At 39.5% G+C, this 288,358-nt stretch overlaps 2 protein-coding genes and 1 long non-coding RNA gene across 6 annotated transcripts; 1 reads left to right on the top strand and 2 right to left on the bottom strand.

Annotated features, from left to right (window-relative positions):
• Nucleotides 1–94,675: 94,675 nt before the first annotated feature.
• ARHGEF7 (Rho guanine nucleotide exchange factor 7) lies at nucleotides 94,676–212,038 on the bottom strand (the record flags this gene model as incomplete). 3 transcript variants are annotated; one of them, XM_083854879.1, is made up of 21 exons in its annotated part: nucleotides 94,676–97,810; nucleotides 100,967–101,021; nucleotides 101,644–101,743; nucleotides 114,317–114,406; nucleotides 117,202–117,295; nucleotides 118,282–118,506; nucleotides 119,164–119,303; nucleotides 120,660–120,738; nucleotides 123,200–123,286; nucleotides 125,110–125,256; nucleotides 126,454–126,513; nucleotides 127,391–127,529; nucleotides 137,045–137,167; nucleotides 143,155–143,250; nucleotides 143,531–143,625; nucleotides 149,444–149,532; nucleotides 158,605–158,806; nucleotides 161,260–161,390; nucleotides 165,653–165,737; nucleotides 196,814–196,900; nucleotides 211,874–212,038. In XM_083854879.1, the coding sequence occupies 21 exons, from the start codon at nucleotides 212,036–212,038 to the stop codon at nucleotides 97,688–97,690; spliced, it is 2,412 nt and encodes an 803-aa protein (XP_083711005.1). In that variant the 3' UTR covers nucleotides 94,676–97,687. The 3 variants fall into 3 exon arrangements, with proteins under 3 accessions (XP_083711005.1, XP_083711007.1, XP_083711006.1); XM_083854881.1 differs by lacking the exon at nucleotides 211,874–212,038 and adding an exon at nucleotides 196,989–197,057; XM_083854880.1 differs by lacking the exons at nucleotides 196,814–196,900; nucleotides 211,874–212,038 and adding an exon at nucleotides 167,893–167,953.
• Nucleotides 212,039–243,132: 31,094 nt separating this feature from the next.
• LOC310922484 lies at nucleotides 243,133–249,917 on the bottom strand. The gene is made up of 3 exons (XR_014592440.1): nucleotides 249,848–249,917; nucleotides 246,477–246,569; nucleotides 243,133–244,185 (listed from the first exon to the last, which is right to left on the bottom strand). It is a non-coding gene; the product is annotated as an uncharacterized lncRNA (long non-coding RNA).
• Nucleotides 249,393–286,007, top strand: ANKRD10 (ankyrin repeat domain 10). 2 transcript variants are annotated; one of them, XM_083883057.1, is made up of 6 exons: nucleotides 249,393–249,688; nucleotides 255,502–255,654; nucleotides 263,750–263,841; nucleotides 277,875–278,110; nucleotides 281,339–281,434; nucleotides 284,325–286,007. In XM_083883057.1, exons 1-6 carry the CDS (start codon nucleotides 249,488–249,490, stop codon nucleotides 284,807–284,809), a joined length of 1,263 nt encoding a protein of 420 aa, XP_083739183.1. In that variant the 5' UTR covers nucleotides 249,393–249,487; the 3' UTR covers nucleotides 284,810–286,007. The 2 variants fall into 2 exon arrangements, with proteins under 2 accessions (XP_083739183.1, XP_083739184.1); XM_083883058.1 differs by having other exon boundaries at nucleotides 284,343–286,006.
• Nucleotides 286,008–288,358: the final 2,351 nt, after the last annotated feature.

Raw genomic sequence — 288,358 nt, 5'->3', positions numbered from 1 at the left:
TCTCAATGCAAAAAGAAAAGGATGCAAGGGTTGAAAGAACAATTAAAAGATAAGGACAGAAAATTGTCCAGTAAGTTCATTGCAACAGCTAATTGCAGCTGTTTTAAGGTAGCCTTTTCAATTCTACTAGTAACAGTACTTCTTTTTCAAGTCATATGAATGCAACAATGCTTAATTGTTTTCTCTTGGTCTCAGGGATAGTGGATTAGGTCATTATGTAGGTATATTCTATCTTTATTTCATTCATATTTATAGTCATAAATCATACTTTCACAAAGTGTGCATTTAGAGCAAGAATCTGATTTGATCACTGAAACTTCCACTTTCTTTGCCTCCTTTTTAAAAAGACAAAATTATGATGGTTGGGTAGGCTTCTAACACCCTTTTTTCCTTTGTTTTGCTAAGAAAGTAGTTAGATCACAAGAACAATTTTTAAATTATTACTTGAATAATGCATTTCTGAAGATGTCTTCCTGAATCTGAAGAGAGCCTGAAACACCAGTTCAGAGATGCAGGTTACCTCATTCACTGCAAGGATTGATAACTCTGTCACTAATCACAGAGCTGTGTCTGTCACTGTTGTTAATTACATCACCACTAATCAAGGCTTAAAAACAGAAGCACTGTCAGCACTGGTGCACAATTCTCAGGGACACAAGAATCTAACCAAGCAGAAACAGTTGTAAAGTTCAAAGGAACAAGCTTTGGAGACCCTAACACTTAGAATTATGGTGATTTACCTCAGAAAACAACATCTCACACTAGAACACAACATAAGTAAGATATATTGGCAGAGGCAGTAAACCTCGGACTGGGAAGGGAAATCTTTTACCATTGAAATTCATGGCAAAACATTGATGTGGACAGAACCAGTGTTTCATACCATTCTCTTCTCTTGGCCAAAGTAGTAACACATGAGACATACTGAAAAGAATAACTCTCAATCCAAAAAGGAGCTGGTATATGGCAACTCTATATTCTTTTTCTCATTTTCCTGATGTATTTATTTTGTTAATTAGATTAAATACATTGCTAATACCAATACAATGAAAATAGCATCTAGAAATTGTTTGCTGCTTAGACATAGAGTAAAAACTTCCAAACTAAAGAGGGTATTATATTTATTATATTATATATTTATAATATGTATAATATATATTATCTTAATTTGGTATTATATTATCAGAGATGTTTCTGATGGGAAAAAAAAGAAAAAATTAAATGAAATGAAATGGAATGAAATATGAAATTAAATTAAATTAAATTTGCCTCATCATGGGCTTCTCCTATCAGAATTTTTCTCTCTTTCTCTTTTTATTTTTCTTTTATTCTTTTTCTTTCTAGTCCTTTTATTGTTTTCTTCCCATGAGCTTGTTCAATTTTTTAAGTAGATTTCTTCTATTTTTTCTTTAGTGAACACCTCAATGAAGAGGGCAAGATGAGCAATGAGATCGATCTTGGATGGTCAGTAGATAGGACATGGGCCAAACAAACATTGGTCAGACTCCTACAGCAAAATGCTGCATTCATAATGTTTAATACACCCTCTGAGGAACTCTTCAGTGTTATCCTCATTGATGAAAGTTTGTGAGAAAGAACTGGGAGTAACCCTGGATGTTTCCAAGTTTCAGCTTTGAATACAAGGATTAGGACAGTTTGAGTTCTGAATGGGCACCCTGAAAATACAGTATAAACATAAAAACAAGGTGTATAAGTCTGTGGCAATTGCCTGGTCTGAAGTGAGTAAGGAAAACTGAAAAAAATTATCAAACAATATTAACCACTGAAGCACTGTTGACCATGCTTTGAATAAATGGAGGAAGCTACCCACTCCATTGGGAATTTAGGGCTAGATGGGTATTTATCAGAATCTTCTAAAGTTTGCCTCTAATGTTGGTGGCTGGATAATGATTAACCTTTTTTTTTTTTTTTTTTTTTTTTTTTTAAGCCTGTCATCAGTACCTCTCCTACCCCAAATTTTCTATGGAAGCAATGGAGACCAAACATAGCTGATTGTGAACTTGGAAAAAATGTGTAAAGAGGTTTTGATTGTAAGTGTCAAGAGTGAAAATTATAGCTGTCTGCTCCTGGAAACTGAGTGCTTTGACACAGAGGAATAGCTGAGTGAGTATGCAACCTCAGCTGTACCTTCCCTATTCAAGGCTCTATCATCTTTCCAGAACCTTCTGCCATAAAGAACAGCACTGCTTCTTGGAGGGGAATATTTTGTATGAAGTTACACAGCACATGGAGTTTTCTGTTCAACCTGATAACTGATGTGAGTCAGAACCTACATATTCCTGGGCAATTAATTTTGTTGCCTTATATGGGGTCTGTCCATCCCAAATTGCACTCCTAAAAAAGAAATTCAATTAGTAGTAAGCTTACCTATCACTTACCAGCTGACCATGTAAATAGCCTGCAAAATAGTAAAAAAGGCAGATAGTAATCAAATGGGATAATAGCTCAGGGAAAAAAAAAATATGCTATTAGCCCTGCTGGACTCCACACGGCGAACAGCCCTTTCCACTCTTAAAACCAGGAACAGATCTGCTGCACAGCAAGAAATCAGCTGGATTTGGCAGCATGTGTCAAGGCAGGGAGGGAGTGAACCTGCTCTTGTGAGACAAAGGGCTACACTCTGCGAGATAAACAACATTAAGGCAGCATGATCAAAAATATTTAAAAATAACCATATTAAAGAAATTCAGAGGGGAAGAAAATGTTCAAACAACCAAAGTGGAATCTCACTGAAAAATAAAATAAAATACTCCTGCCATACTCATGCCAAAACATTGAATCTGCTACCTTGGAGTCACACTTCGTGTTCTTCTTCCTGCTGTTTGAAGGAAGCCAATATATAAAGCAAGGGACAAAAATATAACCTTTGCCTGTTCAGCCCAGGTTGGTACTGGAAGCTGGGAAGCAGGGTGTGGATAACCACTACTAACCACATATCCTTACTTCTGGGAAAGTGCCAAGGAAGAGGACAGAGGTTCTAAAGAAAAACAAGTCCATTATTTTGCTACTGTGAGCCCTTTTCAACTATGAAACAACAGGCTAACAATTTGCATTATTATAAGCCAGCCTGAGATTCCTTGTGCTAGCCCATTTTCCTGTTCACCATGAGGAGTCTCATCACGAAATGCTGGGGCTGGAGTCAATGGAAGAGTTGGCTGCACAAAAAAAAAATGTCCTTCAGCATGTCCTTTAATGCACCTTTGTCTTGCATGCCCACCTCATCTCTAAAACAGAGGAACATGACTTATTCACTGTCTGATCCACAGCTGCATTAATGGCTGTGTGGCAGCTGGAGATCCTCAGGTAGTCTGGCACAGACATCACAAGAAGGATGATTCAAAGGAATGGGCTGTCTGCATCTCTTGGTGCCAAGGGAAATGGCCTAGCTGCAGGTAGCAGGTCTCCACACAATCATTAAATCAACAGTTGATTTCTAGTAAAGCAGAGTATTTACTAGTGTTAATGTCCTGATGTTAAAGTCCCAGTGCAATAAAATGTTTGATGTGTTTAACGGAACACTAAGGTATAGTGCTATATACACTATACAGACTCTTTTCCTGACAGATTTGTTTTACTTATCTATGTCTTACATTTACAGTTTTTCAAAGCTCACATATGTGGGATCTAAAACGTTTGAATTTTACTTCCTTGGTGTGGAAATGGTCTGTATTTAAATCTACTAATTCCTAGTGCCACTGAAAAATATGCACTCAGTTTATCTGCTTACACACAGCTTGAAGCAACTCAGCAATAAAAGACTACTTTAAACACCTGAAATAGTATTTTCTGAGGTGCTGAGTGCCCAAATATCCAATAGTTGCTGCAGAAGTTCAAAGCTACAGAAAAACTACCTCCTTATTTTTCTGTCTGATGTAAACAGGTTGAAGAAAGGAAGGAAGGAAGAGGGAATATAGAGTTCGCAATTAGTTTACAATTAGTTCGCTGTTTCAGAGCAGATAGTGCTCTTGGAGGCTGGACAAAGGCTGGGAAACAGTGGCTGATAGAAGGATAAGCAAGAGCAGACACCAAGAGCAAACATGGAAGAAAACATGCCACCTGTATAATTTCTCTGTCAGAACAGTGGCACATCTCTCACTATATACACATGTCACTTAATAAGCACACTGACTGTGTCACCAAAGCATTTCAGGTACAGATGAGAAAGACAGAGCTTTAGCTGTGTAGAAGGAGTTCAGAAAACCAGCAAAGCCTTCCAATATTTCAGAAGATATCCAGGAACAAACCGTTTACTAGACCTTGTGCTCACTACCTGGAATAAGTTCTTTGTTACCAGAAGCTGTAAGGACACTGCTTCCAGCTTGCTGCTTTTATGCTCTCTAGGTTTTACCATAGATATCTTTTGACTTGTTTCAGTGCAGGACAATGCAGGCAACTGCATTGGTCTTCTCTATCAAATTAAATATTTATGTATGCTTATGTCTAATGCAGAGCACCATTATGCTGATAGGTTAATCAAAAGAAAGAGCAAAGTATAGGGAAAGTACACTCTGTAAATATCAAACTTGAATGAAAAATTAAGAATGATAAGTAAAACAGGGATGAATTTATCATCCTATTTCAGTCTCTGACTGACTCTCTCTCCTCCACTTCTTTGTTTGCCTTGTCTTTAAAAGATGAACAACCATAATTTAATAGACTTACAGGAGACACGTCAGTACAAGGTTTACAGTGACAATCCTGAAAAACACTCATAAAGTATTTTTAAAAGTTTTAATAAAAAACAATTGGAAAAAAATAATGGCACAAGCCATTTTTTAACATAATTTTTTTACTGATTTTTTTACATAAAGTACTGAACTGAATATACTCAAACAGGTCCTCAGGGTGGTGCCAGCCACATGCAAACTACTCTGGCCCTGCCTTTTCTGGGCCAGACATCTCATTAAATTTCATTGCTTGGCATTCGTGCTTCTTCAGATTATAGTAGGTAAGCTTACAGGCCTGAGGCCCACCTATTTTCTGAAGTGTCCTCTTCCACATCAGTCACATTTTTTACTTAGGTATTTTTTCCTCTCTCTTTCTTGAAAATTTCCAGGCAAGAAAACGACAAGCACAACTTTATACAAAGATGTCATTATCTTCTTGTGATACCTTTCAGCCATCAGGTCAGTCTGAATTCGTGTTTGTTACAAATAAGAATCTGTAGCACTCTGACATGGAGGGGTAAACTTCTGTCCAATTACCTCACAGTTCTGTTCTCTGTGTTTTGTGCCCCAAGGTACCATTACAGCTCTTCCTGAAGTGAAGGCCAGTAGAGCATTATCTTATCACCAAAGGTTAACTCAGTGTTACTAAGTGTCAACTTGTGCTGACACCTGAACAGCTGCTGTACAGAGAGAGTATTCACCACGATTAAGTGTTTGCAGTCATTTATGGCCCAGGTACTTGGTGAGGAAGACAACATTTCCAGCTGCCTACATTCCAGTTTCTCTTCCATCTGTTAGCCATATACTGTCAAAGGTGCAAAGTAGACCATCAACAAAAGAAGTAAGAAAATAAAAGCTCCTGTCATTCACCCAAGGAGCAAACATCTGTTAACCAACTGATCCAAAAGGTAAAGCACTCCTAATTTTGTAACATTCAAGAAAATAGAAGAAATCAAAACAGGTACAGCCATGTAAACCTGCTTTCAAAACGGGATGATATTATGCGTTCGTCCCTCAGTGGGGTGGCAGCTCACATCAGTGTAACACCAGGTGGGTATGCACACTGCTCAACATGCAATCATAGTCTGCTTTCAGCACCTAATTACCTGACTGAGGCCCTCAGACCTCATTCACAAGTTCCACCAGTCCCTAGCCAAGGCTCTCTTTCCCTGACAAAAACAGCTTATTTGGCCCTCTCCTCCAGACAACTCAAAATCTCTTCTTTAGTTGTGAATTGATGCCACCACTCTCCAGACAGTGTCATGCATCCACCATGAGCTAACTCCTTGTCTTCAAGAGCACCACAGCTTTCCCAGTGATAATCAGCTGACCCCTGCTGTCAGCCTGAGTCCTGATAGAGAAGAGTCACGACAAGGAGGTGCCCAGCTCTCCTCTCCTCACAACGAAGGCAACACCAGGTTGTGCAAGGAGGGGCACACAATAAGCACAACAGACGTTTTGCATTAAATGATCCATACCTGTGCCATCTGACAAAATATTTTTGTCTGTATTGCAAGACTAGCTGATAAAGGCAGAATTGAATTATTAACAGTTCATGGAAAAACAGCACGGAAGTTCTGAGAAGCCAGGAAAAAAAAAAAACAAAACAAGCAAATACATTACAGTTTGTAAGTGCTTTCACAACATATTTTGTTTGAATCAACTGCACATTCATCCAGAAACTGAAATCCCTCCTCCAGGCTGAATGGGGCCTGTTACAGCTCCAGCAGTGAGAACCAGGGATCCCTGTAGAGCAGCCCCAGCCCCAGCCCAGTGGTGAGAGCTGAGGATTAGCAGTGAGTCCCAATGCAGGCAAGGAGCATCCACTCTGACAGCTCTGACAGGTATAAAAGGCATTCTGGACAAATAGACTGTGAAGGTGCATTTTGTTTGAAGGTGTATTCCTTTTTCCAGTCCTTCTTAGGATTTGTCTCCCTTGCTGTCCCCTCAAAGCCCTTGCTTTTGCAAGTGGAGTAGGGATGTGTAGCCCTCACCAGCAACATCCATGGGAGTTAGTACAGAGTAGATGATTCACTGTAAACTAATGCTTTTGCATACCACATACAATCTCTCCTGTGCAAATAAGCAGTTTAAATGTCATCCTTATTACTTCACCAAGTTGTTTATTGTGGACACAACAGTGTGAAAATGGTGCACTGAGACTTAATTTTTAGATTTTACACTTAGGAAAAGCAAAAATTACAGTCACTCATATGTGGTATTCTGTGTGAGACCACTTACCTACATCTCCATGTATCTGGAAAAGATACTATTTGTAAGTATATGACTCAGAAGCCCCTCTTGGGGCTCCAATATTTCACAGAATCAATATAGGTCAGATTGGAAGGCATCACAGTGGGTCATCTGGTCCAACTTCTCTGTTCAAGAAGGGTCATACCAGAGCACAGGGCACAGGATGGTGTCCAGAAAGTTCTTGAATATTTCCAGTGAGGGAGACTCCACAACCTCCCTGGGCAATCTGTTCCAAGCCATGGTCACCCACACAAGAAAGAAGTGATTCACATTTTAGAAACCCCCATGCATGGAAGCAAAGAGACTTTGTATGTTTTATATAATTAGTCTTAATGATTAGTTTGACTTCAGGTACATGCAGAGAATACACGTTATTTGGGAAACTGTTGTAAATGAAAAAAAAAAAAAATCAAAAGCGACGTAACATTTTGCTGCTATCAAGCTTGTGCCCTTGAGCATTAGTGTTGTGAGTTTTGAAGGACTCCATACAAAGAGAATGAAAAGCACTTGTAACACTATTAAGGAAATGTTCATATACATGTCTAGGAATGAAAGAAAAGAAAGGTGGTAAAATCATAAAACAGGTCATAAGGATAAATTAGTGTATTCTCCAAAGACCCTGAAGTAAAGAGAGAGAAAGAAGCCAAGCAGCCTCATTGTCAGAAGAGCATTTACATCCTGCAGACATCCATTCTGTCCTGTGTGGGAAATCCATGTGCACAGCTCTCCACTCCATTGCTGATTGCTACCCTGTCTATCCCACTCACTTCACAGGGCAGCAAAAGTGAACTGACCTCATGTGACAACCAAGTCAAACGTCTGGCTTAGTTTCCTGAATAAGCACATCCACTTGCAATGCTCCAAAAGCTGATATTGAAGAATACAAAACTGCATGCACAAATTCCACTGCTTATGCAGTTATGTAGGTTTTTGACTGAGTTTCTGGAGAAATTGGGGTTTTTTGAGGAGAATGTTTTTTGTCACTGTTGGGTTGGATTTGTTTTTCTTTTTATACCTCCAGAGGCTTGATTACAAATTCAAATTCAGGCATCATAGTTGCAATCAGTATTTCATAATACCCCAACTTCGTGGGTAGCTTAGCTGGCCATTTTTCCAGTCCCTTTATCTATTTAATGGCCCAGATGTCAGAACAATGGAACATGTTAAATATTGACACTGGGGGAGCATAAAGAAAATTAATATTGCTTTTGTTTATTTTTATTTACTAGTAAATGCTTGTTTTGGTGAGTTACTCTAAATACTCTGCAATGTTATGGAATGTTTTTTTCTAAAATTAACTGCTATTCACAGGTTAAACCAAATTCAGATGTCACAGGAATTAACCATTTTACATTTTAACAGTTGGATTACCTTATTAATCCCATTAATTATGTCTAGTCTCGTGTCAGCTGCATTGTGTGACAGATATTTGCTCAGCTGAACAGCATGTATTGCTTCTGTTTGCAGTGATCCTACCTCTACCAGTCTGTTTTTATTTACAGATACTTCTATTCTCACTTGCCTGGCTTTATCCCCATTGCTAACATCCCAGAAATCATGATACAGCATGTCTAACTATAGCAGCTGCTGCACATCAAGGCACAGCCCAGTAATTCTGCAAGCAACTCAGTGTCCTTAGAGCATATTTTATTGAACAATTCATCTAGGGGTGAAACCTGCATTTTCACCATCTCACACCACTATTTACAATCTGAAAATACAGTTGAAACTAAGCTGCTTCTTTGGAGAACACAATGAACAAAGAATATAAATATTTTGAATAGAGTTTAAGCTATTTCAAGGTTTTGAAATAGCTGGTACAATTAATTCTGGTTTTAAGACAAAGTGCAAGAACACAAGGCTATTTTTTGCCCTCTAATGTCAATCCTGTTTCTGTGGGACAAGCCACCCAACTTTTTAGCATAATTTTCTCATAGGAACATTTAATAAATGTTTATTTAATTCTTTTAGAGCTCCAGAAGACAGAAAAATGAAGGTGGACAATGCACTACTGTTTGCTTTCCACTCATGATTTATTATATTAACAGATACAGAGACAATGACTATGTGATGTCCTATTATAAAGGTGGCTGATGACATACTTTTATTGAGATTTCTTCAGAAATACAGATAACATGAAAGTAGCTCTTGGCTCACTATGGTTTATTTCAGCTTATCATAGGAAGATACCTTTTCAATGGTGTCACTGAATAAGGACCTTTTGGGACAACTAAAGCCCACCTTTCTGAGATTAAAGTCTCCTAAACCATAGAATAAATCCAACTCAACCCAGCAAGGCTGAACGAACCTGCTAAATGGTTTTGTTTACAGAGCATGGGCACCTCCTCTCCAGAGACACTGCAGGGGGAGGGAGCCTAGCATGGAGGTGCTTTGAAGACCATCATTGCTTCAAGTCTATATTGCAATAAGGGCATTTTCAGCTTAAGACTGTAAAGCAACATTTTAGTTTTAGCCTCAGGCCTCCTTACTGACTTGACTTTGTTTTGTCAACCCAACATGTAATCTAAGAAATCCAGTCCAGCTACACTGCCAATTTGTGCTGATTTAGCCACCCTGGAGGTAAGCACTCCCAGGAGGCTCAGGAGGTGTGAGAATGTTGAAAGGCTGATGGTGAGAGTCTCGTTGTTTCCCTGCTGCCCCTGAGAGTGGGATCAGCTGAGCCTGAAGGACTTCCAGCACCACAGAGGACTGACCAAAAACCTTGTAGCCCTCATCTACTGGAGCTCTGCACCATAGGAAGCACCTTGAACACTGAAACCCTAAGGCCTGCAGGTGCTCCTCACACCCGTTTCTCTTTTAAATAACTTCTCTCAAACTAACCTGTCCTGTCAAACTTTCTGGTTTCAAAGAATAAGGCATTTTTCCCCCATGAAAAGCTTTTTTGACACTTTATCTTTGCAGCACTCAGGAGTGAATATTAAGCTCAGCACCCTCTGGCCTTGAACATCTTCCACATCTCCGACATCCAAGGGTATCACTGCACAGGTTCCTGGTTGTGTAACAGGAAGCAGAAAAAAGGAGTAGCTATTGGTTTCTAGCTCAATAATGGAATTTGGCACAATTCACAAAGATTGCAAACCACAGAGCACTGCTGTTTGACAGTGCATGATGCCTAGTTTATTTATATCTTATTTCAAACAAAGACAAGTAAACATGCACTGTACACCAGAGCACAGTGGAACTAAAGGCACAATAGATGCAGGAGTGCATAATAAATACTCCATTAAAGACAAAAAACCAAAAAAGCCCCATGTTAAAATAATGTTCAAACAGCTTACTCAAGCATTCAGAGATCAGAAAATACACACCATAGGGCTGTTTATACAGTCAAAAGATGCTGTCAGCAGCTACAGCTGTAGCTCCATAGGTTTCCCCAGACACCTCTCCTGCCAGGACTGATGGGTGCAGAAGGAGATCACCCAGATGTCCTTCAGCACAGGTGATGCTGTGTGGGCAGGCACCCCAGTCACTCTGCACACACTGAGCCCAGCACAGACCTGCTGGCAGCTGGAGGCAGCTGCAGAAGGGCAGTACATGGTTGTGCTGCGTCCAGGTGTGATCAAAGGTTACAGCTGAGGTCCCTAAAACAGAATTAGACACAGTCTTTCCACGTGACAGAACACAATGTCTTTGAGCCCCAACAGACTTTTTTTTTTTTTTTTTTTTTTTTTTTTTTTTTTTTTTTTCTTGAGTTAACCTTTTATGTCAAGGAAATCATATTAAGAAAAAAGACAGTGAACATTTGCTTTTGAGGAGAAAGGAGGAGCAAGTTCAAGTGACATGCACTTTGGGATGATGGTTTATATCAGCTGAAATTTGCAACTGTGAGATATTCATCCACTGCATTTTTTCCTGCTTTCAATGTGACTGAGACGGTCATCATTCCAGCTGGAATTATTTAAGCAGAAGTCATACCCTAATGCATCAAGAATGAATCATTTATCTAATTATCTGTACTTGTCTCTGCTCCCATTTAGTTTTGCATATTGAAAAAGATAAGCAATAAACATGATCTATTTTTTCTCCCATTTACACTTTTAAATATTAGCTTTTAATAAGAATTCATAGAAAGAAACCACATTATAGCAACTAAAAATGTTGAGCATAGTGCTGTTCTTTGCTATTACACAATTTAAAATAATACACTGCTTCTGATTTGCATTCTGTATCTCATTGCTTCCACCAGATTTTTCTAAAGGGAAAAAGTTGACACAAAAAGCACTGGGGCAAGAGCAACTGGAATTAAACACGGAAAATCCCTCCCTCTGTTAAAGTAAAATGGCCTAACACTAGCTCTGTGCCAAAGTTGAGATGAGAAGTAAAAAATTAGGCAAGGCTCCTATCTAGAAGTCCAGACTAAGTCTGATAACGAAAATTTAAAAAATATGTTAGGAAATGGTGATAAAAGCAGGATGAAGGGATCAGGTGGGATGAAAAGCTAGCTGAGAAATAGGCATTAAAGAAGAAAAAGCCATAAATTGGAGGTTGAGGATATAGAATTTTATTCCAGAATAAGAAACAAGCAATTACAGGGATTCAGGAGATGAACAACTTTGATTTAGACACAGGACTGTGAGTCTTTAATGTCTGTGACCATGATCTTTCAGAATAAAAGTGAAGAAAAAAAAGAACATCGTTTAAAAACACATTTTGTGGCTCAGGGAGCATTTTATCCTCAGTTGAGGATGGAGCAATTTAACCAAGGCCCTGTGCTCAGAGGATCTTGAGGGACAAACTGCCTGGGGGTCAACACCTTCTGGGCTCTCTGTTCTCACCGTCCGTGGCTGTGTCACACTGGCTGTGTCACACTGGCTGTGTCACACTGGCTGTGTCACATGGCTGGAGCGGAGTCCCGGGCTGAGCACAGAGTGCTCAGGGCCACGCCAAGCAAACTTATTACTATTTTACTCAAAGTTTGCCATTTCCATACTCGCGTCCTCAGCAAAACCTCCAGGTGTGGACTTGTGCATGAGCGAAACTCCCTGAGCCAGGGCCCCCAGCTCCCCGCCCCTGCTCTCCCCATGCTGCCAGCACCGGCTCCCAGCCGGGCCAGGGGGGTTTCCAAATTCCCGGAATTTCCTGGTGACCCTCCCGTCCTGCGACGGGCGGCAGCGCTGGAGCGCCCCGAGCCCGCAGAGTCCGCACAGCCCACAGCCCGCAGAGCCCGCAGAGCCCGCAGAGCCCGCACAGCCCAGAGCCCGCAGTGCCCAGAGCCCGCAGAGTCCGCACAGCCCAGAGCCCGCACAGCCCAGAGCCCGCAGTGCCCAGAGCCCGCACAGCCCGCACAGCCCGCAGAGCCCGCACAGCCCAGAGCCCGCACAGCCCGCACAGCCCGCACAGCCCGCACAGCCCAGAGCCCGCACAGCCCAGAGCCCGCACAGCCCGCACAGCCCGCACAGCCCGCAGAGCCCGCAGTGCCCAGAGCCCGCACAGCCCAGAGCCCGCAGAGCCCGCACAGCCCAGAGCCCGCACAGCCCGCACAGCCCGCACAGCCCGCACAGCCCAGAGCCCGCACAGCCCGCACAGCCCGCAGCCCGCAGAGCCCGCACAGCCCGCACAGCCCGCACAGCCCAGAGCCCGCACAGCCCGCACAGCCCGCACAGCCCGCACAGCCCAGAGCCCGCACAGCCCGCACAGCCCGCAGTGCCCAGAGCCCGCACAGCCCGCAGAGCCCGCAGAGCCCGCACAGCCCAGAGCCCGCACAGCCCCGAGCCCGCACAGCCCGCACAGCCCAGAGCCCGCACAGCCCGCACAGCCCGCAGAGCCCAGAGCCCGCACAGCCCGCACAGCCCGCACAGCCCGCACAGCCCAGAGCCCGCACAGCCCAGAGCCCGCACAGCCCGCACAGCCCGCACAGCCCAGAGCCCGCACAGCCCGCACAGCCCGCAGTGCCCAGAGCCCGCACAGCCCGCAGAGCCCGCAGAGCCCGCACAGCCCAGAGCCCGCACAGCCCCGAGCCCGCACAGCCCGCACAGCCCAGAGCCCGCACAGCCCGCACAGCCCGCAGAGCCCAGAGCCCGCACAGCCCGCACAGCCCGCACAGCCCGCACAGCCCGCACAGCCCAGAGCCCGCACAGCCCAGAGCCCGCACAGCCCGCACAGCCCGCAGAGCCCAGAGCCCGCACAGCCCGCACAGCCCGCACAGCCCGCACAGCCCGCACAGCCCAGAGCCCGCACAGCCCAGAGCCCGCACAGCCCGCACAGCCCGCACAGCCCAGAGCCCGCACAGCCCGCACAGCCCGCACAGCCCGCACAGCCCAGAGCCCGCACAGCCCGCATAGCCCGCACAGCCCGCACAGCCCGCAGCCAGCCCGGCCACTTTTCCAGAGGGATGCTGGCGACATCTGGTGGCGCCGGGAGGGACGCCCAAGGCCGGCTGGAGCGGGAGCGGGATGGCCGGGGAGACACGGGATGAGATAGGACAGGAGGAGGTGGGTGCCTCAGCCCCACCCCAGCCGCCGCCCACCCCCACAGTGAATCGAGGGGGAGAAAAGTAAAGTTCGTGGGCTGAGGTAGGAACAGTTTTAATAGTTGAAGCAAAGTAAGATATTATAATAACAAAAATAATAACGGTAATTAAAAGGAGAGAGAGGAATAAAACCCAAGACAGATAAGTGATGCACAGTACAGTTGCTCACCATCCACTGACTGATGCCCAGCCCATCCCTCAGCAGCGCCTCTCAACCCACTTGCTGCTCCATTTAACACTGAGCATGACATTCTGTGGTATGGAATATCCTGTTGGTCAGTTCAGGTCACCCTCCTGGCCATGCTCCCTCACATCTTCTTCTGCACCTGCTTCTTGGCAGAGCATGAGACACTGAAAAGTCCCTGACTTAGGGCAAGCACTTCTCAGCAACAACTCATCAGTGTGTTGGTTCATCAACATTACCCTCATCCTGAATCCAAAACACATCACTGTACCAGCTCCTGAGGAGAAAAATATTTACAGCATGCCAGCCAAAACCATGGTGGACGATGAGACAAAAAACATCCTTGGCCTAAATAGAACTAGGTGGCTCCAAGCAAGTTCAGCATCGTAGGGAACTCCAAAGGTCAGATAACAAGGACAATCTTACTGTCAGGGTGGTTGGAACTAGATGATCTTTAAGGTCATTCCATTCTATGACTCAATAACTACCTACCCCTTTGCAGTATTTGTGCTGTTCTTGTAATGCAGCCACAGCAAATAAGAGGTCTGAACCCAGGTGTGAGTTCCTCTCTGACAGGCTGTGTCCCATCATGTCAAGATACAAAACATTTTTCGGTGTAGAAAGAACATACCTTAAAAAATACTCGTGATTTTACTGAAATGTAAATTGCACACAAACAAGGTGTTAAAGTATATATCAAACATAGCAAGCTGATAAGAGTTTAAGACTTTCATGGGAACATCATTCTGCTTCCAAAACAAAGCAAAAGAGTAAACAATTTGTAGGCATCCTGAAGGAATAGCTATTAGTCAATTTCCCAGTTGGAGTTTCAGCATACTTTTTTACAGTTTAAATGCTATGTCTGATTGATTCTCATGCCGCAAAGGAAACCCCAGACAAAACTGATGAGTTTTACAATTTTAACCAGCGAAATTCATAAGACTCTTGTGCCAGACTCTAGATTACATCTAGTTTTCGAGGAGAAGTTGTGAATGCCCCATCCCTGGAGGTGTTCAAGGCCAGGTTGGATAAGGCTCTGAGCAACCTGCTCTAGTGAAAGGTGAAGGTCCCTGTCCATGGCTGGGGGTTGGAACAAGATGATCCTTAAGGTCCTTTCAATCCAAATCATTCTATGATTCTATGATATCAGTACATTGACTGGTATGAAATCATAAATACTTTCTCCCCAAAACTGATAGCCATTGGAGGTCACTAAGATCCCCAGTGCACACATCTTTCGAACATGAACTAGGTCTGGTGAATCCTTCCTCATCTGGATTCATAACATGGGCCAGCTGACCTTCCAAGGTCATGTTGAGGAAAACGGAAATTTTACGCAAACAAATTTCTCAGTTCTGCCTCCTGTTAAAAGCACTGTCAGAATCCCCACACATCAACAGCTAGGAGCTTTTCTACCTTAGAGGCCTTAGAGGAACTTTCAGAAGAGCTGTAGTTACTAAATAATCACTCATATCCATACATAACTTAGATTTGAACATCATAAATGTTCCACTAAACCTCTAGCCACTTGGACACTATAATTGAACCTCATGTCCATAGAACAGCTGAAAATCAGAAGCATTTTGAGGTTACCCTTCCTGGTACATTAAGCACCTCCACTTGAAACTGGAACCATCGCATGCAAAATATAGAGAAGATATATATATATATATATATATAAAAAAAATTGGGCCTTTGCTTCTTTGAATGTAGGAGAGGGGATTCTTGTTCAGGGCCGCTTAGGACCTACCTGAAATAGGTATTCCCAGAGAATTCTTTTGTTTAGGTTTCCTCCATAGATCAATGTACCAAATGTGTATTGCTTTCCAGGAATCACAGACATTACAAAGAGAGGAAAGTACAGTTGGAAACTTGGGAATGACAGAATTGATGTGTTTCCACTTTTCAAAGAAGGCAACAATGAGTCAGCCCTAGATAATCACTGAAGCCTTGACTCCAGCGTGCTGTGAATAATCCACAGTAAGAAATCAAGGAGTTGGGAATGCTTTTCTCTATAGTGGTAGGTGCGTTGCTAAGAGTGGGGGTGAAGGAGAGAACTCGACAAGGACTCTCTTGCGTCTCAGTGAGTCTTGACTGTTGGAGTGGCCTATTGACACTGCTGGCAGCTGATACAGATTGAAGTACTTTGTGAGCCACTCTGCCTTGCCTGACTGGGACTTCAGCTCTACTCAGCACTGCTAAGGCAGCAGCAAGAGTGTGATGTCTAGTTTTGGTCACAGCACTTCAAGAAAGATGGGAGCCAAATGAAGGGAGTCCAGAGAGGTAATAAGAATGAAGAGAAGTGTAGAAAATGTAACCTGAGGTAACAACTTTCCTTAGAAAATAGAAAACAGAAAATACAGTCCATGAACTGTCGTCAAAAATGTAAGCAGTTACTGCAAATAGAGAATATATCCTTTGAGGTAGGAAAAGCCAGAACAGATTTAAAGTGAATCAAGGGTACACTACATTATCCTCAGGGTACAGAGCAGTTACGCCTTCTGGTTTAAGTTGGGCATGAATCATTGCACTGCTTAAATAAAATCTCAGTATTTTATTCGTAATTATCTTATGTGCATTTTTTCTCTACCCCTTGGAAAAATAAAACATATAGTCAAAATACTGCCAACTAGATCAATGTTTACCAGTACCTTATTTTCTGTACACCTCCATTTACAGCATTCCTATCTATTTCATACAGTTGTTGTGAGACCTACTCAAACACCTGCTAAGCTATTTGAAAAGTGTAAGTGTGTGAATAGCATAATTTTATTACTACATAATGATATTGTGTATATTTATTAATAGCATATCTCAACATATGTTTAATAGTGTTTTTTTATATATTATTAACAGAACGAATAAAAAATGAGAAAAATGAGGCCCCAAACTGTGACCCTGCTTTCATCAGAAATTTTTCATATTTTAGTCATCTATAATTACACAAAGCTGACAGAAAGGTTATTTGGATTGTATTCTAATAATTGAGGAAAGAGACAGGGTCAGTAGAGTCATGCAGGCATGTCAACAGACCAACATCAATAACCTACTTTTCCAAAAGAGAAACGTAGTCCATAAAACATAAAAGAAAAGCATTTAAAAATTTAAAAGCTTTTCCAAATACAGAAAGTCCATATTATGACAGCAGCTAGCCACTCCAGGATGGCACATTACCAAAGCATGAAAGCAATGCTGAGGTGACTGAAGTCACTCTGCCTTTAGTCTTGTTTCTCCCAGCACACCAAGGCACACATTAATGGCTTAATGTGTTATTGCCTAATTAAATGATTAAATGCCTTCCATGTAAAAGACAATCAGTTAAGTGGTAGGTTCTGGCATGCCTCACCCTGAAAACACATTAAAAGCACTTGCCATCTGAAAAGAAAAGAGATGAGGCCACAAACATTTGGGTCTACACTACACAAAATGAATCCAGTAAAAAGTGTCAAAATTTAATGGCAGTGATAGTGAGTGCACAAAATCAAGAACTTGCTTTCAAACTGTCAGAAGGAAATGAGGAAACGAAAAAGAAAAAAGCCTGGATTCATACGTAAACCAGGTGGCAAATGCCTTCTAAATTTCTTGCAGGCAGTATCTGTGGTGTTTTGTGGAAATGTATAACACAGAGGTAAAACCTGATCTTTGTACCAGGCATTTCAATGTGCACATTTTCAATAAAAAAATCATTGCTGTTTGTGGTTTGACTACACCTGCTGCACAAAACATAAAAAATACACCATAGATATACCTTAGTGAAATTGTCTTGCACTTTAAGGGTGGATTAGCATCATCTAGAGATTGCTAAGGCTAAGAAAACTGCATTATCTCCCCTTTTAAGTCCAGAAAACCTAAACTCAATCCACACCACAGAAGATTACTGACTGAGGTATTGCTTAAGACTGGGCTTAATCACAAAGAAGAGGGGCTAAATGACCCAGTTCATCACCTGGTTCTCCTAACTTCCACAATTCTAGTATTTCAGTGGCAAAACGGAGATGAGACTGCTTAAAGCAGAGCACAGCCCTAACTCTTGTCAACTGTAGAGAAAACCACTCAGTTGCTGTGTTTGCCCCACTGGAAACTTCAAAAAATTACATGCAGTGCTAAAAGAGAAGTCAGAGGAACCCTTGAACCTGATCCACCAGAAGTCACAGAAGCAGCAGAAACCCAGCCAGTAGCAAATATTTTTCTTGGAAGCAAAGCTGAAAAGAGACAGTGCCCAAGGTAACAGTACATGTGTTCAGGTTAAACATTCAAAGCATATGCAGACTTTATTCCAGAGTTTTTTCTAAAGACAATAGCTTGAGGATGACATTGACTTTAGATAGAAAATGCTGTAACAACCACCTGAGGTCCCTGGTCTCTGTACAGTTGGCAATGTATGGTTGTGGATGTCCCAGAAGCCAGGAGGCTGAGCAGCAGAATGCCAGGCAGCAGCACCACAAAGAAAAGTGCATTTCTGTCAGGAAGCTGAGCTTCACAGCAAAAAATTGCCTACTGTGCTTTTAAAGACAAGACCACAAGGCATTTCTGCCTACCTGGACATAGCAAACTCACAGTTTGGCTGTAAGAAACAGGATGCCTGTGTTCAGTTGCTCCCTCACGCAGAGGAAGCTCAGTGTGTCACACCTCAAGAGGAGCTCCTGACTGGAGATAGGTCTGGAACCAGAGACCCTTCTCTCCATCTAACCTCATTTCACTAACAAAGCTACACAGCTATATCGTGGTTGCTTTGCGTTCTTGTTCTATTTTGTAGAATAACATGTCAGGGAAGATGGGTTGTTGCTCAATGAGCAGAGGAGCATTACAAATTCCTAAGCCACTGCCACACAGGCACTCACATCCCAGCACCCCATTATGTCACAGAAAGGCTTGGGTGGGAAGGGATCTTAGAAGTCATTGATTACCAACCCCCCTATCTTGCTCTAGGGCAGGTTACTCAAAGCCCCATACAACCTGGCCTTGAACACCTTCAGGGATGGGGGCATCCACAACAGTATCTCAAATGTCAGGTTTTGGGTGTTTGATGTGAAGAAACACTTATATTAAAGATTCTGTAGCTGTAGATTGTTCTTTAAAGCTCTAACATATAACAGCTACTTTTGAACAGTTTCAGTTATGATTGCTATGAACTATAGCCTAAAGTTTCACTCAGAGTAGTGAGGGCCAGGAATATGTGCTGTGTTATACTCCTGAAAGGCATGTTACCATCTGAGCATGACAGGAACACCCTAATATGACTTACCTTCACTGATTATGATCATGAGTGAATGCTGCTAAATTTGGCAAGTGTAAGTAATTTTGGAGGCAATATATATGTAAAGAATTGATTGTCAGTCTTCGTATTCTCGTTGAGTTTAAAATATTGAAACAATGGTTTGCTCTCTCAATGAGCTGCTGAGTTTACAGGGAAGGTAAAATATATGCGCTTACCTGAGAAGGTCACATTTTCATGAAAGAAAAAAGAATGGGAGAAATTTAAAGGAAGTAGAGGGTTTTTTTCCATTTCCCTGATCCCTTTCTTTAAAATCAGATATCCCCAAAGCATTCATAATAGATTTTTGTCTGGTCTGTTTTCAAAACCCTAGACTGCATTATCTTCTCCCAGAACAGTCACATGTGCTAGTATGTGTTTATATTTATTATAAGAAAAATTTTTGCACTTGTCTACCTTGAAGTTTGATGCAGTTTAAATTCACAATTTCTTATCCTGTTAGTACAGCATGTAGAAAATAGTTTCTCCTGGTTTTACAACTTTTTCATCTGTTTGAAGACCGGTTCCCCTTTCCATTCGTTGTAGATTAAATAATTCCAAATTCTGCAAGGTTTAGTCATAAAAGTTTATTCTGTAATTACTGGGCTAAAGGTTTTTCAATTAACTTCTTTAGTTTTGATGCCTCCCTACCAGTTTATCAAGTATTTCAGCAAGCCTTCTTCACACCAAGTGGAGCAAATGACTACTTCACAGTATGCAAATAATTCCCATCACTTTCTCCTTCCACTAGATCTCTATGCTGTGGGCCAGCAGAACCAGCATTATCTTCTAGTCCTTTTTTACCATGCTTCTCATCCTTACTTAGCCTGTTGTTTCCAAATGTAGGGTTTTACCACTTTTTATCTCTACCTTCCTCTAGTATCCTGTATTTCATGACACCAAATTTCATCCTGTTCATGATTTCCTTTGGGGTTTTTTTTGTCTAGAGCACTTTTCCAATTCATTAAAATAATTTTGAATTGACACTGTCCTTCCTTATTCTGAGCATCTTTTCCAGCTTAACACTGCTTGCAAACACTAACACACCACTTCCATCACTATTGAAAATCCTGAGTGGTCCCAGCCCAGGAGACATTGTGAATACAAAGGCTGCCAGCAAGTCAGTAGCTGGAGAATTAAAATGTCCTTATGCTTTCCCACAGACATTAAGAAATGGAGGGCCTTTTGCTTTGGTCATCCAAGTTCACAATCATGATTTGTCAATCCACAAGGTTCAACAATGTTCCTATTTGCAATTTGATATTTGTTCAGCTTATCAAATTTCAGTTCTTCTTGTAAGGATTGCAGAACTAGTCCTTATGCTGGATGGATTGGCTCCTTTTTCACTGACTCACCCAACCAGCAGACTATTTTTCAGAATTATTAAAAATATAATCTTCTTAGCTGACCTCCAGCAGAAAACAAAAACAGAGCTCTGCTTCCATAAAAGCATTTCTAAGACATTACATCATATTCCGGCCTCTCATTGGTTTAGTACCACTTAGCTTTGTCCCTGGCATAATATTTAAACTAGATGTCTGGGCAACAGGCCCTTTAGAACTGCAAGTCAACCCTAATAAACTTGGACTAGTGATACAAAACAAATTGAGTCTGACTGCTGTAATGCATGCTGTTGGCATAATTTCGTTCAGGGCAATCAGAAGTCTAGTGGATTGGTCAAGGTCATTGCTATGACGATGCTCCCTTCCTTCATGCCCCTGCTGTTTAAGTGATGAGTGCTTAGATAATGAATCAGATTAAATATCTTGATGACACTTTTGATTATGCTCCCTCCTCAGAAAGGTCATCAGATTTTGGCTGGTGGTTGGCAATCAGCTTTGGAAAGGCAACAAATTTCAGAGACACAAACGTCCCTTTTTTGTAATGCAGTGACCTAAACAACAGCAACATACACCCTTGGGGGCAGAAGGCTTGATTATTGTAATTCCGTCCTAGCAGGACCTTCCCAGTGTCTGCAGCTTGCAGGGGGTTCAGAAATGTGTATGTGCACTGGAGTAAGCATTGCAACCTTACTCAGAACCGCAATTTCCTACAGCAGTACTTGCACCTCAGTCAATGGAGCTGCTCCCCAGTCACTTCTCAGTAGCAGAGTTTGGGATGCAAAATCTTACAGTAGAAAGCTGTCCCTGTTCCCACATATTCTTCTGTTACTTCTCCAGGACCTGACACCCATACAAGGACCCAGGATGTGAGTGTACATGTGGCTGGGTTATGTGGCAGAAGTACAACCACTTGGTTCAGGAGGGTCGTGGTGAAAAGATGCTGCCACCCGTTTGTGCAGCTCCTCTGAGCCACTGCCAGCTGAAGCAGCACAGCTCCACAGCCTCTCCCAGCCTCGGCACCCACGGTGTCACAGTGAACTGTGTGCCCTGGTACTGGTAATGCACGTGCCACAGGGCACACAATGAAAAAACCCACTGGTTCAGGGTGCAGCCAGTGTGATGAGTGAATGCAGCCACAGCTAGAAAAAACGCCTCGTGTTTGGGTACTGTTTCACTCTAAGCAACATCTTCAACATCTCATCACTAGATGGCGGCGACCTTCACAAATTTCTAATCAATGAGCGCTTTATTCTCAAAAGTGCTTGCGAAATCCTCGCTTTCTCTCTTTCAAAACCACTAGAACTGCTTTCTCTTCTACAAAACAGTTTTCTGCAGAATGCCTTTGCAAACAACGAAGTAGGTCTGGTTTTCAGTACAGGTATTCTGAAAAATAAAAGTATGTTTCACTAAAACTGCGTTATGCCTTTGAAATAAACCTATCTCACTGAACAGAGAACAAACATCCTGTTCTGAGCTTACATCTGATTTCTGTTTTTATACTCAAGTATGTGTGGAGAGAATGCTTGTAGTCTTCATCTAGATCTGTCCTTTATGCAGTTCACCTATGTTATTTTCATGGGACTATCCCATCAGAGAACATTCTGTGAAGTCATCCCTTTTCATTCAAGTTACCATTAATTTTTCTGTTTACAAAAGCTGTTTACAAAAGTAATTTCACTCAATGTATAGGGAAAAACACAAATCACAAAGCACACCTATGTAACAGGTCTTCCACATCTCAGAAAGTCCTTTGGCCCTATATAACACATCTACCAAGTACCACACTTGTGATATTCACTCCCTTGGCCCATTTTCACATTCCCTCCTTCCCCCTCTTGCAAGTCATGGGAGTATTATTATTTATGTCCCGCACCAAAAGCCTGCATTGCCACTGGCATTTCACTGATATATCATACATGGGAACCTGGGGCTGAGAAGCAGCTCAGCCTGCAGAAGCTCAGAATTTGACGCCCCTCAGCACACATGATCTGAAGTACCTATCTGGAAGATGCATGCATCCCAATAGCAGGCTTGTACTGCAAGTCCTCCATCCCATCATCTGACCTAGCATAGAAAAGGCACACCCACTTCATGAGGAAGCAGTCATGAGCCTCAGGAACTGAGTAACAACTGCTGGGCATTTTGCATTTTTCATTGCTGTGCTGAAGCTGGGGCACGGTGACACAGAACAAATCTCCTCAAGTGACAAAGGAACTGAGCAGACTCCCAGCTTTAATCACTATTGAAATCATATCAGATCTGGAGCCAATTCAAAGTTTAGCTCTGGGATACCAACTTAATGACATCAGCAAGGGTGCAAAGGTAGTTTACTCTGGTCCTGAATTCAGAGCAGAAAGAAAACCTGCTTAGAAGAAAATCGACCTAACTGCATGTCAGTTCAGAACAGATCTTACAGCGCTGAGCACAAGGTATGCATTGGAAATATATGGTAAGATCTAAACCTAAGACTAATAAACTGAAAGAAATCATGTTTGTTAAAATAAATATCTTCTATTGCTGAGATTTATTTTTTGGCATATAATTACACAAAATATACATAATAAAAGTAAAGGTTAAGCTTTTCAAAAGTAATTCCTTTCACTGCATACATAGAGTCCTGTAACATCACAGCTATTCAATGTTTAATTAAATTATAGGGAAAAATCTATCTAATCCTTACTATCATATTTTGTACTTTAAGGATAGATTTCTTTCATTGGTGTTTGTGACAAAACCAAATTTGAAGCTTAAGACTGAGACTTCTGAGACGCCTCCTCAAAGTTTGTCACCTAAGAAGCCACTTCAACTTGAATGTCTACATAAGATCAGTTACAAACACTTATATATATATATATATGAGAGACCTTTGCAAGTCAGAGGACAGGCTCATCCATGGATGGCTGATTACGTGGGCATAGCCCAGGAACACATGGAGTAAAGACCACAAAATAAAGCAAGTATGCAGTGATCCTTCTTCCCCAGTGTCCATCAGCTGATCTAACACAGATGTGGCAACTGATGGCCCATGGGCACAGCTCACATTCGGTCAGAGGGAGAGATTGCCATTGTCTTCCTAACATTTCAGTCTCTGGAATTTTACAAGGTAGTGTAATATGATATTTCATATCTCAGTTTGTGAGGCTTTCCTCTCTCTTTCCACTTCACTGTTAGAGAAGAGAATGTCTAGTCTGGGAACACAGTCCCCTTGTTTGATGGTGGAATAAATTTCCTTCTGAGAACTCTGTTTTCATCTTTTTATTAACTACAGAGACTCTTTATACAAGCATCTCTCTGAGGAGCCTGATTTTGGAAGAACTTGCTTAAGTCCTTTTTAATAGTGCATTTTGCCTTCAATCTCTGTAAATAAGCAGGCAAAATTTATGCATTCTCTTGTACTTTAAAGAAAAACATAATGAATTTCAAGGGAAAATATTTACTTACACTGAGCAGAGAAAAAAGATGAGAATGATACCTGCAACCTTCCTGTAAGATATGATTGTTGCTCTTCCAGAACTGCAGCAATGTTCAAAATATATTTATTAGGAGCAGCCCAAAGTAAATAGATTTGAGTTTATCAGAAGTATTTCAGTTGCTCAGGCTATCATTATATCAGACCAAACCCTATGAGACCAATTGGAGGGCCAAGGTTTCGTCCCAATACTTCCCCAACTGCCAAGAATCACTTGTCTCAAAAATGCCACAAGTTGTGATAGTCAGAAAGTGAGACACCTATCCTTGCAGCTTGTTCCAACCCATGTAGTACTTCAGACTGAAGAATAATCTCAAAGACAAACACTTTTATAATTGAAAAAATCTACTGATTTGTATTTTAAAGTGCAAAGAGAATTTTCCTTCCTAAAAACCTAATATTGCTCAATTTTGCTCTGTTTAAAAAAAATTTCAGCATCTATATTTTATACTCTTCAGACTGAACTGCTTGACTCAAGACTTGAGTCTATGTATATAAAGAGTATGTTGGAGATGTTGAGGAGAAGGTGAGATGAGAAGCCATCACTCAGCCTGCTGCAGAAGACATGTTTTTGCCACACAGTTGTTTGATCATCCAGTAAGATACAGAATAGAGTCCTAGTGTACCACCAGCATTCCTTGGAAAATATGAGTCACAAAGGATTGATTTAAAAGTCTAGACTGAACCCACAAATGGACCACTGTAGCCCACTTTCACTTTGTTTGGGACTCAAACACTAGCAAGATCTACAGCTTTGGAGGGTCAACATCCTGTCCTGGTTTAGGGCAAATTTGAGAGGAAACCTCTGAATGGGACTCCTCTGGAAAAGCAAACCTCCCCCAACTGGTCCAGGAAAAAACTTCCTCAGAGAAAAGTAGAAAAAAAAAATTATTTAGCAAACAAAGTACCCACAAACACAAACATTGAATAATATGAAACAATGAAACCTTTTGTTGCTCTGAAGTGAGATGGTAAATTCAGAAAGTCCTTGCTGTGGGCGTAGCTCGGCTCTCCCAGTCTCTTATCAGCCCCTCTGGAGGTCCAGGCCCCGCTGGGCGCAGGTGCCAGCTCTTGGTGCTCCTCTGGGTTTTTCAGTCTGGAGCAGGTTTGAAAGGTCCCAAGGAAAAAGAAAAAAATAATCCAGGAGCTTCTCTGCTTCAGCTAGCTAAAACTAACTAAAAGCAAAGAGATCTCTGTCCCACAGTCTGTCTGAACCTCAGACAAACACACAGTCCAGAGAAGGAACGCAGAGGAGTGAATGCCGTTTTCAAAACAAACGCCATCCTTCTTTCTCCCCCTTCACTCCCAGAAACAGTCTTAAAGGTACAGAACTTAGCATACAGCATAAACAGAACAGATGACTGGGGACACAAACATCATAAAGTCACCCTAGGAAACATCATGTAAAGTTCTGCTCCCAGAAACAATAAGAAGCACAGCCATGCTGAATATACATTTCAACACAGCTTATACCCAAGCATAACCTGAGTACTTTTGAAATTAACATTATAATCTTAATCTTATGATATTATCAAGAACGTATACTAAAATTGGAGCAATACAGAGAATATTAGCAGAATATTAGAAGATTTTCTACGCGAAAGGAAGTTGTAGGCAGGTAGGGATCGGCCTCTTCTCCTAGGCAACCAGTGACAGGATAAGAGAATATAGTTTCAAACTGGTCTAGAGGTGGTTCAGGTTGGACATCAGGAAGAATCTGTTCACAGAAACATTTGAAGGGACTGTCCAGGGAGATAATGAAGTTGCCATCCTTGGTGGTGTGCAGGAAACAACTGGAGATAGCACTTAGTGCCATGGTCTAATTGACAAGGTGGTGATTGCTCAAGGCGTTGGACTCAATGATCTTAGAGCTTGTTTCCAACCTAGTAATTCTGTGTTTCTGTGAAATTATTACATATCCTAAAATAATCCAAAACTATTATCTTTTTGGATCAGAGTATAGGCTTCAAAATTTCTCTGACTTCCTCACACACTTAAATTCCTAAAGCTCCACTCTGAAAAAGATACTGACATAACTCAGTCAAAAGCACTGCATAGCACAGCCCACAGGTTTCCCAAGGTCTGATTGCAATACCAGCCTCAGCCAAGGATGACAATGTTCCAATTTCTATTTATAATTCATAAATTATAAATGGATGCCATCCCCACAACGATAAAATTGATGACTCAAAGACTGAGTCAAATACACAGTACCTCTATTGCTTTAGAAAAAGGAAACTCTCCAGTCAAATCAGAAAGAGATGGCATCATGGGACATGGAAAATTCTTCTGCAAGAGTCAACTCTCTTTGCTTTTCAAACCAGCTGTCAAGTGACCTTCTGGTGAAACAGACTTAACAAGATCAAATCTCCCCTTTGTTTACACATACAGTGTTCCCTGGAAACATGATGCAAACAGAATGTTTGGTTTTCAAGTAAGACTGCAAAACTCAAAACATTTGGTAATCTTTTTGTAAAAGCTTCTTCTTTGAGTTTCTCTCACAGAACTTTATTCCTTGGGTTAGTAACAACATCTCAGATTAAAACTCAACTTTTCTAAGTTACAGTATCGCCAATATATTTCTCAGTTCTATTTTATAGGAAGTTTGCATTTGCTTTCAGCAATATAGGTTCACAAGAGAACATCAGTACTTTCAAGAGTGAAGACTCGGAAGACTGTTGAAAAAAATTCTACCTAAATTAAGGTAAGTATGAAAGCAAAATATTGAGAAAAGAAAAGCTTGATTAAATTAATTTCCTTTCATATTTTTTGTAGAAAACTGAAATATTAATCTTTTTATGGATTATTCCCTGTTTAGTGAAAGTACCTGTGTGGTTTTAGCCTCCCATCTGTAACTGCAACTTAATGTACATTACAATCTGTCATGATTTATGGCTCTGGTCTTGAGAAAGAAACTCCATGATGCAGCAAAATATTATCTCTTAACAGGAACTCAGCCTATGGGAAATAATGACACCAGGAAATAATGGAGGATATGCTGGAGCTACTGTGAGTAGCTGTGAGGTATAGTATGGGACTTTTCCACACAAATTTTTCAGCATTCAGTTCTAAGTCTTGTCATGGAAGATGTCCTCTTGCTACCTTCACTGCTGCTGTAAGAGACTTAAGGATCACAATTGCCTCAAACACTGCCAAGGCCACAGAAGGAACTTGCCATAAGATAAGCCATCACAGCCGGAACTTGAGATAAGAAATAACTGGGACATAAACTTGAGACCAAAAAAATCACTGAGACATGAATTCCTGTTTTCTTTGACTAAACTGTTCGGGTGCCACTGCAAATTCAAGATGTTTATTTTCATCTGTTGTCGTCATAACACTTGAAGTCACCAAGAATACCCAGTTCGCATTATGAAGTTAAAATAAAACCAGATAATCTGTTCTTACTATATCAAATCCCAGTGTGAAAGCTTTAAATCCCTCTATATAGTTACTTGTTTTGTCCAAATAGATGCTGATATCCCATACCTTGTAATTGACAATAACTTACTCAAAAATTTTACCAGGTACATGATGTGAATGAAAAAATCTTGTTACTTTAATGGCAAATTGAACCTGTGCTGAAAAGCTGCTTTGGGCAGTAATACGAGATTTTAGTTCATTTCTTTGGCAAAATAAAATGCAAAACAAAGAGAGGAGAAAGGGGAAACTGGGAAGAATCCATTGGTAAACCCAAAGTAAAAACAAAACAAAACAAAAAACCCAGAATTTTCAACTTTTGATTTGTATGAAAACTCTTGAAATATTTTTTAATATATGCAGAGAGAAAGCTTCTAGAAACATAGTAGCAAACATGATCCCCCAACTATAATCCCCATTTACCCCTCCGGTTACTCATTTAATATTCAACTTTAAAACAAAGACAGGAAAGAAGTTCAAAGGCCTTAGAGTAAATTCCATCTATTCCTTTTTTTTACCCTGAGTTTTTTTTTTTTAAGTTGTGCCTATGCATACAGCTTTTACCATATACTTTTTTCTTGCTTTTAAAATGTCGTGCTGGTCAAATGCAGCAGAAATTAAAACCATGTGAATTTGCCTCAGATGTAATTTGAATTCTGTCATGCTGGAGGACTTAAAACTTTGCAAGTATGAAATTATAAAACATAAATTCATATGTTTTCATGTCATGCCATGAATGCCTATACTGGCATATCAAGACATCTATCCTCTAGAAATATCCATACTGAAGTATTGGAAAAGTAAATGCAGGTTAACAAGTAATCAAAGATATGGATGATGCAGGGCACTGGGTTCCTTCAGATTGTTAGGTCACGCAGGAAAACAGAAGGTGAGTCAGAAGAACTTTCCACAATGCATCTGTCATGTTTCTTCAGAAACATATCCAAAATTCCTTCAAGTATACTTAGTCACACCAAAGCATTTCTAGAGAACACAAGTAGTTTAAGAGAAAGGCAATAAGTTTTAGCTTTGTATGTTTGAAGGCACATTTTTAACCAATCTCCATTATTTACTATTTCTTCAGTACTGGGCTGCATCACATTCATCCATGTCCCCTTGATTGGGAGCCGGTTATCCCCATTTTTGCAAATCTCTAGCACAAAAGCTAGGGATATCTTCTTCCCCATTCCAACAAAACTGAAACCCGGGGACTTAGCCTAAATAGCATTTGGGGATCTGGCACTAAGTATTCTAACAAGATCACACTGGGTGCTCGGAAAGAACAACTAAATCTAACCACGGGATCTCCCCTCTGTGAGTGCTACAGTACAGGGCCTGAATTTGAGTCTGCTCCAGCATAAAGCTGGATAACTGCTATTGCATCAGCAGCTGTCCAGTATGAAATTCCTGGGAAGGGTAAAGAAGATCTTATTCCCTCTCTCAACACACGCAGGATAGCTTCACAAGAACAGTTGTAACTACCCTAAATGCACTGACACATCATAAAAAAATATTCTGTACATCTATAACATAAACAATCCATACAAGAGTTCAAAATAAAAGCAAATCTGTTCATTAAAGACACAGGTAAGAGAATTTTCAGCCTAACCAATCCTTCTTGTTGCACCATTCTTAGACATTTTGAAAACCAAACAGGCCTACTTTATAGTAGGATTCCTTTGAGTCCTAGAACAGCATGAAATGAAAAACAGTTTCATGTGTGATTCTAGAATAATACCATTGCAATAATTACTACTACTAAACTCCAAGAAGTGATCTCTAACATGTCCTTGGTCCACACCAAGAGAAAAAACCCAACCAACATAAATAAAGTCCTGGATTTGGAACATGTATTTTCTCACACAGGCCTCTGGTACTCCAAGCACTGCTAGAACCAGTCTGTGAGCATCATGACTGACTGTTTAGCTTCCATTCCCGAAAATTTCAGGCACAGAAACCGCGTGACTGCAAACAAGCTGTATTCTCATCCCTTCGACTACTTTGCCCATCCAAATGCTCACGGAGGCCCTGGTCGACCTTTAACAATTACATGACATTTTCTAATTGTCTGCCAATTCCATATGTAAAAACCTAGCCACCATCCATTTTCTGAGCATTTATTGATGATCTACTTTCACTAACAAGGATCAGCTAATCTCTCATTCCCATCATACCAACCTACTGAGAGCCGTGAGGGAAGCCGAGAGCTCCTGCCCTTCTTGGAATCATTGTCAGCATCTGCTGCAGCCCAAGCACACTGTCCCTTTCTGCTTCTCACCTTCGGCAGTGCTAAGCAAGAAAAAATCTGTCACTTGTAAAATGGATTAGAGATAAGTATGTGTTTATGTAAATTTCAGGGAAAAGTCTTTAGAAGTAATTGCTTGAAGTGATTGGGAATGCTGATGGAATTAGACTGTTGTTGCGATTTTTTTCTGTTTTACAACAGGGAAAACCTTGAGTAGCTGGGCTTAGTACAATATTTTGCATATCAAATAGGTACCAAAGTGCTAGCACTAAAACATTCTGCAGTCCAACCAAGCAGACATCTTTCCATGAAATATGAAGAAACAAACTTAACCTGAGCAAAACAAAGGCTTCTTCATCTTTCTGAAGTCCTTCTTAACACAAAATACTGACAAATTTAGAGCATGCAAGTTCCTCTAAAAATTTCACTGCATGTAAATACCAGATGTCAACTTTCTACAGCACTAAAAGGTTACTACAGCATTCAGATTTTCATGAGTGGACAGAAATGTCACAATTGTGCCTGCAACTACATGCTGAGTGTAGCCAGACTAAGAGCTCTGCGTTCTCATTGTTTGGTTTGGTCCAATCAGAGTTGACACTTTCAGTAAGGATAAACAAAACAGCTCTATAACTGTTCTCATACTTTGTTGATCAATAGTTTTCTCTTACTGCATTGCAGCAGTCCAATTATTCTCTTGGTGTCTGTCTCTCCCAGTACATTTTGGATGTCTCTAGCTACTTATATCTCATTTTCTTCCTTTGGCATTTCTGATGGTATCTTCACTTACTAATGCTATCCTTTTATAACCTCCTTTAAAATGAGATTCAGCCTGAATTGTGTGTTCCCTTCTGTATGTCAGGGCAGAGTTTTCATTGTCTGAGTTTTTCAATGAATCTCCTTCTTTTTTGTCTCTCCATCTCTGCCCACCACAACCATTTTTTTATTCTTTTGTCTATAGCTATTCGGTTTTATTTGTGTTTTTTAGAAATCCTGACTCTGCCACAATGTTCTAACTGCTTCCTTTTTATTACAGCTTCCTCTGTAACACCTTTCCTTTATCTTACTTGTTTTGCACTGGTATACTCAAAAAATATTTGGAGTTAACTTGTTTTTTTTCTTTGAGCTAATCTTTTAATCATCTAAGTGCATTGAGCTTTTTAGGATTTTTTTTTTTCTTTCCCTTTACTGAGCTCATGACAAAACCTGGGCTGCTCATTTGCCTTATAGGTAGAAAGAATTTTATTCCCCCCAGCTTGCATCTCAGTTCACACTACTGGGACAAACTGTGGTTCAAAGGCCATTTTTCCAGGCATAGGTACTTAGACACTTCTAAATCCTGAGTATATTACTTATCATTGCTGGACAAAATACCATGCAGACTGTCAGTCCTTTAAGGGCCTACCTTGTTTCTTGATGTTTGTTGTGCAAGGGCTGTAAATGTGCACCCTGGTGGGGTGGTAAGGTCAGTGGGTCCACATATGGCATTTTTTATGAATCATGCAAGTCATACAGGCTTTTGCTTCTGCTTGGAAGAAGTGGTCCTCAGAGGAGCCTGTATCTGCTGAACAATACTGAGAACAGACAGAGAGAGACTAATGTGGTCCAACAAAGACCTGCTCTGTATTATACCTTAAGCAAGTAAGTGCAAACAGATGTTTCTGGATTGTCACTACCTGGAAAGGATGTGCCGCTCGGGGAACTCAGACATTCAAAGGTTTCTTCAGACATTGACCAGATATAGCACTGGGTGGTTCACTGCTGGATTCATTCATCTGGTTATCCTTGCCTTGGAAAGGACACACAGCCTCAGTTGTGAACTTCCCATGTCAAGCAGCGCTAACAGCTTCTGAATCCACCTGTCCAACTCTGTCATTGCTTAGCAACCACCTTGCCCTCAAGAACAGCAGGAGCTGGGAGGACAGAGATAATGCCACTGCTACTAGAACTTACTTTTGCCCATAAACTCTCTTTTTGTCTCCTAACTGTTCCTCTGTTCCTGTTCCTCTACCAAGTATTTATATTGCCATTATTATCTGCTCCAGCACAGAAATGCACACTTTAGTCCCAAGTTCTTTGTCTTGCAGACTGTTGAAGCTGATTCAAATGCTGTCAATGGCATAAATAGCACACTAGTCCATGTCAAAGATGCCTATTATGTTGGAGCTTCTTTTGCATTCAAGAAGTCCTAGATGGTTTTGATTCTGAAAGCATCTTCCTTCAGTGTATCATAATACTAATAATAATAATAATAATTACACAACCCCTCTACATCCAGAGACAAGATGTTTTGCTTTTCCTAACAAATTTACTGTTTTGTGACACTCATTGATATGTCATGTCATCTTCGCTACTTGAGATATGTTCCTCAGAGTCATTGTAACTGTTTTTCCCTGCGCACAATATTCCAGTGTCATTATGGGGCACAGTCACAGAAATTGAAGAATGTTATTGCATGGTACAGGAAACAGTTTAAATGGGAATTTCCTCCTCTGGAAGGCCACACTTTTACACAAAGCCAGTAGAAATACTCTTTACAGAAACTGCAGAAAACTAATGACAAAATAAACCATATGGATCAAGCTTCGAAGAGTAATCTTGAAAGGCATGGGTTTTCAGAGAGGAAAGTAAGGTATGTGTTATTTGGAAGTCAGATGTTTCAACTATTAGTTATGGTCAGAAAATCTCAGTCAGTAATTTCATACTTTCAAGATTTTCCAGCTGCTTATTTGCATGTTTTTGTGGGGTTTTTTCCCCAGTTCATTTTAATACATGCTACCAAAAAAAAAAAAATCCTGTATGAGTCAGGAAACATAATTTCAATGAAAGTCTAAAAAGATCATCCAAAAAAATCCCACAGAGTGCAAGAGCAAGGATTTTGAAACACTACTGGAGCTACCTCCATATCCATCTCCCTTTCCAGGAAAACTAGCAAAGTATGAGGCTCTTAAATGCAGAATTATATTTTTCCCTATAGCTATTTATTTGCATATAAGATACGCATCTGCAATTTTTGATGGAGTTGTGAATGAAAGTGCCCAACCTAAATCTCAACAGTTGTTAAAATGGGTGACTAATTTGCACTCAGCCAATTTGTTGTAAAGAAACAAATTTTAAAACAAATGCACTTCGGATGTAGCACAGCAAATGGCTTTACCCAGCTCTCTGTAAGAATAGTCTTAAACCTTTTCTAGCAGAGTACTAAATACAGTGGTTTTCCATTTTAAGCAAAAGCAAAAATTCACACAAGTTATTGTTGTAAAACAGTGAAGTTTTTGCATATCTCACAAGTTTCAAAGGATAAAAAAAATCCACCTTAGCAAGATATGTATATGCTAGATAGCCTACCTAAAGTAATCCAACTCAGTGTAATTGTAATATGAAAATAGAGAAAATGAACACCATGAAAAAGTAGTGATGTGAAGTTCCACAGTGATTGAGAATTTGATTCCCACAGAAATTGAGATGGGAGCAGAAAAAGCTCAGGCATCCTGAGCTTTTTCTCACAATGCAGTCCACGGGGAGAAGGAGACAGCAACTTCACTAAATCTTCAAAACTGTGAATAAAAGCATCACAACATAAATGAGGCTTTGATTATAGAGTCACTTAAGAATCTTTGTAAATGTTACATGGGGCTCAAGATTTTTTTTTTTTTCAGGTTAACACTGAGGCACATTCCACTGACTGGTGACATAACCACAGTGCACAGTAATGTTTAATGACCTGGTTGAGAGCATTCATAGAATGCAATAATAATTAAACTTCACTGCATTCTTCTTCCTTAATTATTAACCTGTAACATTTTACAGCAGTGGGAAAGATTTAACACTCCTGTCATTCAAAGATACAAAGATTTCCATGTTTCCTTTGGGTTTTAATGAACTGTCAAACATAATTCTGAAAACAAAGCTAATGACCACTTAAAAATTCTCCCCAAAATTCAGTGCAAGATATTTTGCATTTCAAACAGGTAGCTTTTAAGTATCTATGCACAGTTGCTCCATTTCATTTATGCCCACCGGCCTCTGCAATGTTTAAAAGACCACCTGTAATCAGGTATTTGAAAGACAAGGTTTTGAACATCAAGTAATTTGCCCTATGTTTTGGCATCTGTTTGATCCCACTGTACTTGCAAATGAAGAAAAGCACTCACTGAAAAGCACATGCAAAAAGGAGCCTCAGTGCATAAGGCTGAAGTTATGTAGATCCTTAGATTTGTCCACCCAAGACCTACTTCCCGGTTTTGAACACCTGCTCTCTGGGGAAGGCTCATTTTTCAAACAGGAAGTTTCGCAGCTGCCTAAAACTTCACCTCCAGAAGGAAACACATGTGTAAGGGGGCTGGGCAAGGCGGTGCTTGCACATCATCAGCTTCCATGACAAACCTACATACTTTTTGTGTACCTCTGAGTTGGGTCCATGCCTGTCACTCACCCCAGTCTCCTGAAGGTGCCATGATGATGGCAGGTGGGCTGCTCACCAGTAAAAAAGCCCGTAACAACACATAGGTGTGGAGAAGACTGAAAACCAGCACAGTTTGTAGCCAGCTGGCAAAGGTACAATGTGACAGCTCAGGAAGAGAGGCCCCAGTTAATTTGGGAAAGGCCAACAGCAGAAATTCCTGCTAAGGGTTTACCCTGAGGGTGCTGGGGAAAGATGTTCCCTGAGAGCAGCAGTGTCTAAATGTAGGTACAAAGATAAATGTACTGTTCTGCTTTGCTTGTCCAAACTGGATAAACGCAAGATCTACCTCTAAAAAGCTGGGTATTTGTATGAAGGATGATCCATGAGACACTCAATTTGGAAAGCACTGCTACTGCATGGAATTCCTGTGCCCTAAAATTGAGGAGGCATACAGAAGATGAGCTCTCTGTAAGTGATCCCCTTAGCTCCTTCTACAGCTGATGGACAGAGACAGGTTTCTCTAGAAAATTATTACTTTCATCCCAAATCTAACAGGTGAAGTAAACTACTTTCTTAGCAAGCCCATTTGTCCACAACAGATGCAAGAAGTTCTAGGCAATTAGCTCAAACGTAGATCTCTAAAGTGGAGTGAGATGAACTCCACACATCATTATCTACAAAAGCAATCCTGTCTATAATTACCAATAATCTATCATCACAAATCTTACCTGTTTTGCTTTGTTTTTCTAAAAAGAAATGCAGTGTATTTAGAGCCCAGAAGGCAACTAGACAGCATTTAAATGAGCAGGTCTTCCCCAAAAGAAGTATTTAATTCAGTCTCTGATGTTCATGCATTTCTCTCATGCTGTATTTTGCCACAAAAAAAAAAAAAATGCAGAAAAAGAGAACAATCTGTGTTATGCAATGCCATCTGAAACCCCTGACCTCACTCCTCTTCCTGTACAATTCAAAAGCCAAAGGAAGAAGAACAAAAAGCTCCCACCAAAGCTCCAGCAAAAAACATTTTCTCATCATGTTGCTATGGCCTTTCAGAGTGACTGACACTTCTTTAGAGAGCTGTGCAGAGAAGCAAGAACATATCTGGTCCTACATCACCTCAGGCTCAGCACTGTTTTCCATTTCAAGTAACTATCAAATTGAGTGCACTTGAACTAATTTCCCACTTCCAAATACTGGTAATAAAAGGAAACCTACCCTGCCTCATTTTCTACATGCAGAAAATAAAAGAAGACCACCTGCACCCAGAACAGTCTTCACAGAAAGGGACAAGGGTGTCAAAGGCCTCAGTATGCTTCCAAATACTTATTAATGATACAATATCAAAATACATGTTTTACAGGCAAGTGAAAAAAAGGAATTTTATTCTGTGGTGTGGATAAGAGATCAATCAGATACATGCCTTTGACTGGCACTGCACTGAAAGGCAAAGTTTGACTGGAAAAGCAGATGTGGTGATTTCTGGCAGTGCCATTAGGGTGAATCTTTTTCTCTCTGCCATAAATCAGTAGTAAATAACACACTGTTGTTCTGGAAACGTAGTTCAGAAAAGCAGTTCAGAAAATAATTTCTTTACTACCATAAATGAAAGCAACATGAGACATGTACAGCTTAGTAGAATTGATTAGTTAAATTGTAGTATGTGGTACTGACATCTCAGTCAACATTAAATTACTTCTGAAAATAAGATTAGACTCTCAAATCTTTTAATGGACTTTAGTTATTTTGAACAAATTACTCAGCCCTTCTTGAGTTCATAGAATCAAAACTGAAGTTCATTTTGGATTCAAAAAGGAAATGGACCCCTAAAGGCACCATTACAAAAAAAAAAAAAAACCACTGTTGACCACAAAGAATAATCAACTAAAAGATGAAGGAGCACAAGTAGGGGTACTGTGTTTTCTGTAAATTCTGTAAAGTAAAATTGCCTGGCAGAGAGAGTTTAGAACTGCATTTATTTTTATATTTTTGGAAGGATTATGGACCAAGTACAGAAGTAGCTTCATTAGAAAGTTGTCCTACAACTAAAACACTGAAAATCATGGAATGGTCTTATATTGCAGTATTATAGCATGATATTAGTTTTTGAAGAAAAGTGAAGGAATGTTTTTTGAAAGAACATACAATTCTTTTGTTTATCTAATGTGTTCTAGATTTGTGGAACCAGAGGAGGAATAACATCTCCCAACAACATTTTTTTCATTCAGAGCACACACAAGAAGGTTGGGCAGGAAACATCACCACGTCATAACACACTGCCTAGCTGTGAATGTGAGTAATAGCAGCTTTCCATTAAGACTGTTGTATTGTATAATAAAATATTCAAATTGTTGCCAGTGATGCTTACTTTCCCTCAAGTACGGTAGCAGAGCGCAACCAAACAAAACCAAATGTTGACATAAATGACAGCCCTCTAGCACCCTGAAATTAATTTTAGCGAAAAAAATGATTCATTTTTCATAATGCTTCCAAAGTCATAGATCCCACAAAAGGTGGCTGGGCAAGAGTGACAAGGAAAAATACTTTTGCAAAAGAGCTTTTGCCTATTTCCCCATCCAACAGGTAGATGTTTCACCATGATGACAGGGAGAATTGCTATGATGATGACTTGAGAAGTGCCTTTTATTTGTGGGTCTCTCAGATCAGTCCTCCATCTTCAAAAAGTTATCATGGGAGGCATAAGGTGCATGTCCTAAGAGAGAGGGCTGGCTGGCTGCAAGGAGCCCTAGAAAAATCTCATCCAGCCTCTGTCTCTCTCTCTCTGCCCTAGAGGGACATACTCCCCTCTTGGAACTCCATTAACTTTTTGAAGGGACGTATGAGGAACAAGTAGAGCCTGCACAAAGGCTGGATGTATGGGAGGTGCAGGCACAGAATAGAATTCTGTGATTGTTTAGGTTTGAAAAGACCTCTAAGATCATAAAGGCCAACTGTTAACCCAGCACATTTACCTCCAAACCACATCCACATGTTTTTCAAACACTTCCAGAGATGGGGATTCCACCACTTTGTTTGTCATCCTGTTTTGATGTCCAATTATCCTTTCAATGAAGAAATCTTTCCTATTATCTAATCTAAGCCTCCACACGCTGTAGAGATACTCGTGTTCTTCCTGATGGTCTGCTTCCTGTGTAACTGCACACTGAGCAGAGGACTGCTTAATATACCGCAGAGCAATGTGGGTTATGGTACCTTTGCAGGGATGTAAGGAGCAACCCATGATCCCTGATTTCATCAGGAATAACCAGTGATGATTGACAACCACAACTTTCAAACCACCATCCCTCCGGAATGCACCACACTTTTGCCACGTCCTACAGAACACTGATTTTACTTATTGCAAACTATTTGGTCTTTGCTAAGTTGAAAGGACCAAATAACAAAGTCATAGCTAAATGAATTTGATATACTTAGTGAACCCAAATCGAAGCTGTGACAGTCTTGTTCTCTGCCCAATATTTGTGAAGAAGCAAAGGACTGTTCATTATGAAATATATGCTCTACTTAAGAAGATTATTTCTTTCCAGTAAGTGCTATTGTTTTTTTAAACTCATCCATTATAAGTGAGCAACCAAAAAAAAAGCTTATACATCATTACAATGGAACTTGTTCTCTTACTCCTTAAAATAAAAGTGGTATATTCAAGTGTTGATAGCATGTGAATTCTGTTGTAACTGAGTAAACAAAATGTGAATGATTGAAGATCCTTTGGATCTGCAGCCTTCTCAAGACAGAGAAATAGATTGTCATAAATATGCCCATGGAATAATATGAAAGGCTTCTTTAGTCAATGTGCATTCAGCAGGAATATTGCACTCATGTTATTTTCATTTTATTAATTTTAATATGGAAATCAGAGTTTCATTACAGTGCAACAAGAAATACATGATAATATAAAATTTCAAAGCACACAAATAAAATTATGCCTTACCAGCTTTCATTTCCCCACAGCATTCTGCAAATAATACAAACAGAAGTTTTGTTTCAGGATCGGTGTGGCATAACCAATTTTGCTCAGGCAGAGAGCCAAGAAAACACAAGTTCTAATCCCTACCCTCAGCTCTCACTTCAGCAAGGCACTTATGTCCCTATGTAACTTTGAGAAAAAGCAGTGTAGTTGCAGTCAATGAGCCTATTTCACCATTCATGCATTTTCCAAGTACTCAGCTGAGGTGTTAAGCTCCTTTCTGCCATTTTTTTTCACCTATAATGGGAGACATGCTCAACTATGGCACAGTGTTGCTGTAAGGTTCCTCATCTGTATTTCTGATTAATTGATGCAGCTCAAGTACCATGGCACACTAGCATTTTGAAGTCTTTAATATGTTTCTTTTTTTAAATATACATTCCATTTTATGAAGATACTATCTCCTGATTTTAAGCAGTGCTAAGCACCTCTCTTTTTGTTACTGCAAGAGTACAAGCTAATTTTCTTTGCAGCCCACCAGTATTTGGTAAACACACCTGAGTTCTGCTTTAGTCCTTCTGCCACTTTGTACACGTCATCGCTACCCTCCTCCTTGGGTTTTGTTTGAGGGATTGCCTGTTTATGAAGATAAAGCATCATTTTAAATGTGGACCAAGCTTGCCTTCACTGTGTCTCTACAGCTTTACATTTGATGATTATCTGCACCTTCAAGTCTCTGTCTCCTGCTTTGCACTAGTTTTTGTCCTGGTTCCAAGAATTTCCTCCTTTCTGCACATGATATCACCTCAGGCCTTTTTAAAGTTATTCACATCCCTACTATTAGAACCAACCTTCAAATTCATCATCCCAACTGCTGTGATCCACTCTTCCAGGTCCCTTGCTGGAGTGGTGGATCACCTAGCAACAGGCTCTTACAGTAAGACCAGCACCCCATGGAGTACCCTAGCACACCTCTGATCCTTGCCTTAGCCCTGACAGTAATGCCACAGTACACACATCCTTTTCTTGCTTCTTTTTTGGAAAGAAGTATTTCCCCACTTTTCCAAGCTGTCCTAAATGTGCTTATTGGCTTTTAGTCTCTCAGTACTTCTGACATTCTCTTAAAAAACAACAAATTTTCTGACATCAACAAGGCAAAATATGAGCTGAAGTCTTTGTTCTTCTGTGAAATTCATTATCCTATGCTCTCCTGCACTCCAGCTTAATTTTCCTGTTTCTTCCTGTCTTTCTCTTACATGCAGTTCACTTGTTTACTGAGATAAGGTCTGTCTTCTTGCTTGCTCATGACTACAGCAGCATCCACAACATAAATCCAAATTGCCATATCTCCAATTAGGCCTGTGAAAAGTCAACCACAATTGGTTGAGTCCAAATCACATGCTCAACCTTTCTGTCCTTTCCCAAGGGGACATCCTCCATTGGAAACTCCCACAAAATCAGCAGCTACCCATGCCATGTTTTACTAATGTCCCAACACCTCGTGGTTCAGTATTTTACACGCACTGAGGAGTATCAGCAGGTTATTCCTCAGTACCTTTAGGACATAGTTTTGTGTACTTGGCTGCTGTGTATATTTTATTTTTATAAAACACCGCGATTTTCAAAAAACTTAACATATGTAACAAGATGCAAAAACCTGTAATATTTGAGAAGCAAGGCTGAAACTGATTTAAACATATTCTAATGATGACTTATTTTCAAAATATTGCTTTTCACCATATGACTGTAAATTATGTAGCTGCATATTCCAGTTTTGCACCAGAAGTGACAAAACACCGTCAGTAGATTCAATACCTGTTTCCCATATAAATACTGAAGTTGTTTCACAGTTTCCCAGCAGGATAGTCTTAGGGAACATCTTCTTGGGGGTCATTTTCTTCCAGACATCTGTCCTCATTATTGCAGCTAGACCCCTACATATGTTCTGGTGAATCCAAAATTGGGTTTGATGCACCTATGTTAGATATAGCCTAACATTTAATTGCAAGTACTTAGACTTAATTTAAAAAATTAAAACTGACTGTAGCCTTACGATACTGACAGCACGAGATCTTGGAGGGTGCTTTCAGTGGGGTTTTAGTGGCCAGCTGAATATTCTGCTATATTGTGATACATATCTATGTAACTCCATCAATTTCCTGGAAGTTTCACTAATACAAAATCAGCACAGGAAAACAAAAATTAAAATCACCTGTTTCTCTATCACAGAGAGGAGCCTGAAATAACACAGAAGATGCAACTGCTACACATTGACATGGCCTGCATTCATGCCTTGTTATGTATAAACAGAGAAAGACAACCAGCTTTCTACTGTAACACACTTTCCAGTACAAAGTCACTACATTTGCTTCATTACAATACTTCCACCTAACACTAATAAGCATCTGTGCGTAAGTTTGCATGGTCTATGCATCTGGAGCAGCAATAGAGCACAAGAGCCTTTAAAGAAGTGCTTTCTGAAAATAATTCAGCCACTGGGAGGTAGTGGACCAGTGATTTGGGATCACTGTTTTTTCTATAAATAAGATAATATTCACACCCTGCACTGCATTAAGGGCTGCATGTGGTCTGCAGGTAACAGAAGGGGATCCTCCCCCCAGTTCACACTGGTGAAATATGTGTGATGTGCTGGCTGCAGTGCTGGGCTCCTTGGTGCAAGAATGACATAGACTTACTCAGGTGAATACAGAAAAAGGCCAGAAAGATGATGAAGGGCTTGAATCATCTATTATATGAGGAGAGCCTAAGCACAGCCCCATATCAGCTGTTTCCTCAGATATAAGTCACAGCATTTCAGCTACAGAAAGATTTCTAAGTTTTCTTATCTCAGACCAACCTTAGTACTGCATTGCTAAACAACATCCTCTCAGATAAACACAAACACCAGAAATTGAAAGGAGACAAAACCCCACTACAGATCTAAACAATCCTTGCAAACTTAATTTTTCCCACTGTGAAGCTGGGCATGGGACAGAAATGAACCATAAATGTTTAAGTGTTACAATATCAAGTTGCCTTCCTACTGGTCCTCCGTGAGGCTGAACTTTATTCCTAGTTTGGTGTTCTCTCCTAGCCTATCTGAAAAATAGGTCTGTTGGCATCATGCTCACATATATTAGTCCAACACTCTCTCAGGTACAAAACTTTTAACTACATAGAGTTACTGTCCTGGCCCTTTTACACCCTGAATCCCCATTTTACCACCCATCTGCCATCTGTCTGAAGACCCTGCACAAAGACCTGATAACCAAACTGGCTTTCAGACAGTCCTCAACAGCAAACATTCAACTCAAAAGTTACTGAAGCACACAGAAAGGGACTCATGTCAAGCCTTCAAAGCATATAGGATTTAGTGTATTGAATAACATAGCATCCAAGCTCTTCCAGTTCTGGGAACAAGGATGGCATCTCAGCATAACCCTACATCTTTAGGTTTATATTCGATGCCTCAGAAACAGAATAAAACTGCTTGCATTTTATTTTTTCCTGTTTTTCCATACATTTCACTCCTGTGCAATAGATAACCTCCAAAACTGAATTCTAGTCAATCACTATCTCTCTGACAAGTCTACCAGGGAAGGAGAGAACAAAGCAGAAAATAAAGTGAGGTCATAGATGCCTCCAAAAAATTACACTTGAAAACTTGGGAGTGGAGAGGACTTTTCACACTTCATGAAGGAATAAGGCAGACAATACCACAGACCCTTAGTTCAACCCGAGAGCAAGTGAAACATTCTTCTAACACTGCAAAAAAACTGCGAAAAGCTAAAAGGCGCAGAAGTTAATGGAGATTAACACCAGGGGAACACCTTTACATTAAAACACATTCCATCAGACCTCATTCTTCAACACTACACAGGGGTTTCAAGCTTCTTTTCTTACTGAAACCATCCTATATGACACTTCACAAGCCCTAAAATCAGTTGTCTAACCACAGACAAATGCAGTACCTGCCGAGGTACAAGCAGTTGGAGGCAGAGGGACCTGCAGAGCTCTGTCTTCTCACACACATCAGCACCTGACTGGACGGCCTCAGCAGCACAGTGGCACTGGTTTTAACAAATCCTTATGTAAATGATATTAAAACTGTATTTCATAGTGTTCCACGAAAGTTCTGTACTGGATGCACAAGTTGCTATTCATCAACTTTCATGTATTGGCTATTATTAATTAGATTATAATAACAACGATATTATTAAGCTATCATTGTTAGATCATGTGGCTTATGTTGTTTAATCTTACACTGACCTGATGAAAATCAGCCTATTTCAGGAATATTCCTGTTGTCACTTGTAACACACCTTCAGTCACAAGCCACAGGTATTTGTTTCTAAGTGCTTCTGGGTTTTGTAATGCATATTTTGTTGAGAAATGCTTGCAAAGTTAGCCCCCTGAGACCAACCTATGTGGAAACATGGCAATACTACTTAGCTTCAATGTACAGAGGAAAAACAATGGATAGCTACACCTCGTTAAGGTATGCTCAGAATGAAGATGATGTAAGTCATTTGCCCAAATCTGCTTTTTTTCCTGAGTAGAGGGTCAGCACAATATCCAATCTCAGTCAAGAGCAAGCAAGGAGACACATATGTTTTTGCCCCTTAGCTGTTTGTGTCAAGTATTTTTGATTAGAGAAATATACAAGGTCATTGCAAAAAAAAAAAAAAAAAAAAAAAAAAAAAAATTAAAAAAAAACCACAACACCAACAAATCCTCATTAATCAGTTAAGAGAGATGAGCCGATTTTATTCCTCAATGAAGCAAAATGAAGTTACTGGCATAACATGAAACCTCCCCAACAATGTGAGTTCATCCTCATCTGTATTTAATACTTCACAGTTTTTAGGGAATAAAAATACTAAGAAGGGAAAATAAGCATGTGAGGAAGACATAACTTTCCTGTTGCTTCTATGGGCCATATGATGTGCCTGCTGGGCAGCTTGACAGAAATCCAAAGATGTTTCTGATTCTCGGACACGTTTTTTTGAAAAACCTGATTAAAGAAGCTTTTGGAGGCTATTGACTTAGAGATTTTCCCCAATTTATTAATTTATGATGATTAATAATAATAATAATAATAATGTAACATCACAATAAAGTTTTTCTACAGATAACCCATTTGGTTGCTTTGTTCACTGAATGATGATTTAAAGATCATGTTTCTCATCTGAACTCACTTCTATGTGCCAGCAGATCTAGCAGATGCCTCTTCTGAAACATACTTAGAGCCTACTTAAAGTGCTAAATTGAACTTCAGGCCTAACAGTGTCTTAATATGAACCCAAAGCAGGCACACTTTAAATGTAACTGCAACGAAACAAGGGCCTTTCTATCAGGTCAGCAAGCAAAACATTCTGCACCTGGTACCTCACAGACTCACAGCTCGGTACAAGTCAGGAGCCAGCATTTGCAGAGCTCCATCCTACATCAGAGTATGAGTCAGTAGCATGGAAAAGCTCTCTTCTTGCTATCAATGAACAGCTGAAGGCACTTTAGAAACTCATGCCCACAAACATATCAAAAGCTCGAGATGCTCTGCCAATGTGACTGCAGAGCCCCAAATCACAGCATCTTCCTAGCAGGTTAGAGATGATAGCATGAATTCAGACCGGTACTAGATTTTCAACAGCTTAAGGGCCTAGAAAGACCTAGCAGGATTTAAAGGAAATTAAAACAATGCAGAAATTTATCTATTCCTTTGCTAAAAAGCAGAGAAGGTAGAAGATCAAAAGAAGGATCATCTCTGTGGAGCTTAAAGGACCCCAACACTCTCTTGCCAGCAGGTAACAAAGCCAGCAACAGAAAAGAGCAAGGAAAAAGGAGAAAATTGTCCTGGTTAAGAGGGGTGATTGTTTCCTTTTCAATCAAGTCCTGCATGCTTGCCTGCTTTCCCTTTCTTCACAGTGGAAGTCAGACAGAAAACACTCATTTCTTTCCCTTCTTCTTCCTCAATATTAAAATTAGATAAGCCCTGACAGCATTTTCTTCTCTTCCTTTAAGGATCCAGCACAAACTAAAACAAGGAAAGCCCTGAGTGAGGAGGGTGCCAGTGAGGAGGGGAGCCCACTGTAGTGTTCTGCAAGGCTACATTTGCATCAGCCTCCCAGGGAGTGCTAATTCCTGTGCAGCCTACCAGTGTCCTGTACCCAGATGATGCAATGCCACTGCTGCACAAGGTCAGCATCCACCTGACAAGCTACCAAAAAGAATTGGCAAGCCCTCATTGCTGCTTTTGACAATCAGCTTCAATGGAGCATAAGACATTAGCCCATCATCTACTGAGAGAAGCATTATTGTATAAAGCTAGTAGATATTTCACTCTCTTGCAGAATGAAAATTGTGGGAAGCATTATGTCCCCTGGACACTCAGAAAAGACATGCAGTTGTCAGATAAAGAATCACTACAGCATGTGACTGCTGCTAGAGCTTAGTAACTGAACAAATATCTTTCTATCTTTAGGTTTGTACATTATATCCAGTCTGGAATGAGAGCAGCTGTAAATTATTGCCACCTATGTTTGTGCCATGTGCTATCCCTTAGGAACAGTTAGTCTCAAAGCATTTCTATTTGTCAACATTACCCAGAAAAATAGTCACTCGTGACTTTCTTAAGTTGAAAAAGGAAAAGAGCTCATACGCTTTAGATCACATGTATTTTTATGACACAAAAGATACAGCTGGATCCACCTTTCCAAACAAGTCTAATGTTGTCTTCAGAGGATTTTATAGTGTCAGTTTTGCACAGCAACAGCCACTCTCTCCCAGCTACATGGAAAATGAATACAATTATTCGATCACAGAGTTGACACATTCCCTTCCTGTGTTATAAAGCTCAAACAATATCTCATGTTCTATTCAGTGGTATTTTAAAAATTCCTTATCCCTTTCAGTGCTGGATCCATGCCACAAACTATGCAGTGAAGTTACTGACTTCCTGCTCAAGCCTGTACTCCCCACCACGTCTTGTTCATATGATGAATTACATAACCAAGAGTTCTTTGCTGGAGCACATCTGACCAGGTAAAGACAGCCTTTAAAAACACACAGCACATCCACAGGATGTGTGTAATGCCCATGAAAAGACATGTCCCCAAAAACGTGACAGGGAAGTTTGCAGAAGTTCACAGAGTGTATAGCTTTGCCAGTTTCTGCAGTGGCTTTTGGATGGGACTTTCTACAGCCTTTCATCAGCATGTGTGTCCTTTGATTCAGGTCCTCTGCACACAGCAACATCCCTACTTTCACAGAGGCCATTCTTTTAAAAGCATGGACTCTTGCAGCTTAAAGACTCTTTGCTTCTTTGAACAGGACTTTTTCCTTTTGCTATGCTGCCATCCAAGGCAGCATTTACACACACAAAAGCTTGATCTCTAGGGACAACAAAACTCAGTGTTCCAAAATATGAGCTCCCTTATTACATGAAAAACTTTGGTCTTATCTTTATAAATAACTAAATGTTCATTTTTTCAAAGCTATCATTCAACATTGAGAGGAATACTGAAAGAGGATCAATGCCCTCTTTCCCCTACTCACACAGCGTGAGGTACAAATACCTAACTGGACAGAATTTTTATAAGATGATGCACTGGTGTTATTCTGGAGTGGGTTGACATCAAAAAATTGAGTCCCAAACAGTTTTTTGGGAGGATAAAAATTCAGACACATCCAAAGCTGAATGTTTATCTACCTAGTACCACAAAAAAAATCTGGTCTGTTCTCGATTAGATTAGTGTTGAGACACTGAGATAGCATCTTCAACAAAATGTGCTTTCAAGTGTCAAAAGACAAAAACTGGTCACCCAGAATTGAACCTGAAATGGCAGGATTCCCACTAGGTTAGAGATCTGTATCAGCTGGACCTTTTCCTATATCAATTCAACACAGTCCTTTTATACTCTAGCCCCAAGACTGACAAGGATGCTGGCCATCAATGTCAAAGTCTCTGATGCACATCTCAGACTTGAGTAACTCAACTCCCACATTCTTATTCTGTTAGACTAACCAGAGTATTACCTGATTTTAAGTGCTGAAATGCTTTATTAAATTAACAGGCAGTAGAGTCTCATTTAAAATGCTATTCTGGTTTGGAGACCCATTGAAACTATTCAATTCACTTTAAAAACTCATTACAGTAGATATTCTTATGAACTGACAAATTATTTTAATGATTTCAGTACAGTTATGTCAGCTTATGAAGTCAAGTGTTAATCAGTAGTCCATTATTCATCTTACATATTTGCAACTCAGCCTAATAAAACGACTGGAGAGTCCAATGTCATTTTATCCTTTAACATTTATGGGCATGTTTACATTGATTTTGTAAAAAATTGTCAGTTAAAGTAACATAATGCCACATTTCCAATATGGTTTAAATGCAACATTTTCACAATTCCAATATGGTTAAAAACTTCCATGAAAGACCTTGATGAAAGATTAAGACCAGCTCCAAAGAGACACTGGAGATGAGCTCTCAAACAGATAAATCAAGACACATTTTGCTAGCTGCTATGAGATATGAAGTATTTGATGTACTTTATAAATGCTTTGCAGCTGGATGTTCCATTTCCTAGGGAGACTGTAATGACATTTTTGTAACACTCTCTAAGTTTTGTGTCTTTGCTGATTGGTAGAAGTATAAACTGTGCTCTTTCTTCAGTGTAAGCAGTGTTTGGGAAAAGGCTGTATGAGGATGGCTGCTTAATGCTTCAGATGTGCTACAAGCCTAGACCACAAAAATGAGAACCCATAACAGTTCTAATGATAAGTACCCTTAAAGTTTTTCCTTTTCTATGGTACTGTGTAGTGGACACACCAATTACTTCTTGCTCCTGTTCTTCTGAAATGGCTGGTATCTCTTTGGCTTCAGTGTGGCAGTGGGAACATAATTTTTTATAGATGACCTTAACCCTCGCAAACATGGATCGTTTAAGGAGCAAAAGAGAAAGGCTGTTCGACTTCAATGTTTTTACATTTGACAAAAAAGAGACCTGAAAAGCTTTTGCAAAGCTAGCATTTTACTCTATGTGCACACCTGATTTCCCAGTGTTTCCCATCACTTGCGCATCTGATTTCAAATTAGTTACAGATATTTAAGTGATTGAACACTCTGGGGAAATTAGGACCAGTACTTTGATCAATGATAAGCTAAAATTAAGAGAAGATTAAATTGTTTTTAGAGAGGTCAGAAAACCAGTGGAAAAAAATTAGCCATATATGGATAAAGAAAAAAATATTGTCATCACGAAGGCACAAGTAAATTTTTAAAAGAAATTGACTGTTTCATGCTTTGTGGTAGTCTTCTCCAGATTCCTAAGGACTCCCAGTTTATATCTCCTCCTCTATGTACAGACTCAATATACCCAATATGCATTGGTCTGATTTTGCAGCATGTATTCTTTTTGGCCAGTGGTATCAGAGATGATGCTAGAAATGTTCAGAGAAAACATTTCATCAGGAATTTACTTCCTTAAACATCTGATTCTTCACAGCTGTGCAGAGTGACTTAAAACTCCCTACAGTTGCAGCGGGTGCTTTTTGTACATTTATACCACTATTATTGTGTGCTAGTCTGCGAGCCCAGAAACCTGTGCCCAGCCACCATTTCCTCCTCCTCCAATTTCATAATCTAACCTGGAGTATGCCCAGGCCTTTGAACTGTAACCCAGCTGCCATGCCAGCCTCCTTTTTTTTACCTATTTTCCTGAAATCACCCCAGAAACAGCAACATGCTAGACAGTGGAGAGTTAGGATCCTGGTTTCCCATTTGTAACAGCAAATTGGAGAATTTTGCTTCAGCTCAGTGTTTAGTTGATTTTCCTCTGCTTTTCCAGCCCATTTTGAACCACTAAAAGCTATTGAAGTGGAATCCCTCCTTTCTTTCAACTTCTCATGCCCATTAGGTAACCTCACTGCCAGCAAAAAAATTATATTTATTAACTTATTTGTACTGTATTTCAGAGCCTTAAAGCAGAAGGATGGTGCTCCAACTATTTTTAAGAACAGTTTGGATAAAATGAGCTGAATTACACTGTAAAATAACCCTACCCTCAGGCCATCACACTAAGAAAAGTTGAAGAACCAGCTCCCCTCATAAAGCAGAAAATTCCTATTTCAAAGCAGAACATTGGTGTTGAAATAGCTACATTAAGAAAGCACCACAGACATTAGAGATCAGCTCTTTTTTTCTGGCTCCATTTCCATAACGAGGAAGTAAGAGTGTGTTTACAACAGGTGACAATGCAAAGCCTGAGCACTAGAAGGCAAAACCTTGTTTACAGAGCTCTTCCTGGATGTCTTAATAAAAATACTCGAAGCTTTTCATTTTATATGCACCACGTGGATTCAAGGACATCGATAAGGCAGAGTGCATTGAAAGCTGAGAACACAATAAACATTGAAGTCTGCTAACCTTACACCTAACCTGAAAATAAAAAGACACCCATAAAATAGCTCTCAGTTTTCAAGGATTGAAGTAGACAGACATGAAAGTATCGAAACTTCAGGCTGCTCCCAATTTTCATCTCTGCAATTTACATAAAGAAATACAACATTATACTTAAGTCTACACAGTTTAAGCAAACATAACAATCAGAAGAGCAAAAGCAGGATGGTCTATGAAACAGCACTCTACAGACATTCATCCACCTAATATGGGTCTCACTTTGTGACCTTCATTATCATAATCATTGATAAAAATTCTTTAACATATTTTTCATCTTAAGTATTATTTCTATACATTTTAAAGTCTATATCAGATAAGCCTGGTGTCAAAGCTATTCTACCACCAGATTTCTAATATGAATAAATTATCCAGATATGCCTTTACTGAAGATCTTTTTTTAAAAAACAACTACATGCAAATCCAGCCAAGGTGACCACAAACTACTTGAAAAAACAAGGCTGGAAAATTTAAATACATTAAGTACAAAGACAGTGAATATGTAAAAATATGTTTATATTTAATTCACTCAGTTTACCTTCTTGTGTAAAAGGTCAGGGCTTTTTTTCCCAGTGGTAGGGTGCATTCAGTAGTTAGGATATGCCAAACCTGAATATATTAATTTTTATTTCAAGACAAGGTTTGATGGCCTTCAATTATGCTATTGTTTGCAATGGTTGGAACTTGCTTTTTATTGCAAAACAATTACTATCATTTGCCTTGTATCTCTAGGGGAAATCATACTCAGTAAAGAATTTAGGTTCCAGCATCAGCAGAAACCTAAAATTTCAAGACAAATGTACAGAGCATCATCCAACCAACTGTGTCAACACGGGAGAACTTTGTGTGTTATAAGTAGCCTGTAACTTATGACTGCATAGACTGCAAATGTGTTCCTTTATAAACTTAGAAATGCTAATTGCAATTGGAAATACGTGCTTTTGTGAGTTTCAGCAGTACATAAGGTTAACATTGATAAACATCTTATTTATTTATATTATAGTCTAAAATAGGCATAATGAAATTAGTTTGGAGGTCTTACAGTGTTTCTCTTTTAGGTAATTATTTCTTATTCATAACACGGTTAAATAACAGATTATACCTGGGCATGAGATGCATTAGCAGTTCCCTCATGGGAAGCTTGTACTTTCTTTAGTGTACAGCTGTCCCACTCTGGTGCTATCAGTGTGGTAAATGTCTGATGCTAATGAAATTTAAAGACGTTGTTTGTTTTCATAGACGTCTGTGCTCACACCAGAACTTCGTTAGAGCACCTCATACCTAAATGAAGCATCCTTTCTGCATGAAACCCAGAACAAACCATACATTTCCATGACAAAGGTGAACCCAACATCGGAAACATTAGGAAAGATACTCCACTTCAAACACATGCACTAAATCTTATTCCAATATGGCAAGAGAAGGAAAATTCTTTCTAAAGCTGTAGACAAAGTGGATTCCTTGGCAAACTTGTTATACCTATTGGATGTATTTGGTACTAGGACAACAGCACTGTCCAACTACAACTGAAATGTTTCCTCCTAAAGAAAACTGATAGTGCAACGTACCAGAACTTGCAATTAAAAAGCTAATATCACCACCACATGTCAGTTTCCCAATGAAACAAATGCCAAAACCACATTGCTAGATAGTTTATTTTTCACCAAAACAAAAAGGTTGGTTCTGTTGAATAGACTCTCTGTTCTCATATTAGTAAGTACCAACAGATGCTCTTTTATATGCTAACATACATCCCATTCAAATGCACTTGAAAATTTAGTTATATTATCATTCTTTTAAACACAAGCAATATTATTTATCTCAATTCAACTTTAAATGTAATATAAAGCAAATTTTCCCATTGTGAAGAAAACTGGAATTGAATGCATGCTACATTTTGTCTAACCAGCATTTACTCACAATTTTTGATTTTAAAGATTTTTCTCTAGACAGAGTTAACCCAATGAGCAACAACAATATAAATACTTGCAATGTGCACAAATATTATTCCAGCTGCAGCAGTAAAACATATACCAGTCTTAAAACACTTTGAGAAATAAAACACTGTATTTCTGGGAGCCAAACACAGAGGTATGTTAAGTGAATAATAAAAACACATTTGTGTGTACTAATTGGATAATGACATATATTGCTTTGACTGTCAGTTACCACTGTGCCTTTAAAAGTTCCTTTTGTTAAGCATGTAATTTCACTGTTAAAAATGAATAAAAACCTCTGCAACTACTTCAAGACAGCCTTGCATACAGATACAGTGTCAATGTTACTTTGAAAATAATCCCCATTGTAAGACTTTGCACTTTACATTAATTTACTTTTATCTGCCTTGGATATGTTCTGGTTTGGCGAGGGGTGGGGCGGTTTCTTAAACTTTTCTAAACCCTTGGGTAAGTTATAAGGAGAACAATACATCTGGTATTAATCCATTCCTTATTACAGTTAAAAAGAGTGTGGCTTGCAGAGCCTGGGTTACAATCCCTTCCTCTGGAAGAAAGCTCTTTGCAAAGCTGCCCCCGACTTGCCACCAAGACACGCTGAGTCCTCCAGTCCTCCCTGCCACCAAAATCCACAAGTAATGGCACAGTTTTGACCAGCTATCGTGCCTCACCCTGCACCCCCCTGGGCACTCTGGGCTTTAGTATTAGTTCTGTAATCCAGGCAGGAAGACTAGTCAAAATTCAGCTAAATCTCTAAGCAATCTCTCACCCCAGCGTTGGTGAGGCTGATCAAGTCCGCATCTTACACGTAAACAGACTCCAAATCAGCATTTCTGCATGTCTGCGTCTGCATGCAAATTTGTCACCACTCAGAGCTCAACACTATCAAAGCTATCAACAATTTAAAAGCATTAACTGATGGAGAAGAGCGAGAAGGAGGTAATTTCAGGTACTCAGACTGAAGTTTACCCTCCACTCCTCAGAAGCTGAGGCGAAGACAGAGTCACTACCAGCAGGACATGCTCCCAGAGTTTTCTGCCAGCCCCTTGCCTTTGCTCACACAGCCCGTCTGGGGAGCAACCTCCATCCACACCAAGACCTTGAGCATCGAGTCACAAAACACAGACGTGACAGCGAGGTACGCCAATTCCGCAAGAACCAGTGCCGAACCAAACCTCCAAAGTCTCGCCCGGCTACGCAGAAACAAACCCCGCTGAACCCCGAAGCAACATTTCCAAGAGCACCTCAGAGAGCACTTGGAAAGAAACCCTCACTCTTTGCCCCACGCGTCTTCCTCCAGCCCCCGCTCGGCTCCAGGGCGACCGAGCTGAGCCCACGCCATCCTCCCAGGGGCTGGGAGCCTGTTTCCCCAACAGCAGCGCTTGGAAAATTCCCAGCCAAGTTGTCCCGGCGCTCGCCTTTGCTTACCCTGAGGAGAGAGAGGGCAGGCGGGCGGGCTGCCTCCCGCGCTCCGCGGCGCGCACAGCCATGGAGAGCAGGCAACTCTTCAGTGATAATCAGCGCTGAGAGGCTGCTCCCGTGAATAGTGTACATCCTGTAGCAGCAGGCTCTGTTTCTAGCAGCTGGCAGCAGCTTTCGCAGGAGCAGTGATGAGCACAGCTTGAGATCTTCCACAATTAACCAAATATTGTATAGCGGCAACAAATCAACAACTAAAACCCTGCTCGCAAATAAAAGCAAAGTACAATTTCAGATGGGAGCTGAAAGCTTAAGTCACCGAATGCTACATCTCTTCTTCAAGATTATTCCAGCAAGCTCCTTCTGCTATTTTTACTGTACCATAATGCACTAGGTCTGGCTTTTACCCTATTGAAAGAACATGAATATATTATTATCCACACAAAAGAGCAGGTTATTGTTTATGAATTACCAGCCTTCCCAGCAACAAAGGCTATTTTCATAAGAAAACTCAATTTCATTTTAGCTCCAATTTGATTACCAGCTGAAGAAAAGCAGCCCTGCGCCTAAACCTCAAAGGATTTTTATTCATACCATTGAATGGGCTTTATTGCTTCCTTTTCAAAACTGATGTAGAAAGCTTTTAGAGTAAAACATTGACAAAAAATTATTGCGCTGCTATTTTGTGCAATAACAGAGCTGAAGAGGGGCAATGATTTCTCAGTCATCCTTCACTGTACTTCAGAACAGTAAAGGCTGGAATTAATGACAGACCATAGAGAGGAGCTAAGCCAAGGTCTCACAATGCATGTCAAATCTAAATGATCACTATACATTGAAAAGACCCAAAAAAGCCTGCAGCTGATTGATTCATGGCTTTCACAAGAAAGACAGGCTTGAAGAGTTTATTGCACCACAATTTACTCTGAATTATCATAAAAATGAATGTAGAGGCTGAATGTCACCCCGGCACACTCCAAAAACACACATCCAGGGACAAAGTTCACCCAGGAATTATAGCAGTGCTGTTCATGCTACTATAGTTAAGGGTCTGTCACTTTTCTCCTATTATAGGGGGTTTTAGCTCAGCTGTAAAGCTGTGCTCCAGAATAAAACTTGGCACAAAGATCTCATTTTGAGGGAATATAATTTTTTTAAACAAATTTTTAAAAAAACAAACCTTCCTGGCTGTTTTTAAGTTAAACATTTCTAAAAGCTGCTTGCTAATTTCTGAGGCTTTTAACGAATTGTATAACTCCAAATTTGGTTTAGGAATTGAATGATTTTTCTTTCTTCAAGAAATAAAAATTTAGCTGTCAGACCATAAAGGGTATAAATTTGTTTTGCTGTATTGGACAGAAAGATTTTTTAAATTATTTATTTTTTTTAAAATGTTTTGTAGGACATGTATGATAGAAAAGTAGAATTGAACTGCTAGTGCACGGACTTTGTCAGAGACACCTGGATGCCACATTAGGAAAGCAGCCTCTGTACTACTACAATTTGAATTGGCTCAGTCACTAAATTAAGAAGTCTCCACAAAAATTCACATACAGCAGCCTGGAATTACTCTCAAATGCAGCGAATTTAAGGCTACTAATTCTGAGACAATTTCTCTCTCTTTTCATAGCTACAGTAAAAATGCAATTAATTCATTTTCATCTTTCAATGATTTGACATCAACTTTTGAAAAGCTAAAGTGGAAAATAAACTGTAGTTGCTATCATAGAGCCCATTTGGGGCTCTTTGTTTAACACAGAAACTTTGAAAAAAACAACCAACTCTATTAGTTTTACAAGTAAACCAACAAGTCTCAGCTCATGCTGTGTTTATACCTTTTGCTTCATTGTGCATTTTTAAACATTACCTGTCCTGACCAGAGATGTACATTTCAGACACCCCTCTTAATCTCATATAGATTTCAGGGGGAAAGAAAAGGTTATCTTCAGGTTTTGGTGGAATCCAAACCTGGAATTTCAGAATAATCTGAACTTCCTTTCTGGTTCTCCTTCAGAATGGGCACAGCTCACACCGAAAAGCTGAAAGGGTTCAGTTCTGGCTAAAGGCAGATGCTACTCCTGAGGTTCATCTCTATGTCCAAAAGGGGTTTGGTTCTTGATGCTCACTTCAGTGGGTCAGACTTTCTGTACTGGGATGGTCTGGCTGCAAAAGTCCTTTGTGAATTGCAATTAAGATTTAAAAAAAAACCTGTTCTTTTACATTTTATTATGGAGTATTCGCACTGAAAAATATCTGGAGAGTTTATAAAAGCCAGGAAGCCTGACAACCCGTCTTTCAGTGCCAGAAAGAAAGAGCATCTACATAAAAAGAACTGATTTTTCATTAAACACTGCAGTTTGGGTCTTTTACAGCTATTTCTGACAGTCGGGTAGCTCCTACGAAATTCAGTGTACACATAGACCACTGTCAGCTCACAGGAGCTGAGTACAAAGGAGTGTTTCAAAATTCCAACATACAGCTTGCTACACAGTCTCATAGGACTCAGATCTTCAAGCATTTTCATTATTTTATTTTTTTAACTGTGTTTGAAACTTTTCTAAACAGTTGGTGGCAATGGTTATGCATTTCCTCGAGACACAGCCAAACTCTGGCAAATTTATGTGGAAACTGGAAAATTTTGCAACCCAAACCAAGGAAAAAAAAAATTTTTAAGAAATAATAAAAAGGGAAGAAAAAAGAGAATGGCATAGACCACAGACCATGAACAATTACTCAAACACTTTTCAAATTCAAGAAGTTCTAATTCCACAGTAGTTTAATACCCATAAAACATCGAGAATGTTGTATACTTGTGTAGGTATGTCTGAGTAAAGACAGGATGGCTAAAACCACTTACATTCTGAAAAATAGTATTTTTTTAGGGAAGTATACTGTAACTAGTAAAAACTATATGTCCACATAGAGCAAGTCCAATTCCTATTCACAAGCCTTGCTGGCACATCAAGGCAGTAAGAGCACCTGGTACAATACCACTGCCCAGGCACACAATTTTTAGCCACAAATCAGTTATTCTTGGCACCATTTCTGAGTAAAATACTACTGAAGATCAGGAGAGTATTGAGCACTAAAAGAGATCTCATACTATTGTGTATTTAAATGTGTGTGCACACACCATGCAGACTATAAAAGTGGTCTCCATATATAAATGCACACAAAATCTAGCTGGTTTTACAGTGCTCTCATAAATCATGTGTAACCATTATATGCAGTCACGCACATGTGCACATTTTTGTTTACAGCGGATGCTTTCTGAAAATATCTATTGTCTCATATCCCAGATTTTTTAAACATAGAGGATCTCACAGACTAGGGAAGTCTTACAAATAGACAATATTTTAATATATTGCTGCTCCCTGAAAGGCTTAGCTGACAGTGGGTTTGAACCCTTCTGATAATCCATGGCTGCACCCTATCTCTTTTCCCGCTCATTAACACTTACTGTCTTCCTTTGGGACAGGTAGTTCTCAGGGCAGGTGTAAAAAGTCATTCACACAAGGCACCCTGCACACCAGCAGCAAACAACCTTCTGTCTCCTTGGTAAACCCCCACTGCGGGAATGCAGGAATGCCTGGCATGGTGCTACACCAGCAGACAGTTCCTGTGTAAGAGACTGGGGGTGGAAACCCGTGATAGTTTTCAATCCTTTAACACACACAAGAGGCTGATGCTGTGGAGCTGGGAGATGTCTTTGAATGCTATGGTCATGAATGTGCATTAAGCACTCTGCCAGGACAACAGTAACTAGGGAAATAGTCACAGGATTTGTCCACACTATTTCATTAGAGCACTACACAGGAAAAACCAAAGGAAGCTGCCAAGCCACCAGTTAAGTACAAGAGTTTATTTAAAGCAAATGGACTTGCCTCTATCAGGTCTTCATCATTAATCTTTCCACAAGAATGATGATACAGATTTATCCCTCCCATGCCTTCATCCTTGGACAAAATATGATCAAGATACCCTTGGGCACACAGAAGAGCAATACCAACACAGGATTTCTCACAGACTTTACTTTGCTCCAGGTATCTTCCTGATCTTTAATATTTCCACAAGCCTTTGCCATAGACCTTTCAGTGTTTCAAAGAATCAGAGAACTGATTGTGTTGGAAAGGATCACTTGAAGATCATCTAGTTCCAACACCCCTGCCATGGTCAGGGGCACCTTCCACCAGACCAGTGTGCTCCTCATCAGATCTAACTTCAGCAGCAGCCTTAAATTTTGTCCCATCACATCCTCCCCCACAGGTAAAGGCTGTGCTTTGACTCTCCCTGTAAGTCTTGATCCTCCTGTTCCCTACACCTCCACTGACTTAAGTGATTCCAGTGAGAGTGGGGTGTGCTGGCACAGGAGACACAGGGAATAAGTGTCTCTGGGTGCAAAGCTAGCATGTAAAATCTGCCCTTAACTTGAAATAAAACAGCTACAGGGTCTGAGCTGTTAGAATGTGACTAGTAAATTCACTACTTGGCCAATACTGTGAAGCTATTGCTTTGCAAAAGGAGGTGACATAGTCCATTTTAAACTGTTTGAACAAGCCAGTACTAGGCAGTCCCTAACATTTTAGAGACAGGCTCACTGTTTCATCATTGCCTTACAAGTGTGGGTCAAAGCACTGTCAGTCATCCATCTGCTCTCCCAGATCCCAGTTCAGCCTGAACTTGGATGCTAAGTTACACACAGTAGACCAAACAGGCCTTTTACAAGGTGTAGGGGGAGGGATAGGCACTGCAGAACTTCAAACTACAAGTTGCTCTTTTGATATTATCTCCAATTCAACTAGAATCAGATAAATGTAATTCACATTAATTAATTTATTGAATTTTTTTTTTATTATTCACACCTTTTTCTTTTTGTCTGTTCTCTAGGAAATGCCTTAGACTTACTACTAAATTAAAAGTAAACATCCTCTCAATTTTCATAATTCTACCATAGGCAAACCTTCCAGCAGCCTTTTAGCCAGCACAGCTGCTTGCTTTTTCACCAGTTTGGGAATCCTAAGTAGAGATCATGCCTCTAAGTCCATGAAGAGGGAAGTCGGTACCAACTGGCTAACAGCATTACTATTGTGCAAGTGAGGAGACAAATAAGGGTTCACCAGCACCGGTTTTTTTTTCCCTCTCCGAAAAGAAGGGGCATTTTGATGGGATCTTTGGAAAAAGAGCTAAAAGGTACCTTGTCATTGCTGTTTGCATGATTGCAGGAGGTGGGAAAACTGCTGATGGACTCAGAGTCCATAATATCAAACAGAAACTGCTCTCTGGTGTGGGGAGTAAACAGCCCAAAACAATACCATGGATGTGTGAGCAAGTGAAGATAAGGTTTTATAGTCAGTCAGTCCTATTGACTGGTATGCCTGGACATCAAGTCTTTAATTTCATTCGTGTTTTCATAAGTATTCCTAGAGACTCTGATTTTCAGCTGGAAACCAGATCAGAGTTTGTTCCTGGTGGGAGGTAACCAGTTTTTCAGTTAGAGTGGGACAGGGAAGTGTTGAGCCACTATGCCATTTATTAACACAGAGACGGTCAGAACCTAAACCACGTGAACCTAAACCCCAGCTTAAGTATTTGTAAGGATACAGGAAATTGTCTGCTCCATGGCAGAAATCCTTTCTCCCTTACCAGAAAAGTATTTACTTTAGAAAAATAAATAGTATTTATTAAAAATGCTATTTAAACTCAGAAAGCAAAACTCTCAGAAAGCAAAAAGAGGTAGCTGGAAGAAAAACCCACGCAAAGTAATGTAAAAAGAATGTAAAGAAAGAGTAGCTGTTGGTGGGAGGAATATTCAAGGACAGCAAAGGAAAAAAGTGAGCTCAGTTCAAAGAGAGGTTATGATAAATGACTGCCTGAAGTACACTTAAATGGAAGAAGACAATTCAGAGACACCAAAGAGACAAACACTGAGGACAACAATCCTTAAGGTATAGTCAGGAATTGCAGCTAGGTGGTTGAGAATAGTTCCAAACAGAAGCAGCCGTTTTAGGGCAGTCCTGCATTTCTGACATAAAAGGACTGCCAAAGAAAATAATCCTCAATAAATAGTCTTGTTTGTGACAGAAGGAAATTACATCTTGCTTATCTGCTTCTTTTCTTCACTGTGTATAAACATACTGAGAACAGGTTTATTTGAAAAAATGTACTCATTGTGGCAGCAGCCCACTCTTTTATCTTTCTTTTTTTCTTTCTTACCTTGGGAAGAACAGAACCAGGAATATATTTTCTACCAATATTTCAAAATAAAAGATAGTTCTCTAAACATCACAGATATGGTTTGTGACAGGATGCAGTGATGTCTGGTGCAGTGCCACTGGAAGGAATTAAATTTGTTTGCAGTGGAGGGGTCTTTTTTGAAAATTAATGAGAATTGAAAAGAAATGGAGAAGAAGGCTGATAGCAAAGGTTGAGGAAAACACAAAGGGTCTATTGGACAGCACTTCTATTCTTCTCTGTATAGTGCATTAAGTGCATTACAGTAAAAATGAAGGAAATTTCTTTCCTTCTCTTTAAAGTCCAACATTATTGAACTTGAAACCTTTAACTGTGAGCAAAGCTGTGGCTTTTCTTTGATACAATTCTGCTATTGATTTCTTCATGCATTTCATTCAAATGATTCTGACAGTTTAAAAAAAAATACATTACCTTGATGAAAGATACAATTTTTCTCATGGAGAAAGGCATTCAAGTAGGTATGTGTGATGTACCAGACATATGAATCTTAAGTGATGCTCCCAAGCACCAAAAAAAAAAAAAAAAAAAAAAAAAAAAAAAAAAAAAAACACCATTTCAAAGAATGGTGATCCAGTTCTTCTCATTGCACACACACAGGTATCACAGCAGCATCTTTGGCAAACACAATCACTTCTTCTCTTCTACTGCTTTTCACTATCCTAAATCCCTCTCTGGTCTGTTGACCTCTCTTCTATTGTGTTTCTCTTTTTCATTCAGCATTTGGTCATTGTCACATTGCATCAGCTTCCTCTTTATGCAAATTTTGTTGTTTTATCCTTAATAATGGAGAAAGGTGTATTTTTAATGTGTCTTAATATCCTAGCACCAGCTGCTTTTTTATCACCCTATAACCACCCTCTTCATTTCCTATCACAGTCATCCCATTTGCACATGTGCTCATTTGAAAAACACTAAACCTTTAGCATGTTCTAAAAAGGCTTCTCTTTCTTGCAGACAGGAACTATATGAAGCTCACAGACATGAAGGACAAAAAAAAAATCCTCTAGTCCAGCCTTGTGCAGCATGGCACTATAAAATTGTTTTTCTATGTGTTACTTAAAGCTCAAAAGCCTTTCTTGTGCTGGAATGTATGCCTGAATACTGAGCTAGAATTTGTTCAATGAAGGGCATTGCTGCCCTTGATAAATTATAACAATGGTTAATTTTCTATACTGTTAGAGTTTCCTTCATCATACTCTTACTTTTAGGCTGAATTTGTCTTTCAGCCACTGTAAAGAGAAAGATTCTATTCAAGTCTCTGCAGCAAGAACGTGTCCTGATTTTGTTCCTATTCTGAAGGCAAATACATCTGAACTAGCAGTGCTGCTCACTCTTTTTTCCGTACTACACACATCCCCAGCACACTTGAACAAGTCACTTGTCCTCCCAGCCCAGCAGCTGGCCAGATGTAGGCCTCAAGCAGGCTGGTAGGAATGTGGTGTGGCATTGGCAAGACCCAACTTTTCAAAGGAGGAACTGGAATTTTCACTTTTGCAAAGCTGCCTCCATGAAGATGACACAGCAAGGGAATCCCTTTGTGACCTTAGCCAGCTCATTAATCCTCTTCTGTGGAGCAATTTAAGAAATCCTACATGTCCAGATCACAAGAACCTTAAACTTACTATGATGCTCCCAAGGAGAATAAAGTTTGAATATTTTCCTAAAAATTGTAAATCAAGTTATAAATCTCCTTGTCTATATTTGGGGGAAAGAGCAGCTGTTTGGATAAATAGCACTCTGCTGGGGGTCTGGAGCAAAAATTTCCATTTCTATTCTGAGATGTGCACATTTTCTGGTATAGATGTTCTTCATAATTGTATTTCTAGAGAAAATGCCTTGGGCCTGTCCCACTATGCATACAAAGCAAGGCCTATGGTACCTAGAGTCTGTGCAATGGGTGCCTGAGGAGAGACTGGAACACGGCAGATGGAGAACAGACCAACCAGACAACTGCATAGACCTAGAGTTCCGACTTCCCTAGCTGCAGTGCAGAGAGGTAGAAATCCAAGACTTTCCACTGCTTCCTGCTGCACAGAAAAGTGTTACAAGTTAGGTTAAGTGATAAAAGTTCCCACAAAGCAACAGAGGGAGAGACAGTAGAAGGCAGGGATCCTGACTGAAGGATTCCCAAGTCATGGACGCTGTATCCAGGCCCCTCTCAAGTGGACCCAGCAGATCCACCAACCCAGGTGCCCAGACATGGAGTCCATGGGATGAGTCCATCAGGAAGAGCTCTCCATGTCACCCTTCTGACTGAGGGAGGTGCTGCCAGGGCATGGAGCTTATGGAGTACAGAGAAGAAGCACTTTGGGATTAACAAGGATTTATTATGAGATGCTTAGGATAGAAAAACAATGGTGGAGAAAGAAGGCGTCTAGGTGATTTGAGGAAGGAACAAATACGGGTAGGTAGATGAAAAAAGATGTACATGCAGATGAAAAGGGCTGGATACATGTAAATAAGGATCTGGTTGGCACATTTGTCTGTCCATGCCTTTTGCCTGATAAATACAGTCTGTTTTTTTCCCTAATTAAACTCGGAGAAAGGAGTTTTTCCTGGGTGCAGGGTCTCTGCTTTCTGTGTGTATGTGTGTGATGGGGTCTGAGTGCAGCAATCAGAGGTGACCTCGGGTTGCAGGCCATCCATATGTCCATGGTGGACACTGAGTGTGGGTGGGCTGGTGAGTGTGTGAACATGAGCAGAGATACCTGCAGGTACAGGAAGTATGAACCAGGTGTCTGTCTGTCTGTCTGTCTGTCTGTCTGTCTGTCTGTCTGTCTGTAAGGGTGAGACCACAGGAGGAGCAGGTTATAGGTGGGGCCTGTGGGGTCCCACCAGCTTCCAGAGTTGGTGGGGTCTAGGAGTGAGACCCACTTTATGTGTGTCTGTAAGGGTGACACCACGTATGGTGGTGTCTGTGGGCCCAGAGGAGAACCAGCCAGCTCATGGTGTAGGGGAGGGAATGATGTGGTCTTTGCCAGCAACTACATAGGAGGTCTCAAACATCCAGGGGCCAGCAGCTGGGAGACTGGGATCCAAGGGCCATCCATGAGGCAGACTGAATGTCTGAGCCCAGCCACTGGAGTGGTCCATCCTGTATGGGAAGGAATGCTCTCACTAGAGACCTCCTGGTACTGCCCAGGGATGAGCAGGCTGAGGCTGTCACTGCTGCCTGTGTTTGTGTGAGTGCTCCGTGTGTCTGTCTGTGACCTGTGTGGCCAGCCATGTATATACAGATGTGGTGTATATGTGTCCTCCATGTGTCTGTGCCTCCTGGGAGTACATTTCCAGCCTCACTACTGGGATGAGCTGTGGGCACATAGCTGCAGCATCCTCACGTCCCCTGGGCTGCTGGATATGGCATATTTGCTCTAACAGTCTATATTATCAAACCATTTTGGATTTTTCCTTCATACAAATGTAAAGTACATAGCAGGGTAGGACTGTAACCCAAGGACAGATGTCACAGAAGGAAAGTGAAAGTTGAAAGTACAGACTTTGTCAGCAGTGACAGTCAGACAGAGAACTACTCAAACTGTAGTAGTCAAAGTTCACCAGATTTTTATCCTGTTATTCTACTATCCATCAATTTCTGTGTGAATATTTAGAAGCAAGAAAGAAAAAGAATCAAAATCTTCAGTTCATACCTTGGAATGTTCATACCTCCAGAACGAGATGTGGGTGACTTTGCTCCATTTCAACACTTCCTATTCCAAGGTGAGAAACCACGGACTGTGCATAGAAGATACCCCTCTTGAAGGCTCTTCTTGTAAACTCTGTAATACTTTCCCAACTCACCTCCATATCTTGCTCAAGAATCAACACTCTGAGTGGAAACATTGTCATCTGTCAGTCAGGAAAACTGAAGTTACAATCAGATGCCCAATGTAGAATTACGTATTTCTTTGTATTGAGTTTGTGTGGCCAGGTTTCAGTAGAGAGGACTACAGGGGCGATTTGCCTGAGAAGATGCTTCCCCCATGTCCGATGTAGGCAGTTCCAGCTGGCTCCAAGAGACCTGCCACTGACTAAGGCTGAGTCCATCTGTGATGGTGGTAGCACCTCAGGAGTAACAGATTTAAGGAGGTAAAAAAGTTACTGCACAATAGCAGTTGCAGATAGAGCAAGGAGTGAAAAAACATGTGAGAGCAACAGCCCTGCAGACACCCAGGTAAGTGCATGTCCCGGTTTGGGAAGACAGGTATCTGCCAGGGAAAGCTGAAGTTTCCCTTGGAATGGAGAATGTAAATCACTCCCCTTTTTCCAATTATAAATTTGCAGTTAGAGGCTTTTAGGCAAAGGTTTGGGGATAGAAATAGCAGTTATTTACTAGTATGTGTAACAAAGCAAACAAAAACAACAACTACAGCATCAATAACAAAACAGTACCAAGAACCTTGAGGGCTTTACTTCACAAAAACCCAGGGCAGTTTAGTCTCGGTGCCCCTGCAGGATCCCCAGAGCACCGGGATGTAAACAGTGGGAAAGTCCCGAGGATGTCCCGGCAGGGCAGGGGGTGCAGGGTCGCACTGCAGCAAATAGGGCAGTGCCGAAGAAGCCACGATGGCAGAGCAGGGCTGGCCCAGCTCCAGCAGGGCAGGCAGGGGAGCTCAGAAATTCCAAGGCAGGGGAGCAGATGATGGTAGATTTCCCAGGCCCGGGGTCTCTGGTGACAGCGAGCTCCTCTCGCAGCGAGCAGCAATCCAGACGTTCTCTGTCCCCGAACGCGGAAAAAAACCCCAGAAAGCCAAGCTGCCTCAAGCTCTGTCCTTTACCTGCCCCCAAAACTCTGCCTTATCTCCCCCTCCGAGCTTTGGCCACCTCTTTGTTTTGGTCAAGTACTCTTAAGTATCCAACACTTGGTCTCCTCGGTAACTTACGGGGAATTCTTTAGAGTAAAAAAGGAACAAACTAACCCCCAAGAGTGGAGGAGGAGGTGGCAGTGCCCCTGGCAGGGCAGAGGCTCCCCTGCAGCCCCTGGTGCAGACCCCCTGCACTCCAGGGAGGGACAGTGGGGCAGGAGCTATAGAACAAACTGACTGCAGCCCCCATTTCCCCGCTAGCCGAGCCACTGAGGGAGTATGAGGAGGAGATGACTGTTAAGTGATCTCTCCCTGTCCTTACCTCAACCCATGAATCTTTCATTTTACTTTCTCCTCCCTGTCCAGCTAAGGAAGGAGAGATAGAGAGGCTTTGGTGGGAACTTGGCATCAAAACACACCATTTATGCACATTTCATAAGTCCAGGGTCACTGTGTTAGAGGAAGTCAGCTTTCGCTCTTGCTGTCATAGGCCCATGGAAAAATAAACTCAGAACTACCTTAAAAAATATTACAATAAATTGTTCTTGCACCACAATGCTTACAGCTTTTGCTCACTGCTTTTGACAGTGCTGAGATTACTCAGTATTATTGCAGCGTTATTTCAGTGACACTCTTTAGACCTAAGAAGACAAAAGAACATAAAATCCCCAAACTGATCAGGGCAAAAATCAGTTCAGAATAATATCCTGTTTCTGATGCTGGCCAAGAGCTGGAAATATTTGTCCCCAGTATATCCTCCCCATCTCTTTGAGAAGCACGAGGGTTTCCCAAGGCAAGCATCACAGTCAAGTTAGTTCATGCAATAATCCAGCAACAGACCTATTCTTGAACTTCTCCACATCTTTTTAATTTTTTTAAATTATTTTACTGCATCCTGTGACACATTAGATGATTTAATTACACACCATGTTCATTTTAAAGACAGGATGTTGAGTTAGCTATGTGTTCCAAGCCCTTTTCTTGTGAAAAATAATGAGTAATAATTGCCTTGTCATCTTTCTAGATCATCTGCAAATTTACAGTCTTCCATTCCAAATCAGTTGGAGATGACTGTCTTTAAACATTTCCTACAGAAAACCTAGAAGGCTTGGAGAAGCCCTGAAGTTGGACTTGGACATCTGCTTTAAACTTACAAAAATTAAGGAAGATTAATCCTATTTTTTACTGCCATGGAAGATATTGCCTGACTATGGCTACTATTTGAACACTCATTAATTTTTATGATTTTGTTGAATTGCATCCAACTAATGAATCCCCTTGTTTTTTTAAGAGCATTGAAAATTAACATAAAGTCTAATACCTACAAGCTGCTATGCATTGTGTTCACCACATAATTAATATACTGGGTCTACAAATTTATGCATTCAATACAGAATTAAGAGCTTTTTTAAAAACATGACCTTTTTTTCATACCTATCATAGCAGAAAATACTGTATAAAAACCCCTCTCACACACATAACCCTCTATTCTGCATTATGGAGACAGAATCATGGAATGGGTCAGGTTGGAAGGGACCACAGTGGGTTATCTGCTCCAACCTCCCTGCTCAAGCAGTGCCACACTAGAGCACATTGCATAGGATGATGTCCAGATGGTTCTTGAATATCTCCAATGAGGGACAACCCACAACCTTTCTGGACAATCTATTCCCAGTAAAAAAGTTATTCCTCATGTTCAGGGGGAGCTTTCTGTGCCTCGGTTTGTGCCCATTGCCTCTTGTCCCGTTGCTTGGCACCCCTGAACAGAGCCTGGTCCATCCTCTGACACTCCCTTCAGATACTGACAGACATTGAAGCCTCACTGCTAGCTTACAGTGTAGGTAATCCTTGATGGAAACTCAAAGATTAAATTTCCTTTGTCATTCTTTAAAAAATACAGAAAATACCATGCTAGAGCTACTGCTGATGAGGACTCCTGTGACTATTTAAATAAGAGGAATGTGTAGGCTTCATGTTGTCTTTGTTCAGTATAAGTTTTCCTACAGTCAGCAACAATTCATAAATAGGTGGATTTCACTGTAGAGCTGTGGCACATGTTTTTAGTGGAAGTTCTGTACATATAGTTTCTGCTTCATTAGAATGCCCAGTGTAGGGTACCTGGCCCCTGAAGTGTCAGCCAGAATGCCTTTTTCAGCACCACAGTTCCTTTTAGAGCCACAGGCTGAGCTGGGAGCCCCCAGGCAGTGACCTTTACTGCTCCAAACCAGCCAGCCCCTCAAGGCAGAATTCCTGTGGATTTTCTCAGGGGACTGAGTTGTCTGAATATGTGTTGCACAGTTCCTTGAAGACCAAGTTCTTCAAAGGCAAGTACAGGTGCTGATAGACCTTCAGCCACATTAGGCGTCATCTAACCACACATCTGCTCAAACCAGAAGCCTTCAATAAAACTTGGAACTCAAGCTGGGAGCACCGTATAAGCCTCCAGGCTGAACGGGCTACTAGAAGGAAGGAGCTGGGGGTGCAATGTTATCCTTCATTGCCTTAGATCTTCCTGCACTTCAGTTTTTCCCCAGGTGCTCTACTTAATCTGGTGCTTAGCTGCATGGCTATCCCAGAAAATTCAGGATTTGGGGGTGAATTTGCATCACAGAAGAGATAGGCCATCACTAACAGTCTATAAGAAACAAGGAGACATTCTTCTGGGTGTAGAAACTCAGACTGATTAAACTCATCTGGGAAAACAAAATTTGTAATAAAAGCATTGAGACTGGTAGGAATGGAGAATGAATGGGCATATCTGGGTGTGGAGGGGAAGGAAGGAAAAGAAAGGAAAACTAGAAGCAGAGCTGTAAGAGTGGCAGGTGTCAATAGGACCCAGATATGCAAGTTCCCAGCATCCAGACACACCTTCACAGAACACCCAGGCAGAGGAAGCACCTAGACTTAAACAGAGGACAGTGTGCATTATGAGGAGATGACAGAAAGGTAAAGGACAACTGGAATGTTCAGACACAAACATAACGAGCTAAAAGGGAACAAGTATTAATGAGTTACACAAATGGGTCAGGATGTCTCAAAAGAGCACTGTTGCAGTCAGCTCCTTAAAGGCACATCTTGGTGACCTCAGCTTGTCAACCAAGTGCTGAAGAGCCCAGGAGGTCCAGGGAGTGGAAGATAACTGGCACCCGTCATTCTCCTGCTCTAGCCAGGCCCTCTGGACATGCAGCTCAGGACTTGTGAATAGGGAGATATGAGTAGAATAAGCTATTTTTAAAATACATATTTTAAAAAAGGTTCATGTTGGGCTTTGTTATTGTATCTTCTGGGTTCTGGAGACACCAACACAACCTTTGGATTGGACTTCAGTTTCTTTCCCCCATGGTAGCTCTGAAAGTACTGAAGACCCTTTAGTACCTTTGCATCTGCACGTCAGCCCACAGTCTTCCTAGGCAAATAGTAAAGTGAGAGGTAAAACCACTCACAAAGCCAGCCTGTCTCATGAGGGGAAGCATATCTCTCATGGAGGCACAAATCATAGAAATTATTCTTGGCTGACAAAAACACAGCTATCAAGTCCTCCATTTTGGAGATCAATTGCTCAGAGTCTGATAGTTATTCAGAGTATTCACAGTTGATCTGCCAACTGCTAATGAATTTAGAGGGGCTGGATACTTCATATTTGGGAGGAGATGAAATGATTTTTGGTCATCAAGGGTTCACTTTCTTCAAGGTTAAACTCAGTCACTGTTGCTCTAATGGAGACAAAGCACTGGGAGCAGTGCCACTGCTCTGTAGCTGCTGACTGCACTCAGTTCCTTCTCTGCAGTTCCCCATGAGCAAATGAAGTGCATTTGTGTACCTAGGCTGTATTTCAGCTGAGAAGTGCTACATGCACAGGCTAATGGGAAAATAGTCCCCGAACCTTCAAGTATATTACCTGTGGTAAATTAATCATTTAATGTAGGTATACATTTATGTAATATTTGCCCAAGAGTTGCTCTGGAATTCTCCTTGAATAATACACAATTAGATTTAAATGTTTTCCTCAATTTTCCTTTCATGAGCGTATTTTCCAAATTTTCTCTGATAATTCATTCCATAGCTGCATTTCAACTGGTTTGTAAAATTTTACTAACTCACAAAGATATAATTTGCATAGAAATGAAATACAGACAGAAATGCTGAAGAAAAAAGGAGGTTTAAACTAAGTATAGCATCACAAACAATTTCTTTCATAGGTGCTTTCCAGTGCAGTTGGAAACAGTCATTTAAAAGAATACTATGAAAGAACATGCTGTACCAAGAAATGGTATATTATAAACCCAATTCAAACAGCCACATCTAAATTCCACATTCATATGAATTGAATGATTGACTGATTATTACTGGCATTTATTTCACAGAAAGAGAGCGGCTTAATAAAAGTGAATTATTCAGTCAATGGTGTGCTATGATGGATAAAGAGGTGAAAATCACAAACATTTAAATCCAAAAAAAGGCAGAAGGCAAAGCAAGTACTGAAAAGAAGGGAAGAGAATTCATTGCTAAGTGATCATGTCTTTTAGGCTACCCTATTGACAGTCTACTCTAGCAACCAGGCTCAGAAAACATGGGAAACTGTGCCTGGGACAGAATTTACAGATGACTCTTGGGTAAAGAAGGAGGAGCTGCTCATTATTTTTCTTTCCGCTTATTGCGTATTGCTCCCATTGGTCTTTACTTACTCGCAAGATAGGCCTTTGTTGATTAAATCTTGCATAGGCTTCCTAAAAGCAAATCAAATTAGAACAAATGTTGGTCTTATAGGGAGCCAACACGTGCATTAGCATTTTTACCACATCTGTCAAAGGCAACCTTCAAACAGAGCCTTAAAACCACTTTTACCCATGTGCAAAGTTCTCTCTCACCTAACAGGTTGAATCCAGAACTTGAGCTATGCTCTTCTAGTGGCCTCAGAGCATGATCCCTCACTGCTGGTCCTGATGATGCACAAAGCCTGTAGGGAGTTAAGCTGCCTTTCACCCAGACTACATCTTCATGTCACCTGGTGTTCACATAAGAAGAGGCTGACAGTCACAGCCATTCTCTTTCTCCCAGAAAATGAGTTAAAGCCCTTGGCAATCACCTTTCCCATCAATTCCTCCTTTCCCATGGTTTCAGCAGCAACCTAAGTGCTGAAATTCAAGTTCCTGCAAAAACCCATCACCCCTCTTCAGCTTCTACCTGTGCTCCTGCCCATGCCCCTGTGAGGCCCAGAAATGAAGCACACAAGACTATGAGGGGACAAGATTTTAAGCAAATAAGTGCTCTCCCAGCCACTCTTTGCTAGCTTACCTCCTCACAATACTGTTTCACAACAGCCAAAATTGTGTTCTGCAACGGCATTGCAGGAGCTTCTTCTGGGGGCCTCCTATCCTGACATATATGCACATTACCCTTTTGTGCTTTAAAAAAAACCAACAAAAACAACCAAACTTTAAATATTTGTCACAAGTTGGCCACAGAGATAAATAGAAGAGGCAAAGCATCATATTGACTTTAAAAACAACCTGGTAAAAGCAGAAGATGAGGAACTGAAAGATTTGGGCCACAAGTGCATGGTGTTCTATCATCCACCAAGGAAGAAACTCAGCTCAATTGCTGAGAAACATCTGTGTAGCATTGATCACACACTGCTTTACTTCAACATATCTTTAAAGCACAAGGAAAACAACCCACTTCCATCTGGGGAAAAAAAATCGACTTCTTATTTTGAACTGAATGAATTTTTATTTTGAACCTGAGTTTTTCAGTTATGAAGAAATCCTTGTATACATATAGGACAGTTTCTGAACAACAATCACTGATCTCTTCCCAGGCCACAGATTATACCTAAACTATGCTGACAGGTCAGAGTAATTGAATAACCTGAAAAAATGCAGTTCACATAAGTCCAGGAGTTTGCACAACTCTCAGAATTTTCCTTAAAGCAGGATGGAGAAAATGTACTCTACCTTGTTACTCCAGTGGTTTCTCACACAATGCTCACTCAAAGGGGATTTGGAGAGCCATTTACCTGAACAGTGCTTTATAAATCCTCCCTAAGAATGGCATCTTGCAAGTATAACATTCCGTTTCTCCTCAGGAGATTTGGTTTAATGCCAAAACAGAGATTCTAAAATTACATAAGTGAGTAAAAACCAGTATTCACCTTTATATTTCCAGTTTCTCAGCCTTTATTTTTGAAATATAAACCACCTTATCAAATATTTGGATTTTTGTTTTTTGAATATCTTGTAGAACATTTCTTATTGTGAGTGAATGGAGCTGGGAGGGGTGAGGATGGCAGAAACTGATGCTATTGGCAAAATTCTGCTCAGATTTGGGCTCTTAGCACTAATAGTCCCCAGTACTAAAAGAGATTCTTTTATGTATATTGTAAAAACAAACCTAGCAAAGAAGTCCTGAAATGCATTGCTAGGTATGTGAATCTTTTAAATAGTCCATTCTTTCAACATTTTCTGGATGCATGCCAAGTAATTGGAGTTAAAAAATAATTTAATTATGCTATTTTTTTTCAATATCAGCCTTTGCACTAGACCAAAAGGTTGGACCAGATGATCTTTTGAGGTCTCTTCCTACATAAGCTAGTCTATGATTCTGTGAAGTGGTCATTGTGTACTGAAATCTCTTGCTTAATGGATATTGATTTGGAAATAATTTTCCTCTGTAAGTCTCCTTTTGGGTGAAAACCAAAATTTGGTGTCCATTTGATTCCTCACTGGAATAGCAGATGTATGTCCCATCTCCCCATTCTCTCTCTGCAGAGAAGCAGTGTTCAAACTATCTGTATTATTCTCATTATGCTATCAGGTACAGGATGATATTTTATATTTGCTTTTTGTGATAGCAAGTGGCCAAAAAAAAAAAAAAAAGTAAAGAGCAATCCCATGGGGGTTCTTATTAACCATAACTAACAGGTGTGTGAACACAGACACACTATTGCAGTCTCTTACAAGTTTTCTATAAAGAATCTGATGCTTTCATTATAGAGAAAACACACCTCACTCCTCTGTCTCATGGTCATACTGTGAAGCTGGAGTTAACCAAAAATAGCAATGAAAAAGATTTATCATAATCTCTTCATTCAGAAAGAACATAAGATCTCAGATGGACCTGGAACACAACCAGAGGAAGTGAGGTTTGGGCAGAAGCTGGCCCATGCAGCTCATGCAGCCTTATAGAGAAAATGATGTTGCAACTGCTGTAGATAAAGCAATGATTGACTCTACCCAGGCTCTAAGAGGAATGTTACTGCACACTGTGTTTTCCCATCTACCTCCATTGGCCCTTGTAGCTCACCACACTTACTTATACAAGACTCCTTTTGCAAGTAAAGCCCCTGTAACTGTACTGCTATTACAGGACCTAAAGAAACAAAAAATTTGTTTATGGTTTGTTTCCACAGATTCAGAAGTATAGCAGCTTCTCTGTCATTTAAATCTGTAGCAACAACTTTGAAAAAAAGGCATAGCCAAGGCTATGGTGTTCCATACAGCATGGATAAATGGAAGCACGCACTGGATGCATTTTTGCCCAATAAATATTCTTAAGCCTTGTGTAACTTAAAATCATTCAGAATCTCTAAAAGTAGCATGTTTTTGTTCATGTTCTTCTCATGTGCTTCTTTTTTTACAGCATAGCTTCATCCTATTCAATGGTAGATGAGTGAAAACAAAGAAAGAAACATACCTGGCAGCTTCAAAATGATAAATTCCTATCAATATATTTTTTCAGATTACATCATAAGAAATTAGATTTTCTTTTCTAACAGTGACCCACTGCAAAAGAGTTATTTAACAGATCTTTAAAACTACTCACCCCTAGGAATTAAAAGCCATGCCAGAAACAGGTACTACAGGAATGATAAGCCAACAATATTTTAGAAAAAAAGCAGGAAACACTAGAAAAACAGGGAACATCTGAAGCTTTTACAGGGCAGCAGCGAAAATACAAACTCCTTCAGAAAACAGTCAAGTAGTGAGAAACCTGCAATAGAGAGGCTGAAGGACACCCACAGGAACTCTTAACAGCAAGGGAAAACCCAGTCCTTCTCAACATCTGGTTTAAAACTCCAGGATGGAGTGGACAAAGGCTGCTTCTGCTCCTAGACTAGCTCTGGCCATTGCCATCACCCCATGTGGAGATAAAAAAGCAGCACACTGATAGTGGGTAAGGCAGGAGCACTTTGCTGTCAGCTACTGGGTTTTGTTGGCCTTTTAGAGCAAATAGGCAGGAAAGAGGGTGAAATAGTCCTTTTACATTTTTCATTGCAACGTATCCCACGAAAGTGAGAAATGCAATAGGACAAAAGAAATGGGAGCATATATACATGGGAAGCAAGGGTAGTTCTGAAGATTAGGGATTTGGGACAAGGGATAAAAAGGAGAATATTTGTACCCACTAAGCAAGGAAAAGTGTGGAAGAATGAGAATATGAGATCAGGAGAGCCTGGATGGACAAGGTACGATCAAAGTTGCCACAGAAGAGAGTAAGAGAAGAGCACATGCTGCCCCTGCATGAGGCTGAGGAATCTTACCACACTCTTGTGGTCAGCACCATCTTTCTGATCATTTTAAGGCATTGAGAAATTAAATAAAGAGAAATAAAGCTTTCTAAAAGAAAAAGAACAACAGATGAAGAGTAGTCATAGAGTTAACACAATTACTTTAGATAAACTGAAACCTGGATGTTTGTGCAGATGGAGGCAAGCCTTGCTGCTCATGGTCTAGGAATCACATGATGAAGTATATTCAGGTACATTTTTGCATCTTTTTTTCTTCAAAGTTGTTCCAGATTTTACTGAGGTGTTCACAACTTTTCATAACACTTGACTCAGCAGGTTTTTAAGATCTATTCCTCTCTGACTAAAGACAGATCCTGAGAAATTATGACAGACAGATTCTCAGGACAGATCCTGAGAAATTATTAGCCTTCTCTGACCACTCAAAACCATCAGGAATAAATGAAGCAATATCTGTTTCCAAAAATGACACCAGTGCATCCTGCTAATGACAAAGCAAGAAGCAACAGCCACAGATTCCTGAGAGAGTGGATGTTTCAGTACATGAAATGGTCCAATTTTAAACATGTGATACCCTGCATAGCTAAGGGTCTCTTCACTCCCTCACCCACATTTTCCAGATAGACAAGTTTGGCATGTTCCACACTGGGGATTTCTCTCTGGCATCCATTCTGTAACACTCCACACCTGGGCTGCCCCTTAATTGATAATGTAATTATCAGCATAGTCATATTACTTCACACTAAGCATTTTCAACCATTTATCACAATGTTGATCTTTATTTTAAATATAAATCAGGCAATCATTTATGTCTTTTATGTTCTTTGTATTTATTCAAGAATATTTAACTGTAGACAAAAGGTGACTTATTCATTATTCATCCTGAACAAGGCAAGTATGGCAATTTGAAAAGCCTGACATTTGAGCTTTTTGCCAACACTAGCAAAATTATATCCTTCCCATTGTAAATCAATGAAGTAGAATCATTGTGCACAAAAGAATTAAATTGCCTTGTCACTTTAATAAGGCCACCTTATATACAACCTTCAGCCAATGCCATTGTGCAGAAAAAGGGTGCATCCTTTGCCTCAGCTGTCTCAGATCTCAGTAGGCTTTCCAATTAAATGAACATCCTCTTAGTCTTTCACTCCACTCCACTCTTTCTCTTTTTTGAGAGGCAATGTCAGAATGTCATAGGCATAACTTGCTATCAGTGGCATGCACACATCAATGTGAATTAACTTCCTCCAACTCCTGCTTTCTTTTGGCAGCCTTTTTAACTTGTTTGTCAATTCCAAAATGATGGAACTCCAAGAAAGGGGATTTTTTTTGTTGATGTTTACTGAGCTTGGATAAAAGCTGCAAATAGCTATCTGCAAAGCAAAAAACTATACAAATGTGAAGATCCTTTTCAGGCAATGTAGATAATGTAAAATGGTAAAAGAAACAACATGTCCAATCAGGCAGAACACAAGTGGCATATGCCAGAAAGAGATCAACTTTGTATGTTCTCACTTCACAGACTAGGACCCTATTATTACAATCAGACATGATTTTTCCCATCTAACACCCCTTGGACACATTTTACCCTGAGAGTAGAAACCCTTAACCAGCCATTTCCAGGCTTTTGAACCACTATCCAGAACAGCTATTTCATAATTCAACAACGGACGGCTGCCTATAATAGTCGTATGCCTGCCTGCCCTTCCTTTCAATCATAGCACATAGAGGTTGAAAGAGTAACTTCAGCCTGGATTTTTCTCAGAATCAGAGAACTGAAAACAATTGAACAAAGCCATGCACGCCAGCAGCAACGTGAGTGAATCCTAATATTTCAAAACATACCTAAAAGTCTGCAGCTTTGCAATTGTTTTGGAGTCTCAATATTTTGTCCTGTTTTGATAGTTAACTGATAGGTGCATGGTAAAGAAAAAGAACATGCAAGTATAGAAGCAGTGATGATATTCTTGATGTTGTTAACATTTTAGATTTAGTCAGAAAATGTTAATAACAAATGACCTTTTTTCTGAAGGGTATTTTAAGGAGAACAAGCAATTTTCTGTAATGTGGTTACCATAGTGATTTGCCCTCTAAAAAGACCAGAGGAAAAAAAGATGTACATCTGTAATCAACCAGCCACTGCAACAACAAATGGTCTGACAATGCAACACTTTAATTCAAGCTGGAAGGATACTTGGTTTGAAGTTAAGTATAAAAGAAATTATTTATGGATGCAAAATAGGTCCTTTAATAACTATTACAGAACATTTGTGATGATTCAGAAGGGATTTTCCTTGAAAAACTACATTGGTGCACAATAGATAATTTTTTCTTTAGAAACAACATTATCTGTACCGTATTGAGCCACTCAGTAGAAAAGCTCAGCAAGCGACTGGAGGTGGTAAATAGGGACCTCTGCCTCCTTCACTCTCTGTCTCTTCCTTTCCTGGAGCATACCTGGAAAAGAGGCAGTTAAAAGAACTGCTACAGTTCAAAACATTTCTGCAACTAGAATAGAAACTGATACCATAAACATTTTCAACCTACCTGTCCTGGTAATGTTGGTATATTTAAGAACAAGAATTTCAAATTACCCTTTAACATATAAATTGACATTCAGAGCATTAAATTAGAGTTCTAAAACTTCAACCATCTTTCTAATTCTCTTCACTGCTTCTTGGCACTGAGCAAAGACCATGAATATGTCCGTTTCCACGCTGAAGTTCTCTGGAAACCTCATGGGACAAGCCTGCCCTTACCCAGAGAAGACCTTGGCATGGCAAGATGTTGCAGCCTGAAATCATGTTATGTCCAGAACAATCCCTCATTTTTTAACCTTCAAGGCTTGGAACATGTCTAAATAACCCCAGCACTGCAGTACCAAGTATCAAGTGACTTTTTCTTTTTCTTTAAGGCATTTTAAACCAAACTGTAAAAGCTGAAGAACAAACCTCTTTTAATACTTAACAATACAGCACAGAATAATAAATGCAGCATGGCACATTCAATGGCATACAGTTCACATTTATGGATAGAAGTTGGCTAGCTCTCAGCTGAGATGTCCCAAAGCAAGGGGATGGGACCAGTTCTCACCTGGAAGTGAACCCAGCTCTTTCCTTTGATGTTGTAGACATTTCTTGGGATAGTCTTCAGTCAGAATACTTCTCCACAATCAGTCTAGAGGCAGGTTCTTCTAATTTGGTCTGGAACACCTACAAGTACCATGCCAAAATCTCCACTGGCAACTTTCAGCTTTTTCTATAATCAAGGCAGACAGGCATGTGCACAGAGCATTTTTATCTGACTAAAATTAGTCAGATATACAGAAATACAGTCAGGTTATAAAGCTTCCCTATGCAGCCACAAAGGAGAAAAGCATAGAGGAACAACAGCATTCAGAGGCTGGACTGGACACAGCACTTCAGGTGAGGCTTCACCAGTGCTGAGTAGAAGGGAAGGATCATCTCTGAACACCTGTTGGAAACATTCATCCTACTGCAGCCCAAGATGCCACAGAGCCTCCTTGAGGTGAGGGCATGTTCCCAGCTCAGGGCCCCAGGTTCTTGCTGCAGAGCTGCTCCCCAGCTGAGCTGCCCTGGCACTGCTAATGGGGCTCCTCCTCCCCAGGAGCAGGATTTTGCTCTTCTCCTCATTGAACTTCATGAGGTTTTTGTCAACCCATTTCTCCAGCCTGTGGAGGTCCCTCTGAGTGCCTATCAGACACTCTTCCCAGTTGGATGTCATCTGCAAATTTGCTGGAGGTGCACTCTGTCCCCTCATTATGGCGTTAAACAGGGTCAGAGCCAGGACTGGCTCCTGGGATACACTGCTGGCTACTGGTCTTCACGTAGACTTCATACCACTGAGCACCACTCTCTGAGCCCAGACACTCAGCTGGTTGCCAATCTGCTTTACTGTCTGCACACCCAGCCCACACCCCATCAGCATTTCATTGAAGGGAGTATCAAAAGCCTTACTGAAGTTTAGGTAGACAATATTTGCTTCTTTCTGCTCAGTTACCAAGCGAGTCATTTCACCATTTATCAGATTGGTAAATCCATGCTAACTACTCCAAATTATTTCCTGGTATTACATGCACCTGGAAATGGCTCCCAGGATCTTTCCTTTTCCTTCACAGAGATCAAGGTGAGGCCAATAAGCTTCCAGTTTCCTGGGCCCTTCTTGAAGAAATGAGGGACTTTTTGCTTTTCTCCAGTCCTCAGGCACCTCTCCCAGTCACCATTATCATTCAAAGATAATAGACTGTGGTCTCTCAATGATGATTGGCAGCTTCCCCAGAACTCATGGGGTGCATCCCAAGTGTATCAGGCCCCATGGATTTATGTAGGTCTGGTTTGCTTAAGTTCTCTCATCTGTTTTTTTCCTACCAAAGGTAAGCCTTTCTTGCTCCAAACTTTCCCACTGTTCTCTGGGTCCCCATATTTCTGAAGGAGGATCTTACTATTAAAAAGTATCCACTCAGTACCAGTGGAAGAGACTATTCTTGAACCAGAAGGAAGCAATCCTCCAATATCAACCAAGTCTCCTGAACCCATTTTATCTCCAGAACTACCTCCCATAGGATCGTTCCAAACATATCCCTGAAGAAGCCGAATTCTGCCCTTCTGAAGTCTGTGCTTATTGTCTGGCTTTTTGACTTGTTCCCTCTTCTAAGGATCCTGAAGTCCACTTTTTTCATTTTTCTGAAAAAGATGCTTCATCTGCTTCCTTCTGATCAGGCAGTGTGCAGCAGACACCCACTGCAACACCACCCACTAACCCTGACCCTGTAAGTGCTAGGCTGGCTCCTCATCCTTTCCTAGGCAGAGCTCCATGCAGTCCTGCTGTCCTCTCTCACAAATGCTGTCTCTCTCCTTGTCTTCCTAGTCTGCCCCTCTACAGAGCCTGTATCCCTCCACTGCAGCACTCCAGGAGCGTGAGCTACCCCACCATATCTCTGTGCAAGTGCACACAGACCTCAAACGCCTGCAGTTTGTTCCCCTGCTGTACATCACTGCACAGGCACTTCAGAGAGGCACCCAAGTGCACTGACAGCCCAGAAGAGGTAAGAGCTTTGCCCACCATGCTGTCCTGTGGGCACTTCTTTATTCATGTGCATACCTTTCTGTCCTCTTTTGTTGTTTGCAGGGTCTGTCTTGACAGTATCACCCTGCAACTTTTACTTGCCAACTACCACTTCACTGGAATATGGCCATCACCTCCCACTCCTGTTATTCCTTCATAAAGTGCTTCATACCATGTTAGTCAACTTGTTGGTTATGATGCATTTTCCCCCTTGGTCAGGTGAATCATCTCTCTTCTTAGATCTCAAATAAGTCCCACTGTCATAAAACCCTCTGTTGTAGGTACCAGCTGCAGAACAGGAATTCACATTGTCTAGATCTGAGCTGGTCCCCGCCTTTAGGGAATCAAGGACAACCAGGTAACTCCTCATCTTTATTGCAAATGTGTTGCTAGAAAAGCCCCTCCTTTTATGGATTCTCTCTACACTAGGGAAATTAAATACATGCTCTTACTACTGCTGATTCCATACTTTCAATCTTGAAGAGGTCTGCTTGGGCTTATTCATCTAGGTAACAAATTACCTCATCCTGCTGTGATGTGACCCTACAGATAAGCATTCTGTGCAAATACTGGGCAACACCTAGTTTAGGAACATAAGGAATTGAAAATCCTCTCTGATTTCTAGTGATAATAAATATTCGTGCCTTTGGACCTACAGACAAGAGTTTCTATGTTGTTATCTCATCACATCTTTAAGGCATGTGGGTTTTCTAAGGATATAAAACAAAAAAAACCCTGAAATTCACCAGACAGGCAGGCTGTGTGAATAACATGGCCATTATCTCATGAATACAATCCAGTGTTTTAAAAGCAATCACATTGTTTTCTTTTTCAATTAATTGTCTTTAAAAACAACAATTTATTTAGATAATTTTTTTAAGTCTCTATGTATCATTTAACCAGGCATTAATGACCAGTTTATAATCAGAGTATATCATGCTGCCAGTGGTCCCATATTAGTTTGACTTTGATTTGATACTGCTCTAAATTTCTCTGGATAATTTGGTTATTTCAAGATCAAAATATGTTTGATGAAAGTGTATCACTGGAATGATTGCTAAAGTCTGCCTCTATTAAATGAATATTAATTATGGATTTATGATGAGCCACAAAACAAGTCCCAGGTGTTTTTTTAAAATTCCCAGAGAAAGTATTTTAACCAAAATGCTACATTTTTCATAGGAGCTCTTCATACAAGATTGCAAACAATATGTTATAGGCATCTTTGGGCAGAAACTGAAAAGGAAGGTGACTTTAAAAACAAAAACCTCTGTCATGAAGGACAAAGTTGAAATCAATCAATCAATCAATCCAGGTGAAGTAAGTTCTTTAGACTCCTACTGGAGGGCCAAGAAACTCTCTCTAGAAATGCTGGAAGTTACAACATTTGCTACATCTTACCTTGCATCCATCCCATAGTGACCCTCAATTCTTCCTGTCATTGTAGAAATAATTGTTACTACCCATGGAGCAGAGGGAGGCTGTTGTTAATAAGTGGAAGCCTAAAGCATAGGAGGAAAACAGTGGTAATTATTGCCTGTGGACCTTAATCACCATACAATGCAGCAAAAATTACAGAGTGGAGAAGCCAAATTTGTTGTCATTGGTTTAAGTTGTGTAACAGGAAGAAATACTTCAGCCATTGTTGAGCCACAAGCAAACATCACAACACTCAGCCTTTCCATAGCCCTGCACCTCACAACCCCCAAGACCAATAGAAGATATTATAAATAAATTCACAGCCTCTTTCCCCAATGTCCCCATCTTGGAATTCTCAAAAACCTTTGCTGAAACAAGTATCTATTTGGCTCCAAATTTTCATAAATAATAATTTTAAAAATCTCTGCATTTATAAGTACTAAAGGTCCATAAAGAAGGTATGTTTTACCACAGGACCAAAATCACTAAAAAAATTCCCTCACAAATCCCAGAGAGCACACTGAAATAGGATCACTTTGAAGTGGTGACCAGTACCTTACAGACAAATGATTTTTATGAATGAATGAGGGAAACCAGAATCTCCTCAGTAGGTTTTATCGGTGTCAGGAATATTCCAGGACCTATGCAGATGGCAGTCAGTGTGACTACTATCATTGAGATGAAATGGGTTTTCTGAGTGGCCTCCAGCAGGACAGAGATTCCCCACAGGTCCTCTAAGACATCTGCATGAGGCTGAAGATGTCTTGTTGCCCTGGCACACCGGATTTGTCAAGATATGCTTATATTTCATTTAGGTACCTTGAATGAGTTCCACTATCAGCAGAGTAATGGGATCCCAGAGCGAGGTTCAGCTCACATCCTAAAGCAAGCATCAGATGGATGGTTCTCTAGGCTCCACAGACTACAGTGACTTGCTGTCAGGAGAGCTTAGACACCTAGCACACACACAAAGGTGCCCACATTTAGATGTCTTAATTGCAGCTGAGCTGCAGAGTCAGGGCAGGATCCAGCTGGTTGAGCAGCTCAAGCCTGTCCAAAAGGGCACAAACCATTTCTCTCAAACTCTCCCTACAGTGGAATAAACTCATAACCTGTCCATCATCTTTTTTCCATGGCTGAAGGGAGTGAGTTGCATTGAATGACCATCCAAACTTATAGGACAGGATACTCAAAGCAGCCTGGTTGCGCCTCACCACACAGTTTATTCACACACCCTATCTTCATTTGGTATTCCCTGGGCCAGCAGCACAGACATTTCTGGGGATTAAAAAAAAAAAAAAAGAAAAGAAAAAAGTTCAATATCTGTGAAAGCTCCTATAAGCTTGAAATCAAGTTATATATGGTACTAATTCAATTTTGGCAAAGGCAATAGAATTACATTCTCTTTATAGAGTAAAAGCACTTGCCTGCTGTATACATAAATAGGATGAAGACACCCGGGACAAGTATTATCAAGCTGGCAAGCACTTTCACATATGCTGAAAAACAATTACACTTTGTCATCTACAACTCCTCCACATTATTTCTCCCTTCTCCTTTAAATAATGATGGCAGCAGCCTGCACATTACCTACAGGAGTGGCATGGACAACACACACTTAGTGGTGTGATTAATATTACGTATCACTGGAATAGTTTTCCTCTTCCAACATGTGGCACCTGTTCACAAGTTTGAGACACTTGTAGGGTACTATTGGAATAGATATGGGTGATTTAGACCCTCAGCTGGGACTTCCTTTTAATTTCCTTTCAATGAAGAGGCTGGTCTCCCCCCTTGATTTATAAAAAGGGAATTATTTTGAGTAGAAGATTAGGTGACTGATTCCTTTGAGATTGACACAGAAAAAAAAGTGTAGAAAAATCTTGATTTAGGATCTTACAAGATTTCTTCCTTTTTTCCTTCAATCTGAAAGATAATTCTACCTTTGGAATCCTCCACAAAATCGTACTTCTTAGCCTTGCTCATTGAGGAAAAAAGTAATGAGAAGATTATGCTTAAAGGTAAGATGCCAAATAAAAGAGCCCCTATATGTATCATTACAGGTGCTGTTAATATTGTTATCTTAACTGCCGTGACATTTTAAAAAAACCCAGTTTTTAAAAGGAGTTTGACTGCTGAAACACTGGCAAAATCACAAAGGCACCTTTAAACAGATTTCCTTTGCCATGAAGGAATCAAGTCTCTGAATATCTTTGTACTGGCACGTAAATGAACTTACATGAAATAGGAGGCATTTCAGTGCTCTATTTACCCAGCCAAGGCAAAGGGTCAAGGGATTTCTATCCCTGCTTTACAGACTCACTGGCATCAGGACAGGGAAAGTTTGAACCCTGTGTCCCCACCAGCCAGCAGATCCCTCCTGGGATTACCACTCAGTGAAGGAGAAAAGCAGCACTGCATCCTCCCTGCACAGACCCGCACTTCTCTACAAACCCATCCTGAAGCACTGTGATGTTTGTTTAGGGGTCATTTGAATCAAGCATTGCAAAATGTCATGTATTTTACCTTCTTTTGGCCAAAACAATTAAAGTAATTCAGTCAGGATGTGAAACTCTGAGCAGCCCCAATGAAGCAGCACTTTTTTGGCAAAGAGATTTGTATGAAAAACAATACCCTTTTCTGTGCACAACTGTTCTTTCAGCAAAGCCTCATACTGAGTCTGAGCTAAAGGTGCCCTAGGCCAGAAGAAACAATACCACACACCATCTTCCCTGCACTCAGCATGAACCTGCTACTTCAGCAGTGAGTAAATTGAAATAAATCAGGAAATGCAGAGAAAGAAATGCTAATTTACTTAACAAGTGAAATAACCCAGGTCACAGGAAAGGGTGCTGAAGGACATGCATACACTTATGTGTGTGTTTTGCACTTGTTTCACAAAGAGAAAGAAATTAGGAGGAGAAAAAAATAAAATGAGGGGCACATTGGTTCTGGTAAGCTCATTAATGCTGTGATCATAGCCTGGGTTGGAAGGGACCATAAAGATAATTTACTTCCAATCCCATTGTATGGGCAGGGACATTTTTCTGAAAATGAAAACATGCTTGTGCAGCTCATTTTGGTGTTCCTTGAATACCCTAAATTGTAAGTCAGAAACCTTTTACTTCAGTTGGAAATTAAAATCTGTTGAGCAAAGATGAGCTCCTCTCTTGCAAGACTCTCCAGGCTGAAGAGTTATAGATCAGTAATTTTCCCCTTTTTCAGTTTCATTCTATCCCATTATCCACTTTCATACAGATACTGTCTTCATTATTTTTTTTTAATTCTTTTCCTTTCTCTGACTTTACACCTTTTGTATTTCTATTCTTCATTAATATTTGTCCAACCTTCTTACAGAATATGCTGAGTTGGAAGGGAGACATCAGGATCATTGACTCCAACTCCCAGCCCTGCACAACACCATCCCTATGAGTCACATCCTGTGCCTGAGAGCATTGTCCAAACACTTCTTTAGCTCTGTCAGATTTGGTGCTGTAACCACTTCCCTGGGGAGCCCTTTTCAGCACCCAAAAACCCTCTGGGTGAAAAACCTTTTCCTGATATCCAACCTGAACCTCCCTTGATACAATTTCAGGCCATTCATTGGATCTTGTCACTGGTCGCCAGAGAGAAGAGATCAGTGTCTGCTCCTGAACTTCCCCTCACCAGGAATGTGTAACTGCAGTGAGGTCTCCCCTCAGTCTCCTCTTCTCTTGGCTGAACAGACCAAGTGACCTCAGCTGCTCCTCACACGGCTTCTCCTCAAGGCCCTTCATTGTCTTCATGGCCCTTCTTTGGACACTCTCTAACAGTTCAGTATCTCTCTTATATTGTGGCACCCAAACCTGTCCCCAGCACTGGAGGTGAGGCCGCCCCAGTGCAGAGCAGAGGGGACAATCCCCTCCCTTGCCCTGCTGGCCATGCTGGGCCTGATGTCCCCAGGACAGGGTTGGCTCTCCTGGCTGCCAGGGCACTGCTGGCTCATGTTCAACTTGCCATCAGCCAGGACCCCCAGGTCCCTTTCCTGCCATTGCTTTCCAGCATCTCATTCCCCAGTCTGTACATCCAGGGCTGCCTCATCCCAAATGCACAAGCCAGCACTTTCCCTTGTTGTACTTCATACAGTGGGTGATTGCCCAATCCTCTAATTTGTTGAGGTCTCTCTGCATGGCCTCCCTGCCTTCAAGAGAGAGCAGTTCCTCTCAGTTTTTTATCATCTGTGAACGTGCTCAGTATCCCTGGAAGTCCTCTGTCCAATTCTTGCACTGATCCAGTTAACTTTCTCCTGTTCAGTCAGTCCAGGTAGACTTCTTATATGGAAACCAGATATTTTCAACAAGATCTTTAACAACACAGTATTTAAAGAATCACAGAATTGCATAAATACAGAACTTAGATGTTCATAACCAGGAAAAGATAAAGGAAAATTGTCTATCCTACTTCTCTCTGAAGGTGCTCTTTTGCAGGTTTCTTTCTCCTTTGTGGAGAAAACATGCCTGCTCTACATTTTTGTGGACCTCTTCAATAATTTTTCTGAGTAAACTTATTTCTGCCCCTTTACTCATAAAGATTTTGTTCTCTTCTCTAACATGTCTCCTTGTCCTGTGGCTCTATGACAGGAAGCTGAAACCAGCCCTCTGAAATGCAATTGCAAGTCAATTTATGAACACCAGCTTACATTTTGGACACAACTGAAACACTGACCAGTCCTTAGCTGCCTCCAAACAGGCAGATTTCTCAACAATTAACTTACATACCCTGTCCCAGACATTTTTATAATGAACCTTTAATTTTTTTTTTTTTGTTGGAATCTGGGTATTATTCCTGCAAATTCTCCTCCCACATTAGCCACAGTTGATGAAGTTCTCTTGGTTCATTTAGTATGAACAATGGGGTGCCAGTCATCAGAGGAGGATGCAGGGGCAAAAGGGCATCAATAACTCAAAATGACAACAGAAAGACTGTGGCAAGCTTCATGGGCACAGGTCCATCTCTTTCTGCTTGAGACATGAGCACCACAAAGTTGGTCCATGAAAAGACATTAGTCCCAAAATTAGAAGCAAAGTCTGACATCTGAACAATGTTAGTTTTCAGAAAATAATTTCACCCACAAAAGGAGCAGTCTGTGCTTACATACACCTTTCCTGGAACTTTTTGATGCTGTATTTCACAAGGACGGAGTTCAAAAATAGAAAACAAAAAAAGAAGAGAGGAAAACAAGGCAGTGGATTTAACATTAGCTTTTCATTTAACTTCACTGCAAGTGGCTGCATTACCTTCATAATCACTGAAAGTGAAATCTGTAATGCTTGTGTAGAATAATTTAAAGTTTGAAGCAAACAAAATAAAGGTAGAATTGACTATTCATAACAACATAGTCTTCAAGTCATAATAGACTTCAGTGGAAGACTCTTGCTGATGCCAGTCTGAATAGTCCAGCAGAACACAAGAAAGACTGAATACAATAGAAATGTTGAGATTCGATTTGTAATATATAATTATTTCATATTTTACTGTATTATAAGTTTAAATTATCCACATCAGAGGTTTTAGAATTTCAAGTCTGTGTAATAGAATGGAATTTTTTACTCCCATTCTGAAAGGAAAGGAGGAAGATAATGAATGCGTACTGCAGAAGAAGAATAAAGAAAAGTACAGCTCTGTGACTGACCAATTTCAATATATTTACAAGTAGTTCAACATTTTAAACAAATCTTTTTATAATATAAAGTGGAAATGGAATTGTAAAATCACTACAACTAGGTAAAAAACTAAAACTAGGAGAAATCTATGTGCTGGCACATTGAGGCACTCACACAGGACACTGCCTACAACAGGAAAGAACACACTGGACCCACATCAGGGGACACCTCCCAGATGCAAAGCTAATATTAATGGAACATGAACCATAACAGATCAAATTTTTAAAAGGATTTTGTTTCAACATAAGGCCTTTGGAGCTGCACTTTTGGAGGTGTCTGTGGTCCAGAACCATAGTCATGACCTGCAAACCTGCCTCCCTGTAACCACCGAGAAGAAAGGGACAGTCCATTCCCAATTAGCTCTGTCCCAGTTTAAAAATTACATGTATATTATGGAAGTAAAGGCATTGTAGTGCACCATCTCAGAGTACTTTGTGCTGCAGCACACAATGTGGCTGTGGTATAGGGGTACATACCCTGATTCTCAACACGAGGCAGCCAAGAGAGCGTCACATTGCCATTTGAGCCGGGACCAACGCCAGCTGCACTGCAGCCTTACAGATGTGCCCAGTCTATCTGGACCCTGCTGTTCTGAGTAAAGTTCCTTCAGCAGCAAGAGCAGTTCAATCCCACTGGGTTCTCTGGTGAGTTTTTCATCCTTGAGGGTTTTTGAGACCTGACTGGACAAAGTTTTGAGCAATCAGGTTGGACCTCAGAGCTGTCCCTGCTCTGAGCAGGAGGCTGGACTAAAGACCTTTCAAGGTCCCTTCTAGCCTGAATGTTTTTAATAATGTACCTAGCCTGTAACAAAGGCTGTATTGCTTTAGCTGATCCTACCTACCATCAGTGCTCAGGTGGAGATGATGATCTAGTCAAGTTCAGGCTTGTTCCTCTCTGCTACCATCAAATTTCTAATCCAGATACAGGCTATGAGCTTTGAAATGTAGTAACTGTGGCAAATGTGAGCAAGGGTCCACCTCTTTTTTTTTTTTTTTTAAGTAAGCTCCTGGGAACTCAGCCTAACTCTGGGTCATATGTGATACGGGTTTAATGCCTGTCTTCCCAGAGTCAAATTCTGATTAAGCAAGAAAGCTAAGGCAAAAAAAAAACCAAACCAAGGATGAAAAGACCAGCTTGACCAGCTTGTTCAGTCTTTTTCTTGGCCAAAGGGGAAATTTTCTGAAGAAATAATAGGATTCAGATACTTAAATATCCTTGAGCTGAAACAGGAGCCATAATCTGGAAGGAGGTTTTTCGTTTTCAATATGGGTTCAGTTTTCTACGCCTCACTACTAACACTAGATAGTGGTTCCAAATCCCATTTCCAACTCAGAATAGAACTTCCCAGTAGTTTTCGATATGACTTGTTGGGCTGCAGCAATCCTTGGTGATAGCTGAAGTAAAAAATTAGGGTCAACTTTTTAGGGAAAATGAGAGCTGTGGTGATAGAAACTACCACAAAATACCACAGATCTACCAATTGATGAGGACCAACAAAAGAATTTTCTATTGAAAATGGACAATGGACATGCAGAAGGCTGGATCCAGCCAGATGCAGTTTCTAGAAGCATCTGAAGTATTTGAAAGCTGTACTTGGTTTGACTAGAATCTAGTTCTTTTTCTCCATAGTAGTTGGTGTGGTAGTGCTATGTTTAGATTTATGATGAAAACAGTGTTACACCCTGTTACACCTGAGCAGGGCTAGCACAGTGTTAGGGCCTTTTCTGCCTCTCATCCCACCCCGAAGGAGCTGGCAGGGGACACAGCCAAGCCAGCTGACCCCAAGTGACAAGAGGGATATCCCACAGCATATGGTGTAGTGTTCAGCATGTAAAGCTGGAGTGAGAAGGAGGGAGGGGCAGGGGGGCATTCGGAGGGATGGTCTTTGTCTGCTGGTCAGCATTAGGGGTTGTGCAGCCTGGCTTTCCTGGAGATGTCTGAACACCTGCCTGCCCACAGGAGGTGGTGGATGAATTCTCTGTTCTGCTTTGCTGGTGTGTACAGATGTTGCTTTGCCTGTTAAACTGTCTCTATCCCAGCCCACGAGTTTCTCACTTTTACCCCCCTGATCCTCTCCCCAGCCCCAGCGAGGGAGGGAGGGAGGGAGAGTGAGCGGCTGCCGGGGCTGGAATTCCGCCACAGGGAGGCGGGCACAGAGCAATGAAGAGAACACCACAGCAACAGGAAGAGAGAGGTCCTGAGAGAAGGGATTGCTCGGGAGGATTTTAGGCAGGGTTGTGTTTTAAGCCCTCCTTTTCCCTGGCGGCAGGAGGAGCGCGCCCCCGCGGCTCCGCAGGGAGAACCCGCCCGCGGCATCCCCGGGGCAGCCTGGCCTCGCCTTCCCGGGAGGGGCAAAATATACATGGAGGAAACCCCAGTGACAAAAGCGGAGCGCGTTGTTTCCTCAGCCCAGCGTGCTGAAGACACGCCGATGTAGCCCAGCAGGTGGGATTTTGCCAGACTTGCAGGAAGATGTACGGGAAGAGGTCTCCCTGGACTTCGGAGTTTCTTAGTGCCTTCTGCACCTAATTCGAAGGCACGAGTACAGTACAGCACATGATGTTGCTCTGCTGCTCCTGACCGTGGAATTCCTCCAAGTCCTACTGCCCTCGGGTCGAGCACAGAAAACCTTATTAATAGCAGCTTGTTCTCCTTCCCTTGGGGACTCATATTGAGCTCCCAAGATATTTCTTTCTTCTACTTGTACTCTGTGAGCTGTCCTTAATTTACATCTTCTTCGTGGGCTTCTTCTCTTCCCACCACTGCTCCTTATCCTTGTGTAGTGAAACAAATTCCTGCACTGGTTGGTGAACAGCTGCACTTGCAGTCACCCCTTCACTGCAGGCATTCACAGAGCCCGGGTGTGTTGCATTTTAGAGAATGCAGGTATCCAGGTAGCCAAGAGCAGTATCCAGGAGGTCTAGGAAGTTCATCCAGGCTCAGTGCTCCCAAGCATCAAAATAAAACACACGTTTCATTGTCTCCTTCAGACACAAATAGCATGACATTAGGATAAATACATATGAAAGAAGAGGGGCTAGCAGACCTCCAACTTCCCCAGCCTGTATCCCTACAGCATGGCTTTTGTTAGGATTGTGCTTTTTCCAAAGATAATACAATATATATGACAAGCTTATGTGGACCTGGTTTTCTTTTTCTACTAATTTGTCCTCATTGAAAATGCATCATATGGGATTATTCACCAAACCACAAAATCTCCTCATGATGCAATGTCCCACCTAGTGAACAAATATAAATTAGACTTTGCTGAAATGTTCTGCAAACCTTATCATTCCATCATATTTCAAAATCTTGTCAATTACGCCAGATTTCAGAAGCACTCAGCTTTTGCAAAAACTCTTTCTTTTTTGCTCTTCTGATGAGTACAGGATTGAAGTGCACCATTGCACTTCTGGATCCAGTTTACTGCTTTGCCACAGTTTAAAGTAGTGGCATGACTCATTTAAAATACATACCATTTTGTGGTGAAGCACTATAATATTGACTGTTTATATTTCAGAATTATCTCTCATCCAGTGTGGCTTTTTCTAGCCCTGAAGATAGGTTGTGTATTCTCCTGGGGTCTCACATAATGGAAGTACAGGATTTGCTTTTTGCATTTTAAGCATGCAAACCCAAAGTAAATATTTCATCCAAAGCAGTTTGCTTCCTATACCACAACTTACAAAGTAACAACTTGTCCCATCTATCACTATTTCAAAGCCAAATGCTCAGAAATTACTTACTTTGAGGCATTTCCAAAGCCTGGCAGGAAGGGAAGGTCACAGGATTGTTAGTCATTGTATTCCAGGTATGTTTTAATACCCCAAATTTGGCAGAGGTGAGGGAAATACTTACCTGCACAACAGTATCAGCTACAGCAAATGGCTGGATTCAGTCCCTCAAATATTCCCTTCTTACAGTTTTCACCTGTATATGTATCACTTCAGAAAACAGTACCTCACAAAACAGGGGCCGAAGAAGAGATCTGTCATGCAGGAGGGGTTTTATTTTTTGTTGTACACAACTTTTCATTTACTTCTTAGCTTAATGTGGACAGTCATGTTGATTTCATATCCATTTAATCTGATTAATTTAATTTTTTTTTTTTTCTGTGAACAACTGTAGAAGACATCCAGACAATGCTCTACAATTACTGCTCCAGGACAGCATCTAAGCAGCCAGTTATGAGTTTGGTTCAAACCAGGGGCTTTCGTGGAGAGATGAAATAGAGGCAGGTTCAGAAAGAGATATGATGAGGGTTGGCTGGAGAACAGCCCTTGCAGAGGCATTGAGCTGGATAAAAAGGTTTGTCCAGGACCACATGAGCCAGCACAAAATGCATGGAGTCAAGAGCCAGCAATCAGAGGGAGAAAGAGTTTGATGGAAGCGACAGATGCTGAGCCATGAGCAGGAGGGACAGAGACAAGAGGGTGCAAGTCTGTGACAAATTCCTAGAGTGGGGTTTGTAAGTTTAATTTTGCTCTACTCTTTTTTGTTCAAATTGCAGACTGTTTCTGTAAGTCAGTGGATTTCCCTCAATGAATATGCCACAAAATTTAATATATTTTTTCCTTCAAATATCCATGGTATTACTTCTCTCTGAATAGGGGGACAGAAGTCCAGTAACAACATTCCAAAATTGTTGGGCAGCTCTTCTTAAAAGAGAATTTGGCAACTAAACAAGAAAAGTGTTACTGGCTTCAGAAAGAGGATGTTAGCAAAACTGCAAACATCCACATAACCTGTTAGCTGTTCACAGGCACAGCCTCCAGCAGCTGGCAGGCTTCAGCTGTACTGGGGAGCAGCCACTCCCACACAGACACCCACATCCCAGCGCCCCATAAAAACATAGAGGCTTAGGTTAGAAGGGATCCTAGGGATCATCTGGTTCCGAGCCCTTGCTATAGAAAGGGACACTTTCTGCTAGACCAGATTGCTCAGAACCCCATCCAACCTGGCCTTGAACACTTCCAGGGATGGGGTTTCCACAGCTTCTCTGGGCAACCTGCTCCAGTGTCTCATAGAGGTGTCTGACATTGCCCTGCTCCATCATGTTATTTTCAGTTGTTTCAAGACTGAAAAGTAATTACTTGAATACAAGTCTGTATACAGGTTTTTATTTCACTTTCCCAAGGTGCCTGCAAAAGCCACAAAATCTGGCAAAAAATGGCCAAGTCCTCTGCTTTCCATACTCCATCCAAATCTGAATGATTTCTGAACCTCCTGACAGAGGTTCCTTGTCATGTCAAAACCATGTTTGACAAAGGGAATGGTTCTTTAATTTTCCACAAACCAACACTCATTAGACCCAAAAGCCACTATAAATTATTATCTTTGAATCAAGATTAAGAAAAGATTCTACCTTATTAAGGCAGATTACAGAGCACTTCCAAATGCTGCAAGACACAGTCAAGGCAAGACACAGAACAGATGTTACAGGAGCATGTTTTTGCCTATGAACCAAGTAATAGCTCACTGAGTAGTTTAACATATTACAATGTGCACAGTCACTGCCTGCACAATGCATGAGTGCACAGAATAAATTAATCTCTGCTTACTGGAAAAGCTTCCCTGTAGACAGAGATCCAGATCTCCCCTGTGGAGATCTTGCCTGAACACAGACAGAGTCTGCAGTCAATGATGACGTGTGACTTAGAGGGAAAGGCCAAGCCTGGAAGCTGAAGGGAAGCTGTGAGGAATCACACTAACAAAATGTGCTTCTTCATAGCAGTCTGCTGACTTTGTTTGCAAAGCTATGAAGAGGAGTTTCTGGAAAGCCATGGGTTCAGTTGGAAACTGAGAAAAGGCACAAAGGATTCTAATGTGGTTGAGAAAAGACAAAGTGTTCAGTAGCTTAAAGTTTAGGGGTAGAAGCTTTTCTTGCTGCTCAGGACCTCCATCTCACCCTTCTTTCCCCACAATGTGGGCTGATGCTCAGTGAGGTCATGTGGTTTTCCACATAGCATCATAGTTGTCAACACATGGACATGAGAGGCATAATATAGAAGAGAACACTAGCAGGAAAAAGCAGAAAGAGGAGCTCATGTTTTGTGCACAAAAACCCTCCAAAATTTCCACCTCATCTGGGCCAATGTCTGTGGGTTGCATAGTGTTTTCAGTCCTGCTTCCCTGTCAAAGAAAGCCTGTCACTCTAACCTCTTCCAATAGTCAGAGTTTTCAGTAATGCCAAGCAACAGCTTGTCTGCCACTCTCCACTCAAGTTTTTACACTCTGTTCTTTACAGTGTGCACAGCACAAAGGACATGCTGCCTTGCTGAAGGAGCACATCAGTACTTCCCCTATCAGAATCATGAGACAAGGACATTTTCACTGTGGTTTTCTTATATCACAAGTCAGCCCCATGTCACAGTTCCCTGTTTCCTTTGTCATGTCCCCCACCATAGTGCACCTTTGCACAAGGCTGCCTACTTTACCTGTATGCAAACCCACTTCTACCATGCTTTTTGTTTGGAGTGCAGCTCAAAGCATGACTTGTTCCCACAGGGTGGCTGAACTAGCCTTTAAAATTCTCTGCTGAGAAGAATCCTTGTGGCACACACCACATCAGGTTGTGCACATGAATCCAGCCTTACACGTATAATGATTGAGGTAGAAATTACTTATCCTCCTGCCATACACCGGTGCCTCTGCATTTACACAGATGCATCTAAGCTCTTTATCTACAGACTTGTAGAACACAGAACTCTTCATGTGAAGCATTTCATGGTGGATGTTGATAAAATCCGATTCTCTTAATGAGCAGGAAGTCATTCAGAATAACCGGAGAATTATATGCTTATTATTTTAGTCCAGTGTTGCCCTACTTGTGGGAAATACATTGAAACACATTGAAATGTTACATTATTTCTTGCATTGAAGTGTTATTTCACTCCCTAATAGAACCCAGGTCATTCAAATTGTTTTAAGGTCACATCTAAACAGATTCCAAAATACCAGCACCCTAAATGGGAAGGGGGAGATGGGGAGCAGGACGAAGCTCCCATAATCCAAGGCAGACCTGCTACACCATTTAGTCACACAAGTCTATGGGGCTGAATGAGATTCACCTGAGCATACTGGGGGAACTGATGGAAGTCCTCACTGAGGCACGTTCCATCATTTCACAGTCACAGATGGGCCAAGATTTGAAAGTTCCACCAGTGGGCCATCTAGTCCAACATCCCTGCTGTGGGTGTTGTTTACCTGGACTTTAGTAAAGCTTTTGAAACTGTCTCCTGCAGCATTTTCCTGGAGAAACTGGCTGCCCATGGCACAGATGAGTGCACTACTCAAGGGGTAATAAACTGGCTGGATGGCCAGGCCCAGAGAATGATGGGTGAACAGAGTTACATCCAACAGCTGGATGGCCACAAGTCGTATTAATAGCTCAGCATTGGGGCAAGTTGTGTTTAATATCTTCAGCACTCTAAATGACAAGATCAAGTGCACCTTCGGTCAGTTTGCAACCACTACCAGGTTGGGCAGGAGTGTTGATCTGCTGAAGGGCAGGAAGGCTCTGCAGAGATCTGGACAGGTTGGTTTGATGGGTTGAGGCCAAGGGTGTGAGGCTCAACAAGACCAAATGTCAGGTCCTGCCTTTGAGTCACAACAACCCCAGGAAGAGGGGCAGAGAGGCTGAAAAGCTGCCTGGAAGAAAAGGACTGGGAGGGGCTGGTCAACAGCAGCTGAACATGAGCCAGCAGTGCCCAGGTGGCCAATGGCATCCTGGCCTGTATCAGCAATAGTGTGGCCAGAAGGACCAGGGAAGGGATTGTCCCTCTGTACTTGGTACTGGTGAGGCCTCACCTCAAATCCTGTGTCCAGTTCTGGTCCCTCACTACAAGACATTGAGGTGCTGGGGCATGTCCAGAGAAGGGCAACGGATCTGGTGAAGGGTCTGGAGAATGAATCACAGGAGTGATTGCAGGAACTGGAACTGTTTAGACTGGTAAAGGTGTCTCAGGGGGGACCTGACAAGTAAAGATGACACAGACAACAGAACATGCAGCCAGGTCTCAATGCAGTGGCAGAAATCCTGCTGAAAATCTGGTGGTCATGGCAAGGCAGGGACACTTTCTTGAATCTGTATTTTCAAATGCTTATCTTCAAACACAGGGAAGTTACCATGCTCCCTTAATGCACAGCTCTTTGCCCTTCCCAGCACTGTTAATAGTCCTATATCATAAGTTCCCAGCAGTGATGAAATTGAGTGCAGTGGATGGAGCATGCATTGCATCAGCTCAGTGTTTTCTCAATTCAGTCTCAGAATGAAGATTTTATGTGTTAGATTTTGTAGCAATAGATTTTTCTCAATTCCTGTGAAATTCTGACAGTTATAGAGCAAGGCCAGAGATTTAAAGGAGTTAGTGATCACAGAAAAAATCCTTTTTCTGCCTGACAATAAACCTGATCCTGTGTTACCTCAACACTGCATTATGCTGAAAGAGCCCTTGTGATGCTCAATGTATAGATGCTATAATAAGTCATCTGTGCTGTGGGGAAGTAAAAAAAAAAAACCCACACAAATCCCATGGGCATAGCTTGGTCAAATGCTACATGAACACTTTCAACTCTGTACAACCTCTAGTACTACAGGACAAAAGATATTTAATAAACTGCATTTCCTGGAACTTGAAAAGCCACTCCAAAATATACAAAAAGCTGACTCCGTTTGGTTATAAAAGCATAAAAAGTAGAAATATTAACAAATTCAGGGAAAGTAGTCGTTTCTGACATAGCAGAAGCTAACACAGTCCCCTGCTGGAAAAATAATGCAAAAACATGCTATTTCTGCATTGTGCATCTGTCTACTGCAAACACACAGCTATCATAGCCTGCTTCACTGACAAGAGGTAGCTAGCAACACACTAAGAAAAATATTAATTGTTTGTAGAATCTCACCAGGCCTACTACATATGACAGCAGAATGGACATTAGGAAAAGGTTTGTCCTGGTTTCAACTGGGACAGAGTTCATTTTCTTCTTACTAGTTGGTACAGGACTAAGTTTAGGATTCAGCAAAATGCACTTCCTGGCCCAGGCTGGTTGGCACTGCCATGCTATTGGAAAGTCAGCAGATGTACCTGCAGGTGTGCACATCCACACAAACAGGGGATGGGGTGCATTCAAGACAGTGGATGGGGAAAAGAATACCCCAGAAGTGAGCTCTGTCATGCATAAAGGAGAGCCTGTGCATGTTCAACAGAGAAAGGGAATGAGATCAGTCAGAATGTGCAGGAACTAATGGGAACACCTGAGCAAATTTAGGACTGTGAAGACCTGCACCAAGTAATTGGTACCACAGTTGTAACTAGTCATAGTAACTTGCAGAACTGTAGCTCTCATTTCTAAATCACAAGATTTAGATTTAAGCCTGGACAGTGGCTTTAAGGCAGCCACTCAAATTATTGAGAGCTCAGGACATTAATTTAGTTCCAACTCCAGGCTCATCTCCCCTTCCAAGACGCTCTTTGACTCGTGTATTAAAGAGAAAGCTCAAGTGCTGACCACACAAGGTAAAATATGACAAGCCTTCATCCCTTTTCCAGATGATGAAGCATGTCTTGCAGAGCAAATTCATCTCAAATTTCATCTCAGCATTCCTCCAAAGTGCAAACTCCCTTTTTCTGGGACCCTTCAGCATCAACACTGTGAGACTTAAGGAGTATAGGAGTATCTATAGATACACACACACATTAACCCACACCACCCAACTATTGTAGGTCTCTCACTCCCATAATCAAGGGTTACCATGGTCCTTCTTTTCCCTTCTCAACGACTATCACAGCAAGCAAAGGTGTCCACTGAAAGTAGCTAACAGCATTCTGCACCTGAATTTCTGAGCCTGGTAGGTGCAGCAGGTCCAACAAGATCATCCCTTGAACAAGCAGGACACGGCTAAGTATCAGACAAAGTGGTAGTGCCTTGAGAAACACCCGTTTTAGAGTGCAGCAGTGAGGGAAAAGTGCAACAAAAAGTCTTGTGAACGCCCAGGTTGTAGGAGGGGAAGAAGGTGCCAGAGGTGCTGGAGAAGGCTCCCCTGCAGCCTGTGGAGAACATCACAGTGAAGCAGGTTTTCCCCTAAAGCCCATGGAGGACTCCACACTGCAGCAGATGCACTGAGGGAATCTGCAGCCCACAGTGAGCTCGGCTCATTAGCAGGAACTGTAGCCCAGGATGAACCCACCTTGGAGCACATCTATCCTCGAAGGACTGCCAGCTGTGGAGAAGACCAACAGTGGAGCAGGGAATAGCAAGAAGGAGCAGGCAAGAGGAATTGGTATAGAGAGACCAGAATCCCCATTCCCACACTCCTGCACTGTTTGGTGGGGGAGGGGGAAGACAGGGGCAGCAGAAATGGAAGAGTCAAGTTCAGCCTAAGACGTGGGGTAAGGGAAAAGTTTTTCTGTTTGCTAACAATAAGAAATCAGTGGTTTTTATCTCGATGCACAAGCTTTTCCATCTTATTCCTTCTCCCATCTCCTGCTGAGGGAGAGAAGTAAGAGAGCAGTTGTGTGAGGGTCTGGCAGCCAGCAATGGTCAGCCCACCACAATAAAAAACATTCAAAAAGAAAAATCCCCAAAACGCTTCAGGTGACAAGGAAATGACCATTTCAAACTGCAAAATACCCATCTTTATAGTGATGAACCCAGAGAAAAGTTGGAAAGTGAGACTTCTGAGAATAATTATAAACTGCTACAACTGAAGTCCTCTGCTCTAAGTATATCTCCTTGCTGAACTAAGCTGGAATAAATACATCATTTCACACATCCAAGATGTTACTAATCCCTTCAAATGCCTTGTCCAAAGACTGAAACCATTTTTTCAAACAAACGGATCTCTGCACTTTTCCTTAACCCATCTCACCATCTGGCATAAAGCCACAGTGATGATTCTGCTGCCATAAAAATCATCCCTCTCTCCTATTTCAGGCAGCACCAACCACAAAAAGTCTCTGTGACACACACATCACTAATTTCTATTCAGATAAATCATGCATATTTTACTCAACTGATGCAGTTTCTAGTGTTTCTTGCTTTCTTTCCTTTCACTATTTTCTGTCTTTGATCACCTCCATTTCTTACATTACTTGATCAGGTCAGACTGTCAAAGAAAGTGAACATTTCTCAATGTCAGACAGTTAAGATCCTCCTTCTCACCCCTCTCAACAACCCTTGCTTTGTTTAGTTGTTGGTTGTTTTTTTTTTTTTCCCAGGCATCAATTTACTATCATAAAAGACCATGAAAAAGTTCTTTCAAGACAGTATAGCAGCTACTAAATTGGAGAGGTGGTTATTTATATGAAAGGCAAAAAAATTAAAGCAATTTCCCTTCTTTATCTCATAGCCCACATATTAGATGAAATGTAAGACTTCATATGGTAGGGGAAAAAATTCATGGTTTAATTACAATGTAGCATAAACACTTTAGTAGTGGATACCAGGATATTATTGTGACATCTAAACTAGAGTTCTCCACAGACATTGTAAACAGATACTCTAAATTCCCTAAATGATTTGCATTAAAAAGGTTTATACAAAAGCAATCAGTTATTCAATCTTTAGGATGTCATGACATGGTGAGACAAACACACATACATCAGTAAGTACAGAGAAATGTTATGCTACATTTTGGACAGTTCAGAACTGAAAGTGCTTCACATCTATAGGATAAGAAATGGCTTCATCTCCTCATCCCTAAATGATGAGAGCAAACAAACAACCCTTTAATAGGTTAAATAAACAGTGCCCCATTTATCCATGCTTATTTAAAGTTTCCAACAATTCAAAGGTCCATGGCGACATTTACAATCTATATACACTGTAACAAATTGTCAATGAAAACAAGTTCAGGTACTTCTTGGTTCCCAAAAGTTAGAATCTGCTCTCTGCACTAGAGACAAAAGCTACTTACAACATTAGGTCAATTTTCGGGTCTTTTTTGTTTGTTTGTTTGGTTTTTTTTGGGTTTGTTTTGTTTTTCTCCTCCTGCATGTGTGTTTGTGTAAAAATTAGTACTCCCAATCCACTTTGAATAAAAATAAGTCCCTAAGTCCTGGTCATATTTAGCAACGGTTTCCTTCCAGTGTTTAAGGCATGTTCATTAGATGTCAATGTAGGGGTACTGTCAGAAATTTTAATATCACAGGTACTAAGAGTCAGCAGATTTACATAGCAACACCACTCTTTACAGTATCATGTAAAACAAATTGTTATGATGGAAGTTGTTCCTGAGTTAAAATTTGCTAAACACTGCAAAGGTTAATGTTTTCCTTTTATACTTCTTCCTCTGGAATGTCCTTTCACATATGCTCAACTGAAAATTAAAAATCACTCTGAAAATACCCTGGATGCCAGAACATGAAAATGTTAACAAAATTCTAATTATATTGGCTTTCCCAAGTCTAAATTTGGCCATGATAGTATGCATTTTCAGGAGTTAGTATCACTTAGTTTTTAGCAAGGATATTTTCTAAATGCGAAGATAAATATAATGTTAAGCCACAAATTTTGTGCAACTGCAAACATCAAGGAAAGATTTTGGTATCAAGAATTAACAAATTTTAAGTTCTGTGAATACATGTAACTCTGTAAATGTAGATGCTTTTCATTTTCTCCTCCTTTAGAATTAAAGGAAAACATTTTTGAATTGCAGGGACACAAGATACCTACAAATATATTCAGCTTTCTAAAAGAGACAACTTGTCTACTCAGGTTATGAAGCATTCATTTGCACAGAATTGTTTCTCAAGTATGTAATCATTGACAGAATTTCCTATTTAAAAAAAGCCATTTTTGACTGAAAAAAGTGGGTAGCTTTAAAAGTAGATTTTTCATTAGATTCAAAATGTGCATGACAATTCCTATGACCCAAATCATCCTGGCTCTAACTCACTAAAGTTCATACAAACATTTGCTTAAGTCTGAGCATTACATTTAGCAGGAGTTAAAGGGCACTAGAAAATCAGAATCACAAAAGGTGTGACTCAAGTCTGTGCTATACCTGCACTTCTGACTCAGCTGAACACAAACCCCTCAGAAAGCTGCACTGTCTGGAGTTGAATCCAAAGTTTGATGGAATCCAGGAAAACAATGAGCTTTAATGGGATTAGTATTTTAAGTGCTCCATCTGAAGCTCACTGTTTGCAGTGATGTATCATCTGTCTTAAATACAAGAAACTGCAGTGATTGCACCTATCAGACTAGGGAATTAATGTTCCTTTATGTATTTTAAAATCAGTCAGCAGTGCAAATTATGAATTACAGTACGATTAAAAAAATTTACTTCCACATTTCTTTCCATTTAAATCCTAGTAGGACAGAAATCAGCAACATGCAAAGAAAACAGGGTGGGAAAGGAATGACTGCTTCCACAGTATGGGAACTCCAGAGAGTCTTTAGTGGTATAAAAACAATGCTCTGAATTAATTTTGGCCTAGCCCATGTGTCTTACGCACAAAGGTTAGCTAAAATTTAACTGCTGTGACCATAAAATATAAATAGCAACAATTTATTCACAAAAATCTGGATTAGATTGATCTTTTCCTTTAACAAACTGCATGATCTGTTATCAGCCAGCTGTATGTTTAAGCACAACAATAGAAAATGTAGTACATAAACATCTAAAAATCACAGTCATAAAAAGCAGGCAAGTACATCAGTCTTTTCGTGGCCAAAGCACAATAGATTAGTCTATCAAACAAGTGTATGTGAATGTAATTGTGGACTTTAGATTTGTTAAAAATTGTATCGACTGTCAATAAACAATTTCCTGTCTTTTAATACTGTTCTTAGCAACTGTAAACTGTTTAAAGTGTCAGGTAACAGTAAAGGATTTAAATATAGTGGTAAATAGGAAAAATAGGGGTTTAAATTTGCATGTGTGGTGAGTGGGTAATTTGGAACTAATTCATAATTATCCACAAGGAACTCTGACCTTTCTTAGGTAAGACAGTACTGCCATCATTTCTAACACTTGTGACCATTATAATAACACAAGAAAAAAAACCCCAACATATCAGCCCTGATACATCAATCACATATGCATTCTAAATTACAGCTATTTACATGAAAAATATATATTTAATTAAAAAGCCACTGAAAAACATGGACTTTTAGTCAGGTGCTGCACTTTCTGCAAAATGAGGTAATTTGGATGCAAACAAATTAAGTTGAGTAGAGTTCAGGATCCACAGTCTCCATGCTTAAAGTATAGATTGCTTCAGTAAATGGCTTGACTCTTTCTGTATGTTCAGAGCAAGAAATCACTAGATCCAGTTAAATCCTGTTTTATAGTGCTCTTGATGCAACACTGACTAATGTCAGAAGGCTTTCCAGCTCAGTTTTACAACTGGTCTTTCAATAGAAAGAAGAAAGGGGAAAAAAAAGTGGTTATAAGTTGGTTTCATCCCAAGATGGATCATTCATATTCTTTAAAACTTTTCTAACAAGCTTCTCCAAGTCCTTGCGAGCTCTTTGTTCCTCTTCTAATGACTTCTTCATCTTTTTGTTATCCTGTTTAACAGAGACAGAGATATTACTGGCTTGTTTGGGGGGCTTTTAACAGATCTGACTACACATATACTGTCAATTACAAACTCTGAAGGCTCTTCTCAGTAAAACCAATATTAGTTGTTCAAAAGCAAAGCTTCTATTAAGTCTTTACAAGTTACACACAGTTATTTCACACAGTGCAACAAAAGCTACCAAATGGAAACTGAGCTACTTCCTATTTGTACTTAGGGGGCCTTTATACAGCAAGTGCTAGTAACAGATGGCCACTAATCTTGAATTCTTCTGCTCAAATCTGATCAATGAGGAGTAGAATATATTTGTTGCTAATGGAAAAAGGAAATGGAGCAGTAAGCAGACAAAATACCCCCTGTATGTATACCCTCCTGTGATTTTAACTGGTTTCAATCTCCAAAAAGCTTCTTAAAACTTTATGCAATTTAACTTGGTTCATTAGGAATGTAAGTAGTTGAAAGGAGTATCCTGAAAACCATTACGTTCTCTTAAGTCTTTTGTTACTAAATTTTAAACTAGATTGATGACTACCAGCAATCTAAGAGAAGTCTGAATTTCAAGGAACACCATCTCTCCACATGTATATTAACAAGTGAGTTTGCACTGTTTAGTGCCATCAGGCAATATTGAAATAAATGAACAGGACCATAAGGATGACAGGGACCAATCCACAGGAATGCTTACACTATTTAATGCTGTACAGGTCAAAGTGATGCTGGCAACAGTAGTGAAGCAACCAGAAGGTAAAATAACATTGAAATAAGACCTCAAGACAAGTCTAATGATGTTTAACAAACACAGGCCTTCAGTCCATGGGTCCAATTGGACTCCCATTAGCTGTCCTTTATACACATTTTAGAAATAGGATGGGATCATAAAATCACAGAATCTTGAGTTGATTGGAAGGGACTCATCAAGATCATTAAGTCCATCTCCTGAGCTTGCACAGGACACCCCAAGAGTCAAACCATGTGCCTGAGAGCAATGTACAAACGCTTCTTGAATCCAGACATGCTTTGTGCTGTGACCTGGGGTGCTGAGCTCCCTGAGGAGCCTGTTCCAGTGCCCAATTACCCCCTGAGTGAAAAACCTTTTCCTAATATCCAACCTAAACCTCCCCTGACTCAGCTTTATCCTGTTTCCTCAAGTCCTGACATTGGTCGCCAGAGGAGATTGGCACCTGCTCCTCCTCTTCCTCTCACGAGGAAGTTGTAAACCACAATGAGGTCTCCCCTCAGCCTCCTCTTCTCCAGGCTGAACAAACCAGGTAATCTCAGCCCATATGGCTTCCCCTCAAGGCCCTTCACCATTTTGCTGCCCTCCTTTGGATGCTTTCCAATACTTCAATGTCTTTCTTTTATTGTGCCACCCAAACCTGCCCCCAGCACTGGAGGTGAGGCCGCCCCCGTGCGGACAGAGAGGGGGACAGAGCAGAGGGGACAATCCCCTCCCTTGCCCTGCTGGCCATGCTGGGCCTGATGTCCTCAGGACAGGGTTGGCCCTCCTGGCTGCCAGGGCACTGCTGGCTCATGTTCAACTTGCCATCGACCAGGACCCCCAGGTCCCTTTCCTGCCACTGCTTTGCAGCTTCTTGTTCCCTAATCTATACGCACCACCATGGTCTGTCACCTCTTTAACTCCATTCCCTCCTCAAGTCTGTTGAGAAACTCAGAGAAAGCTCATTATTTTATGCTGGAACAGATTTAAGTTATTGAGTCTGCCAATTCAGGACCAGTTCAAGTGTATTGCCTGAACAACAGCTATAAATGGATGCTGCTATAGGAAGGATCCCACTTTGCAGTGGTGTCTACACCAACCAGGACACTGTGTACTCCCAGAGAGCCTATATCCAAAAAGCCCTTGCTAGCTCAGAGGTTATTTCTGCCACTTCTCTGGTTGGCAGCACACAGCAGTGGACCAATAAATGCTTTTAAGGTGAGCTTCCTGAATTCTTGATACATAAGAAAATGAAATCAGGCTTTAACATGTCTTGGCTTGAAAGATGTATGATTCTGAAGAACATCTATTTGGAAAGGCACCAAAAAAGAGCTGTTGCGTGAAGCTCAGGAGAAGGTGACTTTTTATTTAAGGGTCATGGAGCTGTGCCAAGCCTCAGTGAGGCACATTTATTCTTTGTACAAAAAGGAGGAGGCCACAGCAGTATTAGTGGCTATTATTGCTGCTTTTATTATATGAACTGTAGTTTTTAAAAGACTGCCAAATTCAGATCTAACCTGGGATACTCATTCTTTATATGCTGAACACAGCAAAATTTAAGTATGCAACGAATTAACTGTCCTGTTTCAAGGAATATGCAGGACATCATTAGAAATACTAGGTATGCTTACAGATGGCGAAAAAAAAATCACATTTATAGCCCCAGACCTGAAGAAATTTGAATACAAATCCTTTTTACATTAACACAAGAAATTTTATCTAACTCCCAGAGTCAGACTGGTAAGCAAATTCGTACCTTGCATAGTGAAGAAAATCCAATGCTTCTTTTCACCTATACATTAAGCAAGGAATACGTGCAGCACCACTAACATGGTTAAAACAAACTACATCCTCATAAGATTATATTTTTATTTATTCATGGTGGATATTTAGAACAAGTGACAAAAAAGCACCCAGAGCTATGGCGAAGCCCTCATTTTAAAAAAGCCATGTGATAGGCACTGAAAAGGACTTTTGTCTCTGGAAATGAGTGGTTTTAAGAGCTGATACGTAAGAGGTGTTCTGGTTACTTTAAGATTGTATCATTTTAGAACTATAAATATCTGGTCCCATTTAGGCCTTTATTAGCATTTATGAGCAACTACGATTTCTCCATCTCTGTAAGTTTACTTTGCTGGTGACACAGCAAAACTGAATTTGCTTAACTTCCATCATTTTAGAAGCTGCAACATCCAAAAACAGCTTAATAATTCACTCCAGAGAAGCAGTCCTCAATGCTATTCTCAAAAGACCAATGACAGCAGCAGGGAATGCTTTTTGGCAAATGATATTTTATTTTTAAAAGTAAATCTAGCCCAAAATTCAAGTTCATGACTGTCAAAGGGAACTTGCAAGCCATATTTAGTTTTATAACAAGCCTTCCATCTTTTCTTTCTCCATGTTGTTATAAATGTAGAAGTTACCAACCTGTCTTAACTCCTGTACTTCATCCTTTAATGCATATACTGTGTCAACAAGGCTTCTAAAATGAAAAAAGAGGATCATCTGTAACAAGTTTTCAGAAATACACATCTAAATCTATTATTAGACAAAACAGTTTAATGAAATGTAATTAAATAAAAAACACCCCACACCCAATAGCTAATTTCAAACCTGTGTTAAAAAAACTGCTGTTTCTAATCCTGATTTATATTCAGTAAGGCAAGGACTTGTTACCAGCTTCTGTGACAAGAAACACCTCTCAAGCACTTATAGACCTCTACTGGTTTCTGTATTACAGCTTTCTACAACAGAACTGTAGTTTCGTTTCCAACATACAGTTTACCAAAAAAGTAGAACAATGCCACATGCTAACTAGAGGGATGACATGTATTTAATACTGAAATCTGACAGCACTTGGAAAAATTATTTATAAGTGAGGTACACCACTTCTTGGCATGGGTGGAATAGGTTTCACAGCATATACAAAGAAACCAGACATTAAATGAAGGCCAACTGCACTCTGAGGATTGGCAGCATACTCCAAACAGCTCGATTCCAAATGCAAACATTCCATACACACCCTACTGTAATGGGAGACAGAAGGAGGAAGAAGAGTGCAAAGTTTACTACTTTAATTCATCATTCATTAAATGTTTTCTTACTTCTCTTCTATAACAGTCTGACCATTACTTTTAGTTTCTTCTACAATAATTTTTTCTTCTTCTGGAAGCAGGACTTGAGGAGCTGATTCTTTACGGGAACCTGTTGTAAAAATAAATTATGAAATGAGCAACTCCCAAATACCACTGGAGCATTTTAAAGATTATTCTTTCATTCACTGCATGATACACCCTCATGACCAAGGTATACCACTTTCCATTTCCCCCTTCCCTTTACACATGAGTTGCTGACATATTTTTTACTTTTGAAACCACAGCCTTACAATAAAGATTGTCTGACATTCCTATCCCCACTGGTGACATAACTCCCGAGTCATTGACAGGGATGTTACACTGTTCAAGGAACAGTGCACTATTTAACCACCAGTAAAAGCTGTGCAAATTCCTTACAGCAGACTGAGAAAGACATATCTGTATTTAAGTAACAGCGATTTAAGTGTCAAGGACAGATTCTGATCCCACACTGATACAAAGTCAAGATATAATCCTGCTCTAAACCCATTACTCTGTCAGTAAGAAGAATAGTGGTATCAAATGACACAGCAATTAAAGAAAAAGTAAAAACCCTTTTCCCCAAAACACTGTAACCACCACACTGTGTGCGCACACATATACATGCAAATACTCTTACAGATTGCCTTTTAGTCCTATAATACATTCCTACCAAATGACACACACTCTTTGTATTTAATAAATGTTTTAAAAAGCACTTCATGGTTTGATGATAAAAACTCAAAACATTCCAACATCTTCAGAACTTTTTCCACACATTACAATTTATAACATCAAGATAAAACATACAAAAAATAGTTCTAACTAGAAAAGCTAAAACTCAGAAATGTGCATCCACCATAAGTAAGTATTCTATAAACATTATTCAATTAGGCTGCAACAAATTACAAGGTTGGGTTTTAAGAAGGTCTGTAAATAAATTGGTGTCTAAGCATTTGTTCAGAATTCAAACACTGCAGATAAAGCATTGAAGTTCACACATTTTTAACTAAGACATCACTTTTAACAGACAAGGTACACCTGCCCACCAATTCACTGTAGTGAACTTTCATTAATCAGGAATTTCTCAAGTCTCACACAGTTTGAACTGATAACTTGATACCACAGAGCACATGCCTGTCCAGAGAAATTAGTTGCTGAACAGTTCCTTTGTACTAACAGTGCTTTTTTTTTATGGTTCATGGTAAAATACATAATATAAACAAGTAAATAAAAATGTTGAATAAATCACACTTATTACAAAATACTAACTTCCCAAACAGCTGCAGTCTTGAGTTCTGAACAATGAGCTTGTAAGGATCCTATTTTAGCTGTACATGTTTAGCTATTTAAACTATTTTAGCAAACAATGACAAATGTCTTTAATGAAGAAAAGTTTCCTTAAGCTTACAGTAAAGATCTAATGTATCATTTTGTGATTGTCAAAAGTATACAGAATAAAGAGAACAGTAGATTTGAGAAAGAATCTTGTCCTTGAAAGCTGTAAATTCTTCTTACGGAGCGAAGAAATCTTTTAAGGGTTAATACACTTCCACTTATTTTCCAGGAGGAACAACCTATAAAACAAACACATCCAAATTCTGTAGGGAGCTCAAGGACCCTTCCCTATTTGAGCTGTCAATCTCTAACTGTAAAAAGCTCTCTTATGTTTATTTCAGTTAATTGCTTACTGCTCCGCTTTATTAGCCTTGCAGCTAACACAGAACTGAATTAAATGTTTTATTAGGAATTAGTCGGCAGCAGCTGCTACCCGATCACTGCATTTTGGGTCTTTGTACTGATGTGGAACACACCTCAGCCCAGCACAGGCCAAGGGAGACACTGACCAAGGGGAGAGAACTGCCACACATTTCTTACCCATTACTCCCTTCACCCAAATGGAGTACACATTATCTTTCTCTTTGTACAGAGCTGCCTCCAACTGTCTGCCTGGGCAGGATAACATGGGTCCTTACAAAGCACAAATAGCATGGAGGAGACAACTTGACAAAAACGTCCCAGCTGTTCAGTTAAACACAAACATGCATGTGAAGCAGATGTCTACAGCAGCACATCCTGAAGAATGTACAGCAGAGCACAGCACACAACACTGCAGAGACACACAAAGCAGTTCAACAACATTATACACACAAGGAGACCTCACGCTACACAAACACACACAGTGGAAAACTGCTGCTGTGAACACTGACAGTATACTGTCCTGTGCCACAGGACAGTAACTGTGGAACACAAGTTTCACTCTTGCCTTCACTGCTCCAATACCCTTGGTCATACAAACTCTTATTTGTATATCAGAAATCTTGCTGCACTTACGGTTTGTACTTATGCAAAAACCACCACACTTTATCCTTGAACATGGCTTGGGTTTTGTGGGCTTTGGAGGGTTTTTCTTTATTGTAGGTTTTTTTTTTCCTAAACTCCACAAGCACTTGCTGAGTATCAAAGGCACAAACACACAGCACATCTATACTGCCACAAAGGATCCAGTTATCAAATGAGTACATTCACAGTAATATCAGACATGAGGTGTCAAGTTCTAAAGGCAAAAGGAAGCTATTTCAAAATCCTGCTTTTCTTCACCATTTATGCCAGCAGCTATTCTTTTTTTAAGGTGCCTTTTTTTGCAATTACACATCTGAAAGTAACTTCAAGCAGAGTCATCACTGGCACTCAGCAACACTCCCTAAATTCCACCTTGAACTTTCATCAAGTTCTTTATGCCTACCCTCTGTGTAACTATTTCCCTCTGCAAAAACTGTAGCTTTAGGACATGGAGAGAGGGTTGTGTTACAGTACAGTGGGCACTTCCCACTGAATTAATGCTGAAAGGACTGTCTAGGAAATTCATTCAGCTCAGATAATCCTAAACACCTTTGAGACATACCTCACATTTTCAGGAAATAGGGTGGAAGAATCAAATTACTTTAGTTTGCTGTATCTGTTATTGCTCAATCCTAAGCATCCAAGTTTCACACTGAATTTTATTACAAGACACTATTCCAAGTCAAAAAGGCCAAATAACTATATTTAAATTGACCTCAAACAACTGCCTAATCCATCTTGAGACAACATAACCACAAGTACTAGTCAGTTAGTTTGTTGGGGTTTTTCATGTGGGGATTTGTTGTTGGTTTTTGGTTTAGTTTTTTTTGTTTGTTTGTGGTTTTTTTTTTTTTTGTTTTGTTTTTGTTTGTTTGTTTTTTTGTTTTTGTTTGTTTGTTTTGGTTTTTTTAAGATGGACACCCTGCACCCTAAGCTACAAAAACAGTTTCATTTGATTGATTTTGAGGGGGTTTTTGGAGGGGGTGAGTATTGAGGGAAGTAAGGCAGATTAGAGAACAAAGTGGGTTTGACAAACCCAAACAATTACTTCAAAATCAGCAAACAAATATTAAGGCCAAGTAAGTTGATTCTCAACAGCGAACTCTTAAATTCAGGGTCTTGGAAGAATGATCCCACTGTTTAGAAGTCTGTTGAATAATTAAGGTAAACAACTGACCACTACAATCAAGATTCAACTAAGTTTACACAAATTAAATTCCATGAAAAAAGTACAGGTATCTATTCAATATCAATACCTCTCAGCCCTAGAGAGGAGAATAAAGATTTGCAATACCTTTTACTAAGTTACAGGTTTAGCAAATTTAGCTTCCAGAGTAAAGCCAGTAACAATACAGCCCATCTGACATTCAGACCAGGGCTACAGGCCTTAGCAGTATCCCCTATATAATGTGGTAGAACACCTGAAATACAATAATAGGCCTGTAAGGAAACCCAGCTTTTTGGTTTCAGTGTCTGACCCCCTTTCCAGCTAAATCAATCAGTCAATCAATCAAAAACAAGGAAGCAGTTCTGAGCATTTCTAGAAGTAAGGAAAGCTGAAACCTGTTTGGGTATTTACATGGTTGAAAGACTTCATAACAAAAGTTCACTTCATACCTGCGTAAAACAGGTAGAATATCACTCCTAGCCCCGGAAGATGGCCTTAACACCAAACCAGGAAGATACTGTAGCAGAAACTGAATGTCACAGAGGTACCCACTGATGTCTGTTTGCAATCCTAACTCACAATCTCAGCCTTTATTCACTATCCCCCCAAAAGAAGCATGACATGTTACAAAATGGTTGACACAGAGTCAACCCCCCTGCCATGGGCAGAGACACCTTCCCCTAGACCAGGTTGCTCAAAGCCTCATCCAAACAGGCCTTGAGCACTCCCAGGGATGGGGCATCCACAGTTTCTCTGGGAACCATGCTATTTTTATACAGCACCATCCTGGCTCCTGACAGAAGGCAGACTTCAGAAAGAGTTATACTGGTAAAGTCTGATCCTTTGTTTTGAATCATTTAGCAGACAAGTACGAAGGGAGTTCAGAAGTTTGGCAGGAGGGAAGTAAGAAAAGGGGGATGAAATTCAGAAACCTTTCCAGTTTAACTGGATATTAAATCTCTGCCTATGTTCAAAGACCTTGTCTGTCCAGGACCATTTAAGCCAAGAGTAAAATGGAGGTGGGTTTTCACATCACCTGCTAACGTAGCTCATTTCAGGGCATCAGTTAAAAGACAGCTCTCCCTAGTCAACGAAGAGCAGCTTACTCCAGCTGGTGAATGGGAGGAGAAGGGTCATAGTCATAGAAGACTATGAGTGTCCTAATTTAGGGTATGGAAGTCAGATGTGTGGGGGTGGTGGTAATTTCAAGAAGTGCACAGCATTATCTGAGGCCATTATCTAAGCAAAGACTCTGTCACATAACTTTTAAGTATTGCTGGTTTTTTCATACCTTTACTGTGATTAGGTCAGGTAAAGAGGGAAACGAGGCAGGGATAAAGATCAAAAATTCAAAACATCACTTGTAAATATACAATTCTGTTTTTCACCAACTTTAAAGCTAAGAAGCTCTCAAATTAAATTTACTTTCAATGACTGTAAATGAGTTGCAGTGAAAGGAGTGCGACTTGCCACGGAAAAACAAGTACTTGTATACCCAACTGTTTAGATCTACCATTAACCACCAGCATGTACAGACACGTACATTTCCTAGTGAAGAAAATGTTATACAAAAAAATTACTTGTCATTTTAAATAGTCAGTGTTTCACTGCATTTGTTATATTAAAGATGTTAAAGCAGATGAGCAGACCTGCCAAATTAACCTTCTCCTTCTTAATAAATTTTTCATGAGGTCCTAATACAAAGAATTCTAAAAATGCTGCTCCCAGACTCTGCATGTGTTGAGATTAAAAATTGGAAAACCTGTGCTACAGATCTGCCAAAATCAAAAGGGCATCCGTTACTATCTTTGCAAAGGAAACACAAATCAGAACCCAAATGTCAGCTAAACTAGTTCACTGTATAAAATACATCATTATTTGCAAACTCTCAGGAATAATAAAAAGTTGGGCATGAAGTTGTTTTGTCCTTTTTAACTAATAGAGATACACAAATAGGAATAAAACCCCACGTGACTCAGATGACTGATTTAGGCAGTTTGCAGCAATATGTTTAGATGAGTAAAACAGAAACAAATAAAGTGGACTGAAATATAACTTCATATGTAAGTGTTAGTCATGTAAAAACAGAATGAATAGTTGCAAAAGACAGATACACCATCTGAAGACATGGGAGATATCAAAGACAACATTTGGAAAGAGCTACTCCACTAAACTGCCTGTATTTAGCTAACCAGTACAAAAACTTCCAAGAAGACGGCTGCAGGACTAGAGTTGCTACAATCATAGCAAAACAAAGTTACAACCTTTTAATAGAGAGGGGTGATTATTTAATTTATTCTGATGTAAAGATTCTAGCATGTATGTTAGCTTATTGATTTGTTTAAATTCACTCATATGTAAGCATCTTTTAAGTAGAAGCATTAAAGATAACTCTTGCTTTAAAAAGAAAAATGTTGTAATATTAAATCATGAAAACACATAAGATTATATACACCTTAGTATATTCATAAAATTTCTCTCTGGCAATAGGACCTGCAGAAGTAGGTTTTAGATTGTTCCAATAACTCAGCCCATGCTTTTACTGAGAATATATCAATCAAAAACAAGAAAAAAAAAATTAACCCCAAAACAACAAAAAACCCCCAAACACCTGAAAGGAAGAAAATAAAATCAATTAAATAGGAGAGGAAGGCAACAGAAAAATAATCTATAGGTGGAAATGTCTCTGAAATTAATTTTAACAAAAAAGAGTATATAGAAGAATACATACTTCACATTACATTGAGTTTCCTGTAGATGTCAACTACATTAAACAAAGATTACACACTTATGTCAAAAACGGTCTTTCACATCAGCATTTGATTCCTCTGGGAAGAAGGGAGAAAGAGAAAGGAGGCATAGGGAGAAGAGGATGTGTTAAGTTACAAGTTCTGCTGTCCTTTTCCCCTGTGTAATAATTAAATATTAAAGTCACAGTCTAGCAAATGCAAAATTTATTTCAACTGTACATAACAGACGTCCTTTTCATATAAAACAAAACACTTAATTGATATATGCAACCACAAACAATATGCATACTGTACAGTACAATGAAACATTCAGATATACATCCATTTTGCATTTTCCAAAGGCAGTCACCTACTAAAGATGGCTTCTCCCATTCACAAATGAAGTGCACAATATATATTAATCTTTCTATGTTTTACGTCACTATATACACATTACTGTGTTTTGGCAAGGTTACGCAAAACACCCAATCAATATTGGTTGGCTTCAGTTAATGGTAAGTACTAATTTATATGGAAATACCGCATGAGCCGTGAGAAGAGGGCCTGACAATGGCTTGAACCTACCTTCTGATTCAGGTTCTCCATCCTTCCAGTGTATTTGTAACTGTACACATACAATTTACAGAATTGCATAAACATAAGGTACTGTTATTACCATGACTAAAGTTCCACAAAAATAGAAACACTGAACCTTTGGACTGAATACCACCATTTCCACATTTGCCTTTTTTTGTTTGTTTGTTTGTTTCAAGCATTTTGCATTAATACTCCTGATTAGTTCACAATAGTTTACAGCCTGTAACATTGAAGACATAGAATGGTTTTAAATGTGCTGTGATGTTAATATGAGAATACACAATATGAGAGATCCTAATTATGATAATACTTAATGACTTAAATGCTACAATAATTAATGGTGGTAAACTGTCAAAGCTTTGGTGCATAGAAAGTCAAAATCTTCGGATCTGGATAACAAAACTTTCTGTGTGATAAGGAAAGTTCAAGTGCAACAACTGTATTACAAACTCATATTTACACTATATAACATGAAACAGACATAAAGGAATTATTTATCCAGTGCAGAAAACATTATTCAACTAGAACACCACAGAGCATAAGAAACAGGGCAAAAAACAATCCATACTTTTTATATATGTTTAAAAAAAAACAAAACAAAACAAAAAAAAAAACTGACTGAAAAGAAGAAGGGAGTGAAGTGGGTTACAAATGTGCTGTGAAATGATATGGAGCACATATACTTATTTCTCTAAGCAAGACTCCTCCATTTGCAAAAGGTTCAACATACACAAGTTCCTGGTCATTACATTAATATATGACCAGCAGTAAAATGTACCCCTGGAAACCCTCCTTGGTAAGCACTACTGCTTTTGTTAGTCACATTACAGAATGCCAACAACAGTGAGAGGGGATAAAGCAGGGGATCAAACAAGACAATGTAAATTGAAAACATGAACTGCCTTGAAACATCTTCTCCACACTGACCACCTTCTGGAATCATGCATGTCTAGCAATTGCAATTTTCTGATTAGATAACCTGCAGAAACGTATTGATTACCTTTTAAACAGTGTGATCAAGTTCCCAGGCTGCAGTCAAATTTCATCATGATTACTCTGAACTTGTTCACACAGTAGTACCTGAACACTGGATAACATGCTTATGTGAAAAGTGATAAGGGTGCTGCACTTGGGAACCCTGGCAAAACTGAAAACTGTTTCTGTCCTTTCATCGCTTTCACCACACTTTTCCCTAATGCTTACAGAGATTTGGAAAACATGCCATTTTTGTTTTGATGCCAATTACGTTAGCAACAAGACAGAACACACACACACAGTTCACCCCAGCAGTGCCCCAGGTGCAGGTTTGAGACCTTCAGCTGTGCACAGCATGTCACAGTTCTCTGAAAATGCCAACATGACTGTAAGTGAGGAGCTGCTGCTGAAAACAAACCTGCTTATGAGAGAAGTTACAAGACACAATAAAATCTGTCACAGACATGCTCCAAACAGTACAACCCAAAAGCCAAGCATTCTATTATTCAGAACTTCAAACAAGCCAATTTGATCACAGTTGTACCTAGAGTTTCAGATGCTGAACACTGGAGCCTCCATCAGGGGAATCATTTTCATCTCGTCTTTTCAAGAAGAATGGTCAATTGAGAGTTGACAGCTGACAGTATTTTAACAGGCAAGTAAACATCTAAACCCTGCTTTCTGCCACACTACTGCATACAGTAAAGTGACAGTATGACCACAGGCAACATGAGAGTACCAAAACACTGCATGTAATGAGCATGGACTGCCAGGTTTTCATGACAATTGCCGGACTGGGGTGGGGAAAGAGCAGTGAGGTCCTTCATATAAACATTTTAAGCAATGAGCAAAAGACAGCAGTATAAAACCAGAAATTTTTATGGATTAGCAAATGCTCTTCCAAAACAAATAGGCCAGATACGTGAATATCTGAATGATTTTACAGCTCTTGTACTGCTTATTTTTAAGCTGCATTTCACTTACTCTATCAGCTATATATTTTGTTAATAATACGTAGAAAATTCAACCCCTACCACTAAGGTATTTCCATATAGCTGGCACTCAGCTCTCAAACCAGTATGGTTTCAGTACAAAATATAAAAATGTGCTTTTCCAAAATTAAAAAAAAAAAAAAAAAAGAAAAGAAAGGACCTGTTGCTACACTGACCAAGTCAAAAGAAAAAAAAGACCATTCAGAGCTACAAATTAACATCTATCAGTTAAAAAAACCCTCAAGAAGTATCATCCTTAACAGGATATACACTTTTTAGAATGACTTATTTGTATGTGTACTGAATTGACAATAGAGCCTTCCACCAGGTATAACTGAAGTTTCAGGAGCTCCCTCAAAAGTTGTTAAAATTTCACATTAAAGAGACAAGGAACAGCAAGAAAACATCTAAGAAAAGCAGGCTGTGATACAACAAGCATTTGTTAAGAAAAAGCTCAGAAGTGCATTAGTTCTGGTGAGAGATATATGAGCAACAGCTCTTACGAGATGTAGACCCCATTCTGTAACTATGGGCTGTCCATATACTGTCATAGTCAGAGTCTTCTGAGAGGTCTGAAGGCTCCAAACGAGAAAGACTACTGCGACGACCCAAGGAGTCTAGACTTGATTGGTCATCATCAGCCAAGACGTGATTATGCATCAGGTCAGTGCCTTGCCATGCTAAGGATGTATAGGTGAAATGAAATGGTGGATGTGGATAGGCAGAGGTGAGATGAGGAGGAGAACGTAAGGAATAGCCACAACCAAACACATGAAATAAAAGCAAAAAGGTGATGGGAAGAGAAGGAAAAGAGAAAATATTGTTAAAAAGGCACCAAAGTTGGGTTTTTAATTTTTTTTTTCTCAAATTTGTTTGGGGTTTAGGTATAAATTACACTCAGCACATAATAATGTTTGAATGGTTACAATACAATTTTGAAGTGTTTTTTAAGTTTCTAGGCAGTCTCAGAATTTTGAGTAACAAAATATTGTTTGAAAGTAGAATTTTTTGAAGAGGAAGTCAGGTTCTTTTAAAACACAGAGTCAGTTCTGGTCTGGGGAGGATTTGACTGGGCACAGAGCAGTAAACAAACACAGTAAGCCAGCATGATCCAGCACCAATGTGAAAAGCAACAGCCCCTTCCCCATCACATATCTGCACCTCATCCTTTCCCTCCCTTGCAATGACACAGTCTTTTGTACAGCTGCTTCATGAGCCAAGCCAGGAAACAGCTTCAGATGAAAAAAATCTTTTGTAGGGTTAGTTTTTTCAAGCAGATAATTTTCCCACCAGCTCACGACACAGCCAACAGAAGTGCTTGTGTCACCACCATGAAGAGGAAAATGAAGGGGGAAAAAGAAAAGCAAAGGTTCTCATGCAGAGCAGGGCTGCTGATTACTAAATCAGCAGCAACATCTTGCACCTATTGAAGGACATTGTCAAAGTACATTTTTTTTCTGTGCCCATACCCCTTGTTATTTGTTAAGCCATGTGGTAAATTAACTCACAGAAAAAAAGGGCCAAGAATCTAACAGTGATGTGGCCCATTCTGACCCCTCACACACCTCCTAAACACCTGAGTCTATCCCTATAATTAAATACTTTTAGATCTCTAGGGTAGTTGGTCAAACATAGTAAGGACAGTTTTTTTTATTTTTCAAGGCCTGGCAGTATCCAAGGACCGAAGCCATATAAGTGGCCATATTGTGAGCCACCACACATATGATACTGCAGAGGATTTTAAGTCTTCATTTGAAGCAGAAATGCAAAATTAGCTCAGTGTTCAAAAAACATGAGAGAGTCAGACTCTGCTCTTTCATTTCCATCTATCTATCCAAATTAAATCCCACTTACTTCCCACCCAAACAACTGATAAAAAACTGCTCTGCTACCTCTAATGCCACACCTTACCAGTTTGCACTGGTGTCATAGTTCTGCTGCACTGACACTGCCAAAAGCAGTAGATTAAGGTGCAGGTAGGGGAATTGCCCAGTGAGGGCTGTGAGGGGCTGGCAGAATATTAACAGGGAGGTAAGAATGGAGTATGTAAGAAACCACCATACTTCACAGGTGACAGGCAACTCTCTCATTCTATTATTCTACTCTGACTACTGCTCCAACAGAAGCAATTCCAGCCTTATTGGTTTCTTCTCCATTTCCAATTCCAGTTTACAAATGGACCTTCTGAAACCTAGTCTTAGGTGACAACACTATGCTTTCCAAACAAAGCAGCTGTGTGCCTAATCGTTAAAAATTGTTTTCTTGCTGCAATTAAGAGCAAATACAAGCTGCTGACCTCTGATGTATGCAATGATACCCACAGCACTATGTATATTTCTTAAATATACATAGACAGGAAAAATAGGCAAGCAAAAAAAAATTGTATCCACTTCAGATCTGCACACACACACACTACTGTGCAAGTGCAAATGTTTTCCCAAGCATTTCTTGTCACGTTATCTTTGGAAATAACAGATCACAGCTGAGGTGTTTAAACGGCAATCATCTCATTTGATTTTGTTTGGAACAACAGTATATCTTCAGAACTTTGAACTCATTCATTCCCTTTATCCAATTTAGCACAGTACTGTAATGACTGCAGGGCTATAAAAAAAGATTAGTAATTATAAAAAAATAACAGTAGTAGCTGATTTCATGATCTTGGAGATCTACGGTTCATTAAGACAAAAATTAAAATTAAGGCTTTTTTTGTTACTTGAGAAGTTTTTACAGTCTAATATAACTGCCATATTCCCATTGTAATTACACAGGAATACAAAGTAGCTGTGTATTTTTCAAGTTGGCAATAGCAAATGAACATGTATCAGGAAAATTCAAGAGCTAAATCTGCAATTGGATTTTAAGACTTCAACTGTCAGCATGAAGTGCTTTCGCTTGGAAGCAAAATGGGCCTAGAGCACTATAGGCAATAGTAAGAGTGATTAATATTGCAAAATTTAAATAGTTTTAGTGGACAAGAAATTATCATGTCCAGTCTTCTAGTTTCAGCAAAACCAGCCAAGTACTTCACAAGATCATTATACTGTGTTCCAAGGATCTCCAAATTAAATTTTTATTCAACAGTGCAAAAAGGAACAAACGCAACAGCATTTTCTCCTTCCTTGTGTAAATGGAACACATGCTGGTGGACTCCCCTGCTTTGAGCAATGTTTTACTTACAATACAGAGGAACTCCACATGGCAACCTTGATTTGGATTAAATGAAGTAGGACCCCAGAGGCACGTTACAGGTTTTCAATATGCTAGATATTGATCTGAGAAACTAAAAATGGCTTTAAGCAACACACATCTGAGAACAATTTCTCCTGAAATTATGAGACGGGATTAAAATTTGTAATTAATACTAAAAACAACTAGTGGCAATAAGATTAAAGAAATTTTTATAGGTCTAGGTTACTTTTCCATGGAGAAAGTCTTGGTTGAACAGAACACAACAAAAATACAGTCCTCCAAAACTATGATGACTTCTTCGTTCCTCCTACTTACCAGCTTCTTGAAATTTATCCAAAAGCATACTGATAGCAGTTATTTCAGTTCAGACACCTTTTATTCATTGGTGAAGCTTTAGTACAATTTTAAACCATGACAAGGAGTCACATTTGGGGTTTTGTTGTTTTGGATTGTTTCAAAATACTGAAAAAATGATAGTCTCTAATCATGGTCCTTGGCATCCCATACATAAACACCTGGCATTGATGTTAAACCAGAAACAGATTATTATTTGCAGGTCCAACTTGCTATTTGCAAAGGCCTGGGAATATATAGCACTCTCTTCTGTAAACTATCTCATTTATGTTTTAGTTAGGCATTTCTATACATTTAAGTACCTTCTAACTTACTTGAATTTAATGTTTGACGTGTTTTGGCACTTGTGCAATATGCTTCAATGACTTTAAGAATTTGAGCATCTTCTTCTAAAGCAGCTGTACCTAGAATCAATGAGAAAAATAGAATTTTAAACATGGGCATATTTCTTAATATAGAAAAGCCTTTGTAAATCAGTACAGTTCAATTGAGTCCAAAGTTCAGCCTAATCAATCCTTTAAAATTCTTTTAATCATACCATTTTAAAAATCAAACTTAAATGAACAAAAATAACAGTCCAAAAAGACAAATACTATTTTGAAAGGCTTAGAAAAAATTCAATTCAGAATAACCACCCACACATTCAAGAAATTTTGAGCATCTGATGTTGTACAGAATGTGTTTTGAAGTGCAAGGACTCTCATTCTAAAGCAGTCATTTTACAAAAACCCAAGTTATTATATAAACACACAATTCAATATGGATACTATTCCATTATTTAATCAAAGAAATCGAGAAACAGAATACTAATTCACAGAAAACATCTTGAAAACTTTTTGCATTTGTGCATATATATATGTGTGTATATATAAAAACCCAGATTTACCCCTTTCAACAGCACACAGTTGAAAATAAAACTCAGAATTTACAGCATAACTTCAACATGCAGAAGGAAAGATCCCACTATCATGTACATATATCTGTGAAAAGTGACTACTCCAAACTACTCAGACTTCAAGGCAGAAACAGCACTACTGAACAAATTTAACTATTTGAGCTTAACATGGCAACATTTTTCAAAAGGTAAAGCTCCACAGCCAATCTCACTGGGGGACTCAGTAAAAATACTGTCAAATTGTTCACTCGCAAGAGAGTAAAATTCCAATCAGAAATCCAGAGGTGTCTCTACCATTATTAGTTTAGATGAAACCAGAAGTCTATGTGCAAGGCAAGACAATTTGTTGTTTTAAAAGCATTTTTCCTCTTTGCCCCCACAACATAATTAGGTTTGAAGATTTCGTGCTGCATGAATCTGAACAACCTTCAACATCAAAATGCAGTTGTATTATTTGCCAGCCAATGCATCCTGTTGGGTCTTGTGATTTATTATCACCAGAACAAAGACAACTTTCCAAACATTTGTTGGGACACGCTTGTTACTGCAGAAATTGTCTTGACCCAATATAATTTTCCTACAGTTTAAGAGATGCAGGAACTCCAAAGTATGGGTTATCCCTCTTTCAAGGCAGGAAAAATAATTGGATTTTTTAGTTAGAAAGCAGCATCATATTATTACAGCAGCAGAACAAATACTACAGTTCTGAAATAGCATTTTGAGGGCACTCAGTTGAAACAGTTTTTTGTCTGTTGAAATGCTCATTTGACACAGCAGTTCTCAAAACATAGCCCATAAATCCTCTGGATTCCTGACAAGGGAAGTAACAAAACCCAGACCTCTCTATCAATATGCTTTAAGTCTGATGCCAGTGGGAAACTTTTACAGCTCCACAAAATAGTTGAGAAAGTTGAAGGAACACTAATAGAAGCTTCTAATTACTAGTTAGGGAAGATGAATATCAAGAATCTCTAAGAAACACTCTTTGACTAAAAGCTACAAAAAATATCTTTCAATAAAAGTTATTGAATCAGGAGTAGAACAACTTATTTGCAAGCCACAGACTCCTTCCTTTCCCCAACTAAGAACCCATAACTCCTCCCAGTGTGTTCTTTAACAACTGCTAAACCTGCAAGTTGACAACTTCATCATCGTCATTACAACTACTGAATCTCCATTCTCCAACATCTCAAATGATACAGCACTACAGCACTTTCATTTTCCTAAACAGATGCCTCCCTGTAAGGATAAAACATCCTGAACTACAACATCCACCTGCACATCCATGAACAAATAATCATTCTATACACTAGCTTAACCTTTGCCACATGAAATTCACAGAACTCCTCAGACAAACCAAGAGTACCTGGAGGAAAAGTTTTTTCTCTCCAACTCTATATAAGCCTGTGAGAGACAACTGCCACAATAACACACTTCATGCACTGAACACTCATGGCACAGACTATCTTAAAAAGCCCATGAGCAAAGGACAGACACAGAGAAGCAAAAGCTCCAGAAAAAATCTGCCCAGTAAACCACTATATCTTTTACTGATACAATAATCGGATTATTCATTCACACAAATTTCTAAGGAAGAATTACAGCAATACTGACAACTAAGTGAATACTGTGTTTACTTGATAACATTTAATGCTCCCTCTACTTCAAATTATCCCAACATCCAGATTTTGACCTCTCTCTTTCTGTACATTAATCAGTCTCTCTCATATCAGCATTTTTCTACAGACTTCACACAGTCTAAATATCTGCAATTTATTTAGATACAGACATGAGCAAATGATTTTATTTACAGGAGATAAGAGAAGACTGTTGGATCCTAGAAGGAGTGATTGTGGAAGCAACTTGTCTTCAAATCAGCAGCAATAACCAGCTTTCCAACACCAAGGACAGAAGCTCCTACCAAGACCAACTTAAGAACATAGCTACAAAGTATTCTGCAAGATTGGTTCAATATCTTCACCTTGTTATTTACAGCACTAAAAGAGCTTTACCTCACTGAACTTCACATAGCGCTGTAACCTCCCTTCCTTCTGTAACAAAGAGAAATAGGCACTTCACAAGCAGACATCCACTGTAGCAAGCAGTAAAGCTCTACAAAGCAACTAGTGCCATCATAGCACAAGATGAATACAACAAACCATCCTCTGAAGATACCTACCCCTCTCCCCTGACATGAGAGAGGAAACCAGGTGACTTACACTGTACATCTAACTCTTAAAGAATTTAAACTGATGTTAATTCTACTCTTTGTATTATGCAGATATTTGTTCAAGTCTCTCTTACTTTTTCTCAGTGCAAACTCTTCATCTGATGGCTTCCGCTCTGGCTTGCGTTTGGGAAGCAGCTTTTTCATAGTTTTAGGGCTTTTACTGAGATCCTGTATAGGAAAAAAAAAAGAGTAGAGCTTCCAGATAGTATTTCAAGGATTTAACTTTTAAGACGCATACAGGAATTACTTTTAACAGCACCAAAATTCAGTTCACTAATATTTATTGCCATGTTCAATTTGCCTGAATTGGCTGATTTCCTCTCTAGTCTTCTTCCAACTATACACTCAGCCAAGTATTTTATCTGTTCCATTAACAGAAATATACATAAAACCTGCTGCAAAGGCATTCAGCTTGTTTGAGAGCTAGTGAAGAGTGAAAGGAAGAGGCATGAACACATTAATAGGTCTTTCCCCTGAACAGTTGAAGAGACAACCCATTTCATTTGTCTACTGGGAAGCAAGAAAAAAGGACCTAACAAGGAAGCTTGGCAGGTACCATACTCTTCAAAGCCAAAATTAGTAAAAGTTCAGGTCTATTTTTACAGAGGTCTACAGGAAAAAAAAAACCCCAAGAAAAACACAATAAACAAACAAAAATCACAAACAACAAACCCAGCAGCATTTCTGCTCAAAATGTGGTCATGATCATTTACAGGAAAAATACTAAGTTTCAGGAACAAAAGGAATATGCTTGTCTACCCTTTACCTGAAGGATACAATACATCTTCTGTGAAAATACAAAACAAGAAATTAAAAAGGTGACTGAGCAGGACCTACCAAAGATGATCATGACAGGTTTTGATTGTTATTGTATGCTAAACAGTATAAAGATGATTGAAATTTTAATACATTGGAGAATTTAGTGGCCTACCCATGAAAGCATAGAAGGATTTTAAGTTAAATTACAAATGCTCTTCTAGCAGCTAAGCCTCAATACAAATCTTGCACTGCAGATCAACTCTCACTTTTTCCCAGTTGTTTAGGAGATTGACAAAATTAAAGGAAAGTCAGATACACAGCCACCACAAAAAAAATTTACAACTTCCTACAGAAGGCCTGCCATGCTGTCTTTTTTCTTGGCTGCTGCATCTCACCTCTTTATAGCAAAGAGCTGCTGAGGGCCGTAGTGGGGGCGCGGGCCGCAGGCAGCTCAGACTCCAAGGCTTGGGCGTTTTCGGAGGCTCCAGCGGTCCCCAGTTTATTGTGGTGTGTGGAGTCCCATGATGTGATGGATGAGGGAGAGTGTGGTAGGCAGGAGTCAGGGGTATTGGCTTGCTGTCTGAATGCTTGCTGGAGGGAGTCACTGGGTGGGAAGGAAGCTGTCAAACATGATGGGAAAGGAAAGAGAGCATATTATCATAATGGAGACATAGTGTCATCAAGGACTAGTGAAAAAACCCCACCTGCTATAGCATTTCTGTTTATTACAGCTGGCCTTCAAAAGATTTTACACTAAATTGTTTTTTGGAAAAAAGGAGCTTAATTTTTTTTATTGTCTACCACAGACAGAGCACAAACTAAAGAAAGAACTGCTCCCACTTCTCTCACCACTAAGGGTGGAGCTAAATTTAGAACCATTCATATCCAACAATGCAAATGAAGAACTCAAAAGAAATTACTGTTTCTCCACAGCCTGCCAAGTACATCACCAATTATAACCTACTGTTCTAAGTATACTTAAAAAATGGTGATGTATGCACTTGGTCAAAACAGAAAAAGTAATGAAAATGAACTTTCTTTCACCCCATTAAACTCTTACACTGTGTTTTAAGCATTTTATTCTTTGTTCACACCATTAAAAACAGAATTATTTTTTTACCTATTAAACTACAGTGACAAAATTCAGTTCTTGTTACTGATGGCTAAAAAAAAAAAAAAAAAAAAAAAAAAAAAAAAAAAAAAAGATTCCCATGGTGTAGTCTTTGCCAGAAAATGTAGTTCTGCTCATTCACTTCAGTCCAGAAGCTCTTTCTTACCGTGTGAGATGGCACAGAGTGAGGTTTAATGGTGGGATTCCCAACAGTTGTGACTTTGGTTTGCTTCTGCAAGTGATCCACCCATTCATGCAAATCTTGTTGGTTGTTACAAGATACTAATATCCTTTCAATCATATTTCCTAGGTCATAGACACCAGAAAGACATAGGAAACAAATAAAGAACAATTTAGTCGATCTGACATGATTAAAAAAGACATCCATTTCCTAAAAGATTATGCCCTCTCAATACCAAGCAAAAATTTAAATCATATTTTCAGTACAACAGCATCCCACTTCTCCAGGTTGTAACGCACATCACCTCCATGAATTTATTCTAAGCACAGGAGTTCTACTTTTTTTCCCCTACCTCTCATAATTAAGCACAACCTTAAATGACAAGAGTAGGAGACAGCCTTATGCTTCTCCATCTTCCCCAGTAAAGCCAGCACGGAGCCTAAAATGTCATTCTTGACTGTACACTACAACACAGGAAAGGTTATAAAATAATAGTTCACCAATCTTCTCTCAAAAGAAAGCATAAAATTAAAGCTAGGGCAAAAGTCACATGGAAATGCAATCTCAACCAAAGATAACTTTCATTTCTGCACTTATCATTTAACCCATCACATTCCCCTTGAGATCAGTTTCACAGCTATTATTGCAAAAAACCATTTTTTTTCTTTAACATAAACCATCTTTTTCCCTGTGACTCATGGCACTGATATACTTGAGACAGTTAAAATTAGTTTATTTAAATGCAACCTGCTTGGAGGTAAAACTGATGCAGGAATTGAAGGAAGATATGAAATTCTAGCATGGGGACCCTGCACTGTCCTTTAAATTGTCTCACGACATACACGATGAAATGAATGACTAAACAGATAGAAATTAACCAATATAAGCATAATGGCAACAATCATTAATATCAGAGATACTAAAAGAGCATCTAATTTTCTCAGAAAAGACGTGGAAAATTTCTAGAAGAAAACTCTTGCTCAAATCTCTTCCAGAGCCTCTTGAATTCCTATTCCTTCAGTAAATAGTGTACTCTGAACTGCTTCAACACAAAAGATCTTCTCCAAGTCTACTGCCTCCACTCTTTAAGACACAGAAATTCCAGGCTGAATCCCATACAAAGAGCTCCTTAACTCTGCTTAAGAGAAGCAGTAAAAAGCAGCCTTCAAGTAAGGCTCTGGGTAGCTGTCTTACACAGGTTTACACTCTTTGTATAATCACAGGATGGCTGAGGCTATAAGGGACCTCTGTAGGTCACACTCCCCACTGCTCAAGCACAGACACCTGGAGCTGGTTGCCTGGGATCATGGCTAGGGAGCTTTCCAGGGCCTCCAAGAACAGCCATCTCCCCAGGCACTCTGCACCAGTGCTTGGTCACCCTCACAATGAAAAAGTTTTTTCCTCTGTTCAGAGTGAACATATGATGCTTGAAACAATATATCCTGGAACAACTAGCAAATAAAAATACTAATGGGCAATACCTGATATTTCAAATGCATTTTTATGGTTTTCACTGTCTTCTAGCTTTGTAATAGTCATTCCTGTCATAGGCAGTTTTCCCTTAAAACAAAAAAAAAAGATGGTAACATTGATATTAAATACAAAACATATAAAAACATTACCAATTAAAAAAACACTAACTTAAAGCTCTGAAAAAAGACATTCCTAGTAAATTGACACATACACCCCGACGGGTTTAAAAACATTTAAAAATCCATACAAACATCTCACAATAGGAGCTTTTCATATGTCCAACTTTGGCAAATTACATCTGTGACATCAGTACATCTAGCTGATACATATTCAGGCTACAAAATCCATGCAAATACAATAGTCATTATTCCTCAGTCTCAGATTCTTGAAATTGAGACCTTCAGGATCATCCATATTACATGACTGGAGGCAATAGTGACTCTTCTTTCAGCACATTTGTTTGCAAACTGTTTGATTAGCTCCCAGAATAAGGTCTGTAGAACAAGTAAATTTATAAAGGAGCATTTCACTAAATAAATGCATCAGTTTTTACTGAAGATTTATTTCTCTAATAATGTCACTACAAAATTCCCTCATGGAAAAACTTTAAGAGGGAAAAACAAGCAGTGAACACCTTCAAATTCGTAAATTTTCTTCAGAAGAACATATTGCAGAAGATCCCATTTTAAACTCAGTCAAGCAGGAATAAAAAGTCTGTTTAGGATAACTTTTGACTCTTTAGAAACACAGATGAATAAATAGAATTGAGTATTTTCGGGATAAAAATGAAACTTCAATAAAAGTTCTTTAGGACAGATCCTGTATTCTCCTGCACAGAAACACTATTCAGCAAATACTGGCAAAAGCACAAATACTATGTACTGTGGAATTTGCTCCAACAGAGCAAAAAGAATAAAAAACAACTTTATGTTTTCTTCTTTCCTAAAGACAGCAGAATGGACAAAGGTTCCTTAGAAACTTGAAAATGAAAAATCCCTTGGTATTCAGTCAGCACAGAGCATGCTCAGGCCCAAGACACCAAAGAGAAAGGACGTCTCTTGTGGCAGCTTTCCCACTCAAGGGAACATGATGGCCATGCACACTCCACAATGCAGTAAAAATTTGCTCTTTTCCCTTTTTTCCAGTGTTTGCTGGTTCATGAATAGCACAGCATACAAAAACAAGAGTGATGTGTAAGAACTGCTGACACAGGTGGGGAGGCAATATAGGGGTACACTGGCAACAGAGATCCCCTGAATCACATGACAAGGAAAAGTACAAAGTCAGCAAACCAGAGAACTCAAGTGAACTTTGGAATCATTTATATTTCCCTTCTTTTAACAACAATTGTGTAGCCCTCCTAAGTATGGTTCTTGCTCATTGTGACTTCAGCTTACCATTGGTAAAAGTTTCCATTAGCTCACATGGTAGATATCAGCACTATCAACCAATAAATGAACTGTTCAAGGGTCTGTTTTACAGAAGCATTTCTAGTAGTGAAATCTCTGTCTGCTTTTAGAACTTTGTTGCAGTTTTTCCCTGCCTCTTGGCATTATTTGAACATTTACAAGACTTTGGAAGTCATGGATTGCACATTTGCCTCTCTCAGGAGTCTTTGAATCTATATATCCAAGATGCAAGTGCTTCTGTGAAACACAGTCTAGAGCTCCAGGGGAGCCAAGACAAAAGGCACTCCTGCACTGCAGCAGTTGTTCCACCTCTGGAACAGGCCTATAGGGCAACAGCCACAAGTCCTCAGCTAAGAAACGTGGGAGAGAGCTTAAAGACTGTGTCTACCAGCTGTGAAGAGAGGATTGGTGAAGTGAAACACCTGGTGCTAAGGTCCCTAGGGCCACACTGTGTAGATTTCAGGTGGTGTTACACTGGAGAGCCTGAGGTTGGGGCCAAGGACTCGATGTCAGTCCATGTACTTGAATCTTTTCCCATAGTTAGAGCATATCAAGCATACATTTCGGAGCATGCCTTCCACTTCAACTTTATTCAAAGGGAATCTAGTCTGTGAGCCCCAAAACAACTTCTACTCTGTGACTCAGTGCTCATTAAACAGAAAAAAAACTAAAGAATGAATTTTAAGTGTGCCACTGATTCCAAGATTAAACATTACTGTGGATGCCTCTAAACAAACTGATGGTAACAGCCTAGTTCACACTAACTAAAGCTTTAGGGGGGCTGTGCAATTTTGTTAAGTCTCAACAGCAGTCAAAGAGCACTAACAAACCTATGCAACAACACTGATTTCCCACATAGATCTAAAAAGCAACCAATACTTCCTCTCATCAGTGACTACCAACAGGGTAAAAAAAACCAAATATGTCCTTGGTGATAGTGACAGCTACAAAGAAAATCAAACCCTGGGCTTCTAGGCCAGAATTTTATAAGACAGATGACCACTTCTTATATAAGATATTACCTCTTATCTTTATAAATGCAAAAGTTTAATAATCCTTCCAAATTTCCTATGAAATATAATTTGGAAAAAACACAAGCCCCAACACATTCTTACACATATGTAAATGTATTACTTTACCTGGTAGATAAACCCACTCATTCTTGGGCTGGCAGACAACATTAGCAAAATGTTAGGGAAGAGAAGAAGATACCTTTCATTCTTTTCCTTGTTAAAAAAAGAAAATGAAAAAGTAAATACACCATCAAAAGTCCCCTCTCCCATTTTTCTATTACTAAAAGCTATCAGCATTATAACTGGATGATTACTCCACAAATATTTGCTCAGTGCAAAACTCTCTCTCCATTGCATTTAGAAAAATAAAAAAATGAAAGGGAAAAAAAATGACAGAATTACTTATTTTCTATTTGAAAAGTGCTACTATACATGCCTATACTTTTTCCAGAAGAGTACAGCCTTGCATTTTAAAACAGGAATTTTACAGTCTGGGTGAAATACTGACCTTGTTTAATATGATAACAACTGTTTGGCCAATTTCAGTAAAACCAAAATTACATACTGGATCTATTTCTTCCTATAATTTAGATGGATACTGTTACAGTCGTATCAAGACTGCGGTCTCTCAAATTGGACATCAGATTTTTAAACACTAGATTATGCCCAGAAGTAAAAAAAAGCAAAGGAATAATTACTATAGTCACAACAAAAGCACTCATTACTTTGTTCTGGTTTTAATTTGCTGGTTTCACATATGAAGTTATCCATTGTGATTTTGTTTTGGGGTATTTTTATAGAAGGAGGAATAAGTTTACTCCGAATCCACTGCTATAGACAACAAAAGGGAGAAGCACCAAAGTGTAAGAGTTTAATGACAAAATAAGTATATCAACTGACAAAGCCACCATCCTAATTTTAAGCATCTTTGCAAAATTACAGGTCCTTAGCAAGGTTTAATGTTTTTAAGTAAACATTTGCACATGTCTGTATCATTTTTAGAAAGACAAAACCAAACCCAGTTGCTGTTGCACAAATGGAGCTGTCCTTATCTTGCCAAAAAGCTGTAATGCTAAACAGAAACTTCTAGAAGTCAATTGCATTTGACATTTTACTTCATGTTTAGAATGGGGGATGGTGATTTGTTTTGCCGGTTTCAAAAAGCAACATGACTGCAGAAGATGCACTATCAGCTCTACAGAATCTTATTTACTTTAACACCTAACAAGGTATCTGAGAGAAAAATATCAAGCAACTAACTTCTAAATATTCAGTTGCATAAACATTTTTTTTCTTCATATTTATGGACCTCTTTGTTCTAAGGGAGGAAATGGACTGAATGAGGTTGCAATTCAAAAGCCCTCATCAGGTTCAAAGCCTCATTGATTTTTCAGGAGAACAACAAGCAATAAAAACATGTCAGTAACCTGTATAATGTTGCTTTTAAAATTATTTTAACATTATTTCTTGTAGGACAAGTTTTTCTTTATGTTTTATTTGCTGCTTTGGTTAGAAAAAAAAAATCACCCAACTTTGTCACTTTTAACTTTCTAATGCATCTTATTGTATTCCTCAAAGATTATTTCGTACTCAAGCTTGTATTTAAAAATTTACTACTCCAGAAATATACCCAAAACAGTCCAAAAAGTGTTTGTCTCAGACACCTTACAACATAAAACTTTAAATCTTTTGCTATTTAAAACACACTGTAATAACTGCTATGCACAATGATCCTGTAACATAACAACACATGGAAAATCTCGTTTAATTACGCACATTGAAAAAAGTCCTGCAAAAATCATCTTACAATATTTATAACTGCTGTATTCAGTCACTTTTCAGTAAATTTTAAAGATGAGACCATCAACCTTCAAGGAATTTTATTTCAGATTTTGTAAAAAAATGCCTTAAATCAACAGAGAAAGACTTTTGCTTCACAGATGGTAATCTAAGCTCCCTCTTTATTTCTGTTGTATGATTATAATGAATTCTATTGAAAATTGGAAGAGTGACATTAAAGATGAGAAGGACATTACCTCACTTCCAGCACACTGAATCATGACTTGGGACATGTAAATCACATTGCCAAGTGTTTTGATATCCTCTCCCTCCCAACAACGAATAGCTTCTGTCAGTATTTGCAGTTCAAGCTCTTTCCGTTTCCGTACTTCTTGACATTGTGCCTAACAAACATTGGGGAAAACATCATCTCTATAAACTCTACCAATGTGGAAGGGTTAAGGATAGAAATACCCTTAGAAATACCACTACAGTTGTATTTACTGCTATGCTTGTAATACATAGAAGACAGCACTTGAAGCATTTTCATTTAGATGACTATTACTAATATTTTTGATAAACCAGTTTTACTAACTTAAATATTATGGCTTTTCAATACACTGGCTTCAATTACCCTTACAAATACAGTCATAGCTCTGTTACTCAAATTTCTCCTTCCTTTATATTTCAAATCTTGTTATGACTAACCAAAAATGGACATGCTCAAGAGCAAAGAGTAACACAGCTGTCAGAAATACATGTCTATACCACAAAGCATCTTCTTTCAGTAAAAAGACCTGCCACCTGTGCAAACCATGAGTGTCTAGAACCTTGTGTTACTATTAACACAACTAAGTAGTAAGTTAAGTAACTCCAACCTGCTCTACTTCTATTCATTTGAATTTTTCTCAACAGAATTGTTTCCTCTTGTTTGTATAGCACCCAATAGGATGTAATACACAAATCTCTTCTAAATTTCTGGTTTAAAAATTTTCAAAAATGCCAGGTTATCATCAGCACATATTCCTAACAGGAAGCACAACACAGTAAGATTATTGTAATTGAGACTGCATTAATTATATGCTTTGCAGTTGAGGCATAGATTTTCATTTTTTGTAAAGGCTGTAGCACACAGCTTATCTGTTCAAATTAGGCTTCCTGTTCCTATTATTGCTAGAAGTTTTGTATCTTCTGAACTTCACTAGCACTTTCCCCTTCAACCTCTCTCTCTCTCAAAACCAGCACCATTCCCCTAGAAGGAATGCACTTTGAAAAAAAAAATAGAACATGTACTCATTTGTTGTAAAGGAGCCCTTCTTCAGGACACTAGTCATGCAAGCACTAGTAGAAAGGGAGATGCAGTATGATGAGAGGGCAGAGATGCAGAATAGTTTGCTCAACTCTTACCCCAAAAGTCTATATGCTATAACTCCCTAGCAAATTACCATCCTTAGCTCTGCCCACATACAGCATTAATTTCCAGGCTTTTAAAAATTTACTACACATTTACAAAAAATCTTCACTTTTTAAAGCAATAGTACAAGATGAAATTAGAAAACATTCTACTTAAAATATATAATCTATTCTTTTATCACTCTTACAGAAAGATTTTTGAAGGCAGTCATGGATTTTTGAATATCTGGACGATCCGGATGATAATCCTAAAAACAATGGAGAAAAAAATACATAAAAGGTTCAGTTCTAGCAAAATAATTTAAACATGTTAGAGGCTCAACTAAAAACAAACAATTGTAGAAAATTGAAGTTGTAGACTAATCTGGTCTCTTCATGGCCTTCTTATATCAAACACTGGTGGCTCTGGCTTCTAGTAAAACTGCAGTTACTTAGCACAATCCTAGTTATACTTAAAATAGAGCCAAAGAAATTTTGTAAGACCTAGTGGATAAAAAATTTTGAAATGCCAAGAGGAAAGTATTTACAGAGTTTTGTTTAGCAGGTTAGCTTTGTCACAAAGGTGATTCTCTATGGACTAACTAGCATGTTCTGCTGTTACTGGCTGACAAACCAATCTGTCTGACAAGACCCCCATGCTTTCTGTTTCTTTTTTTCACACTCCATACATCTAATCTATTAAATGCAAAGGTGAAAAAACTAGGTTCTCAAACACCTTCTTGTTCTGTAAAGATCACTTTTGGACAACGTTCATTAGAAGTCAGAGGGACTATGTTGCCAATGTGTTGGACATGCCAAGGTGAAAAAGAGTACTCCCTCTACTAGATAAAGTGGCCTCAAGTAGTGTGCAGTAAACACATCCGATGTCAAGTCAACTAGAGACTGGTACAGACAATTCTAGGAACGATGATTAGCTTCTCTGAATAGTTTTACTTTAAATGTTTAGCTTCTACAGGAAGTTTTACTGCACTGACTTTTACATAAACCACTGCAGCCTGTAGTTTAGAAGGCTGACGGAAGAGCAAACAAATGTAATTTTGGGTCCCATCATGTTTGACATGTACCTTTAAAATAATTGTTGTCAAATCATCATTAAGCTGGAACATAAATGCTGATAAGATATACCTCCATGTGCCTTTCAAGTTCTTTGAGTAACGTGGGGTATTTATCCAGACGCATAAAAGGTTTGCTGAGGCCCGTGGTCAGTACAAGGATCCCAGGGCTGTTTGCACCTTTCACCTCCATGAATTCTCCTAGTTCCTCACTGTGTACACAAGATATTTAAGCAAATGAAGATTAAATTATCAAAACAAATAAATTACATTGAATTCATGATTCAGTCTTTCACATGCAATGAAGTATGCCAATAAAACAAGAGGCCAAATAAAAAAAATTAATTCAAATACAATTTAAGTGCTGTGACCCGTTTGTGTATTAAATAGAATACAAGAACATGTGTAGATTTGGCATCCAGCCAGGGAAAAACATACATAGGATCAGATCTACTGTTCTATACAACCAGTGCTCAAAGACAGTTCCTGAATGTTGCATCATTCAAGCAACAATTACAGAATAAATTTTATTACTTAGCTCTTTATTCTAGTAAAATTACATATGACCTTAGAGGTGGTTTACACAAGCAATACACAAGCAAGAGTCAAATGCTTCATATGTAATTAAAAATAGGTATTTTTATAGTGTCAGACACTAATAAGAAGACAGAACAGTTCAGAAGTTTTTTCTCTCCTCCACTTACATGTTTAATGACCTTATCTCACATCCTATATATATTTGCATCCATAATGCAAAAAAATTACCAGCATCCCTACAAATGGTAGAAATAATCACCGTGCAGTCTATATTCTAATGAGCTATGGTTTCATTAAGTGTGGACTTATACAACATACTTCTTTTCACAGCAAAGCCACTGTAAGAAATCCATTCTCTCCATGTTTCATGAAGTGCTACTTCCCCTCTCTAGATTTTTTTTTTTAGTATTTGATTAATTCAGAACTGGCCCAGCCCCTCAATTTTTACAGCAACTCAGCTAAAACACCAGATCTGAGAATTTCAGCTTCCTTTGCTATCAAGAAAACAAACCAGCTACACTTTGTGCTTATAATGCAGAGATTTTAGAGGACCATGGTGGAGGAGGACTAGCTTTTCAATAGTTTAAATTACCAAGAACAAAATGAGCCCTCTCCATTCAGAATGGAAGATATGGCAGCATCTGGGCTGATTGCCAGGCTTCATAAAATACAACTTGCCAAAGAACACAGAATTCTAAAGGCAAAAATCTAAATAAAAGAAATACAGAAAGTCATTTATTTAAAATATAACATCTTACTGCATTCAAGACACACATTTCCCATTTCAGAACAAGTGACACCACTTATTAATGTCATTTGTCCAAATAGATGAAGATAACAGAACAAGAACACAAACATGGTGCTTAGGGGCATGGTTTAGTGGTGGACTTAGCAATGCTGGGTTAACAGTTGGATTAGATCTTAAAAGTCTTTTTCAACCTAAATGATTCTACAGTTCTACAAACTGTGACCTTCCTACCCTAATATAAGTGCTCTACCCACCATCCCACCTGGATCATTCACCTCCCAGATACCAAAGTTTTCCCCAGCTCACAGAAAAGAAGATACTTTTGCATACACTTTACTCCAATGTTACTTGTCTTCAGATTAGTTAACTGGAACTTACTTACGCTACCTTGTTAAGGTATATCCAGCACTGTTTCTGAATTGTCAGGTCCATCATCATTTACATCACCTCTTTCAAGAGATTTCTGTCCCCATTCTAAGGAGGCCCAGGCTCTCCTCACAGTGTATGTATTTGTGCCATTTCAGCTGCATTTAACTACAGAGCAGAGCAAGAGGGTGAGGGGATTTCTCAACATCTGCTGTGCATTTTAAAGATGCAAAGAGGAGGGCCGGGCACACTTGGGAAAGACCTTGCATCCCTCTTAAGCAGGATATATCAGCAACTTCAGGCCTTCTTAATCAGCTTGTGACAAACAGGTTTTAGCCAAAATTAAAACACCTTGAAAAAGTTCCTACAACACCTTGCATGAAGTGTTATAATAATGCAACACAGGTGAACCTGAATACTTTTAGAGCTTAAATTTAAAATTAAACAAAGCTGGCCAGCTCTGAACACCTAGAGACCGACGGCCAACTTTCTCTAACACTTCCTTAATTACAGCCCTTGCTTAGCACAAAATCACACCAGGTCAGAACTTGACAGCTGACTGCAGTGGCACTCTAAACAAGACTAAAGACTTAGACTTGTAACCATGTCTTGGGTTTACCAGTACCAGCTGCTTCGAGGTCAAGTACTCAGGGTAATTCACTGAAACATCCGGCTGCATGGCACAGTGTGGTGGCACCTCCTCTCCACCTGACTCAGTTAAAAGGAAAGAAACTGTTTCCAGTAAGTAATAAAGGTATGACACCCAGTTTACACATGAAGCTTTACCAAAGTTCACCTGGGAAAGCCCTCCTGCCAGAAGGCACTAATTGGTTTTACATTTCAATTCCCTATGTATATGACACTGAGCACATGCAAGTCATTACTTTTGTTTTATCAATTCATTGCACCTGTAATCACCCCCGCCCGTTTCAGCATTATAAAGCCAGGTTACACACAGTATTTCATACTTCATCATATGTCATCTTCTTAATGTTAAAGACATTTCCTACAAGAGCCAAGAGGAAGTAGCTGTTTAGACTCATTCTTTGCATTTTGTTTGCTTCAGTCAGACACAGCCCCTGCTGCCTCATTCTATCAACTCTATCCTTTTACAGTATCTATTACTCTTCCCCATTTCAGGTAGCACAACCCGTAAGTGTATTACACAGATTCTCTTTCACCCCTACAAAGCTGCATTTTCCACAGGATGCACCAATCTCAAATACCACAGGCCACTCAATTTAACACTGTTCTGAACAGTCCTCATTTTTGCCCTTAGACTGCTAAGGGGCAACCCCCCTAATTTCTTCAGCCATCTGCTTAGTGTGGGTGCATACAAATGTATCATACAAATAGTATTTGCTGAGCTATCCACTCAGACAACGCTTGCACAACCCTCTCCCTGCTTTTATTTTAATGCTTTTAGTGTAGGAGGAACTTTGGTTACCATTTCACCCATATTCATACTTCTAATTTTTATTATCATTGTTCCATCTCTTCAACTTCAACATTATGAAAGAGATGTGTGAAAAAACAGGGGAGAACTCCCTACAGCTTGAATTAAAATTGACTTCTTGGAAACCTGAAATAAAACCTGGTATTATCTTGTTTTCACTGTCTGCTCTGCAATCCCTTTAACTGAACACACTGTGGTTATGCCATTCTCTGCTCAAGTGACACTGGGTGTTGATCATCACTTTTTTACTTAATCACAATATAGGAATCTATGGAGCAAGTTTAAACCTCAGCTCACTTGAAACGTACACAAATGTCCTGAAAAACAGGCTTAGCAATGGCATCATCAGGAAGCCTTCAACAGGGAGCAGTGTTAATAGGTGTAATTAAAACTAAATGACGTAGTTTCCCTCCCAACATTCCCAAGAGGACAATGTCTTCTTTCATACATTTCTATGCTTCCTTCGGACAAGTTTTGACATGCCTGCTTGTTTCAGCTCTAGTGTGAACACAGACACACACTCCTTTCATACAATAGTACCCAAAATTTTATCTGAGCAGTTCCATCATGCAGACCACCTCAGCATCCTACTCATGCTATACCAACCTGGCATCTCTGCAACTTTGTGGACATAAAATATCCATCAAAATGTAGATGTTACTTAAGCTCAAAGCTTAGTGAGTGTCTTTCGTTTAGTCACAAAAGACAAAGAGTACAGGACGTAATGAAAGGGTTTACTTTTACTTTCAAAAAACATATGAGCAGGTTAAAATACTGTTCGAACATAACAACAGTTCACAACCGTTTTTTAATTAATTGCAACATTAAAAAAGTCTGTGTCAGCTGCTTTGCCAAAGACAATGGCTCTTTCATGTCACAATTTCAATTGATGCCTGCAAGTACCACAGTCTCCTAGGCAGTATAGGCTAAATGGAACTCCAGCCCACAGCTAAGAGTATGTTTTAATAAAAAGCTATCATTTAGCTGAAGAGGAAAATCTTTTGAACAGTGAAATCACTACCTCAGTCACAACTGCATAAGCAAGTAGCGTTTCAGAAAGAGGCAGATGAGACTTTAATTTACTACTTCCATCACTTTACACAATAAAATGCAGAGAAGCATACAAAAGTGCTGTGCTTCATTTATTCTGAAATTTCAAGCTGAAGAGTTCTTCCCACTCCAGACTAGGGCTGGTTCACAGCTTGAGATATTTTAAAGGTCACTATGAAAAGTGTCTTTAAGTCCTACTAATTAATTCAAATCTTTCTCAAAACAGCTGCCTCAAAAGCTGCAAATCACACTGGAAGAGGGAAGAAAACAAAGTTCAGATGTGCCTGCAAGTAACAGAAGGAAAAAAACAAAGGCCATTGAACCTTGAGGAAAGCATATCCAGGAACTAAAAGTGTATACATTGAAAAACACAACTTACACTTCTGAAGGAGGTCTCTGTTTGTAATAGATGGAGCACGAGCTATCACTGCTGAGGGGTCTGAGGACTGCACACAGACACCGCATTTTGAGAGCGTCGTGACACAGCTTAGCTCAGCAGCCCCCCAGCTGCAGCTTTTAATTCCCTAGGGCAAAACCTCCCAGTCAAGCTCCTCTCCCGGGAACTGCTGCTCCGTGTATGACATCAGCCTGCACACTTGCAGGCTCAGGGATCCACCAAAGTGGGGGAGGCACAGAGAGTTTTCTGACTCAAGCTGATCTGTATTCCATGCTCCAGTTACTCGGAGTAATTGTGCTGTTCCAGCTCCACAAATTTTATCCAGACTGCTAGGTCTGTGATGCAAGTGTAGAATATGTTTGGGACATGTTATCCAAGAGAACAGAAGAACCTAGCAAAATTAATGTTTCAACAAGTAAAGATTTGTGGATAGCTGTCTTGCTGCTGAGAACTGGCTTGATATTTGCCACTTTGCAAAATAAAAAAATCAAACTAGTGTGTGTTAGTAATTTTCAACTGCCTTTTCATCAAATTAAATTTTCGTCTGATAAGGTTTTTCTTCTGTCTGTTTTAAAATAAATATACTGCTGTTTAAACAAAGTAAGAACTTTAACACTCCACTCTACCTCTCCAAATTACATACCTGATGCTGGTTACATTGGGTCTGTCTGTATTTCCTCAAAATAATTTTTTGTCCACTGATAAGTGGGGCCTATTACATTTGTTTTTTTAAATTGTGCTATCCAACCCTCAGTAAATCCCATACTCAAATATGTGCTATCCAACCCTCAGTAAATCCCATACTCAAATATCTTTTCTCTTGTTTTTGGATATAGTCCACAGGAAGTCACAGTCCTAGCTTCTGCCTGCTCTTTTGCTAGACTTTCTTGTTGCACTGAACTTTGTTGCTTGTGATCTTTCCCAGCTAGGTAGCATTTCATGTTCCTGGCACTCCTTCCTGCTGCAATTACCCATTTCTGCACTTTGTATCCAACTGGGTTTTTTAATCTGCAGGAAATTCACTCTTTCACGTCTTCGGTTGCTCATTCTGTTCCTTCTCTTACTGGAAGGCAAGCATATGTCTATGATCAGAAGCACACACAGAAACAGTGCTAGTTTGACTAAACTCTACACCTGCAAAGCAGTACCGGTCTCACCAGCAAGCAAAACTATCTACTAAAATAATACCATATATTGGAACACTTATCCTTTGATCTGAACTGGGATCTTCAAGCAAAACTGTAAACAGTAGAACCAAATCTGATACAATGGAGCTAAAAAGCTGGGGCTATTGTGGAATAAAGAAAATGAGATAGGGATGGTGTACAGTGGCACTACAGCCACTGTGAGAAGGGATCATGCAAAACTGAGCTCTGTCAGAGCACCACCCAACTGTACCCAGCAAACTCCACCTCTCACCAGTGGCTTAAGACACAAATACAGGATACAATGATAGATCTGAGGAAAAATTACTTAATCCTTCAAAATTCTTGATTCATTAAGCAGAAGGAATTTAAAAGCTGGGAAAAAAGTATGCAATAGCTCCAAAACAATTCCTGAGACAAAAAGTACCTACTACCAAATTTCAACACAGTATAAAATTTGAGAAATTATGTTGTGTACCAACTTTTAACACCTGGGTAAAACTTACAAAGCCACAACTGGAACCAAGAAGAGGATCTGTTTCCAAGCTCAATAGAAAGATTTTGTTGTTGCTGTGATTATCAGATGCAAATACATCTTCAGAAATACATAGCTCTGAAACCTGAACGCATGTATGACCTGCATTAAGCTTTACTCCCATTTCTTCATGTTCACAGATACTCAGGTCTCCTACTATTTTAATAGTCTTTAATTGACTACTAATAATTTAACTTAATGAAATGAAAGATGTTTGTGGCTTTGAAGACTTGAACATGATAAACGTCTTATTCTTAAAATAACATAACTGACCCCCTTTAGCCCAGACTGTATTTACATAAACATGAACATACATGAACATGTATGAACAAACCCTTATTCTGTATTAATTGAATAAAAGCCCCCATGTTGCTGCTGCATATGATCAAGAAGCAAATTACAAAAGATGAAGTGGAAACAGATTTGCATTCATACTGGATGGCATTTAAAAGAAAGGAAAAAACCAACACAGTCACATTCCAATCGAATGCCCTTTTTAAATCTCCAACCACAACCCTAGGACTGCTATTTAGAATCTAGTCCACAAGAATGCTATTCAAATAAAGTTTTTGTCTAGAAGTGCACAGTAATACTGAGCACATTAATATCAAGTTTTACCTATATATAGACACACAGAGCCTTTACAAGGTGTCAACATTATTTTAACAGGTCTTACAACACTGCTTGAAGAGCACACTTGATAGCTCAGAAAATTACATATAAAACCCCCATGTGTAATGCTCCACCAAACCAGAAAACTGCTTGCAATTTTAATGTAAGTGATCCTTAAAGCTTTTTTTTAGCCAGTGACAGTAAAAAAAAAAAACAATAACAGAAGTAGTATCTCATAAATTTTTTTAAAAATCTTCACATAGACCAATTATGTAGGAAATTTTTTTGTTGTTGTAGGTATAGGTTCCCAGAAAAACAAGCAGACTAATAAACTGAGTAGAAAATACTAGTTTTGTGATATAAGGATATGACACTCGTTAGGTTTTTTTGGTAAAAAGGCTTTCAGGGGTAAAATTATTGCACATATGTTCAGTTTATGAATTGCACAGAGCCCATGGAAAGGAACAGACAGTTTATGTAGACAGTAAGAATTTATGTTCCAAATCAAACTGCTCCAGATAGTTCCCTTTTCTTCTCTAAAATGCTACTGAATAGCACAGATGCTACAAACAGGATATTGAAATCCAAGTATTCCACATATACTTACTTCTTTGCCCTATTTTTGCTAGTATCAAAACACATGGGTTTGGACCCTCTTCTAAAGTTTTATTGACAAAACAGTCAACTAACATTGCCTTTTCTTAAAAACCTTTAACCTTGGTATTTTACCCAGTATAAACTGCAGTTGTAATTGTTTCACCATTACTACAATCATGGCTATCCTCAAATCTCATGGCAATTTTTAAATTAAGTTTTATAGGGGATTTTTTACACACTGAAATTATTTCAACTAAACAAAGAGACAGTTCTGAGTATTTTACTTTTCTTCATGCCTCCAACCAGTTTATTTTTTGCCTTCTCTTTGCTTTGAAACAACGTAATTTAAAAAATTCCAGCATTCTGAGAGGAAGAGATTCAGAACTGCTTCTGATTTCTTCCTAGCAGCTGTCGCAAGCAAAATATCCAGTCAGGCCACTTGATACTTACAGAATGTTGAACAACAAAGTTTAAGATATCAGAATAATAAAATAGGGGTAAATAGAAAGAATAGGATGCAATCATTGATCCATGTTGACCCAGGAATAGTAACACAATAGCATTAGACAGAAACTGTCCATCTCAACTTCTCTTCCGTTGAGCTTCCTCATATGAACAAACTTCCACAACTGAGTTATTTAACTCCTTTATGATACTTATATTTTCTCCACCAGGATTTTATGTCAAGCTGACTTTAGAGACCTGAAGATGAACTTTTCTTAGGACATCTTACACAAAAAGAAACATGAAAGAAAAGAAATGCTTCTCTTCTCCATTTGCAGAACAAACAGCCTTCCTCTCTCACATTTCTATCTAATTCACATTTCTATCTAATAGTTTTGAGATTATACTTTACAGATATGCCAAAATCTAAAAAAAATGCAGATGATCACTTTGCTGTCATATGCCATCTTCCATCTATAGGTTAAATCCCAGGCCTCTGTATGGAAAGAGCATAAAGACTCAAACAAACAAAAAAAATTCTAAGCCCAAGGGTATTAAAAAACATTACACAAAATGGTACTAAGAAGAAGGTCACTTAAAAGAAAGCAAACACATAGAAATTTCAGCAGAGGGGTTTAAAAATACTTTTGTCTTGCTGAATGTTAATGACAAAAATTTACCTTGTTTCTGCCTATACTGTAATGTGAATTTGCAGCCTGAGTTTTCCAGCTGGGATTGGAATATAGTTACATGTATTAATAACCTAAGTGAAAGTTCAGAGTATTTGGTAACTAGGTTTTTTGTCTTCATAATACTATGAGTAAAGCTCACAAACATGCCACAACATTGCTGTTAAAATGAAATTTGAGTTCCTGAGAGAAGCTAATACTATAGGAAAAAAAAACTATTGTGATCCTCTTTGCTTTCTAAGTGTTAAGAGTACTCAAAATATCTTTACTTGAATCCAATGCAACAAGACAAAAAGGAGAGGGGTGTGTGAAGCAAAAAAGAACGTACATCCTGCTAGAATGTGTCCTATAGCAAATCTCCAAGAAGTTATGGCTCTGTCCTGCACCACAAGCAAGGATAAATTGCCCCAAACTAACAGCTGCTTCAGCACGAGAGTCATCAGAATACAAGTTTATAGCAAAAGCTGGTGAAAGCTGATATCTTTCATCAAATTCTTGCCTCAGTACTTTTCCCTCAAGGTGATACAGGGCATCTTCTATGCAAATTTAAGGTCTGTCCAAAAGCTGAGGAACTTACTTCATGTTAACTAAGCATCCTACTTCTTATAGAAAATAATAATCTTGTAAAACTCACTTTTCACATCACGCAAAAGTAAAGCTAAGGGTACAATATCATTAGGAAGGTCAGTATATATAGGCTTTTACACGGCTAAGTTAGAATAAACCAACTGTCTAAAAAGCCTAAGTCATGTCAGTTATGCCATAATTTCACAAACTTGTTTTGATCTCGACATTTTTAAAACAAAGACAACAATCAGTAAAGCTTGGTTTACATTTTCAGAGTCTAGCATGTGTTCTTTCGAAGAAAAAAATTCTCTCAAATAGTTGATAAAATACTAACAAAAGTGACAAGCAGTCCTAATCACATGAAACAGGAGACATTTGGGGTTTTTTTTAAACAAAAGACGACAAAATGGACCATAAAACATGTTTTATGGTGCATTTTGTCCTTTTTCTAAAAAGGATCACTTTTTTTCCTCAAGCAAGTTCTATTACATAAAACATATCAAAAGAGATGTCCCAGCTTTACAACTCAAGTGTATGTTACATACATTTTATAGCAGACTTAAAAGACCACAAAGTTAACATACCTGTGTTCTGTAAGAACATTTACTGCTGATGGGTGGTTGGCACAGTATGTAAGGTATAAGCTTTTCATTTGTGGCATCAAATTTAGAAAACATCCTCCAACCCGCTGCTGAGCTTCAGGCAACCTAAAAACAGAGTAATAAAGATGAAAATACTGTAACACCAACCAGACAGAGAAAAAATTAAAGCTCAGAAAAGCAGTGTATATTGTGTATTGGGTTTGGCTGGGGTAGAGTCAATTTTTCTTCACAGTGGCTGGTAGGGGACTATGTTTGGGGTTTGTGCAATAACATAACAGTGACAGAAGGGATGAAACTCTTCTTTTCTACAGAGCAGCTCCTACTTGAAGGACTAAGCCTCTTCAGCAGAAGGTTGTACAGTCAATTGTATAATCCACACTGAAGTTAACCACAAGATGGGCCACTAGCTTTCATCAGTCCTAGATTACAAACTTACTCCTAACACCTTGTCTAAACGACTGTACATCATGTGCAAGATAAAATGTTTCAATTTCTCCATGCACTTCCTCTCCTTCCATAAAGGCTATATTGCCTAACATAAATATGCTGAATTTTTGCTTCTTTGCAAGACATGAGAGCAGAATTTACTATTGTTGTTAATCTTTTTAACTACTCCTAAAACCAGTACTTCACTCTTCACATCAGCTGTAAAGCTAAATGAGCCCTCACTGATTACTCTATGCACATACTGTTAGCACAGTCCAACAGCTTCATTCTAAGATTAGTTCCAGCAGTTCTTTCTGAAAGAATATTTTTTCCCTGAAAAAGATTTTTTTAAGTCAGTATTTTCTGTAGTTGTCCTAGTTATGTACATAAAGTTCCTAAACATCAATATTCAGCAGATCTCCTTAAGAAAAAAGTGAGAGATGCTCCAGTGAACTTCCAGTAGGAAAGACACTGTTCAGCTGTCCAGGAAAATCACTCCTGCAGGCAGATGCTTCCATTCTGCTCAAACACAGTCATCTTGTCCCAGTCCTTAGGTCTGCTCATAGTAGTCAAAATTCAAAGTCCATTCCAAGAAAATTTCCCCCAAATTCCAAAACAGCAAGTCTGTCTCCTATTAAACACAGTATAGGACGACTAGCCAAAATGAAGTTAAAATTGACTGTAGAGGTGTTCCAAATGTGAGTCAGAGGAAACTCCCTGATTTGAGAGCAACACTCATTACAGACACCCAGAAAATGAACCCCCAGCTAACACATCACACCAGACACACTCAGGTTGCAGCATCAACACTCCTTACATCAAAGGCCAGGGATCATATTTTAAGTTTGCATTTTTTATTTTTAAAAAGTTTAAATTCTGAAATCAATAGACGTACTGCTTTTGCAGGTGTTTAGAGGAAAACCAAGGGCATTCCCCAGCACACCGAGGGAATGCTATTCTTACAGCCTTGCCAAGCAGCATTTCCTGCCTAGCAGCTGGCCCCCTTTATTAAATCTAGCATGAGCTAATAATACATTCTTCGAGTAATAGATGCAGCCAAAGTCTCAAACTCTGAAGATATACTCAAGGCATATAACTCAGTATTAAATAGCAAGAGGCTCAAATAAACAGTTACTAAAAATGGTTAAATTCCTGTTTCATACTGTAGTGATGGGAGTGGAGGGTAAATTATGGCTGTTTGCACCAAGCAGACATCTGTGTCTTCTCAGTCTGCTGTTCTTTTAGCAGAATCAAAGACTGACATTCTTCTCTTTCACACTTTGCATATGCATTGCCACTTTATACTGCACATTCTTTGCTGAATTCAGTTAATTAATAGACTTTGTAAGGGTCTCAACTCATCCCCTTTGACTTTTCTTACACATGCATTATAGTTGCAAGTGCTCTACTATTTTCAGCAGATAAACTATCTGTATCTCCTTCACCTGCTGAAAAAACCAGCAATTTAATGCCTATCACCACATCATCTAAACCTTTTAGTAATTAATGTGTTCCAAAAAGACCACAGTTATTTTACAATTTATTCTGAAGTTATCATCTCAACATTCTTCTCGTATTTGTCACTTTAAAAATGAATTGTATTTAAATATTTATACATATATTTAAGTTATACCAACTTTAGTTTAAAAAGCCAGATACATGTTTTAATTCTATTTGCAAATGTAAAGGAACCATAACAAAGCCTCTCCTGTTGTACACATGCTAGAGGAATCACCATGTGACTACATCCAAACTACCTAACATTGTCTGCTTGTTGGAGTTGCATCCAGCAGCTATCAGTTCTGTTTCTCCAGACTTACAACAGGCACCCAGTGCACGGTAATTTGAAGAAAGAAATAAAAAGTGCAACTGAACTCCAAAGGGTGCGGTTTTTGAAGAAACTAAACATTATCTCCTGAGGCTTCACAGTTAACAAGGCTACTGAAATAAGGGGCCTCTTTGCAATTTTCTGAGCTACTGTTTGCACAAACTGAGGCACTATTCAACTTATTCAATCCTTCAGTCTAATTTTCACCATCTTTACTATCACACCATTCACTAATTGTCTAATTGTCTCAGCTCTCAAGCATCAGTTACTATGCATGTTACTATGCAGGATATCTAAAGATATTGAGTTCAAATTCCCTTAATATAGATAGTCTTATTTCTGTTGATACTCAGGATAACCAAAAGTAAAGGTTGATACTGGGACTTAATAGACTTAATTTGTATCTGCACTCCAAAACCAAACCTGAAATACTAATGAGTATTAGCAGGACTAGATTTAAATAGCCTTCCCCTCACACTCTGGCCTCTCCCTTCTGTTTTTGTTGCTTGGGTTTTTTTCAAAAGTCCACTTCAGGATCAGCCCCAAACATGAAGTATCTACTTGCACTTAAACACAGAACAAGACAACAGTTACTGTGACTGCAAGTGCAGGGCCATGAAGGAAAAAGAGGACAAACCCCAGCTATGGCTGTTACTGGGCATGGAGGTAAGTCTGTAAATGAATTCAATTTGCTACAGAGGAGATCCTATCTAGCAGTGCATGTAGGCTAGTGTCACCAGCCAGCCCGTGTGTCATGTGCTCCACCTTACTGAGAAATACAGCCATGGACTGACAGCTTCTACTTTGAGGTAAATGGAAGAATCTTTTCTGGAGCAGGAGATCAAATCAGGTTCACTCTCCTGCTACAAAAATACCCACAGAGCAACACTTCCAATAGAGATAATTTCCATCAGGCCAGAGATCACCTGATGGACACTGACTTTGTTCACAGGGACTCTTCTGCTGTGTGAACTACTGCAGAATTGCCACAGGACCACTTTTTGCCTTCAAGAGACCAGAGGACAGAGCATGCTTGCTACATTTCACTGTCAGAAATCTGCTTTCACAGCTGAAGACTCCAACAGTATCTCTCTGCCTTGTCTGTTACAGCTCTTTTCCATCCATGAAACAAGTGCACTGGAAGCTGATCAGCCAAAAAAAAAAAGCACCTTTGAAGCCTATCAGCTAGAAGACTCTCACTCAATGCTGGTTAGATTTATTCCATGCACCTCTTTCGTTTAGTAAATTAAGAAGAGAAGTTACGAAGATGGAAATTACTCCAGTCTGAACAAGTTCAAAGAGGACAAACCTTTAGCAATGAACCAGAAGATCTTCAAGGCCATGGGCAGGGTGGGAGGGTGGCACACAACTAAACCCAAACCACATCCAAACAACCATTTCCCCCCAAACACAAAAAGAACCCACTACAGCATTATATGTTGTGAAAAAAATCCACAACCCAAAGTTTAACATCATGAGGATTAAAAAAGCCAAGGTAGCACAGGCAAAAAGGAGGAAAGCATAGGAAAGTTTCTGCCACTGAAGTACACGCCAGGATTTGTTAAAACTCAAATGACAAACTGTCTTCAAGGTGGGTATGGAATTCAAAAAACATTTAACTCTCATGCCCAAGAAAAGGAATTTGTCAAGCAAGGTAGGTTGGCAGCATTACACCTGGCAAGATGACAGCATTTGGTCATTCTGACATGTCAAGTTAGAATAAAACACTACACTGGATGTTACAATATGAAGTGCCTCGATGGAACTATAAGCTCTCTGCCAAAAACAAAATAAAATGATAAATCTATTTTCAGCCCAGGAGCTAGTTTGAGTTTACAGAACAGGTTCACCAGCCAAAAAAACATGGCAAAATGACAAAAAAGAAAAAAAAAAAAGAAAAAGCAGCAGAGCAAGCATTCTTCTACACGATGGGAATCATGATGGATTAGTGGACTAGATTCCAAACAGGAGGATGCTGTATGCTCAAGTTAATGTGCTATGATGAAAATTAAACTGAAAATACAACTCAGCATGATGAGCATATTTATGAAACCAAAATAAGACAAAATGTTTGCAATAATGCTTCAGTAACTCTAGGGCATCACTTTCTCTGCCCACCTACTAGTATCCAGTATGTTCCTAGTTTATTATACAGCAACATTTTGCTTAGCAGAAAGAAGAAATAAAGGACATTATGTAAAGGTGCTTTAAAAGAGTTTAAGCCAAACAGAGTATTAATGAAGCTTTCTGAGCTTGAAGCTCCATTATGACATCGCATTAACCTACACTGCAGGTTAAAATGAAGTTTGCATTAATATTTGTTTAAACTATTTTCTTCTCATTTTAAGACCACCTTAAAAAAAAAAAAAAGTTGTAAAAGATGACAGACTGTTCCATGCAAAGTATTTAATTCCCCTAACTTCTGATACAAAGAAATAATCACGGTAACAAGCAAATGAGACAACAAAGAGCAGTGACAAGAAACAAAAGGAAACACCTGAGTATGTGGACAAATTGACACCTTCAGAGATTTAGACCTTTAATTGATCAAGTCAAACTTGCCAAAATGACTATCCTCCTTTCTCACAGCATGAGAGACAGACCATTTCAAGAATGTTTCCATTACACTGTTAAAATGCCATCTGAACTACACACCATCCTCCCTTCTCACCTCTGGTCTAAGTTACCTAGAGGCAGGAGAGAAGGACAGAAGGCAGGTGGTTGGAGGGCATGGGATCTGAAGTCAGCAACAGTACCAGGCATCTGTTACTGCCTAGTGGAGATGCAGCTTATACTCTGTCATGACAAGGCTGCTTCTTCACACAGAGCAGCTCAGGGTAGAGGAGGGAGAGGTCAAAACAAGACATACTGAGGTGATCCAAAGCTCACTGTTGCCAAAAGAGGTATTTTCTTCTCCATCCAAGGCATTAATTCATTCTCACAGCAAACTGAAACTTGTTAAGCCCTCAGAAGCAATTCAAATTGCTATCTTGGCAGAAACCAAGCAAATTTGGATTAAGAAGTTGCCTTAACTCACCACATGGTCAGACAAAACTAGAATATAGGCAAGGAAAATGACACAATCAAGCTTAGGAATGTAAATTACACTTTCAGTGGAGTTTCAGAAAATTGTTAGGGCAATGCAAAGGCTATATCACCACCTTCCTTCTTACACACCCAAGTGCTGAGGTAACAAGGTGAAAAATACCAAGTTGCCGTGTCAGCCTAAATTATTGAAGGAGGACTAGTGCCTTCATGCCCTTCTTTCTGTGCTCCATGCTTCCCAGATGGTGCAGGACAAGCACTGAGGGGTTTCATTTAATTCAGGTTGCTCTTTCTGCCTATCCTGCAGACCTCTCCCAGCACACTTTCATGACCACTTTTGTTCAGGCCAAAGGAATACTAAGTACAGGCACTTTCATAGTATCCTTCATCCAAGTCACTTACATCCTTCACTGCTCCACCATTACATAAGGCTCCTCCATTCTTTCTTTCTTTCTTTGTCTTACTTTGAGAGAGGGAGAACTTTCCTTTGAAGAAAATCCTCAAAATTCATACCTCCAAAACCACCACTTTCCTACTGGTACGCACTTGCATCATGAAAATTCAAAATTTCTTTTAAACTATATCAAAATTTCTACCTTTGCAATTGCATCTAGGGCCAATATGTATCTGTAAAAACAATCTATATATTCTCCAAACATCTGTTACTGTACTGCTCTGGCAACAACTCTTGAAGGAAAAAAAAAATCTATGGACAACAAAATAGGCAACAAATAAAGTAATAGAAGATATTTGCATGTTAGCATTTACTCTATCCAGTACGCATGATACTTACTTGGTGCATTCTTCTAAAGACTGTACAAGCATTTGCTGGAAAGAACTTATTTCTTCCAGGTTTCCCATTAAGTATGAAGTATTTGTCAAGGTTAACCTGGAGCCAAAGCAAATAAAACATGTTTAGGTTTCCAGCTACTGACTAATTGTGCATTAATATTATCTATTTCATTAAAAGAAAATGCTCACTGGTTTTTAGATCAAGGACCAGACTGTTTCAGTCAGAAAGTAAACTGAATAAAAACAATCCCTGCCTCAAGAATCACACAGTTCACAGAGGTAAATTCACACTGACATCAACATTTTGACCATGTTAACCCTCCCCAATACATGAGAGATCTCAAGCTTAATTTAAAACACAGGACAAACTCACATACTTTTCACTGGCTTGTAACGGTCGCAGGTAGTTTGAAAGCATTGTTTGTAGCTCCTTAGCATATTCATTTTCTGTTTCTAATATATTTTGTAGCACCTACAATAAATGACAATTGCTAATTGGTACTTTTTAAGATATATCAATACCAGTTTTAAAGTATACTAAAATTTATTTAGCATGAGAAAAATTTAAATAAGAGTTCCTACTTTAAAAATGCAAATATCACCAAGAAAACACGGAATACTGTACACCTAGAAATTCACAGGAAAAAAAAAACCACTACACACACAAGATGAGCTACTCTTTAGCCATATAGGAAAAAAATGGTAAACTAACAGGATTATCACTACACATTTTCTTGCAAAATTTGAGTTACACGGAGCTTTCTTCCAAAGCCAAGGGTAATTATTCCCCCTATGTACTTCAGAATGGTCACAGATCAGAGGATGATAAAGCATAATAGAAGTTGCAAGAGAAATGAACAGCATTGTTTTCTCAGTCTCAATTACAATACATTACAACTAATGTTGCTAGTCGAGTGTTCAGATGCACTAAATAACCTGCTAGAATACCTGAATATTAACAGATCTACAAAGATCAAGTAATTTCCAACTTCACTTACCAATATAATTATCACTATTCCATTATTTTTAAGTAGTGCTGCCTAACCTTACACTGGGTGTACACTACCATAAGAAAATTACAATAGACTGGTGCATAGCCAGGTATTTATGAAATAATAGCACACACTTGGGTTTTGGCTGAATATAAATCAGTAGAATAAGTGAAATAAGTAGAATAACCTCAAGTATGTACAGGAAGACTTTTTAGTGGATCATTTCTTGGGAGCCTGCTTTAGGACATCCTCCCCTATAATCTTATCAGGTTCTACTGTGTTTTTAGAAGGCAACTTACTTTTTGCCTCCAAAAAGTTATTTAGCAAGAGAATCACCAGAATTAAACACAGTTTAGTGAACAGAGCTGAACTTTGAAAACTTACTGCTATTCATTGGTCATAAGCCACACCACAAGCCTCATTTTGTTACACGCCATATTTGTCAAGTCTACAGTAATATCTCATTTCAGCATTTATAGGAACGACTGTAATTGAGTGCATTATCCACTGTTGTAGTCAATACTCCTTCTTAGGAAATAAAAAAAGCCATTCATTCCAAAATGCAAACCTGATGAAATAACTTTAAATAGTTCAGTATGTCAATGAAGAATTCACTGTTCCTTTCACTGGTGTCATTGATTCTGCTTATTCCTTGAATGCTTCTATTCATTTGGGGAGAGAGAGAGAAACCATTTTTGAGTCCATTCTTTTGTTGAAAGTCTGAATCCTGAACTGAAGATTAAAATGTCTCCATTCTCTGCTAAATGCTGTGACAGAAGAATGTCACAGGGAAAGTTATGGCTACTAACTGGGAAATTACAGCATAAAATACAATATGGACACAGAAACTTTTAAAAACCTAAGTGTTTGTTTGTTTTTTACCATTTAGACCAGGGAAATCAAATACCTCTGCCAATCATAGCACTAACTAACCCTCATATTCTCTTTTATATATATAAAACACGGAAAGCAAAAAAATTCAAATGATAATGTAAAAGTACTTGGCATCCATGAGGTTCAAAACTAAGTGCAAAACCAATCTTTTTCAGTACGGTTTTTCCCCAAAAAATCTCCCAGCCCAAAATCATTACACCGGCAGGAAAAATCAGTAGGGAAAAGGAGACTGAAAGCCAGGGACAAAACCACAGTGTTCTGATGAAGAACCAAACACTATTAAAAGACACTGAAAATTAAAAATGAACAAATTTGCTAAAGATCATGAAAGACTGCACCACTATCCCATTTTCTCAAAGACTACTTCATTCTGTGCTATAAACAGCTGTCTGAAAAGCTTGAAATAAAACTAGTTTTACATTGGAAACACTTCATTATTTTCCTTTCCTGGTTCGGGTTTTTCTTTGAGGATTTTCTTTGCCATATGGAGAACATGGGATTAGAGGAAAAAAGACTTAAGGGCAGAGGGAGGTAATAACAAGAAAGCTTAAAAACTAGAATTAGTAACCTGACAATTAGAGAAAAAGGAAAATCAATGCCATTGTAAATAAAACTATGCTACAAAACCTGTGCAGAGTACCAGATACACTTACACATTTTTTATTCTAGTAGTTCACAATGTTACACAATACTTGAGATATATACAGTTTCAATAGTCCTCAGAACACATTAAATCTATTACCCTTTCTTTTTAACAAATACAGTTTTTACTGCATTTAACTTTTTTTTTTTTTACTTTGAATATATTTTTTAAAGAATAACCATGCTTACATAGCTCTAAAACATAATTTCTGTGATATCTTGCATTCTTCCAGCTTGACTTACCTACCTTACTGAGAAGTTATGAGGATTAAACTCTTGGACTGTGCTTTGAAGTGACAAGTAGTCATTACTGCAACTCAGTATTTTGGCACCAGAAATCCCTTACATTCCTCATATCCACATCTTGTCCACATGATCTAATAATCACCTTTCTTCCCTTTCCTGCTTTCTGCGCATTCTGGCTGCTGCAAGACCCCATGAGACCTCCAAGACCTTGTTTCCACAACTGCACCACAACATTTGCACAGATCCGACCGAGCACCAAAAGAGCAGCATTGAAGTGACTGCCTTTGCAGTCTGTAACACTGATGAATGGCAGGCACAGACAACTGAGCTCATACAGCATCAGCTCTCTTAATCACATGGCACACAAAATTCAAGCATGGTTAACAATTCTGTCACACAAAAAATCAGCCTTCTCCCTAAGGCCATAACTACCACCCAAAAAGGGATTTAAAATTATCTGCATGAAGGTGATCACCTTCCAAAGAGGTGAGAGAAAAGGCAGAGTCCAGAGATACATTTGGGCATGATCCTGCTGTAGCATATTCCCATTTTATCATAGTAGTATGGCACTTAACCAAAACATCACCTACTCGAGCAAAATCATGATCAGTATGTAATTTTCCTGGATCACAAGAATTTGCATAAGGAACTCCTTAAAACATGCCTTTGAGAGAGGCAGTGTAAAGCACTGCACAAGTATACCATATCTTGAGGGTCCTCAAAAACTTACATGAACTTTAGTAGACAACTTGATCCAACTGTAAAAAGTGGCCTCAAAGGAAGTGTTTACTTTCTACTGCTTCTTAAACATTTAGAAGGAAACAAAGTCATTCAAATACTCAAAACTGTGGAGAAATTTTCCCATTTCTTCACCTGCTTTTAGAACAGCTACCTAATCTCAAAGCAACTGTAAACGAACCTGATTTTATTCTGGATAAAAAGTTATAAACTCTCAAGGGATCTGAAGTAAAAATAAACTCAGAAAAACGCCTGCTCCGTCTTCAGGGAATAACATGCAACAACAATACACCCACTTCAGTAATAGGCTACTAAATTACTTCTACATGAAAAATTCTTCATCGCTACTCTGGTTCATACTACACACTACTACAGACATGTACCATTTTACAGAGGACAAAACCTCAGCATTCTCTACTAACCTGAATTCCTGAGCCAGGCCAAATGTACACACATAAATGTCTGTCTTGTCAGCAACACGTAGTGCAAGGAGCAATCAATTAAGCACACTGAGACTAGAAGGCATGTGATTTGCCTCATGAACTCCAGATAGAGCCATGAATCCACAGAAATAAGGAACATGTTTACAAGGGGGCAGAGAGTAGAGGAAGATGGCAAAAGCAGTCACCTCTTTACATTAGTTGTTTTCCCCTTAGCCTATCCCAATCCTCCCAGAAAGGGAGCCTCTCCTACCACTTTCTGAACTGCCCTTTGATTTTGTCCTCAGTCCAACAAATGTATCCTCAGGTGCTGCCTGCTTCCCTAGGGTAAATAGCAATAAATAACCATGAGAACTATAGAGTCTCAGCACATCCCCATGTGGGGACAGCCACAACTCAAAAATAATACATATTCCAGAGTACCAGTCTCAACTCAAGCTAGCCAAGAGAGCCTTAAACACAGATCATAACATTTACTCCTTCAGACAAGGTACATCTTTTCAGCTACCAGTTGCCAAAAGTTTTTTTGGAGCTCTTCTGCTTTTTCCTCAACTTTGTTATCAGTACAGACTGATGATGCACAGCACAGTGAAGTCTCATATCTGCAGCTTAGGTACTGAGACAGAACAAAAACTCAACTCAGAAGTTCACTTCAGTGAATGGGCTTGCTGTTTGTCTTACCTACATGTAAAACATGTAGAAACCATATCTATTTAATAATAAAATAATCTGTATATTATTATGAACTGGTCATTTTCACTCCCTACAATGTCATCAACAGTTACTAAGTAACTAGTGGCCAAAACAGTAGGCATCTTATTACATCAGGTTAATTGTACTAAGAAAGTTGCACCTGAGCAAGATGAAAAACAAACTAATCCTATGAGTAGGTATATGATGGTCACCAGGGTTTGGGCAGGGGGTGGAGGGGGTGGTGGTGGTGGTGTTTGTTTGTTTTTAATTAAGCTGCCTTAAAAGCCAGCCACAGCTGTATTTCTCAAAGCATAGTAGCTTGAGCCTCCATGATTAAAAGGGGTTATCCAGGGAACAATTATAAAAATGACACAAACCAAAGGTGATATTTCAAAATTGTATAGTATAGCTTAGATGCCTGAACAAATTCAACATTTACTTTCTCTTATTTTCACTTAAGTTCATTTTAACCTCTCAAATTTGCACCCACACACTATAATAACTTCAAAACAAAAAACAAAAACAACACTATAAAGAGATACAGTCAAAACAAAAACAAATTCTATCAATCCACTATTTTGTCACTGGATATTAGAGGGAAGGGTGTGCCTGCCCAGATACTTTCTATTGTGACCAGCAGTTGTGGGATGCAGTAGCCAAGGAACTGCAGCCCTCTTCCCTTCTCCACAGAATTGCAGCTACTGGCAGAGGCAGGAACAGAGCCAGATGGAGGAGCAGGAGATTGCTTCATAGCTTTCAATTAGGGACTATAGACAAAACACCTCTGTTCTTCCAGGTGCTATTCATGCCACAACCACACAAGATGAAAAGAGAAAATGATGCTTTATGATACTTTTTAAAAACTGACATATAAAATGAAAACACATGACAGCTGCTCAAAGAAAAGGGAAAGAAAGGTTGTGGTGTGGTTTTACGCCAGCAGGGAGCAGTGCTTAACAAAAACAGTAAGATGCTTTTTTGCTTCCCAATATATCTACTCAATAAAGAAATAATTCTCAACATGGTTACACCATGCTTAAAGACAGAGTTAGATATGTTTCTCAAAGGCATCTCCTAAAGAGGTCTGAGTACCAGGTTAAGAATTCCTGGGAGTGTGCTAAAGGCTCACTCTGCCTGTACTGCCTTTCTGTGAAATTTATCCACCAGTATAAGGTGGGTATCCTTAAGTTAACAACAGAGTTGATTTACAAGCATGAGTACAAAGTAAGCAAATTAAACATTTTGAAATGATCTCTTATTCAACAAAAAGGACAAAAATATACTTAATTTAACACAGCAGAATTTCAGTATTTCATAGTGATTGGAGAATATTGATGGCACGTGGGGGATGGGAGAGAAAAAGGCAATTAACAATTAGCAAAACATGTAAAATGAACATATTACGTAAATGCCAATCATTCACTTACTTGAGACAATAATTTTGCTAGCGTGTTTAAGAATCTACATATGCGATATTCTATTAAACTAATAATGATCTTGTTTATATAAGAATCCATCAATACCTCTATCTAGTTTTGGTACTTCCTGGCAAGACTGCCTTTTTATTTGTGCAAATAAGAGCATTTAGTTAAATGACATGCTACTGTATGTAACAGCTCAGATGAAAGAAAAAATGATCACTCACCACATTGTAATAACTTTTGTTAATTGCAGACGTATCAAAGCCTTTAGGTGGACTCTTCAAGGTACCTGATTTGGGGGAGACTGGTTTTTCTGAAATAAAAGATATTTTGGGGTCAATGGGGTGCAATTTCACATCTCAACACTAGAGGTCAAACAAGCTGCTTTAAAATATTTATCAAGATACAGTAAAAATGATGCTTCACTGAGAAACATACATAATAGTACTTCAAATTACTGGTAAAGAATCAATATGTTCACAATGAATGAAATTCTAGCTTCATTGAAGGCAAGCAGAAAAACTTCCATTCTTTTTCCTGGAACCAGAAAGTCAGTTAATAAAATTTGCTTTTTCAAATTTATTTTTAAAAACAAGATGTCATCAAAGACTACAATTAAAAAAATAAACAAGCAGAAAAAAAGAAATACAAAAAAAAAATCAGTTACAGGCATTTCTGAACCATATACGCACTTTCAAACAAAAGTAGTATTAAGTTTTAATATCAATTAATGAACTCTGTGAAAGCAAATGACCAATCAAAAGTCAAACACTCCAGAGGTGAGACATTACACTTAGTCTCAAAACACAGATTCAAAACACTACACTAGTGAAGTGACTTACCTTATGCCCAGAAAATCATCTTTTAAAACAATTATCTTTTGTTATTAATGAAGTAGAGAATAAAAATGCTTATGCACTTGAGAACAGGGTCCTTCACAACAATAAACCCTTCCTATAACCCACAGGGAATCTATCCCTCAGTAATGGATGCTCTTCCTAGGACAACATTAATCTGCAAGATCAAAATAACAGTCCTGAGAGTTACCCAAGTGGTGGCCCATAACAGAGGCAGAGAAAACACACTCCTAAAGCCTTCCTTCCCACCACTACCACTCCTCTAAGTCAATCACAGAGGAGCAAACATGAGGTGAGAGAAAATCAAAACCAACATGCTGCATGCTGCAGAAAGAGCAAGTAATATTTAGAGCATCTCTTTTTGATCTCTCACACTTGACTGTGCACTTAACCAACTGAGAATGCCAGTGAGACTATGCTTATCAGGACATTTTGGTGTTTTGATTTGTCTATTTTTGTACGTTTTTTAAATAATCAGTCTTGTCTAATATGCAAATGTCAAATAAGCATTTGAGTAATTTACATCCAAGCTATAAAACAGCAAATTGTCAATTGAACTGCCCCAAACAAAACCACAGAAGCATCACCAAAACATACTTACTGAAGGCTCTACCTTAATTTTAAAAGCAAGCTCCTGTTTCAAACACATTTTAATAAAGATATATGAATAATTTAACTCTAGTTTACCTGATACCTCAGGCTAACAATAAATTATGCAAGTCTCAAACACTTTTCCAGGAGAAGCCCAGTCAGCCAAGCTAAGAGCCAGCTATAGAAAATTCTCATGGACAACAGAGTTAACCAGGGAAGCATCATCATAAGCAGAACACTCCCTGTGGTACCAGCCTCTCCTGAGCAATTTAGGGCTTCTTCAGGCTCCCAGCTGCAGCTGGGATGATGCCATCTCAGGCAAACTGACTCCAGGTGCAGGTCACCCTTTCATCTCCAGTACCAGGACAGCCTGGCAAGCCAGAGGCTTTAGCTACCAGCTCATGAAGGGCAGCTCAGACCCCATGAGCACACAAATACAAGTATCTTTAAGGGGATTTGCTCTATATTGCACTGAAACTCCCCTTAAAGAAGCTAATCTAAAAATAAAATACAGTCTTAAAACTGCCAAACATGAGCAAAGAAAAAAAAAAAATATTCTCCTCGCCACATTCAGGGGTGACAGTAAAACCCTTTTGGTTAATATCCCCTGCCTACCCACCCCACAACAGATCTGAGCTGATGCACAGCACAAAAACCATTAGACCCAGAAGTTATCCAGCTGGGAACACTGATGCTCTCCGTCACCAGCCCTGCAATCCATACGTGCTCTGCTAGACAGCCAAGTAATTCCAAATGGCAGGACTCCTCCCAGCCCCTTAGAATGAAGCTGTAAACTCAAGCAGATTTGCATCAAACACTCAGTGTGAGAGAACCTAAAATCACGTCATATGTATGGCTACTCATTTATATATTTACCTATAATGCTACTCTATATGGGACAATTAAAATTCTTTTCTTTGTACTGAATTAGTATAAAAATTATGTCATTCCCACAAACATGGTAATTTACTTTCATTCTCTGTGGAAGCTCTTGGACTTATCCTGCAATTTACAGTGACTTTCAGGTTCACTAAATATCTAAAGGTTTATTAATCATGTGCCAAAAAGCATGAAAGGAGAAACCAGAGTTATTTAAGGATAAAGGTAAATATTTGTCACTGAATTTATCATAATACAGATGGTTGACCATTGTTAATCTGCCTGATCATGGAATTCTGGCTCTTTGTTATCTTAAAGGGGGCAAAAATACCTCTCCCCTTAAGCTGCTGAAGAAAGTAGGAGATTTTTTTTTTTTGCTGAAACATAGAGTCATTTATATTGCCAGCTGTTCAGCTGATTCAGTTATCCATCAGAGACACTCACATGTTCAAATTCAGATCTAAAGACTGAACAAAACAAAACAATCACATATTCGTATCATTTTGCCTGAATGGCCATAATCAACATTTAGCTTTTCAAATGTAAAGGCCATTTCTATTGCAGAAACACAGAATCAGACACAGCAAATTAGTCCAGCTGTCTATCATGTCTGGTATTCTGCCTCCAAGCAGTGCCTTGCTTCATAAGGAGGAATAAGAAACAGTCTTGTTGCAATTAGCTTATTGCACAATGCATTACACAGAAGAAAATCCTGATCTTGCACATAAGAAATCATTTTGTTTATGCTAAGTGTCATTTATTATCCTTGGTAATAAAGTATTAGAGTATTTTGCAAACAGAGCGTATTTTATTAAACATTTCAAGAAGATACCCCCTCCATTCAGCACACTATGTTTTTTAAAAGTCCATAGGTTTTTGAATCATCAGCAAAACCCTGACACCTTGCCCACTCCACAGACTATATTTCTTAAAGCCCCTGAAGAAAGTGACCTGAGCCAGGCACCAGCTTTTCCCACATAGAAGATTTTGGCATCTCCCCACTTTTCTCCCAGCTACAACGTGCACCTCCTTACATTAACACTGAAGCACAATGAAAATGGCTCAGCATATGATCAAATCCAAAGCTGGCAGGAATCCGCTCAAGTGTGGGGAGAGATGGTATCCTGCTGGTGACTGAAACCAAGTTACCACTGTCCATCTCTCTTGTGATCAAAGCATTGCATTCAACTGCCCTCAGCCACACTTGATAATGCACTGTCTAGTGGCTAGTGATAAACCAGATGGACTTCACTTAACAGATCATCTTTGGGTGGAGAATGAAGGTATCAAAGGCTTTTTAACATTATTCTTCCATCAAATAATTTTCTTCAGTGTATACCTTTTATAACCTTTCCCTAAGTAGTACATAAGATGCCACAAACTCCCTAAAATCAAGTTATCTTATTCTTTACAAATGTTTATTTATTGGCTGTAAAAAGAACCACTTGCCCAATCCTTCCCAATACTTTGTTTCTTTCTATTTTAACTTACATGCCTCCAAATTACTTGACATTCCCACATTCTGTCTCTTCTGTCATGTCTTCACTTTATGCCATATTCATTTTCATGCAACACTCTACTTCGTGCCACTCCCCAGAGTATTTATTCCCTTCAGAAGATACTCTACTAAAGCACTTTGACTCTACTGCTACAAAAACACCCCTGCGTGTTTCTGCGATTTCTGTGCCGTGGTGCATAATCTGGATAAAAAAATCCAATTTGAGCTATTTCATCCTGTATTAGAGGAGGAAAGATGTGCCAGCAAGAACACCACAAAAGCTATGTGGTCCCTATCAGCAAAGTGCTAAAAGCAAGCTCCATCTTCCCAGGCTAACCAGTTCAAGTCTAGCATTAGAAGGGCAGACCCAAACTTGTTCCCAGTTCTCAAGATGGTTCAGGCACTGCTGCAGTGCTCCACTCTGCAATACAGACACTACCAACACTTCTGCCCCAACAGTAGTCACTGGTCCCAACCTATATTTTATTGATGTCTGTACAGTTACACTTGACAAGTGAACACAATACTCCTCTGAGTGTACATGGTTGGAGAGAGAAATAACTTTTAGTTATTTTTTCCTTTCCTTTTTTTTTTTTTTCCCAAAGTCAAAAGCGTAATTTCTCCTTCCCTCACACACCACAAGATGGAAACAGCTGACACTCTACTTCTCCACTATATTCTGACCTTTTCCCCACACTGATTTTGACTTTTTAACATCCAACCAAAAGAAACACTATCACTGTAATTTGCACTGGGCCTGATACTAACAACTGTCAAGAAAGTCTAACAGATGCCAGGACAGTAACAATACATTAATTTCTGCAAAGAATTAGACTAAAGTTTGTGACATATCAAATGTAGTTTCTACAAAGCTATATTCCCTCCTGTGCAATCTCATGCCATTTAAAGGGATTATGCTTGGATAAAACTCAGTAACTGACCATGTGATTTTTTAAAAAATCTGATTAATATCTAACTAACTGAATAGCTAAGCAAGTGCATCCCATTCTGGCCAACCACTCTTCTTTTCATTGCAAGGGAACCCTCAACACTAGGTCTCCAAATCTCTAACTGCCCTGTGAGACAGAAGCAGCACTGTAAGAGACAAGACTCCATCTACACCTTCACCCCTTCCTGTTCCAATTTATGTAAGCAAAAACAACCTCAACAAGGCCACACTGTCTTAACAAGTTTACACATTATTTTTTACCCTCTGTCACATGTAACAGTAGAGCAGGATAAAAACAAAATCCTTTCATTTCAAAGTACTTCCTGACTAGCAACCAAAGAACATTTAAAAATGTAAGTTGTTATAGGGTTTGAAAATGGAAATGAAAACACAGGCACAGGGGGGAGGGAGAGAGAAACAGACCATTTTTTTTTTTGAAGCTCACAGTGAAGGCATGTACCTGAATAGAAAATACTACCTTTTTAAAATATATATTTACATGTTCAATCATAACTATCACAACTTTAAACAAAACCTCCTTTTCCTGTTGGGTCAGTGAGAGGGACATAATAAATACACACTCAAAAGCAAAACAAAAACAGTTTTCCATCTCAACCAAACTTACTTTCCCCCCAAAATAATCATTGTCCAGCCTAAGAAAACAAAATACTGTGCTTTGCTCAATAATCTCAATATGTGTCCTATAACAATTGGTAGCTCACCTCACACATGTATTAGCATTGTGTGCTAATGCTAATCACTCAGGCACAACTAAACAAACAAGCTACAACCAGGGCACAACCACTGCGAGATACCTTATAATGTGATATGCTCTGCTGGTGCAATTTATGTAGTGCAGATTACTTTTCTTCTAAACTCTTTAAGACATCAATGAAGGCAAAGACAGTTCCATTGCCACACATCTCTTTCTTCCCTTTCTTGAATATGTAACTTCAGAGCCACTGTAAAAGCTAAGATTACATATCTACAGGTTTTTTTACACTAGAGGATTTTAATTTAGAACAAAAATCCACTTATCAAAACATGTAATGCCTATGAAGTTTGTGTGAATTAAAAGAAAAACACACATGCATAAGAAACTTCCCTCACTTCTTCTTTTACTCAATTTGCAGAAGCCAGGTTACAGCAGAATATTTAATTTAGTGAAACCCAGGAGCTTATTTAGTCATGTCCTGGGAGCTCTCCATATAATGCACCATCCTATATGGAATTTCTAACTATTTACAGTATTTTCAGCTGTAAATATTCAGAAGAATATTTACATTTCAGAAGAAAGAATTGTAGAGTCATACTCCCAATTGCCAGAACATTTTACAGAATATTCTGTAAACAGATGAGATGTCTAGGATGAACATTTTTTTCATAGAGACCTTAATCAAGAGCGTGTACTTCAACAATCCTATCTGGATCTTTTTTAAAAATCAACCTATTGTAACACTGACAGAAAACATATTTTGAATTTGAGCTAGCAAGGCTGCAAGTTTTCCTAACTACTTTCAAAACACATAAGACAAAAAAGAGCACTTTTATATTTCAACCTCATGCTTAAGGTATAAAGGCACTTCAAATACTTCTGAATTAGGAAAATCCTGAAGTGAGGTGTATATATAGCTACTAGGAAGTCAAGAAAAATGGACAGTGTAAGATTATCAACTCAAGAAATGTCAACTCTCCTAATGAAGACGAACTAAGAAGAGCAGGGACACGAGAAGGCAACAGAAATTGCATATAACCTAGATGAAGCTTCTCATGAACACCCACCTATTCAAGTAACTTCAGAGCTTTGCAACAAACAGCATTATGTTCTTGTTTCAACAAGGACAGCAGAACAGAGAAAGTGCAGCAGCACGAGACAGTGGCAATGCATTTGGATAGAGAAGGGAAAATTCCAGAAAAGCCCTCTCTCTAGGATTGTCAACAATACCCATAAAGCAAAATTCAGTTGAGAATAGAAATATTCATAACAAGTTTCATGGAAATAACCAATAAAATGAAAAAACAGTGCAGCAAAATTACATGATTGATGGTGATGTTGACCAACAAGGTCCATGAGGGGGCAACCTGTATAGCCAATCCTTGACCTGTGACAAAAATGTATAAAACATGGAGTCAGAAAATAAAATTGGAGCTTTCCTTGATTGACCAGCTGCTGTCTGCTTCGTCCTTTGTGTGTCCAAAACAGAAACAGCAATGGACTTCAAGAAGAATTCAGTAAACTTAAAAGTATGGATAAAGAAGTCATCCCACTAGTAACAACATAAGCAGAAAAGGCTCACAAGAATGGTAATTCCTTTAAAAATTAGCAACACATTAAAGAAAGAACAGAAGAAGTGGATGCAAATGGACATGGCGCAAATATCACAAGTATATACACTGACCACAAATGCACAAAAAGGAGAAGTAAGCAGGAGAAGACAGGTCACCATTTAAAATACAACTAACATGGTCATGAGGGTAATAGCATCAAAGCATTCCACAGGATGCATACATACATGAAGGAGTAAAGCGAATCTGCAACTCCACAGTTACTAACACACTAAGAAGCTCTTGGTATGTCATGCTTCCTTCTACCACCCCCCATCCACCTAATTAAAAAGTCAACTTCAGACAAGTCAAACATATACCTACAAATGCATAAAAGCAGGTTAAAATCACTATTTGATGAATTACACAGTACCTGTGGTGCTGATTTGATAGTAAGAGAACTAGCTATATCCATATCTGAAACCAGAGAGGACAAGTGAAGTTCCATAAAGTACTGGAAAAAGGCAAACACAGTAATTTTAAAATGGAGGAGGAAAACAGAGAAAGCTAGTGAGCTACAGCTCAGTCATTTTGACTTTGTAATAGTCAATGAACTAAGCTTCCTGAGAAAAGCATGGGCACAAACAGAAGAAACTTCCATAGAAGAAACTGAACATTTGAGACAGTGGTTCAAGAATGCAAGAAGTTTTGCAGAAGCCAGAAGGGACAAACTATTGAGGCAGAGAACACACATCAGTGGAGGGAAAAAGACTTGGGAGAAAATTCTTCTGAGGGCAAGAAGGCAAAAACCATGTCAGCCCCAGGGACCAGAGAGGGTTACAAGGAATCACAAGCATCAAGCTGCACTTGGTACACTACAGCTTGTCTCTTCCTACTTAGAAGAGTTACTTCACCCAAGGGCAGTATTTAATAAAAACAAGAACCACTTAATTCCAGTTACTGGCAACTTCTGGTTTTTGCATGTTCACTGTTAAAGCATTTCTATTCTGGAGTTTAATTGCCTACCCAGGTTCCACAAGTTGGAAGGGTCAAAACTGATGAAATCCAAACAAGATTTCTGCAGCAATGATTTAAATGAATAACAAGACAAGAGGGTCATCACGGCTGATGGTACAACACTACAAACCAAAAACAGGCTTCAAGAATTGCTTCTCAGGATAAGCTACATCTAAGAGATCTCTAAAGAACATAAAGGCCAAGTCTTACATTGTGACTATGTTTGAGAAAAGTTGGTTGAAAAGGACAATGAAACTGAAGACCTAAGACCAGCATTCTGCAGCAACAGACTGGAGATACTAAATCAAGGAAGAAAATAAGAGGATGCAACCAAAGGAGAAAAGATGCATTTGAAAATGGACTTTTGCTCCCACAACTTCACTGCAATAAGACATCTGAATAGCTGCCTCATAATGGGGGAAAAGAGGAAAAAAAAAGCCATCCCAAAGACTAGCACAGCCCCAAAAGATGTGTGTTTTCACTGGAGCTGGAACAAAGGAAACAGCGGTAAACCTTCCAGAGACCCTGGGTAATTTTATCCTACCAGGCTTATCCCTAATCTCTGAAAATAAGCCAAGACAAGGAAAGACATGGGGTAAAAAAAGGAAATAAAGGAGACACAGAAATTATGTAACCCAGAGCAATGTCCTAGTGGATTAAAAAGGAATGTTACTTCTGATATTCAGATGACATTTACAGAAGGCACTTTGACTGTATAAAGTCCAAAATAAAACTTCAGCAGATGGATGAAGCTGGTATGAAGAAAAGCTGAAGGCACGTGAACAAGAAAGAAAAAGAAAAATCACAAATACGTTATCTTTCAAAAGTAAATTTTGATAGAATTGGGTTTCTTTCTTGCAGTTGTTTACTTCTAAGAAATGGGACGTATTGAGTAATTTTTTGTTTGGTTTAGGGATCTTTTCATGATTTTTTTTTTGTTTTTGTTTTTTTTTTTTGTTTTTGTTTGTTTGTTTGTTTTTGTTGGAAATCTCTCACTATTTAAACTCAAAGCACCAATTCAAAGTCTGTCAGCATCTGAGTCAAAATCAATTCTAGGAATTCAGGCCAAGGAAGTGAGAGCAGCCCAAACATGACAGACAAGCAAACAGAATAATGAGTTTTCTGCACGCTTACTGCTAATTCAGAATCCACTCTATACAGTGAACTGGGGTGGGGAAGTGCAAGTTCCTGAGCATTAATCATTGCTGTGAATGACATTCAGTAAATAAAATCCAGTTTAAACAAAAAGCATTTTAATGAATCAACCAACCATCAACCTGTACACAAAGCAAGAATTTCTGCAGACATGCTCTCCCCTTCAAAACTCACCATTTGATTTAATTTCTCGTACGTAGTTACTTGGAAACCACCCTGTTTTTCCATTTAAAGTTCCTTCCCACCAGCCTCCTTCTTCCACTCTTGTAACATGAATCATATCGCCTTTTGAAAAAGAAAGTTCATCTTCATTTGTCTGTTGAAAATTAAATTTGGCTCTCACCACCAACTGATGGTTGCCGTTATCTGTCATGTCCTAGTAAGAGAAAACAAAGAATAAAATGATCATTAGAGACTTAAAAAGTATTTCCATGAGCAAAACAGAAATGTCCATAAAATGGAAATAGCCTTTCCTCCACATACAACAGTCCCCAGACATTTTTACTCAAAAGCCTTTACAAGGAGCAATTTGGCATTTCCAGTATTTCTGTCATTCTTAATCTACAGATTTTTATCAGCCATGGGAGCATGTATTTTACTTATTACAGCCCCTTCAAATCAAAGGGGTTAACAGAGTTAAAATGAGAAAAATGATTGCTTTCACAAAAAAAAAAAAATAAACATACACATTTTCTATAACTAGCATAAATTGAAACTGCCTTTGACAACTACCAAGAAACACAGAGGGAGTTTTTTACATTAGAGAGTACATTAGAGAGTTTTTTCCTAAAAGTCTCTGTGCTGCGAGGAGGGAGAAACTGAGTTTGGTTTAATTTAATTTTGGTTATATAGAGAGTTTGCAGCTCAAAACCTTTTCCTTTTCTTTTTTCCTGTAACAGATCAGGTTGGTGGCTTTCACAGCTGAAGGTACAAGTCTCCATGGCCTGCCAATAAAGGAGTGTTCTTTCACAAAACCTAGGAAAGAGTTATGCAACTTACCTTGAGCAAGTACTCCCAAATTTCTCTCAAGGTTAGCAAAGCTGGAAGCCTGCAGTAGTCAGACTTGCAGCTGTCCACATATGCTATGTATGCATGCTCATCCCCTACCATGGATGTGAAGGCAGATTATCACTCTGTCCTAACATCTGAATGCTCCTAAAAGTAACTAATAAGTCTTTTGAATGAGAATTAATGATTCTCAAATTCAGCATTTTGTCCTTAGATGTCAGCTTTGGCTATCTGCACCATTCAAGCATTTCATGAGAGTTTGGCCAAACCTTTATGCTAAAAAAGTATAATACTTGGACAACTTCAAAAAACATTGCACTGGAACTAAGAGAATAGCATTACAAATCGTGTTTGTCTCTATCATAACTAAGGATCAATACCTGGACAGTAGCTTAGTGAGAAAATGACTGTGTAAGCAGTCCTAGTCAGCTATCCAGTAAGAAGCATTTCACCTACATGTTGCCTATATAGTTGAGGTGATGAAAAGACTGCATGTTGTCACTAGGAATTTACAACATGTCAGCTTAATTCATAACCCCAGAAATCATGTTATTGCATCACAACGCAAAATGACTTTCATCAGAGATAGCAGCTGAGAAACTACAGGAAAATGAGGGCAGAAACAACTCTGAAAACATGCAGAAAAGCCCCAAGATAGTTTAAGTCCCAGTATCTGACAATTAAATCAGCACATTTTCAAACAGGTGCCTCTGCCTTTGTCCTCTGCTTCTACATTATGTGCTTTCATCCTCTCTGCTCAAGAAGAGAAAATATTTTTGTTTAGTAAATGTAAAACAGCCACAAGATAAGCATAAACATTGCACAGTGAGATCAACTACAAACCCTATGCTCTGCCAGTATGGCTTTCCAGCAGAGGAAATGAGTACAAACTTGGTGAGAACAGTTCCAAACAGATCATCTATAGCAACAAAACCAAACTAGGAATTTCCTGAGTTTGGCCACTAGCTCTTTTCCCCTCCTTCTTGCACTTCTCTGCTCTAACTTTGCACAGAGCAACTCAGATCACCAAAGTGATAGAAATACTGAAAACTCTGATTACTTCAATGATCCAGCTAACAGCTAGTCCCACCAACCACTGCATCTGCAAAACTGAGTGGGCTGTGAACAGCAGAACAGGAGCTCGAATTAGTGGCCTACGGCAAAAGCTTGCACAGGCTCTGCTACCAGAGAAAACACATTACACCACACCTAAGAAAGCCACAAATGAAGCAGCTTTCCTTTGGGATCTGAACCCTCCTTGCAAACCTTCAGTGACTAAAAACACATTTTATCACAATTTCCATGAGGTATGCAACCCTGATTTCAGCTGTACTATAAAACAACAGACCACAAGACTCAGTTACCCAAAGGCAAGTTGAAGGATCAACCTTGAAATATAACAGAAAACAGGAACAACTGCCACTACTGCCAACATTAGAAGTATCACCTTCACAGAGGTTTGAATAACCTTCAATCATCACCCCTAAACTCAGAGAGAAAATGAGATTTTTGCCTTTGGAAAATCAAGTCCTTTACACTGAAAAGAAAAAGATAAATCCAGGAAGATACTGTCCATGCTGACAACATGGAGCACTAAAGGAGGAAAAAAGAGTTCACAAAAAGCTGCATGCATTTTGAAACATCATATGGAAACCTGCAAAAACAAACTCACAGGCTAAAAACACAGAACTGAAAGAGAGGAAACAGTTACTTTGCTACACTATAATTTACTTACAAAACTCCTCTTTTAAAAAATGGGGAAAAGAAAGGGGGAGGGGGAAAATATCACACCACAGCATGGTTTCTTCTTCCAGAACTTACCAAACTCCGATACTGTCCCTGAAAGAGTTTTGAAGTTCTACTGTGTGAAGACTGGGATCCCAGAGAATCAAAGGATTTTATCCGATGAGATGAGGGACGTGCACATACAGAGTCACTGCCCAGCCCTATGTCTGTAGGAGGGTGGGGGAAAAAAAAGCAAATATTAGAATTTTAAAAGTCTGCATCTATAACTTCTGCTTACCTCTGTAAAATTCACAGGCTTAAAGCAGATTTGACATATCTGCAGTTATTCAGTAATTCAAGATTTAAAAAATGATAGCAATAAATAATCTAAAATCCTGAGACATCGACAATTTCTTCCCCACACAGACAAGAAAACTACTTGGCCTGTTTAGAGAGGAGGGTTAGGGTTGTATTTCTCTATTCGTACTCACTACCAGTCTATTTAAAGGTAATTAACTAGCATCATTTTAGCTAGTAGGCAAGAATTTTGAATGCATAAAATTTGCTTGAAGTGAAGCCAGCCACATCTGTTTCTTAGCTCTTCCCACAGCCCCCCATCTTCTCAATTAAGACATTCCTTCCACTGTCTTTTTTTCCTACATTCCTTTGCTTCATCCCTTTTTTTTTTTTTTTTTTTTTTTTTCTAACTAAGCTATTTTTTCTTTTCTGGAAGGAGGACTAGGAATAGAAGAAAAGAAAATGCTGCTTCTCAAGTAAACAACACCCTCCCAAAACATTTCCCTTCTTCCATTCATCTCTTCTGAGCAGCACACCCATGAGATACATTCACCTGAAGGGCTGTGGGCCATCAGGGGCTGCTGGGCTCCCCTGTGAGCTGGAAGGCACTGAGGGAGCAGCAGGACAGGCTCATCCCACCATCTCCACCAAGAGTGGGGTAGTTGGGGGCACCAGGGCAGCCCCAGCCAGGGACACTGAGCTGGCACCTCCCTGGGATGGGATGTTGCCAGCCAACAAGGGGGGTGTGTCCTGTGGCTTAGGAGCCACAGCCAGCCAGGGGCTGCACCAAAATCAGCTCTCAAGAGCCAAGTTCAGGGCTGGCTGCAGCCTCCCACAGCCCTGCTGGGAGCCTCTGCCCATGTTACAAGGGAACAGGGGCTGCTCCTGGCTGCACCAGCGTCCCCCATTCTCACAGCCAAAGCCCCAGGAATGGGCTGCTCCCAGGACCCTTGCACAGCTTTGCACAAGCCATGGCAAGTAATTTCTTTTTCTTATGTTCTCCATATATAAGGAAACTACTCAGTGAGCATCAGAGCTTAAGAAGCCCTGAAAGCAATACAGTATTTTCTGTCCCAAACCTCGATGTTTTCACCACACTATACAAGACTCCCAACTGCTCTCCTGGCTTTTATGCCTGTTACTCTCTTTCTCAGTAGTTTGCTTTTTTTCCATACTGAGGTAAGCACACAATTGTGGTCTCCTGATAGTTACTTTCAGACTGAAGTAGACCACAATTTGCAAGATTATGCAAATCCGAATTATTTTTTGTCCAAAGGAAATAACATATAAAGGGTTCAGATCTATGGATACCAGTGAATAAGGTGTATCTCCTGTTCCACAACAAACCTGAAGAGAAAACTCAATTCATCTGAACTGGCAAGTCTTTAAACTTCAGCACAGCATCCAACAGCAGAAGAGATGCAGGAGGAAGCAAAGGAATTGAGACTGAGAACAAAGAGCAGTATTGACAAAAGATGATCCAAGTCTGCAGTGACTGAGAGAAAAACACCTTCCCTGTTGCATCTTTTTAAATGACTCATTGATATCCTTCAAATATCACTATCCTTTAAAAAAAAAAACCTATAAATCTACACTCCCCAGTCAAGTAATGCAATACCAGAACTATACACATTGAGTATTTTGTATCCATAGTATCCTTACACATTGAAGTAATAAAACACATCACACTCTGTGAAACTGCTTTCCTAAAAGCATTTAAAGGCCATGGTATTAAGAGAAACACTGGTGATTATGATCCATAACAAAAAGGTCATACACTACATGTTTTCACAGAATACCAGGAAAGAAATGGGATTGGATTATGGGCTTAGTTTACAAATCATAACTATCTATATGGCTAACTCTAATGCTCCCAGACACCTTTAAATTACCATAACCATCATTACCCAATAGAGTGTAAGGATTAAAAGTAACCTTAAACATCTCCATGTCCAGTTTGCTATGTTTCCTAAGTGCAGTCAAGTCCAAGGACAGACAGCCACCTAATCCAGAATTACACCTTGATATAGTTTGCCTAGAAAATCAGCATCAGATTGACTTATGACAGTGCAGCTTCTGGGCAACTCTAAAACACTCTCTAAAATTTAAGTGGAATGATTCCTGAAATTTTCTTGTTTCACAGCACCAGAGCTAATACTCCAACAAAGAGCATCTTTTTAGTCTTTAATTAGAAACTGCATGTATCTGAGGTGAAAACAAAATTATTACAAACAAACCACATGCAAATTGAAAGTATTTTCACCATTAATATCTGAATATTTTCAAATCTATCTGAAATGTTGATACATTTAAAAGGCTTGCAGACTCCATGTATCCGTTAAGTTTCTATTAAAATACCTAATAAACAAGTTCAATGAATTTCTCAATGGTATTATTGTCAAAAAAAATCAACTCTAAAAACTCAAGAATCTTGAATGGCAACAGAATGTGCATGTTTAACAAATCTAATCTGGTAATTTCCTCACAAGCTTCATTCTTCCATCCATTTAAAGATTTACAGTGTTTGTAAAACCCTATCTCAACTTTCCTATACCAGTTCCTTTCCCCTCATCTGTCTACAAACAGCAACTGCTTCCTTGATCCCACCACGCCAGAGATTAATACTTTGATGGAGTGAAAACCCACAGAAGTCTTTCATCAGTAATCAGGCCCATTACTCACATTCCTCATATTGTAGGAAGACCTGTCTCAGAAGAACCTGTGTATGCCTGAAATTCTTTAGACCCACATGGGGATCTGAAAGCCATCTTCCAATGAGCAGAGACACAGAGTCTAAAATACCTGCTATAAAATTACCCAGTTAATGAAATTTGTTTGGAAGAACAAGAAGGTTTATGCTTGCTCCTAGAAATGAGACAATGCACAGTTTGCATGTGGTTTTGATTTTTGGTTTCCATACCACTACCACCACATGCCCCCACAGTGAAAGGGATCAGCCCAGGTCCCCTCTACCCAGCTGCAGTTGTGTCTTTTTGACCTGGGCATTAATCGACATTAGTCCACATCTGGACAAAACAGCCACACTTCTCCACTTCAACAATAACAAAGGCAGCAATGGCCAGTGTACAGCACTTTTAAAGATGTACTGCACTGGTTTGCATTTGCACTTTCACTTGAGATGAGAGACAGTAACTCCAGCTGGTCGAAACAGCTTCAAAGACGTCAATAGTATTACTCCATGCCCATTCATTAAAAGTAAGATTTGGCTGTAAAACTTTAATTTAAGGGGTGCTTTCTACTGCAAGGAAAAAAAATAAGCCACCAAAACCAAAAAATCTCTCTTGAAACAGACCAGAGAAGTGTTATAAATGTGACAATATACTTATCTCATTAGTATTAAATGAAGCAAGACTTATGCATCACTGACTTTTCTATCACCTTCCTTTTCTTCCTAGCACAAAAACTGACACATATGGTTCAATTTTAGACTCTCTCAGACTTGGACCTGATGGCAGTACTGACACTTGCTGCTGATGGTGGAACAGGAAGAAACCAAAAGGGCCGATGTTAACATTTCTTGAGTGTCCCAGGGTCCAGCTGGCATAATTTAGCACAGCCTCACCCTAGAACGATGGATGGACACCTCTCACCTGTCTGTTATTTCTACAGCTCTCTCCCTTCCCACCAAAGAACCTGAGGTGAGTGGTTCATGACTTACAGCTGCTAAATGAATGAAATATGGAACTTAAGGGATCAAAGATGTTGGATATCCTTTTGTTATTGGCAAGAAAGGATAGTGCTGGGAAATGTAGGCTGGGGAGGGCAAAAATGTTGCCAAGTTGTTCAAATAGGAGAATGACAGAATGAAGCAAAAGTCAACTTTAGTTGTTGCATGTTTTGTATTTCAATAGTGGAGGGAAAGTTTGCATGTTTAGTATTTCAGTAGTGGAGGGAAAAAACCCAAAACAAACCAATTTAAAAAATCAGCCTTTTTTCTATACTGCTTTCCAGCTTAAAGGCTTAGCCTCAGCTCTACCACAAATCTTCCAGAAGACAGGACTAGAGAACCCAGAGCAGCCACTGCAAAGCTTTAAAAACATGAACTTCAACAAAAGCTCTTATAAAATGCTGCATATGTTCACCTCATCATGGGTACAGCACAGATATAAATACACATAGATGCAAGGTGAAAGTAGCAGTAAGCCAGCACAAGACAGAGCAGTCTACTTACCTGCAGTCACCTTATTTAAAGCCACAAGAGAGCTAAGAACTTTGCTGAAATTCTGTCCCTGATACAGGTCATTTGCATCAAAAGTCTGAAAAAAACCCAAAAAAATATGTAGTTAAGTCATAGAAACAAGCCTTTGAGCTTGTACATACAAATCACAACTGTAGAAGCTATTGCATAATCAAGGCATCAGTCTTTTAGTGGATGTTATGAACCAATAAAACTTTGGTGGGTTTTTTTCTCCTTAAAGTAAAAAACCCAACAAACTATGACACTTTCAAATAGAAAGATAATATAGCAACAACTGCATTTGCAAAAAACTGAAGAACAGAGAAAGTAACAATATCAAGTATCATTTAAGTTACAAGAAAGTTGAATAAAACAAGTATCAGAAAAAGAAGTTTTCCTAACACATTTTGGCCAAAAAAAAGTTACTGGGTACCATTACCCTTGACACACTCTTCTTTTTCTGTAGCAGTGCACAGGCATTGTATCTGATTTTTCATAATGTACTATGAAAAGAAGTACTTACTACTTTAAGAACTACAACAATCTACATGGTATCTCTTAACAAGATACAGAAGAAAGCAGCATTCCTGAACATTAATGAATTTTTTAAAAAATTGAATTGCTTGAAAGATCAAGGATGAGGTTTGGGAAGGGGACAGATGAAAAGAGAGGTTTGTTTTTTGGTGGGTTTTTTTGGGGGTTTTTTAAATTATTTATTTTTAACTGTGGTAATGCAATCCAAACCTTGAACTATCTTGCAGAAAACACTCCAGCAACTTTCAAGCACTGGTGATGACATTAAACATCTGGATTTTTTGGGGAAGAGGACATTTTTTTTTAAAAGGAAAAAAACCCCACAAACCCATATTTGCCTGAGGTAATGGAAACACTCATCCAGTCTCTCAAAACCATAGCTCTTGCAATAGATTCTGCATAGGTTGAAAGGACTCTCAGTACTCCTTTGTGCAAGACTAGAAAGCTGACAATAAAAGACAGCTGCTACAGTTCTTCCAACTGATTTAAGAAACAGAAAGAGATTTAGTTTTCTGCAATGTAGCAGTTTTTATCGAAAAAGTCAACAAAAATCTGTTCACTTTCCTGATAACAGACCCATCCCACAGACACTATCAGAAAGTCCTTACCCCAGAAAACAGCCTTCACAGACAGGAGAGGAAAAACTCATAATCCCAGGGGAGAAGCGAGAAAGGAACAAAGAAAGTCTAGTTTAACCCAAGAGAAGCAAAAAAGTTAACAAATGCTATGAAAGTAACCACAGAAGGGGCTGCCAGACCAGTTCTGACTGGTGATGTAATATCACAGCAAAGGTAGAACAGGTTTAGGAAACATTTAAACGACCGCGTTAATCAGTTAAAAAAACCCCACTTCCCAATGCATCCACAGTATTTGAGGTACTTGCATACATTAACATGCTCATTTCTCCCCCCTCAGACTGAGGATCATCTCTGGCCCCAGAAAGCAGCAGTTCTCGCTGGGCTGTACAGGTGCCAGCATATCTCAAGCTTGAGTAGCATTTACACAGCTCAGAAAAGCAATGCCACACAACACAAACAGCATCAAGCAGTCAGAACCACACACCAGTATACTCCAAGCAGTTATTGCTCACATAAATTAAGTCAAATAACTATTTCAACAAGTTCCACTGGACTACAAATAATTTAAAATTATTTCTCTTAGTTATTTGAAGCTTTAAGGAGAGGCACCAGGGAATTGCCTAGATATGAATTTTGTAAGGCTTTTCCTCAAACACAAGGAAGATTAAAAGACTACGTACACAAAAAAAGGCATTAAGGAAATAAAAAATAATCTGATTTAACAAAAAGACACGATACATTTCATTAACAGCATAATTTACAAAGTCGAAACCAGGCTGGAGATCAGCTTAACCACTGCTCGAGTTAGGGAAAAAAATTAAGCTGGTATAGAACAAGAAAGCATTAAGAGTGCGAAATTTCCATTGTTACTACGCACTTATTGTGGTAGTTTTCAAACAAGTAAACTTGAAGCATGAACAGATTCACAAAAGCCTAGCCCTGATCCTAAAAAATTAAACACACAAGACAGGTGCTCATGCAGAAACCAGAACTGAATCAGAAAGGGACAACAAGGGAGAAAGACAATGACTAAAAGGGAACCTTTTTTAAAAGGTTAAAAATTATAGCTTAAACTTACAAAACCTTAAAAACAATCCAACCCTAAACCCATTTTAAGCTCACCTTCATTCTGATTGCGATAGAGCCAAGAGCTTTCCAAAGTCAGGCTAACTTGGGAACAAAAGGTTGAGAGGAAGCCTCGTTTCCTGCTACGCTCAGACTATAGGGGATACCAAGAACAATTTGATTGGATCATCCCAACACGTATAGTGCCATAAAAAACCAGTATCCAGGACATGCATCCAGTCTGCTCCACAGGAAACAACACAATGGGAGGATGCAAGAAACATTTGCTTCCTTGTGATTTTACATGAAGCAATTCTGACAGGAAGCCACCCTCAGCAGCTCATGGCCAGTATGTTCGGCAGCAGCCTACAATAAAGGGGGAGGGGGACATGACACCCTCCAGAGGGATCTTCTCCTAACATAGCAAATGTTTAAGAAATAGCTAACTAGAGAGGTAAAAGATGAGGGAAATAGCATGAGTGTTCTAAAGCTTTGAGGCTAATTCTTGATTATAAAACCCTTATCTCAAAAAAAGAACCCCTGAAGAAAATCAAGCCAAAAACCAAAGAAATACACAATCCATAAAAAATAAAAAAAAAAATTTAAAAAAAAAAAAAAAAAAAAAAAAAAACAAAAAAAAAAAAAAAAAAAAAAAAAAAAAAAAAAAAAAAAAAAAAAAAAAAAAACAAAAAACAAACCACATAACCCCTTCTACTCTCCCACTGCCGCCAACCACTTACATGTTTCTTCTATCTTACTGGCGGTTTGCTCATTTCACAATATTTCTGAAAATTTTGACAAAGTAAGAGCATCAAGTAGCCAGAGGAAACATTCTACTCCAGGTTTTCAAGAGAAATCTGACTTGCATGTGGCCTGTAATCTTCATTATAGAAGATTATGGACACATCAGTTGCAGAACTGACTCTCAAAATTTATCTTGATGTTAAAAAGAGTAACTTCTCATCCAGTGACACTGGATGATAAAAAACACTCTGTACCATATAGCACCCCCAATTCTTCAGTTGCAAAAAATCAAAGCTGAATTTTGAGATCCAAATATCAAGCAAACTATTTTTATAATCAAATATATTACCAAATAACATCTGCATGCTAAATTACCTTTTATAATACTGGCATAACCCACTTTTCTAATCACAGCAGAAGCATGACATGAAATCAAACTTGCACATCCTTACAACTCTTTAAACCTAAAACCACAAACACTCAGAAAGGTATTACTTTGCAAATATTAAGATTTGTCTCTTGAACAGTATGCAACAGGTATATATAGACATTAAACAAGGCTTTATGGAAAAAATATTTCCAATATGCCCTTGATTTGCAGGCAAACAAAATTTATAACTCTGCAGAGACTCTGACTAAATTCACCCTCTTGTTCATTCAATCCTTACCTTCCACTAAGAGTCAGATTAAACATTAGTAGGAATAGAAGAATAAAACTGTCATAAATCACATGAAATGAAGACTCAGCTAAGCCAAATCTTTTGAACAAATTCTTTAACTAACATACCTTTGTTTTTAAATACCACAGAATTGTCCACATGCACATATGCCTCACATAAGCATTAAAATGAGAGGAGGACAATGGGGTGATGCTCAGAGTGATGGTGTTTATCTTTCCAAGTTACCACTAGGAGTGATGGAGTCTGGCTTTCCTGGAGATAGCTGAACATCCATCAGCCTGCTCATGGGAAGTAATGGATTCATTCCCTGTTCTGCTTTGCTGGCATGCACAGCTTCAGCTATACCCATTACACCTCCTTTATCTCAGCTGGGGAGTCTTCTCTCACTTCTACCCTTCCCAATCTCCCCCCCAGCTCACCAGGGAAAAGTGAGAGTGCAGCTGCCTTGGGCTGCGCTGCTGGATGGGCTTGGAGCACAACGATATCCCAGATGGATATTGTGCTCTAAAGGCAGACCACATCAGGCTAACAGTGACCTATAAACAACACTGTGCACAACACTCAAGAACACTCTGGCACTTTTGGTCACTGATTGCCATGGCCTGCCAATTGTAATCTCCACCCACGGATTCTGGCTTCCCTTTCCATACACCACACTAATTCCAAATACACAAACCTGGCTTCCCACAACTACATATGCATTTTCTACCCCCAGATTTCAACTGGCTACACACTTTATTGATAACAATTTTATGACCTCTTCCAGGTCATTAACGAAATGCTACAGAATGTGGTCAAGTAGCAATGGCAGCAAAACCCCTACGGCAAGATATACACTGGGTGGTCATTCTGCATTTGGAACTATAATGAAGTGTATTAATAAGCCAGTCTTTAAACTCATTTCATGAGACCCATTTTCACTTTTCCATTACTGACATTTCTTCAACACCAAACAAAATGCTTTAGATCATCCACATACTGGCTCTTCAACTACCACATCCACCCTCTGATTTTAAACAAGACTAAACTCTGCATGGATCTGCTTAAACTCCATGACATTCAAAACTACCTGAATGTATTATTAGGGCCATTTTAAGTCATCTAAACCACTAGCCCTCAGTGTATAAAGACTTTTGTTCAGTGTTTCTCATCCAATAGCAATAAGGAAATAAAATTAACATAATGCTTATCGTTCGTGTCCTGGCAACAATCAGTAAGTACTGAAAACAAACAAACAAAAAAACACTACAGAGAACTTGATGAAAGAAAAAGGAAGTAAGAAAATAAAGCTGAAAATACATCTGGTGAGAGGAGACTACAGCATGCAGTAAGCCTGCAGCAAGATCTTTTTCTTCAAATTACTCAGTTTTAAGGCCTCATGTAACCTTCATGCTATTTTATTTCCTCCTTCAAGACCTTAAAGTCAGAATCCAGTTATGGAGGAAGTATTTTTAAAATAAAGGTACATCACCTGATGAAGCAAGGCCTACAGCTGGAGAAAGGAAAGAAATCAGGGGTACTTCAGCCAAGCTTTCTTCTGACACACATTCTCTTCAAATATGTCTTCTACAAACCTTAACTTGCTTTCATCCTTAAACCAGCAGAGGAACAGTAAGGTTGTATCTAACAGTTCTAGCAAGAAAAGTTCACACACTGGTTAAGAGTAAAACAGCGTAAAATAGGAATGTTTTTACTTGCAAAACTACTGCCTTGAATATACACAGGTGGAGTATTCCCAGTGAGTATTAACGCTTAAATCATCTGACAAAAATAGGTGACAGCTCTCTTTAGAGCACTGCATCGTCAACTGCAGCAGCTGCAGAGCTGACTTGAGAGCAGCCCAGGCATCTGCACAGCACAGCTAGGGCAGCTGCTGCTAACCTCACCAGCCCGCCCCAAAATAAGCTGTAACCCCTGGGGTGTGTGTACTGAACCAGCAGGACACTTTGCAGCTCCGTTCTGCAGCCTCGGGCCTCTCGTGCAGAAGATTAGGAGAACATTGGCTCGCTCAGCCGGCGGAAATGAGAGGAAATGAGCCGGAGGCTTTGACAAAGCCCAGCGTGACACCACAACGTGTCACTCCACCTGTTCCTACGGCACACACTGCGGTGTTTCTGGCCGCGGTAGCATCAATAAAGAAAGATTAGGAAAAAAATGCAACTCATGTTTAGAAACAGGTGCTCACAGGAACCACTAAGAATCCCAACACCTTGCTTTGTTGTGCCACCACCCCCGGTGTGGCACAATCCTTGCAGCAGCTGGCCAGAGGAAAGCACAGAGGCCATCCATGGTTCACTCTCCAGTGATGACACCTAATATGCCCAAGCTGAAAAAAAGATCCTGTAGGTAAGCCCACATGCAAATCACAGATTTGTTCATTTATTCTCACATTAGGTCAGCTCTAAGTGGTGCTGCAGCTATTATGCAGCTGCTGCTGCTCGAGCTGTGCGTTATCATCTGAAAGCTGCAGCAGTAAAAGAAGAGATAAGAAAAGCAGGGAACTATGACAACTAAGAGGGAAGGAAGGGGTGAGGGGAGAAGAGATGATTACAAATGTTCTGGAAATCTCTACGAAACATACTGTTGCCCAAATGTAGCACTGTACAGCACAAAGGAGAGTGAAAAGGAAAAAAAATGTTTCAAAAACTAAGAGTAAGATAAAAGGAAAGGTTTGCAAATAACTGGAAGAACAGATCTGCAGTACAAGATCTCTGTGCCATTTGGTAACATTTCACAAGAGAAACATCAGCGGTAAAGAATAAATAAAACTTAAGAGGTGGCCTGGAATAAATTTTGCTACTCATATAAACCTGTTCCCCAAAAGTAAAAACCTAACTGTATTAAAAACACCACATCATCTAGAAAGCTTTAATTCCTGCAACTAATAATACTTTTAAGACATAACATGTTATCTACAAAAACAAGCTGAACCAGCTGTAAAAATGTATATAGAAGTTCGTAGTGTCTGTGTGCACATCTGTGTGTGCATGCATCCAGATACACATTTAAAACACAAATCCAAAGAGGACAAAGGTTAAAAACCCTGTTTTAGAGTCCTAAAGCTTTCCAGAATTTTTGCCCAAACGAGACACATCAAAGCACTAAGAATTGTACAGAGCATTAATTTCAAATACTAAACATTTTACCTAAGAAAGTGCTTCAAAGTAAACTTCTAAAGATTGCCAAAACTAAACATACACAACCTGTTTTTCATCAGCACAAGCAAAAATATCATAAAAAAAAAAAACCCACAAAGAAATGCTATGTTTCCTTTTGGAGATGAACTATGCAATTTCTTAAGCTTTCCAAATCTGTTTTTAGACTGCAACGCTGCAAGTTAGTACCCTCAAATAAATTCCTTTGTAAGAAGTCATAGAATTTAGTATTTTTGAGCATAAACACACCTAGTAGTAGCAAAGCAAGATGTAATTTAAAAGGCAGAAATAGAAAGATTAGCACTGCCTACACTTATGTAAGTAAGAAAATATAAGAACAAGTCTGTTCCAAATTTCTACCTGCATAAGCAAAACAAAAACTACACTTATCACACCTTCATCCTAAAACACTTTCAAATTGATTTGTAGGTTTTTGGATTATAGATGATATCACAAAGTGATAATCTCAGCTGACATAGAAAAACACATTCAGTAGCAGACAGTATTAATACACAATTGAGTACCATGGCTTAAGAAAGCTCACACTCCTGGAACTACAGGCAAAAATAAAAGTTGTGGGAATTCAATTAGCACAGAAAATTTGATCAGGACACTGAAGTTCAGATGTCTCAGCTCTTGCCAATGTAACAGGTTACACCTACATGCTTGGCTGAAACATAGCAATTGCATAAGCACCTTCTAGTGCCAATGAAGAGAGGCAACTCAACAGGAAAACTGGCCAGAAACATACCCTGAGAAAGATTCAGCCCAGCAAAACCCACCTCTCTTCCTGATATACACAATTACCACTATGTAAGCTACTCTCCTAAAATATTTCAGGAAACACAGCTATGGAAATCCAGGCCAAAATGCAACGGGAATACTGTGTCCAAGTAAGAAGACACACAGCATTGAGAAAAAGATTTTATATATATATATATATATATTATAATATATATATTTATATATATATATAAATATATACATTTGGAAATAAATACAGATAGCTTTTCTATCAATCGGAGTAAGCAGTCAGTGACAAAAATGGTAAAACAATTTCTACTAGTAACTGCAGAAGGCAGACACTTCCACTACAGCTTATAAATAAGAATATGGTTAAATAGTAGTTTTCTTGGGGAAAACCACATGAGCATGGTAAAGGATTTTCCCAAATGAAAGACTGTAGAGAAGAAAAGCAGATTCTCAATCTCACTACTCTTCCCCCAACCCTACCCATCACAAGAACAAAGCTAACATCTACTCCAGGACCGTGATGCTGATTATGAGAGTAGACAGATGTATTTCATGAAACCAGTGCTTTCTTGTATGCATAGTTCATTAAAGATCAATGTTGCAGGAGAAAGCCTGTGAAGTCAGTTTTTAGGGCTGCCTAAAAGACAGATTCTGGTAATCTGTTTGAGTAAGTTTGTCAATAACTTGCAATTACAAAAAAAAACAGAACATGTGGCAGATTTTGGTCTTTCAAATCTGTGTGATGTCTGTAACACTATCAACTGGACACCTTCCCAAGACTACAATCCCTCTTAGACATGAACAACTGTGAGTGAAGGGTGTAGCTGACCCCTTGAGTGGCTGCACTGCTTTTTAAATCATAGTATCAGATTATGATTTTGGGAAGCTACTCCTTCATTCCACAGCTTCTGCTCCTCCAGACTCTGTTGGGCACCTATCCTTTACCAATCCCATTCAACACTGACATGATGAAGCAGCATGGAGAACATAAGCCTTCCTGAGTTCCAGTTTAGAGCATGTCTATCATGTTCACAGGTAGGTATCCTCTCCTCCATCATCCACAGATTAATGTCAAACTTTTAAGTAAGGTTACTGCAACAGAATCTGTAAACTGTTCCCATTTTAGAGGGGAAACACACATTATGGCATCATCATTTTCATACATCTGCAATTTTTTCCTGACTTTTCCTTTTTTCCTCAGAAATAAGTTAAAAAGAAACAAGTTATGAAAAAGCCTTAATAAAAGAACAATCTAAAAAACAGTCTCTGGCACAAACTCATGACCAATACTTCATGCTAAGTATTGGAAGCACTGGAAAGGAACACTGACCTGAAATAGATCAGTCAATTACAGTAGAAATCAAAATTACGTGAGAGCAACAAGGACAGTGGCTAAGACTACCAAAACAGGATGCCCAAAGGGCCTGGCCAGGGTCTGGAAGTACTTACTGAACATAAGCACTCAGAATGAAATCATCTCTTTCCCAACAGCTGAACTGAGCAGTGACACAATATTTTAAGGCTCAGATTAAACCAGTTCCTAAGAAAGAGGAAGTTGATATATTCAGGAAACTTTCAACTAGGTTTCAAACATTATGAAGGGAGAGTATGTTTCTGGCATACTTGAATTGTAGATTTATTTTCTAAAATTAAAAAAAAAAAAGTACACATCAGTTAAACTGTGAACATCTCCATACTCTTACTTAAAAACACAGCAAGGATGGCTTGCCACAACTGATTTCAGATGCCTTCTGTCTAGATGCATGTTCTGCCAACATTTCTCAACTAATTTCTGATGTATCAGCTTAGTTTCAAAAGCCATGCTGTATGGAGAGATGAAGAAAGGCCTATATAATGAAGCAAAAAGCTTAATTTATATAATGAAAATTTTTGAGAGAAAAAAAAAAAAGAAAACAAAACAAAACAAAAAAAACCCTAGGAAAACCTGCTTCCAAAATAGGGATTATTACCTGCAATCCTAATCTCCATTTGCAAAACAAATGGAGATTGCCATGATGTCCAAGTACCATAGGCATACAGTAGAATTGCTCAGATTTGTTTCAGAACAGGGATGTTCAGAGACAGAGGCACACCCAGAGCATGTCAGACAGCAAGAGCTGGAGGTGGGTGAAAGGAGGCATCTTATTGCAAAAGATTTTGTACTACATGAGGTTATCATCTCTCTCCTAAAATAGCCTGCTGGCTGTTTTACTACACTACCACGTGCTCTTACCACAACTTAAATGCCATCACATGCTCACATTTCATCTGGAACAAATGTGTGCAGCCAAATGATCAGATGATGCACAGATTCAGCATCAATGGAGAACGAACTACAGACAGAGCACAAGCCAGAAGCACAGACCCACTGACCTCAAGAGCACTTACTTCCCCCCTGCTTATCAGCTTGGGAGCCTCGTTCTGCTGTGTGCACACATACTTTTAAAAATAAACATATTAATAAAAGAAAGAGGAAAACCCTTGTAGCAATAAATATGTACTAGTAGCCAATAAAAAAAGACTAGGGGGGAAATGGTATTCTAACAGTCAGAATTTGACTAAGTGTGATTAAACATGTGGAAAAAAAGTGGAAAAGGACAAAGATAACAAAGAAATGCAAGAATTATAGGGGAAAAAAAAAGAAAAGAGAAATGGTACACCCTTCTGGTAAGAAGGGATTTAATCAGAAATCTCAATTGCTTCCTTAATACACTGTGGAAAATGCCAAAAATTAAGAATAAAGGCTTACTCAATTTTCATATAGCTTGTTGAAACTTTCATTTAATTTAGAATCACAAAATGGAAAAAAAGTAATTTTCAAGTAGTTAGCAAATTGAACAAGCCCCAAAACCAACACTTCAGGTTTCAACTAGAGTTTCAACTATTCATTTCGATAGTTCCCTTTTAAAATTTGACTGATGAACACAAAGCTGTACACAAATCCCTGAGCTCCTCCTAAGCACACCCTTTCCAACCCATAGTTTACCATTATGACTCCAGCCAGTACAAATACTCTTTTAAAAGGTATGGATCTCTCCCTCTCTCACAGGTAACTGCAACAATTTCATCCAGCATCCTCCACCATTTATTAACACTCGTCTTGAAAGAGCAGGCATAGGACTTTATCCAGGAACAGGGACAAGCTTTAGCACCACCTGCTGCAGTGAGCAACCCCTCCTGTCGTGGCAGGGCTTGTGGAGCTGCCTGGACAGCCTGGACCCAGTGTCATTGGCCAAGAAAGACAGAAAACTGAAGCCAATTTAATGCAACAGTCTGTGAGCTGAGGGCATCCAGCAGCTGCCAGGCCAGCAGACAAGTCATCTCTCTGAAGGATGAGGCAGACATGCAGCACATGTCTAGGTAAAACCACACCTGCTCAGGATTTGCAAGCTGACAGAGCAGTGCAAGATTTCAGGAGTAAAATCTCCCAGACTTTCTCTCACACCACCTTATACTCTTTTTACTCAGGGGGCCATTAAAGTGAACTCACAAAACTAATCCAGCAAGTGGAAAGCCTGCTGCAAATTTCATGAGTTAAACCAGTCCAGAATCAGACAAGACCAGCCACAGTCAATCACCCAGCATCATTCAGTAGTCAGTTTCTGTAAGAAATTCAAACGTTTATGGGAATACCTATAAAAATCTTCCCATTTCAAACTAATAAAAGATGCCCTCTAGCAGGTTACAAGCAACCACAAAAATTCAATCCACACCAATTCTGCTTATTCATAGTAATGTCTGGGAATTCAATTGGAAAGAAATAAAGATAACTCCCTTCAAGAAACTAGTCATTGCAAGAATTTGACAGTTCTGATTCATCAGGTGATACACTGTATGATGGGCTTGGGTAGCCAAGCTAACAAGGGCAGCTAGAGGTGATACTATGAGCAGTCAGGCCCAACAGTTTCTTACTTCCTTCTCAACAGTCTCACCTCCCCAGTCCAGGCTTCTTCCAGCCTGTCACCTCCCACACTGCAGATGCCTTAACTTCAATGTCCTCTCCGAAACACAACTGCTCCCACTCCAGCCTGCAGAGAACAGAATCCCCAGTCCAGCCTCTCACTGGTAACATACACTGCCTCCCTCACCAGTGCTGCCTGGGCCCTGATCCAGCAAGCACATCCTGGGTTTCCTACAGCCACCAGCTGAACACAGCCACCATGAGATCAATGGTAACCACAGAGACATCCTTATCCTGTCACCTGAATGCAGGCACCCAGTGTTGAAGAGTCCAGGCCCATGGTAGTTGATGCCCTGTGTGGTCAGGAATGTGTCTGTCCACAGGCACAAGAGCTTGGAATTGGCTGGAAGACTCAGGTAAGCTGCCTTGTCCTTTTACAAGTTACAACAGTTCAGTGGCTGGCAAAGATTGCTTTAGTGTGAGCTCTTTTACTGATGTAACTGCTGCTCCTTGAGAGCAAGAATCTCTAGCAGAGGGCCATACACCCCTCCAAGCAGCAGCTGGGGATGCCACGTGTGGAACCAGGACAAGCACTTAAGAAAAATCAGTGACAGCCTATGCAGGCCCAAGACCTGCATTTCAGATTCGCCAATAAGGAAAAATTAGAGAAATATTACATAGTAATACTTCAAGGTTTTTTCCCAACTGTTTGTCTCAGGGACTACCTGCATCTAAAGATCTTAAATGGATTTTTTAGATTTTTTTAGTCACTTTGTAAATGATGCAATTTCAACTTCTACAAAAATCACAGAAATCATTTGCACAGCTTAGTTACAGAGTGAAGAATCACTGCCTTTCATTAGTTATGACCTTGCCAATTGCTTGGTTTTTTCTGATTAACCCTTAGCTTCTGTGCAAAGAGAAATAGAAGAGAGCCTTTCTACTTTCTCCATGCTGCCTGTTACCAAGACCCTACTGACCTCACATACTCATCTCTTCTGTTGACAGAAGAGTCAATTTATCAGAACTTCATACAGATTCAATTCCTTCATTTTCTTCTGTTCTGTTAAGTCTTGAAATGGCAAACTATTCTATTTCCTTTAAATATAGCATTTCTACCAGGCACTGCTGTAAATATAATTCATCTTGATGCTAGGATTCACAGAATAGTGAGTGACCAAGCACAGCATCTTTGTGATTTGCCAGGACTCCATGACACCTGGCATTAAAGGAATTCAGACACTAAACTGAAATTTTAACTAGAGCAAGCAACATAATACTTGGCACAGCCCCAGCAGCAGAGAAATGGAAGGCAGCAAACATGAACCAGGCCTTTAAAGATCAAGGAAGGAAAGAAGGGAAAAGATACAGAGACCTATAAACAATAAAGCAAATGCCTAAGTCTGGTAAACTGATAAAAGATGCAATTTAAAAAAAAAAAAAAAAAAAAAAAAAAAAAAAAAAAAAAAAAAAAAAAAAAAAAAAAACAACCACCACTACAGAATTTATGAGGTTTGCACAAATAGGGAAATAGAAAAGAATTAACATTGCCTTGGTAGAAGGAAGGAAGGAAGGAGCCTTTCCAAAATGCTTCAATGCATCTTAAAGCAATTAGCCAAACATAGGGTAGTTCAGTCAATGCATCTGAATATCCTTTGAAAAGACAGCACAGCAAGGATTGGTTTTATTTTAAATAAAGATAATTTGAGCTAGGAGACTCCTTTTGAAGATTCAGAAGTGCTACAGAAGAAACAAACAACAGCTGTATACAAACAACTGGGTTGCACTACTAAGGAAGTACCAAAAGTGACCTACAGAGATCCAGCTTGGGAGCCACATTACTCAACACAACATACCTGCAATTTCACAAAAGCCATGAAGAGAGAACTTTGATGAGGATGTGACGTTATTTGAATTAGTCAGAACTTAAACTCACAGAACAGCCACCATACAATGTTGTCAATAGCCAAACAATAAAGTAGGGGATGAAATCCAGTGTCAATAAATGCAAAACCTACCTCAAAACAAAATAATAGAAAAAGCCACCCCAAACTCCATCATTACACCTGCGCAGAAATGAGTTCTCAATTAGCTATTTACACTGATAGGTAAAAGATGACAGTGAGGTAAGAACCTCAGGTCATTAACCAGCCAAGTCATGAAGTCCAAGAAAAACAATACTAGAAAATTAGTAAAGACAGAGGCAACGAACAGACTTCTTTACTATTTCCATAGTATTTCTATAGCCTAAATATAGCTGTGGTCCACTGTGATACTACAAAACAAGAAAGGGTACAGAAATGCAAATTGTTTTAACCAAATAAATTAATGCAATGGTATTCACATGAGGAAAAAGTAAACTAAATGTCTTCATCTTGGAAAGAGATGGGATGTAGTGTAGCACCCTAATGCCATATGAACTCACGTATAACATGGAGAATATCTCTGACACAAAAACAAGGGCACCCACAGCCACCAGCTGCAGCAGCTGAACAAACAGAAGAAAATTATTATAAAATGCATAATTTCATCATGGATTTACTGCCATAGGATTCTGTGAAGGTAAAGGAGCACAAAATAGCTTTAGAAAGCTATTTAAATAAGTTCTAGAAGGAGTTCCACTGAGCTGTTAAATATATAGGGATACATCCCTGACTCCAAAGAGGCTCCTCAGCTACAGACTGTCAGAAGCTGGAAAGATTTAACAGCAGGTATCATGCTCTATTTTTACCAGCCTGTCTGGGTTTTTCATCTTTTCTTCCAGGCAAATACTACAGACCTGCATCTCGCAAGATAAGGTAAGCTAGCCTTTGATCTGAACTTGCATAGTTATCCTTAGGTCATTGAAGACAGTATGACTTTTCTACATTTTTAATGTCCAAAACGAAGTTAGGTAAAAAGTTTTTTATGCTAGTAGTATAGTGTAGTTACTACAAAAAACCTTCTGTAAAACATTTGTTGAGTAGCATTAATTCCCCAAATTCTCAAAACCGTGTATCAAATTTTGTTTCACAATTATTACAGAACTTTAAAGTTGAGATAAGCAATAAAACTGTCATAAGACACAGAAATACCATCACAAGAGTTACTTCTGAGAAGACAGAGAACATTGTACCTAGCTGAGTCTAACTGCAGCCTGCTCCAATGGTCAATGCCTCCCACAGGTGTGCTCCCCACACCTCTCCTGTGTGGGATCTGGTCACAGATCACACAATCATGAGGTGAGTCACAGAAAGGGCAGGGCTGTGTCTAAGACTATTGGGATTATCCAATTTCACGCTAGCAGTCCATAGCCACAGCAAAAGATGTGCAACAAACCTTGTTCTAAGAGGCAAGCACTGTAATCCTAATACCACTAAATGCACCACCTAAACACGGACATAACTTTGCCCCACTTCAAAATTAGCTAGCAATTATGTCTAGGGTTAAATGATAGCAAGGAGATTAGCAAGAAGAAACAGCTCCAAATATCACTATACCAGTATGTTAAACTTATGGCACAGAAGCAGCATTTTGTTTTAAAAATTTCATGTGATACATTTTAACATGTGGGAGTTTTCTCCTCACTTAACCTTTGCTATTTTAATATCACAAAAAGTCAGCCTTAGTCTAGAAGAACAAGTTATGGATTATTATACTGACCCATCTTCACAGTTGATACTGTGGAGTTAAAGTTGATACTAATGGAACTTCTGTGGGAGGCTCATAATTTTCTAATATGAAAAGTCAAGTTTGCTGAGTTAACATTATGAGGCTTCAAGTACAGCTGTAACCCCTACAGGGAAGCATTTAAAACTGAAACTATGATTTACATAATACCTTCAGATAAAAGGATACCAACCAAACCACACGGATCTACAGCATCCTCAGAAACACAATTCATCACTGTAAAGCCATAAATGGCTGTAACACTGGCATTTAGCACAAGTCTCAGAAAAAGCCAAATTAAGAGCACATATAAACCCTTTTCAAATTATTTCCATTAAACTCCCCAAAAATCCCATGTAAAATTCCTGCTGAGATCGCTAATGTGACTAACACCAGTCTCAAGATATCAACCTTTAAGTTGTGACACCAAAGCAGAGATCCAGTTATTTCCAGAGTCATGCAGCACTGGAAATCTAACTTCTGCAAGACATGCAGACTGTAAAGCATACTGATTTATTAACACAAAATATGCCAGTGCAACAAAATAGAAAAGTAGTAACTAGGGCAATGATCACAAAAATCCAGCCTCAGAGGAACATGCTCAGAGGTGCTCTGTGTGTTGCAAAAGGAAGCATCACATCCTGTGTGGATAATGCTTCAGCAAAGTTATCTCAAAATATTACTGCTACTCAAAATGGTACTGTCAGCATCTTATCTTTATGGACAACATCATCAAAGTGACTTATGTTCCAAAAAAAAAACCCAAAACAAAACAAAGAAAACACAACCAAAAACAAACAAACAAAAATCACCTTCTGTGGGTGAGAAACCCTTTCAAAGGCACTGCAAGAAAGAATGGAAAGCAAACAAAGCACAATGACAATATTGAAGTTTTCCAACAGCTCACAACTCCTAGTGAACAGTATCAAGAGAACACTCTTTTTAATCTCTAATTAGTACCAGTAGCTCTGGAAATAAATACACAGTTTAAAAAATCTGACACAAAGTAACTATTAAAAAGCACTTCTCATTTGTTAAGTACTGAATATTCTTGTTCTGTACTATCAGTGTGCCAAGCAGAAATTGTTTTACCCAAGCCTTTGCCAGGCTTCTAGGAGAGCCTGCCTTATTTTGCACTGACTGTTGCTCAAGATAACACACCTGATAAAACAATACATGCATACTGTACAGGTACAGCATACAATCCTCATATTTGTGCCCTGCAACTTAATTAGTTTTACTGTATCCCAACAATAAATCCACCTATGAAGACTGTGCTCAAAGCTTGCAGCAGTGGTTTCCACACTGCCTTGTACAAGCAATTCCTTTCAGACAGACATTCAAACCATAATCCCAAACTTCACACCACCTTTTAAGATGGAGTAAAGCCATAATGTAGTATCTGGATCATACCAAAACAATTCAAGTCCTGCTTCATGGCAACTCACCACCCTAAACTCCATGATTCTAGTGCTTTCTGAACAATTTAATTTCCAAGTACTAGAAGCCACTGAGTCTTCCAACATAAGAGTATCTCCTTCCCAGTGACACCCTGCCACCCCAACTAATAGCCAAGGTATTCTGTCAAAAACTCCTCAAGCCATGAGAGCAGATGAGCAGCCATGCTCTCTACAAGTTGCTTGAGAGCAAGTTCTCTGAATGTCAAACAAGCCACAGTTCACTGCCTGTGAGGAGGCTGCATCTGCTTGCATAAATTCTCTCAGAGAGGCTTTTTAAAGGGCAGGAAAACAAAGGAGGAGAGAGTTTCATGCTGTGATTTCACATCCTTCATTAACTCACAAGAAGGGCACCCAAGGCTTCCTCTTCTGGACTACAAAGCCTCCCTATTCTACAGAAGAAGAAAAAATGCACAAAGATTAAAAAGTTGTCTTAATATTAAAATCAGAATTATTTAAAACAAACCTCAGTATATCTCACTTCAAGCATCACCACAGTTACCTGAGGGTAGACGCAGCCACGAAAATATAATTATTTCCCTTGGGTCGTTTATCTAGTGAAACTATTAGTATTCAGTAGGTAGTGAGGACACTCCTTGATGAGACCTGCCTTAACTACTACCAAGAACAGACTGAACTTGAGAGCAATTACAGGCAGCAACTGGAATTCAATCCAGCTTCAGCACTTTCACTAGTGGAGTAAAACAATTAAGACTCTATTTCAAAGACTTAGCGTTGCAGTACATCCCCCCAACAGTTAAAGTCTCTTAAGAGGCACAAGCAGAGATCTGACAAGCTTTACCCCCAAGAGAAAGCAACTGCCCAATTCAAACGATGTAAAACAAAAGCTACATTCAGAAACGAGGAGGGGGAGCACACCAGACAAAGAACACTGCCAGTAATATGTTTCACCTAAATTTAGGAAAGTATTTTTCAGATGTCTGGGTCAATGCTGTCTTTTTTGTATCCCTAAAGACTTAATCCCACCCACTATAGGTTATCCTCTGGAGAGGCTTCTGTTGTTGACTATAACAATTAACTTTAGCTGGGATCCACGAGACAGTGCTGAAGCTAAGGGGAGGAAAGGGCAGTGTTACAGATACCTGCAGCCCTTGCAAAACCCACTTGCTTTACCTACGCCCTCAGCTACGAAGTTGCACTCTCCCTTTCCCGCTAGTTTTTGGGCCCATCACCCCCTTTGCTGTAACAAACTCAATCGGCTGAAAACCAAATCCATCCAGTTTTTTCCTGGAGTACTACTCAGCATTTCAAGCACCTGACCAGCACCGCAGAGGGTCTACAGTAAGCAGTTGCAACAGATAGAAAAATACTTGTCTCTTCAACCACACACAGCACTGACCTTGGAAACACCAGAAATCAGGGTTAGACAGCTGATGCTAAGCTAGGAATGACAGGAATGAGGAAACAGAGGCAAGTCACCTAGGAAAACATTGCAGAACTTAAAACACAAGTGGAAAAACAGAGCCAACGAGAAAGAGAGAATGGGAGAGGAGAAACAAACAGTTACTAAGAACTTGGTACAGAAGCCAAGTCCTATCATCCCTCTGCTATCAACACTTAGAAAACACAGCAGTTGAGAACATGCCCATCTCTTCCCAGCTCAGCACAAAGCAGAAACCTGAGCTTACCACCACTGGCAGATAAGCTGACAGCTCAGGTGCAGAGGCTGAGACGGAGACACAGCAGATCTCCCACACATCACCAAGCTGCCACAGAGAACTCCCTTTCTATCTACTTTTCTGAAGTCTAGGATCACCTAAAGATGATTACATATTCACTGTACAATAATCTATCCTCCCACTTCATGCCAGCCCCAGCTCCTTCTTGACCTCCATAAGGTGAATTTGGTAGGAAAGAAAGGAAGTTAGCAGGGTGATTTCTACCAGCTGACCCTCCTGCACCATCTCACCTTGAGCCTGCCACGAATCCATGCCAGACAATGGATGGGCAAGAAATACATAAGTGATGGCATGTGTCACTGCTGCTCTACTTCCACAATGGTTTATCTACCCCAGGACCACAGCCTGGCTCCAGCCTGCTCTGTGTAATGTTCTGCACTCACAGCTCCAGCTGAGACCCAGAGGAGCTGTGTTAAACCATAGACACTCGAGGCTGCAGCTCAAGCACCGTGAAACCACTCCTTCGGAAACCAAACCAAAAAAAAAGTATTGGGGAAAGCACTACATTCATACAGCAGCTACTACTTCTGCCTCCAAACTCATACTTAAATCCAAATCTGAGACCACCCAAAGAACAAAGAAAGAGCAAGGAACACCTTTTCAGCAGGAACCAGGCAAGTTTCCTAGAAAAAGCTGAGCAATTATCTATTTAGCACAATGTGCATATGGGGTGGGCGGGGGCAGCAATAATGCTCTTTGGGTTTGTCATAGCTATTTCTTTGGTCAAATAGACCACATTTCTTTAGAAAGATCCACGTCAAAAATGGAATTGAGGAAAGTGTGGCATGCAAGAGTTAAGCCTACAGTTGTTCCTAGTCTTGGAATGGTTTTACAATACAAAGATAAGTATTTCACTTACCTGTTTTAAACTAAACTAATACAAAAACTGATTTATTTACACCTGTGTCAAACAACCCCAAATTATATGCTTTTGAGTGTGTCAATTGAGGACAACAGACTGCAGCATTCTAAGTTACAACAGTCTCATTTCTGTCTCAAAATGTACTTCCCAAGACCTGAGATTTTTTGGAATGCTCTAAAGGCATATGCACATTCTTCTGCATTTGCTGACAACAGCTATTAAAAAAATTACACTCATTCACTTAATTTTGAATGCTATAGTGACATTTGAAATACCTCTAGCAAGAAATATTAACAAAAATATTAAGAGATAAGCCATCTTAAGCAAGTACAGGCAGGAAAGAAAACAACTAGCTGACTGGTATCCTCAAAACTGCTGAGCGCTCCAAGCCAACTAATTAACTTAGGCCATAAATAATAACGTAGATGTGGTCAATTTAACTATCAGCAGTTTACAATATCAAAGTCAGGTAATTACTACAACTTTGTATTTTAACAATGAAGAATTGCTCTTTCAGTTTTATTGCCAAGTACAGAAAATAACTTCAGCTGCATTTATCCATGAAATTTATCTTTTGCAAAATGTTCATGTGACAACAGGGTGAAGAACTAGCCTAAGGCAAAGGGTGTGAAAATGCATTTTCTTGTAATTTACTTTATGCTGCTCACAAGCCCACAGGGTGGATGGATTTAAATGGCCTATTCAAATAATGATTAGATTAGTATAGATTAACATCCTGTTCCATGTTTGTAATTCAAACACTTTCCTAAACATTTGGCATCAATCTTTAGGGGAAAAAAAGTGAGAGATTACTCAATCTCCACACACTTAAATGCTTTAACATACACGATTTTAAATGTGTTAGCAACAAAGACTTTGATCGAACAACAAAATACAATGAACTATGTCATGATTTCTGCAAAGGCTTGCTTTTAGACAAAACAAGGTAATTGCTTGAACTGTACATTTTGAGGGCACTCTATTAAGCTAATAAACATAAAGAACATGCAAAAATAAAAGGCACTTCAATATGTTTTGAACAGAAAACCAGTGAATTTAACAAGTAGGAATCTTTGTGCCTGATGATTTAAAACCAAGTGCTTCCAGCCACTTTCTGCTAAGAGATTAAGAATTTGAAACTATCTTTTTCTTACCTCATTCTTATTCATTAATTAAATGAACAAGTGTGGGGGGTGTGATAAATTCCACCCCCTCTCCCAGTCTCTTTGCTTTGTAATGACTGAATGAACCTCAAAACATTTGAAGAATAGGCTGTTCCAGTTAAACAGTAAAGGTCTATCTATTACAGATTGAGTTGCTGCTGTCAAAAGAGGGCATCCCAGACTCCTCCCTTTTCCACTGTGTCCTCTGTGCCAACCACTCAATCGAGCCAGTTCTGAGGGTCAGTTACAACTGGAAGAAAAATCTAATATACATATTGGCAGAGGAACAATGAACAGTTCACTGGGAGTTTGCCAGATCACCAAAAAACAAAGCAAGATGTGCTTCTGCTTGCATTTCTTTAGAAATAATTATGAAACACAACATAAACTCATCTCAATGATGTAAAAATAATACACGGACAATATACACTTGCTGAGAGTTTACAACTCTGTTAGAACAGTAAAACAGGGAACTGACACCTTGCTCTAGGGGTAGCAACTCCCACTGATCTAAACCAGTGTGCCCTTCTCTGCCATGCTCAGTCACTGTCAGGCAGGTGGGCAACAAGAATACAGATACCCAGAATATCCATTCTTGAAATTTTTCAGAGGGGAACTTAAAGAAGGGGGGAGGGGGAGGAAACAGGAGAGATAGTTTAATTAAAGCTAGGGCAGTGGTTTGGTTTGCAGCAGTACTTGCCTAGGAGAACTGCTTTTGGTGGCACTTCCAGCCAACACTTTTCCTAAAAATATCGTGCAAAACAGCCTAGGGAATTGCTGTGAAGCAAGAGTGGACATCATATTGAGAAAACTTGATCAGGTAGTATCTGCAAGTTATTTAACAAATACATATCCAGCAAAAACTATTAAGCATATCTTCACCACATTCTCACTAACCATCACTAGTCCTTTCTCTGATAACAAGACTTCTACCTTGCTCAAGGAAAATGTGTCAGGGATAGGGGGTAGAAAATAAGAGTGGAGAGTATGGGATTTTTTTTATTTTTTTTAAATCTAGATATTAAAAAAATCAGTCAGCACTAGTAGGAGAAGATCTGTGAAGATGCCCTTACATCAGCTATAGTAATAGCATGTATTTGATTTTGGGTTCCTCTATCTCTAGTTTTTCCTTTATTATTTCACAACCTAAGGGTGCACTACTACCTTTCATATGGCTGGGGAAGCAAGTAGCATTGAGGATTTGTATCGAAGGAGCTTGGCTTAGTATTTAATGTTTTATTTGTAAACTGGACTCAAAAGCAACTGCTCCTTAACAGTTTCTAAACACTCCATTCAAAGAAGCACGGCCAACAGTCAAAAACTGGAAGAAGTCTATGACTTCAGCTGAAGTTTGGGAGGAAAAGAATTAATCAGGATTTCATCTGCTAAAAATAAGCCTCTAGTCCCAGCCCTTCAGAAAGCAAAGGGTACCCCAGGAGTGCTTAACCCTCTCCCTGCTGACCCCAAAAGTAAAGAGGGCAGCTGCTGGGCTGCCCACACACAGGCTCCCAGAAAAATCTCCCAGCAGGGCAGAGCCACCTCAGGACACCAGTCAGGCAGACAGTCCTGGAGCAGAAAGAATACCCTACCCCTCTTCTTTCCAAGGCACCAGTGCTTAGACTCGTGTATTTACTCTTGGCCCACAAGATGGCACTGACAGAAAAACTTTGCTCCCTCTTTTTTCCTCTCTCTTTGCCTCTCTTGGTCACCAGGCTTACCACTGGCCCCGGACTGATTCAGAGGAGGACTGCCACCTACTGAAAACACCGTATCAGTTTCCCACATAGCTGAATCTCCCTCCCCACCTGTCCCCAAGATACCCAACCAGCTGGATCTTGCTGAGAGGTGGAGCATGAGGCACACAGCTGCAGGCAGCTTATTTTCAGTAACAAGAGCCCAAGGTTTTCAGCCTCGGACAGTTTTCCCCATTACCTAGAATTTTTCAGTATTTCCTTAAAAACAGAAAAACCTGGGAAAAGCCAGAAGTGTCAAAAAAAAAAAAAAAAAAAAGCTGCTCTTCACACAGGCAAACTCCAGCTGTCAGCAATACTGACAGGTCCATCCCAGCATCAGATGAAACATCTAAGCACAGTTACCTATAGTGAATTAGAGGGCTCAAGCTGAAACATGCAAGTGCTAGAGCCATTTGTGTATTCAGCTGAGTACAGTAATATAACTCCCCTTAAGGAAATGGAGAAATCACCATATTCTAATATTTCTTTTCCTTTTAATTAGAGCAAGGTGCTTTTCCCCTCTCATCAACACCATCTTTCAAAATCAAGCCTGTGAAAACTACTCTCCACAGCAGAATGCATATCACCTTTCCCACACATGCCAGGATATTTACATGCAAGCAGAAGTCAGGAGCAGCTGGAAAGCTGGAAGCACTTTAAAAATCAGAGCAACTCACAAAAGACCTAGATTTGGTACTCCATCATTTACAGATAATTGAAGTGATTTATGCCGACTCTTAAGTTCAAAGTAAAATCAAAAGATTCTGGCGAGATGACAGTAAACAAAAGCAGCAGCCTGCTTTGCCAGGCTGGACTCTCTTCTGCATAGTCTTCATTTGAGGTAAGCATCAAAGCAACTGTTCTGCCAGAATTCCTCCCTTGCCAAAATGATGCAATACAGTCATTGTCACAAGAGGAGAAAGTTTTCCAGGTTCTTGAAGAGATTGAGCACCATCATCTTACATACTGCAGGATGCACTTCAGCTCTGAGGACCTTCTTAGTCCAAATGCATCCACTAATAAAATACAATTTTATGTCATTAAGATCTGCAGGTACTCAAGTTTTCTTCACACAATATACCACCACCTATAAGCTATTTTGTGTATTTTTTTTTGTTTTCCTCTGTCACACATATGCTTGCAAAATAATCTGACACCTAATAACAATGTAACTGTGTTCAGTATACACAACTGTAGTTGTTTAGTGCAAGATTTATCTACATTTCTATTTTTAGTATGTTTGCCTGCTAAAAAATGTCTTCAAAACTATGCAAGAAAAAAAGTGTGTGCATAGGGAGGGAGTCTGAGACTTTCTAAGTCCAACTTCATAAGACATTTGTAAAAACCACAATAGCAACTAACAAGACCATAGCCATCCTCTGGGAAGTAAAAAGGCAGGCAGGTCCTGACAGGAGCAAGACCTGACTTCTGAAATTCACTTCTCTGCTGAGCCCTGGGCTCACAATAGGTGCCACTGTCCTGATGCCATCTCCATTCCCCTCTCTACTGTCCCTACTGTTCTCTTGCTGAGAGGGACAGAGCAGCTCACCCACTCTCCTACCAAGACCTGCCTTTATATCTGGCATCCCCACCACCTCTGCACAGCTTGCTCCCTGCTCAGGGCTAATCAGAAGGGCCTCCCTTCCCACAGCTCCCACCCTTCAGAAAACCAGCAGATGGGCCCCTCCTCACTGTACTTCACAACAAAGGAGGGCATGAGAGGGCTAAAGAAATTAGAGAGCAAGAACTCCTCTGACAAGTCAGGAGAACAGTGTATAAATCAGGAAGCAGACTCTTCTCCCTTTTTAAACTTTAAGGACTCTGAAGTTCTGCTCAAAACCCTTCAACTCTCTCTATCCACACTTTTCTCCCAACTTTCCTAGTTTCCACACTTTCCCTCAGATTATTAACTCCTATCAAAGAAGCAATGAAATCCTCTTGCAAAAACAGTTTGCTATATTTGAGCATGAATATAACACTGAAGTCTTCTGTGCATTCTCAATTAATAGTGCAATACATTTTAATTGCTAGATGAAGGTTCATTTTATTCTCAAGATCCAAACAAACGCCACAAATGAAGCTGTTACACAGAAGCCTCTCCCAAACCACAGAGCAACTCATTTGCAAAACTGTTCTGAACAGATCTATACCAGTGCTGTGGTTTGTCCTGGCAGGCAGCTAAACACCACTGAGCCATTCACTCACTCATCCTCCAGCTCCCCACCCCCCCAAATGGGACAGGGGAGAGAATTGGAAAGAATGGTTAAACTCACAGGCTGAGATGAAGACAGTTTAATACAACAGAAAAGGAAGAGAAAATAACAACAAGAGAATACAGAAAAGAAGAGGTGCACAAGCACCGGTGGACCAGGGCCCAGCCACTCCCCAAACAGCAGGTGAACATCCCCAGCCCCTCCCCCCAGTTTCGGTGGTGAGCATGATGTGGGATATCCCTTTGGTCAGCTGGGATCAGCTGTCCTGGCTGGGTCCCCTTTCAGCTTCCTGTCCCCCAGTCTCCTCCCTGGCAGGACAGCACAAAAATCTAAATAGTCCTTGCTTTAGAGTAAGCCCTACTCAGAAACAACTAAAACAGTGAGCTATTAACATTATTCTCATTCTAAATCCAAAATTCAGCACTATACCAGCTTATAGGAATAAAATTAACTCAATCTCAGCCAAAATCAGGAGAACTAATTAATATTTACAGTGTCACTGCAACTTGCCTCGTACATGCTGACCACCAAGACACAACTGAAATATTTTGGGTGTATTCTGACATGCTAGACTCACCCTCACATATGAATTATGCAGCAAAGAAGGGAACCTGCACCCATGATAGATCCATTGTGCCAGACTCTACATGCACACTTACATGTTTGTGTTCAAAGCACCACAAATTGTGCAATACAAAAGAACTGGTAGGAATTAAAATATTGATAGTCTAATTCAAATTTTCAAAATTATTTTTTACCTGGAAAGTACTGAACATAGACGTCAAGTAGCAAAAAAAGTACTTGCATATTCCCCAGCTATTTGTTACATTATTTGTTACAAAGACACACTTGTAATCCACATTTGTTTCTAGATAGCTTTTTTCTAAGTCTTTTTAAAATCACAGTATATCAGGCGCTTTTGACTAGGTACCCCAAAAAGGAGGTTTATTCTTCCTCTTTAATGAAAGCCACTGGACTCTCTTTAGTCAAGAGGTGATAGCACAATACTATGCTACTGCTGATGCAACAAGCTCACACAAGGCAGAATTATAAATAAATTAAATAAATTCTCACTGAAAGAGAAGGAAGGTTTAAGTGAAAAGGGAACCATGTAAGGATTTGAAAAGCTACCATGAACATTTGTGTTCTAGACTGGGTTTTACTAAATAAAACTGTAACAGTTTCTGATATTCCCATTCCTCCCTGTCCAATGCCATATGTTCCTGCCTCTCTGCGTCACCTTCTCAGCTAGCATGACACTATGCACAAATGGTATACAAGATGAGGAACTGGCTTAATCTTAGAAAAAAAAATACTGTTTTTCCACTGCTCTATCTGTAAGACACCCTTAAAGTAGTATTTAAAGGCTTCTCTTCAATAGGAATAGAAAGGGCTGGTAAATGCATGAAATAGCGTCTCAGTCCTCGGCCTGCTACTCATTACATCATAAAAATTCACTGTATCAAAAGAAGCCATTCTTATGAAAATAATGTACATAGGTCAAGCAACAGCATCTCCCTGTCTTAAAAATACATATTTACACATGAGAAAAAGGATAGAAATTGAGGGTGTGAGGGAAAGAGTAGTCACATGTTGGAGGTCCGTATGTACAAGACAAGTTGCAGTGACACACTACACTTCGCCATAAGCAATATCTAAAATATCTAAAAATCTAAAATTATCTATTATATTAAATTTTTATATAAACATATATTTTTATATATAAAGACAGAATAGTTTTGTGAACACATAGAAATCAGGGTGAGAGTTGGAGGAATGAATACAGTAGACTGTATTCTAGACAACTATTCTATAGACAACTTAATTAAAAGATACAGCTATCCCCCTTCAAAAATATACCAATAAGATCTCAGCCTCAAAATAAAATTTCACAATGTGCAGTGTGTAAGCAAAGAATGGTAACTTTAAAACATTAAAATTGTGGAAAATGTTTATGACATTTAAGAATCATGAAGGCATTTGGCAGCACACCTTCTGGGTTAGAAAGACATTGTGTTGGAATAAACCCAGAAGCAAACCTAAGGGATATCGTTCTTGACAAAATAAAGATGATAGTCTGAACAAGGGCTGAAAGGAATAGGTAGATGATTTAATTTCTGTATCATCATCCTAAGACTGGCATAAAGCTCTTCAGTACTAGAAACCTCTTTATTCCTAATTCAATGACAAGTGAATGTCAGCCAAGCTCATTCACACTAGCAGCATAGCTCTACACCTTCCTTATACAAATAAGTCTTTGAAAGTCAACTGGCAGAATGCCTTTCCAAGTCCACACTGGTAGTAGGATTTTAGCCATAATCATCTAAAGAAGTGGGCAAGGCTCAGGGGAAAGAAGCATCATCTAACGGATGAATGGCTGTGTTAGGGGTGGGTGTGAGGGAAGAACAGAGACAGGTACCCTTGCTCCCAAAAGATTACCTGCTGTAACAGAGTGACACTGGCACCCCTTACAGAATTTTCCCCAAGGCCAGAGCTCCATTATAGACATTCACAGGCATTTGTATATCTTGATTAAATCTTGAGTGCTATGAAATATATTTTACAAATTTGCATGCAGTGTTCTGAACCCTAAGGGCAAATCCCTCTTGTACAAGAGACTTTATAATATACAAACAACAGGATCTCCTCAGACTGTGTAAGACTGCCAGGTGTGCTTTATTTCTTCATTGGTTAGTTTATTATAGAAATAAAGTCTCAAGTTTGGCACTGCTGCCTCCGTAATAAAATGACCACCCTTGAATGCCAGAGGCAAGCAGGTCTCTTGGCGGGTAGAGAAAAGGTTCTCAGATCCATGGCTTGTCTTTTTCCATTAAGCAGTTGCTATCTTATCCATCAGCATAAAAGTCAGAAATACAAAATATTTTGGAGCTCAAGAAACCTGTTAACATTAGATATTTGCAGATAAGCAAGCATTAATCTTTTATTTGATGAAAGCCAGAAAAAAAAATCCTGAAAGATTTGCTACTTACAGAATTTGATCACACAGACTGTGGCATTGTTCACAGAATGTATCAAGCATTCTGCCCTTTAAACAGCAGATACTAATGTGGTTTTCCATTAACCTATTTTTATTTACTATTCTACATTCAACTGCTCCCCCAGCAAACCTCACCACTGTTGAACTATACAGTGATTTCTCCAGGGCTTTTTTTTGGTCCTGCAAGCTGTCAACCAGCTCTGATCAAAGATTAAGAGAAGACAACATTATATTCAGAAAACTCAAGCTCCTTTGAAAGAGAACAAAACTAGAGTAACATGACCCAGGTACAAGAAAATCATAATGGCAAAATTTCCTAGGGCTCAGGTAGAAATAAGCCATCACTTTTTCATTCTTCACTCTTTTGCCAGGTTTCTGTGGAAGATACTCCTGCAGGGAGTTCCTTCTTACCTATAGATAGCCACCCATATTCTTCTAGATCAGAGTCCTTCAGGTACAACAGATATCTAGGACCCTGTTTGGAAAAGCAGGTCATGCTCCCCAGAAGGGAGTACAGTTAAATGTCTTCCCACCGATGGGGAAAACTGGGTGGGAAAACAGCTTTTTAAAGCAAAAATGGCAAGAACAGTATATAGCAAATATTCTATTTGTCTAAGGAAAAGGTGCACAGTAAGATGTGAACTGACAACACAGGAAGCTATTCTACAGTCCCCTCCATCTATACAGACATTCAGCAACAGCATTGAAGGCTCAAAGCAGAATAAACTACTCAACACCACAATTATTCTAAGGAAGCTTGGCTTTCAGAAAAGGAAAAAATATGGAAATTCAGTCCCTGGTGGAGGTCTTAGGAACATTTTTTCATTAAAAGGTCTCAGTTCCTTGTATCCACATACAAGAAAACTGTATTAAAAATAATTTTAAAAACCCAATACTTGCAGCACATTCTTCTGGTTATTTCTGGAAACATGCTTTGCTTTACAAAGATTGCTGTAAGCTTGAAATGAAATATTCTCTTTTCTCTGGAACACTTAAATATCAAAAAATACTGGGGGGTGTGGGAAAAGAGCCATTGGTTTCCTCTGAGGAACAGCAATCCTCCTCATTAGAATTTGAAATATCCTTTCTGAATTTTTTATTATCTTTCTAACAACCCAAACTTACTGGTAAGCAAGAGGAAGAAAATAAGAAAAACTTTCAGACACCAGCACTTTTCCAAATCAACAGATGTTCTCATCTCTGCCCCTTATTTTATGTGTAGGAAAACAACCAAAGGTATCATGTCCTCTAACTAAAAGAATCCATAGATAAAAACATCTATCTCTAAGAAACCATCAATTGCTGTGCAACTTTCCATTAACCACAGTAGTTTATCAAATTCTCAAACATGTTGTAACAAAGTCTCCAAAACTGGAGACCTACAGAGCTCCAGCAAGGCAAGGAGCTCTGACATGGCTTTATAAAAATACACCACCACTGCCTCCAAGATGAGTTCAGACCTGGGAAGTGCTTGTGCAATGCTGATCGTAGGCTAATCAAACCGCAACTATGCTTTCACCAGGCTCACAAAATTACACACAGAGAAATCATCTGATCCAACTACATATAATTCACATTCAATGTAAGGCTCAAAAGCAACTCTTACAGGTCACAGAAAACTCCACATTGTGGAATACTTATTAGGAAAAGCACCACATTAGTGCACAGAATAATGTCACATCTCCCCACACCACCCCAGAGCTTCCTCTGATACCCATATAGTCCAAATGTTTCTATTATTTAAGGTACCACATACAGATCCATTCCTTTGTCAAACATCTTTACTTACCACCAACTCCTTGTTAGCTCATCTGCCCTCTCTGAAAATATCCCCTAAAGTGGTTCCAGAGACACTCCTCACACTCTTTGTTCAGTGCAATCTCTAAACCTTGACTGCGACTCAGGAAGCATCACACAGACCCTACACGGGGGAGCTGTGGCACCTCCCCAGTTCCCACAGAGAGGAAGGCACAGATTCTCCAGGGCTGACTCACACCTTGTTAACAGAGGGAGGGGAAAGAGCCCAGGAGTAGCGGATGGCCAAGAGGCCTCTGCCAGCTGCTCCCTGGCTGAATCCAGGTTGTCACTGCCCCCATCTTTGGTCACAGTTAGGAGGTTGGAAAAATTAATGAGAAAACAACAGGGAACGGACAATGTACCAACCATAAATACATGCACAAGAGCTCCATAAGCCCAAGCATTTGTGCCCCTTCTTGCCAGCTTCTGAACTCTCTGGTAGCTTGGGAATAATTCCTGTTCCAACATGCCGAGCTGGAAGCTACTGCTGCCAGTTACCTCCACGTAAGAAAGGTGTTTCCGGCAGTCTTGCTGAGAAGCCCCTGAGGCCAGGTTAACAATTTGACTATTCCCAAAAAATATTCAGGCTCTCAGAACAAGGCCAAAATTATCTTTTCTTCTAATAATTTTTCTTCATTTTCCCATCACCCCAAGGAAAAGAGCTGACAAAAGCTTTCTGCAACTAGAAAAGAGACCAAACTGCAACACTATAACTATTCGCAGCCTGTCACAATTGCAATAGCTTCAAGCCTTTTAGAGACTCGATGAAGGAAATTAGTAAAAGGGAGGCAAGGATATTAATGCTATTTCCCCCTCTCTTTAACATTTACAACATTCAATTTATTTCTGCATTGAGATCTGAAGTACCTCCTCCCCCAGTCCTCCCCAGTCCATGAATGTCTACCATCTGAAGTTTGGATATGCTCACACACATGATGTTCAAAACATGAAAAATTCAATGTGGCCAAAGAAAAGACAAATGGGTGTGACAGCTGCGACCAAAGCAAAAAAGAATTCTTGACATAGTGCACTGTTCACCCCAGAACCTGGATTCTGAGTATTGCAGAAATTAATTTGGTTTTTCTCCCAAGAAATCCTAATGGATTTTCTATGTATTTGGAGGGGAGAAGGGAAAGCAGGTAAAAATGTAAGGACTTATTCACAAGAGAAGTGCTAAAAGCGGTCTTAATTTCCATCTTTATCCATGAGGGAACCTAAGATTAAGGACAAGTCCTGCAAGTATAATTTATTTCAATAATGATACTTCACTATTTAGAGGCCTCAGGAAAGCGATCAGAATCTTCTTTAATGACATTCAGTTACTGCCTGGCAAAATCATAGGCGAGACCAGAGGTACCATAAGACCCTGCAAATTAATTAAGGCAACACTACATTAATTTAAGTTCAGAAGCACTAGAAACCAATCTTTTCACCCCAAAAAAAATCTCCAAGAAGTGAAATTACAATACCTCTCACTTTCCAACGCAGAGAAGCTGAAACCTGTTTTTAATCTTATCAGTTCCTTCCCACACACCAACATCAAGTAAACTCGACAGCAGTATGTACTTGCTATAGCTAAATATACCAGCAATATTCGAGAACCTAATTTGCAACCCTGCGAACATACGTTCGGAAAAGATGGCAGTTTGCTGGGCTTTTATGTAACGCAAATTTAAATAGAAGAAACAGCACCTGCCATTTTCTTCAATTAGCATTTCACTCGGCTGTAGGCATCTTAATTTCTCGAAGCCGACCGCTGCGCTTCCAAAGCGATTCCACGAATAAATCGGACACAATTTATACGTACCGAGAATTCACCGGGACAGCACGGCAGCGGCTCCGGCCGCCCCGGGGCCGGGCAAACCCCGCCGCCGGCGCTGGGTGCGGGCGGTGCCAGAGGCCGGGGCGCGGGCCGAGGAGCGGCCGGCCCTTCCACGCGCTCCCGGCGCGCCCGCACCGCCCAGCGCGGCTCCCACGGGGCGCGGCCGCCGCCGCATCGGGCAGCGCCGAGACGGCCCCGGGCGGGCGGCGGCGGCTTCCCCGCGGCCCCCCGGGCCCGCAGCCAGGGGAGGGGCGGCCGCCACCATCTTGTCAGCCGCGTCCCCGGGCACAAAGGGAGGGCGAGAAACCCCCCGCCCCCGGGACCGAGCCCGGCGCCCCCAGCCCCGGCTCACCTCCAGGCGCAGGGAAGCGCCGCAGCCCCGCAGGAACTCGCGGATGTTGCTCAGGCACTCGCCCTCCGTCCGCGGCTCCGGGTACACCTGCAAGAGAAGAGGCGGCGGCTCAGATGGGGAGGAGACGGGACCGCACCGCAGCCCGGCGCCGTCCCCCGCCCGCCGCTCCCCTCACCTCCGCTCCCTCCGCGGGCAGCGGCGCCGAGCGCTCCCACTGGAGGCTTTGAACCGGGAAGTAAACACGGAGCACAGGAAATGGCGTGCGAGGGCGGGGGGCGGCGGGCAGGAGCGGGCAGGGGTGCCCCGGCCAGGAGCGGTCGCAGGCGGCTCTGCCCCAGCGGGGCGGGCGGAGGGAGGGGACGGAAGGGAGGGGAGGGAGGCGCGGCCCCGCTCGGCCCAGCCCCGCTCGGCCCTGCCCAGCCCTGCCCAGCCCCGCTCGGCCCGGCCCAGCCCCGCTCGGCCCTGCCCAGCCCAGCCCCGCTCGGCCCTGCCCAGCCCCGCTCGGCCCTGCCCAGCCCCGCTCGGCCCTGCCCAGCCCAGCCCCGCTCGGCCCGGCCCAGCCCTGCTCAGCCCAGCCCCGCTCGGCCCTGCCCAGCCCCGCTCGGCCCGGCCCAGCCCCGCCTGCGGGCGGGAGCGGCCGTGGGAGCGGCCCCGGGCCCCGCCGCGCCTCTCAGTTTCTCAAGGCGCTGCTGGACAGCCCCCGGTGCCGTGAGGGTTTGGCGCAGGGAGCGGCGGCCCGGCGGGCAGACCGGGGACAGCCCCTCCGCGGGGCGAGCGGGGACCGCGCACAGGGGACGAGCGCACCAGGGGCCGGTGGCGCCGGTGGGGCTTGTCCGTGCCCTCGTTCCGACTCCGGTCCACCCTTGGGTATCGGCTTTCTAACGAGGAAATATATCAGAAATGCTCCGAAGATCTCCGCGGAAAATACCAACACCCGGAGTTAATAATCTACCAATCCCAGGGTCTGATGTGAGCAACCTTTATCTGTAGTTTATTAAACAGCCCCTTCCTACCCCAGAAGAAAAACAACTTCACAAAGAGGAAAAGCTCGACTGAATCTAAGACAGTTTTTGGCGAGGCAGCCGCCTGCTCTCTGCAGCCGCGCTCACCGTGCCTTCAGCTCACCCTCTGTCTGCCCCGAAAGCCAAGTGCAGCCAGCCCCAAGAGCTTCAGGGACACGGCTTAACTCACCACAGCTTAACTAAATTCTGTGTGCACATTAGCGTTGTTTCACAATAAATTCATCGATTTTTGTGAAGTAGTTCAGCAAACAAATCATTGCCCAAGCCGAGCACCTTTCTGTCAGAAAGGGAAAGCCTCGCGCAGAAGTGCACTGGCAAGTCGCTGGAAACCCAGGTGTTGCAACACACAATGTCATGGCCTTTGATCATGCATTACACTCAGAGGAGGTTTTGTTAAATGCACATGTATGTCAAGGTTACATAAACTCACAGCATAATCCACCTGCATAGCGCTGGGAACTTCACATAAGGTTGACTTCCAAACATTCCATCAAGCTGAAACCAAGGTAATGCCTTCCCACATGATTATAAGATATTAAAGATACCTCTGTCCCCACGATACCATAAAAATTAACAAATATGACAGCATGACAGGGCTGTCAAACAGGGCTGACAACCTGGCACAAAGAAATTTAAAACACGAGTCACTATCATTTTCTAAACAAAATTCAGATGAGTCTTAAATGAAAGCCACTAGTCTGTAATACAAGGAATTTGGTAATGATGAGTTGAAGAATTTTCCTTTCCTCAAGGAAAGCACACATACACACACCCCTCCAAACTCCTCAAATTGTTTGGTACTGCAATAAATCACTGTGGGTTAAGAATAACCCTTTACTACACTAAAACATAAAGGGAATCCTAAAGAAGCCCTATGAGAGTACTACAGCCCAAAAGATAAATTCAGTAAGTTTGAAGGACACAAGTGGTGAGAGAGCCCTCCTGAAAACACCATGACCTTCCTGTCTCTTGCTTGAAATACTTTTTGATTACTCTATTAATTTATTTCTTAATTCTAGTAAGAAATCTAAAGCTATCATGCCCACATCCCTTGTTAGAATAAGATGCTGGGAAATTTTTCAATGCTTCTAGTGTGCTCCCTCCTATATGTTTCTTAATATTCACACAACAATGATATAGTTGCAATTTATAACTGTTTAATCTTAAACTATTTGAATAATACCTAGGGTTTATCTCCTTTTACACGTGCTACTTCCTTGTCTCTTTTTTGTACCCACCATTTTCTTTCTCATCTGCTTTGTTCATCAAGGCCTCTTTTCACTATTTTCATTCTGAGAAACCTTAACATTATTTCTGCTCTTCGAACGTGAATAACGGCCCCCAAGAAATCACAGAAAATTCACGTATCTCTTAAAAGAAGCAAATGTCTTTTCTCATAATGTAATATACACTAACACAAAATGTCCCAACACATTAAACTCAGTAATTCTAAGAAAGCCAGACGTGTACTACCACCTCATAGAGGCTGCACAGAATTCATAAAAAACTGAACAATAACTGGAAAGAGGCCAAAAAAAAAAAAAAAAAAAAAAAAAAAAAAAAAAAAAAAAAAAAGAGTTGAGGGGAAGAAAGGGGAGAGGGTAAAGAGACACATGATTAGAGAAAGACAAAAACTTTCAATTGAAGATTAAAGAAACAACAGGCAAAGAAAACCCAAACCCTGCAAATTGTTCCCTGTCAGATCTGGAAACTTAAATTACAAGCCAAATACACCACTGAGACCTTAGCCCTGCTAGCACACTAATGCATGTTTCCACTTAAAAATCATCTTCCTCAAAACAATAAGTTACAGTAAATCTTTAGAAATATTGTTTCTTCCTTAAAAACAAGGGAAAAGACTTTGGAGAGATAAAAGAAGCAGGGTACATTTTCTCAGCTCTGTGGCTGCAAAGGCATTTTTATACAACAGAAGACAGAAGCATATGGGTAAAGAATTTAAAAATATCTTAGCATTTGCATCTTACTAGAAATGTAAAGCATTAATGATCCCATAAAATTAAGCAAACCCATTATTTACCTGGAAAATCTTAATATTATTCTGGCAACTTTCTCCTACAGACAGCTGAGAAACATAGTAAGGGACCTGAAGAACAAAATCAGCCCTGTGACAGAATGTTGAAGTGCAGTTATGTGGGCCAGGCCCATGATAAAATCACACATATGGTACATGATATCCTTTACAGTTACAGGAAGCTCAGGAGCATGACCTCTCACACAGATCACATTTATAGCCTCACAGACTATTCAAAATGTACCAGAGCATCGTGCAAGCAGACCACAGGCAGGTAAGTCCTAGTCTGCCTGAAGGACAGCAACTACATTCAGAGACAAAGGATAAACAAAATAAAGGTAGGGTCATATTCCCAAATTACTTAGCTTAATAAAAAGTAGGTTGCATGTACACAAAACCAGTGAAATAAAGAAGTTATGTATTTTCCTCTCCAGTATTTGATTTATCTTTTTCCTAGACCAACACCATTAGTTCATTAATGGGGGTTGTCTACTTCTTATATGTATACAGCTCTTAGTACAAAGAGGCCTCAGTGTCCAACTGGAACTGCTGTGTGCTCTAGTAATACAAATAAAAAAGGTTAATAGTAATTAGAAAAGAAAAGGATTCCAGAGGGGCATGACAGATTCTTAATTAGGGACCGAGGTGCCACGGTGGAATCCAAAGAGATGAGAGGAAGGTAATATGCAGAGCAGCCACTGTTTAAACCACTTCTTTGTGGTTCAGGGACAGGTTCTGATTAAGATTTAATCTCTCAGGGAGCAGTGCTAGAAACCATAGCTAGGACACTTATGTGATGCACTGCAGCTATCAAGGAGCAGAGTACATCTCCCACCATCCAGAAAAGGTGGGGAACAATGCACAATGCAAATAGGTGGTACCTAGCTAAATGTTACATCCCTTTTGATCAGTTTAAATCTATGTTTTTAAACAGCATAATAAGTGAATAAAAAAGGGCAATGCAGAGAGGCTGCATCAGGAAAAGGTATGACAGGGGTGGTCTTAGAAAAAATTAAAAAGGCTGCTACTAGTTCATTTGGACAGGGAAATTATATGAAGAAAATAAGCAAGGAATATGTATAAAAATGAATTAAAAAAAAAAAAAAGGCAAGCCCACAGTACTTTGATTGCAATCTCAAGTAAACATGAGACATTAATAAAAAGTAGGAGACATTGTCAGCTATATGTATGGGAAATTAGCTGTTTACTCCTATTCAACTGCTGAACGATTGACAAACTGGTCACAGAGCGACAAGTGTACAAGGTCTTTATATAGAAACTGGAATCTACTAGATAGACTAAGTAACAACACAGTTTCTACATGCAAGTTACATCAATAATTTATCTAGCACAACATATAATAACATGGTTTACTATGTAAGGAGACTATCTCAGTTACTAGAAAGCAGAAACTTGTAGGGAATGTAACACTAACTGCAAACTTGTAGCCAAGTTCAGCAGACACTTAAAAACATCCTGTTCAGATGTATGGCTGCTGGAGCCTGAAGTTCAAAGACTGAGCCCCTAAGTAGGGGGATGCCCTATTCATCCTGCCTGGAGCCTTTTACATCAGATTCCCCTTGTAGCACAAAACAGTTTTCTCTCCATGTTTCAGAACACCTTGCACACACAGAGCATAACTGCAATCTAATCAGTAAAAATACCATAATTGCACAATGCTGCAGAGCAAACAAAAGGGTCCTATTGATCACATTCAGTCCCACAGCAGCTGTTTTTCCCTTGCTTCCAACTCCTTTGGCTGGTCAAGGGCAACTGCTCTTCCAATGGGGCAAACACCACCTGCACAAGCACTACAGGTTGGGGTTTGTTGCCAGGGTCTGTGTTCAGGGATTAAAAACGAGATTAAAAATATCATGAAGAGGAAGCCTGGCCATTCTCACATCAGCCTGGGTGGTGAAGCTGCAGGTGAATGACTGTCCAAAAACTCCCTCCTCACCCCTCCCAGCTGTTGCCTCCTGCCTGCACTGCACCGAGGCCCAGCAGGGCCCCTCCCTGTCTGCATTCGGGTTTCCTGTTCTGTCCCAGATCATTGGCCCTCATAAATCACACCCAGCAGGGATGGAAAAGAAAGAATGGCTACATAGCTACACAGGAGGACATCCTCCGCTTCTCCAGGAAGCATCCACTGCTAGGGACCAACGGCAGGTGCAGCACTTCCTCCACAGTCAGTGAGCAGTTGGGCTAAGAGGACTGCAGATGGAGCCCCATGCTCCTCCCAGGACAGCAGGAGGCACAGCTGCACTTCAAAGGATCACATCTTCTACATCTCTAAGTAAAGAGCGCTCTGCAGTGGAGCCCATCACTTAAAGGACCACACATTGTACTGATGGCACCTTAGCAGGATGCTATAATGAAACTAAAACTCAGATCAGGATTCACAACGAAGTGCAGTTTTGTTTTAAAATCAGGTGTCTTGACAAAGTACCAGACCTTAGCATGATGGTTTCTGCAGTGCTGTAGCTCTTCAGCACTGACTTTCTCTACCCTATAAAACCTGTGACCCACAACTTTTCAATAATAATCTGCACAGCAGTCAGCATGGGCTAGACACCTGTATTTTGGCTTGAGGGAACCCATGCTCTGAAAGCACAGCAGCAGGCAGTCAGACAGGCAGTCACATAGATAGTAAGAGCTAGACCTAGAAAAAGACTGAAACTCCTACAGGTCATGCACTAAAGATGCCAAAGTTTTACATTTCCACCACTCACCTAGGCTCTTCATACAATACAAAGAGGCAGGAAGGTGTCTTATGATATGCCTTGAAATTCTTATTTGCTGAAAAGGATACCCAGCCAGGAAGTTAATCAAGACATGGCAGAAGGTAAAAGCCATATTTACTTAGTGTCCCAAACTCCAGTCATCTCCTACACTTACAGGAGTCCTTTGAGTGTCATTTGGAAGAACTCTCTAAAAAGTTAGTATCCATTTTTCATTAACAATAAAGCATAAAGGTTCCCAAACCTCTTGCCCTCGGACACCACTATTGGTGACAGCCACAGAAGCAGCTCTTAGATCCCACTGCCTCACTCCAAAGCCATCAGCATGACTAACCCCACATCTGACACTCGTCTGCTTTGCATTCTACATTCCCACACTGGTCTCTGTATTCCATCTTTCCATCTCTCCCACTTCAGACCACACACCACCACCTTCCAAACCAACAAATCCAATCCCATATTTAGCCACACAGACGTAACCCATCACCTTTACTGTCCAACAGGCCACACCAACTCATCAGCCACCACTCTGTGCTCCCTCAACCTCCACTCTGCTATGCTATCTGAAACCAGGAGCACTTTTGGTTGGCTGAAGACTCCTCCAGCTCTTCTGATTTCTTCCTCTGCACACATTCAGAAATGCTCCTCTGCCTGACTAGCCATCATTAATAGTGACCTACATTCAAACACACAAATGCTCTGCTTTAGCTGCTTCAGTTCTTTAGTGTAATAGCCCTCAAAACCTAAGTTCAGCAAAGTTTGCAAATGAAATGTACAGTTTGGTTAAAATGCCAGCCTTTATAAACAGGACCTTATGCAAAAATTAGAGCTACTTTTTTCCATTAATCTGCCCTCCAAAAATCACTCCATTTGACTCCATCGATTCAGCTGTTTGAGTTCATCTTTTCAGATATGTACCTGAATTAAACAATATTCAGGAAAACAGTACATTTTTTTTGCAGTAAAAGTACAGTACTTTTGCCACTTCCCTTGGACCCTGATTAAATTCCCATCAAAGTACATAGACTGAAGTTGCATCGGGGAATGTTCAGGTTGAACATAAGGAGGCTTTTCTTCACAGAAAGAGTGATTAAACATTGGAATGGGCTGCCCAGGGAGGCCGTGGAGTCACCGTCCCTGGAGCTGTTTAAGAAAAGACTGGATGGGGCACTTAGTGCCAAGGTCTAGTTAACAAGGTGGTGTTCAGTCAAAGACTCAATGATCTCAGAGGGTTTTTCCAACCTAATTGATTCTGAGATTTTGTGGAAGTCTATAAACTGATTCCCATGAGGCAGGTTTTAACCCAGCCCTAGGATACAAACACAGTTGTCTAAGGACACCAGGGCAGTCTGTACGGTACTTTTGTTTCCTCAAGTTTCCATTAAATGTTATATTTCATACAGAAAACAGCATTAAGAAAATGAGAATGCCATGTACATAAAACTTACAAGCTGTCCTTTCAACTGCCATTAGGATCCTTGCAGGCCCCCACTCTGTGACCTGAACTAGGCAGGAGTCCTATCAGAACACATGTACAGGAGTGTGCCTGAAGGATGTGATATATACACATAAGGGAGTCTGGTTGCAGCTGCAGCAGTAATCTGCTTTCCCTTCCTTCCTAAAAGACAGAACTAATATTCCTAATTCCTGTAGTTTTGCTTATTTTCGTGCTATTTTAAATAAAAAGAGGAAATCAGCTAGCATGCAACTGACCCCGACCCCAAGCAGCATCAGCCTCAGGCTGCAGAGCTCCAGGGGTGCCAGCATAAAGCGTCCACAGGAAGATGTGTATTTCCCTGAAGTCAGTGCGTGAAAAAAGCCTAATGAAGTGCAGCTCCAGGTGTGGGCTTGCAAGGAACTAAACCAAAGAGAATCCCCTGTAAAGGAAGGCTGATGGGGAAGGGTTTTGCACCTCTCATCACGTAAACCCTGCAGTGTTTCCTGTGGAGCTTCGCTGTTTTGATGCAGCGCAAGCTCAGGCTTCAGGAGTCCAATCACTCAGGGTTTGTTTACACTGGGAGAGCTCTGCTGCTAGATATGCTGGCATCGCTCCTCAGTGTGGATGTAACATATGCCAGAGAGGGAATTCCTCTGCCAGTCTAACAGTACCACTTCCTCCAGTGACATTAACAAAGCCAACAAAAGCACTTCTCTGACAGCACAGCTGCACCAGTGGGGGGGTATATGATTTTTACTGCTTTCCCCCTCCCCCCACCCCATGAAAATATTCCATAGGACTACCAAAGCCCTACAGAAGGGATAGATTCTCTTCTGGGCAAGCTGCCAACATCATCCAATAGCACTCACTGCAGAGCAGGAAAATGGAGACGCGTATTGAATGCACTTAGACCCAAGCAGAGTTTCACTGGCCAAGAAGGGACAGGGGCCTCTGCCCACAGGGTCCCAGTGATCCATGATGAGGAGTGGCACGAAGGAAACTTCTTGTAGATGAAGCTGGCTGCCCCTGCTCAACTCCCCACCACGATTACAGTGCTGAGGCACTGAAACAGGTTACCCAGATAAGTCATGGATGCCTCATCCCTGGAAGCGTTCAAGGCCAGGCTGGATCAGGTTTTGAGCAACCTGGTCTAGGTGAAGGTGTCCCATAGAAGGGGAGCAGGAACTACATGATCTTTGAGGTCCCCTTCCAACCCAACCATTCTATGGTTCTATGACTCTGGAGGTGGGTAATGGCAGCAACCACATCATACTGAGAGATGTGGAGAGAAAATGGCTTTGCTTTAGGCAGCAAAGTGAGGGAGAGAGCAGAAGTGTCACACTGGCTGAGGATCAGGGAGTAAAGCTCACCCAGCCAAGGTGCAAGACACTGCTTCCATGTTGCCAGCTCACAGTATTTTTGCAAGCCCTGTCATGCTTGAAATGTTTTAAGGTTCTAGCTCTTCAAATCACAGCCACTGGATAACAACTAATTAAAATTTTTATTTAAGGAAGATGTATATTGAATTCTCCTCAGTGATTCATAGCCAGATTTTAATATTATACATGCATATTATATATAATATATATAAATATATATTTGTGTGTATGCATAAATACACTTACATACATACCTAGTCTGCAAACTTCAATTTTAAAGCCAGACTTCCAGTTTTCTAAGATTGGAATTACAATCTTAAACATTTTCAGCTGAACAATGTGGTGCCATCAGCCACTAGCATGCAGTGTAACCAGAGGGGAGAGTGCTGGTGGCATCCCCACAGCTCCTCCTTTTCTTCACACAGACACAGTATTTGGAGGATAGTCTTGGTAGCAGTAGGGCACCTAAGGGCTAAAGAATCACTTTTTCTGTTGTCCATATTATGTACAGGCATAGAAAGAATGCATACAAAAACTGTGGAAAATACATAAATGAGAGTAAGATCAGTAGAACTACATTACTTTTTCATGTTTTCTCACAAAAAACAATTTAATCACCAACAGTTTCCTTAATTGCCCCTCTTCTCAGGATCTGACACACCCTTATTTAACTCAGTTTAGATCTTTATGCATTGACAGGAGCTGGTTTTCAAGGAAAGAAGCAGAACACATAGATAAAAGTCCTCTGCTTCCTCAATGAGCACAGGCAGACCATATTTCTTTGGATAATATCCCAGTCACCAGAATTACAGAGCCAGTACAGAGACAGGAAAAGCAAGGGCATTCTCCTTCAAAGCATTCATGCATCCCTGCTCTCACAAGGCAGTAGGAGTAACATGGTCAATGACAAGTCTGTAACAGGACCAAAAAATCCTACAAAAAAATCCTCACAGTATCACTGATGAGAACAGCATGTATTCAGGGAAAAGGCACTCTAATGACTTTGTTTGGGACAACTTTTCCCCAGACTCTCTGCTCGTCCTTGCAGTGCTTCCACCCTGGAGCAACAGCATTCATACACACACCGGCGCTCCCCGAGCGCGCAGCCATGGCAGGCACACCTGTCAGACACAGATTATTCTTGCCAGAAACACAATAATCTCCCTGGAAGGACTGTTGCTGAAGGAAGAGAGCATATGCACATTAAAATGCAGATTTTGTTTCCTGCCTCCCGGGTCTATCCTGTGATGACCTGCTGCTGCTGCTGCAATACTTGCAACCACTATACCTTCCCAACAGACTTCAGTGAGCAAAGGCAGGACAGTCTTTGGGATCAGCCAGGCAGACTCCAACAGCCTCAGCAAGGCTTCTGGGTGAGAACATCCTGCCAAAAGAACTTCCACAATGTAAGTTGCTCAGGGCCAACCAGCACCTGGAAATTTCCACCTTAGGAGTAATGTCTGCACTGCTGGTGGAATGTTCTCAAGCTCTGTCAGGGCTCCACATTCAGCACACAGCCAGCATTGCACCCTCTGCAGTGATACCCTCTGCTACAAAATTTGTCACTTGTTATTAACTCTGGGTCCAAAGCACCTTTCCTTTCTTCTTCCTTTGCAACATGTGAAATACCACTTTCAGGTCACACCTTGTCACAACAGGAGAAAAGCATACTTAGCCCTGATATATACGTGTGAAATCAGAGACAAGCGAGCATAAATCTCCCTTTGCCCGAGCCATAGGCACACACGCTCATTGCAGGGACAAGGCTGGTGACATGGCTGCCACGTGTGGCAGCCCAAACCCTCCCTTTGGGTACTCTCAGTGCTTGTGCTCATACACAACAATTCATCTGCCTTCTGAATCCCAAAGGGTTAATTTATCCCTAAATTAGAATTCAGAATGCCTCATTTAGCCAAAGACCTCTCTCATTAAGAAGAGAATCATAGAGATGTATGAGGTATTTGTACAAAGATCTTAATCTTTGCTACCATCAGCCCTGGTACCTAGTCCAATTAATAACCAAATTAATGTCAACGCCAGTACCCAATCATCCATAGGGAACAGGAATGACGTTTCCTTTCAGCCACGCACCAAGTCTCATCCAGCAAGAGAGAGAGCTGTATGTGTTTTCCCGGGGCCAGCCCTGCGCGGTCCGTCTCCCACCTCAGCGCCGCGGGAGCGGCAAGAGGAAGCGGCTGTGTTTTGGATCAGCCTCCCACGCGCAGCAGAGCAGCTTCTGGGTTGTTCAATCCTACGCGCAGTGCAACGCCTGCGGATGGGCCATTCCACGGCGGGGAGACCCGGGCGCGCACCCTGCGGGCCCCGTGCCCCGCTCCAAAGCACCGGGCCAGCTGCTCTCCTGCCCTCCAGGAGCCCCCGGCGGGAGGGGGACACCACGGGGTGTCAAATGGCTGCTGCATCACATTCCCTGATGCATCTTCCCTATTTTCCCCAAAAAGAACAAAGCTGTCCTCAAAACGACGCTTTCTGTCGAACAGCTGACCAAAAATAAAAGTACAAATAAAACTTAATGGAGCGCGAAGCTTCATATGACAAGGAAAATTCCCGCTCCAATTCTGATCTCTGTTTACAACGTTGAAAGTGGGTCAAACTGGTCTGCGGTGGAGGGATCTGTTTGGAAAATGATCTCTGAGAGAAAAAACATCTAAGCGGCAGACAACTGTACTGCAATGCTTCCACGGGGATCCCTTCCCTGCCACCAAAGTAATTCAGTTTTACCACACAAGGTTGAAATCCTGTAACTTGAAATTATGGTTTTTTCTTTAAATTACTTAAATTCAGCGATTCCCTATCTTTTGGTGCAAATCAACTAACCATGTCTCAGCACACATCTCCATGCTTTAAAAAATAAGACATGGCTGGGTTTGGACAGGGGGAAGCTGTTGTCGGCTTTGCATTGTTTCTTTTTAATAATTGCCCTCACTTTTGTTCATTTCCTGTGTTGAGGAAAAGGTTATTGTTCAGTATCATCACACTGCCTAACTCAACTATTTTGTTTTACCCCATCATGGTCTCTTTCAAAACGCAAAGGAATGATTATGACATTAAATGGGAGCCCAAAAATAAGAAACAGTCTGTAACAACATTACTTTCCAAGGTATTTTCACTCTGACTTCCAGAAATCTAGTGAATTTAATATCTGTCCTTTCCTGTTCAAGGTAGAAAATTATTGTAATGTAAACAAATTCAGCCAAAACTTCCTGGCAAGAAGCTCTGTAGGTTGCTCTTTGCAATGCTGGTATACAAATACACAGCAATCTAAAGAAAGAATATACTAATCAGCCTTGAAAACCAGTAATTTGTTTTATCAACTTACGAAAATTCTGTTCTTTGACCTTCAAGTGCTTGATTCCTTTTATGGTCGCACCATCTTTATTATTAAAAATCTCCTACTAATTACTCTCAGGGTACCCAGAGGCTTTAAAAAGCACAAAATGAAAAAAAAAAAATGCATTACTACATTCCTGCCTATATTGAATCCTCTTTCTAATCTGTTTTTGAAAGAAAGAAATAAATTTATAGCATTTTCAAGAAAATATCTTTAAAAGGACCCCAAGCTGATAAACATTCTTTCATATTTATAATTTGTATTTTAATGTTCTCTTTGGTTTTAGTTACTATTTTTTATTTACAGAAAAATGAGCTCTGTGAGTCTTCAAAGTGTCTGCTAATGTCAGATATTTATAGAAAGTTATGATCTCAAATGATTTTAAGAACTGAATCAGTCTACATCCATGGGACAAAACTTGTATGTTTCAGACTTCAAAAATGTCCAGTTTTAACTGGAGACTTTAGGGCAAATGAGGAATAAAGAGGCTCATATTTTAAATGCTCTCAGTATAAAAAAAGTAACAAACAGTAGAAGCCTAAAAGACTTGGAAAATATACCATGGGACAGGAAAGGATGTAAATTTTATATCTGTTTGCTAACAAACAAAGAAAAAGAATAAAGCAACACGGAAACAGCTCAGGCATAGCATAGATGAGAACGTAAAAGAGGTATGGTGTATATATTCTGAGTCTATAGAAGAATATTTACAAAGTTAGATGGAAAAATGAGTTTGTGAGTCCCTCAGACACATCTATGAATTAGAAAGCGCTTTGTGCATGGCCCATGGAAATAAGTACAGTTACCCTCACAAAACCAAAAATCTCCCTAAAAAATATTTAAAAGGGCTATTTCTCCCCAGACTTAGAACTAAGTCAGAGGCAGAGGAGACACACGGGGTCAGCAGGTACATCCAGGGCATCCCAGCACCCTGCTGGATGCGGGGCGAGCTCGGGGAGGTGGGAGGCTGCGAGGCACCAGTGTTCCTCCCGCCCTGGCTGCCGTCCCAGCCTGCACACCCCCCGCTGCAAACCCCGTGCTGCTGCACCACGAGGTCCACGACATGTCCCACTGACAGCTCCTTGCACGCCAGACCGGTCTCCTTGTTGGCTGTGGGGAGCTGTGCACTCTGCAAACCCTCCTCTGCATGTGGGTGCTGTGAAGGGACCCCCACCAGAAGATGAGAGGTGTTTGCCCCTCGGAGATGAAAAGAGAGCCTTTCATTCACTAACTGAGCTGTCCCCAACTATACTGTAATAGAAAAGCACATTAACTTGGGAAACACTCTTTCAACACTTATTTCTGTTATGCTTTTTTGTTTATTTTGTTTTTCAGTAGAGCCTCTTTCCTAGACTGAGTGCAGGAACCCATTTCACTATGCTTGACATCTACACAAAGGGGAAAGACTTTTTCTGCCCTAAAGCTCAGAAGCCAAAGTCCAAGAGGTGCTCAGGGAGCATGCCTGGAGCAGCAGTGTGGGACAGGCTGCCAAAATCCTCCTTGGGCTTGGTGCCACCAGGCAAAAGAGCCTGGAGACAAGGAGGCATGGGCAGAGCCTGTCAGAGCCAGTGAATAGTTAGGCAGAGGAGTCCCAAGTGCCCCACATCACATGTGTCACCCTGGATGGCAGAACAGGTCATTTACCTGCTCTGGAGCCCCACTTCACAGCCCAGTGCACTGGACAACAATTTGCACCTCATGTACCACCTCCACAAGGCTGTAGTCCCTTGGGAGCAGGGACCCCTTCCTCAGCTCTACTGCCTGAACGGCCACTTGAGGGAAATGATAGCAGGGAAAGCTGGCAGCAGCAGTGGCAGGGGCTTCAGCTGGCCCAGCTGGCCCCATTGGCCGCCACGGTGGCCCCTGAGTTACCCACACTCACACAGCCACTGACACACTGCTCGCTCTCACCACTTCCATCGCCCTCCAATGGCACTGCGGGCTCCTGTGGGGTTTCCATATCCCCATACTACCTCCTAATGTACCTGGGAATTTGGGAGGCAGGAATGACCTACTACATCTGCAGAATGGGACTCCATCCAGAGCCAAGACCTCCACACTACAGTACAACACAAAACAGTAACAACCCCAGTGGGTGGCAAACTGAAGAACCGAAGGGGAGCAGCCCAGACCAGTGTCCTGCTGAGCTCAAGGCATTGGTTTCAACTTTGTGGGTCTGAGAAGTACTTGAAATAGAGCCACAAAAGGTAACAAAAGCCCACTGTCAGCAGGCTCCAACAACTGGAGTGCTCTGCCAACAGGAAAAGGTGAAAAATACGGTGTTAATTTTCAAGCAAGGAGTCATCCCATCAGCATAGCAGATGACCTTCATCCATCTCTTCACCACCTTGGACTGGCACACAAGGAAAGTTTTTTGTCAATATGTGGATCTCTGTGTGTGCTAGGTTACTGAACATCAGGTGAGACAAGAGAACTGTCCCAAGTTTTGAGGCACAACCAAACCCCTCTTCCTCTGGCTGAGCTACGACGGGAATTACGTACACACAGAGAGCACATAAAAGTTACCTGACAGAGTACATTTTCTTCAAACACAATGCAGACTAGAGCTGTAACGCGTTTTTCAGCCCGCCCCAAAAAAGAATGAGATTTTTTTTTCCACAGGCTACGAAACAGTAAAGGACCCACATAACGCTAAAACAGCCTTCAAGAAAACGAAGCATCAAACGCGAAAATGTCCTTCAGAGGCTGGAAGGGATAAGCTGAATCACCTCCCAAGCGAGGTGAAGCACCGGCTGCTCCAGCAGTTGCGTAGATAAGTTTGCAGCCGGCTCGTGGCACTCGGGAAAGGGTCCATAGTCCACCCCCCAAAATTAATACACCTCCTGTGCACGGCCAGGACTCGGCTTTGGGAAGCGGAGCGTTTGTAAAACACTTGCAGAACAGCGGCCCCTCGGGGGGGAAGCCCCTCCAGCCCGGCGGCCGCTCCCCGCTGTCCCCCGGCCCCCCGAGGGGCCCGGCCCCGCTCCGCCCCCCGCGCCCCCCGCCGCCCTCCCCGGGCCCGGGGTCCCCCCTCCGGCGCGGGGGCGGCGCGGGCGGGGCGGGGGCGGCGGCCCGGCCGCACAAAGGGCGGCGGGCACTTACTTTGTCTATGGTGCCCGGGAGCAGGCGGTCGAGCAGGCGGCACAGCACCACGCCGTCCTTCAGGGAGGACTGAAGGAAGCCCTCGGGGTCGGAGATGGTCTTTTTGGGCGACTCCAGCACGCCCAGGGCGATCAGCCACGTAACGGTCTGCTCCGCCGAATTCATGGCGATGGCGGCGGCGGGCGGGGGTCGCGGCGCCCCGCGCCTCGCGTGGGTTTTGTGTCTCCCCCGGCGGGGGCTTCAGGCGGAGGCCGGCGGCGCCGCCCCCATGTGAATGCAGATGACGACGCCCCGGCCCCGCCGCTACAGACACATGCAGCTGCAGTGCCGCCTCCTCCCCGCCCCCCCGCCGCCGCCGCCGCCGCCGCCCCATGACATCACTGGCAGCGGCGGCGGGCGGGGGCCGCGCCCGCGGAGACCCGCGCTCCGCTCCGCGCCCGCTGCGCGCCCCGAGCGCCGGCCGCAGCGCGCCCCCTGCCGGGCGGCCGGGCCTCCGCGGGCGCGCAGCGGGGCGGGAGCGGGAGCCGCCGGGCGCCGCCGGCCGCGGGGAAAAGTTGCGGGATCCCGCGGCCCCTCGTTCCCTCCTCGGACGGCGCCGTCGCGCAGGGAAACGAACCCCCACCAGCCCTCGGCGCCGGGCTCGGGGAGACCGGTTTCGGACCATCCGCCTCTGGGAGACCGGCAGCGGGTTCCGGCCCGACCGGCCGCGTGAACGCGATCTCTTGCCTTTGCCCGTCGCTCCCGTGCACAGGGAAACCCGTTCGGGAGCCTCGGCCCGGCGGGCGGGTGGCGGGCTCGCCCCGGTGCGCGCCATCCCCGCCGCGCGCCTGCCGGGATGCTCCACCGCCGGAGCGCCTCCCGCCAGCTCCCGCCCGATGGTCTGCGGCACCGCCTGGGAAACCCAGCCTAAATACTCAGGAGGACTGTGCTGAAACAGAGCCTTCCTGTGCCTTTTATTCTGACAAAAACCATTCCTCAAGGCTTTGCATGGATAGGACACTATGAGCAATCAGTATTTTTTTGTTAGGAGCTGGCTGGTGTGGGCTCCAGGGTTCCTCTGTTGCCATCAGCCTCCCTGATGCAGCACACACGCCAGGAGAGGCGATACCACCACAGCTCCTGCTCTCCCTTCCCTCCCCACCTGACCCCCCTCAAGGGGCAAAACGCCTTCAAGGCAGAGGTAGAGGGAATAGTGCCAACCCAAACTCATCTCTGCTGTTCTGCTTCCAGCCGGGCATACTGCATCCTCCACCACCACAGTCCCTGAGCAGCAGCCCTGGTAGGTTCTTCTGACCCAGAATCTCCTTGCAAGCCACTGTCCAGCCCAGAAAGACTGAGGTGCATTTCAATTTGAGACAAGATAATCTAATTTCAGCACTCAATCTCCTTCTAACCTATATAAGGTGCAGATTTTCTTAAATTCTGACACTTCTGGTAGATATCTCTTCCATTTTTTTTTCCTTTTGCTCCTTATTTTGGTTGAGGTGAGAGCAGTGGACTGGCCTCTGCTAGTGTTAATGCCCACTTGGACTCAAGCAGGATGGGATAAACAAGTACAATGCACGCAGTGGTCAGAAGGAATTTATTACCTCAGCATCCCCAGCAGGGGTTCCCCAGCAGCTTCCCCAGCAAGTGGGGACATCCCTGGCACTGGCCCATGGTAGAAGACAATGGGCATGAGTTTACAAAGCTTTTGATGTGAGAGATGTGATGAGAACATGGTGAAGAGGGCATGGCTGATTACAGTAGAGAGTGTGACATTGTGGAAAAACCCATCCAAAGGCAATGGAAGTAACAACATATTACAACACACAATAGTGATCCTAACAATTATAAGCAATATCTGGATTATTACTGAATGACAACCATCGTCTATCTCCTTACTATTCTTCCGCACTTTACTGCACACCCTTCCATATTTATTTTTGAGCAACAGCTCCCAATCCAATAATTTGCCAACTATGAAGAACACAAACATGGAAATTCTTTGCCATTGGAAAGCCGTGAGGACAGATTGCCTGGAGACTTTTGAAAGAAGCTTGACACAGGTCAGGAAACCATTGCCAGATCTTTAAAGGAAAAAAAATGGAAGTGCCCAAAAGATTTAGGAGCATGCCACTCCATTCCTGTCTTCCTTTCTTGCCAGACTTTCCCCTACAAGGTATGTACTGCATAGCACCTGAAGCCTCTGCACATCTCCCTTGTTTCTTTCCTCCTGCATGTCCCAGTACTTTATACTGCAACCTTGTAGGACAGACAGATATTTTGCATCTGCACTGTCTGGCAAGTGGAGGCCATGCCATGGTGGGAGTTTTGAAGTAACACAAATAATGAAACATACAATTATTGCAAATCTGCATTCCTTCTTCTTCTTCTTTGTTTCACAATTAAAGGTGTTCTGATTCTCTTATCCTGACTCTGGTCCCACTGTTGCTTCTAAATCATAAACTCATTACATCTTTATTCAAGCATCCATTTTGATAATTTTTAAATAATCTAAATTCTTTCTGAAGGCATCATAGGGGGATGATTTTAACTACTTTTTTCTGCAAAACATTTTAAATTTATGCAAAGCTGAAAAAGTAATTTTGGCACTGACTCATAAACAAAGGATATATACAAAGCATGTATGTACGTTCAGGTAATTTTTTAAAATCTGTACACAAGCAAAAAGATTCTTATATTTGGTTGGGGGTGGAGGGAGGGGGGAGGGGGAGGTGTCTCAGTTTAATGATATCTGGACCTCTTTTGAACAAGAAAGAAATCAATGTTCTATGAAATACATCATGCAGCTTTGGCAGAGATCTAGTAGAGTTAACAGCACATCATTTTCTATAAATAAAGATTAAGCAGTTGACAATTTATTTGGTCTTTTCCAAGCTTTTGTCATATTCTTCTGAGAAGTTACTAAGGAAACCAGGTAGGCACGAGGTAGAAGGTAAATTTCTGCCATGGATTAGCGAGTGGTTAAAGACAAAACAGCAGGAATAAATTGCCAGTTTGTAATTTGACCAAAAAGTTACCAGTAGTGATACTTCCTCTATTCTGCAGTAAAAATTAACTGAAAGTCTCCAAAAGACAATCATACTTCTGTGGGTTTTATTTATTCTTTTAGCCTGAGCAATTGGTTTTGGAGGAGGGAGAGTAGGAGAGGAAGGAAAGAGCAGGTAAAGAAAGCCAGTCTTTCATTTTGGACTTTCATTTGCCATTTTCCATTTTCAGCTGTTAATACCTTGTCTACCTGCCCCTGGGCAGCAATGAGATGCTTTGGCCAGATACACAAGTCTCTGTTTTCCCTGCGCCAAGCCAAGGTCAGGATTTCAATGTGGAGGTGACTAATTAATTATCAGTCTGGCTTGAACAGAAATTGCCTTGACAATCTGTAATTAGCTGTATAGGAGTCATACTGGATCAATTGCTGTGCTGGGGTCCCCATGCTATACGTAATTATCTCTGTAGTTTTAGCCTAGGGAGGTTTACATCTCTCTGTAGTGAAAGTCTCATCCCAACAAAGCACCTCATCACAATAAAACATCTCTGTGTTAAACTCAGAGATGTATTTCCATATCATTTAAACCTGCCTTTCAAAACAATCTTGAGGCTTGTAGAAGAGCTAGTCTTCTGCAGTTCCTGAAACCAGCTATCACAAGTTCAATATCACCAGCTCTCTCTGCTGTTGATTGACTACCTGTCAGCCAAAGGTGTCAGTTGAAACCCATACACCAAAGATTGTGATGGTGAACTTAGGAAAGCAGATCAATGAACTGTGTGGTGCTGGCACAAGTGTCGATTAACAAAAACAAAAACAAAAACAAAAATAAAACAAAACAAAACAAACAAACAACAACAGCAACAACAAAACAAAACAAAACAAAACAAAAAAAACCAACCAAACCAAAAAAAAAAAAAAAAAAAACCAACAAAAAAAAAAACCAACCAAAAAAAAGCACCAAAGAGAGAAAATTATTTCATTATCTCCCAAGCTGCAACATATTTTATTGGGCAGATGCAAGGTTTTTTTGTCCTGAGAGGCCTGTCAGTAAAGCATAAATAAATGAGTACCATACAGAGACCAGCTAAAGTGCTGATGCAGAAACACAAATCCAGGACTCTGAGAGCAGGTGTTTGACCAAGGGTGACAGCAGCATGATGCTCCAGACTGCAATGCTCAGCTCCAGGGCAGCATGATGGGTGCCCAGGCAGCTTGGGCCTCTCAAACAGGGATCACAGAATGCAATGTGTTGAATACACCAACATCCAAGCCATCCTCAAAAAAGGAAAAAAAAAAAACCAAGAAAAAAGGTGCTTTTAAACCTCTTTCTTTCATGGAGGCTGCAGGCACCTGTTGCAGAATTTGAGGGAAAACAGGGATGCTTAGCTTCATGAGAGTTTTTAGCTGGGAGAGAGATGACCTGGAGATCAAGTCTCTCATTTATTTCCCCCGATCACAGATCTCAAATCTCTCAAGGATCTAGTGCACTTGCTCTACTGCCTCCTGTGCAAGTGCCCTTAGGGCCTACGCAAAAGCCGAAATACTGTCACCACGTCTTTACTTTAAATCAATTCAGCATATTGACATCATGCTCTGATTGAGCTCAGAGTCCAGGCTGCTGCCAAATCTTTGGCTATCTTAATCCTAGCAGTCAATTTTTTTGTTAGCATTTGCTTGATTTGATGAGGCAATCTTGTGTTACAAGCTTTATCATAGTCACTTGTGCTTTTGTAGCTTTTACCCTGGCTATGATCTTTAGGTGGAAATATACTGAGAGTCCTCTGGCAAGTCTGCAGTAGCCCAAAATGTAGCTCTGCTTCTGCGCTCCTGAGAGCATCAATTCAAGAGCTGCCTTTGTCTTCTAAGTGCAGTTCAGGATAATGGAATTGATCTGCTACATTCTTTATACTTTCAGAAACCAGTAAGTATCTCTGCTTTCGGCAGAGATGAATATAAAATGAAGGTCCTTGCCATGAAGGGCTTAGTCTAAATCACAGATTATGGAAGATGAAGGTTAGACCTGAGAAAGGAAGAAATGAAGCAGGACAATAGGCAGCAGCGCAGTCACATTTAGGCTCTCTCCACAGGAAGAAACCTATTTTAATTGCCATTTCAAAAGTTTTATTCACATTTAATAAGGATTGAGAAAGAAATTAAGGACAAGAATTGAACGGCAAGAAATCAAAATTACTAAAATGAATGAAAATGTTTTGAACTTAAACAAACAAAAAAAGGAGCTGAAATTCTTGGATGTTTTTAAACAAATGCATAATGAACAAACAGTATTTTCCAAATTTTGCCCCGTATTTTGTTAGTGTGAGTTGGAGTAAGTGCTTTTTTAACATCACAGGCTGGACAGAAGCAAATCAGTGGTTCCCCCGTGGAAGGACTTGGGGGAGGGGAGTTGGCACTGAGCTCCACCATTTCAGGCCAGACGCAGAGAAAGCTGTGTCCTGCAAGCTGAAATATCAGATGCAGATCCCCAGCTGGTGGAAGTTGTCACAGCTCTCCTAAAGTTGATGAATCTATGACATTGTTAAATAGCGAGCTCAACAATTTGCAAAGAGCTCTGATCACAGGGGACTGACATGACCATCCATAAAAAAAGTAAATTGAATTCTAAATTGTATCTGATGAAGAATTTTGGGCAAAGTAAATGTAAGAGTGTTACTGAGTCATCAGTAGAAACTCATTTGGATTATAGCACAGAAACTTGGACATTCGTTCTCTGGAAAAACTAAATCACATGGCAATAGAGTCATTAGAAGACTGACAGTGATCTTATGGGAACTCGGCTTGTTTGCCCTGGTGAAACAAAGCCTGAGAAAGGGTACAGGAGGGCCGTCTATAAATACACCAGTGGGTAAATATCACAGATAGGCATGAAGCTATTTAAGCTCTTCAGCACAAGAGCAAAGGCATATAAACAGGTCCTGAATAAATTTATACTGCAAACCAGAAAAAATATATTTGCTTCTTGTAGCCATAAAAATTTTCAATGCTGATAAGAAAGAGCAGGGCAAATAACCCATCTGTTTTTAGAGGGCTGTATAATGTGCAGGTTAAAGTGATTCTATGGTTTGACTGCAGCAGCAGGGACTGGACATCGCCCAGGCTCTGTTCTCCAGCAGACTGTGCGTTATGCCTACCAGAATCAAAGTGGGCCAAGCATTCATCATGATGGATAAGGTTTAGTGAGAGAAGTCAAATAAGCAGAACCACAGTCAAAGCCATTCTCTCACTCTGAGTGAATGCTAATGACACTTGTTCATTGCCGCTTGGAAAATACACTTAGTAAACTAGGTTAATGGAAGAAAACCCCCTTCTCTGAGATATAGGCTCACAGAGTCGGAAGCTACATGTAGGGACCCTTGGATGCTTTTTTTAGAGCCCTTCTGTATTCAAATTTTTCAATCCTCTAGAAGTTTGCAATAGATCTTTCATTTTTAAACACACAGCAAACAATTACCAGACTGAAGTAGCATCCTGCTACTCTACTGCCTGTCCTCCACTTTACTCCAAAATCTTTGGCAGCAGATAGACAGCTTTAAAGGCATTTTTGAAGTGTGGGAGGATGGAAAAGCAGCACAGGGAATGAGAGAGAGGAAGAGAACACAGGTGATAAAAGCTCTTAGTCAATGCATTGAGCAGGAGCATCAAAATATACAGCTCTTCCATCAGCGTATTTATTACAAGATTTCCACACTTTGCTCAGGTAAAGAGAAAGATAACTGATTTTTATGGGATTAGTTAGCTGGTGAGGTTTGCAAGAGAATTCTTATTCACAGCTGTATGAGTGATCAACATACTGGATGCATTTGATAAAACTGTAAAACTGGATTAATTCCCATTCACAGGGGAAAATTGCTGTTTCCCTGTAGCACAGCAAGCGTCACCATTTGCTGTGTCACCCTTGTGCTTTTTCGGGTGTGGGGGTTGCACTGGCTGTCATTGAGGCAGGGCATACTCAGGGGAGGGTTTTGGGACCCTGCTGCCCTGGCACCCAGCCAGATCCCCAGCCTGGCACGCAGCAGGGGTCAGCACAATATCTATGGCTCGATCGGGCTCCCAAGAGCTCTCTGGACTACTTTTGCAAGAGACCACGTGAACTGATGGAGCAGTTATTTTTAGCCCTACAGTAGTATTTGTTGACTATGGCTGTTTCCTGTGCAGTAGGTACTGAAGGGCCAAAGCTAGAAACCTTCTAATAATCCATCAATAAATGTTACAGTCAATAAATATCACCATCTGCCTTACAGTTAGCATCTGCACTCTTCCAGCCCGTACTTATATTATATTATATTATATTATATTATATTATATTATATTATGCTATAGACCTTTACATCATCACCAATTGACTTCAGATTTTTTTTTTTGTGACACTCTCAATCAGTAGTAGGATGGTCTTCTAGTGCTCCTTTTGAAAGAAATCAAATATTAAGTCCTGATGAAGGCTTATCTAGCTTATGGGAGCCTCACCTCCCTACACTACAAGGTTTTCAGGGGTGCTGTCACCGGGTACCAAGAGGAGGGTGGAGGGCCAGTTGTGGAAGCTTCTCAGATAGAATATACAGAGATGGCAACAGCTGAAATCTTGTGCTTTGCCGGGGAATCTTTCAGGACCTCTGGCTGCTTTCTTTTTTGCCAATTAAAACTACAGCCACCCAACAAATATGGATTACGATTATTTGGCTCAGCTCTCTACCATTTTCTCTTCAAGCTCCCAGTGTTTAAGGACATTAAACTTGTGTAATTTTCCTTGGCTTTTATAGTCCTGTTGGCAGTGATTATAACTTTCAGTGCTCTTAACTTTTGCTGAATAAAACTAATAAGTATGCTCTGATAAATTAGTAGTCACTTGACCAGCATCTTACCAAAGTCTTCCAGAGGCCCTGAATCCTAGAGATTTACAACATTATAAAAGGCAAGGCACACATACAGTTACACCTGAGCTGATCAGAAAGGAGAAATAATCATCACTGACATGCTGAATTTCCTAGAGTTCTCAAGCTCAGGTGAGACCACCATTTAGCAAACAAACTCCCTGTAAGGTCTTCCCTCATAGGCCATATTCTCCCATGCCATGTTTTCCTTACAATTTTTCCTATTTGACTTGGAACAGGCTACCTGGGAGTCACCATCCCTGGAAGTGTTCAAAAAACAAGTAGTCATGGCACTTCACAATCTGGTTTAGTGGGCATGGTGATATTCTTTCCAAGGTTGGAATTTATGATCTTGGAGATCTTTTCCAACCATAATGGTTTCATGATTCTAGGATTCCAGGTGTAATCCCACTGAAGTTATTAACCCATATAAAAATGCCCCTTATAAGGAGAGTGTCAGGCTTTCATTACTTGATGGCCTTGTCTTAAATCTTATGTTTCCAACCAAGTAATGGGATATTCCTGCTTTTAAACACAGGAACTGGACTATGAAACACTGAAAGAACCCTGGGGTGAAGATTGCCTGAAATTTTTGTCTCCTTTTTCTTTGTCCATGTTTAACTCTTCCAACAGAGAGTTTCTGTATCCATTCCATATCTTGAAGACAGCTCTGCAGCCATTCTGCCACGTGTTTCAGCCAATTTCCAGAAGGCATATTCCAGCTGCTTATCTGACACAGCTATAGAAAGGAACAACATTGCATAGAAAAGACAAATTATTTTTTTAATTGAACAAAGTGAGTTTTTCACTGTTTATCTTGAATTTTCTAGGGCACCTTCAAAGCACTGCAGATCTCTGTATTTTCAGTATGTTACATGTGATGTCTTGATGTGATGATATTTATAAACCTGTACTAGATTAATCAGTAATCGATATAATGGATTGACTCTATACCTAGTTATCTTTCAACCTGAAGAGTTTTCAGTCCCATTTCTGTCAAGATTCTCTATCCGATCAGTGAAATAGACCATGATAAAAGCTGTGTAAAAAACCTTCCTTCTTTACTAATTGGACTGGACTTGGAAATCAGAGGCTTTCCTGGGAGCATTGCCTATTTTCCTCATAATTATTTGCATATTCAGTTCAACAGCAAAACAAGTCTGTAATTGTTCATTTCAGAAATGAAAATCTCCTTATAATGTATGTCAGTCAGAATAAAATGTGCAATCACTGCATCAATGCCAAACAGTACTAAATCGGTACTACCAGCACTAATTTAGGATTAGGAAGTGTATTAAACAATAACTTAAGAAGCAAAGGATGTAAAGGGAAGGAAATTTGCTGGAGACATTGTTCAATGCATCCTTGTTAGTACAAGGAAGAATTTTTCTACTGTTCAACATGTAAATTACATTCACCCTCTAATTACACCAATTGAGGCAATCTGAGGTAGTTTAACATTAAGAAATGTTTTGTAATTTATATTTTATGTTTAACTCACAACAGTATCAACATAACCTTAAAATTTAATAGTATGGGTGGGATCAGACCTAAATGTGAGCCTTCCACTTTGATGTCTGACAAAGGTAATGTACACAGAGATGCTCAAATGCTCCTTTGCTGTTCTGCTGTGGCTTGAATGTCACAGCTTAATGACACTGGGAAGAAATAGCACCACCAAAATAACTTGATCCACCTATTTAACCTTCCAAATACATACTAGGAAATGAGATAAAGCCAAAAAAAGAAAAAAGTTGGTGTGGAGGTTAAAAAAAAAAAAAAAAAAGCTACTGAAATAGAGTGTAGTTCTCACCATTCAAACCTGCGTTGTTGTCTCATGATTTTGTTCCACTCCAAGTCAGAAAACCGTCTGGACCAGTAATGATTACTTTTACTCCACTACATTACATTATGAAGATTTGTGTCTACTGGTCAAGTCCTTGAAAATAGGATTATTTTATTGGCTAACACAGAAGTCAAAACACCAAAGTTCATGCTCAAGTGAATTTGCACAAAGTAAATAGGAGTTTTACATGAGGAAGAAGTAACAAAAAATTTCAAAGCCCACGTATGGCTTTTTTTCTACCCTAAATTTCAGTACAAAACAAAGGAAAAACACTGTCTTAAACATGAAGTATAAAATCTTATATTATTGTTTATTCAGAAGATGTCACAGCAGCAGACAAATTCCAACTGTGGCAACTTCTGTGGATAAGAATAAACCATTCTAAAATCTTTTTAGCTGAATAATATTTAAAAAGTAATTTTCTTCGATGCAGTTTCCCAGGCTGAGGAGTTGATCACATAAACCTGTATGGAATGAACAGACATGAGAGACAAACTATCACCACCTCTATTCCACCTTCTATTTCAAGCTCAGACAGCTTAGCTGATGTGGCACAGATGAGGCTGAGGCACCAGAAAGCAGGTCTTTCACAAATGGGCTCCCCTGTGCAGTTTCAACATTTTGTTCTTGACAACAAAGCTGTTCAGAAGTTAACTCCAAGTTTGGAGTTGTTTTCTAAATCAGCAGGGAGAAAAATGCCATTGGCTACTGTCATGCCTGTACAACTGTACTATTTTTGTTCAAACGAATATAAAAATAGTCTTTTAAACAAACCTTTCATACATATATGAAATATTTCAAAGGAAAAGGCAAGCATTGCTGTTTCCTGCCATTCATACAGTTCTGAACCAGCAAATGAGAAGTTAGAGACACCATCACTGCTGCTATTGCCTGGAAAGAGGAACTGGAATGTTTACCAGTGCCAGTGAGGACACACTCCTCTGAATCTGCAGTTAATGTCCTTCCAGGAAGGATGCTTCTTGGTTGATACAGACTGCTCATACACCACAAAACAACCCTGCACTATCCTGAACTGTAGAAGAACTGCACAAGAATGAGAGAAACACTGATACAGGAAGACTGTACATTTCCTGAGCTTCATAGTTTCATTTTTGCCAAATTAAAAGGCAATGGAGAGAACTGTGACAGGACCTTTTTTAGAATTTTCTTTCCTTACTCTCTCCTATTGTCTTTGATGCAGGAAGAAATAATTCATGTCCCAAGAAAATTGTTCTGAATTTCTCTGGATTTTGAATACTGATGTAAACAAAGATTTGTCTTCATGCAGAAGTTGAAACAAATTTTGAATTAATCAATGCAATATTGGTTTTGGACCATTGCTAAAGATCATGAATATGTAAAAAATAAGAAGTGAAAGTAACAAAGAGATAAATTATGCAACTACTTGAGGTCTTTGTCTATGTTCTTTCAGCTAGCATCCAAGTTGATTCAAAGGAAAGGTTTGAAGCCTTTGAAGACTCCAGCTGGGGAGAATTATGAATCAAGTAGTTCAACACCATATACACTTATTTAAACATTACAGAAAAACAGGCTGTAATTGATCAAATTGTACAAATCAATTGTATTTGATTTAAACTACAGCAGCCACAACACGATCCCATATTTTTTATTCAATCTGTGATAAACACACTGAGATCTTTGCCTTAACAACTGTAAGAGCAGACCTTCTGTAGTAGTAATGAAACACAAATATGTGTTTCATCCCAAATATGGGATGAGGCTGGGATAGTTTCATGCACATGGAGATGGGCTTCACTCCTCAAAGAGACACAGTAGGACTGTTTGAGGAGCAGATACTGTTCCACAAAATGAAGAGATCAAAATTTGAGCCCAAGACACTTTTATTTAAGACTTGGTTTGTACCTTCTAATTTGCAAAGCACAAGACAGATAATAAGTTTTATTTTAAAGTACATTTTAGGGGTGTATTTATTAAACAGTATAGGTTATCTGAAATATACATTTTTTTACATTTAATTTACAGCCAAATAACCTAATGAAATGAGAAAGAGAAACAATGGCACATCATGCCTGCAGGACTACAAAGCTGGCTATAATTTAGCTTCCTCTTCCAAAATGAAAATAAAAACTAAACAAACAAACTTGGAAAGATTTCTACTTTTTGTAGTCAAATATTGTTATTTTACTAGTGTGTAAACACTAGAATCTCACATAAGCAAATTTAGCTTCCACAAAGGCATTTGTTTACTGCTAATTACAGCTGTATATATTTTTGATCATCATTCAAGCCAAGAGAAATCCTGTTTGAAGAGACCTAAAAATAAGATGACTGTCACAAAATATTCACTTTTAGACCATGAACTTTGACACTGCCCTTTAGTCATAAGTCTAAAAATAAATTTTAAAACCCCAATGTGCTACAACTGTACTTCCTGTAACAGATGTCCATGATTGAGTTATCTCATTTGCACAGGATGTGCTCAGATGAAGTGGAAACTGTCCCTACATGACAGCCAGTTGAGCTCTCAAAATAAGGGTGAGTTTGTTGACCACAGCACAATTAAGCCTCAGCTTTCTATCCAGGCAGGAAGGTACAAATATACTGATGGCAGGAATACTGCAAATAATCTGAGTATTCAGTTAATAATATTGAAATTTATTCCAGAAGCAAATGACATGTGCACACAGCATTTCCTTTAAAGGCTTTGGACAAAGCAAGCCTACAAATGGATCCATGTCCTACCTGGTCATTAGGTACTATGATCTGTTTAAACACACAGGAACGATGGGGCACTGGTAGCAAGAAGTGGTAAAGACTTTTTGAGAGAGGCATTCAAGGTGATGCTGAACTCCAAATACAAGCTATACATATGGGGATTAAGCAAAAATATGGTTTTGAAGAAAACTCATATAAGCATCCTGAAGCAAAAGGCTAAAAATTTAAAAATTTAAATCCATTTAATAAATTTAAGTTCCAGTGATGTAGCAACTTTTTTTTTTGTTCTGCTGACCTTAGAAATCATCTATTTTTACCAGAGAACAAAATAATTTAGGTAAAATATAAAAGCAAAATTTTGATGTTTCACTATCAAGAAGTCACTTGCTGTGAAGATTCTAACTCCAAGTACTTGGCAAAAATGAAAGAACTGTAAGAATAACAATAGGTAAATGTGCTAATGAAGCTACTGATAATAGCAAGTGGAAAGTGAGAATGCAAGGGAGGAACAACAGCACAGTACATAAAATATATGACCTGTGCAAAAAGATGGAACATATATTCAGATATATAGAAGGGCTATTTCAAACCATATGTAAATAATGTGTTTTTCATGTTTGTGGTGCATGCAATGAAAAGGAACAGCAGCAAGGCAAATTCAGATTGGACACAGGGGAAATGTCCTTACAGGTTTTCCGGAGAGGTGCTGTAACCTTAGTATTGTTAGCAACCTTTAAAAAAAACACTAGACCAGTATCTGTCAGAACAGATATATTTACACATGTTCCTGCCTGGTAACAGAAAGATGCACTAGATGAACTCTAATGTCCTTTCAAGCCAAATGATTTCATGCTGAAACTTCTACATGTCAAACAATTGAAAAACCCATGAAAAATCCCCTAAATCTAAATTATAATCTAGAATATATTCTGAACTAGAATTACAGCTATCAATTAAAAATCAGTGATGAATGAATTTTTAGAGAAAAAGAGCCAGTCTTTCCTTGTGATAGTATTTGTTAATGGAAATTCATAGTAATCACCTTGACATTAAGAAAAAAAATATACAGGAATAATCTCAAGGCATTTAAATACTCAATATTGAATAAGCAGAGGAGACAGCATCCCCTTATGAAGCAGAACCTCTGTGGCTCTAACTTGAGAGGTGACCTGTGTTGTGGAGAATGTCAGGCTAAATAATCATCATTCTCACTTCTGGTCTTAAAATGCAGGCATAAAACAGGATTTCTCTTTGGTCACCAAACACCAGAAAGACTGAAACAATTACGGTGATTGCATATCATTTTCCAGGGCAAAAAGCTGCAATTACAAGAATGTCTCTGATCTACCTTTCAAGAATATGCAAGGAAAGAAAGCAAAACAAAAGAATCTCAAATTTTTAATATATCCTTCATGATAAAGAAAACAGCAACTCAAAATGAACCTCTTGGTGTTAGCAAGAGACTATAGGATTTCTTTAGCAGGATGATGTTAGGCAACCAGCATCTTTCTTCCTTTCTCTTCTTCTCAGCTATTTCAAGAGGTTATCTCATTAAGATAGCTAATAAAATCACAAAAGCTGAAAAGCATAATATGCTGAGCTCACTGATGTTCTTAGCAGTGCCTCTTAGTAGTTACTCTTACAGTGCCTCCCCTCACCAGTAAGATGAGCTCAATGAACGGGAATTAATTTCATCATGTATCTCTGCCAGAAGTGGCTTCTCCTTCCTGTCATGTTCTGGCAGTGAAAGGCTCTCCCCAACTGCTGAGTTCAGACTGCTTAATACATACAAATTTTGTTCAGGCACTATGAATTTTGCCCACACTATTTTACACATACACGTGTGCAACAGTAGCTCAAAATAATACAGCCACTGCATGATTCTCTTAATTCTGTTGTAGTGTAACTGCCCCCCCCTACTTTAGCAGTGGAGAAAGGCATTTCTGCAAGCAGTAAAAAAAAGGTATTTGAAGACTAACTTGTAGTAAATAAATAGTAATTAAACAGAACCTATTAATATGAAGATCTTAAAAAATACCCAAGCATAACTAACAATCAAATAAACCTACTGATTTTATAATTGTTAAATAAGATTGATAAAAATAATAATCTTTCTCAAGACTTACTCTAAGTGGTATATGAACAAACATTCTGTTAAACTTCCAGATAAGAAACAAGTCCATTCTACATTAACTTTTCCCTAGACTTTAGCTATATATATATATATATATATATATATATATATATATATGACAGTACTGTTTGCACACATAAAGTAGTGCAAGCAGAAAATATTATTTGCATTTCCGCAATCAGGAAAAGTTTTTGAAAATATAAAAGCCATAGAATTGTAGCAAACTCACAGGAAGAACATGTATGGAGGTAAATGTTAGCTCATGGATTACAGATCGGGAATCTGTGCTCCAGCATGGACATGCTGAATCAGCACATCCCTCAGCTGCCTTGACAGCCCCAGGTCTTAAGCACCTGCAGAGTCTTCACAGCAAGAATGTGCCAAGTGGCTCCATGCCAAACCAGCTCCTCTGCAGACAGGTTGCACATATCTGGAACCTGTACCCAGGAAGGGTGCTACTGGTTATGCCTGAATCTACCCCAAATTCTTCAAATAAGCAGCAAGGCCAATGTAGGATAGAGGACTGGAAGGCACATTTTCTGTGTAATGAGGCAATGACCATCCAGAGAAGTGGGAACAGAGACAGCAACTGCAGTTTAAAAAAAGAAAGGTCTTGTGATTACTGCATATGGGCTCCACACCCAGACAGGGATGCCTGAGTTTGATTCACCATTGAAGCCCTAGGGTGTCAGCATAAAATAGTATATGATCAACACAATCCAAGCAGGCAACATGTATGTTAAACAAATAGCTGAAAATAATAACAAAAATTTGACAGTGTTGATAGCTGCCTATTTAACAGCTTAGAAACATCGTGAATGACTTCACAAATTGCTGCTCAGATATAGTGACAGCATTCAGCTGTCTAGGTCACTCAACTGGACATTTAGCACCATCCTTCAAGAGAGTAACATGAACCTGTTACTAAATACGGTCCTAAAGTGTCAGCAGTCCAAAAAATGCACTAATCCTTTTGCTACACTTCAAGAGCTTCACATTTTACTGGAAATATTATATAGATAAAAAAATATCTGCAAAGTGAAGATGCATAGGCACATGGATTATTTGAAACAACATATAAATCAGGACTTTAGGGAAGCCTGCGCTGCCCAACCTTCCTGCAAGCTTTCTAGTCATATAACATGATGTAAAATAGCAGAGAACACAAAGTCTTCTGTGTAGGGTAGTGACCCTTTTCAAGTGGCATAATAAATTCTATACAACCTTATTACATCCACAAACCTGTTTAGAATATTTTAACTTATGTATACTTGTATCTTGGCCCTCCAAACAATTCTATAAAGTGCAGTATTTGTCCTTTTCAGGACACAATTCTTTTATAAAATCTACCAAGATAATTTTTCCTAGTTTGCAAAACGCAACAGAAATAATATAAGCACCTCCATGAACTGTCAGAATGTCATCCGTCTTTGACCTAGATATAAGACTTAGCAGAACATAGAAAACCCAGCTTCCTGTCAGCAGATTAAGAGCAATAAAAGATATTTCTCTGGAGGAATGGGAGAAGAAAAAATCCAGAGTATTCAGAAATCTTGCTTCAAATCTTCATTAAAAAAAAAAAAAAAAAAAAAAAAAAAAAAAAGCTTAAAAAAATCATGAGATTGGCTTCAAAATCATGAGATCTGACATACAAATAAATTTGGGGTAATTTTTCTGCCATTGAAATTTTGAGCCTCTAGAGTGTGCTCCAGCCATATTTTCAAGCATTACCTCTGAAATTGAAATGTGTAGATACTTTGTGTCCAGTGAAAGCTGAAATGCATTCATAAAGGTAGTAATTCAGAACAGAGAAATGTGATTTCTTAAAAAATCTGAACATTTGAAAAATATAAAATATATCTTATTATAAAATTAATAAGATTACATAATTAGTACTACAGTAGAATATTAGAGCTATAATAGAGGAGGAGATAATTAAACTGACACCAGAAGGCCTGGAAACGCATAAGCATTTCTGAAAAAAAGAAGAAAAATTTCTTCTGGTGCCAAGGAACTTAAACTCTAGAATTTGGGACGTAGCTTAGAAAGCCACTTGGGGTACCAGTTCAGTTATCCTTTCAGTAAGCATTAATAGCAACTGCACCAAAGAGAGACTTTTCACAATATTGAACACTGTATGCCTTTACAGGTTCTGAACTGATTCCTCAAAGAGGGTTGGCCTGAAAAAGTTTCAGATTTGCTTTACAACAATTCATTTTTGGCTTCTTTTATTTGCTTCATCGCATTGTTTTTAACATTTCAAGACACACCAATATCTAAGGCTAAAAATGTTACTTTTATTTAAAAGAAAACAGATTTTTAACCAATAATAGAATCACAGAATATCCCACATTAGAAGTGACTTCCAAATATTGCCTGACACAACATTTCATGATGAAAGGGAGCCTTGAAGAGATTATCTAGCACCCTGTCCAACGACGACATCTTGCAAATTTCCAGTGGTGGGGATTCCAACACCAGGGAAGTCGTTCCGGTGAATGATTGTTATCACTGTAAAATATTTCTGTCTTATATGGAGACGAAACCTCTCCTGGTGCACCTTGAATACTGTGAGGAAATGCCCCCAAGCCTTCTATTCTCCAGGGAGAAGAGATCTGACTCCTTCAGTCTTTTCTTTCTGGGCAGATTCTCCAGCCCTTTAATCATCTTTGTGATCATCTTTGATCATCCTTTGCACCCTCTCCACTCTGTCTGCCACTTTCTGGAATTGTGAGGACAAGAACTGAACACAGCACTGCAGGTGTGGCCAGACAAGTGCTAAGTGGAGTGGGATGATCACATCTCTGTCTCTGCCAGTCACAGCTCTGTGGATACAGCCCAGGATCTGATGTGGCTTGGCTACTGCAGTGGCACACTGCTGTCTCCTGTTCAGCTTGCGTCTACCAGCAGCCCCAGGGGTCTCTCAGCAAGGCTGCTCCCCAGCCACATTTCATTAAACTTCATCCTGTTCTTGCTTGCCCACTCTTGCAACCTGGCCAGATCCCTGTGTGAGATGGTTCTCCCTTCTGACATGTCCATCTCAACCGCACAGGTTGGTGCCACCAGCAAACTTGGTGAAGCTGCTTTCAACTCCATCATCCAGACCATTTATGAAGACATTGAATAGCATGGGGGCCTGGATTCATCCCTGGGGTTTTGTACTAGTGGCAGGCTTTCAGCCTGAGTACAAACCATTGACCACTACCCTCTGAGTGCCTCCTCTTAGCCATTTTCATTACCAGCCCACAGACCACCCGTGCAGCCACTTGCCACTTTGTGTAGGAGAAAGCTGAAGGAAACCATGTTGAATGCTTTGCTGAAGCCAAACAAAAGGCTGAAATCTTAAGGCAAATGGGCAAACATTGCACTAGAACCATGAAGGCTGGCAACCCTGCATCCTCTAACTCAAACATTTACTAGAGACCAAACTGACATGAGATGGCAGTGTCTGTTGGCTCTATCAAGTCCACACTAAGTCCCAACTGTTCTGTTCACAAATAAGAAAGCAAAAATTATGTATTATGGATTAGATGTGGAATATAAATTAACCATGCTAATAATTGTCTATTTTTTCCAGCAGTTCTGCAATAAGAATGTAGAATTAACCATGGTAACAGGCATAAAGGCATTCAATTAATATTTGTTCACTGACATGACACATCTGCTCCACTGAATGCCTGCACAATAATTTGATAATCTAGAAGCTTCTAAGTGGGGAAAAAAGGCAAGGCACTGCTCCTAGATATTCAGACTCAGATGGTCAGTTTATTTTCTATGTAGAGGTCATAGAAATTTGAATCTAATATTCCATTTCTCCTACTGTCTTCAAGTGGAAGATATAGAACCTGAGATTCTCCTTAAGCTTCCCATGTCACACATTGGCCAAGCTTCAGCTACAGCAATGAATTCTTTGGCCTCAACTCATCCTATAGCCCAGTGGCTAAAGCACTCCTATGGGTAGTAGATGGACATTGGACATCTCTGCAGCTTGTGATGTGTGTGCTGTAAGTACTAAAAATCAATAGAGTCCTTCTATTGACATGGCGAGAGTATGAACAGCTCTCAAATTTATTTTCCTGTAATTTAAACCTATGAATTTCCTTATTAATGATGGCAGTATTCAGGTTAGATTGGTAAATGAGGATGAAAAGCGCTTCCTTTCTGGCATAACAAGAAAGAATAAAAATTTAACACACCTTAAAAATTGCATAGATTCAGATCTGGTAGCAGGTAATGGCTGAATTGTGAAATACAGCCATAATCATCTGATTTGTCACTCAGCCCTCACCCAGGTAACACACACAGAGATATATTCTGGAGATTTACTTAAGCATGCACTCCAGTATTCATGTGTACACACTTCACTCTGCAAAGCCATGCTTACAAGCAGGCTGGAACACAGCCAGATTTCCTCATACAGTTGGGAGAGACAGATTTCCTGAGGGAGAAAAACTACTGTCCAGAGTCTGATTAACAGCTCCAGATGCATAAAGCATCAAAAGCACACAGGTACAGCATGTGGGCTGAGAGAGGATAAAGAACAAAGGATGTTGAGAATATCTTGACAGAGACACAGTCAGGAAGCAAACCCACGTGATAGTAGGACTTCAGGGTGCGTGGCAAATCACTAATAGAATCTTGTACAGAAAAAAATTAACAGGAACTGGCATTGGCCTCCATTTTCCTATTCATACCCTGTGCAGGGCTTTATCAGAATAGCAAACACAATGCCTCAGCTATAAACCAGTACACAATAGCCCCATGCCAGGCCTGTGGATCACAGAGAGTCTTTAGCTTCTGCAGTGTCTTGATTAGGTCCCTGATTGGGCCTTTTTCACAAGTGCTAACACAAAGATGGAGTTTTCTACCCAGCGAGTCAGGCTCTGTCCTCCCCTTTCTTACACCTGCTGCGTGTGCTTTAAATATTAGAAAGACAAGGAGCTTGAAAATACTTCTGAAGGAAGCACTGTAATTCAACACCATTGTGAATTTCATTATTTAAATAAAACGCTATTACTAAGCAAATCTCATGTTGCTCATGAGATTGTGCATCAGTTAGTAATCACAGTGATTTTTAGCTGAGCTAAAAGAATAGAAAACAGGCTAGTAAATGCAAGAAAGCTGGTACTGAGTTCATGGGACACTTCACTCCAGTACAATGTACAAAGAACTGAAAAAAAACCCTATGCTTTTATGAACCAACTAATGAGGAGTGCTACTAAATACAACTGCTAGTGAGCTCGCTCAGGGATTGACCTTATAATCATCAGGTATAGAATCATGTATGCAATTAAATAACACTTCCATAGAGAATCAAGTTTAAAAAAAACCCCAAAGCATATGATTTTGGCCACTCTAAAAATGAAAGAATATAAAACATCATGAATTATAACAAAAAAGTATAAGGGGGAATCAATGTGAAAGCAGAATCCAATTGAACCCAAAAAGTATGGGTAAATGACAGTGAGACTTGTTATCCCTCTCTCACCAAAACAGCCTTGATAGTGAGTGAAAACCATTATTACCTGATAGCTGCGTATTATGACTTTTAAGTGAACCTCTTGAACCTCTAGACAAGCCTTCATGGGAACATACACACTACCAAATTCTTGTTGCATTTGGTCTCATTTCTGCATGAACTGCCTAAAAACAAACGTTCCCTTTTGCCACAACATAGACAATTTTCAGGAGCCTAGATGCACTGATGGTGAGGAGCGCAAGACTGCCTGTTGCCTCTCTTTTGTTCTGGTTTATGCTACAAGGCATGCAAGTACCTGTAACATTCTTCTCAGGGGATGGCAAACAAGAAGCCTTCAGTTTCTCATCTGTGTCTCTCACAGTTCTTTAATACCTGCCTATTCTCCTTCAAAGCTAAAGTCAGCTCTTCCCCTACAATCATGCACAAAACGTACAAATTCTGAGTTGCTTTGCAGCTGAGTTGCTTTGAATCAGGTAAATCTCCATCGATTTCTCGATATTATCCAGTAAATTTCTTGTGTTTATCAGAATTTGCTATTCCTTCATCTAGCATGCCAGGCAACTAATTTAAACCTGCCCAATATTTAAGTTCAGATGGGTAAGGATTCAACACCTACAAGCAAAGAGAAATCGTGTGTACAGTACAGTCCATATATTAGTGTTTCTAGGTGCAGGAAAATGTAAGGCAAAAGCCTTGACCTAATTCTGTATATCTATATTTCTTGCACTACACATTTCCTGGCCCAACTTCAGTAGCATAGGTCACTACCTTTCCCTTAAAAAACTAAGGACCAGTAAGGTTCCTAAGCATGACTATTCGAAGCCACACAAACTTCTCATTGATCCATGTGATAACTTCTGTATTTTGCAAGATGGTTTTGCAAGATGGTTTTGTGACATGAAAAACATCCCTGATTCTCAAAATTGTTGGTAAATATGACAAAGCCATAAGAAAACAAGTTAAACTTTCTATTAAAACACATGTGAAGTTCTATTCTAAGGCTACCTAACTTTATTTGAGCAGCTGTACTACAGATTTCTCCAGCTTCTGAACTAATTCCATGAAACTCAACTGAACCAGAAACACTGCATTTTGGTCTCTTACTAGGTATTCCAAATAGAAAGAAGCCATAAATGGAGTCACTCTTCTAATATGCTGATTACTTCGTGATCTCCCTCTCCCAAACTCTCCCATAACAATCCTCTGCTCTAAACACCAGAGCAGCCATATGTTGATGCAGAATATTCTTTTGTTAAAAAGCTCTCCTTTACTCCAGATTGGCTGCAGTAACAGAAGTTCACACTAAAAAAGCTCATTCAACATTTGTGTCTAGACATAAACTCTTCAACATATTCCACGTTTGTAGATGGGCTTTTGGCTCTCCACTCTTCTCACCATCTGTTGGAGGGCAGGATGCCCACTGATGTTAGCCAGAATCTGTGCCAATTGCCAAAAGAAAGGGATATATAGTCCTTCAAGTGACATCTGTTTCACCAGAAGCCCTTTTCTCCCTGAACAATGTTTCACTTTAATCCCAGGCACACTTTTTAAGAACAGCATTAGAAAGACAAACTAATGAAAAACCTTGGAAATTATTGAAAGGGAAGGGAAACATAATGATGGTCAGCATAAGGCTACGTTTCACAGATCTATGGAGAATTCTTTTAGTATTAAGATGATGAGAATATTGGAAGAAAATTGTAGGTGCTTTGGCTATAAGGACAACCTCATGGCAGATGAAGTCACCAAGGCATAAGAGTGGACAAAGGACTCACTTGTAATTTCCCCCAAGACAACAGCTGTGGTATCTAAGAGAACGCTGGAGAAAACAGCACAACTGAATGTTTAATAAGATAATGCCTTTTCACATGTATGAAAGATAGAAAAAAAAGAACAATCCATTATGTACCCTTAATTAAATCTTATTGATTCAGTGAGACACATGGCAGTTTGTGTGTGAGAGGAGGGGCACCAAATGATGCAGGTTGTCTGTCTTCTGCTTGTAGACTTACAGGCACATGTAGAAGTTGAGTCCATAATGCAGAGCAAACACTATTCAATCTACTAACATTTATGAGATTTATGCAAGAGAACACAAAGTCTCTGGCAGTCACATCCCAAACAGACTTGAGAAGTATTACTAATAAATGGAGCAGAGGAAAACTGACAAAGAAAAAAGGGAGAGATCATCGAGGAGTCATTAGCACTTACAGAAATATAGAGATGATACAGTGACTGTTTCTGGAATGGTGAATGAAAGGAAAATATATAAACTACCAAGACACAAAACTCATCTCAGAGACCTATTGACTGCATTCACTGAATCTTTTGTGCATTAGACACTTACATCACATGTAGAAATCTACACCGCAGACATCTAAACTGAGCTCTGAGTCTGGAGCTGACTCCTGCTCTAGGAATTCTCATTCAAGATCAGTGATGACTTGTCCTGGATATGTGCTTCATTGGAATATGTAGCTGAGTTAAGCTAAGGCATGTACCCACACCAAAGAGCCTGGAGATGTTCCTGAACTTCTCAACACAGAATAATGATATAACCTTTTTTCCATCCAACAATTTGAGTCCATTGAGGACATTGATAAAAATCATCTCTTCTATTCCCCTAAGATTTTTGTTCTGTTGTAACTGTGTCTCAGTTGGAAAACAGCTGCTAACGTACTGCTGTTGGCAGAACAGCTTAAGTTTTAACTTAGTTTAGTTTTAAGGTAAGCCAAAAACTATTTGAGCTTACCTTAATATGCTTGGCTGTAAATTAAAGAAATTCAGCAGCTGCTACATTGAACAGCTGATCTTTGCACTGAGGGTGGAAAACGGCATGTCATGGGATGGAAAGGACAGCTGGGAGCAGCAAGTGTCACAGCCATCACTAGATGAACTTCACCACTTGTGATTCAGCACCCTCACTGCTCCTATTCTTAACACACTGCTCTTACAAATATGTAGTTCTGAACAATAGGCTTTCCCATTTACATTCCCAGAAGTATGTCATCTGTATAATAGTAACTGTAGAGTCTAGGTGACACTAGAACACCTATATTGTGCAAGAATTACATGAGTAGTATAAAAAAAATCATAAGGCATCATAGGAAATCTTGGCAGTTATAGGTTCTTTCCCACAATATAAGACACAGGGGAAAATTGAGTTACTTTCAGTTAAACTGCCTGGCAGTAAAATCATGGAAAATTTGAATAAAATTGAGCTAATGCTTCTAAGAAATAGCTAAGTATGTCTCAAATCTAAACTGTTGAATTAAACTCAAATAATGGAACATATTACATAAGACCTACCCTGGTGGATCTCTTCAGCATTTGGTCAGAATAGTCCAAAGGGGTGGCTAGAGGTGAGAAATATAAAGTCAGGGTGAAAAAGATCATTAGCATTTTCCTTCTTGATTCCCATTTTCAGGACATATTCTATCTGTTTGAAACTCCGGCATTGTGCCCATTTCCAAACTGCCTGCTAGTTACATCTCCCTTTAAAAGCTCTGCTCCTAAATTCACTACAGACCTGATCAGCAACCATCTTTACAATTCCCCAGTGAATTTATGCACTCATATTCCTATTTTAATTAGGCTTTTTCCCCAAACTGAAAAGTTTAAATATACTTCCTTTTCATCTCAAGCACTACACATTTTGGAAAGTATGCAGATTCCCAGTAAGGTTCCAAATACACATGGTACATGGTACGCGCATAACTTTAACTTCTGACATCACATATCTCTGCACATTTAGTCTAGAATATTTAAAAACATAAACATAAGCAAGCATATTTTTTTTTAGTAGAAAGTGAAGGTAGAACAGACATTGACAATGAATCATAAAGATCTTGATCTTTGGTCAATGCCCAGATTCCCTCACCCCTGCGGTCCAGCCCTGACTAGCAATGGACCTTGGGGGGAAATCTGGACTAGGATGAAGATAAAAGACAAAAAGGCACTCTCAATCCTCACAGGACACAGTCCCACAGTTTTCATGTAGAGCCTACACCACAGAGCCCAAGTGGAGACCCCCCTGTGTAGGGAGTTTTAAGCCCTAGGGAAGAGGGGGAGGGGGTCTCTTGATCAATGGGGACTGACCCAGGGGGAGGTGAGAGATAGGGGGTATCAGGTGAGGGAGATGCAAAGTTTCACGGGAAGGTGTCACCAATATTTTGTGTATATATATAACAAAAATACCCAGTGCAATATAACAAGATGAACTAACTACTTAGTGCAATACAACAGATCAAGGCTAAAACAGACTGGCAGGGCAGTAATTTTTAACACTGTGGTCCTGCTGCTGTCTTTACTATACATCTTGTTCTACAAGGGGTGAACTTGATTCCTCAGTCTAATACCATCAAAAACCTTATACCCTTGTTCTACCAACTGATTTAGATAGAGCACTACAACATCTAACCTTGGATGTTTTCATATCCAAACAGGTGCCTTGGCTCCTATATAGTGCTGCTTTGAATGGAGGGCTAACCCAAATCAGAATGAACAGTTTAAAACAGCAGATTTGTTCCTTGCTTTCCCCTGAGAATGGTTATGGATCCAGTATGCTGAATTTGCCTTGATGAGCCAGGGATGATGCTGGGGCAAAGGGCATTGCATACGGTGTGATACATGTACCTCTCAAATTGATGGGCCTTAACACAGGCTCCAGTGAGGTGAGTGCTAGTAACCAGTAACTTACACCAACCCCTTCAAAAGGCAGCGGAAATACTTTTAGAAGTATTAGAAGTATAGGATGCCAGAGATTCCTGTCCTTCAGGAAATAGATATCACTTGGTGAGAGAGCAGGAATCCACAAATTCAAGTTCACACATTAGAAGAAATATCAGAAACTGTTTTTAAAAGTGAAAAATACTCCTGCTTGATTCTGACATACAGATGAACAAATAATTGTTTAGGTTATGATTTATGTAACTTGAATACAAATCACACATTGCATTAAGCTAAGAAAACACGTTAATAAATGTGTGAAATATGTGAAAAAAATCATGTAATGATACACATACAGAAAGCAAAGAACTATTGTTCTGTATAACTATGTATCACAACAGCTTGGAATTCTTTCAATACTTAATTGCTTATAGCACCAAATTTTGGGGTTATTTGAGCCAAATGGCTCTTATCCACACACAGGGCTTTATTTTCCTACCATTCCATTGAGGAAAAACCCCAAAGCATTTCCCAAAAGTTTAGTATCTTGTACTTTTGGGGTTTTGTTTGGTTTCGTTGTTTTTTTTTCTTCCAGTGGTAATATGCCTTTTCATATGAATATGTTATAGATTTAGTATCAAAGATTTTTTCATGAGTGATGTATTATAGAAATTTGTAAGCTTTTGTTTATGTATTTCTATTTCTGTGTCCTTGGTAGTAGCTCAGGACTTCACATAAATTCTACTTAGCCTTGTTGCGGAACAATGGAGCCCCAGTAGTTCTCCCTAGATTATTTTCCCCAAGACTATGGACCTAGGTGCAGATCCATGGATAGTCTTAAGGAGGTAACTGCTATTTCAAGAGGGTTTCAGCTGCTACAAATGGGATCAAAAGTCTTTGTAGGTCTGGACCAGTATGTCTTATCTGGGGCAACATAAGAAACCTCAAGTAGTGGATGAGCCAAAGCCATTCTACCATAATGCAGGCTGGTGTCCAAACTGCTTGGATATTTCTCAGCTTCTCAAATGCTTGAAAGTCAAGGCAGATTTGCAAGTTTGGTCATTCATTTCATTACTGTGATTAGCAGACAATTATTCCCCAAGCAGGGAGAAAATCATGTGTGTTTCAAAAAAGATAACACATTTTAGACACAGTACTATGAGTCATTTCAAAACCTGGCATGGCTAAAGATCCTCAGCATTAACTTTTATGCCAACGTGTGATATCAGACAGACTCTCATGTCCTGTCTGATTGCTTAAAATAACACATTGCCATTCCTTTGGGGTTGCACCACTACTTTATGTTGATATAAGTAATGACTGTGGTTGAAGCTTCCTTGTAAGATGCTCCATAAAACTTGCTAGGTCTAATTTGAGAAACTTCTTCATAATGGCAACACCATGACTAAACAAGACACATCCTTTCTCCCAGAAATATCAGTATCTGTCAGAAAGATTGGCCAATAAAAAGAATATCTGCATGTTAGGATATTTTGATACAAGAATGTTGTCACTACAGCCAGCTAGAGAGCATCTGATAGGATAAAAACTGCTCCATGGGGAGACTTCCAGGCTGCCATGTTGGTTTGCTCTGCCTAAAGCTTTTGCTTTCTGGCCATCATTTACTCTTGGTGCTTCCTGCTGAGAACTGTGTTATTTCAGAAAATATTTTGATATGCCCAGCAGATCAAGGAAAATGTGCTGGAGTTGCACATAAGGCAAGGTCTTCGCAGTCACTTCCTACACAGCTTCACTTGGTTTATAACCATTTCTTCAGTCCAGCCAAATAGTTATCACTGGCACAGATTTATACAGTAAAATCACCAATCTAATTAACAAAACTAACAGTTCAAAGCTGTTCTGTTATTTTGGTGAGTTAAGTGAAAATTAACATGATTCCAATCAGATCAGAACCTGGACTTAGATATTGCAGAATAGATGGCACTGCTGGAAGACAGGCTGGTGTCTGCAAGAACCAAGAGTGTGCAATAGGGTTTTAGCAGCATTTAGCTGATTTAAATGATGCCTAGCATCTACTGGATGTGGCAAAAATACACTATACTTCTCAAGATTAAACCTAAAAAGGAATAAATATTCACTTCTTATAATATAATACCAAAGTAAATGACAAAAAGTGACAACACTCATCTGAAGGGGAATTCACAGGAAATATCACTGATTAACTTCCACCAGACTCTCACACTTGATATTCAGTACCATGTATATAATATCTGTAAACTTTTCAGAGCACAGATAAAGCTCACTTTCCTCCACAGACATTTGAAATGTGTCTCTGTGTCAAAGGTTTGTTGTTTTTTTTTTTAGCAAATTAGGAGTTTACTATTCAAGCAAAAGATTTCAATCAATTAAATTACACATTCATTTAATATGTCAAGGTGGAAAAAGAAATAGGGAGACAAATAGGTTTTTTTTCTGGATGAATTTCCAGATTGTGGCATTGCAACATTCTCTTCCAGATTCTGCCATTTAATTATTTCACCAAAGACTTTTAAAATGCTTCCCATACTGTTTTGGATAGCACAATTTCTGACTGCCAACTGAGCGTAATCCTAGTTAATAGGAACCAAAAATTCTGGTCAAAGGTAACTCGAAGGCTGATCTGCTAAAAGCTTCCATAAACAGTGGATGGCAGTGATTTATTCCTAGGGAAAATCTTACTCAACTTCTTGTTTATTAATATGGAAGTGCTGACCTAGGTAAGAAATGTATCTATGACTATAAATTCACCTAGCAACAAAAAACTTCTGGAAGCTGAATCCAGGTAATTGTAATCAATTCTGACCAGTTATGGTAAATGAGTAGGTGCTGATACTTTTCAACAGCTTTCATAGAGGTTAGCAATTCGAGGGAATGTAATACTTTAAAAAGATACTGTTTTCCAAGCAGTCCATTCTTGCATTTGATCATCTTTTAACTTCCTTAATTCCACATTTCTTAGAATGTGTGTTTATTCTCTTCTGAATATGCCACAATTGCCAAATTTCTGGACTTTTACATGCCTTTTCATTAAAAAGTTCCACAACTACATCTGTCTGGGATCTATGAATCTGTGATTTCAGTTTCACCAAAGTAAATACATGTTTCTGTGGAAACATGTGAAAAATAAGTTTTTGCTTCCAGTACCACTCAAATATGTAGAGACAGAGGTGAAGCTGTGGCTCTGGGTAACTGGCAGTTGTCTTGAGAGATGTACGGACTCAGTTTTTGAAAGGAGACTTTCTGCATCCTAACAGCTACAGAAATGAGGCAGATTAACAATCATTATTTTAATTGTTATTCTAATACATTATCATGTAGAATCCTGTGCATTGAAAGACTTTCCTACATAGCTGTAGATCATTTGTGTGAAAAATAATCCTATATATATATATATGTCGTTTCTCTTATTCCAGCACTCAGAATAATCTTCGCTGTCATACCAGCAACACTTTTAGAGAGAAGATATTTTAATTCATTTGCTTTTAACCTATTTCCTAGGCAAGAATCCCCTCCTACATCTTTCATTCCAGAGATTGTGTCTCCTTTACTAGATGCAAGATAGAGAGCAGTAATTAAAATAGAAAGTAAAAATCTATGATTACTCATGAAAATGATTGTTGATTACAGCAGAGCAAACACAATCCTACTGATAGATTATGTCCAAATCCTACATGGCACGATACCTTTGATTTCCCTACTTATGTTCTCTACAACTGTGGTGCTTCACTCAATTAAGTAATTTTCTCAAACAGTGAAATACCATTTGACTGTTTGATCTTCTTAAGAGTGACACTGAAAATGATTTTTCCATCTCAAGGAAACCATAAATTTTTAAGTCTTCTCTTTACTGAGAAGAAAAGTAATGAAGGAGCATCCATGGATGGCAGGGAGAAGGAACTCTGCAGATCTGAGATATTCTAGAAACACATGGTTTTATTGCAAGGGACGTGGGTAAAAAGAGCTTTGCCTTCAGCCACCAGCCTTGGCTGAAGGGAAGCCCCAAAGAGAGAGAGAGGGTATGAGGTAAGGGAGGTAAAAGAGCTAAGAGGGGTAAGAGAGGTAAGAGCAAGAGAGCGAGGTCCTTGTTACAATACATTCTATCGCCTTTTGTGTTGCATATTCTAATTTACAGTGACCAACCCACGTGAGATACAAAACCTACAAACTTTGCATGCAGCCTATGAGAACTACTATATTACCATATCATCCTATATTCTAAACTCTAAAAACTACTTTTCTTATCTACTTTTTCCCTGATACCTTGGCAGGGTGGAAAGGGGCTACATTCTTGGGTCCTTTTCTTTTCTGTCTTTCAACCTGACTCCAGCTAATCACCATCTTCCTGCCTGCCATGATCACATCTCATAGCTGCCCTTCATTTCTATTTCACTCACAGGTTTTACATCTCTAGTATTTCTTACTAGGCAATCCTATTCGCAAGCCCTTCCTGTCCCATCTTTCCCAACAAGGTAAGATATCAGTAAGATGCCAGTAATATCAGTAAGATATTAAAAAAATGGAAAGTAACTTAAGCATCTTATATAACAGCTTAAAAACATTTCAATTTTAGTGTGAAGTTTTGAATTATTTCAGTAATTTTTTAAAATCAGATTTTCATTAAAAATGCTATACTTTACAAAGAAAACATATTCTGAAGGAGCCCATGCATATTTTCAGTAAAAAAGTAATACATATTCTCTGATTGAAAATTTTATCAGGTCTAATTTGAAGCCAATGTCTCAAATATTTTCCCAAAATATATTTTTTATGATGTCTTTCCAATCTGGATGTAGTAAAAACTATTACTAATCCTGTCTCTCAATTTCTCAATGTCTACCTTCCATTTCAGCAGGAACAAATATTAGTCTCCCTTCAAACCCCAATACCAGATTTGCACTTTCCTAGAACAATCTTTTCTTCAACTCTGAGGAATACAATAAATCTCAAATGGCACATTCTAAAGCAAGACTTTATTTATCTGTTAGTTGTTGTATGTGCAAGAATTTACCAGAAATTAGATTCCATACATTTTTTGACTTCTAATCAATATAAAAAAGCAATCAAATCAAATCTGTAACATTTTTTTATATTTTCAGCACGTTATGGTGATCCTTGGCCGGGATATTACATTTAGTAACTAACAACTGCAATAAGCAGATGGCTACCCAAGCTGAATCATACATAACCTTATTCAAAGTTATTAGGGAAATTGAACTTGAAACATTATGACTGAAGCTTGTGTTTATATGGTTTAACTAAGGTTATTTGGTGGGGATTTTAAAAACACATTTAAATAAATGGATGCAAGCATCAGTGAGCTAATCTACACAAAATAAATTTGCTCATCTACTCAGGATTGTGTGGATTTATCAAACTCTAAAGCTGGTTAATGCCATTGTGTATCTGTAAAGAGGTGAAGAAATTTGACTGCTGTATCACCTAAATATTGGCTCCCCAATACAAGTTAGAAGTCCAGGAGCAAAGGGTAAGGATGCCTTTTGCCTGGAATGCACAGAATTCCTAGCGAGCACATTTCAATGAAGATAACATATAGATAGATACATACACACATAGAAAGATAGATAGATAGACAGTTAGATATAGATGATACAGATATAGATTTAGATATAGATCACTCAGCATCACAAAAAGTTTCTTTAAGAGTTGTATTTCAGAGGACATGATGTTGATTGTAGTTTAAAGCAAAATTTAGGGTGCAGATTACAGTCTGAACAGAGCTCAGAGAACTAGCAAACACTGGGATGGACTGACTAGCACTGAAATGTAGACTGAACACATCTAGTTTAATCCTGTATGAACAGACAGATGCGCTGTCTGAGACCTGAGAACTGAGACCTGATAGAAAAAGAAATCTCTAAGTAAAAACATTTGTAAGGTCAAGTGTTACTCAGAAGGTTACATTTTGAAACAACAGAAGAAAAATCATCACAGAGGTGTAGAAACACGTTTTACTTCAGCTTTTCACGGCAATTTTACAGCAACATTTTATTTATAAAAGAGATAACCACAAGATGGCTCCTTTCATATGATGCAAGCTGAAATAGAAACCATTTCTGATAACACAGGCTATTTAGTTTTTTTCAATCCCTTTCCCGAACAACTGAAACACCGGGCACCAATCTCTGAAAATGTGATGAAAATGTGAAAATGTGGTGTCACAATTGCTTTGTTAGATCATGGTTTGGGGAGGAGCATGCTCTTTTTGAGAAGTAAGAACTAAACCCCTCAAATACAAGCATCTAATCTCACTGCACAGGGAGCAGGTTTCACGAACATTTGCTAGGCTCAGAGCTAGAAGAGCTGAAGCTCACTCTTCACCTTCCTCTGGATTTTTGTTTCCTCTCTTTGTAAGTGGAAATGGCATTTTAACCTTTATTAAATACTTTCCCACGTGAAGGTTTCTAGATTATTGCACAAATAATCTATCCAGTTTTCCAGATAGGAGTTACTTCCTGAATCCAGGTAATCAACAAGTGAGGTTTATATTCACCCTAAATGTCATCTTTTTTTTTTTTTTTTTTTTTTTTTTTTTTTTTTTTTTTTTTTTTTTTTTTCTATTATTATGTTTACATTCGGGCCATGATTTGAAGAGGAGGACATTGAAGAACCTTCTCATTACTGTGGTTCAGGCTCAATATAAATGGAAATGGTTTGGTATTGATTTCTTACAGTACTGTTTTTAACTACAATACTGGTATTTTGCCACTCAAGAAATGTTAATTTTCAGTTAAAACTGGTAAGGAATGTGGGAAAAAGAAAGGCTGTTTGTCAAAATGCCAAGAATTATACTTAACTCCCTTATCTTTAGGGACTAGACCTCTCAGCTGAGCACAGCCCAGATGATTCATATGTACAAAGAAGAGTTGCACAGAGGCAGAATTGACAAAGCCTTATGATGAAAAAGGTCACTCTTCCTAGGCTCATAAATGATGGCAGCTTTACAACTGTAGTGCAACAAATCTGTTTTTATTTATTACCCACAAAATTGCATCGTTTCCTAAGCAGCAAAGTTTTTAAAAAGGGCTTATTTACGCATGACTAAATATTTTCCCAATGAACCCTTGGTTTGTCTTGCAACCCAACCTTAGTTTATTTAACAGTGAGATTGCTTTCTCCAGGGAAGGCAGTCGGAAATGGGGGATGGGAAAGGAGAAGTTGGCTCTGTCTACAGGGCACAGCTGCTCTTTGCTACTAGCCTCCAACAGAGTAATACATCAGTAATTATTTGAAAGTCAGACAGTTTCCCTGCTTTTCTTGCCAGACAAAACTCTGAGAACTGAGGAGTGGAAAGGAGGATAAAGGATTTTCAGTTTACTGTTTTCCTACTCGTTACTTTTTTTTTTTTTTCCATGTTAGCAGCTACTGCTGCTATTAGTTTTCTGATCTTTGTACCTCCAGAGGCCTCACATGCTATGCATACTCAGTTTTAGCACTTAAGCATTAATGTTTCTAAGTTTATGAAATTAGCTTTTACAAAATGTTTCAGCTGTTTTACCCAATAGCTTCCATCTTCCATTCTGATTCTGTTTTAGGAGTGATTTAAATAAACACTTGGTCTTTGCTGAAGAAAGGTGAAGACAGCCAAAAACCTAGAAAATAAAAACATACTTCAAGTGGTCCACCAGTCAGCTGTGGTTTAATTTAACCAAAAATAGGAAGTAAATCTAATCTTTGAACTACTCCCTGAAAGTTATGAGTCAGCCTCTATTTACACTAGAGAAATGATGGGAAGTTCCCACCACTGCTAAAAAAATCATGCCATCTAAAGAAATGTCACATTTTCATCACAGTTCACTGAGAGTTTCGGGAGGAAAAAAAAGAAAAAGAAAGGAAAAAGAAAGAAAAAGGAAGATGAATAACATCTAAATAAGCTCATACTTTTGGAAAATCACCCTGAAAGATAGGAAAACAAAATGAAACATGAGTAGCTACTACAATGACCCACAGAGCCAGAACTAGATTCAGGCATAATGTAGGATGTAAATCATGACTCTGTGACAGCCTCCTCCAAAGACAAGAGGTTGTATGGGACTTAGGACCAGACAAAATCTGAGGAACTCCTTATGTGACTGGGCACATCAATTCAAGTGACATTTGTGGAGAAGTGTTAGCCTAAGAAGCCCTCAGACTCTCAAGAGATCTATCAGCTCTGTGCAGGCATGGCAGAGAACTCGTGTCAACTGATCCTGTTCTGCAGCAGCACCTGGCAACGGGGACAAATACTCTTGGGCATCTCAAATGGCACTAGAAATGTATGTATGGGCAACTAAATAAAGCCCTGAGTGTTAACCAGTGCAAACTTGCTACAGCAAGAATGGAGGGATTTGAATGAATTCTGTATTTGATTAAATTCTAAAGTACTTTTTACAAAAAAAAAAAAAAAAAACTCAAACCAACAGAACACTGACTTTATCCAGTGCAAGTTATTAGAAAATGCTCCATATTCAACAACTCTAAAAAGAAAAATAGGCAAATATAATTTATTTGTATCAGAATGGCACAGAGAAGACAAATACGCTACAGCTAAGTAACACAGCAAGTCCTTTTTCACAAATCATGCATTTAAAATTATGTGTTCACTTTTTAAGTATATACATGTTAGACTAGTGAATATGCAAGAAGTCTTCATTTATGGACCATTTTATTTCTGTGCCATTAGTCAAAAGAGAACATAAAAGCAAACTTAGCTAAAAGAGAGCAAATTTCTTCTTCCACTCCATTTTGCCTATTAAGCTCTTCTGTATGTTTTGCTGTTTGAAAATTAATTTTGTTAAATGCCCCAACAAAACATGAAGTTTATCTCCCTGAACTGAAACAGAAACAAAGCTTCTCACTTCCCTTAAAAGACCAAGAATAGAATTGAGGATGAAATTAATGCAAATAGAACTGCAAATAACTACTATTTTTCAAATATACAAAAATGTGTTCTAGTAAGTTTAGTAGGTGAACTGTCTGAGTGATTTAAAAAATCGAGAACATATTTTTTAATAAATAATAATGTAAGCATTTACAATACTATTTACTGCATTCCAATAACGACTTCAATTTAAAAAACATATTAAATGCTAAATTGTCTTTATATAAAACAGAAAATGCAAAGAACCTGAAATGTTACATATTACTATGTGCCTTTTTTCATAAGTTAGTAAATCACAGTTTAACCCATGACTGTCAATTTCTTGAATTATGTAATGTGCAAACAGACCATAATAGTAGGTAAGGGAAACCAAATCTATCATTTAGAATGAAGTTAGAATCACAAAATGGATTTATATTTTATGTGTCTGATCTTTTGCACAGCAAGATTGTTGAAAATGTCTTTAAGATGTGTCTTGTGTACAGAATCTAGCCACAATAATGATAAAGAAATACAAAAGAATAAATTATAATGTAATTGAAATGAAATGTCAAAATCCCCAGAATTTCCATGTCCTCAGTCTCACAAGATACGACAGTAGTTAAAGATTTCATTTCTGTTAAATTTAACTAACTTATAAAGTCCATTGCCAAAATATTTTAAGGAAGTCAAAGGAAATGCAGAATATCAAAACATACACGTTTTTACATTTATCTGGATAATGATTCACATTTCAAAAAATAGAGAGACAAATGTGATTTCACAAGTCATATGCCAACTGCAGACTGCTTAAGGAATCAACCTCATAGAGAGCACTGTGCTGTACTATTTTGGAACTTTTGGTGTAGATTACTGGCATGGAAATAAAAAAGATTGACCTCATAAAAAAGAATTTAGTCACCAAACAAGACATACCAGAGTTCATTTCCACATGCTGAATTCCTGCCCAGCATTGTTAAACCTCTTCCACTCTCTGCATTCTCCTTCCCCCTTTCCAAAAGAAATGCAGTGGTAGTTGTCTACCTTGTGGGAATAACCAGCACAAAACTGAAGTCACTGTCCATAACAAAACTCAACAGACCCCTGCTTTTGTCTGGTGTGGTAGTTTCTATATCCCTGTAGGAGATAAAAAACACATGCAAATCTTGAATACTAATCTTCTCAAGGTCAGGAAGCTTTAATTTTTGTTCCTCTTCACTACAATGCACATTACTTATATTTATTGCCTCTTATGACAGTTATAAACAATATGTGATCAACTGTGTCAGTGCTTATACAGTACACTATAAAAAACATTGCTTTTTTCAACCTGGGAAACCATGTTCTTTAATACTAAACATCTTGGTAAGGTCCATTTTTATGACATGAACTGTGGTATAAATTGGGGGGGGTTGTTTTGGTTTGGCTTTTTCTTTGTTTGCTTTTGGGTTTCATGTGATTTGTTTTGGTTTGTTTTGGTTTGTTTTTTTAATTTTTTTTCCTTTCAATTACTCCACCATATAGGATCTGCATTACTTAATCCCCAAAAAGGGCATGCAGATATAGTGTTAGCATCTACCCAGATGTACATGGGAAAAAATATCCCCATAACCAAGGATCAGAAGTGCATACAGGATGATGAGCTTTCAGAGCTTTTGAAAACAAGACCAGGTCCAACATAAAATGGACGTTTTTGTAAGGCAAAGGATAAGGGACTGAACTGAAAGTTGCTGTAGCTGAAAGTACTCCCTCCCCTGGCCAAAGCATTTAGCTTTCCCGTGCTTCAGAGTCACTATCTATAAAAGGGCTGCTTTGTAATCCATCCTCCTTTGCACATTATTCTGATATCTATAACTTGGCAGCATTCTAGAAGCTGAAGCGATATTTTATTTTGGTGAATATTTAAAATCATATAGGGGATACAAATATTAGCTGCAGTAATGCCTCATGTTGAAATGCCTTGTCTATATATTCATATCACAGTGTTATGTTTTTTACCTCAAAGCACTTCGATTAATTGAGCTTCTTACCACCACTCACAACAGGATTTTATTATTCCCATTTTGCAGATTAAAAAAAAAAGTTAAATAAACCTTTACAGTTTAAATAAAAAAGACAGCTAAAGTTAAAACAAAAGTTTCCGAAAGCAAGGTTTCCATCTTCATATTCTGACTTGGCTATAAAAATATAGCCATATTTCAAGTTAATTATTTTTATGAATTTATAGTTAAATACCTTGATACCAGACTTGTGCTTCTAGTCCTAAATACAGAGAGCCTTATGTTATTATTTGGCTGTGCAGATCAAAACAAAACTTTGAGAACACACACACACACAAAAAGGTGTTTCATTTTGCTATGATTTTTACAGTCTAAATCTATGGTTTCTAGCTCAGGCATCCCTGTGATACTTTAAGGAAAATCTTAAGCCAAATCTCCAGTTTGCTGTTGCAACACCTTTCTGGAAAGAGAGTAGTACATGAGAGTAGTACAATCCAACCAAACACTCACTCTTTATTGCGCCTTTCCACAAGGTGGTTCCTTAATCACCTTGAAGGCTAAAAGAATTGCCCCATATGGTGACTATCCAATTCCTTTTCTAAAATTTTACATATGTACAGAAAGAGTACTTGCCGGGGCATGCATACATGCATATGTCAGAGGCATGTTTCCTGCTGGGATATAAGCCAAGGTATAGTTCTTTCTGTGTGCAGGTGTTTTTCTCTACGCTGGAATCTTATCTCTGAGCAGTGGATACTGTACACACACACCTTTATATATGCCAAAATGCAAAGAAGCCAAATAAATGTGAGAAATGCCTAGGAATCATAATTTCGTATTAGTCAGAAGTCCTATATTAAGAAGAAGATATTTCACAGTATCTTAATGATCAATTTTGCCTGGTGATAAAGAAAAGCTTTTTAAATGCCTGGGTCTCTTGAGACTTTTAACAGAAATTTATTTGTACCTTCTTTGCCTCAGAATATAATTTCTGGCTTGCATTGCTTAATAATGTATAGTGAAAAAGGAATACTCCTTGAAACCCAGGCAAGTTGTGGATGTCCCTGGAAGTGTTCAAGGCCGGGCTGGATGGAGATCTGAGCAACCTGGACAAGTGGAAGGTGTCCCTGCCCATGGCAGGGGGGGTGGACGGTTCCCTTCCAACCAAATCCATTCTATGCTTGCTTCTGTGATCCCATGATTGTCAGGGACAGGTGAGAGTACTTAAAAATTCTGTGGAGCCATTACTCAAGGACTGGTTTCTGGCTGCAATTTAAAATCTGGCATTGTCATTTTAACCAGACACCGACAGGGTTATCCTTGGGCTTGCAATCCACCGAGCAGCACAAACCCACAGCGACCTCCGAGCGCTGAAGCTGGCTCGGCAGCGCGTCCGTGGTGCAGGGGAACAAGGAGCACGGCGGCGCTGGGTGCCCCGGCTCGGCCCCGCCGCCGGCACCTTCTCCTTCTCCCTGCGGACACGCGGCCGGCTCTGCCAGCCCAGAGCGCGCCCGCCCGGCCCTGCCGCGGCTACACCCGCGGCGAGAGCGGGTCTGCCGCCTCCCACAAGGGAAAATCTGGGCGCGGAGCGAGGACAGGGAGAGAGGAGAGAGGAATGGAGGAAGGGGAGGGAGGGCGGGAGAGGAGGGAGAAAGAGGGAGAGGATGAAAGGGTGAGGGAAGGGAATGGGGGGAGAGGGGGAAAAAAGGGAACAGACTGCGGGAGGGAGGAAAGGCGGAGTAGATGGGGAGAGGGAAGAAGGAAAGGAGGGCAGGCGAAGCCGGAGGGGGCGGGGGAAGGAGCGGCACGGGCGGACGGGGAGAAGAAGCGCCGCCGCGCCCGCTCGGGGCTCCCTGAGGGCAGCGCGGCCCCGCCCCCCGGAGGGCGGAGCGTCGCGCGCGGCCCCGCCCCGCTCCCTTTGTGCCGGGCCCGCGCGCGCCCGCCGCAGTCGCCGCCGCTTCCCGCCAGGGCAGCGCGCGCCCGCCCGCCCGCTCCTTCTCCCCCTTCTCCCTCCCCCATTCCTTCCCATTCCCTCTCAGCGCTCCCCCGCTCGCCATGTCGCTGGGAGCCGGTCCCGAGGCGGGCTTCTCCAGCGAGGAGCTGCTGACCCTGCGCTTCCCCCTGCACCGCGCCTGCCGCGATGGGGACCTGCCCGCCCTGTGCGCGCTGCTCCAGAGCTCGCCCCGCTCCGACCTGGCGGCCGAGGATTCCTTCTATGGCTGGACGCCCATCCACTGGGCCGCGCACTTCGGCAAGGTGGGGCCTGGCTCAGCGGGCGGCGGGAGCGGGGGTGGGAACGGGAAGGAGAAGGAGAAGGGGAAGGAGGGCGCGATTCCCGCTCGCGCGCAACGCGGCGCCATCTTTACCCCCAGCGCGCGCTGTGCCGGGGGGCGCCGCCGCCCCCCCCTCCCTCACCGCCTCCTGCCGCTCCTCAGGGAATCAGCCGTGGCGCTTGGCTCCCGTCCTGTCCCCGCGGTCACTGAGGCGTGGGTGGCGCAGGTCACGGGGCTGGCGGCACCTGCCGTCTCGGCATCGCTCATCCCACCCCCGCTGCCGCCGGCGGCCGCCCCTCTCCCTCCCGCGGCTTTCCCGGGGGGCGGCGGCGGCCCCGCGCTCGGGCCGACAAACGGGAGCGGATGGCGAGGAGCAGCCGGCCCCCCTCCGGCCACCCCGGCGGACGGCGGCCATGCGGGCTGGAGGCACCGCCGCCCGCGACCCCTTCCCCGCCCTCGGCTGGTCCTCCTTCCCGGGGCGCCCCGCGCTTTGTCTGCGCGGTCTGGCCGCCATCCGTGCCGTCCTCGGGCTCCGCACCTGGAGACCGCTGTGTTGTGGTGCCCGTGTTATGGCAACCGGCTCGGTAGGAGTTTGGGCAGAAGGTGTTTGTTGTGCCTGTAAGGCGCTCCTCTTTTGCCTTCAGTAGGAAAAATAAATTGCGGATCATACGTGCGGAATTTTCTGCATTGGCGTCGTTGCATTGCAGAAAAGACCGAAAAATAAGAAGTAGCTACGCTAACTTCACATCTTGGAATGAGTGGTATTATAATTTATCGATTTTTATATGTGCATTTCCTCTTTCTGATGCAGTATCTCAGACTATACAGGATTCCAGCCTAGAGGGTTATGATCTCTTCTTTCCCTCATTGATTTGTCTGAGTTCAGAATTCGAGGGGCTTTTGTTCTTGTTCTCCCTCCCATTTCCCACATACTTCTATTTGCTTATTGGTTGTGTGCCAAAGGAGGAAGATTGATGTACTTAAGCACTTGTCATGGTTTATAAAAGGACGTTAGGAGATGGTTTCCATACATTATGTGATCTTATCTGCCATTGCTTCTTTGAGAAGCTTTTAGAAGCAGCTTTAGCTAAGTAGTCTTCCAGTCCTAAAACAAAGCAAAACAAAAAAAACTAAACCCACAAAATCCAAAATGTAGAAGAGTCTTTTATCTGTTCAGGAAGAAACTAATAATCTGCACTCTGAAAAAAGTGGCGTGCCTTTATTTTCCCTCTGAAGAACACCCACAGAAAATATTAAGATACTAATTGGCCTTACAGTCTTCGGTTTCTTTTCTCTATCTTGTGAGAATTTCTATTCAGTACAAGCTTCTGGCAGTCTTGCTTTTGCAAGGTAGTGGTTGCTGGATTATCAGGTACAGATTTCGGATAGTGTATGTGTTGTTTTGTTTTTTTCCTTTAAGCATCTTCAGCTTTCTGCTAACCATTCTCGGTTGAGTGAGCTTTTGTGTGCATTCCAGTTTCTGTTGGAGAGACTCTTGCAGAAATAGCAAACAAAGGGAACAAGTCGGCCTGCAACATCTTTTGCTTGTATTTGCTATATCCGTTCTTAGGTATGGGCAAAATTTGATGGCTGGTGGTGTTACGTGGGGGGGAATCTGACAGATTAAATGAGATTTGCAAAGGTGACATAGGCTGTAAATGGGTTTTACAGAATTTTGCATGTATGTTTTTTCCTAAAAGTTATCAGATCTAGGCAGCAGTTAGTGAAAGTTACGTACATACCTAAGTTGTCTAGTCTAGTTAAGTTGTGTTCCTTTCTCAGAGCCAAGGCTGCACAACACTTTGCAAAAGTTACAGTAGTGTAATTGGATCCCAAACTCGACTGGCTTTGTGTTTGTGTGGCATAGTTACATTTGTACCTTTCACCAGTTAACAGAGTATTGCCAGCAGTGACACAAGAGCTGCTCAGATGCATGTCTTATATTCGTATTTATGGCTTTTTTGTTTCCCAAATTCACATTCAGAAAAACAAAATGGAAAATTCTTCTGTTTCTCAAAGCACTACAGTTCCCAAATGTTAATTTTTGAAGTGTTCATTAACAGTTACTGAACAGGTCTCTTTCTCTTCACTTCTTTGTTTTTCTAGATTTTGTGGGATTTTTATTTGTTTGGTTTTTTTCTTTTCCTGGAAGAAATTATATGATGATAGAACTTCATGTCTGTCTGCCGATACACGGCCAGTTAGTAACATGGTCCACCAGACGTGTATTGGTTCTCACTGCAGCTCTGTAGGAGGCTGAAAAGACAAAACTGATTCAGTTCTTTTCTGGAACTACTTTTAAGCAATGAAGTCTAAGCCAGTTCATACATGTACACAGGTGTGTGCCTGCACACACACCAGGAGTCCAGGTTTGGTGAAATTCAAAAAGTTTTCTCTCCCTCTGCCTGTGGCACAGGTTGAACATGGAAGGTGGTTTCCGTTCATCCAAGGGCAGTACAGAAGAATTTTCCAGGAAAGCTGTGTATAACTACATTCCTACATGCAGTTGTAGATATGCTTCAGGAAGGCAGTAGCAGCAACGGTCAAGTTGGTTATAAATGAATACATGAAAGAGGAAAGGTGTTTTATTGGCGGGGCAAATACTGGTGTAACACCAGTAAAATGGGGTCTCTTATAACTAAAAGTGAAAACACAGAGTTCTTGAATAACTTATTCTAAAACATACTTCTACAGCTTGCAGGTAATACTTAAAGTAACAGCAAAGTCAGTTGGAGGTGACGTGCAGCTCATGTTTCTAGTTGTAGTATCTGGACATTTAATGACAGCACGGACCTCCTTTTAGAGATAGTAGCAAGTGCAGATTTAGTTGCTGTGTTGAGTACCTGTGGTGGAGTTTGCATTTTCAGGACATTCCCTGACTGCAGGAAAGTGCTAATCTCCTGAGATGTGAATTAATTCCCATTAGAGTTTCTGTATTTTAATTGGAGTTAATTGTATAGTGCCCTAAATTACCCTGGTATTCCATAGATTTCTGAGAAGATGGGTCAGAATGTAAAAATGCTAACAGTCTAAAAAAGCTGTCAGAGCAGTAGAAAATATAGGGCTTGTATTAAAAAAATTATTTTGGTTTTAATTTTAATTCACTTTGTTTTGAACTAATCTTAATTTTCATTTTAATCACTTGCAATTGAATTTTTATTTTATCTGACCACATCTATTTGCTTGTGCTCTTCTCCTGCTTTTGCTTTTTGTCATTTGACTGTTATTATAGGAAGCAAAACAGTAGTAAATATGTTGTGTTTCTTTTGGAATGAAAGTGGTAGAGCTAAAAATGCCTGTCTCTTGCTTGGTATTTGCCAGTGTTGTGGCCTATGGGGAGGCCTGTCTTTCTTCACAAAATCATTTTAACTTCTGCTTTAGGTTGGAAAGTATCCACTGTATTAGATTTCGGTTATTTAATGAAAATGGACTTGTGTGTCTTGATCTCAAGCATAAATGATCAAGTGAGATGTTGGTTTTTTGTCGTGTTGACTTTTCCTGTTCATGGATGTAATTCATCTCATTCTTCCATATTGTTGGTAGAAGCAGGTTTTTCTGGCAGCCGTGATAGGGAAGATCCATACTCCAGCTTTTAATGGGATGAAATGTGGTATTCCTTGTTAAAGCCCTATGACTCTAAAGTCAGAGTCTGTGAAAAAAACCCCCGATGTTTAAAAATGAAGTTGCGTGGATAATCACAGTGTGTGGCCATCTTAGATTTAAACAGTGCAGGATAGTGCTGGTGAATCAGTGTCTCTGTTTTTCCCTTTTCAGTTGATGGGCTATAATGCCTGTCTAATTAAGGAATTCTTTCATCCCCGTGCCTCTGCAGGAAGTATTATTCTTTCCTGAAGTTGTAATGTTTGCCTGGAAGTGTTTTCAAATTAACTCTATTAATAAAGTCTATTGTTCTAAAAACTGGCTGAAATTTATTTTTGCCTTCAGTTACTACGCATGAACCTCTTGGTGCAGCTGGAGGAGTGTTTTTTCCATCTTGTGACTTACTAATAATTGCAGTGTTACAATTTAATTAATAATTACTAAGGATTGACAGCAGTATTATAGGTGCTAACATGTGAACATCAGGGAAAGTCTAATATTGGCAAATACAAAATGTAGTTCAGTAGTCTAGTGTTGGAGTTAGAAATTTTCTTACACCAGTTATTTGATGTGATTTTTTTTCCAACAAAAGTGCTTGTTTTCTTTTGAAAAGATTCTTTGGTGATGTTGATGCTTATGGAACTAGATCCATTAACATGCAATATTCCAGTTATCCTCACTCTTACTTAATGCAGTTAGTGAGTTCATGGTACAATTGTGTCCAGCCTTAACTCCATTCCACTCCAAAAAGATTACTTCTATATATTGCCAAAGGATAGGGTTCATATGTGTTTGCTTGAATTATATGAAGGAAGAAAACAAATGAAGTTCACAACATATTTGCGAAACTGATATAAAATACTTCATTACAGTGGTTGGTACTTTTATCTCATGTGTGTAATTCAGCAGGATCAGGAGTTTACAGGTTAAGACAGGGAGAAAGAAAGGCTGATGTACCACAACAGAGAAAAATGTTATAATCCTGATGTTGATGCTTCTGTCCGAGTCAAGCTGCCAGCCCACATTCAGATGATTTTTAATTGTTGCTTCATGGACAGACTGACTATTCCACAGCTGTGGTGTGGCTGATGTTTTCTTTAATTGTAATACACTGAGACACCCACAGTGTTTTATATGAACCAGTGCCTGAGCCGGTGTAAGGGTCTTTGTTTTGCTGTTGCATTTGTATGCAGTGGTATTTGTTTTCTACCCACAGTAAATGGATGCCTAGACTAAACTGTTTATTTCAGCGTAGTGAGTTCCTTTTCCTATCAACAAGACAATGTTACTGTGTGACAGGAAAGGAGTTGTTGTTTTGACTATTTTTGAAAGTTGAGGTCATCACCGTGGTTTGCCTAGTTTCTACAAATGAGAAGTTGTGAACCTTTAAAAATAGTATCTGGTTATCTGACACTTCTGGTTAGTGTGTTAGGAAAAGAAGGGCAGAATACAGTTTGACAAAATACTGCAGTTTTTTAAAACAAAAAAGGCTTTTATTGTCTTTGTGGTGCCACAAACATGCAGCCTGTTTTGTTTCTAACAGTTTCTTATCTGAAATAACAAGAAAATGGTGGAGTTAATTTATTCCTTTTATAGATTTAACATACATATATTGTTAAATATTATTTCTCTTGACTAATCATCTGTCACTCCAGGAATACATTAAAGAAATGAAAAATCTTTTGTTTTTCTGATATAGCCTTCTATAAACTCTCCTGAGAGTATGAGTCCAGCATCTGTGTATCTCCTAACAACACTTTTGTTTTGGCAAATGTTATCTAATAATATCTGGTTAGTATCATGTTTGCTGGATCAGAACTCTCCCCCCCCCCCCCCTTTTTTTTTTTTTTCTCCTCTTTTTCTTTCTTCCCTTTCCACCCTCTTAACAAAAGTGAACTGAGTATCTCTTGTAGTTATGATTGAAGTGTTTATGTCCTCTTTTTTGAAATTAAAGGTGAAACTCAGTTTTGGAAGTGAGAATTAAGTACTTCTCAGGTATGGTCTATGACCAAATGAGGAAGGAATGAAGGAGGGGAGAGGAAATCTTGAATTTCATATTCTGTCTTGTTTTTCATTCATGTAGTCTTACTAGTAAGTTGAGCTCTTCGAGCTTTTATGTATTTATTTAGCACATGCTAATTGTCATAGCACATCTGTGTAACATTCTTGGTTTTATTTTTCCCCCTGTCTTTAAAGCTGGAGTGCCTAATGCAGTTAGTAAGAGCTGGAGCTTCTGTAAATGCCAGTACAACACGTTTTGCTCAAACACCAGCCCACATTGCTGCTTTTGGAGGACATCCACAGTGCCTGAATTGGTTGATTCAAGTGGGGGCCAACATAAACAAACAGGTACGGATTAATGTGTATTTCACGTACGTGTATAGTTTTGCAAGGAGTGTCTTGATACCTTTTTATGACATGTATGATCCTTACATTAACATAGAGATCCTTATTTTTGACATCAGCTGAAGTCAAATGACTTAATGATCAGTTATAGACATTTTACATTACAGTGGAGATAGGACTAATAAATGTCCTTTAAGCCTTTAGGGGTTTGGAGGATATTTGTTTTAGGCATTGACATTTTGCTGCTTCTGGAACAAAATGGTAATTTGCCTTGGTATTATTGGCAGCATTAACAAATACTCTGATATTGTAGTGCTGCTGTAGGAGCAAGAAAAGACTAGGGAGGATCATAATCCTTACTAGATATGCTAAGAATTGAAAAATTTACCATTACCTACAGAACCATGAGACCTTCGTGGTGCTTCATGATTTACTCATACATCTAACTACTAGTAAGGGCTGCCTTGATTTTTAAGGTGCATCTGGTTGTTTTTCTTTTAGGTTATTTCTAAAGCTTTTTTAGTAGATTTCTGAAAATAGATCAGAAACATGTACTTTACTAACAAAGAATGAACAGGTGATTTTTAAAAATTCTATTTTTTTAAACTATAATTTTCATTAGTTTTACATGAGTATGTAATTTATTTGGTAGCACAGAGTGCATTAATATAGCAAAAATTCCTGCAAAGGACTGTTGTACTCTGGTACAGTAACAAAATCAATGCTTAAAAACTATCATGTTTTTGAAGAAAATGTTTGAAGTACTGAATGAATCTGTTATGTATGCTGGGCATACATAACATTCTTTCTAATGGTAATCAAGTATTTTTAATAATATTCTATGAGAGTAATTAAAACTACAGCATATGCTGTTGTTAAAAGCTGTGATATAGCACAGCATTCGTAAAATGTCTGGCCTGTTAAATCTTGCATCATACTTTTCTTAAAATATTTAAGGACCAGACTACATTTTATACACAGTAGAGTTAAGCTAAGTCTGCTGAAGAACTAAAACATTTGCGTTTCTAGAGTTTGGTTCTTTTTTTTTTTTAAGCTATGCAAAAATAAGAAATGGGGAAGTTTGTGTTGAGTTTTCAGAAAAGAAGTCTGGTGCATTGAGAACAGCTGTGAGACACCAGGAGAATTGTAGAAACAATGAAGGTGGCTGGATGCAGAGGCTATAGATCGCATCTTCTCCTTGATACCTGACAAAAGTAACTTATGCAATAAGTTATTGCTGCATAGTGGTAGAACCTTCAGAAGAGAAAATACAAGAACTATAAATGCATCTGGAGACCAGGTAAGAATGTAAAGAAACGGTGATTAGAGAGGAAACATGGCATGCACAGAATAAAGATATACAAATAACTGCTAAATGAGAAGAGAAGAATGAATGAAAGTGAATGAATGAGAAGAATGAAAGTTTCCAGCTATGAGGAAAGAGAGAAGAACTGACCAGTGAGGTTGAAATGGAGTTGAAGAACAAGCTTGATGTCCTGGAACATGATAAGGGGGAAAAAATCACATGTAGTAAGTGAGGTTGTAGCAAAGAAGAAGGTAGCAGCTAGCTCCCTGAAGAAGAGGAGAAGAGTGTGGAGAGGGCAACATGCAGATGACTAAAAGAAGGCAGAAGGCAGTGTAATATGCAGTTAAAAATGGGCAGGAGACTCATTCCAGCTTAAAGAAGTTACTAAGGCAAGGCAGTGGCTCAGGAGTCTGTATGTTGATGGCTTGTTGCCAGAGCAAATGGTCCTCCACATCGTCAGGTTTTCAGATAGTGATGATAGTATCCTGTAGACTTCTAGGGGCAGATATAGGCAGTGACAGACCACGGACACAATAGAGATGGATACTGAGAGCTGACACTGTGGGTGCCTTCTGTGTTGTTAATGGTAATATTTGAATGTAGTAACTTTTTTTTTGCCCCCACAAAATACTAATTGAACATATGACCAGAGGTGTTTTAGACTTAGTTCAGTGATAAAATAAGACACTTCTGGTTAATTAAAATTGTAGTAGAAACAAAAAAGTCTCTTAAGTTTGTAGGATGCAACTGGTCAGTCACACTTTTCACATGCATGAGCACCGAGAGCTAGGCAGTGTGCCTTGGTGATAACTTAAAGCAGAAGACTCATCTCACAGATAGTTGGAATGTTTCATACATGGCTAAGTAAAGCATAGTGCATGCTTTGCTCTCCCCAGTTCCCTCAGCCGTTTATTGAATCACAGTCAAATTCTACTATTCTTGTTTCATTTGAATTCCTTAAATGATCTCAGTTCTTTATTTAACTTGCAAGCACTTTTAGATGGTCATCTGGGGTTTCCACCCACACTATTGAGCTTTTGGAGCACTATTTCCTGATGTGTATTTTGTTTATTCCTTCCAGCTCGCTGACTGATGCTGTACTCCAAACAGACATAGTCACTGGCTAATGCTTGTGTGAGGACAAGTGTTCCATGGACACTGGATACAAAACACATGCTGAGAAAGATCTGGGAATGCTTGATATTTAAACTAGTAAACTTTTCCTTCCAAACTGACTTCTGGTCATTGGCTACAGACTAACCCTTCACTTCTGGAAAAAGAAAAGGATAGCTTCTGAAAAGGAATCCACCCAGCTCTCTCAGTTTTACTGTAAACCTCCGGTACTCAGTAGAATTTGCATGCATGCTTTCTCATATCTGCCCTGAGGTATTGTATTGTAGCTCATGCTGCCTGCCCTGGAGTTTAGGAAAACTTAAAAATGTCTTACCTCGTTGCTGGTGACAGTTGCCCAGGACACTTCTCAGGCAGCAGCAATGAAGGACAAATGCTGAAAACTGCTTGTCCCAGCTGTACTTGGCTCCCCACATAAATTCTGTGAGTATATCCTGTGATGCCCAGCCCTCTTACATAACTGTATGTGCTGGCTAGAATCACATCTGTCTCTAATCAGTGGGCAGTTCTTTTCCCCTAGGATCACCATATAAAAATGCACAGGAGGAAAGCTGAAGTGCCAAGCAATGGTCTGTTTCTACCCAGCAGTGGATTCAAGAGAGTGTCTTACTGTTTCTGTTTTTTCTTTTTTTTCCCCCCAGCAGGCTGTGCCTGCTAATGGTTCTTAGTAGTGTGACTCAGGACCTGCATTTGGCTGCCTGCCTGCTCTAGTTCACTGTAACAGTGCAAAGCAATTATCCTGCTACTTTTCCTGAGGAATTTTTTTGATGTTTTATACTTGTCACAACACAGATTGATTCTGGGCTGTTGTACATATTAACATCAGGTAACAAGTACTTTCTGATTTAGAAAACCATTAACTTAATTTAAATATATTTTCCCTCTAGCCTCAGCCTATTAAACATTTCTATTGTATGTTGCCTTTGTTGATTGGCCAAAAGAAGTGGTGTGTGGCTTGTCATAAAGAGAATGGAAAAGAAATACTGCACCCTTACAGGGGATGCAACTTACTATTGATGCAGTCACCACATGGCAGTGGTGGCAGATAGTTTTAGGAGGATCAAACTACACATAGCAGCAAGAATTGTAAATAGTCTGATATCCTTGGTGGGGAGGAAGAAAACATTATTTTGCTATATTACAGTTTTTATTTTAAGCAACAATTAGGACTAAATCCAGATAAAAGACCCCAAAAGTTCTCATTTGCACTCACAATCCTTTTTAGCAAAGGAGGGGCACTCACTAGGACACTCTAGCTTCAGAAGGAGTAGGATACTGGTTCTAAGAAATGTGAGAAATGAATAGTGTTTGTAAATGCAATCATCTGTTAGAGCTTGAAATTCAGTCAGTAGAGTTAAGGAATGTAGTTACTTTGTATTTCTTATCAAGTAAGGGCTTCTGTGTCCTAGTCAGGTATCATTACTAAAGTATTTTAGAAGTGCTTGTGTAGTGTGGAGGTTTAACCCGAGTGGATACCTAAGCACCACACAGCTGCTTCCTTGTTCCCCCCACTCAGTGAGGTGGAGAACCAGAAGGGAAGCGTGAGAACTCATGGGTTGAAACAAAGACAGATTAACAGGTAAAAAAGAAAATTAAAACCTAGAAAATCAATTGATAAAACATTTTTGAAAACCTCACACCACTGCCCAAAAAGCTGTGTTGCCCAGCCAGTGCTGGAGCAATGACAGCCCCAGTTTTACCTGCTGAGCATGATATGATATGGGATAATCTGGTCCATTTGGGTCAGTGGTCCCAGCTGTGCCACGTCTCAGCCCACTCTTACCTAGAACATTTTGCTGGTCACAAATCCAAAATGCCTTACCAGGTAGTATGAGAAAAATTAACTCTATCCCAGCCCAAACTCTACACATAGTTGAAAGCTTTTAGTGTAGGTGTGTGTGGGAACTTTTTATTTTAAAAATGAGTTCCTGCAACTAAGTTGGTTTTGATTGCAAGGGTTGTTTTAGTTTGGTTTTGGTTTTGATTTTGTTTTTTGGTAAGTGGAAGGAATGTAGAGGTACCAGTGAGTGAAATGAATTGAATCATATGATGCAGAGACTTGAAATTTGTAGGACAAAATAGGAAATGTACTTGGAATTCAGCTAGACCATCCTGAAGCCAACAGAATTGAGGTCCCAAAAAGACAGAAGGAGGAAAAATAGAGTAAAATATGGCTTTAGACTGAACTGAAAAAATACTCATACATGAAAGAGGCCTGGGGAGAGAGTTTGAGAAAAGTATTTAATCAGTAGAGGAAATGTCTTTTGAGGTTAAACAGCATAGTGAGGAACTGGAAACTGATTATTCAGTCTGAGATAGATTTACTGATTAAAGCCAAAAAAAGCAAAAGACTCATCAGCCATATAAAGAGAATAAGGAAGGAAGCTAGATGTTTATTCAGTAAAATGAAATAGAAGTCAAAGGTAATGTAGTCATGACCCCAAGCTAGAGAAGACTGCCCTGTGTGAAAGGGTAGCCATTCCTTCCAACGAGAAAGGAAGGCATTCAGCAGTGAGTTACAAAAACCAAATGTGTCTGTGCTGCTTCGTGAATTCTTTTTGCCATTTCTTCAACAGCACTGTGCACAAAGTATTTAGTAGCCACAGAACCAAATATACTGTCTTGAATTCTAAATTAATGAAACTTAATTTGAGTTTCTACTAATTTATTTATAATGCATCCTCTAGATTGTGAGATGAGTTTGGGCTGTTGGTGCAGTGTTGCAACAGGAGGGACAAGTTCTGCCCTAGTTGAGAAAGGCCAGTACAAGTCTTCGATGCTTCCCTTCCTGGAATATTATTACAAAAGGGATTGTATCAGACTCAAGCACAGATGGGTAGTGTGACGAATTTAAAGGATTATGAGATGTTATCAGGATAATTAGGAATTTATAGAGCTTCTCTAAACAAAATAACTTTTGCTACACATAGCTAAAAAGAGATAGGGAAGAAGTGTCTTAAGCATAAAAATGTGCTGACAAGCTGGACCCTGAACTGCTCTCAGAAACTTACTGGAAAAAACTGTTACTTTGTTTTCCTGTTTGGTCGCATCCATTCCAGTTGAGTCAAAACAGAATTGTTCTGGGACTCATGTACAGTACTTTTGTTTTCTTCTGTATGCATGGTTTTGGATGCATTGAAAAATAAGTAAATTTAGAAGCCATCTTTCAGTGGGTTATATGTATTTTTTTCCCATTTATTCTTGCTTATAATCTAGAGAGAATTTCTGAGGAGAGCTAGGGAAGTGTTTCAGTGCAGATATATTTGGCCCCTTACGAGAATTTCAAAGCAACATAATAGCAGTGAAATTTGGGTGCTGTAGTTAAAAGGAATGCTATAAAAATCTAAAGCTGTGTATTCTGTTATTTTTTAAGTATTTTTGAATTCCTTTGCTTTAGACACGTGGTTTTCTGGGCCAGTGATTGAAAGCAGCCCTTCTCAAGACATGTATTCTCTTCTGAAATACTAATCTTTTCTGTTTGGTGATGGGAAGTGGTAGCTGCTATAAGCTTAGCTCATTCTTCTAACACAGTGCTGGGGAGTCCTTTTGCAAAGGTCTTCTCTCATCCTTTTTGTGTTTCCCCACAGTAATGTTGTAATTCAATTCTCTAGACCTTACTGTGGGGAGTGTGCCAGGTTTATGGGACTAGGAGAGATTTTCTGTCAAATGCATGGCCAACTAACCCTAAACTGAATTTCATATTGAGTGATTATCTTTTCACTTAAAGTTGGGCTTGTAGATACTAGTGCTGATGAAGAGAGGCAAATCACTTTCTATACGTTCACCACTTTAACAAAAGGGGGAGGAAACTGTAACAGAATGATGAATCGAAGACAATTTCTATGATTGGAAATTTTTTTCTGGATAAATTAGCGTCAAATAAATATCCATGTATGGTAGTTAAAAAAACTATATCTGTTAAATTTCTCTCACTTCCTCTTACTTCAGGGTAAGTTATAAATAGGAAAAAATGCATAAACTTTATTGGAAAGCAGTCTTCTATCCATCAGCTGCTGACATCCTCTTTGGAAGAAGGGCTGTATAGACCTTTTCTAATCTCCAAGGCATTTGTTACTCTTTTCTGTGTCCAAACTTTGTCAGCCTTAAAAATTTTCCTTAGTTTATAAGAAAGTAAACTTTGGTGCCATTATTGTTCCCTACTGCACGTATTAGGTAGTTCACAGTTTGGCTGAATATATATCTTAAGCACTGGTAAGCTGGCTTACCCTCAGTGACTTTGTAACTTGTTATAAAGATATTTCACCATGAAATAAAAATGTCAAGTAGAAAATTGAGAATACACACCTTACAATCCAAAATTCATTTTCAAGTTATACTTACATGGTCTAAAAGATAGGATTAAATTTCTCAAAAGCTTGGCAGGCAATTTAAAGACACTCAGTAGCTCCTAGGTAGTACGATCATATTGCATATATTCACATTTCAGGTAGAGCTAAAGTGTAACCAGTACTGTGGAGTTAGGCATGAACACTGTTCTGTGTAAACACTGATCAGTCAGTAAAGGTGCTGTGTTAATTTAATAGCTAATTTGATATTTTAATAAAAGGAACAGGGAAGTTAAACTGAGGCACATACAGTTAGAACATGTTTAATATCTGGAACAGACACGGAAGTCTGTCAAAAGTTTGGAGACAAAGAGAAGGGGGAAGAAAACAAAGCAAAAAACCCACAAAGCCTTCTACACTGTGGAAGTGTTCAGGATGAATCACATTAAAAAGGCAATAACATTTGCTTGCTACTTCAAGGAAATGTTTCATTACAGATTCTTCTCTGTGGTTCTTAATACTGATGATTAATTGCAGGTACTGAATTTCCTCTCCAGCCTGTAGATCGTGATGCATGAATTTACCTGCTGCTTGCTTGGATTTGTTAAATTGTTGTAGGTCCTTCCTGTTTACCTGTAAGACAGTTAATGGGGAGGAGTTGCCTGAAAAGCAATACTCTACCCCCAGTATGTCTGCACATTATGCAAAAAAAAATAAATGATTAGACATGCTGGCTAATAATAATGGAATATAAATTGATGAAGAAAATCAGAAAAGACAAGTGTGTGTATATATATAGGATGTGAATCAATGTGTATGTGTTGGGGGAGATCTGGCCTCTCCTGTGCACACTGGACTTGCCTCTGTTACAGTAGAGCTCTGCATATGTGCTCCTCTCCTGCTGAGTACTGATGGTGCAACATTCAAGGACTGAGTCAGTGTATCAGCAAGATCTGAAAGCAGCGCAGGTCCACAGGCTCAGCCTTGCTGCTCCCAAATTCAAGAGGGCTTGCACAGTCCAGTGTATTGGGAAACAAAAGTGCCAGGAAATGAAGGTGTTAGAATAACATGTTCTGGTGGGATATGTTGGGAGGGTTAACCAGTTTTGCTGAATACGAGTCTGCTGATTGCTGAGCTATTGGATAAAGCTTATCTTGTGAGTTAAATCCTTCAGCGTTACTTCTTGCTGAAAGTCTAATGTACCTGACAGCCAACTGCAGACTTCAAAGTAATGATAAAGTACCTGATGTATTTGCTAGCTAATAATAAATGCTGCTTTTACTTATCTGCTATCTTAATTAAAGTGAGTAATGTAGTAATAATGTTTGAATTTTTAGAAAGATTATGCTTGACAAAATGTAGTTTGTCTTTACAGGATTATGTTGGTGAAACTCCTATTCATAAAGCAGCACGGTCTGGTAGTATGGATTCCATAAGTGCCCTTGTGGCTCATGGTGCGCAAATAGAGTAAGTGAGGTTTTTTTTGTTGTTGTTGATTGTTATGTGTGTAGCTGACTAACTTAGATTGGTAAACATAGATATTAATTTCAGAAAGAAAAGTCAAAACAGCAGACATGATCAAAATAATGACACCTAGACATGTTCAACTGTAATGAAACCTAAGATATTTTGCATGTCTAGTAATAAAGTTAATTTTCTTTAAATTATACCATTGTGCTACATTAGTGTTGCACATACATCTGATATAGTAAAATATTTATCGTGCTTCTGTCAAATGACCCCAAGTTGTACACTTTATTTAGCATATAGTTACTTTTTACAAGAAGTCTACACCTTGCACTGGTGAATAAATATAGAAAACAATGCAAAAGCAACATTATATGTAAAGCAATAATTCACACACTTCACCATTAGTTTATTACTGTTTGTTAGTGTATTGTGTATTTGCCCTGTTAACTTTTTTCTTTAAAGGTTTATGTACTCCAAAAACATTCAGAAAAGCTCACAAACTTTTGCAACTTACAGCATGGACAAAATGGATGCAGTTTTCACCTAGAAATGTTGAGTATAAGCTCTATGGCTTATAAATAATATCAATACTTTAGCAATTTGTTTTAACTAGAACTAGCTTTATTATCTTAAATGGTAACTAGTTACTGTATTTTAACCTGCACTATGAAACTTTGAAGTTGTAAGTGAAATAAGAATCATGTAGTTAATTTCTTGTTTTACCCTTTGGTTTCCATCTTACTGTTTTTGTAATACTGCCTTGATAAATCTACCATAAAATTTAACTCTTTTAGTGGTGTCATAGAGTATTCAGGAAATATATTACCTTTAAAGTTAATAGTAGTGAACTAATTGCTTTGTATGTAGAGATTTCTTTATAGAAAAACAAAATAAGCTGTTTCAGTTATTGACAAGCAAATTAAATCAGTCTTAAATGTATGATTTCCCATTTTTCACTCACTTTTGGATATTTTTAAGATAAACTTGGAACTAAATTTACTGTGGAATTGAGCAAACCTTAATTATCATCATCAATTAGTATGTAATCTTTTGGTTTTTACAAAGTAGCCAAACAAAAGAAAAGTTGTGGAACTGCATAAACAATGTGAAATGAGTGATACGTGTCTTTGACCAAAGCTATTTGTAGAAAACAGCGTAGGTTTATAGCAGTTTTAGTGAAGAGGAAATAATTTGAATTCTCAGTTTTCTAACTTTGAATTCCATCTATGTTTCAAGTTTTATATGTAGTTAAACATCAGGTCCTATCATGGAAATGGTAAAATCAGGGATGCAAATGCAAAAGGCTTGTGGAGCAACCCAAGTTTAATAATGTAGAGGATAAGGACTCGGCCCTGTCATCTGAGGGAGTTAGCTATTGACTGATAGGGGTGAGGATTTTTTTCCTTAGAATCTAGTTTCCAGGTTCAGTATATTAAATTAGGCCAAATCAATGTATATGCTTTTGACACTGATTAATTTTGGGTCATCTGGTTTTGAAAGCTGACCTTGATTAATGGTTATGTAGATTTTCTGGTTTTTGTATAAACTTGAAAATGTAGATGCTCTGAAAGTGCTTTCTATTTTTACTGGGATTAGATCTTCTAATCCATTTTTTTCTGTATTTCTTATTATAGTTAACAGTACTGAAGTCTGGTTTCATAAGGATGGATTAAATACCCCTTGGGACTGCAAATAGTTAAATATACTATTGTTACATGATATTTATAATATACATCCAGAATGCCATCATCCCTAGTTTTTTATAGCAAATAGGGATGCTAAGATTTCATTATCACACAATCACTAGAAACAAGTTATGTAATATTGTAAGAAATGTAGTTTTTGTTAATGAGTGATAATTGGGATGCTGCTGTTCAAATGAAGTAACTTGGACTGGGGAAATTTTGTTATCAGTGTTGACCACATTTTTACTTTATTCCCTCCTTTGGTTACATTGGAAGATGAAGAATATTGATAATAGTCAAGTTAAGGATAAAAGTAAGAATTTTAGCTTTAATAAAATAGCCTCACTTGAATTTTTCTAGTTTACTATATTTCAGGTTTGTTAGTGTATTGCTTTTACAGAGGAAGACAGGATGTTGCAGTCTATAATCTCATTAAGCTGTTGCATTGTTTTCCTAATTGATGAGAGAGAATTTGGGTCTCTATTCCTGTGTAAATTTTTAATAATATAAAAAATAATAATTGCACCCTAGTGAAAATATTTTGATTTTTTTTGTGGTATTTACCTTCTCATTTTAGCTGAAGCATATTCTGTGCACAGTATGTCCTACAGCCATAAAAATGGTTGCTCCACTAACTATGGTATTCATGGACCCTTGAAGAGGGGGAAGCAGGTGGTCACAATGTCCTCATATGAGTGAAAAGGTTTGCTGTGTAACTGACTTTTTAATGTGGATAGTACCTTTTAAAGTATCCATACTTACTGCTGGATTTTCACTAAAAGGCATATTGATGCAATTTATGTATGGTTAATTGTCTATTATTTATCATCATGACAGACAAGTGTCCACAGTTCTTTATGGAGGAAAAGCCTTCTTGGTGCCATGTTTTGTTTTGCTCTTTTGCACTGTTATGTAAATGCTGTGTTTTAATGTAGTTATATAGTTTTATCACAGCATATATAAAAATACAAAATTCAGCTGTAAACACAGGATGCTGTCGAATCAAAAAGAAGCAGATGCAAGCGTTGATTATCCTGACTTGTTCAATGTCCATTTGCATGTGGTGCACTTATGCATTGTGTCCACTTATTTCTGAATAAGAATTCTTCTGCAGCTGTCATTTAAGCAGTTGTATGTTCCTTAGTGTCTTGATTTAGAGCAGAGAGGGAAGTTTCAAACACTGTATTATCCTGGGATAGAGAGAGGTGTAGCTTGTGGAATGGAGTGTGGCTTGACATGCACCCATCCAATTGAACAGAAGTTCTTGCTTGCTCTTAAGGGTTTTATTGATCATGATATTTGAATAGTATTGTAGAAAAGCTTTTTATTTTCCTGCCAGGAATCTTCAAGTTTTAGGTAAATTTGGGTTGTATATCATGAGAGAATATTATGAGACCCCCAAAAGATAATTTCCTTTCTACTTTAATATACTCTGATCTCAAGGTTTGAGTAGAAGTTATATGCTGGGATAAATAAACAGTAATCTGTTTCCACCAGATGACATTCATATGGTGATGTTGATCTGGTTTAGGCAGGCACTTCAGCCACTTTCTTGTTGAAGCTCTCTGGCATTCATCTGAGCGTGTAAATTTAATGTCAGAGATGTCCTGTTGCTGATACTAGGTTTTTTCAGCAAGACCCTTACTCTCATTCTTTGACAGGGACTTACTTAATTTTATTTCTTCTTTTCAAGCTCTTGTGTCACAAACTGCATTGTGTTGTTTAAAAAGCAATTTTATTATCTTCCTTCTTCACAGCTGCTCTCCATCTTCCATAACAGAAGTCTGTCCACTATGACTTTTTTAGTTCTGCTGGATTAGTCCTTTGTGAAATTCTTGTATTTCTGTTTCATGTGACCACTCTTGTGAAAGCTCAGCTTTTATTCTCCTCATTTGAACTTCTGAGATTTCTTGACGTTCTGAAGATCAGTCACCTCTAGTGAAGAGGCAGAAGAGTAGTGATGTGTCGTTTTCATGCAAACACAGAAGTTGACCATTCCTTCATGATGCAAACCTTCAGTTCCTTTCACTCTGGAGGAGAAGCTTACATGGTCTGTTCTCTTGAAGGGTCTCAGGGCTCAGAAATCTCCTGTCTCGGTTAATAGATACCTTCTTGATTTCTTAAAATCTAAGGGGCTACATGCAGGTTTTTATTGTGAGCTTGTTTTTCTTTCCTAGCTAACTTCACTACCAAACTTTTGATATTGAACTGCAGTCCATTTCTGGTGTTAACATACTTACAAAGTGCCACAACTATGTCACTTTTTTACTTCAGAAGCTGTATTACAGCATAGATTCAGTGTAGAAGAAACAACATCCTGCTTTCCTACAGTCATTAAAATAACCTCTTGTTGAGAGTAATGCTTCACGATCTTACTGATCATTTGGTTTTAGGTGCTTTTTCAACAGAGATGTTCTTATCTGTTAATTAGTATACTAATGCTTGTATAATCTGGTACTTTCCAAATTCAGACCACTTCATACACCTTTTTTTATGAACCTGATTGCCTCTAGATACTAGGTAAATTGTTGGATTAATTGCTGTTGTTGCATTATTCGACATTGCTGTATAATTAAGGAAAAATATATGGCAGTTCTTGTTTAATTGTATTTAACAAGCATTTTAAGGGCCATCGCTGTAGTATTCTTGTAGTGACCATTTTTCAGTGTAGAGGATACACGTTAGCATTTACTCTGCCTTTCTCATTTTATATAAATTCTTATGGAAAGGCAAATTCAAAGTGGCATGTATATTTCATAGTGGTGAAACACTAATTTTCCTTCAAAAAAAACTGTAAGTTAAGCTTGGTAATTTATTCCATGTTTGGTTTCTTGTTTGGTTGCTATGGTTGTAGCAGTACTTGAGGTGGTATTGTAGGAGCTTGTGATTATAAAGTATGGCAGTAATTTGGATTTAGTCTGAAGAAAAGATTTGGAAATACCAAAGGAGAATGCATATGCATAGGTAACTGATAAAAAATGAGAGCCTCAGTCTTAGAGTAAACCAGTCTGGAAAAATGTAGTTTTCAGGGTTACTGACATTCCTAATAATTGCAGGAAGCTAAGGCAAAGTCATACCACTGGATTCCTGTTCAGTTTGAATGCAGATTATTCTTATTGGGGGTGGAATAACAACAGTGGTTACTGACATCAGTTGGAAAATAGTGCAGAATACGAGAGGTTGTGCTTTCTATGAATAAAGTAGAATCCATCATTAAAGCAGTGATACTTATGACCTTTCTGAAACATAAGGAGGAAATTCACTAGATACATGTGAGCTTGATAGGTGAGTTTATTCATTAGCCAGAAGCCTTATAGCACTAGTTTCTTGACTTTCCTTCAGTCTAAGAGAGCTGGGTAAAGAATACAAGACTTATATGCAGATAGCTCAGGGAATGTTTGGGGGTTTTTTTGGTTGGCATTGATCTGCCTTCACGTAAGATATTGGGCTAATGTTCACATTAATGTGTGCAGTTTCCCTTAGGATAGATTTTTTTTTCCTGGTAGACAAGCTATTCTGTTGCTATTCTGGCTACAGAAACCTGGGTACAGTTAAGTCAAGTGGAGAAACCAAAGTGTTACAAAGTGGAGCTTGGCCAGGGTTAAATACAGTGAAAAAAAACCAATTATATCCCAAATATAGTAATCTTACTAGTTCTGATGGTTAGTCCAGGTGTCAGTGGTGGTATCTGGTACTGTGCTTGATCTGGCAATAGTTTTTGACTAGATAGGTGATGAGATGATTATTTATCACAATGTCTGTTCTAGCCAGCTGTGTTGATTTGGGTTTTGTTTGCTGATATGGTTTGTGTCTTTTCAGTAAAGTTATTCATAGACCAGCTAGTACCTAGTAGCCTCTAGACAGGCTACACCAAGTAGTTGTGGTGTGGCCCAGAACACCTTTAGGTTGGTCAGAAAAGTTTTCTCATATGTGTCATGCACTACTGGTTACAAGATGTATCTCATGGCATGGAGGCTTAACAAACCAGGGAAGATCTTTGGTAATTATAACTTGAGGGGAATACTACTCTTCAGCTTCATTCTGTGTAAATAAATTTTCTTATGAAGAGAGAAAAATCTAAGTTGGAAAAACTTTTTCACAAAGCTCATTTAAAATGGTTTTATGCACTTCAGCAGTTTCTTAATCCAAAAGATTTTATGTCTGCTTGAGTGAACACATCAAGTTATTTTTGATACCAGAAAAAAGAAAAGAAAAAAAATTGTGTAGTTTGATGGTGTCCCTATTATGGGAAAATAATGAAACCATCTCCTACCTGTAGTCCGTTCATTCTTGATTTTTTCCCTGTCTTTGGCACAAAAATACCTTAATATTAATATACCTCTTTACTTCAGTTCTATTTCCAGACTTTCACTGTCCATGCTTTTTGTACTGAACAGCTTGAACTTTTTTTCAAGTTTGGCACATTTGAGAGAAGCTTACTTCCTCCATTTCTCTAATTCTAAGCTATCTTTGGGTTTCAGTAGTTGTGTTGAGGAGAAATAATGTCATTTTATTTGCTACTAGAGTCATCTTGGTAAAAATCTGTGTTGCAAGTTTGTTTTAGCTTTTCAAGTCAGAGTTTGCACTGAACCCATCCTCAGTAGTTTTCCATTACACTTTCTTCATTGTTAGCAACTTTATTTGCAATTCTAGCTCTGTTTCTAGAAACGTGAAAGCACCAGCAATGATAGTTCTCATTGTCATAAAATTGGCTAAGTAACTCTTACATTCTCTTTGTCTTTAAAGAGGCTGCAGTACTATAAAGGTGCGTATTAGGAATTTAATTTCACTAGTGATCTAGGAAATACTTTCATTTTAGGTGGAAAGGTCTTTTCTTCTACTCTGTATGGCAGTCAGACTGTTGTTTCAAGAGTTACCATAGTCTTTCATACCTTCCCTCTGTGAATTGTTTTTAGGAGTCACTTCTTAAATAATGAAATATGAATTTAAAAATATTGTTGTTGGCCAGGTCAGGCCTATATTGCTCAGGGAAAAGTTTACTTGGAAATTGGAATATTTTGTATAAAAGGTACTTAAAGTAAAGTGCACTGCTTGAAGTCTTTAGTGTAAAGCATATAAATGGGAATATGGATGAAACAAAAAAATGCTGATGGTGATGTTTGTGGTAATTGCAACATTGCCTACCATGGTTAATGAATTCTTTCTTCTGCCAATGTTTTCTCAGTCAGGAGTTGAAGTATCTAGGAGCTAATTATAGCTGCATAATTCATAGTGAACCTTGATTTTCCTGTGGGGAAAGTGGCTTCACAAAGCAGAGTCCTTCTGTCCAGTATATTCCTATTGTTATGATTTTGGATGATGTTTATGAGAACTCCACCACTGGTTTTAAAAGTGTAAAATAATTTCAGCTGCCAAATGCTTTGTTGTGAAATAAAAACTTGGCACCAACTTGTGCTTTTGTAGATGCCCAATGTGTAATTTTAGCATTAATTTGTATAGCTGCTCCAGCAGTGACACATGTTTAGTTAAGATTATTTTTCTCTTGGTATGTGGAAAAAAAAAGTTTGAAACAATTCTATAACTAATGTATTTGGATACCAAAGGGTCAAAACACTTTAAGTTTAGTATTTTAAAATAATATTGCCTTAGAAATTTTAGACTAGTGTACTACTGTGTATATAGGAAACGATTTTTCTCACTGTGGGCGTTTTAGTGTTCTGATCTTTTTTTCTCTTTCTTCTTTTGTTTTGTTTTAATCCTTGTATCTGCTAATTTTTGTATAGGAATAGCTACTAATTCTTTTGAGATACAGCCTACTAAATTTAAAGTATTTGAAGCCATGAGTTGACCGGTAACTTTAATCCATTCTATATAAATTTCAGTGAAGGACTGAAAAATTGGTTTCAGGGTGAAAGTTATAATGCTTTTAAAGGCATAAAAGGCTTAGTATCTTGTTGTTAAGGTGGTCACATGATAATGGCTTACATATTGAATAATGTGCTACAGCACTTCATGTATGTTAATGTACTTTTAATCTTAATGTTGCCTGCAAATATGTGATCCCTTATGATATAAGTTTCCTGTTTATGCACCATTGCCCGTTTAAATCAAACAGAAGATTCTGAAACTGTAAAAACTACACATGTCAATGTTTTACAGCTACGTAATTCGAATTGACTTGATTTTTTCAAGTAATCCTAGAAAGGGGGAGCATTCCATATAGAAACTGCTGAAACTGCCACAGGTGCTTCTCCGAAAACCTTACAGTTGTGGCATTGAATGTTCAGTATCGCTTCCTTTCTGCACACAAGGCATACTGTTGAGGTATTTGTTGCGGTGATTGGTTTTAATGCTAATCTAGGAATTCAGATATAGAATCTATAGATTTGCATGCTTTGCTTACCCTAATTTACAATTATCTACATTTTTATTTGTAAACTAACAATAGATAAGTTGAGATCAGTAATTTTTAACAGATATTACATTGATATACGAAAACTGTGGTTTATTTTCTTAGATTGTCGCATGGCATTAACAAAAACACAGTAAGCTCTAGGTGCTGTAATCACTATTTCAAATTAAACATTTAGGAGATTTTTTTTACATATATGATTTTCAAAAATATTTATTGTTGACTTTTTGTGCAGCAAATGTTTGTTTTGTTTTTCAAGGTATGTGACATTATAAGTTGAAGATAGTGTATTTCTATGTTAAAAAGACAAATATACTTGGTTATGTTCTGCCAATGAATATGAAAAGTGAACAGTTAAAGCAGCTTAGCAATTTTTTTGAAGTAAATTCAATAGCATTTATAATTCAATGTGAGAAGCACAATTCTTTGTTTTCTTTCTACAGATCTTTCAAAGAGCAAATTATGTAAGTTACACTGAAATAAATCCTCCTTGCCACAAAGTCATATTTAAAGAATTCTAAATTTTGAGTTGTTTTGTTGTTTTTTTTTTTTTTTTTACTTTATATGGTTTACCCATAGTGGAAGCATCTGGAATATTTTTTAAAAGCTTGCCTCAGTTTTTTTTCCTGCCTTTAGTAAACTTCTTAAATTAGATTGAAATAATAAAAATTTCCCCCTAAATAAAGCTGAATTGAAAGTTAACTTCAGTGTTTCTGTACACCAATCCTGTTTGGCCAGATAATGCACTTGTCTCTTGGTTTTGAGCAACAGTTGAATTACACTCACAGCCAACATTTTTGAAAAGAAGCATTTCAGAAGAAAAAAAATACCTAAACTCATGCTTCACAGTGTCCTCTTTATAGCTGCTTTAATTGGACACCAGGACTCTCAGATGGACTGGGCATTTAGAATGGGAGTTCAGACGATGTCAACCCAGAGGGAGAAAAATGGATACCAAAAAAAGTCCTCTTCATGCCAAGATGAGTCAGTTTTGAAGACTGCCTGTGGACATCACTTGATGGAAGAAGAAAAACATGTTACAACAGTGTTGTTTTTAGCACTATAGGTCTGTGAATAAATGCATATGCCAAAATCAGAGCGTTAACTCAAAATATCAGTGTGCATTTTGAGTTTGTTTATAAAACACCTGTCACTACAGAACAATGCAAGTGTCATATGTCAAGAAACTTCAAGATCACCTACTCATCCATATTCAGACTTTCACTGTCTTTTCTCATGGATTTTTTTTCTATTTAGAATAACCTTATATGAAAATGCATCCTTCCTTACATTTGGCTTTCTTCTTTTGCATTGGAGTTAGCATCTTCTGTAGTTTGAAGAAAACAAGGTGTTTTTATTCCCAGCTCCTGGATTTTAGCCTACAAGAAGGCTGAGAGTAAATAATACCATGCTTCATGATTTTAATTTGTTTCTGGTAATAAGAATTACATGAAAACAAGTGAATAAAGTATATTGCAAAAAATTGCTGCTAAGTGAAAAAACTTGAAGAGGACTCAGTCATTTTTCAAATACTTGAATTGCCTTGGAAAGGATGCAAGATATGTGTTTTCTAAACATGGAGTGAATTGACTTTCTGACTACTGCCTTTAGCCCTGGGCAATGTTAAGTAAGGAATTTTTATCCTGTTTGTCAGTTCATGCCATCATGTTCCTGTCTGGAGCAGGTGCCAAAAAAAGGAATAATAATTTCAGAGCTTTTGTTTTAGTGTCCTTTCTTCAGTTTTTCCAACTGTTCCCATAGCTAGACTGACCTTCAGAGTTGTCTTTAGTTTTTGATTTTTTTCTTTTTTACTAGAGAGAGAAGGATTTAAGTTTTTGGAGTCCTGCTCTCTGATTTGACTGTAACTAGGCCAGCCTTTAGAAAATTCTGCACCAAGTCAATGCATACTGTTAAATAAAGGCTGACTAAACATAAAACACATCACTTTTCAAGACTTACTTGGATGTTCTTACGTCTTCCTTCCATCCTTCCACATCTTCCTTGCTGCTGACTTCTTCCTTGATAATGAATTCATTGGAAAAATGCAGTATTTGTAACCTGCTATTTGTCTTGTTTCAGCTAGAAGCCTAGCCTAGAGACAACACTTGAAAAGAAACATAAGCTTGTCTTTGTTTTGTGACAAATATGCTGAACTTAAAGAGTTTTTCTATAAGCCAATGACAACACAAACCCCTAAAAAGCAAAATGTAAAACCTGCTAGAAATTTCCATATTCTTCTTTTAATTCTGAGTAATGCAGTTGCAGAAACAGACCTGTCATATCCGCTGTATCATTAGCAGTAACAAAAGGACAGTTTACCTGAAGATTTAGTTTCAGTGTGTTCTGAGCTTCTTGGAACTTCTAGTATTTCAAGGTGTTCAGGATAAAAGATCAAAGCTGGTACCAAAGGGATTTTTTTACATACTCGAAGAAGTGGAGAATGGGTGAAAAAGATTTTTTTTTTTCAAGACCCATGACAGTTAGATATTCTGTCCATGTTGTCCACTGGTTTACTTTTTTTCCCAGTGTTTTTCTTTCACAGCGCAGGTCTTGAAGTTACTTTCAGTTACAATATCCTTTACCAATCCTTTTCCTTATGTTAGCAGCTAGGGTAAATGAAGTACCTTTCAAGGGACATTTAATAACTGAAATAGCTGTAACTTTATTTGAATATAGTGATTATCTCTGAGTTTTCTGCTTGTTCATTCTTCTTCCATTTTTTTAGCCATGCATTTCATGTCACATGGCTACTACACTTTGTAGCCAAATAAATCACATACCGTTCCTCCTCCTTTTCACTTGATAGTCAGTTTACATATAATTGCAGTTCATAACCGAGGGCTGACAATAGGGATTGCACATAAGAGGTTGATCTCCTCTTTTGTGTGGTTGGGACAGTGAGCCATTTCTATTTTCATCTATAATCTAGTCTGTCTACAGTAATGACACTTAAATTCTTAGCTCCTGGGATAAGCTGAGGCAGACACTTCACTGTCAGACATGGGCAGTCGATTTAGTATTTAGATGTGTTCCAAGTTTCTTGTAATTACAGCTGTAACAGGATGATTCCGCTCTGAGTTTAGATTTACACTTTTAAAGAATGGTCTAGTAGCTGTCCGAGCTTTTTAATGCATTCAAGTACTTCAGGGTTTCTGGAAGGAGTGTATTAGACTGTTTTTCTGTTACAGACTCAGAATCCTTACAGTAATTGACAATATTTCTAAATTATTTTGAAAATACATTAACTATTCTAGTCTGGTAAAAATCCATGATATCTGTTAAGAGCATTTTCTTTTCTATTTTGTTCCTATTTACATTAGCATATTTTTTTGATTACTTGCATTTTGTTATGATAGGCTAATATAGCACAGCTAGCTCTTGCTTCCTTTTGTGTTCTCATGGACAGATTTTTTTCCTCCTAGAGAAAGCTAGAAAAATCAGCTAAAGAAGTAAGTCTTTTATCTTCCTAGCCTGTTACTGAGAAAGTGATGGAAGGCTTCTGCAGAATTTGTCAGCTTTTCCTTTTCTCCTTGCTGTTAATATTGGAATGCAAGCTAGTATAACAGAAACTTGAACATATATGAAAGTCCAAGAATAATCAGGCTTTGATTAACATCATGGACAACTGAGTATAGAAAAGATCCTCAAATTAGTGTTCCCACTGTAAGTGAGCAGAGAGAACTTTACAGCTGTGTTATCTTTCATAGCATTTGTTCAAACAGTTTCTAGAGTCATCTAGAACTTTATAATCTTCTTCGTTATAATCTTCTTACTTCATTGAACTTTTTTTTTCCTTTTCATTACTAACTTGATAGGCTAAATTCAGGTTCATACCTTTAAGAGAGGTGTTTCTAAACTTCAGAAGCAAGAATGTTAAATCCAATAGGCTTGAATCCCTTGAAAATACATGCAGTGCTTCCAGAATATTTCTGTAAAACAAGCACATCTTTGTCTACCTATTAAGAATAATTTTTTCAGGAAGAGGTAGACCTTTAAATAGCAAAGATCATTACATTGAAAATTTTGCAAACTCCTATTTATTTTGTTTCTGGAAAATTTAATTTTTCTTTCCCAGGGTTTGGTTGTGTAACTTTACACACTTTGATCTTAGACATATTGGTTTTGTCATTTTTATCTTTGCATAACTTTATTTTGCTCTTGCTTAGGTTTCTTTTACTGTTCTTTTGGGGCTCACAAATTTAGGAAAGGTATTGGAGAACTGAGCTTTTCTTCTTGAGCAGAACAGATCTGTTAAGATTTCTGTTTCCTATGCTGTAGTTTCATTGTTCTACATCCTTATGCTGCGCAAGTAAATCAGAATTACTAAAGGAGTGTCAAGTGTTGCTTAGCAGCAGCTTCAATGGGTCATCTAGTTCAGCAGGGGAAAGGATTGATGGTAGAATTTCTGATATCATAGGCAGCTCTTAAAATGAGGAGGGAGACCCTTCTCAAGATTCATCAACCTTTAAAACTTTCTCCTGATACTAGCTTTAATTATCCTTTGTTCATATTAATCATGTATTGCCTACACTAATGCACAGAACAGAATATTCTCTTTGCAGCTCTCCTGTAAGTATTCAAAACTGATACCACCTTGAAGTTTCATTTCTTTTGACTAACTAGGTTTTTCAGTATTCTGAAGTCTTACTTTCTAGAGCACTCTTGCCTGCTGTTCAATGGATTTTCTCTAGTAGTCGAAGTAAATAATGACTTAGAATAGTGTAGTATGGAATTAAGTTAACTCTGGTTTAGGTTATGGGTTTTGTGATTCTGTTGTATTTTGGCTTATCCATTTATGGAAAAAGTCTTGCTATAATAGTCAGTTTCTAAAGGTTTTCTTGTAGCGAATAAGTTACAGTGATGGAAACAAATCTGGGCCTTGGTCTTTAAATTCTTCTCATGAGCTGGAGTTTCAAGACAATCGGGTGGTCTGTTAATCTTCTGAATTCTTATTCTGTTAGCTGGTCTGTTTCTGGATTTTTAAGTAATGGACTTGTTTAAATGACTGAAGCCAAGAAACAAAAATTCCATTTTTCTGACTAGTTACATCTGTCTGGAAAAATATTAGGAAAGATTAATTGTCATCTTTTACATCATTATCTAGTTTTGTCATTCCTGGCCTTCTTGTCTCTGCTTTTGTGCTCTTCCTGATGAAGTTAGCCTAAATTGCTAAGCACAAGACATCCTGCGTGTTTGTGTAAATGCATGTGATACAGCACTTTTTCAAATTAGACCTCTACATCTCTACATATCCTTCCTGATTTCATTCCTAACCTCCTTGATGCATTAGAATATGCAAAATCTACTGCCATTCTCTTGTGCACAGAAAAGTTTTGGTTGAAATTACCAAAGCAAGTCCCAGTACTTATGATGTCACACACTTTGAAATGAGAAACAAACCAGAAACGAAAGTATAAGCAAAGCATAACTAAATATAGCATCTTTCTCTGTCTATCTTTTACTATATATGTATATATTTTGTTGTCAGGAAAAATAGTGATGTTGTTGTTACTTTAGAAACCAGAATGCCATGGACAATTGCCAAGTCATGTTAAGTTTGTTTTGAGTATTTCATCTTTTGCTCAAGTTAAAGCAATAGATTGCAGAATAAACTGCAGAAGATGGTAAAATTCAACACTTCAATTAGTCTGAAGTTTATGTAAAGATCAGCTACTTCAGACTGTTTTAGAATAAAGCATTTTGAGAAGTTTAAATAGGAAGATGGTTTAAGGCACATAGTATATTGATTTTATTTAAAAGTGTATTGTCTCCCAAATTTTGCTTAGAAGTGAGATATATGTGCAAACAGTTAAGATAGTTATTAAACTAAGATTGATAACTAATTTCTTAATGGAAAATTTGCTAAGTGTATGTTTTCTCTCATCACCAGCAGATAGATAGTCAGTAAGGGCAGCAGCAGCAGCCAGCTAGCCTGATGAATGAGTGTAATCCAGTTTCTTTGTATTGTACAGCTTGAGAAATGCCAGTGGCCTGACAGCAGCAGACCTTGCACATACCCAGGGCTTCCAAGAATGTGCCCAGTTTCTCTTGAACCTCCAGAACTGTCACCTGAATCGTTTCTATAGCAATGGCACCTTAAATGGGGTTCATCAGAATGCAGGTCCCAATCCATTCAGTGGTGGGACAAGTCGAAAGAGATCCTTTGAAGATACCGAGTCTGCTGGAGTAAAGAAGGCTAGAACAGAAGGTGAGACCCCAGAGGTAAAAGGGATTGGTTGATACTCTTGCTGAGAAAGGAAAATAAACATTTTAAAGTCTTTTGGAGTGGATGTTGAGTATTATTGACAAACTCACATATCTAAATTACATGTTAATATAAGGAGCAGATTAATACAATTACTCCATTCTGCAAGATCCCAGTTCTCCCTGTCATCATCTTGGCATGTTCAGAAATTTCTATTTCCAAGAGTGCTAAAGCTGCATGATGCTGAGAGTAATTATGCAGAGGGGTAGGAGCTGAAATTAGCTTCTACTCCTTCCTCAGTTTCTTCAGCTTCGCGAGGGCCAAGTAGTGTAACATTGTTTCACAGAGATGCCTGGATGTTCTGATGGTAATTTTCCATTCAGGGGTTAATTCACAGTTCAGAAACTGCTATGTAAGGTGGATAGAAGAAATTGAATGCCGAAGAGTTTCCCAAATCAAGAGGGGTTATGTCTGTAAATTAGCATACCCTAAGTTTTTAGGATTATTTTCCAAGGGGAACTGCTGTCTTACACAAGGATGTGAGACCAGAATGAACCTTAAAGTTTCCTATCCAGCCTTGTATGTTGAGAGTACTGCTGCTTTGCCAGCAGTGATGGAATAGTACAACCTAAAGATACTTTTTGTAAGCTCTGTGTAGAAATCTTTTTTTAGAAATATTATTTAGAAATACCGTGAGTAACATGGTTGAGGAGAATTATCTTCTTCCTTTTTATTGGTCATCCCACTAAATTGCTACTAAAACCAAGGGATTAGTTCTGCACTCAAACCTCCTTTTTCCGGATGATGCTAAAGGATGCTTTTCTTCAGCAACAGGAAAGAGGCTTCATAGGTCTTCATTGACACTTCATTCCATTGAAGTTGATGTGCTAACATAAGGGACTTTCAGTGAGCTGAATAGGATGGGCTTAAACAGTGCTTAATTCCACATAGCAAGGGAGAAATTGATACCTAAACCATGTTTCTAAATATGACATAGGCAACATAAATCACATCAATATCAACACTACTATTTGTTCACTACTTGGTATCTAAACACCACCTCACCTATACCAGGATCAGAGACTTTAACTGGGTACTCCATTGCCAGTCATAAACAGGATATGTTGCTTCATGTAGCTGGTCTAAATTGTAAATTTCATTATAGAGAAGGGTCCCTGTGCAATTAAATGCAAGACTTCAGGAATAAATTTTTCCTAAGTAGCTACATAGAATAAGAAAACTTGCCCAGTACGCAAGTGTCCGTAACAGCTGCAGAAAGGTGTTTTCAGTCCATTGATCTGCTACCAGGAGGCACTGCATTATCTTGCATTTTGAAGAGCTGCTCCATCTCTAAGCAGCTGTCTTTCAGAATGTGCTCCAAGCTAGTCAGTAGGTAGTATTTCCACACAATCTGGGGGAGTGGTGCCATATCTGCATTACCCTTCACTGTACAGAGTTGGTCCAGTTTGTCCTAAGTTAGATTGAGCAAAAAAACAGACAGTGCTTGAAGTGACTGAGTAGTGCTCCTGAGCAATTACAGAAATGTAAAAGCAATTGGAGTAGGTAATTTTTTAAGTTGGTAACAGTATGACTTTTTAAGACCTTCACAAACATGCAAAAGCTCTGCTGCTTTTGCGTGAAGTTTTTTGGAGTAACTAAGAGATTCATCTCATCTGTGGAAGCTGCAGTTTCTAGTCTGACATGTTTGCCCTTAAAGACATCAGCATCAGTAGTAACTATTGCATTGATGTAAAAAGTCTCTTACACTGGGAATGAGTCACTGTTCCTGAGGTGTTTTGGTAAACAGAGCTGAGTAATGAGTTACCAGTACATCTTTGTGGTTAGGTGGCCTTTTCACAGAACAAGCCAAATTTTCTGTTAATTTTAAATCCTTACTAAAACCACACTAGTCTGTTGTCCTTTAAAGACTATTTATACAGGAATTCCAGATGTTCAGAGAGTGAAGCCAACCTGTATTTGCAGGGAAAAGTCAGGTTTTGGTGGCCATACCCCAAATCAGAACAGTCACTGCTTTGAAACTACTTGCTGCAACAACATATGTCCCTTACAAGAACCTGTAAGCACTAGAGTTGAGAGAAGATAAATTGCTGCTCGCACTGGTCACCGCCACAATAAATGTTTAAAGTGTGCTTTGGCCTGGAATAACTAAACGGGGCAGTGGAATCGGCTTTACTTGTTTTTTTTTATATGTACACAGGTGTATCTGCTAACAGGTGCATAGTATTAAAAAAAGCTTTAAACCTCAAAATTAGGCAACACTGATACACGATACACTGTGATAGAAAATAATAACTCAAGTATAATTAACAGAAGTAAATTGGTGACCACTTTCAGAATATATGCCAAATGTTTTTAATTTTGACTTAGAAACATAAACCAGATTTTATGTCCATTTTTCTGAAATCAGGTCCAGAAATTTCATCCTCCTTCAAGGGAAGGTGAGCAGAGGATGGTTCACATGTTCAAAGATGATGACGCATACTGGGCCAGCTGGTCACACAGCTGTATTTGTGTCAGTTGTAATCCTGGCCCCTCTAGTCCAGCCCTCAGCAGGTTGACTTGTGCTCTGACGTGTGCTGCTTCCAACCAGTGCCTCAGTGTCACGAGCCTCAGCACTTTGGGTGCTTTGGGTGGTTTTTTTGAGGTGTGATGGAGAGCATTCCTGGAACTGGACCCTGAAACTGGCCAACATGAAAGTGCACTTACATACTCTTCTAGATAACTAAAGAAGAAAGTCTTTTCCTTCCTGATTTAGGGTAGTTTGAAGCCTGCTGATCCAGGGGCCCTGACATCATTTAAGCCCTTGGTGAGGACTTAAAGTTCTTTAAAAATTAGTAGTTTATGAAAATTTTGGTTGTGCCCAAGGTAATGGGAGCTGAATTGCAGTCTGCCAAAACAGGCATTTATAACGTAATACTAAGGATGTGTGCAGTGCGTGTACAATGTCAGTGTGAGAGCAGGGCAGGGCCTGCTGGGGTAGTAGTGGAGCAGTGCCCTGGGTAGGTACAGGAAGTAGTAGTGAAGTATGAGTAATTTGAATTTCTCTTCATTCAACTTTTTGTACATCAGAGTAGTAACTAATATGTAGGTGCAAAATCTAATAGGTACCCTGGAAATTCTCTGTTTTGCTTTAATAATAAAAGTACTTATCTTTTTGTTGGCTGAGTTTTCAAGTGGGCAATAATGACTAAATACAACTTTCTTTGTCAGCTTACAGCTTTGACGGCTTAATACCAATGATGAATGGAGGAGCTGAGGATGATGCTGACAATATGCACGTTGATAGAGAGTTTGCTGTTGTATCAGGTGGGAGTGGACAGTTTCCTGTTAACTACAACAACATTCAAATGGTTGAAGACACCAAACAACAGGAGAGTACTTCTGTTGGACCAAAAGAAATTGAAATATACACTGTTTCTGCAATGCAAACTCCTTGTCGTTGCAAGAATCAATATGCATTTTATTTTTAATTTAAGTATAAAACTTAGTCCTTTATTTTTGCACATTGTTGTCTGGAGTCTTGAAAACTATTGTATTGCTGTAACACCCATTATATTGGGGGTTTAGTAGGTATCGAAAATTAGCTGTTTCATGCAATGTATTGTAATGGTGAAAGAGAAGGTTTATTAGTAATTTCTTAATATTTCAGGTAAACAGAAGTCCACAATGGCTGTTTTACTTTTAACCTGAGGCTTGTATTACATTGTGCCTTGCTTCTAGTTGCTATAATTTTGAGTTAAAGGAAATTCAGAAATAAGTTAAATTATTTGTTTAATTTTGATTGAGTAGATAGTAAGAAGACTTGATAGGGAAACATAGCCTAGCTCTGAAGATAACATGTTGTGACAAAACTATATTCAAAATAGTACAATAAATACTATAGAGAATAGTCTAGACATACACCCTGTGTTCAGAACTTGCTCAGACAGAATGACATAAGTGCAGGATCCTGCTGTGAGGTTTTCATGTAAATAGAAGACCAGACATCATAGTTTCAATCTACTATTTGGAACTAGTGTACCTGGGCAAACAGATCTTGTGTTTTGTACCAGTTGTCATGAAACAGTCAAAATGTTACTAGGATTGGTCAATATTAATGCTTTAGATTTTTTAAGGGCTGCTTAATCAAGATGCTTTTGGTAGCAGGATGTGTATAGAGTTTGATTAAAACTGCCTTGGGTCAGCCTTTTTTGCACTTTGTAGGTTAAGGTGCGGAGTTACTACAATAGTGCATTATTACATTCAGAAATTAATTTCCTATTTATTTTTTTTTTCTGCCAAAAATATGTTTATGCTTTGTACCATAGATCCAGTTCAACAAAGGGAATGATAAATAATAGATATTTTAATATATTATGAATAAGTATATATACATATATACAGTCAATAGTTTAAAAGTAGATTATGATATTTTCCAGTGATAATTACTAAGTGTTCTTATTTATGGAAAAATTATTTTCTTTCATAAATATACTCTATTACTGTACTACTATAAGTGCTCATTTTTAACCAATAATAACATTCTATAATTATCACTAGAACTATTCATCACCTACTTTTGCATATTAAATAATAGAAGTGCCAGATTTATTAAGTTTGATTTGGCAAAACGAGCCTATAATGGTTTATTTTTAAACAGTTAAAATTTTGCACTTTTCAGTTAATAAACACTATATGAAACTCCTTCTGTGCGTTTTCATCACTGAAGTATTAACTTTGATGTCTTGATGGGTTTGTGGGGTTTTTTTTTCCACTTTTAATGAGAATTCATGGTTAGTGAGTTTGGCTGATGTGGTTATTTTAACTGATGTAGGGACTAAATGGGAAACTGGGAAACTCCAGTTAGTACCTCCAGGGAGTTACAAATTGGACACATTTCTTGTGTAACATACTGGTGTCTGTGAAGTATCAGTGTTGTAATTCATACTTCAAATAATTGCTGTGCAAAAAACAGAGAGAACCAAAACTCCAGATTTTTCTTGTCAGACAGTGGTACTCATTATGTGTCACTTAAATGGGAACCCAGTGTTTTACAAATGTGGGAAGTTGCCAACAGACTAAATTAACTGAATTAATTTGCATACACGCAGTAAATGCAATCCTGTTTTGCACATGAGTTTATGCGTTCATGGAGACATAAACATATGTGCATGTATCCAAGGATAATCGCAGAATGTAAAATCTTTAAATGTCACCACGTAACTCTGTAGTTGCTATGTTTGCCTTGCTCATCTTTACCAATATAGACAAAAATTATATTTTGAAGGCAGAATATATCATGCATTTTTTGTGCTAGTACTTCTGAGTACCACTGCAAAAACATGCATTTCAGACAAACTGATGGAATCTGTTCGTGGAAATCAAAACCTGTTTTACTAATTACTAACTTCAAAGGGGAAATTGCTTCAAAACAGTTGTCAGTGATTTTTGCATGCACGCTTTTAGAATTTTGTTTCCTACTACCATTTTTTAGTCTTCTGTGCACTCTGCTGTTGCTATTGTGTGGTATTCTGCGTGTGGATTGTACACATGCTATTATAAATGTAGCATTAAATATAAACCTGCCCAGTATGTTATCTAGCAAGCTGCTAGGTACATTGAAGTACTTTCTGAATAAAGGAACTTCAAAACATTTTATATTAGCACCCCAACATAACATTTCTTTATTTGACTTACTTCAGTGCTTATTGTACTGTGAGAGTTACAACTAAAAAGAAAAAAAAAGCCACAGTTAAATTACAGCTGAAAAATGGGAAAAAAACCACCCTTCACCCTCTCACAGATACTCAGTTCTTGTATGTACATGATCTTCTATCCCAAGATGGCATTACTGTTAGGGTGGAAAGATCACTTTAATTCCACCCTTGAAAACACTGCCCAGAATGTTGTCTGCTGCACTTATTTCATACAGTGAAATGCAAAAAAAAAAAAAAAAAATCTGAGAAGTTCCCATTGTCTTTGCAAAGATTAATATAGACATATTTTCAAAACAAATGTGTATAGATAGTCGCATTTTCAACATAAGAATCCATGCCACAAACTTACTGGTCAGATCTCATTACTTGGAACTACCTACATTGTTATAAAGAAAGGATAGATTTATTTTCAAAGCTGTGTATGGAAGCATTTTTAAGTAAGTGAAGTATAGTGGAGACATTTTGTTGTATTTCGATTTATTCTTAATTGTTGGTGACAGGTGTATTTCTTAATGCAGATATGAATAGCAGTAGCTCCATATTGAATGCACTGACAAATGGATGTGCCATCAATGGACATTTGGATTTCACCGCCGCACAACAGCTCGGTGGGATGGATGCCAGGCGTGAGGAGTGCTTAGCATTAACACCTAACGGAGTCATTCCCGGAGTCACTTCTCCCAGTAGGCATCGAGTTCACACCAGTAACGGCACCGAGGAACCGGAAAAAGCCATGAGTAATTCCACCGATATGTGTGGATCTCTCCACCTGAATGGAAGCCCGAGTAGCTGTGTTTCTAACCGGCCCTCGTGGGTGGAAGACCCTGGAGACACTTTGCACTATGGACACTATCATGGTTTTGGGGATACTGCTGAGAGCATCCCTGAACTCAGTAGCGTTGTTGAGCATTCCAATTCTGTCAAGGTCGAACAGAGATACGACAATACTGTCCTAGGCACGATGTATTTGTACCACGGTTCCTAGATGGATGACATTTATATCAAATGCATATTGAAATTGCTACCAAATGAAACTGGGGGGACAGAACCCTCACATAGCATTAAATTTGAAGGTCGCAACTTGTTGCTATTTTTACAATTTGTTTATATGAAAGGTAAACCTTTGATTTGACGGCCTTATACAATAGTTGTAGTTTGTTGCATGTATGGGGCTTATTTAGTGATAAAATAGGTGCTGTCATGATGGAATGTTAATTGTTTTAATTTTTTTATTATGGAATGTTCTGGTTTTGTATTTTTTTCTAAGCTTGTTAACACTATCTTTCCCTTTTTAGAGCTGTTTTCCCTTTTATTAAAACAATGTTTAACTGAATTTTGTGAAGAAAATGTTACGTATGTGCATCACCTAGAGGTAAAGATTTTTCTTTTCCGTATCTTCTGCTGAAGCTATGGTAGCAATATCAATGCCAGCTCTCACTATGCAAGGTTGAAAGTGGCAGTCTTCTGGAGCTTCTCTGACTTTATAGTTTGTACATTTGTTTGGTATAATTAGATGTTCATCTTTAAATTTTTCCAGCAAGTTGTTTAAAAATGCGGAGACAAAATTGGAAGAAGTTTCACTTTCTGTAGCGTAGAAGTGCTTTTTGTTGTTGTTGGGCTCTTTGCATTACAGAGTGGGAAAGTGGGCTGCCTTTGTTCGGTCGCAGTTGGGTGTGCCTCAGGTTAGCTCCGTGGTGGGTTTCTTTGGCTTCTCTCCTTTGTATGTGTGCTTGATGTTTTACCATAGCTCACAGATTGGAGGCATGTTGGCACTGTTCTGCTTTGTACACAGTTTAAAAATTGCTGTTACTCGTTATAGAATTTGCCAAGTCAAAATATTTGAGTTTGACTGTCTTGGATATACATTTATTGTCTTTTTTTTAACATATGCTTTGAAAATGTAACGTGTACTCTTTGGGTCATGCTCACGGAAAATACATTGTATTTAATGCTTAATACACAAATCAGAATTCATATAAGTGCACTATATGAGCACTAATGCTATAAGTTGCTGCTTGTGTTAAAAGTGAAGAGTGGGGAAGAATATGGTAAATGAGATAAGCCCTCTGAATTGTGTTGATTTTTTTGTTCTTGTTTTGTTTAAAAAGGGACCTTTACAAATTGGATTTTAAAAAGAAATAAAGAAATGTATTACATCATATCTGAATATTTTGTTTAGATGTTATTATTTTTGCGGCAAGTTGAGAAAACATGAAATAGTTTATAAGTCACAGTTCTCATAATCTTTCTCAGTGCTGCTGTGGAATTTCTTTTTGTCAGTATATGAAAGCAGATGGAACACCCCAACAAGTTGTCTTTGATTGAATTACAGAAACACAAACTGGATATTTGGTGTATGACAAGTCGCATCAGCCTTCAGCTTAAAAAATACTGGGTTAAAATATTGCCTGTCTGTAAATTAAAAAAAAACCAAAACCTTATCCGCTCATTCAAACATTTTTAAGCAAAATGCTACTCATTGCAGAAGTCAGTGTTTGAAATGGCCTTTACACACTACATACATAGCTCGCTAGGCACGAGATAGATGCTCACACTGAATTCAGATTGAGGGTAGGACTGAGGAAAATTGATCAGTTCTTTTGCAGACCAGCAAAACTCCTCTGCGCCTTTTGGAGACAAAAAAACAAAAGGACCATTAGTGAAAGCTGAGTATCACCTGAGATGAGCTGCTCTGGCATGCACATGAACCGCTTGCTTGTGCTTGGGACAACTGCACCTGGGCCCCGTTTCAGATGGTGGTGTAGTGCCCAGAGGAGCACCTGCCATTGCCATTGTACTGACTGGGGACAGTGACTCACTTGGTGTAGCATTTGGGTTTGGGGATCTTCTTAGTATTTGCCAAGTTTGTTCCACATGCTTTCTTGTACTTCAAATAAATCAAGGTAGCTCATAATAAGCACTGCAATCTTACCTTCATGGCTGTAAACTGATCCCTAGAGAACTTGCTTTGGGTACAACTAAGTTGGCATATGAGGGTGTAATGTTAAGTACATAATTTTAGCATGATAAGATTTATACTCTTCGTAAGGTGAGATTTTTAAAATCTCTGTACATTTGGTTTTCATTCAAGTTGCTCTTCACACATTTTCACCTAAAAATACCTTGGAAGACATTGTACTTCAAATTCGAAGGGAGGACTTAGAGCTTTATTTTTAAAAGCACTTCTGTGCCTGTGTGCTCAGCCACTTGTCGATAGACAGATTTCAAGGTCTGTATCTGTTGTCAGGCCCCATTGAAGCCAATTGTTAAAATAGGATTCCATGGAGAACATCAGTGAGGGCCAGATGATGTAGGTGCACTGTGTGTCTTGGTCTATAGTTAATGTTGCAAAGGTAGAACTCTGTGAGAGTATGACTCAGGCAAGAGCTGAGGTGTATCGATTTTAAAACATCAAACAAGGATAAGCATTAGAAGATGGAAGTTTTGCAGGTACTCTGAGACAATATATTTTCTTACTGCAAAGGCCATTAAAGTCTTGCTTTTAAATTATCCCATAAATTTTCAATAAAACATGAAATAGGGAATCACAGAATCCCAGCGTGGTTGAGGTTGGTGAATACACACCCAAGTGGAAGCTGCTGTTGTGAAGCCCATACCACACACAAATGAAAAAAAAAAAAAATTTCTCATGCTTACTTTGAATGTTCTGGTTTTCAGTTTGTCTTGTAATTTGAGATACTTAAGAGCAATAACTTATAAAAGTAATGAACTCAGCAGATCCAGCTGCACTTCTGTGCTGAACTGGTAAGTAAAGAATTGTCACACACAGAATGAGTTCTGCCAGGTGCAGCTGTGTCTTTCCATATCACAGAATCATAGGATGGCCTGGGTTAGAAGCAACCTTAAAAATCCTCTACTTCCAAACCTCCTGCAGTGGGCAGATACATGTAACTATTGGTGATGCAGACGCCTTGTTTTTAAATATCTTGCTGTTAAAATACAGAAGACTTCCCTGGGGTTTCTGTGCTAGAACAGCTGAGATAGTCTTGAGAAGCCTGTCAGAGTTCACAAACTCTCCTCAGGCCTGAGTTACCAAGTCTCAGATTTTGCTGACAGCAGTGCTGAGCTATTTGAATGAAGCTGTGCTTTGCAATTCCTGAAGAGACTGCTGCTGGGTTTTAAACACCTGGAGTTAGTGTCACAAGTTTTTGCCTGGCAAGGGCAGTAGTATTGTAGGACTGTTCATACTTGGGCCTTTTGTCCAAGTCTTGAATTTTCAAGACTTGCATCAAGCAAACTTTTTTTTTTTTAGGCGTTGCTTTGTCTTACCTTAGTTCTGGAAATGGCTGTACAAAAGCAAAGTTTTCTTTCCATCTGCCAGATGTACCTTGATAACACCACTGCGAATGTCATACGGAATTCACTAACTGGTTATTCTCACCATCTTCCTCATAATTTTTTTGACTTTCAATTCTCTGTGAAATTTCAGTTTATTTCTTTCTGGCTGATGCAGATGGTTCTGCCCTAATTCCTCCTAAATGTAGCTCCTTTCCTATTTTGTTTTTCAAAACCA

The sequence above is a fragment of the Zosterops lateralis genome (assembly GCF_965231275.1).
Source record: "Zosterops lateralis genome assembly, chromosome: 2".
Lineage (NCBI taxonomy): Eukaryota > Metazoa > Chordata > Aves > Passeriformes > Zosteropidae > Zosterops > Zosterops lateralis.
This window is presented reverse-complemented; position numbering and strand designations above follow the sequence as displayed.

Bases quoted from the DNA above. Each gene is read 5' to 3' on its own strand.
- ANKRD10 (XM_083883057.1), top strand. From the start codon at position 249,488: ATGTCGCTGGGAGCCGGTCCCGAGGCGGGCTTCTCCAGCGAGGAGCTG. The intron at 263,842-277,874 runs GTAAGTGAGGTT...TGTATTGTACAG, and splicing joins GCTCATGGTGCGCAAATAGA to CTTGAGAAATGCCAGTGGCC. The intron at 281,435-284,324 runs GTGGGAGTGGAC...TGTTGGTGACAG, and splicing joins AGAGTTTGCTGTTGTATCAG to GTGTATTTCTTAATGCAGAT.